General features: G+C 44.8%; 2 protein-coding genes and 1 non-coding gene across 3 annotated transcripts; all 3 read left to right on the top strand.

Moving 5' to 3' along the window:
* The first annotated feature begins 29,261 nt into the window (after window positions 1-29,261).
* On the top strand, window positions 29,262-43,149 carry LOC139578723 (phosphoglucomutase-1-like). Its single transcript, XM_071406699.1, has 11 exons — window positions 29,262-29,597; window positions 31,990-32,152; window positions 34,267-34,410; window positions 34,673-34,798; window positions 38,315-38,505; window positions 38,729-38,883; window positions 39,584-39,699; window positions 39,905-40,040; window positions 40,357-40,540; window positions 40,860-40,994; window positions 42,885-43,149. The coding sequence occupies exons 1-11, from the start codon at window positions 29,352-29,354 to the stop codon at window positions 42,972-42,974; spliced, it is 1,686 nt and encodes a 561-aa protein (XP_071262800.1). The 5' UTR covers window positions 29,262-29,351; the 3' UTR covers window positions 42,975-43,149.
* Window positions 43,150-81,115: 37,966 nt separating this feature from the next.
* LOC139577551 (inactive tyrosine-protein kinase transmembrane receptor ROR1-like) lies at window positions 81,116-284,289 on the top strand. Its single transcript, XM_071404605.1, has 13 exons — window positions 81,116-81,441; window positions 222,007-222,054; window positions 242,285-242,572; window positions 243,002-243,038; window positions 269,488-269,615; window positions 270,589-270,725; window positions 270,954-271,134; window positions 271,753-271,998; window positions 272,259-272,470; window positions 277,485-277,664; window positions 278,949-279,176; window positions 279,327-279,472; window positions 281,330-284,289. The coding sequence occupies exons 1-13, from the start codon at window positions 81,336-81,338 to the stop codon at window positions 282,255-282,257; spliced, it is 2,865 nt and encodes a 954-aa protein (XP_071260706.1). The 5' UTR covers window positions 81,116-81,335; the 3' UTR covers window positions 282,258-284,289.
* trnaa-ugc (transfer RNA alanine (anticodon UGC)) lies at window positions 85,646-85,722 on the top strand. The gene has a single exon. It is a non-coding gene; the product is annotated as a tRNA-Ala (tRNA).
* Window positions 284,290-288,358: the final 4,069 nt, after the last annotated feature.

Raw genomic sequence — 288,358 nt, 5'->3', positions numbered from 1 at the left:
TGTGTCTAGAGCCAAGTCCATAGGAGTCTAGAGCCATGTCTCAGGGCAAGGTAAAGCTGTTTTTTGAAGGGAGCCAAGGAGCCTTGTGGCCCTCAACATCAGCCAGAGATCTGTTAAGTCTACCTCACCATCAGACCCCTCAGGCTTGATACTCTATAGTCTAGTCTGAGCTTGATTGAGAGTGATTTTATTTCCTCATGGCGATAAAGTTGTTTGTGCTAATGCATTGACATTTTATAAATGGGGATTGCACAGGGAGATTGGCATGTGACCCATTAGGTTGATATATTTGTTTTAACATGTTTTTCTATTATAATTTTTTTATTTAAAAAAAGCTCATGGACGTCGGTGGACGCATTTGTGTTTGCTGTGTCAGGAAAATAAACTAAAGAGGACTCCACCCAGATGTGTTTCACTAAGTCAAGAGACAAAGAGGTCAGTCAGTCCTGTCACATTTAATTTAGACTAATTTACCTTAGCTGCTGTATGTGTCATTCATGAACAAGGAGTTTAAGCTAACCCTCAAACTCAACTCTGGACCTCGAAACCAGTTCCACTGCATTTTTTCATTGTTCCCCTCTAATCAGGGACTGCTTTAGACCTGGGACACCAGGTGTGTGCAATTAATTATTAGGTAGAACAGAAAGCCAGCAGGCTCCGGACCTCGTAGGGTAAGACTTGAGTACCCCTGCTCTATAGCATGCTACAGAGAGAGATGGAGGTTATTTTCATTGTCCATAGTCTCTCATAGAGAACTAGCTTGCTATACCTGAGTGATGTTTTCTGACCCCTAGTGGCCAGCTGTGTCAGTGCTCCTCTCCTATGTGACTGCATTTGTAAAATTCCTAATAAGCAGATTCTTCCAAAAACAGATAGTGTTGCTGGAAGGGGGAGCTGAGTGCTGGTATCTACTACCTCCTGCCCTTCACCATGGGCTGTAGGCTGAGGAAGAGCTGTCTAAACCGGTCACGCTGGTCAACAGGACAGACACTGGGTAGCTGGACCTCATCAGGGAGTTCAATTGAGTTATACACCTGGTAGAAACAGTGGCGCAAAGTACTTAAGTAAAAATACTTTAAAGTACTACTTAAGTAGTTTTTTTTACTATTTATATTTTTACTATTTATATTTTGACAACTTTTATTTTTACTTTACTTCACTACATTCCTAAAGAAAATAATGTACTTTTTACTCCATACATTTTCTTTGACACCCAAAATTAGTCGTTACATTTTGAATGCTTAGCAGAACAGGATAATTGTCAAATTCACGCACTTTGCAAAAGAACATCCCTGGTCATCCCTACTTTCTCTGATCTGGCGAACTCACTAAACAGAAATGCTAAATTTGTAAAGATGTCTGAGTGTTGGAGTGTACCCGTGGCTATCCATAAATAAATAAATAAATGGTTTGCTTAATATAAGGAAATGTAAATGATTTATACATTCACTTTAGATATATATATTTTTTTCCTCCCCAATTTCAATCTTGTCTCATCGCTGCAACACCCCAACGGGCTCGGAAGAGGCGAAGGTAGAGTCATGCGTCCTGACGCATCAGTACAGATTACTAACGTGAGCAGCAGCTACGTTTGGCTACATACGGGCCGTTAGTGGAATTCCCGCGAGAGAGTAACGGTTAATGTGATTGGATGTTAATTATTTGACTAGGCTACCTGTATTTGACATTGTGTTGTTATTTCGCTGAACACTAAATGGTTTCGTTTTATTTTTGGCAGTGAAACGAGGCTACTCAGCCGAGAAAAAAAACTCACCCAAATGTATAGCCCCGTTGGAAAATATACATGGACTGTTTGAAAAAGCGAATGCCCATTTTTATTTGGCGTTCCACCGACGGTTTGGGAATACCTGCTCTATAACAATGGGAATGTGAGTTCCAACCCCACCGTTGTCTAATTAAGCAATAAGACCCGAGTGGGTTTGGTACAGTATACGACCAATATACCACAGCTAAGGGCTGTTCTTATGCTGCGGAGTGCCTGGATACAGCCACTAGCTGTGGTATATTGGCCATACACCACAAACCCCCTAGGTGCCTTATTGGGATTATAAACTGGTTACCAACATAATTAGGGCAGTAAAAATAAATGTTTTGTCATAACTGTGGTGTATACAGGTCTGAGTAACCACAGCTGCCAGCCAATCAGCATTTAGAGCTTGAACCACCCAGTTTAAACATTAGTATTTTTACATCTCAATAAATATGGCTGTTGGCCCGGCCGCCCATGGAAATCAAATGCTGCCCAACTGATTTGTTCGGGCCTGCCCAACTGATTCGTTCCGGGCCTGATGTCACTGTTTTTAGTTCTTGCAGTAATAAAAAGCTTTAAATGTTTTAGTTAGAACAGATTCTCTGGTACACATAATTTATTTAGTGTTGTTTACACTGTTCCAAACTGTCAGAATTTGTTTTATAATGTAAGCTTCCACAACTAACTCAAATGTCTTCCTTACATCGGACTTGCTTGAAATGCACTCAGAAGCAACATGTAAATAGAGGCTTTTTTTTGCTGTCGTTCTATAAGAACTCCCCATTGTTCTGCCACCAACTTGAGAGCATCACCCTAGTGCGGCAATGTTTGCAAACACAGAATGGGGTCTGTAGGCTTAGATGTCCACTGTATGATATAAATATATAGCCTATATAAAGGAGAAGAAGCTTAGGCCTAAACTTTTGAATGAAACATTCAAATTACAAGGCTTTTGCGCCGTTATTCAAATGACATTTTCATTGCAACCTAGAGTAGAATTTTGTAGTTGCTTGAAAACAATAATGAAGTATTCTTTGCATTGTGATGTTGTAGGCTAGGATAATTGTATTGTCCTTAAACAAGATCAGTAGTGGAGCTTTTTGACACAGTGTCATGTCTTCACTGTTCTTTCATGCACCTGGCCTTTCCGCTGCCTATCAGCTATTTGTTCTTGTGGATTCATATTGAAATTGTATGCAGATTGGAATGCTTTTATGTGTGGTTTGATTCCTAGTTAGCCTATTATAGATCTGGACAAACGATCCAGCCAGCACTATTGTCACTATGAATGGTGGATAGAAAGCAGGATAGAACACTAGACAGGTAGACTATATGGACTGTGGTATAGTAAAAGTTAGCACCTAGAAAAGCATAGTGCATAATGGAAGTACCAAAACACCTTGATATAAGGGAGGCGCATGCAAGCAGATTATGAAATGTGTTTGGATGGAAGAAATTATACAGTAAAACCTGCAACTAGCTAATGTAAAGTAGGGGGAAAAACGCACTACCCTCCCCTGTGCCCAATAAAAAAAATCACACAACCCTCCCAAAAGCAATTTTGTTGTTGAAACCGAAGATAAACTGAGCAGAGGAGGCTCTGGCAGCGTGGTAAAAAAACACCATACAGCACATTCTGCTTTTCTATCTTGCATGCAATGATGTCAATGAAAAAAATAACTGTGTTTGTTGTTTGCAGTATCTTCTTTGTTGTTGTAATATCCTTACGGACATGTTTCACCAATGAAGGATTCCAGCTTGAAGATGAATGCACTAGCTGTAAGCCACTCTGGATAAGAGCGTCTGCTAAATGACTAAATGTAAATAAAAAATGGCTCCTGTGCTGACTGCTGTGCTCCTGTTGCACCACCAGGGTGCGCTGTCATATCTTTGAGGTGATAGACCTAGGGAACGGCCTGCTCAGTCTGGAGGAATACAACTTCTTTGGGGAGAAGTGTGACAGGGATGCCTGGGCTGCAGTGTTGTAGTCCGGTCTCGAGACCACATTGAGTGGTCTTGTGTCGGATACATTTTTACTTGGTCTTAACTCGATCTTAGACAATGAGGACTTGTAATTTCATCCCGAGACCAGCGGTGTAAAAAACTAATAATTATCAGCTCCCATTAAGTAAGGGCACAAAACCGCTTCGCCAGGCCAAATATCCACACTCCTTTCATGACACGTGAATATCGTATCCCTATTGACACCTGGACGTCCTACTTCACTTGCAGTAGCGGTGTGTGGGTAAAATCACAGAAAAAACACACCTTTGTTTCATCACAAAACCGGAGAGTAACCTCTGTCCGATAAAGTCCACAAAGCATATTGCATGTAACAAACCGTTACGTGACCTACAGCATCAATCAAGTTAATGTTTCCGACATTTTCAGACTACTAAACAACTATTGATTTGGAGCCACAGATAGTTACAGCAAGTCACAAAGAAAACAGGAGATGCCTCTATTATTCCTACACCATTTCAACTTCAACATTTCAACATCGAATCATCTATGCTTAGTCTAATACAGTGACAACTAAAACCCCAAATAATTTAGTCCATTCAACTTAAGCTAAATGATGTGGCTGTCCATGGTTCTGATTTCTCTGTGTAAGTAGAAAAAACATGTTACATCGCCATCATTGTAGAGAAACGCCAATGACATCCTTCTCTCTTTGATGTTGACGAAACAGTCTATAACTCTGTCATACAGTACAACCCTTTATTTTTTGTTGTCCTAGGCTACCTGGCTAAAATGCTTACACGCTAGCCTAATTTCCCTTCATGGGCAACGATGAGCCAGCAAGTTAACATTAGCATACTACATCTAGCTACATATTGAACTTCCATCCTCTCAGGCCAGGGGCACAATATATTAATTCATGGTCGGATTAGAATCACCGTTATAATCATTGGCCAGTACGGAGAATTAAGTAAAACCACAAGCCAAAATCCCTATCTCCATCCATGGCTCATTTAGGAAAGGGCCTATTTTAGCTAGCTACCAGAGGACAACACCACGAGATGCAACAATTCAAATTGTTTCAGTCAATGATGTATTCTCTTGATGCGATTTGAGAGGAGTGACGCCAAATCCAAACTGGGTTACCTTGACACTTTTTTTTCACAGTTAAGCTCACTCAGTTTAGCTCAATGCTGATTAGCTATTATTTTATACTTTTTTTTATCAAGGGAGGCCAAATGCTCGCTGGCTTCTTTTGCATTCAATGCTACGGGCAAGAACAATGTCATACTCTTTTGGACCAGAAAGCATCAGATAGATGGCCTGAACATAGAGACAGAGGGGCGCTGTTTCGCTTGCTCAGATGCTTTCTCCAGTGAGATACATTCAGCCTCTTGCGAACTGAAGGAAAATTATGTAACGAAATATTTTTTCTTTTTTTCTTGGGTCAATTTTTTGGGGAAGCCTGGCTTCCCTTGGCATCCATGAATACACACCACTATTTACTTGTAACATTACTGTCCTTTACTTTCGTTGAAAAATATCCTCAAACTTTGTCGCGCTCGTCTTTGATTCGCTGTTAGGGAAGAGTGGGGGAAATTGTTCAGTAGGGTCTGGTTCCAGTAGATACCTTCTCACGCCACAAATGCTGTGAAACAATGAGACAGGATGTCAAATGGTACCAGATAGGATGGTACGTTACTGCCACCAACAGCACATTTAGAATTTGAAGCTAGCTAGTGTGTACTCTACAGACTATCAGTAACATTTCAACTAACTATCTAATAACCATAGCCCTAACCTTAACCATTATCCTAACCCTGAGCTTAACCCAAGCCCTAACTCTAACCTTAACCCTAATTCTATACATAATTGTAACCTTAGCAAGCAGTTGCTTATAGTTTGTTGATAGTATGACCATCTGTAGAGCGTCTATAGATGGACTATCCAAGTAAAGTGTGACTTTAGTGTGTACTAGTTAGCTAGCCTAGCTATTGTCTTCTAGCTAGAAGCACACCCAACAGTGGTTAACATAACCCCCTAGACCAGAGCTAGCAGTGTGCCGACTGGTATGAGGGTAGCTTACTTACGCCCTGGAACAAAGCTACTGACTCACACTGATACAGTGATCTCAAAGACGGTACCGTATGAAGATAGGCAGAAACTGCTTCTCCAATAGAAACCCTCGATCAAACTTGTAGGCGATGTCATGGCAACGTTGTCTAGATAAGTTCATGCGTAGAAACATGTCATCGGGTTTAACGGTTTTCTCGAGCCAAATCCGCATGTGCAGGCTCAAATCAAAGACACACCGATCACACTTAAAGTAATTTTTGACAAATGAAAATGTGTCAGTTTGTCACTTTTTCATGAGGTTGGAGGTAATAACATGTAAGACATTGCCTCCAATCTAGGTTGTGCCTTTAGATTGAGAAAATTAACAACTAAGGAATTATTTTTTGCTTCTCTCATTGACTTCTCAAAACCCGGCCTGGTCTGCTTGGTCTGTTTTGCAAGCGTTCCCAGAAGTCTCACAATGTTGCGCCTCTGGGTTTAGAAACTCTGTGGTGACACTTTGTAGAGCGGCTCACTATTTGCCCTCAGAATGCATTTTTTCACCATTCTGAATGTGTTATTATGGTGGGGATTGGACAATATTGCAATCCTGGTCTGGAATTGGATTTGCATTTTTCTGGTCTCGTGTTGACTCAGTCTCGGATCCCTCGCCCCCTCCCGGTCTCGGCCTTGACTCGGTCTCGCCCCCCCCCCCCCCTCTGGCCTTGGTCCTGACTCGGACTTGATTTTCTCTGGTCTTGGTCTCAAACACTGCTGGGCAGTCTGCAAAGGTGAGATATACTGAATTAATTTAATGTGATTTATCAAAAATGCAAATATGAGTCTGAACTTACCTAATTCAGAACACCTGGTTTATGAGATATGGTTAGATTGATTCTTCAAGTGGTTCATGACTCTTTACGTGGTTCATGATTCCTCAGTGTGACTACCTTCCAGAGAACTTTGACACCAGGAAGAACCAGCTGTTGTCAGGGCTTCATGGAGCTCAACCTGATGGAGGCCAGTGAGAGGGAGGGAGAACCCACAGACCTCTGGGTAACGCTGGAGGCCTTGGGATACAACTGCAACCACACACACACACTGCTCCTTTGTGTGTGTGCCACTGGTAGTAGCACACACTACACTCTAGGCCAAAGTACACACAGAGTAGTATCCCACAGCAGTATCATAGCACATGATATATCCGACTAATACAAACTGAAATTGAATCATCACAAATTGCTAATTGCCTTACATGTATCGTATACATTCACAAATCCTTCTCCTCCACCTCTAGACGTGTCCATTCCTGATAGATGTGTACTGTCAGGATGGCCGGTGTACTTTGGAGCCGGTCAGTCTGGAGTCAAGCCACAGGATGCTGAACACGGCCCTGCAGAGGCCCATCACGGCCAGGTCATAGGTCAAAACTCTCAGGGATCAGGAGAACGTCCTGGTCTACACCTAGAGAACACAGGATCTCAACGGTCAATTCCAACTAGGTGAAGGACTAGAATCAATACTATTTAGAGGTTTATTGAACCAACAAGATGATCTTCCACTAGAGCAGGGTTTCCCAAACTCGGTCCTGGGGCCCTCCTTTGGTGCACGTTTTGGTTTTTGCCCAAGTACTACACAGCTGATTCAAATAATAAAGGCTTGATGAAGAGTTGGTTATTTGAATCAGCTGTGTAGTGCTAGGGAAAAAAACTAAACGTGCACCAAAGGGGGGCACCAGGAAAGAGTATGGGAAACTCTAGAGACCTCAAACTTAACTCTGGACCTCAAAGCCAGTTCCACTGCTTTGTTTCATTGTTCCCCTCTAATCAAGGACTGATTTAGACCTGTGACACCAGGTGGGTGCAATTAATTATCAGGTAGAACAGAAAACCAGCAGGCTCCGGACCTCGTAGGGCAAGAGTTGAGTACCCCTGCACTCTAATGAGTGTAATACCTTCTAAGTATTTTTGATACACACTAGCTGCTGTTGAGAAACAAACATGGATGTTTCTTCATGTATCTGATCCACGTTAAACCAACTCTGTTTTCACATATTTTTTTATGTGTGTGTGTACGTTAGACCTCCAAAGTAACACATTACTGCACGTTTAGAACTAGTGAGTGTCTATCACATGATGCTGTCATTGATATGCAGCTATCGCCTCCATTCACATGGCAACAGGATCCCCCTGTGAGAATGCCCTGGTCACATGACAGTGGGCATAATAGTCCATTGTGGTGCATCAAGATCACAAGTGTGCTGCAGTTTCTTTCCTATTTAGTACACAGTTTTTCTCCATGCACCTGGTAACACTGTACTGTAGGCGTGTGAGTTATACTTTTTCAACTGATCAAAATAGTGAAAGTAGCTAACAGTGAAATGGCCTGGGGCAGGTTTTAGTAAAGGAATACGGCAAGATTAGCAAGCTTGGCACCATGAAGCTCGTAAAGGAAATGTAGCAACCCTGCAGCATGGTGAAATGAACTGTTTTGAGTTGTCCACCCATATAGGTTACCACCAGTACAACTTCCCTAATAACTGGGTCATAGTGTTTCGTACTGTACACACACGTTACTATAACATAGCACTGTAACATAACCTACTGTATGTAGCATTTGACACACTTCCTACTGTTTTAGACCAACCAAAAGGTGACAGTGTACATGAACTATGAACAGAGTAGGAACTGCAGCAAAGGTATGAGTGTGTTTGCTGTGGAGGTCCTTGTTGAACCAAGATGGTGAGATACTATACTCATACAACACACTGTCACATTGGAATGATGTTCTTTCTTTGGTTCATCAAAATGTTGAAAAAACGTTTTTTTTTTTTAAAGTTGTTAAATAGTCAGATTTGACCTCAATTGAGCTAGTTTTGACCTGACTCATTTCATGCTCTACTTCTCCCATTGTGAAGATCTGTTGATGAGACTGAATGAGAGTAAATCAACCAGACTTCCTCTCTGTCAAGAGGCAACAAAAGTAACGCATTGCTTCAAGAAGCATTCAAGTTTCTCCATGGGGCAAGTGTTGTTATTCACTTTGTATGATACAGTTGAAGTCAGAAGTTTACATACACCTCAGCCAAATACATTTAAAATCAGTTTTTCACAACTCCTGACATTTAATCCTAGTAAAAATTCCCTGTCTTAGGTCAGTTAGGATCACCACTTCATTTTAAGAATGTGAAATGTCAAAATAATAGTAGAGAGAATTATTTATTTCAGCTTTTATTTCTTTCATCACATTCCCAGTGGGTCAGAAGTTTACATACACTCAATTAGTATTTGGTAGTATTGCCTTTAAATTGTTTAACCTGGGTCAAATGTTTCGGGTAGCCTTTCACGAGCTTCCCATAATAATAATTATTAATTAATAATAAATAATTAATAATAATTCCTCCTGACAGAGCTGATGTAACTGAGTCAGGTTTGTAGGCCTCCTTGCTCGCACACGCTTTTTCAGTTCTGCCCACAAATGTTCTATAGGATTGAGGTCAGGGCTTTGTGATGGCCACTCCAATACCTTGACTTTGTTGTCCTTAAGCCATTTTGCCACAACTTTGGAAGTATACTTGGGGTCATTGTCCATTTGGAAGACCCATTTGTGACCAAGCTTCAACTTCCTGACTGATGTCTTGAGATGTTGCTTCAATATATCCACATAATTTCCTACCTCATGATGCCATCTATTTTGTGAAGTGCACCAGTCCCTCCTGCAGCAAAGCACCCCCACAACATGATGCTGTCACCCCGTGCTTCACGGTTGGGATGGTGTTCTTCGGCTTGCAAGCCTCCCCATTTTTCGTCCAAACATAATGATGGTCATTATGGCCAAACAGTTCTATTTTTGTTTCATCAGACCAGAGGACATTTCCCCAAAAAGTACGATCTTTGTCCCCATGTGCAGTTGCAAACCGTAGTCTTGATTTTTTTTATGGCGGTTTTGGAGCAGTGGCTTCTTCCTTGCTGAGCGGCCTTTCAGGTTGTGTCGATATAGGACTAGTTTTTACTGTGGATATAGATACTTTTGTACCCGTTTCCTCCAGCATCGTCACATGGTCCTTTGCTGTTGTTCTGGGATTGATTTGCACTTTTCACACCAAAGTATGTTCATCTCTAGGAGACAGAACGCGTCTCCTTCCTGTGCGGTATGACGGCTGTGTGGTCCCATGGTGTTAATACTTGCGTACTATTGTTTGTACAGATGAACGTGGTACCTTCAGGCATTTGGAAATTGCTCCCAAGGATGAACTAGTCTACAATTTTTTTCTGAGGTCTTGGCAGAATTCTTTTGATTTTCCCATGATGTCAAGCAAAGAGGCACTGAGTTTGAAGGTAGGCCTTGAAATACATCCACAGGTACACCTCCAATTGACTGAAATGATGTCAATTAGCCTATCAGAAGCTTGTAAAGCCATGACCTCCTTTTCTGGAATTTTCAAAGCTGTTTAAAGGCACAGTCAACTTAGTGTATGTAAACTTCTGACCCACTGGAATTGTGATACAGTGAAATAATCTGTCTGTAAACAATTGTTAAGAAGAATTACTTGTGTCATGCACAAAGTAGATGTCTGTCACGCCCTGACCTTAGAGATCCTTTTTATGTCTCTATTTTGGTTGGTCAGGGCGTGAGTTGGGGTGGGCATTCTATGTTTTTGTTCTATGTTGCCTTTTCTATGTGTTTGGCCGGGTGTGGTTCTCAATCAGAGGTAGCTGTCTATCGTTGTCTCTGATTGAGAACCATACTTAGGTAGCCTTTTCCCACCTGTGTTTTGTGGGTAGTTGTTTTCTGTTTTGTGTTGCTGCACCTTACAGGACTGTTTCGTTCACGCTCTTTTTTTTGTTTTTTTTTGTTTCAGTGTTAAATTTAAAATAACACTTACCACGCTGCGTTTTGGTCTCCTCCCTTAGACGATCGTTACAATGTCCTAACCGACTTGCTAAAACTATGGTTTGTTAACAAGAAATTTGTGGAGTGATTGAAAAACGAGTTTTAATGACTCCAACCTAAGTGTATGTAACTTCCGACTTCAACTGTATATATGCTACATTTAGTTTTTTTTATATGCCTCGGTTGTTATTTTACTGCTGTTGTTTAATAATTGTAATATTTTCTATTTTTTACTTAACACTTATTTATTTTAATTTTTTATTTTTTATTTTTTTAAAGCATTGTTGGTTAAGGGCTTGTAAGTATGCATTTCACTGTAAGGTCTACACCTGTTGTATTCGGCGCATGTGACAAATACAATTTGATTTGATCAAGGAAAAGGGTGGTTGCTATGAAGAATCTCAAATATATTTTGATTTGTATAACACTTTTTGGTTACTACATGATTCCATATGTGTTATTTAATAGTTTTGATGTCTTCACTATTATTTGACAATGTAGAAAATAGTAAAAAATAAAGAAAAACCCTGGAATGAGTAGGTGTGTCCAAAAGTTTGACTGGTAATGTACATGTAGGGAAGCCTTAAGACAAATCATCCACTTTTTATAGAGAAAAATGTTGATTGTTTTTTAGTAAAGTAATATGTTAGGTTAGTATGTTGGGGGCAAGATGTTAATGGTTGATCATTTGTTTTTAGCTGTAATTTAGGCACTAGTTATCTAACTAGCAGCCTCACGAGCAGAAAGTCTGAGGTGAAATAAATTCTAGCCAGCTACTGTGGTTATCATAAAATGTCTGCTAGCATAACTAGCTAACCCCCAGTTACCAGGGTTAGGATTAAGGTTAGGGGTCAGAGTTAGAATAGGGGCCAGGGTTAGGATTAGAATAGGGGTTAGGGTCAGAATAGGGGTTAGGGTTAGATAAGGGGTCAGTTCTCCACTGTTCCTAAAATACTTCTCATTTGATAATTTTCTGATGAGAGTTTACAATAAATTATTTGAACGTGGTGGCTATGGCGAAGATCCACTTCGTTATGCCCTGAATGCTTTTGAAAATTGGCAGAGCATTAAGGCAGCTGCCCGTGCTTTTTATGTGCCACCCAAAACCCTGAGGCGCCACAGAGACAAGCAGGCGAAAACCCCAGGCCACAGCCATTCGGGTGGGTTATCAGTCTTCACTGGCTCTTTCGAATGTGACCTGGTGAGTCCTATCCAAAAAATGGAAAGAGCCCTTTTTGGATTTATATCATGGGATGTCCGAAAACTTGCCTTTGACTGAAAGGATGGGAATCCAAAACACATTCAATAAAGAAAGGCAGTTGGCAGGCATAGACTGGTTTTACGGTTTTATGAACTGGCACCCAGAATTATCCATCCGTATCCCAAAAGCAACCAGTCTGGCTCGAGCCGTTAGCTTCACCCCCACTATGACTTCTACCCCTGCCACAACCTCCGCCACCCCACAGCCTACCCAGCACCCGCAGGTCTCCCCGACCTTGCTACGAATGTTGGTAAGAAAAAACATCAGCACTCATTTTAGGAAATATACAGTGCATTCGGAAAGTATTCAGACCCTTTGCCTTTTTCCACATTTTGTTACATTACAGCTGATGGATTCTGGGTATTAACTCCTAAACTTGGGATAGGGTTAATTATCAGGTATCCTATTGAAATATTGAGTGCTTAGGTTTAGAGGGTCTACACCAGAAGTTAATGGTTATCTGTAGGAGGAAGGCATATAGTGTGTGCAATTAAGCTTGGAATGTACTGAGTGTAGGGAAAGTGATCACATGTGACAGGCATTGATAAGAGGAGTGAGCACTTTGGGGTAGAGGTCAGGTCAGATGAAGTAAGGAAGAACAGATATCACTAAGGTTCTATCTAGCAACAGAGATGCATTGGCTCTTCAGATGTGTAGGAGGAGACTCAGCCTAGGAGGAAGGGTTAAATATCAGTGCTTGTGTGAAATGTCGTTGTCTAATGCTGCTGTATTGATCCTCTGGGAAGAATCAAATTGGTTTAAACGTTCATAGTGTCCGAGTTTCTACTCTGAGAATTAGAACCTAACACAGCCTTATTCTAAAATGGATCAAATTAATTATTTTCCTCAATCTACAGACAATACCCCATAATGGCAAAGTGAAAACAGTTTTGTAGACATTTTTGCTAATTTATAATTTTAAAAAAAGGGTGAAATATCACATTTACATAAGTATTCAGACCCTTTACTCAGAACTTTGTTGAAGCACCTTTGGCAGCTATTACAGCATCGAGTCTTGTTGGGTATGACGCTACAAGCTTGGCACACCAGTATTTAGGGAGTTTCTCCCATTCTTCTCTGCAGATCCTCTCAAGCTCTGTCAAGTTGAATGGGGAGCGTTGCTGCACAGCTATTTTCAGGTCTCCAGTGATGTTAGATCGGGTTCAAGTCTGTGCTCTGGCTGGACCACATAAGCACATTCAGAGACTTGTCCCGAAGCCACTCCTGCGTTGTCTCGACTGTGTGGTTAGGGTTGTTGTCCTGTTGGAAGGTGAACCTTCACCCCAGTCTGAGGTCCTGAGCGCTCTGGAGCAGGTTTTCATCAATGATCTCTCTATACTTTACTCCGTTCATCTTTGCCTCGATCCTGACTAGTCTCACAGTCCCTGCCGCTGAAAAACTTCTCTACAGCATGATGCTGCCACCACCATGCTTTACCGTCATGGTCTGAGAGTCTTTAGGTGCCTTTTGGTAAACTCCAAGCAGGCTGTCACGGAAGGAGTGGCATTCTTCTGGCCAATACCATAAAGGCCTGATTGGTGGAGTGCTGCAGAGATGGTTGTCCTTCTGGAAGGTTCTCTCATTTCCACAGAGGAACTCTGGAGCCCTGTCAAAGTGACCCTCAGGTTCTTGGTCTCTTCCCTGACTAAGGCCCTTCTCCACCGAATTCTCAGTTTGGCCGGGCGGCCAGCTCTAGGAAGAGTCTTGGTGGTTCCAAACATCTTCCATTTAAGAATGATGGAGGCCACTGTGTTATTGGGGACCTTCAATGCTGCAGGAATGTTTTGGTACCCTTCCCCAGATCTGTGCCTCGACACAATTCTGTCTCGGCGCTCTACCCACAGTTCCTTCGCCCTCATGGCTTGGTTTTTGCTCTGTCGTGCACTGTCAACTGTGGGTCCTTTATATAGATAGGTGTGTGCCTTTCCAAATCATGTCCAATCAATTGAATTTACCACAGCTGGACTCCAATCAAGTTGTAGAAACATCTCAAGGATGATCAATGGAAACAGGATACACCTCAGCTCAATTTCGGGTCTCATAGCAAAGGGGCTGAATACTTATGTAAATAAGGTATTTCTGGGGTTTTTATTTGTAAAAAATGTGCAAACATTTAAAAAAAATCTGTTTTTGTTTTGTCATTATGGGGTATTGTGTGTAGATTGCTGAGGAAAACATTTTTAATACATTTTAGAATAAGGCTGTAACGTAACAAAATGTGGAAAAAGTCAAGGGGCTGAATACTTTCCGAAGGCACTGTATATAACCCATTGGCGATATACCCTTTAGTCTCTCCAGGACTTGGGACTTTCTTTAGGACCTTCGTTCACAGACAGGGTTTAGCAGCTTTCATAGGTTTCTGTATTTGAGATTAGGAAACATAGAAATTAGACCAGGACTTGCTTCATTATTCTTACATGATATAACATTTGATATTTCGTTTTTATTGAGTTTTTGTATTGTCATAGTTCTCTCTTTGGGACTGGAAATATGTTCATTAGCTATTTAGCTTAAATAGCTATGTAGCTAAATTGTCATTTTTAGCAAATCAAGCTAAGGTCTCTGCCATTAAACTATAATTGGATGGCTGTCTATCCTATTTTATGTAGATAGCTAGGTACCTGCCATTACCTAGAATACTGTTAACTTGATAAACAACTTAGCCACATGTGCTACATATCATCCTAGCGGCGCCACCTCCTGCTGCTGCTAACGTTACTATTCATGCAGGCAATGCATCTTTGGGAAATCTAGCTATAAACGTACATTTTCCCAGGACCATCCCACCCATGAATACTATGATCCAAAATGTTAATTTTGAACTTGAGAAAACAACTAGACTAAGTTAGCTTAGCTAGCTAGCTGTTCACAGCTGCCAAAGAACAGCTGTTGTTTACAAATGCACCAGAAGTTCTTTGGGGTTCCAGGGTTCACAAACCGCTCCTCCTAAAAAGTATGTTAAAATGGTCTATAGGGAATTATAAAACGGGTGGTTCGAGCCCTGAATGCTGATTGGGTATGACAAATTACTTTTACTGTTCTAATTATGTTGGTAACCAGTTTATAATATAAATAAGGCACCTCTGGGGTTTGTGGTATATGGCCGTTTCCAGGCACTCCGCGTTGCATTGTGCGTAAGAACAGCCCTTAGCCGTGGTATATCGGCCATATAACACACCCCCCCGTGCCTTGTTACTTAATTATAAAATGGGTTCAGAGAAATCTGCAATCATTATGACTTAAATTGGGTTCTAAACCTTTGACAATTCCCTGTTATCAACACTATCTGCAGTAGCCTTATCACTCACTGAAATACTACAGTATGTAATGAGTGCGCTGAGAGTCCAGAAGCAAGTTCAGGGAGTGAGTGTTTTAATAAATAATAGAAACAATGAACACAAAACACAAACAACGCACCGACATGAAAACAGAGTCAATAACAAGGAAGATAACAGGGAAGATAAGATAATCAAGGAGGTGATGGAGTCCAGGTGTGTGTCATGAGGCGCAGGTGCACGAGACAACTGTGACAGGTGTGCGGGATAATCAGCAGCCTGATGACCTAGAGGCCGGAGCGGGAGTATACGTGACACTATGTGACGTCAAAGTATCAATACGCCAACTTCAAGCCTTGACTAAAACAAAAAATATGGCGGACAATTTAATCTCACCTCAGATCCGTAACCAGTAGTAACCGCAAACGTCAATGAAGGCTATCTTAAAAGTAAAATACTATTCTAACATTCCCACACTCCAATAACGAGGTGGACTTGCTAGCCAGCTACAGGATTTGAGTTCACAGGTTTTTTCTAATAAAACAACTCAGGTAGTGAAATAATTTGCGCTGCTAACTTATGTAGCATCTCAACGCAAGAGGCATCACTATAGTACCTGGTTCGAATCCAGGCTGTATCACATCTGGCTGTGATTGGGAGTCCCATAGGGCGGCGCACAATTGGCCCAGCGTCATATGGGTTTGGCCGTAGTAGGCCGTCATTGTAAATAAGAATTTGTTCTTAACTGACTTGCCTAGTTATAAAAAAAAAAATGAAATACAGTTACCTAACTCAGTTGCCAGAGTGGAAGGAAACCACTGAGGAATTTCACCAGATTTAAATGGCTGTGTACTTTTTTTTTAATGTGTCAAAGAAATGTATGTCCTGAATACAAAACATTATATTTGGTGCAAATCCAACACATCACTGAGTGCAACTCTTCATATTTTCAAGCATGGTGGTGGCTGTATCATGTTATTGGTATGTTTGTCATGGGCAAGGCCTAAGGAGTTTTCCAGCAGGACAATAACCTAAAACATAATTCCAAATATACACATGAGTTGCTTACCAAGATGACATTTAATGTTCCTGAGTGGCCTAGTTACAGTATGGACTTAAATCAGCTTGAAAATCTACAGCAAGACTTGAAAATGGCTGTTTAGCAATGATCAACAACCAACTTGAAAGAGATTGAATAATATAAAAAATAATAATGTGCAAATATTGTACATTCCATGTGTGCAAAACTCTTAGAGAAAGACTCACAGCTGTAATCTCTGCCAAAGGTGATTCTAACATGTATTTCATTTTCAATATGGGGTATTGTGTGTAGATGAGTGAGGAAAATATATATTTAATCCATTTTGAATTCAGGCTGTAACACAAAAAAAATTGGAATAAGCCAAGGGGAATGAACATGTTCTGAAGGCACGGGAGCTTTATGGGCAAGTAAGGTGCTACAGGAACCAGAGCGCAGCTGTTTATGAATCTTTGAACATGTTCTGTAATATTATCAATTCGCCTCTTCCTCTATGCTGAAATGTAGCTAGCTAGCTATCATGCTAGTCCACTGTTCAATAGAAGTCAAACATGAATGGATACTTTTTTTCCGGGAGCTTTATGGGCAAGTAAGGTGCTACAGGAACCAGAGCGCAGCTGTTTATGAATCTTTGAACATGTTCTGTAATATTATCAATTTTGCCAAATGTGTATCTAAAACTTGATGCTTTGGATTTCCCTTGTTTTCAATGTCTGTCTAAGCGTGAATGTGACTAGGTGTACATTCCATGTTTTCAACTTGTTCTAGAACCCAGGATAAAAAAAGTAGCATATCAGAAAGACTTTACTAACTACCTACTAACTTATTCTCGTGAATTGAACACATATTTAAATCAGATGACGGAAATTAGTATAACTAACTGACATTCAATAGCAACACATCAAAGAGACAGAAACATTTAGGATTTTGTGATAAATGTTGATTCATATGGGGGCCTCACTCCCATATGCAACAGTTGTTGAGGAAAGACCAAAGATAAAGAACAGGCATGTCCAGCTATCAGCATCTCAACTGGACCAGATTGAGAGCGAAAAGGTTACTAGTTGGTCCTTGACAGTTTTCACCGATAGGGCTGTGCACGCAGGGGTGAATTAAATTGGGAGACTGATGGAGAAGAAGATGAACAAAACCTGCACCGGTTCTACGCTGAGGTGAGGACGTCTACAGATGACAAGTACCCCATCAGCAGCTACGTGGGGCTGGGAGCCGGCCTAAACAGGCATCTTAACTCACCTGCAGCGGGACGAACACACCATCAGTATCATAACAAACAAGAGATTTAAATCGTCAAACAATGTTTTCACATCGGTGCCTTAAACTTACAGACGCAATCAGGAGGACAGGTCACAACATCATCCTGCCATTTCCCCAGCTGACATGCAGAAGCTGAAGGCATCACCTGTCCTCTCTCCGATGATAACAACAGGTCTGGTGTGCTAAGTGTGGCTAGACATCCAGCTCACTATGGCGAGGCGGGGTAGAGAGGGCCCGAGGGACCTGAAACCCAACTCCTTTGTGGTCAGGGAGGATGAGAACGGTTTGGAGTATGTGTCCCTGTTCTTCAATGAGGCAACAAAAAATCCTACCTCCAAAACAGAGACAGACAAGAAGCAGCTTAAGTGTTTTATGTATGCCTCACCTGGAGATCCTAATTGTCCTGTGGCATCATTTAAGAGCTACAGTACATAGACAGACTACGCCCTGGAGCCCCTGTATTCTACAAGAACCCAAAGCGCAGGACTGGAACTGAGCCTGAAAAATACCTGGTACTCCATGGAGCCAATGGGGGTCCAGCATGATGGCCAGGATCAGCAAAGAGGCTGGTACGGAGCCAAACATTTCTGTTGGTGTGTTGACAATTTGTGAACAATTATGCATCATGTCATTTCAGGTCTCTCCCAGAAATACACAAACCACTCGGTGATGTCAACAGCAGCACAATTACTCACTAATCACTCCAGCACCATCATCATGTTTGCTGACGACACGACGGTGGTAGGCCTGATCACCGGCAACAATGAGACAGCCTACATGGAGGAGGTCAGTAACCTGGCAGTGTGGTGCCGAGACAACAACAAGGTTTGGCATGGCCCCTCAAATCCTCAAAACATTCTACAGCTGCACCATTGAGAGCATCTTGACTGGCTGCTTCACTGCTTGGTAGGCAACAGCACCGCCCTCTTTCGCATGGCGCTACAGAGGGTGGTGCACAGAGGGTGGTGCGGACAGCTCAGTACATCACTGGGGCCGAGCTCCCTGCCATCCAGAACCTCTATATCAGGCGGTGTGAAAGGAAGGCCCGGAAAATCGTGAGACTCCAGCCACCCAAGCCATAGACTGTTTTCTCTGCTTCCACACAGCAAGGGGTACCGGTTCATCAAGTCTGACACCAACAGGCTCCTGAACAGCTTCTATCCCCAAACCATAAGACTGCTAAATAGCTAACAAAATGGCTACACGGACTATCTGAGTTGACCCTTGTATTTTACTTTTGCACTGACTCTACACACTCACACACACTGACACTCCAACACACTCACTTAATTTGGAATGGACCTTGTATATAGCTTACTAAATTCTTGTGTTCTTTATTTCTTTATTATTTTTCTCTTTTTTATTTCTTTATTACTACATTGATATTGATTACTGCATTGTTGGGTTTAGAGCTTGCAAGAAAGGCATTTCACTGTACTTGTACACATGACTTTAAAACTTTAAACTTAAAGCTGGCAAGGAGACACGGGAGGTGATGGCGGTGTCTGGCCACAGTAACAAGACCAGTGTGCGTCACTATTGGGCTCCATCTTCTACCGATCTCAGAATATGGAGCCCATCCTTTCAGGTGCCTCTGCCACTGCCGGAGATGTTGGAGATAGCCCGGCCTCTGCTGGAGTGGAGGAGTTATTGTTGTCTTTATCCACTTTATATCACAACACTTTTTATACTTACGGTAGTTCAAGCTACTTTGCAAATTGTAGCCATTAATACTGAGCTTGTTAAGGCTTCCGGATTTCGGCTGCATATTTTCCGCCATTTTCTTCAAATCTGAAAATGTTGTGAAGCCACACCCATTTGCTGAAGACTTGCATTATGGGCACTAAAACCCCAGAAATAGTGTACCATGCTTGTATACTTCGTATTTTGGCAAATGTAGTACGACATCCGGGAACTTTTGGCATACAAACTATATCCATACTATGACCAATAAGCATACTACATACTCAATTTACATCACAAATAGAATGGTTAGTGCTGTTAGTATGAGTATTTGAACACAGTTTATGTGTTAATGCTTACATTTACATTTAAGTCATTTAGCAGACGCTCTTATCCAGAGCGACTTACATAATGTGTGCTCTAGAGTTCCCTACAAGCCAATCAGAAATGAGTATGCAACAATACCATGGTATAAAATGTGTCAACTAGTGTGCTCAGGCCTCATATTTGCTATAGTGCTATATCTCTAACAATATTGCATCATTACATATGTCTTTCAAAACTCAAAAAATAAATCTCTAATTTAAAATAATAGATGAACCAATAGACACTGTGATACACCTATTCACCACACTGCTCTAGACCCTTATTCTGTTACCTGTTTCACACTACTGAGGTGCAGTGGTTTCGCATCTACCATAGTTGCTGGAACCGTGTTTGAAAGGACAATGTGAAAAGAAAATAGCACAGAATGGTTCAGGTTGGCTTGTGTGAAAAGGGAATGAGGGTGGCTGTGAAAGCCCTGTTGAGAGCTGCCTGGCAGTCAGACACACTCCTGTGCGCTTCCTTCAGGCCTACATTTTGTACACTACTGAGCCGAGCTGTACTGCTCTGACCTGTTTATGCATCGACCATAGATGCTGTAATCATGCTGAAAAGGCCTGCACAGTATGGTTCAGGTTGGGACGATTGTGTCAAAAAATGGTATGAGTGAGATTCCAGTGAGAGCCCTGCAGCTGCAGCCTGGCAGTCAGCTACATTCCTGTGCTCTCCATTAAGGCCTGCACTTAATTCGCCCTTGGCCTTTAGCGCTGAGAACAGTCTTGACCCCCTATTAATATCCTCCAGGCCATTATTTTGCCCTTTGACTTTCAATACTGTAACCGTAGAACCCGCTGGTAAATGTCACATGACATGTGAGCTGTATTTAGTCTGCGGAACCCCATTCCACTCTTCCTTTCTCACTACAACAAGATTGGCAGCGCTTTACTTGTTGGAGTTGTGATAGCACCAGTGTTGGAGCAGTGATAGCACTAGTGCTGGAGCAGTGATAGCACCAGTGCTGGAGCAGTGATAGCACCAGTGCTGGAGCAGTGATAGCACCAGTGCTGGAGCAGTGATAGCACCAGTGCTGGAGCAGTGATAGCACCAGTGCTGGAGCAGTGAACTACATATAGTTAGTAATTGAACTACATTTTGCAGTAGCTTGGTGGCAGTTGAACTAAATTAAAATCTTTGTAGTGTTTTTTTCAGTAGTTAATTAATTTTTCGCCATGTAGAGGTGTAGCTAACTAGTGGAACTACACACTACTCTTTTTGCTAAAAGAAAAGACTATGGGTGAAGTAGGCAAGAATTCCCTTTCTTTTTTTCACAATCAGACCTGCCTAATTCTTACTTAAAACAGTCTTTTTGTTCAAAATGTTAAATTACACATTCTGTTAACATCTGACTTGCAGGTTGTAGTCCATGACATTTCAGATCTAGATATGATAATTTATCACAAAGTAGTTGAGGTTGTGAACTACTTTTTCAAAGTAACTAGTTAAGTCAACTACTCTTAAGGGAGTTAATACCAGTTTAATAGTGGACTGTGAAATAAAGAGCCACTAAGTTTAGCAACAACTTGTTGATCAGTTACATTTTGCTTTTCCTAATACCACAATGGAATGTCTACTTCCTTCTACATCCATGTCCGTTTAGCCATGTTTCAATGATTGATTCCATTTTGATGACCTTAGCACTGCCCTCTTGCATGTTATTATTCTATTCATCAAATAAGAGGGCAGCCTCACGATGACGGGCAGACCCTGTTGATAAACTCTGCACTGCTTTGGGTTGGGTGTGATATTCAAACAGAGAATGACACAATAGACAAACTAGACTGTGACCCTGCCTGGTCTCTGTCACAATGGCAGCATACCCATGTGGCTCAGATTTTTGGGCTTGAAGTTGTTGTACACATTCTCTCAAGAATCTTAGTAGCTTTCTGGTTGTCTTTCTGAACCTGCTGTTTGGTTCTTGTGCATGGTCTCTTGTTGGACTAACTGAAGCACCTTGGCTTCTTTACTCATTGCCTTATTTCCAGGTTAAAGTGATGGTTCACCACAAAATCTAAGTTTGTCAGATGTTTTCAAAGTGAGTAGATATTTTTTGTATGTACATGTCATATGCATTTGGTGAAATCTGTAGACCTGAATCTATGAAATGGATGGGAATGTTTGAGTGTATTATCCCATATAACGAAATAGTGCCACACAGAATAAACAATATATTCTGAGAGAACATAGTCAGTTGTAAAGGTAAATAAATATAGTGCATGGTGTATGCAAGGTGTACATTGAACAATGAACTCTTCAACCTATGTTCTGTAGATTCAGCTGAAGGGTCCTACAAGGGAGACTGAGAGTATCAAACCTTGCTCTTTATTCATTTACAGAGCCTAGCTGGGTCCTGATGTTGACATGATGCCAGGGTTGGGGCACAAATACAGTGCCTTCAGAAAGTATTCACACCCCTGGACATTTTCCAAATATTCTTGTGTCACAGCCTGAATTTTAAGTTGATTAAATGTTGATTTTTTTTGTCACTGGCCTTCACACAATACCCCTTAATGTCAATGTCAAATTATGTTTTTAGAATTTTTTTATTTATTTTTGATCTTTTAATTAATTACAATTTAAAGAGCTTAAATGTCTTGAGTCAAGAAGTATTCAACCCCTTTGTTATGGCAAGCCTATATAAGTTCATGAGGAAAAATGTGCTTAACAAGTCACATAAGTTGCATGGTGTCCAACCCTGATCTGCTTCACCTGTCTTTTTCCCCATAATCCCCTGTGTATTTATACCTGCATTTTTTGTTTGTCTGTTGCCAGTTCGTCTTGTTTTGTCAGGTCTTACCAGCATTTTTCTAGTTTCTCCTGTTCTCAAGTTTTGTTTTCTAGTCTTCCCGGTTCTGACCTTTCTGCATGTCCTTACCCTGAGCCCGCCTGCCGTTCTGTCCCTGATTGACTCTGCCTTGGATTACGAACCTCTGCCTGCTCTTGACCTGACCTTTGCCTGCCCCTTTGTTATAATAAATATTCTGAGAATTATACTATCCGCCTCCTGTGTCTGCATCTAGGTCATATACTGAGTCGTGATAGTACGAACTGGCCATGACTGACCGAGCAGACTCAGACCAGCTCTGCAACACTGTCTCTTCCCAAGGAGCCACCATTGAAAGACACGAGGAGTTACTACATAACCTTATGGAAGGATTCCATACCTTGGCGGAACACCATGACCATGCCGTCAGTGCATTGTTGGAACAATTCCGCTGACTATCTATTAGGCAGCCAGCCTGTCCTCCGGATTTCATCCTCAATCTAACGGCCAGCCGGAGCGTGCCAATCAGGACGTAGAGACAACTCTTCGGTGCCTCGTCTCGGCCAACCCCACCACCTGGAACACCCTTCCCTGCTCGGCCACTGGTCTCTCGTCCTTTGGGTGCTCCGTGGGTTATCAGCCCCCGCTCTTCCGTGGGTTATCAGCCCCCGCTCTTCCCTGAGCAAGAGGTAGAGATCAACATACTCTCGACCCAGATGTTCGTCCGCCGCCGTCGGCATACCTGGAAGAGAGCCCGGTCCACTCTTCTTAAGACCACCTCCAGGTATCGTTGACAAGCGGACCGCTACCGGACCCCGGCTCCCCGCTATCGTCTCGGGCAGAGGGTATGGCTCTCCACTCGGGATCTGCCCTTCCGGGTGGAGTCCCGTAAACTTTCCGCTCGCTTTATCGGCCCTTTCCACATCTCCCACTGCTGTTTGTCTTCTGTTGCCCCGCACCCTCCGTATACATCCCACTTTCCATGTGTCTAGGATTTTTTTTTTTTTTTTTTTTATTTAACCTTTATTTAACCAGGTAGGCAAATTGAGAACACGTTCTCATTTACAATTGCGACCTGGCCAAGATAAAGCAAAGCAGTTCGACACATACAACAACACATAGTTACACATGGAGTAAAACAAACATATAGTCAATGATACAGTGAAAAAAAAATAAGTCTATATACAATGTGAGCAAGTGAGGTGAGATAAGGGAGGTGAAGGCAAACAAATATATGTATAAATAAATAAAAAATATAAAAAGGCCATGGTGGCGAAGTAAATACAACACAGCAAGTAAAATAAAACTAAAAACACTGGAATGGTTGGTTTGCAGTGGAAGAAAGCGCAAAGTAGAGACAGAAATAATGGGGTGCAAAGGAGCAAAATAAATAAATAAATACAGTAGGTAAAGAGGTAGTTGTTTGGGCTAAATTATAGATGGGCTATGTACAGGTGCAGTAATCTATGAGCTGCTCTGACAGCTGGTGCTTAAAGCTAGTGAGGGAGATAAGTGTTTCCAGTTTCAGAGATTTTTGTAGTTCGTTCCAGTCATTGGCAGCAGAGAACTGGAAGGAGAGGCGGCCAAAGGAAGAATTGGTTTTGGGGGTGACCAGAGAGATAAACCTGCTGGAGCGCGTGCTATAGGTAGGTGTTGCTATGGTGACCAGCGAGCTGAGATAAGGGGGGACTTTACCTAGCAGGGTCTTGTAGATGACCTGGAACCAGTGGGTTTGGCGACGAGTATGAAGCGAGGGCCAGCCAACGAGAGTGTACAGGTCGCAGTGGTGGGTAGTATATGGGGCTTTGGTGACAAAACGGATGGCACTGTGATAGACTGCATCCAATTTATTGAGTAGGGTTTTGGAGGCTATTTTGTAAATGACATCACCGAAGTCGAGGATTGGTAGGATGGTCAGTTTTACAAGGGTATGTTTGGCAGCATGAGTGAAGGATGCTTTGTTGCGGAATAGGAAGCCAATTCTAGATTTAACTTTGGATTGGAGATGTTTGATGTGAGTCTGGAAGGAGAGTTTACAGTCTAACCAGACACCTAGGTATTTGTAGTTGTCCACATATTCTAGGTCAGAGCCGTCCAGAGTAGTGATGTTGGACAGGCGGGCAGGTGCAGGCAGCGATCGGTTGAAGAGCATGCATTTAGTTTTACTTGTATTTAAGAGCAATTGGAGGCCACGGAAGGAGAGTTGTATGGCATTGAAGCTCGCCTGGAGGGTTGTTAACACAGTGTCAAAAGAAGGGCCAGAAGTATACAGAATAGTGTCGTCTGCGTAGAGGTGGATCAGAGAATCACCAGCAGCAAGAGCGACATCATTGATGTATACAGAGAAGAGAGTCGGTCCAAGAATTGAACCCTGTGGCACCCCCATGGAGACTGCCAGAGGCCCGGACAACAGACCCTCCGATTTGACACACTGAACTCGATCAGAGAAGTAGTTGGTGAACCAGGCGAGGCAATCATTAGAGAAACCAAGGCTGTCGAGTCTGCCGATGAGGATGTGGTGATTGACAGAGTGAAAAGCCTTGGCCAGGTCAATGAATACGGCTGCACAGTATTGTTTCCTATCGATGGCGGTTAAGATATCATTTATGACCTTGAGCGTGGCTGAGGTGCACCCATGACCAGCTCTGAAACCAGATTGCATAGCGGAGAAGGTATGGTGGGATTCGAAATGGTCGGTAATCTGTTTGTTGACTTGGCTTTCGAAGACCTTAGAAAGGCAGGGTAGGATAGATATAGGTCTGTAGCTGTTAGGGTCAAGAGTGTCCCCCCCTTTGAAGAGGGGGATAACCGCAGCTGCTTTCCAATCTTTGGGAATCTCAGACGACACGAAAGAGAGGTTGAAAAGGCTAGTAATAGGGGTGGCAACAATTTCAGCAGATAGTTTTAGAAAGAAAGGGTCCAGATTATCTAGCCCGGCTGATTTGTAAGGGTCCAGATTTTGCAGCTCTTTTAGAACATCAGCTGACTGTATTTGGGAGAAAGAGAAATGGGGAAGGCTTGGGCGAGTAGCAGAGGGGAGGGCAGTGCTGTTGTCCGGGGTAGGGGTAGCCAGGTGGAAAGCATGGCCAGCCGTAGAAAAATGCTTATTGAAATTCTCAATTATAGTGGATTTGTCGGTGGTGACAGTGTTTCCTATCTTCAGAGCAGTTGGAAGCTGGGAGGAGGTGTTCTTATTCTCCATGGACTTTACAGTGTCCCAGAACTTTTTTGAATTTGTGTTGCAGGAAGCAAATTTCTGCTTGAAAAAGCTAGCCTTGGCTTTTCTAACTGCCTGTGTATGTATACTGGTTTCTAGCTTCCCTGAAAAGTTGCATATCACGGGGGCTGTTCGATGCTAATGCAGAACGCCATAGGATGTTTTTCTGTTGGTTAAGGGCAGTCAGGTCAGGAGAGAACCAAGGGCTATATCTGTTCCTGGTTCTAAATTTCTTGAATGGGGCATGCTTATTCAAGATGGTGAGGAAGGCATTTTTAAAAAATGTCCAGGCATCCTCTACTGACGGGATGAGATCAATATCCTTCCAGGATACCTCGGCCAGGTCGATTAGAAAGGCCTGCTCGCTGAAGTGTTTCAGGGAGCGTTTGACAGTGATGAGTGGAGGTCGTTTGACCGCTGACCCATTACGGATGCAGGCAATGAGGCAGTGATCGCTGAGATCTTGGTTGAAAACAGCAGAGGTGTATTTGGAGGGTAAGTTTGTTAGGATGATATCTATGAGGGTACCCGTGTTTACGGAATTGGGGTGGTACCTGGTAGGTTCATTGATAATTTGTGTGAGATTGAGGGCATCAAGCTTAGATTGTAGGGTGGCTGGGGTGTTAAGCATGTTAAAATTTAGGTCGCCTAGCAGCACGAGCTCTGAAGATAGATGGGGGGCAATCAGTTCACATATAGTGTCCAGAGCACAGCTGGGGGCAGAGGGTGGTCTATAGCAGGCGGCAACGGTGAGAGACTTGTTTTTAGAGAGGTGGATTTTTAAAAGTAGAAGTTCAAATTGTTTGGGAACAGACCTGGATAGTAAAACAGAACTCTGCAGGCAATCTTTGCAATAGATTGCAACACCGCCCCCTTTGGCCGTTCTATCTTGTCTGAAAATCTTGTAGTTGGGGATGAAAATGTCAGAATTTTTGGTGGTCTTTCTAAGCCAGGATTCAGACACGGCTAAAACATCCGGGTTGGCAGAGTGTGCTAAAGCAGTGAACAAAACAAACTTAGGGAGGAGGCTTCTAATGTTAACATGCATGAAGCCAAGGCTATTACGGTTACAGAAGTCATCAAAAGAGAGCGCCTGGGGAATAGGAGTGGAGCTAGGTACTGCAGGGCCTGGATTCACCTCTACATCACCAGAGGAACAGAGGAGGAGTAGGATAAGGGTACGGCTAAAAGCTATGAGAATTGGTCGTCTAGAACTTCTAGAGCAGAGAGTAAAAGGAAGTTTCTGGGGGCGATAAAATAGCTTAAAGGAATAATGTACAGACAAAGGTATGGTAGGATGTGAATACAGTGGAGGTAAACCTAGGTATTGAGTGATGATGAGAGAGATATTGTCTCTAGAAACATCATTGAAACCAGGTGATGTCATCGCATATGTGGGTGGTGGAACTGTGAGGTTGGATATGGTATAGTGGGCAGGGCTAGAGGCTCTACAGTGAAATAAGCCAATAAACACTAACCAGAACAGCAATGGACAAGGCATATTTACATTAAGGAGAGGCATGCTTAATCGAGTGATCAATAAGGGTCCAGTGAGTAGAGGTTGGTTGGGGTCACGGCGATCCAGACAGCTGGCCGGGTAGATGGCTATCGGTAGCAAGATAGCATAGTATGGAAGTCTATTTGTAGATACCTCGTGCGTTTCCGTCGGTAGGTTAGTGGGGTTCCGTGTGGTAGAGGGGATCAATCCAAATTGGCAAAATAGATAAAGTGACCCAAGAAAAAAATTAAATAAATAAATAATAATAATAATTGTCCGATATACTTATTCAGATAGCAGCCGATAAGACAGCTAACGGTTAGCGGGCCCCAGATGAGCGTTCAGGTAACGTCGGGACGGAGGTGCCAGTTGGATAACTCCCTCGGGCAGATAACGTCGGCAGTCAGTCGTGAAGGCCCGGTGGGGCTCCGTATCTGCAGCAACAACGAAAAACGGGTCCGGATAGGTGACTGTAGCCCAGGAATGGCTGATGGAACTCCTCAGCTGGCTAGCTCCGGAATGATTTGAGTTTGCTCCGGGATCGACGTAAGCCAATAGTCACACGGTTTGCAGCTAGCTAGCTGTTAGCAAATGTCCAGAGCCTGCGGCTGAAATCCGGGGAAACTGAGAGAGAAAAAGTCCCGGAATGCTCCGGTCCGAGTCGCGTTGCACAAAAGTGCCGGTAGATTATCGAGCTAAAGGAATAGCTGATGACCACAAAACGTGGGCAGCTGAAACACCAACGCTAGCCAGCAGACCGGCTAATTTCTGGGCAGCTACAGATTAGCTTCTGGCTAGCTATCGGATAGCTTCTGGTTAGCTTTCTGGCTAGCTTCTGAATTAGCCCCTGGCTAGCTTCCACGGTGGTTTTTCAGATTTGAGGTAAATAATACTTTTTTGTAATTGGTGAAGCGGGTTGCAGGAAAGCTTTTGCAGGGAAGCTTTTGTAGTTGAGTTCTTGGATAATAAAATATATAAAAGATATGCGAAGAAAGGTGTAAATATATATATATACAGGACACGACAATACGAAACAGAAATGACGTCTGAACTGCTAAGCCATCTTGGATTAAACCTCTGTCTCACAGCCCTTTGTCTCTTGTTTCCATCTGGGTCATATCCTGAGTCGTGATACATGGACTCACTATGTGTGCAATCATAGTGTGTTAACATGACTTTTGAATGACTACCTCATCTCTGTAGCCCACACGTACAATTATTTGTAAGGTCCCTCAGTCGAGCAGTGCATTTCCAACACAGATTCAACCACAAAAACCAGGGAGGGTATCCAATGCCCCGCAAAGAAGGGCACCTATTGGGAGATGGGTAAACATTTTAATAAAAGAAAGCAGAGATTGAATATCCCTTTGAGCATGGTGGTTATTACACTTTGGATGGTGTATCAATACACCCAGTCACTACAAAGATACAGGCCTCCTTCCTAACTCAAGTTTCCAGAGATGAATGGTGACTGGTGAGGCCAATGGTGACTTTAAAACAGTGAGTTTAATAGCTGTGATAGGAAAACTGAGGATGAATCAAAAACACTAGTTGAAGAATTGTAAAAAGAATAATGTGCAAATATTGTACAATCCAGGTGTGCAAAGCTCTTAGAGACTTACCCAGAAAAGACTCACAGCTGTAATCGCTGCCAAAGGTGATTCTAACATGTATTGACTAAGGGGTGTGAATACTTATCTAAATGAGATATTTCTCTATTTCATTTTCAATACATTTGCAAAAAATTCTAAAAACATGTTTTCACTTAGTCATTATGGGGTATTGTATGTAGATAAGTGTGAAAAAAAAATATTTTATCCATTTTGAATTAAGGCTGTAACACACATTCAAACTAATTCCATGGAGAGCCTAGTTTCTGAATTCACGAATTACGGTCACTAATTAGTAACGAACTCCCTTCACCTGGTTGTCTAGGTCTTAATTGAAATGAAAATAAAAAACCTGCAGACACTCGGCCCTCTGTGGAATGAGTTTGACAGCCCTGTTGTAAAAAAAACCAAATGTGGAATAAGTCAAAGGGTATGAATACTTTCTGAAGCACTGTACACTGTGGCATCCAACATCTTGCATCCTTACTTACAAAGCGAAATATGGTTTCCTTCATGCACTGACAGGCCTAAATTCAAATTGGAGTACTGTCGTTTTAAATGTAAAAGTGGGCGGGATCCGATCAAAGGGGACTTGTGGCAGGCTGTGGGGTGCATTCGCCTCCATTGAATCAGCGGATCACACGGGCTGTCAACTTTATTTGGGAAAATGACGAAAATCACAGTAGTCAAAACCAAGGCATATCCCGACCAGAAGCCTGGTACGAGTGGCCTGAGGAAAAGGGTGACAGTCTTTCAAACGAATGAGCACTATGCAGAGAACTTCATTCAAAGCATTATTTCTTGCATCGACCCAGCGGAGCGTCAGCCTGGACTGCTCGTAGTGGGAGGAGATGGAAGGTTTTTCATGAAAGATGCCATTCAGTTGATCATCCAGATCGCCGCTGCTAATGGGGTCAGTAATAATTCTGTCATAGTCCAGCTGTAGTTCCTAAAACATGACTTTTAAACCTAGGCCTCACCCTCAAACGTGCATAGCATCAGCAGCTAGCCTAGCATCTTTGACAGCTCCCGGTATTGACAGTGGCAGCTCCAATCGTTTATACATTGTAACGCTTCTGTGATTGTGTTGAAGTTGGCGGATACATTCATTTCAATTGCTGTCATGTAGACTAAAATAACTATCAGCCTGAGCCTACATTTGCTTAAACTATATTAATTTGGAATATATAGGCCTAGATGACAATTCTCTCTCATATCAAATCACATGCATAGGATCATTTTAAAGAAAGTATTGGATCCTCGTTGACTTTGAAGTTCACTGACGTGCAAGCCCCCATGTATCGGAACGTGATAGGGGTCAGTGGAGTTCTTAGACTGTCTCTGGTGCTAAATGACCCCGCTGATCTTTCGATGAAGTGCACGGAGATGGCATGTTAAATGGTAGGATACCCTTGCCCTTTCCCCAGGTGACGCAAAACAACACAACACCATCCGGTTCCCCTTATGTAGCATATCCATTCAGTGAGCACTCTTCCTTGCCATGAATATTTAGTATACAAACAAAGACAACGGTTCTTTGCAAGTTTGTAATAATCGGGAAAAAGTGCAACACCGAGGGGTTATTTTATTAGGAGAGACTGTTTTGGGATGTCAGTGTCACGCACAGCGGTACGTTCTGTTCGTTCCCTCTGCGACTTTAGGGGAAGGCGTGGTGGCGTGCTGTCACGTAGCCCTGCGGTTTGCATTACAGAGAGATGGGCATTTGGGTACACAGGCACATCTTGTTAAACTAGACACACAATGACCTCCTGGCTGAACACGATGTACAGACAGACCAACGTCATTATCACACCATTATAGCTCCAATCGGATCTGTCCCATTATGATCCTACACAAAATGAACGTCATGATCATCAACTCCACTCTGTCTGCATCATATTCACGATGAATAATGTATTGCTGCGTTTCATTTGCTGCCCGTGTCATCTTAACTTTTGATGTAGGCCTATTAGGTAAGTGTTTCTTGCATATCCCAACTCCCCCTGAGAGACTCCCCAGGTGCAATTGGGGTTAAGTGCCTTTTTTTCTCTCCCCTTGTCAGCTCCAGGATTTGAACCAATGACCTTTCGGTTACTGGCCAAACGCTCTAACCTCGAGGCTATATGCTGCCCAGTAGATTTCGCAATATTGTAAACACAATATCCTACCAACCCCCGAACATGGTTTACTTTCCATACTATCCCGTGTCGCTCAGCTGCTTGTTTAGCTTCCACATAGCAGCCTGACCTCACCACTGGCATGTTGAATCAGTATACTCCTCTCGTATTTTCATCCTCACACTGTGTGTAGACTGAATGGGTGAATGTAATGAAAATAAATAGGATGTACAGTGTGTAAAGGAGTCTACAGTGCATTCACTAAATGTTGCTAGTCATACAAAAGCTGGCCTCAATCTTCGGGTAAGAAAGATGTCCAGTTATGTTTAAGATGTTTACTGGAAATATATTCACAGGGGTTTCAAAATGTGTGTGTGTGGTTTTCTGAAAGTACAGAGTTAAGAAATGGTAATTAGTATGCAATATTGGTACAATATCAGGATATAAGCATCAAGACAATATCACAGCGGTAAAATAATAAGCAACTATTAGAGCAGTAAGGCATAATGACAATATGACAGTTATATTGCACCGTTGATTAACATAGGCAAAACCTAATTAAAAAGCTCCACAAGGGGGCAGGGCAGAGCTATACAATGAACAGGCCAAAGGGCCATGATGACCACTTCAAGGGAGTAAAAGAAGCTAGCGATTCTCTGACGCCATAGTAGCATGCAGAACTAATGGAGAAATGGACTTAAACACATGAACAGAAAATTATACCATAAAGGCTATGAAATGAGTACCTCTCGTGTCTGCGGTTATAATTAAAGAAGACGGGCTACACATTCTCTATACATGTACCAATTATTGGGCATGAGGCCGCCACGTGCAAATCAATTCAAATAGCTAGCAATGGAAAATAACTTAACTCTGTGTGCTTGGGTAGAAACAACAGCATAATTACAACAAGGAAATGTTGATACAAATTATAAGGTACTTACTGTTGCAGGTATGCACACATGTACAAAGTTATTATCAGTAATGAAACAACAAAAGGCCAGGGGGGAAATACGCTGCTCCACTCAACAGGTTCGGGCAGATTCTGACCAGAGAATATGCAAATGTGGCACGCGCAGAACGGCAGGGAATATTCTCCACAGTATAACATATATTAAAAAATGACAGAGAAAGCTGATTAGCCCATTGTTCTCCCCGTCCCTCGCTTACTCTCCTGTCTCCATGTAGATCGGCCACCTGATCATCGGTCAGGATGGCATCATGTCCACCCCTGCTGTGTCCTGTGTGATCCGCAAGCTCAAAGCTGTGGGAGGAATCATCCTCACGGCCAGCCACAACCCCGGTGGCCCCAACGGAGACTTTGGCATCAAGTACAACATAGCCTCCGGAGGTGAGATGGGAGAGGAGAGGGATAGGAAGGAGAGCGACGAAATGGAGAGGTAGGAAGACAGGAAGGGGATGGGAAGGGAGGAGAGAGACTGGAAAGAGAGACACAGGAGGGAGAAAGGGAAAACCCACAGAGGAGAGAGACCGGTGAGAGATAGGAACAGGGGATGAGACTGTGCTGGAGGGTAACGTTTAAACTTCACTGACCTTTGATGAAGATTTACATTTACAATTTAGCCATTTAGCAGACACTCTTATCCAATGCATTCATCTTAAGATGGCTAGATGGGACAACCACATACAGTGGGGCAAAAAAGTATTTAGTCAGCCACCAATTGTGCAAGTTCTCCCACTTAAAAAGATGAGAGAGGCCTGTAATTTTCATCATAGGTACACTTCAACTATGACAGACAAAATTAGAAAAAAAAATCCAGAAAATCACATTGTAGGATTTTTAATGAATTTATTTGCAAATTATGGTGGAAAATAAGTATTTGGTCACCTACAAACAAGCAAGATTTCTGGCTCTCACAGACCTGTAACTTCTTCTTTAAGAGGCTCCTCTGTCCTCCACTCGTTACCTGTATTAATGGCACCTGTTTGAACTTGTTATCAGTATAAAAGACACCTGTCCACAACCTCAAACAGTCACACTCCAAACTCCACTATGGCCAAGAGCAAAGAGCTTTCAAAGGACACCAGAAACAAAATTGTAGACCTGCACCAGGCTGGGAAGACTGAATCTGCAATAGGTAAGCAGCTTGGTTTGAAGAAATCAACTGTGGGAGCAATTATTAGGAAATGGAAGACATACAAGACCACTGATAATCTCCCTCGATCTGGGGCTCCACGCAAGATCTCACCCCGTGGGGTCAAAATGATCACAAGAACGGTGAGCAAAAATCCCAGAACCACACGGGGGGACCTAGTGAATGACCTGCAGAGAGCTGGGACCAAAGTAACAAAGCCTACCATCAGTAACACTCTACGCCGCCAGGGACTCAAATCCTGCAGTGCCTGACGTGTCCCCCTGCTTAAGCCAGTACATGTCCAGGCCCGTCTGAAGTTGGCTAGAGAGCATTTGGATGATCCAGAAGAAGATTGGGAGAATGTCATATGGTCAGACGAAACCAAAATATAACTTTTTGGTAAAAACTCAACTTGCCGTGTTTGGAGGACAAAGAATGCTGAGTTGCATCCAAAGAACACCATACCTACTGTGAAGCATGGGGGTGGAGGGTTTTTCTGCAAAGGGAGCAGGACGACTGATCCGTGTAAAGGAAAGAATGAATGGGGCCATGTATCGTGAGATTTTGAGTGAAAACCTCCTTCCATCAGCAAGGGCATTGAAGATGAAACTTGGCTGGGTCTTTCAGCATGACAATGATCCCAAACACACCGCCCGGGCAACGGAGTGGCTTCGTAAGAAGCATTTCAAGGTCCTGGAGTGGCCTAGCCAGTCTCCAGATCTCAACCCCATAGAAAATCTTTGGAGGGAGTTGAAAGTCCGTGTTGCCCAGCAACAGCCCCAAAACATCACTGCTCTAGAGGAGATCTGCATGGAGGAATGGGCCAAAATACCAGCAACAGTGTGTGAAAACCTTGTGAAGACTTACAGAAAACGTTTGACCTCTGTCATTGCCAACAAAGGGTATATAACAAAGTATTGAGATAAACTTTTGTTATTGACCAAATACTTATTTTCCACCATAATTTGCAAATAAATTCATTAAAAATCCTACAATGTGATTTTCTGGATTTTTTTTCCTCATTTTGTCTGTCATAGTTGAAGTGTACCTATGATGAAAATTACAGGCCTCTCTCATCTTTTTAAGTGGGAGAACTTGCACAATTGGTGGCTGACTAAATACTTTTTTGCCCCACTGTATCACACAGTAAGTCATTTTTTTCCCTTCATAGTCGGCAAAGTCAGCTAGTAAGGTGGAGCACGTTTCAGGATAGGGTGCGCAGAGCAATGCTGATATACATCAATCGATAATTTGAAGACAAAGTTTAGTATACATAGTGGTGATGAGTATGGCTGTTTTACTGTATTGCATAGCATTTCTCTAACCTCTTCCTTATCCTCCTCACCCTACTGTATGTCTCTGCCCCCAGGTCCTGCTCCAGAGGGAATCACAGACAAAATCTTCCAGATCAGCAAGAGCATAACAGAGTACCACATCTGCCCTGACCTCAAAGTGGACATCTCCAAGATCGGCAAGCAGACTTTCGATGTGGACACGTTCAAGCCCATGACAGGTATTGTGTGATTGGACGGGAATAGCTGGGTGTCAGGTCTCAACTGACTGGGATGGGTTAGCTTGGAGACCAAATCTGTGAGAAGCTCACTGGTACAAATCCTTGGGCAAGCCACTGAAGTTCAGGTGTTATTGCAATCAGTAAAGCACTGTGAACTAAAGTATGTGTAGTGTAGTTTTATAATTTGTCTGTTTTATCCTGAGTCTACAAAAATGCTACAGTAAGTCTTCTCAATCCCCACTCTGCTGTTTATCCTCTACAGTGGAGATTGTGGACTCTGTGGAGGCCTACGCTGAGATGCTGAGGGGAATCTTCGACTTCCATGCCTTGAAGGGGCTGGTGTCTGGCGCCAATCACATTAAAGTCCGTCTGGACGCCATGCATGGAGGTAAGGATCACATACTGTAGCCTACCTCTCTGGTGCTGGCTGCTGTATGACACCTCCACCATCTCCCATGTTTTGTATTCAATTGGCTTTTATTTATTTACATGCATATATACATGCATACATACAGTTGAAGTCGGAAGTTTACATACACCTTAGCCAAATACATTTAAACTCATTTATTCACAATTCCTGTAAAAATTCCCTGTTTTAGGTCCGTTAGGATCACCACTTTATTTTAAGAATGTGAAATGTCAGAATAATAGTAGAGATAATGATTTATTTCAGCTTTTATTTCTTTCATCACATTCCCAGTGGGTCAGAAGTTTACATACACTCAATTAGTATTTGGTAGCATTGCCTTTAAATTGCTTAACTTGGGTCAAACGTTTTGGGTAGCCTCCCACAAGCTTCCCACAATAAGTTGGGTGAATTTTGGCCCATTCCTCCTGACAGAGCTGGTGTAACTGAGTCAAGTTTGTTGGCCTCCTTGCTCGCACACGCTTTTTCAGTTCTGCCCACAAATGTTCTATAGGATTGAGGTCAGGGCTTTGTGATGGCCACTCCAATAGCTTGACTTTGTTGTCCTTAAGCCATTTTGCCACAACTTTGGAAGTATGCTTGGGGTCATTGTCCATTTGGAAGACCCATTTGCGACCAAGATGTAACTTCCTGACTGATGTCTTGAGATGTTGCTTCAATATATCAACATAGTTTTCCTGCCTCATGATGTCATCTACTTTGTGAAGTGGACCAGTCCCTCCTGCAGCAAAGCACCCCCACAACATGATACTGCCACCCCCGTGCTTCACGGTTGGGATGGTGTTCTTCGGCTTGCAAGCGTCCCCATTTTTCCTCAAAACATAACGATGGTCATTATGGCCAAACAGTTAAATTTTTGTTTCATCAGACCAGAGGACATTTCTCCAAAAAGTACGATATTTGTCCCCATGTGCAGTTGCAAACCGTAGTCTGGCTTTTTTTATGGCGGTTTCGGAGCAGTGGCTTCTTCCGTGCTGAGTGGCCTTTCAGGTTGTGTCGATATAGGACTTGTTTTACTGTGGAAAAATATACTTTTGTACCCGTTTCCTCCAGCATCTTCACAAGGTCCTTTGCTGTTGTTCTGGGATTTATTTGCACTTTTTGTACCAAAGTACGTTCATCTCTAGGAGACAGAACGAGTCTCCTTCCTGAGCGGTATGACGACTGCGTGGTCACATGGTGTTTATACACTGCTCAAAAAAATAAAGGGAACACTTAAACAACACAATGTAACTCCAAGTCAATCTCACTTCTGTGAAATCAAACTGTCCACTTAGGAAGCAACACTGATTGACAATAAATTTCACATGCTGTTGTGCAAATGGAATAGACAAAAGGTGGAAATTATAGGCAATTAGCAAGACACCCACAATAAAGGAGTGGTTCTGCAGGTGGTGACCACAGACCACTTCTCAGTTCCTATGCTTCCTGGCTGATGTTTTGGTCACTTTTGAATGCTGGCGGTGCTTTCACTCTAGTGGTAGCATGAGACGGAGTCTACAACCCACACAAGTGGCTCAGGTAGTGCAGCTCATCCAGGATGGCACATCAATGCGAGCTGTGGCAAGAAGGTTTGCTGTGTCTGTCAGCGTAGTATCCAGAGCATGGAGGCGCTACCAGGAGACAGGCCAGTACATCAGGAGACGTGGAGGAGGCCGTAGGAGGGCAACAACCCAGCAGCAGGACCGCTACCTCCGCCTTTGTGCAAGAAGGAGCAGGAGGAGCACTGCCAGAGCCCTGCAAAATGACCTCCAGCAGGCCACAAATGTGCATGTGTCTGCTCAAACGGTCAGAAACAGACTCCATGAGGGTGGTATGAGGGCCCGACGTCCACAGGTGGGGGTTGTGCTTACAGCCCAACACCGTGCAGGACGTTTGGCATTTGCCAGAGAACACCAAGATTGGCAAATTCGCCACTGGCGCCCTGTGCTCTTCACAGATGAAAGCAGGTTCACACTGAGCACATGTGACAGTCTGGAGACGCCGTGGAGAACGTTCTGCTGCCTGCAACATCCTCCAGCATGACCGGTTTGGCGGTGGGTCAGTCATGGTGTGGGGTGGCATTTCTTTGGGGGGCCGCACAGCCCCCCATGGGCTCGCCAGAGGTAGCCTGACTGCCATTAGGTACCGAGATGAGATCCTCAGAGCCCTTGTGAGACCATATGCTGGTGCGGTTGGCCCTGGGTTCCTCCTAATGCAAGACAATGCTAGACCTCATGTGGCTGGAGTGTGTCAGCAGTTCCTGCAAGAGGAAGGCATTGATGCTATGGACTGGCCCGCCCGTTCCCCAGACCTGAATCCAATTGAGCACATCTGGGACATCATGTCTCGCTCCATCCACCAACGCCACGTTGCACCACAGACTGTCCAGGAGTTGGCGGATGCTTTAGTCCAGGTCTGAGAGGAGATCCCTCAGGAGACCATCCGCCACCTCATCAGGAGCATGCCCAGGCGTTGTAGGGAGGTCATACAGGCACGTGGAGGCCACACACACTACTGAGCCTCATTTTGACTTGTTTTAAGGACATTACATCAAAATTGGATCAGCCTGTAGTGTGATTTTCCACTTTAATTTTGAGTGTGACTCCAAATCCAGACCTCCATGGGTTGATAAATTTGATTTCCATTGATAATTTTTGTGTGATTTTGTTGTCAGCACATTCAACTATGTAAAGAAAAAAGTATTTAATAAGAATAGTTCATTCATTCAGATCTAGGATGTGTTATTTTAGTGTTCCCTTTTGAGCAGTGTACGTGTGTACTATTGGTTGTACAGATGAACGTGGTACCTTAAGGCATTTGGAAATTGCTCCCAAGGATGAACCAGACTTGTGGAGGTCTACCATTTTTTTCTGAGGTCTTGGCTGATTTCTTTTGGTTTTCCCATGATATCAAGCAAAGAGGAACTGAGTTTGAAGGTAGGCCTTGAAATATATCCACAGGTACACCTCCAATTGACTCAAATGATGTCAATAAGCCTATCAGAAGCTTGTAAAGCCATGACATAATTTTCTGGAATTTTCCAAGCTGTTTAAAGGCATAGTCAACTTAGTGTATGTAAACTTCTAACCCACTGCAATTGTGATACAGTGAATTATAAGTGAAAATAATCTGTCTGTAAACAATTGCTGGAAAAATTACTTGTGTCATGCACAAAGTAGATGTCCTTTCTGACTTGCCAAAACTATAGTTTGTTAACAAGAAATTTGTGGAGTGGTTGACTTCAACTGTATATATTATATATACATTTTTATTTTATTATGTTTAAGCAAGGTAGATGAACTAGATTCCTGCTCTCAGTTCTGTTTGTATCCCCAGGACAAACACCGTTTTGTGTCTTTAGGACTGTGACATGTTTTCCAAATGAGTCCAATCTCTTAAATGCTGTTTTTAGTTTAGTTAGATTCCCAGCACACACACAATGCACATCCACACCCCTATACATAATAAGCTTTACCCTCTTGCCCCCCTCCACAGTGGTTGGACCCTATGTGAAGAAGATAGTTTGTGAGGAGTTGGGCGCTGCCGCCGATGGTGCTTTCAACTGTGTCCCCAAGGAGGACTTTGGTGGTCACCACCCAGACCCCAATCTGACCTACGCTTCTGACCTGGTCAACGCCATGAAGGGAGGAGAGTACGACCTTGGAGCCGCCTTCGACGGGGACGGTGTAAGTAGACAGTCGGGGGGGCTGTAGGAAGCCTGTAATTGAAACTATTCCTTGCGTGACTGGTGTTCCCTAGTGTCAGTAGAACCAGTCCTTGAGTCAGCTCACAATCCATCCAAACGTCTTCTTTACCTAGTCTCTGCTGCAGTCTGTTCAGATGCTGATCCTCTCCTCCCCTCCCCTCTTCTTCCCTTTCCTTCCCTACCCTCTCCTTTCTGCTCCACAGGATCGTAACATGGTCCTGGGAAAGCATGGCTTCTTCGTCAACCCATCGGACTCTGTGGCCGTCATCGCAGCCAACATCGCCTGCATCCCCTACTTCCAGAAGACTGGGGTCAAAGGTCTGGCCCGCAGCATGCCCACAAGCGGAGCTCTGGACAAGTGAGCCTAACGTCCACACACAGTCCGTTCATAGCTTCTTCTTGATTGTGCATTAAATATTTATTTATTAATGTATCAAATGTTATTGGTCACGTACACATCGTTAGCAGATGTTAATGCGAGTGTAGCGAAATGCTTGTGCTTCTAGTTCCGACAGTGCGGTGATATCTAACAAGTTATCTAACAATTTCCCAACAACTACCTAATACACACAAATCTAAAGGGGTGAATGAGAATATGTACATATAAATATATGGATGAGCATTGGCCGAGCGGCATAGGCAAGGTGCAATAGATGGTCCCAGCTTTGATGCACCTGTACTGACCTCGCCTTCTGGATGGAAGCGATGTGAACAGGCAATGGCTTGGGTGGTTGTTGTCCTTGATGATCTTTTTGGCCTTCCTGTGACATCAGTAGCTGTAGGTGTCATAATCAGCATTTAAAAATATATATATATATATATTTAACTATGCAAGTCAGTTAAGAACAAATTCTTATTTACAATGACGGCCTACCGGGGAACAGTGGCAGATCGACAGATTTTTACCTTGTCAGCTTGGGATTCGATCCAGCAACCTTTCGGTTACTGGCCCAATGCTCTAACCACTAGGCTACCTGCCGCTCCTAGTTTCCTCATCAGTGTTTAAGTGCCGGAGTTAGGACATGAAAATGAGCTCTTTTGCTCTCTCTGTCCCTCAGTGTGGCTAAAGCCCTGAAAATGAATCTGTATGAGACACCTACTGGCTGGAAGTTCTTCGGCAACCTTATGGACGCTGGCAAGCTGTCTCTGTGCGGAGAGGAGAGCTTCGGCACTGGTGAGTGAGGGATCCACATTTTCAAGTAATATAACATCCAGATCTAGCCTGTTTACTATGGCCCATCAGCTCAAACATTTTGATAAATCGAATTCATGGTATTACTTCGTTCCAGTCAGTTGGGCAAGGCATTCTGGTGAGAGGTGCTAGCACATGTCTTAACCACCACTCTTCTTCCCCTCCTCTCTTCGTTGTTTACCCCCAGGCTCTGATCACATCCGTGAGAAGGACGGCTTGTGGGCGGTGCTGGCCTGGATGTCCATCCTAGCCCACAGGAAGCAGAGTGTGGAGGAGATCATGAAAGACCACTGGAACAAATTTGGCAGGAACTTCTTCACCAGGTAAGTCTGGGATGGACTCTGCTACTCTGTTACCCTCCAGTGGTGAGCTAGAGAACTACAGTCTATCTGGATCAGGGCCACATTCTGTGGGCCTTTGTTTCTCAGAGTATTGGAGTGCTTATAGAACTATTTGTTAGGCTTTCTTTTATATCAAGTTCTTCGATGATAGCCTCCATAAATGTACACATTCGTTAAGGTGGTCCACTTGACTATTTTAACGCCACTCATCTCGTGGAGTATGCACACATTGACAGTTGAGAGCGCTTATTTAGTCTTCCTATTAAGACCATTCCCCAACCCGTCCAATCTACACCAGGTATGACTATGAAGAGGTGGACTCAGACAAAGCCAACACCATGATCAAGGAGCTGGAGGCTACGATGTTTGACAAGTCCTTTGTGGGCCAGAAGTTCTCGTCGGGAGATAAAAGTTATGAGGTGGCAGTCTCTGACAACTTTGCCTACACCGACCCCGTGGACGGCAGCGTCTCCAAGAACCAGGTTAGAGACAGGACCCAGGGGGGCGTCTCGGCAGAGGCATTGCAACATGCAATGTGGGGGATCTATTTAGTCAGTATAGTTTGATGATAACGAGTGATGGATATTTATAGCAATTTTGTTAATCGAAAGATGACCATCACATGATTGATCCTCCCTATTTAGGGACTTGAAGTATCACCAGAGGCACTTGCATATTGTACCTTGAAAAATGCCATTGTTGTTATTCGTTTTTGCTCCGTATTTCCAGTAAATTGACTTTCATAAGTCATTTCACCATAGTCATCATATAGTCAGGTTTAACTCTCTCTCTGTCTCTCAGGGTCTGAGGATCGTCTTCTCCGACGGCTCCAGGATCATCTTCCGTCTCAGTGGGACAGGCAGCGCCGGGGCGACCGTCAGGCTCTACATAGACAGCTACGAGAAAGACCCCGCCAAGATCTACGGCGACGCACAGGTGAGACCTGAGGGCTGAGGAGCAGCTGGGGTCTTCTGATTTGGATGATGGAATGTGACAGGGCAGAGTGGGGGAGCCCTTGCACTTGTCATGACGGCTCGACGGGAGATGAAGTATTTACACACACACTTCCAAGGTTTGTTACGTTGTCAGAGGGAATAGCCCTCAAAAGGCTTCCCCTCAGCCCGGAGGGGGAGGTCTGGAATCTGGACCTAGCAGACAGCTTGTTTAGAGTTTTATTTAACCAGATTAGTAGTGTTGCGATTTTTAAATAAATATTTTTCAAGAGAAACCTGGACCAAGACAGCAGCATGAACGCATCAGTTTCAGACAAACAGGCGGACCGAAGATGCATCAAACCAGATGAAGATGCATCATGATAGAAAAAGCAGCATGTCAGTAAAGAACATGTACACGAGTCCGGAAAGAAACAAGTGCAATACGTCAAGTTCCAGAATCAAAAACGGTTCAAGGTAAACAATATGCATAAGGCAACGCCAAGTAGTTACTTCGGGTGACAACTAGGAACAAATACATGTCTCAACAACCTGTTAATCTGGTTGTCCTTTGAACTCTTCTAGGGACACCAGGTCCTGTAGTTTTAGGTTGGCTTGGAGGGAATTCCAAGACCAGGGGGCTGAGTAATGAAAATACTCCCCCCCCCCCCCCCCATGCTCTGTTCTAATGTTCGGCACTGTCAGTATAAAACAAGATTGGGATCTGAGCTTTTATCTGTTTTTATTTTCGAGCTAGAAGAGAGGATGGATAAAATGGCCTTTTAAGTAATAATGTACCAGGGCTTGAGTCTTGTTGCTATGTCCAGCCGACAACACTGTAGAGATCACAATGAGGAGTTAGACATCTGGTTAGTGACTAAATGAAGGGCTGCCTGATATACAGAGTCAAGAACCTTTAGTGAAGAGCTTGAAGATTGCACATATAGTATCATCATAGTCCAACACGGAGAGAAAGGTACAACGAATCAACTTTGGTGGCAAAGGGAAATAAAACAAGCTTTCTGCCGCTAATAAAATTCTTTACACAGCTTGAGTTTCCTGACAAGGAGCTCAACTTCTCGTCCACCCAAACGCCCAGATATTTGTAGGCTTTAACTTGCTCTATGGACTGCCCTGCCAAGGTAGTCATGACATGGTTTTCAAAGTGTTTAGCATTGGAAAATACCATTCATTTTGTTTTTAGAGGAATTCAGCGCAAGCTTCAAACCGTACAGATTCAGTTGAATGATGTTTAAAAGCTGTTATGAGCTTTTTCAAAAGCCAGTCAGACTGCTGCCACTTGAAAAGAGAACAGTGTACATTTTTATGCAGATGACATCAGCTGTCTCAATCAATGTTGTTGATTATAGACAATAAACTAAAATTGATCCTTGAGGCACACCTGAGTGCATCTCTGATGTTAGACTTAACAACCATTTGCCTTGACACGTTGGGTCGTCAGGTCCAACAACCGTGCCTTCCAGAATTCCTAGTTGACTTGAGAGGGAATGTTTGGCTAAGAGTTTAGTCATGGTTGATATCAGGGCCAGGAAGAAGTGGGGGGAAAGGAACCATGGGAAAAAAATGTTTTTTTAAATAAGTACAGATTTGACACTTCATCAAGTGTTCTAGGCAGGAGGGAGAATGATAGAGTAAGAAATTCAGACTGGCAGAAGGGGAAGAAACTCCCTGATAATCATTTTGGATAAAGAGGCCCTCTGAAACTGATTAATTTCAGCTCCTTCACCTTGCTCACAAATTTGAAAAAGTGAAAGCAATATTGCAGATGCTCGGCTTGGCCTACTCGAGGGCCAGGTGGAGTTCTTTGTTAAGACTGTAATGGGGAAGCGGTTATGGTAAGGGGCTGTTGTCTAAGGTTGACTGTCTTCCTCAGGTCATGCTGAAACCACTGGTGGAGATTGCACTGAAGATCTCTGGGCTCCACGAGAAGACCGGCCGCACGGGCCCCACTGTGATCACATAGACTGACATGCTCTGCCACACCCTTCAAGGTACCTCAGTCCTTTCAACCGTTCAACTTGTGCCTACCCTCTGACTTCCAGAAGAACAATCTCACCTCTACCCTAATGTCCAAACAAAGCCTTCAAAGCTAACACTTTCATTCACTATGAATAAAAAGTCCGTACAAAAAAACTATTGTTGCACTCGTGTATTTATTTTGGAGATATCAATATGTTTTTCATTACAAACTGGGTGGTTAGAGCCCTGAATGCTGATTGGCTGACAGCTGTGGTATATCAGACCGTATACCTTGAGTATGACAAAACATGCATTTTTACTGATCTAATTACGTTGATAACCAGTTTATAATAGCAATAAGGCACCGTGGTATATTGGCCATATACCACACCCCCCTCGTGCATTATGGCTTAAATATACAGTGCATTTAGAAAGCATTCACACCCCTTGACTTTTTACACATTTTGTTGTTACTGCCGAATTTAAAATGGATTCAATTGTTTGTCTTTGTCACTGGCCTACACACAATAGCTTAATGTCAAATGGGAATTGTGTTTTTCAACAAAAAAATATTTTATCTAGTCAAGTTAGCGTTTTAATTTTCATAAATTCTTTACTAATGTTAATTTGTCTTACACTTTGACCTTAGAGAATTGTGTGGATCATTGACAAAAAATGTGTTTTAAATCAATTTCAATCCCACTCTGTAACACAACAAATTGTGGAAAAAGTCAAGGGGCGTGAATACTTTTTGAATGTTGAAAAATATATTTAAGGATTATTTGCATTTCTTATTGAACATGCAAAGGCAGTATGAGTGTAACACTAACTTTCGTCCGTCCCCTCGCCCCTACCCGGGCTCGAACCACGGACCCTCTGCACACATCAACAACAGTCACCACGAAGCATCGTTACCCATCGCGCCACAAAAGTGTCGGCCCTTGCAGATCAAGGGGAACAACTACTTCAGGTCTCAGAGCGAGTGACGTCACCGATTAAAATGCTATAAGCGCGCACCACCGCCAACTAGCTAGCCATTTCACATCGGTTACATGAGCAGTATGTTTTGTTGTCCGTAGCGGCACGCACAAACAAACACACACCCTACTACCACCACGCTCGGATTCGGTGAGAGATATCGATCACTCCCAGAATGCCTGATTTAGCCAATTATCTGAGAGATCAGTGCTGGGATGTGGTTATGGTGGTGAGATCACAGCCAACCAGCCTTGGGACCTGCATAGTCAACAAGACTCCCCCTCTATATTTTCTCTCTTTTATCACTGTCATGGTCCAAATTATATTGATTCAATTGTTGTAAAGAACGAGAGAGGTCTGTCCGTGATAAAGAGCTTTTTTGACACCACCCTCCACAAAGCAAGTCCTGCAGCCTCTATTTTTATCCTATCTTGATTATTGTCCAGCCATATGGTTAAGTGCTGCAAAGAATGCCCTAGTTAAGCTGCAGCTGGCCCAGGACAGAGCGGCTAATATCAATGCTATGCATGCCAGACTCTTGGCTAAAAGTTGAGGAAAGACTGACTGCATTGGTTCTTGTTTTTATATTCATGTGTTGGAAATTCCGGATTGTTTGCATAGTCAACACACGCACTTACCCCACCAGACATGCCACCAGGGGTCTTTTCACAGTCCCCAGGTCCAGAACAAATTCAATGCAATGTACAGTGTTATTCAGAGCCATACCTGCATGGAACTCCCATCTCATATAGCGCAAGTGAACAGCGAACCTGGTTTATAAATACAAATAAAGCAGCACCTCACGGCACAACGCCTCTCTCCCATGTGACCTACTTGTGTATGTACTGACATGTATGTGTAATTGATAGTTGAACAAACACACTGCATGTTAATGTTTGTCAAATCTTTTGTCGAATGTTTCTTTGGGTTATGTGTTGGACCCCAGTAAGACTAGCTGTTGCTAATGAGGATCCTAATAAAATACAAATCTCTCACTCTCATATATTCATGCCCACTTCCCACCACAAATACCAGGCCAGGGTTGTCTGTCTATTTGAACTGATGAGAATTAGCTCTGGTAGACCCAGACCATAATCCCCCTCAGCAGACAGTCTGTGAGAGAGAGCTCTGAGGTAGACAGAACTAGCCACTAGCCAGCCCTTCACAGGGCCTGGGGAGATGAGTGGGTGGGGTGATAATGTTAATGATGACGGCCTCTAAGAGGAGACAATGTTCTGGATATTAACATCGTGAGTTATTCTATCCTCTATCAACAAACAAGCCAAGAAGTTTAGGATGGATCAGGACTGGTTCTGTCCAGAGTCAATATAGGAGAAATGGGAGGGTTTCCAAAAGGTAATGTCTCCAAAGACATTCCTGGGTTATGTCCCAAATGGCATCCCATTCCTTATGTAGTGTGCTACTTTTGACCAGAGACCTATGGGCCCTAGTCAAAAAGTAGTGCATGACATGGGGAATAGGGTGCCATTTGGGACACAGTCCTTGTCCTGAAGCCAGCCTGGAGGGTAATTAGACCCAATGAATCTACTCTTCCTGTTCTCTGCTGGGAAATGTACTCACCATTATCTTGAGTAATATGTGTGTGTGTGTGTGCGTGTGAGAGTCTCCTAAGACGATCTTCTAGCCAAATGGCAGAGAGCTGAGTATAACAGACTTCTAGAGTCCAGGGGATAAAGCAAAACAAAAATCCCATGACTGAAACTTAAGTTGATCTCAGGTTGATTGACTGGGGCCAAGTTAACCTCCCCTTTTCATGTACGAAAGTCATGACAATCATGCTTTTAGGGAATGATAATCATTGTATCCAGAATTGTTATGTGGAAGGATTGAGAAGCTTAATTCTGGTTACTTTTTTAATGGACATTCTACCCTCCCGAAATGGGCCCAATAACATATCGGTAAAAGTTGTTGAAATTATTTTCACATATTGGACCATGCATGGTCTATATTATCAGATGTGTTGTCAGCAATATACAGTGCCTTGCAAAAGTAACACCCTTGGTGTTTTTCCTATTTTGTTGCATTACAACCTGTAATTTAAATAGATGTTTTATTTGGATTTCATGTAATGGACATACACAAAATAGTCCAAATTGGTGAAGTGAAATGAAAAAAATAACTTGTATAAAAAATGTCTTACAAATTAAAAATGGAAAATTGGTGTGTGCATATGTATTCACCCCCTTTGCTAAGAAGCCCCTAAATAAGATATGGCGCAACCAATTACCTTCAGAAGTTACATAATTAGTTAAATAAAGTACACCTGTGTGCATTCTAAGTGTCACATGATCTGTCACATGATCTCAGTATATGTACACCTGTTCTGAAAGGCCCCAGTGTCTGCAACACCACTAAGCAAATGCCACCACCAATCAAGCGGCACCATGAAGACCAAGGAGCTCTCCAAACAGGTCAGGGACAAAGTTGTGGAGAAGTACAGATCAGGGTTGGGTTATAAAGAAATATCCAAAACTTTGAACATCCCACGGAGCACCATTAAATCCATTATTAAAACATGGAAAGAATGTGGCATCACAACAAACCTGCCAAGAGAGGGCCGCCCACCAAAACTCACAGACCAGTCAAGGAGGGCATTAATCAGAGAGGCAACAAAGAGACCAAAGATAACCCTGAAGGAGCTGCAAAGTTCCACAGCGGAGATTGGAGTATCTGTCCATAGGACCACTTTAAGCCGTACACTCCACAGAGCTGGGCTTTACGGAAGAGTGGCCAGAAAAAAAGCCATTGCTTAATAAAGGAAAAAAATAAGCAAACACATTTTGGTGGTCACCAAAAGGCATGTTGGAGACTCCCCAAACATATGGAAGAAGGTACTCTGGTCAGATGAGACTAAAATGGAGCTTTTTGGCCATCAAGGAAAATACTATGTCTGGCGCAAACCCAACACCTCTCATCACCCCGAGAACACCATCCCCACAGTGAAGCATGGTGGTGGCAGCATCATGTGGGGATGTTTTTCATCGGCAGGGACTGGGAAACTGGTCAGAATTGCAGGAATGATGGATGGTGCTAAATACAGGGAAAATCTTGAGGGAAACCTGTTTCAATTACTTTATTATAAATAATTATTTTTCACTCAAATGTAGATGTGTTGTTTCTATAACAAAGTACTGTATGTCATTGCCCTTTTAAGAAGACATTGCCCATTTAAGAGCTCTGTTGCTTGAAACTCCGGTTGTAAAACAATGCTGCTGATTGATGTACAACCACATTTCGAAGTTGCACCTAGTGTTTTCTACTATTCTAACTCGCAACAGTAAGTTGAGACCCTGACTGAGTTCCCAAGAAAGGGCAATACTACTAATTGACCATCACTGACTTATCCAGCTACGAAAAAACTGTCTAAATGGATATACTGTAAGCTGATTGAAAATGAAATCTATATCAACAAAGTTTTAAACACACTGGCTTTTTAGGGAAATACCTGTTAATGTCATCAGACAGCCATTGAAATGTTTCAACAGTTTCACAGTAGAAATGAGCTTGAAATGATGTGAACAGATTTGAGTCAGATGTTATAAGATGTGAGATGATGTTTTTAGTTTCATTTTCTAATTACACATTATATCATAAAAGAATTAAAAAAATTGAATACAATTTTAACAGTGGCTAAGTAGGCTACTGTGGCTATTTGATCATAATGTAGTCCTACCAGAGTGGCCTACCATAAAAAACAAAGGAGAAATCGCCTCCATAAAATGTAACTTGGAAATAGCTGTTCTATCATTCAGTCTACAGTAGCAGCCAATGTGTTGTGTTCAATGTAGGCCTACATTCCATGAGACTTTTGAAGAAGAAAAAACATGCAGGGTTTGACAATAACCTGTTCATCCACTTGTCCTTCAGACAAGGAGGTGACTGAAAATGTTGTGTTGTTCGATGCAAGAAACTACTTTACAAAATAAAATGCATTATTATTATTCCCATACCAGAGAATCAGACAAATTATTCTACCCTCTGCCTATTGGCTACTTAGCTCATTCAAGCCTGTCTCAAAATACAACACTGTGCTGCAAAACACCAGTCTCAACGTCAACAGTGAAGAGGCGACTCCGGGACGCTGGCCTTCTAGGCAGAGTTACAAAGAAAAAGCCATATCTCAGACTGGCCAATAAAATAAAAGATTAAGATGGGCAAAAGAACACAGACACTGGACAGAGGAACTCTGCCTAGAAGGCCAGCATCCCGGAGTCGCTGATTCACTGTTGACGTTGAGACTGGTGTTTTGCGGGTACTATTTAATGAAGCTGAGTACTTGTGAGGCGTCTGTTTCTCAAACTAGACACTCTAATGTACTTGTCCACTTGCTCAGTTGTGCGACGGGGCCTCCCACTCCTCTTTCTATTCTGGTTAGCGCCAATTTGCGCTCTTCTGTGAAGGGAGTAGTACACAGCGTTGTACGAGATCTTCAGTTTCTTGGCAATTTCTCGCATGGAATAGCCTTCATTTCTCAGAACAAGAATAGACTGACGAGTTTCAGAAGAAAGTTCTTTGTTTCTGGCCATTTTGAGCCTGTAATCAAACCCACAAATGCTGATGTTCCAGAAACTCAACTAGTCTAAAGAAGGACAGTTTTTATTGCTTCTTTAATCAGTACAACCGTTTTCAGCTGTGCTAACATAATTGCAAAAGGGTTTTCTAATGATCAATTAGCCTTTTAAAATGATTAACTTGGATTAGCTAACACATTGTGCCATTGGAACACAGGAGTGATGGTTGCTGATAATAGGCCTCTGTATGCCTATGTAGATATTCCATAAAAACATCAGCCATTTCCAGCTACAATAGTCATTTACAACATTAGCAATGTCTACAGTGTATTTCTGATCAATTTAATGTTATTTTAATGGACAAAAAATTTGCTTTTCTTTCAAAAACAAGGACATTTCTAAGTGACCCCAAACTTTTGAACTGTAGTGTATGTTTTCTCCGCTTCAGGCCTTATTTAAGGCCTTTTCGAATTATGGCTTTGTCAGCTGATGGTCTTGTTCTTTGTCGTAAGGGACTAGTTCCCCCTACAGAGTATTCTAGGGGCAACTGTAAAAACACTGATGCCCCACCAACCACAGAGAACATCTAGCCATCTAATAGCTCCAGACCAAAAGCGTCTTAATGCAAGCCTTATTGTGATTACCTGACGTAATGACAGCCAATCAAAATCCAACCTGGGAACCATTACCGGACGAACAGGGAAACACATTATGCGTCACACCATGTCGGAATCACAGCCCTGGCCCCAACAATGTAGGTTCAGGAACAAACGGTCCGCCCTATTATTAATTCCCCCCATGGACCCCAAAGAGGAACCATTTAGGTTTGTTACACATCCCGCTGTCACAGTCTGTACCTTTTGATGGGGTGGTGGCTCAGTTTAGGGTTAACCCCCTCTATGGTACAGAGATGCTCCACAAATAAGGGGCCGGGGGTTATTGTATTTGAGTTGTTGTCAACGTGAATGACATTGATATAGGCGTACATGACAGGACAGGCATTGGTGGAATCAAATCTGTGCTCCCCAAAGTACTTATATTTTCCCTTTCCACATGTCCAGAGAGAGAGAGAGATTTCTCTGCTTATGTGCACCTGATTTTCCAGAACCTCAAAGATTAGATTTAGGAGACTGGATTATGAAAAAAAGGTGACGTCAATCCACTACCAGTAAATGAGGTTGGAAGTGGACAAGTGTCTGCTTTTCTCCAATACCGTACATCAATCTCTTCTCTTCATTATCCTTGACCTGAAAGTTCTGGAACTGTATTTTCCCCAGGAGTTAAAGTTCTCCCTCACTGCGACGGATATCCATCATATTGATTCTGGAGAGGTCGTTTTTTGAGATCAGCAATTCAAATCTCCGGAGGAGGGGAGTGGGAGGGGGCTTGTTTGGAGATGACAGAAGCATGTCTGTTCTACGAAATATATTCCCAAATGTTTTATTTTCTCTGTGTACACTGATCTGACGTTAATGAAGGTTGCTGACACTCGGATGTTTAGGTGAAGGGAGTGAAATAGTCTGTAATGAGCACCACAGCAGCAGCGCCCAACTCAGACGGTGGTGTGTAGCCCAGCCCTTCTGTAGATGCTGGCAAAGTAATTCAAAGCCTATACTTTATCACTCAGGATGTAACTTTCCAGTGCTACTATTTTTGCCATGTAATGTTGTTACTAAAACAAAAACATGTATTCTGACAAGCACTCGATGCACAACAATTCTTAATGCAATCGCACGAAAACAGTTTTGAAAGCAGTTTTGGCCTTTGTTAAAAAGAAAGAGTGGGATCCCAGATTTGCATTGCTACCAATGCGCAGTAGCTCCCCGGCAGTCCCCTGCCTTGCATAATAAATATTAGCCCACAGAGAGAAGCACAAGAGTGAACTTCACTCAAACCTTGTGTTCCTATTTTTTGTTGTTGTCTCTTGCTGTTGGTGGTAGGTACACCCGATTCAGCTGCGCTACATGCCGGGTAGGAAACTGTTGCCATTTTGAACCATTTCAAGTGTCCGAAGGTACAACTCTGCCTTCCCGGCGGTCCAGGAGAGCAAATCAAGTGCACTGCTGGCCAATCGGATGGCTCAGATTACCATGTCTGCAGTAATGTAGCAGCCATAAAATATAGCTACACCAAAGTTCATACTGTGAGATTTGCACTTGTTTTGAGATCAAGTGGGCTCCTGAGTGGCGCAGCGGCCTAGGCACTGCATCTCAGTGCAAGAGGCGTCACTACAGTCCCTGGTTCGAATCCAGGCTGTATCACATCCGGACGTGTTTGGGAGTCCCACAGGGCGGCGCACAATTGGCCCAGCGTCGTCCGAGTTTGGCCGGGGTAGGCCGTCATTGTAAATAAGAATTTGTTCTTAACTGACTTGCCTAGTTAAATAAAGGTTAAATAAAATAAAAATCAAAGCAATAGCTGCATGTAGCCACGTGTGCACATTTTGTTCATATCCTTTGCAAGGGTAGCATAATTTGTCTGATTCTCTGTAATAATGGTATGGGAATAATAATGCATTTTATTTTGTAAAGTCGTTTCTTGCATCAAACAACACAACAATATGTTCAGTCACCTCTTTGTCTGAATAAAAGTGGATATACAGGTTAATGTCAAGCCCTGCATGTTTTTTTTCTAAATTCTCATGGAAATTAGGCCTACATTGAACACAGCATATTGTCTGCTACTGTAGGCTGAATGATAGAACAGCTATTTCCATGTTAAAATGTTATGGGATGCATTTTCTCCATTGTTTTTGATTGTAGACCATTCTGGTAGGCCTCCATTATGATCAAATAGCTACAGTAGCTTACTTGGCCACTGTTAAAACTGTAACTTAAAGTGGGTACATCCTCAGTGTTCACAGTAAACACACGCTAGAAGTTGCACAGAATTTTCACAACTGTGCAAATTTGCGCTCAGCAGACCTGTTTTATCGTAGTCCTTTTATGATATAATAATGTGTAATTAGAAAATGAAACTAAAAACATAATCTTACATCTTATAACATCTGGCTCGAATCTGTTCACATCATTTCAAGCCCATTTGCACTGTAAAGTTATTGTACTGTGGCCTCTCGAGTGGTGCAGCAGTCTAAGGCACCGCAGTGCTTGAAATATCATTACAGATCAAGGTTTAATCCCGGGCTGTGTCGCAGTCAGCCGTGACCGGGAGACCCATGAGGCGACGTACAATTGGCCCAACGTCGTCCGGGTTAGGGGGGGGGTTTGTCCGGCCGGGTTGTCCTTGTCCCATCGTGCTCTAGTGATCAAATGCTATTAGTCACATGCGCCGAATACAACAGGTTTAGACCTTACATTGAAATTCTTACTTACAAGCACCTAACCAACAATGCAGTTAAAAAAATATATGAATAAGAAATAAAAGTAACAAGTAGTTAAAGAGCAGAAGTAAAATAACAATAACGAGACTATATACAGGGGGAACCGGTACAGAGTCAAGGTAATTGAGGTTATATGTACATGTAGGTATAGTTATTAAAGTGACTATGCATAGATAATAACAGAGAGTAGCAGCAGTGTAAAAGAGGGGGGGGGGGGCAATGCAAATATTCTGTGTAGCCATTTGATTAGATGTTCAGGAGTCTTATGGCTTGGGGGGTAGAAGCTGTTTAGAAGCCTCTTAGACCTAGACCTGGCGCTCTGGTACCGCTTGCCGTGCGGTAGCAGAGAGAACAGTCTATGACTAGGGTGTCTGGAGTCTTTGACAATTTTTTGGGCCTTCCTCTGACACCGCGTGGTATAGAGGTCCTGGATGGCAGGAAGCTTGGCCCCATTGATGTACTGGGCTGTACGCACTACCCTCTGTAGTGTCTTGCGGTCGGAGGCCGAGCAGTTGCCATACCAGGCAGTGATGCAACCAGTCAGGATGCTCTCAATGGTGCAGCTGTAGAACCTTTTGAGGATCTGAGGACCCATGCCAAATAGGTTTTGTCTTAGCTTATTGATGAGCTTTGAGGGCACTATGGTGTTGAACGCTGAGCTGTAGTCAATGAATATTATTCTCACATAGGTGTTTCTTTTGTCCAGGTGGGAAAGGGCAGGGTGGAGTGCAATAGAGATTGCATCATCTGTGGATCTGTTAGGACGGTATGTAAATCAAATCAAATCAAATCAAATTTTATTAGTCACATACACATGGTTAGCAGATGTTAATGCGAGTGTAGCGAAATGCTTGTGCTTCTAGTTCCGACAATGCAGTAATAACCAACAAGTAATCTAACCTAACAATTCCACAACTACTACCTTATACACACACACAAGTGTAAAGGGATAAAGAATATGTACATAAAGATATATGAATGAGTGGTGGTACAGAACGGCATGGCAAGATGCAGTAGATGGTATAGAGTACGGTATATACATATGAGATGAGTACTGTAGGGTATGTAAACATAAAGTGGCATAGTTTAAAGTGGCTAGTGGTACATGTATTACATAAAGATGGCAAGATGCAGTAGATGATATAGAGTACAGTATATACATATGAGATGGGTAATGTAGGGTATGTAAACATTATATTAAGTGGCATTGTTTAAAGTGGCTAGTGGTACATTTTTACATAATTTCCATCAATTCCCATTTTTAAAGTGGCTGGAGTTGAGTCAGTATGTTGGCAGCGGCCGCTAAATGTTAGTGGTGGCTGTTTAACAGTCTGATGGCCTTGAGATAGAAGCTGTTTTTCAGTCTCTCGGTCCCTGCTTTGATGCACCTGTACTGACCTCGCCTTCTGGATGATAGCGGGGTGAACAGGCAGTGGCTTGGGTGGTTGTTGTCCTTGATGATCTTTATGGCCTTCCTGTGACATCGGGTGGTGTAGGTGTCCTGGAGGGCAGGTAGTTTGCCCCCGGTGATGCGTTCTGCAGACCTCACTACCCTCTGGAGAGCCTTACGGTTGTGGGCGGAGCAGTTGCCGTACCAGGCGGTGATACAGCCCGACAGGATGCTCTCGATTGTGCATCTGTAGAAGTTTGTGAGTGCTTTTGGTGACAAGCCGAATTTCTTCAGCCTCCTGAGGTTGAAGAGGCGCTGCTGCGCCTTCTTCACAACGCTGTCTGTGTGGGTGGACCAATTCAGTTTGTCCGTGATGTGTACACCGAGGAACTTAAAACTTTCCACCTTCTCCACTACTGACCCGTCGATGTGGATAGGGGGGTGCTCCCTCTGCTGTTTCCTGAAGTCCACAATCATCTCCTTTGTTTTGTTGACGTTGAGTGTGAGGTTATTTTCCTGACACCACACTCCGAGGGCCCTCACCTCCTCCCTGTAGGCCGTCTCGTCGTTGTTGGTAATCAAGCCTACCACTGTAGTGTCATCCGCAAACTTGATGATTGAGTTGGAGGCGTGCATGGCCACGCAGTCGTGGGTGAACAGGGAGTACAGGAGAGGGCTCAGAACGCACCCTTGTGGGGCCCCAGTGTTGAGGATCAGCGGGGTGGAGATGTTGTTACCTACCCTCACCACCTGGGGGCGGCCCGTCAGGAAGTCCAGGACCCAGTTGCACAGGGCGGGGTCGAGACCCAGGGTCTCGAGCTTGATGACGAGTTTGGAGGGTACTATGGTGTTAAATGCTGAGCTGGAGTGGGTCTAGGGTTTCTGGGATAATGGTATTGATGTGAGCCTTTCAAAGCACTTCATGGATACAGACATGAGTGCTACGGGTTGGTAGTCATTTAGGCAGGTTACCTTAGTGTTCTTGGGCACAGGAACAATGGTGGTCTGCTAAAAACATGTTGGTATTACAGACTCGGACAGGGAGAGTTTTTTTAGTTTTACCTTTATTTAACTAGGCAAGTCAGTTAAGAACAAATTCTTATTTACAATGACGGCCTAGCAACAGTGGGTTAACTGCCTTGTTCAGGGGCAGAGCAACAGATTTTTATCTTGTCAGCTCGGGATTCGATCTAGCAACCTTTCGGTTACTGGCTCAACGGTCTAACCAAAAGGCTACCTGCCGCCCAGGTTGAAAATGTCAGTGAAGACACCTGCCAGTTGGTCAGCGCATGTTCGCAGTACACGTCCTGGTAATCCATCTGGCCCTGTGGCCTTGTGAATGTTGACCTGTTTAATTGCTTACTCACATCGGCTGCAGAGAGCGTGATAACACAATCGTCTGGAACAGTTGGTGCTCTCATGCTGTTTCAGTGTTATTTGCCGAGAAGCGAGCATAGAAGTAGGCTCGTCTGGTAGGCTTGTGTCACTGGACAGCTTTCGGCTGTCCTTCCTTTTGTAGTCTGTAATGGTTTGCAAGCCCTGCCACATCCGACAAGCGTCGGAACCGATGTAGTATGATTCGATCTTAGTTCTGTATTGACACTTTGCCTGTTTGATGGTTCGTCGGAAGGCATAGCACGATTTCTTAAAAACTTCCGGATTAGAGTCATGCTCCTTGAAAGTGGCAGTTCTAGCCTTTAGCTCAGTGCGGATGTTGCCTGTAATCCATGGCTTCTGGTTGGGGTATGTACAGTTGAAGTCGGAGGTTTACATACACTTGGGTTGGAGTCATTAAAACTTGTTTTTCAACCACTACACAAATTTCTTGTGAACAAACTATAGTTTTGGCAAGTCGGTTAGGACATCTACTTTGTGCATGACACAAGTAATTTTTCCAACAATTGTTTACAGACAGATTATTTCACTTATAATTCACTGTATCACAATTCCAGTGGGTTAGAAGTTTACATACACTAAGTTGACTATGCCTTTAAACAGCTTGGAAAATTCCAGAAAATGATGTCATGGCTTTAGAAGCTTCTGATAGGCTAATTGACATCATTTGAGTCAATTGGAGGTGTACCTGTGGATGTATTTCAAGGCTTACCTTCAAACTCTTCTGTCTCCTAGAGATGAACGTACTTTGGTGTGAAAATTGCAAATCAATCCCAGAACAACAGCAAAGGACCTTGTGAAGATGCTGGAGGAAACAGGTACAAAAGTATCTATATCCACAGTAAAACGAGTTCTATATCGACATAACCTGAAAGGCCGCTCAGCAAGGAAGAAGCCACTGCTCCAAAACCACCATAAAAAAAGCCAGACTACGATTTGCAAATGCACATGGGGACAAAGATCGTACTTTTTGGGGAAATGTCCTCTGGTCTGATGTAAAAAAGAAAATAGAACTGTTTGGCCATAATGACCATCATTATGTTTTGAGGAAAAGGTGGGAGGCTTGCAAGCCGAAGAACACCATCCCAACCGTGATGCACGGGGGTGGCAGTAGCATCTTGTGGGGGTGCTTTGCTGCAGGAGGGACTGGTGCACTTCACAAAATAGATGGAATCATGAGGTAGGAATATTATGTGGATATATTGAAGCAATATCTCAAGACATCAGTCAGGAAGTTAAAGCTTGGTCGCAAATGGGTCTTCCAAATGGACAATGACCCCAAGCATACTTCCAAAGTTGTGGCAAAATGGCTTAAGGACATCAAAGTCAAGGTATTGGAGTGGCCATCACAAAGCCCTGACCACAAAGCCAAAATTCACCGAACTTATTGTGGGAAGCTTGTGGAAAACTACCCAAAACGTTTGACCCAAGCTAAACAATTTAAAGGCAATGCTACCAAATATTAATTGGTGTATGTAAACTTCTGATCCACTGGGAATGTGATGAAAGAAGTTAAAGCTGAAATAAATCATTCTCTCTAAATTTATTCTGACATTTCATATTCTTAAAATAAAGCGGTGATCCTAACTGACCTAAGACAGGGAATATTTACTTGGATTAAATGTCAGGAATTGTGAAAACTGAGTTTAAATGTATTTGGTGTTTAAATGTATTTGGTGTATGTAAACTCTCGACTTCAACTGTACGTATGGTCATTGTGGGGACGACATCATCGATGCACTTATTGATGAAGCCAATGACTGATGTGGTGTACTCCTCAATGCCATAGGAAGAATCCCGTAACATATTTCAGTCTGTGCAACCATCCTGTAGCTTAGTATCTGCTTCATCTGACCACTTTTTTATTGACTGAGTCACTGGTGCTTCCTGCTTTAATTTTTGCTAGCAAGCAGGAATCAGGAGGATAGAATTATGGTCAAATTTGCCAAATGGAGAGCGAGGGAGAGCTTTGTACATGTCTCTGTGTGTGCAGTAAAGGTTGCACATTCCCTCTGGTTGCACATTGAACATGCTGATAGAAATTTGGTAAAACAGGCCGTGGCAGGCCAGGCGCATGCACGCTGACACCGTCGCCAGCTGAGCGGTGTTTCCTCCAGCACATTGGTGCGGCTGGCTTCCGGGTTACGCGAGCAGTGTGTCAAGAAGCAGTGCGGCTTGGCAGGGTCGTGTTTCGGAGGACACTTGGCTCTCGAACTTCACCTCTCCCGAGTCCGTACGGGAGTTGCAGCGATGGGACAAGACTGTAACAATTGGATATCACGAAATTGGGGAAAATGTATTTTTTTAAGTTATTGTACTGTGAAACTGATGAAACATTTCAATGGCTGTCTGATTACATTAACAGGTATTTCCCTAAAAAGCCAGTGTGTTTAAAACATTGTTGATATAGATTTCACTTTCAAGCAGCTTATATCCACTTAGACAGTTCGTTTTTTTCGTAGCTGGATAACTAGACACTGTCAGCAGAACATAAGTGAATATGTAACTGGTAATAATGCCCTTTTGAAGGCCCTCAGATCAATTAAAATAGTTGTATTTTTGGGGAACTCAATAGGATCTCAACTTGGTGTTGCAAGTTAGAATAGTAGAAAACATAAGGTACAATTTCAAAATGTGTTTTTTCTCTTATGTCAGCCACTGATAGTCAGTCAATTAGCCCATGTCAGCAAAAGAAATGTTGATCGCTAACTTAGTTTAGTGGCCGGCTATCTAAATGTGTTATCATGATCAAATTACACCCATTGATTTTGTTAGTCACTCCTAAAAATAAAAAAAAACATTTCTCTTCACCCAATTTTAAAATGTGTAGAACTGCAGAAAATGTGCTGTAAAACAGAACATTTTCCTCTCCGCCACATGGCAAAATGAGTAGAATTGAATGAAATGTGTTATAAAATTGCTAAATCTTCTCTCTGCTCCATGGCAAAATGTGTAGAATTGCAGAAAACTGGCTTTAAAACTGCAACATTTTCTCTACACTCCGTAAAACGTTTTTTTTTTAATTTGCTGTCAACTTGTTGGATGACACACTGCTCGCAGACCCGCGAGCAGTAAGCAGACCCGCGAGCCACTGCGACTTTTCATGATGAGTTCATTTTTGTGGCCCGCACCCTCATCAAAGTTGCCCATCCCTGATGGACTGCTGTAACTTCATTCTCATCCTTTCCCCCCACTGGTGTCATGTTGAACTGTGACTAGGTATACTGGCTCGCCAGGAATAGTCACGTTGGACCGATCCAAATAGTTCTGTATCAGAGGCAGCTGTTGGTGGAGGCAGGCCACCGGGGGACCATTATGTTACTGACACTACTGAGACTGGATTTGAGTCTGGGGAGGAGGCAACACAATGCTCCGGCTCAGGATGAATGGATGCCTTCCCGACCGCACTGTAGACTCCTCAGCTAGGAAAATGATCTGCACCAGGTTTTATTTATTTACTGCGCGGGGCATGACAAATGATCAAAGACTCACTTGTTTTCCAAAATATTAACTCTCAAACGTTGTTTATGTGCCGCAAATCTCAAAATAAAATCGGTCTGGTCAAAGTGCCGTCACCATTAACGAATGCAATTCTCTTGTTCTATGTGTGTATCTGGTACAGTGGCATATTGCTGCCACTCAGAAAAAAAGGGTTTATATTGTAGCAACCCGCACAGGCAGCTGTGTGTTATGTGTTAGGCTATTAGTTGGTTGTGTTGTACATACCAGTACCCAGTGTCCACGGGGTCCGACATGCCAATCAACCTGCTATCTGCCAATCACGGGGATGCCTGGAATGTTCTGATGCCGGGCATCCTGGTGGTTGGCGGAGTGGCGTGGAGGGGGCTTGGGCAGGGGGATGGAGCATTGGAAGTTAAGACCAGGTTTAGCCATTGTTCTCTCTCTTACGTCTGGGCTTCACAAGAGGAGATCACGGTTGGTTTGTTGGGCATCTTTCATTTATTTGGCGTGGGCTACGGCCAAACAGTAGCCTGTGTAAAGTTGGGTTAATAAACCGTCAATTCGTAAACTCAACCCTCTGTCTGGACAATTGTTCCTTTATGACCAAGTCAGGTCATTACAATATCATTATTACGAGATAAGATCACTTTATAATGAGAAAGATGTAGTTACTACGACATATTCCGGTTGCAAATTATTATGAGAAATAGCCTATGCCTTTATTATGCAGAAATGTTATCATAGGCCACTTTGCAAGCTTGGCTTTCTCTCATGCACAGGTTGACATTATGGCTGCTTTGCTTGAGTTGATCAACTTTAATTTTTTCCTCGGTTTGAGGCAATGGGGGATATTAGTGCCATTGAGCAATATGTTGTCATTCGTTCACGTACATCGCGGAGAAGTTCTCTAAGGCTCTACAGACGGACCTCCTTGACATAGTGTAACGGATGTGAAATGGCTAGCTAGTTAGCGGGTACGCGCTAATAGCATTTCAATCGGTTACGTCACTTGCTCTGAGACCTGAAGTAGGGTTTCCCCTTGCTCTGCAAGGGCCGCGGCTTTTGTGGAGCGATGGTTAACGACGCTTCGTGGGTGTCAGTTGTTGATGTGTGCAGAAGGTCCCTGGTTCGCGCCCGTGTCGGGGCGAGGGGACGGTTTAAAGTTATACTGTTACATTGATGCTGTTGACCCGGATCACTGGTTGCTGCGGAAAAGGAGGAGGTTGAAAGGGGGGTGAGTGTAACGGATGTGAAATGGCTAGCTAGTTAGCGGGTACGCGCTAATAGCATTTCAATCGGTTACGTCACTTGCTCTGAGACCTGAAGTAGGGTTTCCCCTTGCTCTGCAAGGGCCGCGGCTTTTGTGGAGCGATGGTTAACGACGCTTCGTGGGTGTCAGTTGTTGATGTGTGCAGAAGGTCCCTGGTTCGCGCCCGTGTCGGGGCGAGGGGACGGTTTAAAGTTATACTGTTACAATAGCATTATCCCTTCTTGATCAACTGGGTCCACATGGGAACTTTCATGGATACAAATGAATGCATCTTAAATGCATCCAAGCGGGATGTGTGGTGACCCAAAACACAAGTCATGCGTTAACTTTGTAATATATTGTAACGACCCTGGGTTTATAAGCGCGGAAATCGACACTGCCGCACGAGCATGCTTTTGCGGCACAGTCGATAGTGCGCCGGACCTCGGGCAGGAAGGTCGAGGGTTCGAGACCCGCTCCCTGCTGTTTCATTACAATATTCTAGACCCCCATGGAGTGCACATTTGGGAGGAAGTCTCTAGGAATGGGATTAGCTAGCTAGCGAGCTACTTTACTTTCACAACCAAAATTACATAGAGGAACAGTTTAGGTAAGTGTCCTTTTTGTCTTGTAATTTCACAATTGGAAGGTGCAATGACACATTTAGCTAGAATTGTTATATAATTTATAGCACAGCCAACAACCTAGCTAGCAAGCTATATGAATAATGCACTGAAGTTTGCTTCTGGGGATCACTATGGTAGCTAACGTAAACTCACGTAAACTCGTACATCACCTTGGTCCGTACAATTGCCCTTATTTTAGCGCCACAAAAACGTAATACTTCCAGATCAACTGTAATGCCAATATCATTGTAAAGCACAATTTCTCCCCTTTCCAACAAAATTAATTACATGAGCTAAACACTGCCCGTTTCTGCATAATTCAAGCAGGCAATGAGCCCCGTCGGGTCTTTTTAATAATGGCGGGTGGGGAAGTGAAACTAATGCGTGATAGTGAGAAGGACAGATGTCGTGTGGGAAAATTGCTTTTTTCACTCGATCTGTCCAACTTATCACCTTATCGCCTCTAAAATGTAAATAAAACACTATAAAGAGTTTATATAATGTGTCATTACATACCTATTTGAAGGTTTGTGTCGAATTTGAATTGTGTTTTTAGGGCGGTGCTAAAGTGATCTTAGAAGTAAACAGCGGCTTTGAGAATGATGATCGCATGCAATGATGACGAAAAAAATGACTAGGTATCCCCCCCTTACCCCCGTCACTGTCCATTTCTTGTTTTTAAACGATGAGAGAAGTGCTACACCTGGTGGAGAGAGATTGTAAGACAGAAATAGTTGCTTTATGTGTGCTGTACGTTATGACATGACACGTCAAGATGTAACGGAGGGTCAGTTTTTTCAACTTTTCTCCAATACTATAGAGCCATTACCATGTCGATCAACGCTTGAATAGAAATCTAGTTCACACCCCCGATTTTGAAGTCAACACGGTCACTACAGTCCCATTAGTTTTCTTTGTAGCCTCGTTTGAATGCCGCGGTTACGCACATTTGTACGGAATGGGGTGAGTTTACGTTACCTATTGCTATTCTCAAGAACAAGCAAGCCCTATCTGAGAAGCATATCCAACTGATCGAGCATTCTACTCAATGCATTGTCAATGAGCGATGATTTGCATTACAGTGGCTTGGAAATACAATGACATTGCAAAAAGAGGCAAATAATTTGTAGGAAAACCGTTTGTCATAATTTTGATGTCGCCAGATTTACTTTATATGCATTATAACGTTAAGCTAAGATTGAGGTGAGAACACACGATTTTAGCTAGCTAACGTTAACGTTAACATTGTTAGCTATTTTTTATACGGACCTTGCTAGCTAATAACAACATTGCAATCCAATTGACGGCATGATAATGATGGCAAAGTTGTTTCCTACTAAACATTTATCTACTTAAGCAATGTCATCATATTTCCAGGCCACTATAGTGTTATTTAGATGAAACAGTCGTTAGCCTCCATCTATCACGACTTTTGGGTACCACTTTGGCTCCGCCGGCAGAGGGTGGCTTGAGAATGTTCATAACAATGGCATGACGCGACACAGTGATGGATGTGCAATCTATGTATAGCAATATTTGTTTTGCATTTTCATATTTCATTAATATACAGGGTCCACTTTGACCCAAGAGAACAATCCAGACTAAGAATTTGAAAAAGGTAAGATCATAATGAATAGTTGTATTATATGGACAGGGTGGACCTGATCCTAGATCAGCACTCCTACTCTGATAGTGGATGCACTCTCTCCCTCATCCTTTCAATAACTTCATATTGACCCCCTGGTCTATGATTAGTAGATGTGGGTGAGTGGACATACAGATCTGGGACTAGCCTAGCAATAGCAGCTCTTCTCAACTATTGGCAAGAATGTATTTGACATCCAATCACCATGAGATATGATTTATTCTGCAGTCAACACTGCGGCCAGGAAGAAGTCCGCCAACCGAAGTAGGAGCCAATGGTGGAAAAACGATTGGAACCATTTCCCTGTTTGACCACTAGATTTTATGGGTATTATGACTCATACTGTGGTATTCTATAATACATACCTGTATACATGTCTCTTTAGACAGATGGGTTGCCTCCCACAATGTACCAATGTTCCAGCTTACACGCCTGTATGTAAAGAACATCAGTTTGGCATAGAGGAAAGGGCGGAGTTGAGACATCCCACGTTCCTACGTCACTGCATTATCCACTTGTTGCCCTAGGACAGGGTTTCCCAAACTCCCTCCCAGGCCCACCCATGACTGCGGGGGAGCCAGGCCCAGCCAATCAGAATGAGTTTTCCCCCACAAAATGATGTTATTACAGACAAAAATAATCTTCAGCACCTCCCCTCCTCAGACGATCCCGCAGGTGAAGAAGACGGATGTGGAGGTCCTTGGCTGGCGTGGTTACACATGGTCTGCGATTGTGAGGCCGGTTGGATGTACTACCAAATTCTATAAAATGACATTGAAGGCAGCTTATGGTAGAGAAATTAACATTCCTGCTGTCAGCATGCCAGTTGCCCACTCCCTCAAAACATGAGACATCTGTGGCATTGTGTTGTGTGACAAAACAGCACATTTTAGTGGCCTTTTATTGTTCCCAGCACAAGGTGCACCTGTGTACTGATCATGCTGTTTAATCAACTTCTTGATATGCCACACCAGTCAGGTAGATGGGTTATCTTGGCAAATGAGAAATGCTCACTAACAGCAATGTAAACAAATTTGTGAACACCATTTGAGAGAAATAAGCTTTTTGTATATTTCTGGGATCTTTTATTTCAGCTCATGAAACATGGGACCAGAGAGTTGTCTGTCTGAAGAGGATCCTCCCTGGAATATGTTTTCTTCCCCTTTCGAAGTTAACAATAGAGTTCTTCATTCATCTCAGACCTAGTCACTGCTGTTGTCTAGGTCTGATTTTCCGAGACTACCTGGATTAATAAGGCTGATGGAACAGATCAGAATGTTTAGCTTACAATTGTGACTATTATTTCTTCACATTTTTAAGGGCAACAATGTGCACACGGCGGTAGGCCTATGCATGAATGTACCAAAATGACATTTGCTGGTGTCTAAAATCTGCATTGCACATGCGAGCGGTTTAATGGAAAGAGATGGAAATATCTGTTATAAATGTTGAAAGATCTAAAGATGCAACAACTATCATAGGTTGCTAATATAACTAGGGTAATGCATTTGGCTTCTAGACAATTAAATATAGTTTAAAGAACCATTAAAACAGGATAACGCATGTGGTGAGTGAGTCTTTATAAAATTGCCACCACATTTCTAGGGTGGGATTTTGGCTATAGGCTACTTTGAAGCAAGGTAAGACATGCCTCATAATATGAAGTAAAACATCCAAGTTTCAAACAATTAAGGAACAGGAAAAATATAGCGATGCTAATGATAGGCATATCATGATTATTTGCATCAATCCAGTGGCCATTTGTTTTGCGAACTCAATCTCATGTGCTACAGATGCACAGCTAGGGAGTGTACATTATTTATAATAAGGGTTACCTGGAGAAAATTGGAGCTCTCTGAAATGAAAATGGACGGCCCATTTTTTTTTTAACTACACCCTCTCTGAAAGCTTGAAAAAAAACGAGTTACCCTCCCCATTCCCAAAATAATAATGAAATCATGAAGTGGATAGCAGACAACATGCCAACTGTTTACCCTCACTTCTAAGACTGTCCAGAACTGTTCTTCGTCCTGTAAGCATTACATGGTAACGCAGGAATTTTGGCAGCGCACAGGGCTGTGGGCTAGAGGGTTGTGGGTTCACAGACTAACCTGGACAAGAGAAGGGCTGGAAAGATCTCCTTTATAGTAAAAGCATTGCTTGAATCTTATTTGCGGGTCTGAGAAGAAATAGCCTTTTATACATTTTTCAGGCAATTCTGCGTCATTTTACAACCGGAGACCTTAACAGAATCAAGCAAGGGGGGAAGCCAATGACATCACGGATTCCCATCAGACTAACTTGAATGCGCTACTCCTTGAAGTTTGAATTTTTGTCTTAAAAACACTATTTTGTAAAAAAAAAAAAAAAAAAAAAAAAAATTACCTTTTAGTGTGTGTACTTTACTGTATTTACACTGCTCAAAAAAATAAAGGGAACACTTAAACAACACAATGTAACTCCAAGTCAATCACACTTCTGTGAAATCAAATTGTCCACTTAGGAAGCAACACTGATTGACAATAAATTTCACATGCTGTTGTGCAAATGGAATAGACAAAAGGTGGAAATTATAGGCAATTAGCAAGACACCCCCAATAAAGGAGTGATTCTGCAGGTGGTGACCACAGATCACTTCTCAGTTCCTATGCTTCCTGGCTGATGTTTTGGTCACTTTTGAATGCTGGCGGTGCTCTCACTCTAGTGGTAGCATGAGACGGTCTACAACCCACACAAGTGGCTCAGGTAGTGCAGCTCATCCAGGATGGCACATCAATGCGAACTGTGGCAAGAAGGTTTGCTGTGTCTGTCAGCGTAGTGTCCAGAGCATGGAGGCGCTACCAGGACACAGGCCAGTACATCAGGAGACGTGGAGGAGGCCGTAGGAGGGCAACAACCCAGCAGCAGGACCGCTACCTCCGCCTTTGAGCAGGAGGAGCACTGCCAGAGCCCTGCAAAATGACCTCCAGCAGGTATATTTGGGATATCACTTTTCAACAGTGAAAGTAAAATTTTAAAAAAATCGCTGGAGGAGGTCTTTACTTTTTGCCATTTTCTTTCATAAAAGGTATGCTTATCCCCATCAATTCGAGTCCGCATTTAACTTAACAGCTCTTCACCGACACAGAGATAGGCTATTTAAAGAGTGCATGGTGGGTGGAGGAATTGACTGAATAATCTATGGATACAGATGTAGGATCTTAATTTGTTCACTCTTTTGCTGCTGAGAATTTTCCTGCACAGCAAGAAATGCCAACTTGTAATGTATTTTAGGTTTTAAAAGGCTTATTTCAGACTTGATTTGCCATAAGAAAAACGTCACAAAACTTAATAATAATTACATGGATAGTGTTTAACAGGATTTTTGAAATACTACCTCATCGCTGTACCCCACACATTCAATTATCTGTAAGGTCCCTCAGTCGAGTAATGAATTTCAAACACAGACCAGGTAGGTTTTCCAATGCCTTGCAAAGAAGGGCACCTATTGGTAGATGGGGAAAAAAACAGACATTGAATTTTGCTTTGAGCATGGTGAAGTTGTTCATTACACTTTGGATGGTGTATCAATACACCCAGTCACTACAAAGATACAGGAGTCCTTCCTAACTCAGTTGCCGGAGAGGAAGGAAACTGCTCAGGGATTTCACTATGAGGCCAAACAGTTGCAGAGTTTAATGGCATTGATAGGAGAAAACTGAGGATGGATCAACAACATTGTAGTTATTCCACAATACTAAGCTAATTGACAGAGAAAAAAGAAGGAAGCCTGTACAGAATACAAAATATATCAAAATATGCATCCTGTTTGCAACAAGGCACTAAAGTAATACTGAAGAAAATGTGGCAAAGCAATTCACTTTTTGTCCTGAATACAAAGTATTATGTTTAGGGTAAATCCAATACAACACATTACTGATGACCACTCTCCATATTTTCAAGCATAGTGGTGGCTGCGTCATGTTATGGGTATGCTTGTAATCATTAAGGACTGGGGAGTTTTTCTGGATAAAAAAGAAACGGAATAGAGATAAGCACAGGCAAAATCCTAGAGGAAAATTTGGTTCAGCCTTCAGACACTGGGCGATGAATTCACCTTTCAGCAGGACAATAACCTAAAACACAAGGCCAAATCTACATTGGAGTTGTTTACCAAGAAGACAGTGAATGTTCCTGAGTGGCCTGGTTACAGTTTTGACTCAAATCTACTTGAACATCTATGGCAAGACCTGAAAATTGTTGTCTAACAATAATCAACAACCAATTTGACAGAGCTTCAAGAATTTTGAAAAGAATAGTGGGCAAATGTTGCACAATCCAGGTGTGGAAAATTCTTAGAGACTTACCCAGAAAGAGTCACAGCTGTAATCGCTGCCAAAGGTGCTTCTACAAAGTATTGACTCAGGGGTGTGAATACTTATAGTATGTAAATACGTCTTTTCAGTAATTAATTTTAAATAAATGTGCTAACATTTCTAAAAACATGTTTTCACTTTGTCATTATGGGATATTGAGTGTAGATGGGTCAGAAAGAACATAAATGTAATCAATTTTGAATTCCGCCTGTAACACAACAAAATGTGGAATAAGTCAAGGGGTATGAATACTTAATGAAGGCACTGCATAGCCTAATAAGCAACTATTAAACATTTAAAAAAGTTGAACAATTGTTTTTATTGGGTCACAAGAGCAATACAATCCTCAAGACACATTACACTTTCCCATGCACTTAAGGAAATAATGAATATCATGGATATATTGGAATTAGTGGATATATGGAGGCTTAATTACCCTGACCTAGTGAGATATACAGTTGAAGTCGGAAGTTTACATACACTTAGGTTGGAGTTAAAACTTGTTTTTCAACCACTCCACAAATTTCTTGTTAACAAACTATAGTTTTGGCAAGTCGGTTAGGACATCTACTTTGTGCATGACATAAGTCATTTTTCCAACAATTGTTTACAAACAGATTATTTCACTTATAATTCACTGTATCACAATTGTAGTGGGTCAGAAGTTTACATACACTAAATTGACTGTGCCTTTAAACAGCTTTGAAAATTTCAGAAAATTATGTCATGGCTTTAGAAGCTTCTGATAGGCTAACTGACATCATTTGAGTCAATTGGAGGTGTACCTGTGGATGTATTTCAAGGCCTACCTTCAAACTCGGTGCCTCTTTGCTTGACATCATGGGAAAATCAAAAGAAATCAGCCAAGAACTCAGAGAAAAATTGTAGACCTGGTTCATCCTTGGGAGCAATTTCCAAACGCCTGAAGGTACCACGTTCATCTGTACAAACAATAGTACGCAAGTATAAACACCACGGGACCACACAGCCGTCATACTGCTCAGGAAGGAGACGCGTTCTGTCTTTTAGAGATAATTGTACTTTTGTGCGAAAAGTGCAAATCAATCCCAGAACAACAGCAAAGGACCTTGTGAAGATGCTGGAGGAAACAGGTACAGAAGTATCTATATCCACAGGAAAACGAGTCCTATATCAACATAACCTTTTTTAGACATTCAGACATTTTAGAAAATTTATTAAAATTAAATATCACATTTACATAAGTATTCAGACCCTTTACTCAGTACTTTGTTGAAGCACCTTTTGCAGCGATTGCAGCATCGAGTATTATTCAGTAGGACGTTGCAAGCATAGAACACCTGTATTTGGGGAGTTTGAAAAACATCCCCACAGCATGATGCTTCCACCACCATACTTCACCGTCGGGATGGTGCCATGTTTCCTCCAGACGTGATGCTTGGCATTCAGGCCAAAGTGTTCAATCTTGGTTTCATCAGACCATAGAATCTTGTTTCTCATGGATGCTGTCATGTGCCTTTTACTGAGGAGTGGATTCCGTCTGGCCACTCTACCATAAAGGCCTGATTGGTGGAGTGCTGCAGAGATGGATGTCATTTTGGAAGGTTATCCCATCTCCACAGAGGAACTCTAGAGCTCTATCAGACTGACCATGGGGTTCTTGGTCACCTCCCTGACCAAGCCCTTCTTCCCCGATTGCTCAGTTTGGCCGGGGCGGGCAGCTCTAGGAAGTGAGGCTCTAGGAAGCGTCTTGGTAGTTCCAAACTTCTTTCTTTTAAGAATGATGGAGGCCACTGTGTTCTTGCGGACATTAAAATCAAATCTAATTGTATTTGTCACATGCGCCAAATACAACACCTTACCTTACAGTGAAATGCTTACTTACAAGCCCTTAACTAACAATGCAGTTTTAAGAAAGATATGTGTTAAGTAAAAAATAATGAATAAAAGTAACAAATAATTAAAGAGCAGCAGTAAATAACAATAGCAAGGCTACAGTATATATAAGGGGTACTGGTACAGAGTCAATGTGGGGGCACCGGTTAGTCGAGGTAATTGAGGTAATTATGTACATGTAGGTAGAGTTAAAGTGACTATATATAGATAATAAACAGAGAATAGCAGCAGCGTAAAAGGGGGGGCAATGCAAATGGATAGCCATTTAATTAGCTGTTCAGGAGTCTTATGGCTTGGGGGTCGAAGCTGTTGAGAAGCCTTTTGGATCTAGACTTGGCGCTCCGATACCGCTTGCCGTGTGGTAGCAGAGACAACAGTCTATGACTAGAGTGGCTGGAGTCTTTGACAATTTTTAGGTCCTTCCTCTGACACCGCGTGGTATAGAGGTCCTGGATGGCAGGAAGCTTGGCCCCAGTGATGTACTGGGCCCTACGCACTACACTCTGTAGTGCCTTGCGGTCGGAGGCCGAGCAGTTGCCATACCAGGCAGTGATGCAACCAGTCAGGATGCTCTCAATGGTGCAGCTGTGGAACCTTTTGAGGATCTGAGGACCCATGCCAAATCTTTTTAGTCTCCTGAGGGGGAATAGGTTTTGTCCTGCCCTCTTCACGACTGTCTTGGTGTGCTTGGACCATGATAGTTTGTTGGTGATGTGGACACCAAGGAACTTGAAGCTCTCAACCCAACCTGCTCCACTACAGCCCCGTCGATGAGAATAGGGGCGTGCTCGGTCCTCCTTTTCCTGTAGTCCACAATCATCTCCTTTGTCTTGATCACGTTGAGGGAGAGGTTGTTGTCCTGACACCACATGGCCAGGTCTCTGACCTCCTGCCTATAGGCTGCCTCATTGTTGTCGGTGATCAGTTCTACCACTGTTGTGTCATCAGCAAACTTAATGATGGTGTTGTCGTGCCTGGCCATGCAGTCATGAGTGAACAGGGAGTACAGGAGGGGGCTGAGCACGCACCCCTGAGGGGTCCCCGTGTTGAGGATCAGCGTGGCGGATGTGTTGTTACCTACCTGTACCGCCTGGGGGCGGCCCGTCAGGAAGTCCAGGATCCAGTTACAGAGGGAGGTGTTTAGTCTCAGGGTCCGTGGTGTTGAATGCTGAGCTGTAGTACATTTCATTTCATTACAGTACAACGGTTTGATTTGTTTGATCTTAGCAATTTTTTCTTAGCTAGCTACATAGCCGTCTTTGTATCAAAGATAATTGTGTAGTTTAGAGTAATTATCGAGGTTAGCTAGCCAGCTATTTTCGTCCTTCTAACATAGTCAACACTGCTAGCTGCTAGCTAGCTAGCTAGCTAACTTCTACCGAATAGCAGCACTGTAGGAACTATTACATTACAACGGAACGACTTGATTAGTGTAGTGTTAGCTAGCTACATAGTTGTCTTTGCTGTCTTTGTATCTAAGATAATTGTGTAGTTTAGAGTAATTATCGAGTAATTATCGAGGGTAGCTAGCGCCGCCGTTACCGCCGCCGTTAGCTAGCGCCGCCGTTCTCCTACCTAGTCAACACTGCTAGCAACACTGCTAGCTAGCCAGCTAGCCAACTATCATTTTAGTCATTTTAGTCAATAAGATTTTTTGGTAACTTCTACCGAATAGTAGCACTGTAGGAACTATTACATTACAACGGAACGACTTGATTAGTGTAGTGTTAACTAGCTACATAGTTGTCTTTGCTGTCTTTGTATCTAAGATAATTGTGTAGTTTAGAGTAATTATCGAGTAATTATCGAGGTTAGCTAGCGCCGCCGTTCTCCTACCTAGTCAACACTGCTAGCAACACTGCTAGCTAGCCAGCTAGCCAACTATCATTTTAGTCAATAAGATTTTTTGCAACGTAAGCTTAACTTTCTGAACATTCGAGATGTGTAGTCCACTTGTCATTCCAATCTCCTTTGCATTAGCGTAGCCTCTTCTGTAGCCTGTCAACTATGTGTCTGTCTATCCCTCTTCTCTCCTCTCTGCACAGACCATACAACCGCTTCACACCGCGTGGCCGCTGCCACTCTAACCTGGTGGTCCCAGCGCGCACGACCCACGTGGAGTTCCAGGTCTCCGGCAGCCTCTGGAACTGCCGATCTGCGGCCAACAAGGCAGAGTTCATCTCAGCCTATGCTTCCCTCCAGTCCCTCGACTTCTTGGCACTGACGGAAACATGGATTACCACAGATAACACTGCTACTCCTACTGCTCTCTCCTCGTCTGCCCACGTGTTCTCGCATACCCCGAGAGCTTCTGGTCAGCGGGGTGGTGGCACTGGGATCCTCATCTCTCCCAAGTGGACATTCTCTCTTTCTCCCCTGACCCATCTGTCTATCGCCTCCTTTGAATTCCATGCTGTCACAGTTACCAGCCCTTTCAAGCTTAACATCCTTATCATTTATCGCCCTCCAGGTTCCCTTGGAGAGTTCATCAATGAGCTTGACGCCTTGATAAGTTCCTTTCCTGAGGATGGCTCACCTCTCACAGTTCTGGGTGACTTTAACCTCCCCACGTCTACCTTTGACTCATTCCTCTCTGCCTCCTTCTTTCCACTCCTCTCCTCTTTTGACCTCACCCTCTCACCTTCCCCCCCTACTCACAAGGCAGGCAATACGCTTGACCTCATCTTTACTAGATGCTGTTCTTCCACTAATCTCATTGCAACTCCCCTCCAAGTCTCCGACCACTACCTTGTATCCTTCTCCCTCTCGCTCTCATCCAACACTTCCCACACTGCCACCACTCGGATGGTATCGCGCCGTCCCAACCTTCGCTCTCTCTCCCCCGCTACTCTCTCCTCTTCCATCCTATCATCTCTTCCCTCTGCTCAAACCTTCTCCAACCTATCTCCTGATTCTGCCTCCTCAACCCTCCTCTCCTCCCTTTCTGCATCCTTTGACTCTCTATGTCCCCTATCCTCCAGGCCGGCTCGGTCCTCCCCTCCTGCTCCGTGGCTCGACGACTCATTGCGAGCTCACAGAACCGGGCTCCGGGCAGCCGAGCGGAAATGGAGGAAAACTCGCCTCCCTGCGGACCTGGCATCCTTTCACTCCCTCCTCTCTACATTCTCCTCTTCTGTCTCTGCTGCTAAAGCCACTTTCTACCACTCTAAATTCCAAGCATCTGCCTCTAACCCTAGGAAGCTCTTTGCCACCTTCTCCTCCCTCCTGAATCCTCCTCCCCCTCCCCCCCCCTCCTCCATCTCTGCGGATGACTTCGTCAACCATTTTGAAAAGAAGGTCGACGACATCCGATCCTCGTTTGCTAAGTCAAACGACACCGCTGGTTCTGCTCACACTGCCCTACCCTGTGCTTTGACCTCTTTCTCCCCTCTCTCTCCAGATGAAATCTCGCGTCTTGTGACGGCCGGCCGCCCAACAACCTTCTCCAGACCATTTCCGGAGACCTTCTCCCTTACCTCACCTCGCTCATCAACTCATCCTTGACCGCTGGCTACGTCCCTTCCGTCTTCAAGAGAGCGAGAGTTGCACCCCTTCTGAAAAAACCTACACTCGATCCCTCCGATGTCAACAACTACAGACCAGTATCCCTTCTTTCTTTTCTCTCCAAAACTCTTGAACGTGCCGTCCTTGGCCAGCTCTCCTGCTATCTCTCTCAGAATGACCTTCTTGATCCAAATCAGTCAGGTTTCAAGACTAGTCATTCAACTGTGACTGCTCTTCTCTGTGTCACGGAGGCGCTCCGCACTGCTAAAGCTAACTCTCTCTCCTCTGCTCTCATCCTTCTAGACCTATCGGCTGCCTTTGATACTGTGAACCATCAGATCCTCCTCTCCACCCTCTCCGAGCTGGGCATCTCCGGCGCGGCCCACGCTTGGATTGCGTCCTACCTGACAGGTCGCTCCTACCAGGTGGCGTGGCGAGAATCTGTCTCCGCACCACGTGCTCTCACCACTGGTGTCCCCCAGGGCTCTGTTCTAGGCCCTCTCCTATTCTCGCTATACACCAAGTCACTTGGCTCTGTCATATCCTCACATGGTCTCTCCTATCATTGCTATGCAGACGACACACAATTAATCTTCTCCTTTCCCCCTTCTGATAACCAGGTGGCGAATCGCATCTCTGCATGTCTGGCAGACATATCAGTGTGGATGACGGATCACCACCTCAAGCTGAACCTCGGCAAGACGGAGCTGCTCTTCCTCCCGGGGAAGGACTGCCCGTTCCATGATCTCGCCATCACGGTTGACAACTCCATTGTGTCCTCCTCCCAGAGTGCTAAGAACCTTGGCGTGATCCTGGACAACACCCTGTCGTTCTCAACTAACATCAAGGCGGTGACCCGTTCCTGTAGGTTCATGCTCTACAACATTCGCAGAGTACGACCCTGCCTCACACAGGAAGCGGCGCAGGTCCTAATCCAGGCACTTGTCATCTCCCGTCTGGATTACTGCAACTCGCTGTTGGCTGGGCTCCCTGCCTGTGCCATTAAACCCCTACAACTCATCCAGAACGCCGCAGCCCGTCTGGTGTTCAACCTTCCCAAGTTCTCTCACGTCACCCCGCTCCTCCGCTCTCTCCACTGGCTTCCAGTTGAAGCTCGCATCCGCTACAAGACCATGGTGCTTGCCTACGGAGCTGTGAGGGGAACGGCACCTCCGTACCTTCAGGCTCTGATCAGGCCCTACACCCAAACAATGGCACTGCGTTCATCCACCTCTGGCCTGCTCGCCTCCCTACCTCTGAGGAAGTACAGTTCCCGCTCAGCCCAGTCAAAACTGTTCGCTGCTCTGGCACCCCAATGGTGGAACAAACTCCCTCACGACGCCAGGTCAGCGGAGTCAATCACCACCTTCCGGAGACACCTGAAACCCCACCTCTTTAAGGAATACCTAGGATAGGATAAAGTAATCCCTCTAACCCCCCCCCCCCCCTTAAAAGAGTTAGATGCACTATTGTAAAGTGGTTGTTCCACTGGATATCATAAGGTGAATGCACCAATTTGTAAGTCGCTCTGGATAAGAGCGTCTGCTAAATGACTTAAATGTAAATGTAAATGTAGTCAATGAATAGCATTCTCACATAGGTGTTCCTTTTGTACGTGTGGGTAAGGGCAGTGTGGAGTGGAATAGAGATTGCTTCATCTGTGGATCTGTTGGGGCGATATGCAAATTGGAGTGGGTCTAGGGTTTCTAGGATAATGGTGTTGATGTGGGCCATGACCAGCCTTTCAAAGCACTTCATGGCTACAGATGTGAGTGCTATGGGTCGGTAGTCATTTAGGCAGGTTAACTTAGTGTTCTTGGGCACAGGGACAATGGTGGTCTGCTTGAAACATGTTGGTATTATAGTCAGACAGGGATAGGTTGAAAATGTAATTGAAGACACTTGCGCATGCTCGGAGTACACGTCCTGGTAATCTGTCTGGCCCTGTGGCCTTGTGAATGTCGGCCTGTTTAAAGGTCTTACTCACATCGGCTATGGAGACCGTGATCACACAGTGATCCTTGAAAGCGGCAGCTCTACCCTTTAGCTCAGTGCTGATGTTGCCTGTAATCCATGGCTTCTGGTTGGGGTATGTACGTACGGTCGGTCACTGTGGGGACAACGTCATCAATGCACTTATTGATGACTGATGTGGTGTACTCCTCAATGCCATCGGAAGAATCCCAGAACATATTCCAGTCTGTGCTAGCAAAACAGTGCTGCAGCTTAGCATCTGCTTCATCTGACCACTTTTTTATTGACCGAGTCACTGGTGCTTCCTGCATTAGTTTTTGCCTGTAAGCAAGAATCAGGAGGATAGAAGTATGGTCAGATTTGCCAAATGGAGGGTGAGGGAGAGCTTTGTATGCATCTCTGTGTGTGGAATAAAGGTGGTATTGAGTGTTTTTCCCCCTCTGGTTGTACATTTAACATGCTGGTAAAAATGAGGTAGAACAGATTTAAGTTTCCCTGCATTAAAGTCCCCGGCCGCTAGGAATGCTGCCTCTGAATGAACGTTTTCCTGTTTGCTTATGGCCGTATACAGCTCATTGAGTGCGGTCTTAGTGCCAGCATCGGTTTGTGGTGGTAAATAGACCGCTACGAAGAATATAGATGAAAGCCCTCTTGGTAAATAATGTGGTCTACAGCTTATTTTTATTTTATTTATTTTACCGTTATTTTACCAGGTAAGTTGACTGAGAACACGTTCTCATTTGCAGCAACGACCTGGGGAATAGTTACAGGGGAGAGGAGGGGGATGAATGAGCCAATTGTAAACTGGGGATTATTAGGTGACCATGATGGTTTGAGGGCCAGATTGGGAATTTAGCCAGGACACCGGGGTTAACACCCCTACTCTTACGATAAGTGCCATGGGATCTTTAATGACCTCAGAGAGTCAGGACACCCGTTTAACATCCCATCCGAAAGACGGCACCCTACACAGGGCAGTGTCCCCAATCACTGCCCTGGGGCATTGGGATATTTTTTAGACCAGAGGAAAGAGTGCCTCCTACTGGCCCTCCAACACCACTTCCAGCAGCATCTGGTCTCCCATCCAGGGACTGACCAGGACCAACCCTGCTTAGCTTCAGAAGCAAGCCAGTAGTGGTATGCAGGGTGGTATGCTTATCATGAGATACTCTACCTCAGGCGAGCAAAACCTCGAGACTTCCTTAGATATCGTGCACCAGCTGTTGTTTACAAATATAATATGTGGGGGCGGCAGGTAGCCTAGTGGTTAGAGCGTTGGACTAGTAACCGAAAGGTTGCAAGATCGAGTCGCCGACAAGGTACAAATCTGTTGTTCTGCCCCTGAACAAGGCAGTTAACCCACTGTTCCTAGGCCGTCATTGAAAATAAGAATGTGTTCTTAGCTGACTTGCCTAGTTAAATAAAGGTAAAATAATAATATACATAGACCGCCACCCCTTGTCTTACCAGAGACTACTGTTCTGTCCTACCTATACAGTGTATAACATGCCAGCTGTATGTTATTCATGTTGCCGTTCAGCTACGACTCGGTGAAACAAGATATTACAGTTTTAATGTCCCGTTGGTAGGATATACGTGCTTGTAGTTTGTCTATTGTACTTTGGCTAATAGGACCGATGGTAAATGCAAATGACCCACTCGCCGATGGATCCTTACAAGGCACCCTGACCTTCGTGACAGCTCAGGTATTTGAACCAGCGACCTTTCGGTTACTGGCCCAATGCTCTAACCACTAGTGTTGTGGTTGCATGTTCACCTGGGACATCTAAAGCCTTGTCTTTTGGGGTGTTGCCTTAGGCCACCAAGTGCTAACAGTCAGTATTTTAATTATATGTGTGAAATGCTTGATAGTGTATGTGATGTAAAGGGAACCTGTGGATCTTTTCATCAAGCTGTCCGCTCAAGAGGAAGCTTCTCACTGTAACCAGTGCCTGTAATCTGGTTCAGGTTATTAATCAACCTACCAGGAGGGTGTTTACAAACACTACAAGAACAAGATCATCCACATGTATTGATCACATTTTTACTAATATAACTATGTTCTAAAGCTGTACCCATTGGATGCAGTGATCACAATATAGTGGCCATTGTATTTCCAGAAATGCCCAAATTCAAAAAGCTGGGCCTAAAATAAAAAATATTTTGTTGTGACTCTTATGTGGGAAATATTTATTGGTCTGATGTGATTAATAAGGAGCATTCAGATGTTGCACTTGATGAATTTATAAAAATTCTTCCAATTATTGATAAACATTCACCTGTTAAGAAACTGACTGTTAGAACTGTTAAGGCTCAATGGATTGACGAGGAATTGAACAACTGTACGGTAGAAAGAGATGGGGCAAAAGGAGTCGCTAATAAATCTGGCTTGCATATCTGACTGGCTGACTTACTGCAAATAGAGAAATAATGTAACAAAACTCAACAAAAAGCAGAACAAACTGTATTATGGAGCCAAGATCAATGATATAAAGAATGATGGGAAAAAAACTTTGGAGTACTTTAAATGATGTTATTGGCAGAAAGACAAATTCAACTCCCCTCTTTCATCGAATCAGATGGCTTATTCATCACAAAACCATTTGATGTTGCCAATTATTATTTTAACGATTACTTCATTGGCAAAGTGGGCAAACTTAGGCAGGAAACGCCAACAACGAACTGTGAGCCATAGCAGTCATGTACCAAAAAGCTAATAATGAAAAAAAGCATTGCAAGTTGGAATTTTGTAAAGTTAAAGTGTGGGAGAGGTGGACAAAGTATTCTTAGCGATCAATAATGACAAACCTGCTGACATTGACAACTTAGATAGAAAGCTACTGGGGATGGTAGCTGACTCTGTAGCCACTCCTATCTGTCATATCTTTAATCTGAGCCTAGAGGAAATTCTTTGTCCTCAGGCCTGGAGGGAAGCCAAAGTCATTCCGCTACCCAAGAGTGGTAAAACAGCCTTCGCTGGTTCTAACAGCAGACCTATCAGCTTGCTGCCAACTCTTAGCAAACAATTGGAAAAATATGTTTTTTGACCAAATACAATGCTACTTCTTTGTAAACAAATTAACAACAGACTTTCAGCATGCTTATAGAGAAGGGCACTCAACATGTACTCCATTGAGACAAATGACTGATGATTGGTTGAAATAAATTGATATAGGACTCGTTTTACTGTGGATATAGATACTTTTGTACCTGTTTCCTCCAGCATCTTCACAAGGTCCTGTGCTGTTGTTCTGGGATTGATTTGCACTTTTTGCACCAAAGTACATTTATCTCTAGGAGACATTTATCTCTACGCGTCTCCTTCCTGAGTGGTATGACTGCTGCGTGGTCCCATGGTGTTTATACTTGCGTACTATTGTTTGTACAGATGAACGTTTGGAAATTGCTCCCAAGGATGAACCAGACTTTGAACCACATTTTTTTCTGAGGTCTTGGCTGATTTCTTTTGATTTTCCCATGATGTCAAGCAAAGAGGCACTGAGTTTGAAGGTAGGCCTTGAAATACATCCACAGGTACACCTCCAATTGACTCAAATTATGTCAATTGGCCTATCAGAACCTTCTAAAGCCATGCCATAATTTTCTGGAATTTTCCAAGCTGTTTAAAGGCGCAGTCAACTAAGTGTATGTACACTTCTGACCCACTGGAATTGTGATACAGTGAAGTAATCTGTCTGTAAACAATTGTTGGAAAAATGACTTGTGTCATGCACAAAGTAGATGTCCTCACCAACTTGCAAAAACTCTAGTTTGTTAACAAGAAATTTGTAGAGTTGTTAAAAAACGAGTTTTAATGACTCCAACCTAAGTGTATGTAAACTTCCGACTTCAACTGTAAATTGAACTTGAATTGCTCAGTGTATTCTTAAATTTTTTACTGAAACCCTTCGGAATTGTCATGTTTTGATCAGAAAGGACAATAAGACAATACTGACATTCAACCACTTACACAGACCATTCGTCATGATTATTCTGTGGAGCAGACCCACTGTCCCTACGTGTGACTCATGTGCCTGGTTTACTGAACATAGGAGCAGACTTGTTCAGAGGGAATCCCCATCAAGGGGACTGGAGACTCCATCCCCAACTGGTGAAACAAACCTGGGAGAGATACAGTCAAGCATCTGTCCACGCACTGCCCGTTGTTCTTCGCGATAGCAGGAAACTCACCACTGGGGGTGGACGTGCTGGCACACACTTGGCCAAGCAGGTTCCATTATGCTTTCCCTCCCCTCAGCCTCATACTTCCCACACTCTAGCCAGAGTGAGGGAAGAAGGCTTATCCCTTATCTTGGTAGCCCCATGGCATGGCAAGCTCTGGATAGCTATGAGCCTTGACAACTCCCGTTTCACAGGGATCTGCTGACCCAAGCGAACTGAGAGATTTTCCAAACTCTCCTAGGTGCCATGACCCTATGCGCCTGGCCCGTGAGAGGTTAAATCTGGATGCAACAGGCCTGCCTCTCGGAGTCATTGAGACTCTCCAGAGGGCTAGGGGTCCTCCTACACTCACTGTATGGAAACAAGTGGTGCATTTTCTGAGAAGTGGTGTTGGGCATCCCCTCATACTTTTATGAGATTTATGACGTCACTGCACCTTCATTGGTGCATACTGTACTCAGTGTCAGGGCCTCTGAGGGTTGATATGTGAGACTGCCTGGCTTCAGAGAGCATGTGCAATACAGCAGCTGGGCATATTCCACTGTGAGTTATTATCGAAAGGAATAATTGGAAGATAACTTGAGTAAGACCGGTTCTCTGATATATTCTCTGATGTATCACCACATTCCCCTACTCTAAGAGTGTGAGGAAGTTCGGCATGCTCGAGAATGATCCAGAGGGCGGGCGAATGGCTCTTTAGTATGAAGGGAGGGGCTCCCTCATTCGCCAATCGACCTGTCTGTCTTCAGCAGATGTGTCTGATTTTGATTCTTCGAGCTACTTAGAGATTATGATGAATCCCACAGTGAGATATCTCATTCATAATATCAGAGAACCGGGGTTACGCAAGTAACCTTAAGTTTCAGTTAACAGTGGTCATAATATGCCTTTGTCTTGTGTGTGTGTGAGAGAGAGAGTGTCAATTCAATGGTGTGTCATTATTGTAACCATGGATTTCACCATATTATCCTAACATCTCTCCCTGTTCATCAAACAACTATCCTTTCTTTTGTTAGAGGCATGCCAAGGGACTGGGGTTTATATAGGAATGCTGAAACCACTCCAGAAGATCCACTGACAATCCCTATCTGTCTTATATTATATCAGAACCAAACTACCTTACCAATGAACACTGTCTGGGGGAGTGGGAAGGTTTTGATCAGGTTCTATAGGCTGACATGGGTCCCAGCCAGCAAGCCAGGGCTGACAAGTAGTGGGGAAATGGGACGTGAAACGGTGGGCTCGTGAGTCATCCCAGCCCTGTCACTTCAAACGTTGGAGCGCTCAACCCGCTCCTGCCTCGCTACTCTGCCGCCAGATGGCCTATAGAGCAGGAGCAGGCAGGATGTGGGACCCGGAGACGCTAAATTGCTACCATTCACTTTTCTCTCCCCCTCAGTATCTAGAAACACGACTTTGACACTGATAAAGTGTGTGTCTGAAGCATGAAGTGTGTATGGTCAAATTTAACCGGGTGTTTAGTTGGGAGATGGTGATGGGATTTGATAAAGGTTTGGAATAGATTATAACCGCATTACTTTCAGTTAGTTGGAGGCCTGGATTGTATAGGGTCGGTGTGTGTTGTAAAATAACATTAATTATTTGTTCCTCTCCCTTCATTCCTCTTTTCCCCTCTCATTCCCTTAATCTACCTTCCCCTGTTTAGAAAAAAATGAATAACCTCTAGTCTAGCCTGTAAGCTCTACAATATTTGGCCCTGGGTGGATTTAGTGTGTGATGTCTCATTCCATGCGTTACAAATTTCAACCTCTTAGTTGTGCTCCAACATTGTGTATACACAACAACAAAAAATGCTGGGTTGAAAACAACCCAGCGCTGGCTAAGTAGTGGACAGAACACACGTTGGGTTATTGAGCGGTGATCCACTGGGTCAGACCAGAAGACTGGAGGTGTGGTTTACAGAGAATTATTTTTGGCCACCCGTGAGAGTAAATTTAATTCTGATTCATCTGTTCTGTTGTATTGTCAACACATGTGAAGGTTTAGTACTGAAAATGTTGTACATTAGTGAGGCATACACAAGTTGAGTGCCTCAAGCACCTATGTGTATCCCAATGTTGGGATATTTACCACTTTATTATGATATTTAAATATTAATGTTAAATAAATGTATATTAAAATATCTGAAAGCTATGCCCCCAATAGGCTACGCCTCCTGAAAATAACCTATGGATTACATTAAAAAAGACCCATCTGCTGTGTCACCCTAGCATGAAAAGTGAATAAAAACCTGACTGATGGTTAAATTAACCTATGTTTGGGTAATCCAAAGGCATGGCCTATTGGGAGCGTGGCTTTCAGATAGTTATTTTTGGCCACCCATGAGAGGAAATGTAATTCATGTTCATCATGTTAAGTTTGTACACTGCAAATTTTTATTCTCCTTTAAAATATATAATACGCAAATATAGTAATATAAAATGAATAACTTTATTTAATATTATAAGAAAGTAGTAGCAACTATCCCAAAGTTGGGATTTCTTTCACAAGTGTTTCCCAAACTCGGACCTCAGGACCCCAAGGGGTGCACGTTTTGGTTTTTGCCCTAATACTACACAGCTGATTCAAATTATCAACGCTTGATGATTAGATGAATCAGCTGTGCTAGGGCAAAACCAAAACATGCATCCCTTGGGGCCACAAGGACTGAGCTTGGGAAACCCTGGCTTGGCGCTTAAAGAACTCATATTCTTGTATAAGCCTTATTAAACCTACAAAAGTGTCAGTGCTCTACCTTAACATTGTTAACAATACAACAGAACAGATTTAAGTGAATTGACATGTACTCTCACATGTGACCAAAAACAACTATCAGTTGGGTCACCTCCAGTCTTCTGATCTGACCTGGTGAATCATAGCGCAATAACCCAGCATAAACAATCCAATTTAAATAAAACAATGGATTGTTTGTGACCCAACTGGCTGGGTCAAAATAACCCAACATGTGTTCTGTCCAATATCTACCCAAATTGGGTTGTTTTTCACCCAGCATTTTTGTTGTTGAGCGTACTGGAGTAATTTATTTCACCCAAATCAACATACTTGTGTCTGTCTTGTGTTAAAAAATATGTTTGAGGTAAGGTATCACATTGCAGTAGTGTAGTCTTTTGTAGGCACATTGAAACTGTTGATACGATTTTGTAGTATGATTAATTTATTTACACACACTTTTGCAATACCTGAAGCAGGCCTACTTTTGATCCAGCTTTGCTCCATAATACAGCCTCACATTTATTTTTACTGCTCTAATTACGTTGGTAACCAGTTTATAATAGAAATAAGCACCTCGGGGGTTTGTGATATTTGGCCAATATACCAAGGCTAAGGGTCGTGCATAAGGCCAGACCTAGCCGTGGTGTATTGGCAATATACCACACCTCCTCGCGTCTTATTGCTTAAATATAGTCCTATGTGAATGAATAAGTTGTAATAAACTGTATGCTCAATGAATAAGTCATAAACGGTATGTGAAAAATACAGTTGGCGCGATCTGAAGACTCTTGCACAAAGAAATATGTATTTTCAACACACGGTGGCGACACATCCAACCCTAATCAGAGCCAGATGGCTCGTGGTAGGCAAGCCGCACACGGCATAGAAGTTTTGGAAGCGTGCGCTGAGAGCTCGAAGGAAAGTAGTGGGACTCCGGAGGAGAGAGAGAAGGAGAGAGGGAAAGAGAGAGAACTTCGTGCTTTACATTACACACAGACACGGGATAAAGGACGACTGCGTGGACAGTTGTTATATACATTTTGTGTCTTTTAATTTTTAAATCAACGTTTACACGTGCGCTTACGGTTGTAGTGGATGTAAAGGGATTAGAATAGAATCGGGGGAATGTATCCTGATCGGGCAACAGTGACCGACCGTCTTCCGAGATGTCAACTCAACATTCTCCGGGCCATCATGCTACTCCAAGCCGTTCTAGAGATGACTGCAACCAGTAAGAATGTGACTTTTTATTACGGTGCTACAATGTAATGTCTCATCATCAGAAAAACACGAAACGTTTTATGGCATTAATGTTAATATTTTAAGCCATTAATATGGTGATATAAATCTAGCCTATTGGTCCCTAGCCTATATCAATTTATTCGATTGACGTGTCTGCAGCAATTTTCATTTCCTCTTTGTATTTGTAATTTTTTCGTGTATTTTTGGGGGGTGATTTTCAAATTTATATGGACATTAAATTCGTGGTTTTCTTGGGCTTCAAATTAGGCTACTTGTTTAAACAAACGTGTTATAATTTATTAGGCTTCATTAATAATAACATATCTTACTTTATACAACAAGAGCTAAATTATCTGTGGAAGGCGCTACATAATCGGCGTTCAAGTATTGTTCACCGCCAAGTCTTTTATATTTGAAACAAAGCCAATTTAAACATTGATTTATAATCTCCAGTATTGAAAGACAAAGGGACTTCTCTTCTCAGGTGATGATGGAGGGGGTAACCATCTCACTCCCAGCTGGAGGTCCATTGTGTGGGTCCCTCCATTTGTAATTAAATGTAATCTAAAATGTAATCTATGTAATACCAAAAGTAATTATTTATCACGAGAGTGCCTTAAACAACTACTAGTAATTATGCATAGTTCTAGAAAGGTCTGGAACTCACCTTTCTGGTAAAACATTGTTAGAAATTGCTGAGGTGTACTCACTTTTGAGGCACAAGCTCAAGTACATGTACAAATATTATGAAAATATAAAAAAATCAAAAGAGAAGCAATAGGGCTTTCTAAATATATTAACAATCAAATTAGAAACAACTATAAGATTTCACCTTTATTCTGTAAAATAAAGATAATGACAGTACAAAATTGGCACCATTTCACATAACTGATGACAGAGAATGTACGTCTGTTATATGTATTTGATATAGGTATTTCAATATTATCAATACCTATTTTGTCATTTGTATTTCACTGTCCCGAACTACAATTAACGTTGCCTATTTTGTAACAGTTTAATTAGAATACATGTATTTTCTAATACAAATATATACTAGCAAGTAGCCCGCTTAACTACAGCATTCTCACTAATGGTAGCATAATATTTGTACTTGCTATAACTGGTATATTCTTGTTTACCTTAGTTTAATACACTGACTGTAAGTCGCTCTGGATATGAGCGTCTGCTAAATGACCAAAATGTAAATGTGAAAATGATCACTTCCAAAGCACTCTGCTGGATATTATTATATTGACCTCCGCCCCCAAACAAGGCCACATTTGATCAAAATACAAATAGTTTGAAGGTGGAGCTCATTAGAATAATACCCAGCAGTGGTGCTTTGCAAATGCACATTTTTAACGTCCACATGTTGGTCATTTAGCAGACGCTCTTGTCCAGAGCGACTTACAGTCAGTGCATTCATCTAAGGTTGTTAAAAAAGAAACACATATCACAGAGATAGCAAGTAAAACGTTTCTGTAACCGTTACTGGGAATGTTGTTGTAGTTAAGGATGTATTGGTCTTCAACATTTCCTTCATTTGTTGCAACAGACCTTCATGATATATCTGTGCCTGTGTCTGGCTAGTGCAACATAGTGATGTTATGTTTTATACTGGGTCTCCGAGGCATGTGTTGAAATCGCTAAGCAGTATGCTGATGCCTGTATGACTTTATCAGAAGTTTTGTTGAACAACCACCTGATTGCTTTGGTGTTGGTTTGGTAGAAGACAAAAAGGCTACTGTATGCTGTGCACGTGCAAAGGGGTGTGGGACGTCATCTATAATGATGATGTTGCTCTAAATTATTGTGACTAGCAGGTGCCAGTAGTGTACACTATGTGTATCAAAGCCTCAAGTAGTGAACCTATTTTCTACACAATTGGCTGGAAAACCTCAATGCTTCAGGAAGCTTTATTTCCCCATCATTAGTGCAAAGTACGGTACAGTAATATTGATGGTAACGTGCTTCCTGTAAGTTACTGTAAAAGGCAGAGCAATGACACAGTACAATACTGTAAGAAAGTAAATACTACTGTAATTATGATATCTTACAGTATTTTACTGTAAATACATGAGATTAGTGCAAGCAGTTTGGCTGTTAAGTATTTGTATATTACAGCATATTTATGAATATTTGGTGTTTCGTATCACTTGCAGAGGAATTAACAAAGGCTCCCAAACGGGCTGTGATTACAGGGCAAAACACATCAAAAGGACACAGTTTAATAGTCAATCATCAACAGTTTAAGACCTGGTATCACTTTCTGTCCCCTAAATAATATTTTTTTTTAGTGCACTACAACCACATATCAGTTCAATGGGTACAGTATTCTCACGAACGGGTGCAACAAATATTGCCAATTACAAGGCACATCTCAAAATATGTTAATGAGCCACCAATTCTTCCCCTCCCACAAAATGTCTCAAATTTTTTATTTAGAGAATGCTGCAGTAAATATACAGCAAAACAGCACTTTATTGTTAAATTGTAGTAAAATTACAGCAATTGCTTGCAGTGAATATGTAATTATATATTGCAGCACACCAATTAATATTTAGCATTTTATGTCACTTGCACCTGTAGAGGGTTTAACAACGGCTTCTAAACCGGCAGTGACTACAGGGCAAAACAAATCAAAAGGACATGGCTAAACACTCAACCATTAAAGGGTTGATACTTGATACCCTTCTGATCTGTTCCCAATATACACATAATAGTTAGGAAACTACTACCACATATCACTTAAATTGGTACAACACTCTCACTGATGGGTTCAACAAGTATAGCCTCGCACAAGGCAGTATAGCCTCGCACAAGACATGCCTCAAAATGTGTTAATGACCACAGCAATACCATGCAGCCACAAAAGGTTTTTGGCGTTCCAAAATTACAGTATGGTAATGTATTCTGTTGGGAAGGTACTGAATTACAGTAAATTACTGGCAGCACAGTAGCCAGTAAATCACTGTAGATTTACAGGAAAAGGTTTTTATATTCCAAAAATACAGTATGGTAGTGATGTTATGTTTGATACCAGATATCCAAAGCATGCGTTGACATCTTAAAGCAGTTTATGTCGAAGCAGTGTGCCAATGCTTGTATCTCTTTATCAGAAGCACGTGATCAGTGATGTCCGAAGCTTCGTTTCGTCGAACAACCACCTGATTTGGTTTGGTATTTGTTTCAGTAGAAGAGAAAAAGGCCACACTGTGCACACACTACGGCGTGTGAGACGTCATCTATAATAATATGGCTGTTCTAAATTATTTTGACCAGCAGGTGCCGCTAGTATACCCTTTGTTGATCAAAGCCTCGAGTAATGAATCTATTTTCAACACGATCGGCTGGAAATGCTCAATGGTTCAGGAAGCTTCATTCCCCCATCACTACAGTATGGTACTGTATTCTATGGGGTGGTACTGACTTACAGTAAATTACTGGCAGCACAGTAGCCAGTAGGTTACTGTAGATTTACAGGAAGATTATATTTTTAAATGGTATGGTACTGTATTCTGTGGGGTACATCATTCTCACTAATGGGTGCAACAAATATAGCCTCTTACAAGGCATGCATCCAAATGTGTTAATGAGACAGATAAAAAAAAAAAAAAAGCAAAACAGGTTATACAGTACTTTACTGTATAATTGTACAACAGTGTAGTAGAATGCCATTGAACCCCCATAATGCATTGCTATTTACAGTTCTCTAATATAGAATTACAGTAGCTAACTTGGAAAGGTTTGCTGTAAATTTACAGCAATTTGTTACAGTGCTGCATTCCCTTTTGATATGCCATATCCCATGCAGGGCTCTGAGCTTCACAATCAGAAGAAACCGAGCCTTTGTCTGGATAGGCTAGAAAATTTGACATGTCCTCCCTATGCAAATGAGGTGTCAGATTCACATTCTCCATCTCAGCTCCTCGTAGGCAGGTTCAGCTGAAAGGGGAGACTGCTATTTAGCGGAGTATACAGAAATTGATGTTGCGCCGTTCACAGAGCTCTCTGTACAAAAAAAGACTGTTGGAACTGTTCTAGAACCACTACTAGTCCCCTAAATAGGGGACTTTACATCAAATAGGTTTTAAAGCAAACTCAGTGATACAGTACTGACTGATTTTGAGAGTAATGACTTCAAATGAAATCCTGAGTTCAAGAACATTGGGAAATGGCGGCACTCCAATTGTGGTCCCGTGTGGCTCAGTTGGTAGAGCATGGCGCTTGCAACGCCAGGGTTGTGGGTTCAATTCCCACGGGGGGACCAGGATGAATATGTATGAACGTTCCAATTTGTAAGTTGCTCTGGATAAGAGCGTCTGCTAAATGACTTAAAATGTAAAATGTTGTATATTTTAAGACAAAAAGACTACCTAATTTCACCTTTTTATTTTCAGCAGGGCAGTCTAACGCGTTTCGAGTTACTCAAACTCAAAACCCAACAATGCAATAATTAATTAATAACAATGTAATTCTAGAAAGGGAAAAAAATCCACGAGAAAGAATAAATATGAAGAACACAATAAGTAAGTAAGCATACTATATACAAGGTCAGTTCCAATACCATATTTATAATGTCCAGGGATACTGGAGTGATGGAGGCAGATATGTATAGGGGTAAGGTGACAGGGATACTGGAGTGATGGAGGTAGATATGTATAGGGGTAAGGTGACAGGGATACTGGAGTGATGGAGGTAGATATGTATAGGGGTAAGGTGACAGGGATACTGGAGTGATGGAGGTAGATATGTATAGGGGTAAGGTGACAGGGATACTGGAGTGATGGAGGTAGATATGTATAGGGGTAATGTGACTAGGCAACAGGATATAAGATAAACAGAGTAGCAGCAGCTTGTATGTGAGTGGGTAGAGTCAGCATAAATGTATGTGCATGTTATATGTGAGTGAGTGTGCATAGACAGTACAAAACTTAAAGGTCAATAAAGATACAAGGTTAACTCAAATAATCTGTGTAGCTATTTTGTTAGCTATTTATCAGTCTTATTGATTGGGGATAGAAGCTGTTCAAGAGCCTGTTGTTGCCAGACTTGATGCACCGGTACCGCTTGCCGTGCGGAAGTAGAGAGAATAGTCTATGGCTTGGGTGGTTGGAGTCTTTAACGATTTTCCGCGGCTTCCTACCTCACCGCCTGTTATAGATGTTCTGGATTGCAGGGAGCTCGGCCCCAGTGATGTACTGGGCTGTCCACGCCGCCCTCTGTAGCGCCATGTGATCGATGCAGCCAGTGATCGATGTAGCCAGTCAAAATGCTCTCAATGGTACAGCTGTAAAACTTTTCCAAACTTCGGAGGGGGAAGAGGTGCTGTCACGCCTTCTTCACGACTGGGCGCATGTGTTTGGAGCATTTTAAGACTTTAGGGATATGGACACAGAGGAACTTGAAGCTCTCGACCCGCTCCACTGCGGCCCCGTCGATGAGAATGGGGGTGTGCTCGCCCTCCTGTTTCCTGTAGTCCCCGATCAGCTCCTTGGTCTTACTGACGTTGAGGTTGTTGTTCTGGCACCACACTGCCAGGTCACTGACCTCCTCCCTGTAGACCAGGGGTGTCAAAGTCAAATGGACGGAGGGCCAAATAAAAAATTTAGCTACAAGCCGAGGGCCGGACTGTTCGAATGTTCATTGAAAATTTTTTAAATGACGCATATAGTCTAGTGAACCTAATTGAACCTACTGAAAACCTAACAAATATATTCCAATATGATCAGATAAATAAAGCAATATTTTCTTATGGCTCTGTCAGTAATCTTTAATTTTCAACAGACACAAAAGACAAATTTCCTTTATATAAAAATCCCCATAACATGAACATTAAATGAAAGAAACCGGTATTCAAGGCACCATCAGTAGCCTATATTTTCTATTTTAGCAAAAGTGGGCTAAATTTACTTCAAAGAAAAAAACAATAATAGCAATTTTCTATCATCCACTCAACTGAAATATTTTTAAAATATAATTGGATTGAAATACAATAAAATAAAGTGCAAAAATCTATTAATCAAAAACAACACTTTGTTTAAGGAGAAGTAACATGCAGTGAAAACAAATATTAAACTTTAACTTTTAAACTTGAACTGAGTAAAAACTCTAAATATGTGATTGCACAGTAATGTTCACTTGTTTGAGGTTGAGGGTGATACTTGGTGGTGTCCCATCTTTTCCACAAGTTCATCAATGTTCGGGGTAAGGCTCTGAGCTGAGGAAATCCTCAGAATTGAGTGGAGGTGTTCAGCAGTAAGTCGACTTCTGTGTGATGTTTTGTTCAGGTTCATCAAAGAAAACAGTTGTTCACACAGGTATGTGCTGCCAAACATAGACAACGTTTGAGCAGCCTGGATGCGCAGCTGGGGCATTGTGTCGGGGAGGAAACGGGCGAACTCCGCAGCACCCACTGCCGCATATTTTGCCCTCAGTGCATCATTGCATTGGAGGTCAATCAACTCCATTTGGAGGTTTGGTGGTGAGCTTTCCACGTCAACAGCAAATGGGTTACCGAGCAGTTCCAACCTGCTTTTTTGTGCTTCAAAGTCAGCAAATCGGCGTCGAAAGTCAGCGGCAAGCATACCTATTTTATCAGCCAACTGTGCGCTCGGGAACGCACTGGTAGAGAGCTTCTCTTTCATGGTCTGGCAGCTGGGAAAGTGGCTCAAATTTTCTTTCCGCATCTGCGTCTCCCACAGAGTCAGTTTGGTTTTAAATGCCTTCACTGTACTGTACATATCAGAGATGACATGATCCCGACCCTGCAGCTGCAAGTTCATTGCATTCAGATGACTCGTAATGTCACACAGAAAAGCCATTTCACACAGAAACATTTCGTCTCGGAGTTGTGTTGTGTCTTTCCCTTTGCTGTCCAAGAACAGACAAATCTCCTCACGAAGCTCGAAACATCTTTGAAGCACCTTTCCCTGGCTTAGCCATCGCACCTCTGTGTGATAAGGCAAATCACCATGCTCCGTTTCTAACTCCGTCAGAAATGCCTTGAACTGGCGGTGATTCAAACCTTTGGCTCTGATAAAGTTAACTGTGCGCGTGATGATGCTCATTACATGCTCCATTTTCAAGGCTTTACCGCACAACGCTTCCTGGTGTATGATACAATGATAAGCTGTCAGCTCACCTGTCGCGTTTTCCTCTTGCATCTTTTCCCGTATCTTCGCCACCAGTCCGCTCCTGTGTCCACACATCGCAGGTGCTCCGTCGGTTGTCAAACCCACGAGTTTTTCCCAAGGCAGCTCCATCTCATTTACACAGCAGCCTACTGCTCGGTGCGTCACCGTTGCATTGTGGGAAATGTAGTATTGGTGCGTGTAAAAGATCTGCGGGCTGCCGGCTTGCTGCGGTCTGCGGGCCGGTTCTAATAATAAATCAAGATCATCCCAGGGGCCGTAAAAAACCTTCTCGCGGGCCGGATGTGGCCCGCGGGCCTTGACTCTGACATATATGCTGTAGACCGACTCATCGTCGCCGGTGATCAGGCCTACCACCGTCATGTCGTCAGCAAACTTAAAGATGGTGTTGGAGTCGTGCATGGCCACGCAGTCGTGGGTGAACAGGGAGTACAGTAGGGGACTAAGCACACACCCCTGTGGGGCCTCTGTGTTTAGGGTCAGCGTGGTGGAGGTGATGTTGCCTACCCTCACCATCTGGGGTCAGCCCATCAGGAAGTCCAGGATCCAGTTGCAGATGGAAGTGTTCAGACAGATTCCTAAGCTTGGTGACGAGCTTTAGAGGGGACAATGGTGTTGAACGCTGCCCTGTAGTCAATGAACAGCATTCTCCCATAGGCATTCCTCTTATCTAGGTGGGTGAGGGCAGTGTGGAGTGCAATTAAGATTGCGTCATTTATGGATCTGTTGGGACGTTATGCAGATTGAGGTGGGTCTAAGGAAGCCTGGAAGAGCTTCCAGGCTTCCTTCATAAAGGTCAATTGTGAATGAGGAAAGAAAATGATTACAGGGGCAGTTTGGTCAAACTAATCCTGTTCGAATCGTCCACTGGAAAGACGGACATGCTGGGGTAATAATTACATAACCGATGTTCTATAGTAATACTAGTCCCGTGCGAATAGGACATAAGCCAAACAATCATTCTCCTCCCCACACTTAACCTGTGAAAGGTTATAAACATCCTATGACTCTATATAACCTTTTTAACTGCTGTGTATAACCTTCATAACTGCTGTCTATAGGAGGAAGGTGCCCAGATGGTGTCTGTGGCCTTATGTGAAGTATTGAATAGTTTGGAACGGAGGGGCTGCCGTTGGACATTCATTTCCAATTTTGGTTTGCCCTGTTGTGAATCAAATAGGATTTTCACTTGTTACCCAGTTTGTCTATGTGTGATTGATCTCCAGCTAGAGGATGTGCCTGGGTTTGTTTGGATTAAACCAGTCCTCCCTATTGGTTTTGGATGTTATTTACAACGGTTGGAGGAGTCAGAGCTTTCTAAAGCCATATTCTGGAATGCCACTCTCTCTCAGACTAGAGTCAGGAGCCCAGAATGTTAATCCAAGATACTTGACTGGCTGAGTTATAACTTCTTCACATGGGGTTTTATAATGGAACAGGAATAGAGGAGGAGGAAAACTCACCCCCTCGTAACCATTTCACATCTCAACCAGCAGACTGGAAAAGAGGAGTGGAAAGAAACCGCTATTCTGAATCGGCCATGATACAGTCTCATTCTCTTACTCTTTCATAACAGTCAAAGGGCTATAAATCATTTGGGTGGAACTACCTCGACGGCAGATTTTAACGGGACAGAATGTTGACATTAAAGGCACTTTACCTTTGAAAAAACTCACCCCGTGGACTCTGTCTCTGTCTCTTTCAGGGAGACTCTGAAAAGTCCTCACCCTCCTCAGCTCTGATAGCTGAGCTCTTATACCCCTTTCTCAGCTCTTCTCCTAATGCATGGTACAGTAACTCAGCCATCCACTAGTGCATCTTTAAAAGCCTTCTCAGACGTCCAGGAATGTGGAGGATTAACTATATGTGTGAAACAGATGTAGTGTGTGTGTGTGTGTGCGTGCATTGTGTATGTGTGTTTTGGGACAATTTGGGTCCAGTTTGAAGCATCTGGAAAGAAAAGAAAGTCACACACCTATTAATCAGCACTAAGTCATAAATCATACACTCCGCGCCCCTTGTTACTTTCAAACAACAGTGTGTAAAGTATGTCATGCAATAGTAATTACCTATTTCCCTTTTGTTAATAACCTCAGATGTTTGCCAAGTTTATATGGCAGTATTGCTCAACATACACAATGTTTGGAAGATGATGTCTTGTCTTGGCTTATTGTTTAATTGATGGTTACTTACAGTAATTGATGGTTATACAATTCTTGTGTAATGTTACATAAAACTGATGGATGTGGATTAGATGAACAAATTTCATACGACCACTATAAGGCATCCATTTTTAATTTAATTTGTTTACCCTCAGTCTCTTTCCTCAAGTTATGGTTGTTGTATGTTTGGGCTTGTAGTGATTGTAGTGAAGCAACTGGCAGTAGTATTAGAGCTACACTGTTACAGGAAACTTTAAATTATATCATATTTTGTATTATCAACAATAAACTACTCTGAAACGTTTCATACTGTAAATTATAGTGCATTGTGGGAAAATGTTGTGGGCGGGGAAAGAATTGCTTTATTTCGAATGGTACTGTAATTCCACCCTACAGAGTACATTACAGTATTTTTGGTAGGGAGGTTACGTTTGATACCGGAGTGCCAAGGCATGTGTCAAAATCGCTAAGCAGTTTACTTTGAAGCAATATGCCGATGCCTGTATCACTTTATTAGAACCACGTGATCAATGGCGTCCGAAGCTTTGTTTTGTCGAACAACCACCTGATTTGGTTTGGTTTTGGTTTTGGTAGAAGACAAAAAGGCTACTATGTGCACGCGCTACAGCGTGTGGGACGTCATCTATAATAATCTCACTGCTCTAAATTGTTTTGACCAGCAGGTGCCACTAGTGTACGCTGTGTTGATCAAAGCCTCGTTTAATGAACCTGTTTTCAACATAATTGGCTGGAAAACCTCAAACCTTAGGGTTAGTTTCCCATCACTACTTTTTGGAGCACCAAATACCTTTTGATCACTATAGTTGGTATTTTTTATTACTTGCAATTCTAGAGGCTTTAAAACTGTCAGTGTCTACAGGGTAATTAGACCAAAAGGACACAGCAAAACTATCATCCAGTTAAGGTTTAAGATTTGCTGCCACTCCAATCTGTCTCCTAGACATATTATATTGGTAGGGCATTATAACCACATAAGAGTTAAATTGGTACACATTCTTACTCACGGGTGTAACAAATATAACCTATTACAAGGCATGCCTCAAAATATGTTAATGAGCCAGAAAGAACAATACCATGCACCCACTAGTGGTCCATTTTTTTTGCCGCTTTAAAGATACAGTACGGTACTGTATTCTGTGGGGTGGAATTACAGTACCATTCGAAATACAGCAATTTCCCACAATGCACCATCTTTTACAGTATGCTGCAGTAAAAGGTTTCCAAGTGTTTCACTGATGATAATGCCTAAAATGACTGTATAAATGACAGTTTTCCGTGACATTGTATGTCACTCTCGCCTTACGAACTCATGTTATTTCAGCATACGTATTCACTTTCCTTTGTCATCTAAAATCCTTCTGAGAAACACCATCTCCCCAGAAAGCTTCGTTTCTTTTTGGGGGGGGGGGGTTGGGACTGGGAGTTTTAGTCTTGGGAATATGATTCGAGGCTAAACATTGTCCACTCTCATGTCATATCCTCATTTTGTCTCTGCCCTCTCTGTGCTAGAGAGAGGGTTTCATAAAGTTTCTCCATTACAAACTGAAGCCAAGCATGGAAAACCCCTTCCTGTAATTACTTACTGACTCTACATTGCACAGTGGAGGTGAGGGCATGGCAGAGAGAAAAACCTCCTATCTAGGGGCTCAAGAGTTTAACAGATATGAAAAAGAGAGGTTGGCTCTTTGCTGTAGATACTGTAGATCTGACTTATCCTTTAAAACTCCTATTGTAGCTAAAAGCCTCATTCCCTTGACTCAGTATCAAAAATGTGCATAAATGATCAGTTATTTTATGGAAGAACGACATTGATTATTTAAGAAGATACTTCAAATGTGCTGTTATTAGACATGCATCAATGCACCCCATGGGTTGTATAGGCTATGTAATAATGTAGGCATTATGTCAATGTAGTACAAATATATGTACATTTCACTGAAACGTATAAAATTACAATTTTCCAGGTTTAGTAGTGTTTGTCCGACTTAATGCGTGGGAACCATGCTACCGTTCATTTAACAGGAGAGTGGATGAAACAAGGCTTTTTAAATTCCGCTGTAAATTTGTCCGTGTATATTTCTTAAGCCTGTTTGCATTGCATTAAGGACTTAAGGCTCTCAAACATTGCACCGGATGTGGGTCTAGCATTCGGGGAATCTAGCGTTCGTCTGCCGATCATTCAGCGTGCTGTGTTTTAGGGATCACCCGCTGTTGACGTCTGACTGCCAACATTTTTCAAGCAGTTCGACATGTAAAATCGGTGCGCACCCGGTTCACAAATTACGTTCAGAGCTGCTAAGTAATCTCGCCCAGCAAACGCTATTGGTGTGTCTGAGCCCTTAAGGAACGCGTTGCATGCAGACTGGCAAATCTCTTGTCGCCTAAAGTTAGGCCTTTGTACATTGCCACGCTCTCTTAGAGCTGGGAAGAAAAAAAATTAACAGGATTCTTAGCCAAAGATTAATATTTATTTTTTAAATGAAAATATATATGCAATTTATCAGTCATCAGAGGCATTCTTTCATTTTTCCTTGCTCTGTCCTTTAGTTAAAAAAAAAGAATCCCAAAGATGTGACAGGCAGCATCAGGTTTCTCTCCATGAAGAAGGGCTTTTATGCATTCATAATTTCCCACAGCATCAAGTCCATCTAGGAACAGACTCATAAATGCTTCCCCAGAGCAGAGCAGAGCAGAGCTAGAGTAGCAGTGGTTGTGGTGACTGGTGATGGGGCTAATGTTGAATCACACATTAGGCTTGGCTGGCTGGCTCGTATATCTGAGAAACGGGTCTGTCTGAGGAAGGGTAACCTCCTTGCCTTCTCCCTGCCACCCATGTCATCAGGGCTTTGGATGGGGATGCCTTGGCACTTGGCAGGCCCACGCTGCTGCCACTCCTAGCTCTTAAACTAAAATCACCCCAAGGATCACTCTCCTTCTCTCTCTTGCCCTCTCTTTTTTTTCTTCTCTCTCTCCCTCTCTTTCTCCCGCTTCCAATTTTCCCCCCAAACTCATCCCAGGATCACTCTCTTGCTGTCTCTCTCTTTTCGTTCTCTTTCTCCCACTTGCTAGCTCGTTCTCCTTTTTTCTTCCATTTCTGTCCCACTCCCTCACCGTTATGGTGTAGCATCTCTACTCTACCTGGCTCGTGTACTGTTCGGTTTGGCTGTGGATCCACACTTGGCTGCTGTTATCCGAGTTGACTGGCATGCTATTTTTGGCATGGCTGTGTGTGTTTACTCCCTGTGTTCTGAGTGAGAGGGAAAAGGGCAGAAAGGAATGGATGTGCGACGGGTTTGAGCTTTCGAAATCCAGCTTCTGTTCTGTTCTCTCCCCCACCTCAAACATTCTGCTTGCGCTGTGAAAACCACTGGACCATCAGTTTAGTACCAGGATTCAGAAATGTGTTAGTTCACGTCACTTGATTAGTAGAATACGGTGCCTTCAAGAAGTATTCACACCACTTGACTTGTTCCACATTTAGTTGTGTTACAGCCTGAATTTAAAATGGATCATGTCAAAGTGTAATTATGTTTTTAGAAATGTTTACAAATGAATAAAAAATGAAAAGCTGAAATGTCTTGAGTCAATAAGTATTCAACCCCTTTGTTATGGCAAGCCTAAATAAGTTCAGGAGTACAAATAAATTAAATTAATAAGGTTCGTGGACTCACTCTCTATGCAATAATAGTGTTTAACATGACTTTTGAATGACTACCTCATCTCTGTACCCCACACATACAATTAGCTGTAAGATCCCTCAGTCGAGCAGTGAATTTCAAACACAGATTCAACCACAAAGACCAGGGAGGTTTTCCAATGCCTTGCAAAGGGCACCTATTGGTAGATGGGTAAAACAACTGATATTGAATATCCCTTTGAGCATGGTGAAGTTATTAATTACACTTTGGATGGTGTATCAATAAACCCAGTCACTACAAAGATACAGGCGTCATTCCTAACTCAGTTGCCGGAGAGGAGGGAAACCACTCTGGGATTTCGCGCCGCAAAATCAATGGTGTAAATTTAACTCTGAAAGTTAAATGTCACTCATTTTCAGTGAACATATGAGTCCCACTGTACTGGTGTTAAAATAATCTCCTCACAATTATCCCTGTGGGAAAGCAACATAATGCTGGTCTCGCTCTGGGTAAAGATGCCATTTAGAGCTCAGTGGCAGAGAGCTCAGTGGCAGAGACGAACTCGGTGAGATAAACTCCTCAATTGATAGTGCTATTTGTTTAGGCGATTTTACAGCAAGCTAGCTAATTCACATGCTGATATTGATTTTGGTATTATTGTGTGTAGCTATGTTTTCTAGCTAGCTACCTAGCTAGCCAGCTAGTCAGCCCATGGAGAGAGAGAACATTGCATTGTGGGTTTTGTAATAGACTTGAGCTGAAACAGATTTCCCCCCTAAAAAAATCACAGTACTACCAATCTTCTTATTACAAAAAATGAAACATTTGTTCACAGAAAATATTGTTTTCACATATTAGTGTTATTTAACAGTGTTAATAATAGGAATTAGGGATGGATTATCCCTTTAAACATTGAGCATTTCCATCCAATTGTGTCAAAAATAGGTTCATTACTCGAGGCTTTGATCAACACGTTTTAATGTTACACTAGTGGCACCTGCTGGTCAAAATAATTTAAAACACTCAAATGACATGCTGTAGCATGTTTCTACCAAAACCAATACCAAAGATTCTGGTTATACTGACAACATGCATGTCTCTCCGCCTTAACAATGGGAGTCGTTGTCCACAAAGCGGCACGGCGGGCTGTCTTGCTACCTCCTATCCTTTCTTTGGATTGGTGGATACATCTCATTATTGTAATCCTTTTTGAATATTCAATGAGGGTTTTTGACGTCAACCGCCTGTATTCAATGGAAAGAAAGGCTATGCTACTAAGCCTCTCGAGGCCTCCCTCTTCCTCTCTGCCAATGCCAAACCGGGTGGTTGTTTGACAAAGTGAAGCTTCGGACGTCATTTATCACGTTCTTCAGATAAAAGTGATAGAAGAATCAGCACACTGCTTGGAAGTAAACTGCTTAGTGATTTTGACGCATGTGTCAGCGCTCCGGTATCAAACGTAACACCACTACTTGCAAGGTGATGTGTAATTCCTCTTGGAATCCAGCCAGAGTTAGGATAGCCAACTGACAGGGTTAGGAAACTCACCTAAAACACGACTAAAACCATTTTAAACCTGAACAACCATTTAAGTAACAGGTGCAATAAATCTAACTAACTCATTGGATTAGTTTAGAAAAATGTATGTTATTTATCTTAGATGCAGTAGAGCATGCTGGGAAATATGATAATGATGGGTGTGGTATGGTTTAACTGTTTTACTCTCCACAGTGTAGAACAATAACTCTAATTATTAACACCAACACTGGGGGTTCTTTTACACCACTGAGTGTTCATTTCACTCGTAAAGAGTGAATTTAACGCCTGAATCAACACTAGAAATGTTACACTGAAAAAGCAACACTGGACAATTTGCTGTGCACAGTGAGGCCAATGGTGACTTTAAAAAAGTTACAGAGTTCAATGGCTGTGATAGGAGAAAACTGAGGATGGATCAACAACATTGTAGTTACTCCACAATACTAAACTAAATGACAGAGTGAAAAGAAGGAAGCCTGTAACCGAATAAAAATATTCCAAAACATGCATCCTGTTTGCAATAAGGCACTAAAGTAAAACTGAAACATTTTTAGCAAATAAATGAACTTTATGTCCTGAATACAAAGTGTGGTGGTGGCTGCATCATGTTATGGGTATGCTTGTCATCGTCAAGGAGTAGGGAATTTTTTATGATAAAAAGAAACAGAATAGAGTTAAGCACCAGGAAAACCTGGTTCAGTCTGCTTTCCAACAGACACTGGGAGACAAATTCACCTTTCAGCAGGACAATAACCTAAAACACTGGAGTTGCTTACCAAGAAGACATTGTATGTTCCTGAGTGGCCTAATTACAGTTTGACTTAAATTGGCTTGAAAATCTATGGCAAACTTGAAAATGTCTAGCAATGATCAACAACCAACTTGACAGAGCTTGAATATTGTTTTTAAAGAATAACGTGCAAATATTGTACAATCCAGGTGTGCAAAGCTCTTAGAGACTCACCCAGAAAGACTCACAGCTGTAATCGCTGCCAAAGGTGATTCTAACATGTATTGACTCAGGGGTGTGAATACTTATGTAAATGAGAGATTTTTTGCAAAAATGTCTAAATACATGTTTTCACTTTGTCATTATGGAGTATTGTATGTAGATGGGCGCGAGGAAAAACAAATATTTAATCCATTTTGAATTCAGGGTGTAACACAACAAAATGTGGAATAAGTCAAGGGGTATGAATACTTTTTGAAGGCACCAAAATACCATGTTTATTTCCCTCGTGACAGTCACTCTTTCTCTTTCACTGTTTCTCTCTCTCTCCCCCATCTGTTTCTCTCTCCCCCGTCTCTCTCGCTCTCTCTCTCGCTCTCTCCTGGTGAGTTGTTGAGGTAGCACTCTCGTCTCTACAGGTGTTTCTGGTGAGAATAACGTCTGGCTAACTAGCACCCTGAGCGCTAAAACAGGCCAGTTTGGATTGCAGGAAATTTCATTTTACGGGCCTCTAATGATTTGTGTTCATTACGGAGCTATGTTAAGGCAAAAAAAAAAACGCTTCCTTATTACCATGGTTCTTTATTACCACAGTCTCTGTGAGTAGAGGGAGGGACATAGGCTTAAGAGGGCAAAGTTGATTTGGAGGTACCACCGTACTATATATTTGTGTGTGCTTTTTTGTACTGAACCTTGCTTGGCCTCCACACTAAGCTTTTTAGCAATTCTCCGCCTCTATTTTACCCTGTTTGTTTTAACATACAAACGTCTGTTTAACTCTTCTTTCCTTTTATTGGTTGGTAATTACTTTCAGTAGCCATACAAACTTTAATCCTGTTGTAGTCTGAAGGTTAGGAAATCTACTCTCTTTGAAGATTAGTTCCTTTTAAAGAGGGTTAGGTCTAAGCCCGTGGTCGGACAATCCGACTCTGGCCACCGAATGCACCATGTATGTTGTAGCAGATCAACGAGAGGCATTTATAACAGGATTGGGAAAGTCTAGGCCGTTTTCATCCCATTGTTGTAGGGAGGATAATTGAGGCTTGGTCGATTGGTGTTGCTTCTGTGCATCAAAGAAAGGACGACCAAAGTTGGGTCGTGAGTAATCTGCCTCTTGAGGCGCCTGGAAATGTTTGTGTAATTGGAGAAAGAGGAAACGTGATGTTTATTCTCTGCTGTAGACTTATATGACATTGTTTGGAAGAAGACAGATGATTTTTCTGTCGTTTTTTGGAACCATACATTTTACGATGGATTCAAAGTCACTGACCGCAACTTTTTGTCAGGAATTCACTCCCTTCATGGTCTCCTGTGTTGCCTCCTGACGCTATTTTCCCCCGTTCCCTTTCTACTCTCCAAAGGGATTCAGTTAGTAAAGTAATACTTTGTATTTAAGACTGCTGAGGGATTAGGCCTATGGTTTCCAGGGGTCTCCACTGCCCTGACTGTTCACAGAGCCACAGCCTCCGAGCTTCAGTCAAACAGAAACGAGCAGGACACAGCCTGTTTGCATAGGCTCAGCCTTTGTCACATTGTTCCCATCAGTGGCTGACAATTAAACAGCAGTCCTTGTTTGCTCAGCCACTCCATTCAGGAACAAAGGGCTTGAGGACTGAGGAGCCCTTACTACTACTGCGTGAGTGGGGTGTAGACTGACTGGGGTGGTTATGGCATTTTGACCCTGCCTGTGTGTGTAGCAGGAGTCTCCAAGAGGCTAGCGCAGGCAAGGGCCACCTACCACCCTGGCATCAATAGAAGCAATTTAGCTCACTCCCTTTTCACTGGCTCTAATTCTTCTGTGAAGGGAAAGCTATTAGCCTCTTTCTCTGTCACTCTTTCTCTGTCACTGTTTTTCTCTCACTCCCACTCTCTCTCTCTATACTCCCCTCTATCTGTCTCTATCTATCTCTCTCTCTCTCTCTCTCTCTCTTTGTCTGTCTGTCTGTCTATCTATCTCTCTCTCGCGCTCTCTCTCTCTCTCTCGCTCTCTCTCTCTCCCTTTTTCTCTCCCTGTCCTCTACTCCGTGAGCACGCCGACCAAGGAATCCAGAAATAAAAGGCTTCATTTGGTTCATTCTGAGTGATCATTAGCCAAGGACCCAGCCGCGGCCCATGAGGACTCTGCCCAAGTATGTGCCGACAGAGGGGAACCAATGGTGATGTACAGTGTGGTGCCAGGACAGGACTTGGGCCGGCTGGGACCAGGCTGAGACCCAGAGACCTTAGGGAGTTGGAGCTCTCTCTGCAGCCCCTCAACCCCCTTTGAAACCCCCTCAAACCTGGGAAAGAGATCTCCCCCACCTCCCCCAGCATATTCACAGAGGCATTACAAAGGATGGAAGCCACTTAGAGCTCTGCAGGCTTGATGCGCTAACCAGTGGGTGAACCTTTTGAAGAGGAGCCCTGATTTCTCAATTTGTCTGCCCGTTGTCGAGGTTTTACTTGAGACGAGAGCCACTTAAGAGCCCTACTGGCTAGATGTGTTAACCAGAAACCAGTAGGCCCTTTGAAGGAGGACCTTAGACTTCTGTTTGATGTCTCAGTGTTTGTGGGCAAGGTGGAATATGTCGGAATGGTAATGGACGGAGTAGTCCAATTCCGTATTGGAGCTTCTGGCCTGAAGCTTCTGCATTGTGAGTAGACAGAGACTCTCCCACAATCGGAGTATCAAACAGATCCTCTATCTCAGAGGTGTGTGTGCGTGTGTGAATGTGTAGATGTGAGCCAGACCAGAGCATGATGAATACACACTATAGAGACTCTCCCACAAACTATAGTTCAGCAGAGGTCTCTCTTACTTATACGGGTGAAGGAGGGTAACAGGGCACCGCTCATGTGGGGAACCTCTGTATTTACCCCCGGCCAGCGGAAGGGAATCTCTGCTCGGCAAGGTCGGTCCGGGAACGCTGCAGATCGACCAGGAATTCATACGTTTATCCTGCGGGATGCGGACTGCCGCTTGGCCTCCGCGGAATCTCTCAGATGTGGATTTATAAAAATCTGTGGGAGCGTTGAAGGGAACATTTTGTTTACCTGTTGGAGAGGCCTTTTCTTTTCATATTTCCACTTTTAACAGTTATTTCATTTCCCGTTTGATGTTTACCAAGTCTGGCACCAGGGTTTGGTTCAGGTTCACCCTTTGGTGCCTCTCTCTGTACCCCCAGTGCTGAGGCTTCTCTTTCTGAGAGCGTCAATTTCAACAGCGCCGGAAATGAAACTGCATCGTCTCCTCAGAGACAGAGGGAGGGAAGGAAGGAGGCACTGTCTACAATGATTAAATGTATTCTCCCGCCGGCTTGGTTTCACCGAACAGGATTAGTTTTCCTATGCATGAGAGAGACTAAAGAGACCACTTACATGTACAGTAAGAGGGGAAAAGGAGAGTTAAGATGGTGGGTGGGAGAGGGAAAGGGAGTGAGAGAGAGCCCCGTCCCTGCTTCCCTATTATGGTCATTGTGGATTATTATTTCTGACATGCACCGTTGGCCCGCTGATTTGGTATGGCCGCCCGGTGCGGCCCACCAAGTGGAGTAGAGCACAGTAACACTGACTGGTTGTGATTCATGACTGTTTGAGTGGGCAGTCCAAACACTGGACCTATCAAGACAAGCTTGCTGTTATTGTTTGCCTTCAGTGTGTATGTGTGTTCCAGAGAGCTGTGGCTGTGTGAGAGCTTGGCAGGCCGTGTCGCTTGTCCGTTTGTGCTCCCCGTCCACACACAAATAAACGCAGGCACCAATCCTCAGAAGGTTGGGTAGTTGATGGTTATCCTATGACCGGAGAGAGTTATAGTGACTTAAATGAATTAGCCTCAGAGTTAATGGTCCCTGCGATGGCTCCAACAGCCTGGACACACACTCTCTCGCTTTGTTTAGCCTACCGACTCTCTCTGCAAGCCCACAGTCACATGAACCACTGACTACAGGGTTGTGATGAGTTTTTATGAGATTTTATTCTCGGTGAAACTGATATCCAGTATGTCTACTAGCTACATGTATACTAGTACGGATTCGTCGATAGGCCATAAAGGCCTACTAACAGTATGAGAGTTTTTTGGTGAAACCTTCTGATGATGTACAGTTTTACATTTCTTTCATTATGTTTCGAGGTATGATTCAATTAGCAGGTCCAGATGAAAATAAACCACTAGGGAAAGGGAGGATATCTAGTCAGTTGTACAACTGAAATGGCTCCAACTGAAATGTGTCTTCCGCATTTAACCCAGGTGGGGGGGGGCTGCCTTAATCAACATCCACGTCTTCGGCGCCCGGGAAACAGTGGGTTAACCGCCTTGCTCAGAACGACAGATTCTTACCTTGTCAGCTCGGGGATTCGATCCAGCAACCTTTCGGTTTACGGGCCCAGCGCTCGAACCACCAGGCTACGTGCAGTGTGTGCGTGCGTGTGCCGTGCGTGCTGTGTGAGAGCTCGGCGGGCCGTGTCGCTTGTCTGTCCGTCAGGATGTCTGTCTCTTTGCGCTCCCCATCCATCCCTGGAACATTGGGGTGGCGGCGTAGCCTAGTGGTTAGATCGAATCCCCGAGCCGACAAGGTACAAAATCTGTCGTTCTGCCCCTGAACAACACAGTTAACCCAATGTTCCTAGGCCATCATTGTAAATAAGAATTTGTTCTTACATTTACATTTAAGTCATTTAGCAGACGCTCTTATCCAGAGCGACTTACAAATTGGTGCATTCACCTTATGATATCCAGTGGAACAACCACTTTACAATAGTGCATCTAACTCTTTTAAGGGGGGGGGGGGTTAGAAGGATTACTTTATCCTATCCTAGGTATTCCTTAAAGAGGTGGGGTTTCAGGTGTCTCCGGAAGGTGGTGATTGACTCCGCTGACCTGGCGTCGTGAGGGAGTTTGTTCCACCATTGGGGTGCCAGAGCAGCGAACAGTTTTGACTGGGCTGAGCGGGAACTGTACTTCCTCAGAGGTAGGGAGGCGAGCAGGCCAGAGGTGGATGAACGCAGTGCCCTTGTTTGGGTGTAGGGCCTGATCAGAGCCTGAAGGTACGGAGGTGCCGTTCCCCTCACAGCTCCGTAGGCAAGCACCATGGTCTTGTAGCGGATGCGAGCTTCAACTGGAAGCCAGTGGAGAGAGCGGAGGAGCGGGGTGACGTGAGAGAACTTGGGAAAGTTGAACACCAGACGGGCTGCGGCGTTCTGGATGAGTTGTAGGGGTTTAATGGCACAGGCAGGGAGCCCAGCCAACAGCGAGTTGCAGTAATCCAGACGGGAGATGACAAGTGCCTGGATTAGGACCTGCGCCGCTTCCTGCGTGAGGCAGGGTCGTACTCTGCGAATGTTGTAGAGCATGAACCTACAGGAACGGGTCACCGCCTTGATGTTAGTTGAGAACGACAGGGTGTTGTCCAGGATCACGCCAAGGTTCTTAGCACTCTGGGAGGAGGACACAATGGAGTTGTCAACCGTGATGGCGAGATCATGGAACGGGCAGTCCTTCCCCGGGAGGAAGAGCAGCTCCGTCTTGCCGAGGTTCAGCTTGAGGTGGTGATCCGTCATCCACACTGATATGTCTGCCAGACATGCAGAGATGCGATTCACCACCTGGTTATCAGAGGGGGGAAAGGAGAAGATTAATTGTGTGTCGTCTGCATAGCAATGATAGGAGAGACCATGTGAGGATATGACAGAGCCAAGTGACTTGGTGTATAGCGAGAATAGGAGAGGGCCTAGAACAGAGCCCTGGGGGACACCAGTGGTGAGAGCACGTGGTGCGGAGACAGATTCTCGCCACGCCACCTGGTAGGAGCGACCTGTCAGGTAGGACGCAATCCAAGCGTGGGCCGCGCCGGAGATGCCCAGCTCGGAGAGGGTGGAGAGGAGGATCTGATGGTTCACAGTATCAAAGGCAGCCGATAGGTCTAGAAGGATGAGAGCAGAGGAGAGAGAGTTAGCTTTAGCAGTGCGGAGCGCCTCCGTGACACAGAGAAGAGCAGTCTCAGTTGAATGACTAGTCTTGAAACCTGACTGATTTGGATCAAGAAGGTCATTCTGAGAGAGATAGCAGGAGAGCTGGCCAAGGACGGCACGTTCAAGAGTTTTGGAGAGAAAAGAAAGAAGGGATACTGGTCTGTAGTTGTTGACATCGGAGGGATCGAGTGTAGGTTTTTTCAGAAGGGGTGCAACTCTCGCTCTCTTGAAGACGGAAGGGACGTAGCCAGCGGTCAAGGATGAGTTGATGAGCGAGGTGAGGTAAGGGAGAAGGTCTCCGGAAATGGTCTGGAGAAGAGAGGAGGGGATAGGGTCAAGCGGGCAGGTTGTTGGGCGGCCGGCCGTCACAAGACGCGAGATTTCATCTGGAGAGAGAGGGGAGAAAGAGGTCAAAGCACAGGGTAGGGCAGTGTGAGCAGAACCAGCTGTGTCGTTTGACTTAGCAAACGAGGATCGGATGTCGTCGACCTTCTTTTCAAAATGGTTGACGAAGTCATCAGCAGAGAGGGAGGAGGGGGGAGGAGGGGGAGGAGGATTCAGGAGGGAGGAGAAGGTGGCAAAGAGCTTCCTAGGGTTAGAGGCAGAAACTTCTTTCTTTCTTTCTTAACTGACTTGCCTAGTAAAATAAAAATTCTGTCATTATTTTTGTTGTAGATTTTTGAATTGATGATTGGATTCCCCCCTACAGCACGGTGTATCATAAGTTGATGGTTGCCCTATGACCGGAGAGAGTTACAGTGACTTAAATGAATTAGCCTCAGAGTTAATGGTTCCTGAGATGGCCCCAACAGCCTGGACACAGTCTCTCGCTTTGGTTAGCCTACCGACTCTCTCTGCAAGCCCACAGTCACATGAACCACTGACTACAGGGTTGTGATTCGTTTTTATTATATTTTTATCTACCAGCTACATGTCTACTTGTACGGATTCTTCAATAGACATATAGGCCTACTAACAGGATGATCATTATTTAGTGAAACCTTCAGATGATGTACAATTTTATAAATTATTACTGAACAAAAATGTAAATGCAACATCCAACAATTTCAAAGATTTTACTGAGTTACAGTAAATAAATTCATTAGGCCCTAATCTATGGATTTCACATGACTGGGCAGGGGCGCAGGCCTGGTAGGGCATAGGCCCACCCACTGGGGAGCCAAGGACAGCCTCCCCCTCCTCAGACGATCCCGCAGGTGAAGAAGCCGGATGTGGAGGTCCTGGGCTGGCGTGGTTACACGTGGTCTGCGGTTGGAGGCGGCTTATGGTAGAGAAATTAACATTCAATTGTGTGCGTTATGGGACCGACACTTTACATGATGCGTTTATATTTTTGTTCAGTATATTTGTATGTTTTGAGGTATGATTTAATTAGCAGGTCCAGATGAAAATAAACCACTAGTGTGTGTGTGTGTGTGTGTGTGTGTGTGTGTGTGTGTGTGTGTGTGTGTGTGTGTGTGTGTGTGTGTGTGTGTGTGTGTGTGTGTGTGTGTGTGTTTCAGAGAGCTGTGGCTCTGTGAGAGCAAATCTAATTCATTCTTTATTTTTCAAAACTCTAGAAAAGTTCAAAGCAATTACGCTACGGTGGGTTTATAGCGTTCGGTGTCACAGAGGTGGTCTTGGAATGCCACCAAGATGGCCTGGTTGCTTAGTAATGTGAAAGCAATTAGCTGTGGTGCAGAGATATGTGAAATAATACAGAGAATGCAGGTTGGCTGCTGCCGGTGTATGTGTATTTACTGTGTGTGTGTATTTACTCTCTAGTAGAAGGTGTATGCCCCCTGTCCCATCTGGATGACTGTGGGTTTTTCATTGCCTGGTAACTGAGGGGGAAAATACTTCCAGCTGCTCTCCGGTTCTCACTACCTCACCTGGGACAGGGCAATACTTCATTCTTTCTTATTTTCTTTCTTTCTTTCTATATCCCTCCCTCTTCTCTACTTCTCGTTCTCTCCTTTACATTTTCTTTCACTTTTCCCCAACTCCATCTTCCAGCTCTCTCGCTCTCGCTCTCGCTCTCTTTCGCTTTCTCTCTCTCTTTCGCTTTCTCTCTCTCGCTTTCTCTCTCTCGCTTTCTCTCTCTCACTCTCTCGCTTTCTCTCTCGCTCGCTCTCTCGCTTGCTCTCTCCCTCGCTCTCTCGCTCTCGCTCGCTTTCTCTCTCGCTTTCTCTCGCTCGCTTTCTCTCGCTCGCTTTCTCTCGCTCGCTTTCTCTCGCTCGCTTTCTCTCTCTCGCTTTCTCTCTCTCTCTCTCTCTCGCTTTCTCTCTCTCTGCTACAGTACTATACCAGAGAGTCCACCTGAGTTTCCAGCCTCCAAGCTTACTCCAGTGAGTAAACACACAGTCCATCCCTGCTGTGCACACTGTACCGTGTCCTCTCTCTTAACCTCAACATTATCCAGGGTCCAGAGCCAGGGCCTTTCTAGGGCCAGCCAAGCTCAGCTTCATGCTCCCTCTGTGGGGAGATTCCTCCACGGACCTGGCCCGTTCTGAAAAATAATCGGCAGAATTACATGGAGCCAGAAAGAGATAAAGATAACAATGTAGAACAGTTTGTCAGCTAGGGGCCGTCCGGGCCAGCAGGCAGCATAGCAGCATAGCTCTATCCCCCAGAAGGTAACCTCTTCCCTCGGAAGACGAGCCAAGAGCAATCCCCCAGCAGCATATTTCACCTCTCCACTGAGACCAGAGGAGATATCAGCCTCCAGAACAGAAAAGCAGCTTTTGTCTCACCGACCGCACTGTCAGATAGAGGCAAGTATCAGAATATCATAAACTAATGCACAACTGTTTTTTTCAAAAGCGAAAGTGGGGGAAATCCCTGAACCAGGCATAATGAAAGGAAGAGAGAGAGGGAAAGTGGAAACACAGGCCAGTAAAGCAGGTAGCCTAGCAGTTAAGAGCGTTGGGCCTGTAACTGAAAGGTCGCTGGTTTGAATCCCTGAGCCGGCAAGGTGGGAAAAATCTGCCGTTCTGCCCTTGAGCAAAGCAGTTAAGCCCCAACAACAACTGCCCCCTGGGCGCGGATGACGTCGATTACGGCAGCCCCCGCACCTCTCTGATTCAGAGGAAGTTAAATGCGGAAGACACATTTTGGTTGAATGCATTCAGTTGAGCAACTGACTAGGTATCCCCTTCTCCATTCCCTTCTCTGTTGTTGTTTTGTTGTGTCCAGTCAGCAGCCATGCAGGACCAAGACCATCCCATCCCATCCATCCCCCCATAGGATCACCCATCAACACCCCTAACTCTCCTTTCTCTGACACCTAAAAATAGTACTACCCACTCTCAAGAGTTTTCTATCTGCCAATGCTTCCCTGGTCAGTTCTCTAGCTACTCATTTCCCTCTGTCACTCTCTCCCTTTTCCCCTCATTTCCTTCAATTCCCCTGTCTTTCTTTCCCTGCCACTCTCCATTTCCCTCTTTCCCTCCCTTCCTCTCTCTCCCGGTCTCCCTCCTCTGGGCAGGAAGAGGGCACCGTGGTGGGTGTTATTTTAGGATCCCTGTCTATCAAAGCAGGGATTAGGGGGAGATTTGGGAGCCTTTTGCGCCTTTTCCTCTCGCCCTCGGTCACAGGATATCAGTGTTTCACACCAGTTGGCCGGTGAATAAACAACGTAGTCGTGGTTACGGCCAATCTCGCTCATCTTACACCGCTAAAGTACCACCTGGCTGTCAGTCAGACCTGTCTCCCGGTAACCACTCTTACATCATCAGAGTTGAGGGGAAACGGAGAGCATACCGAAAGGAGTGCTTCAGTTCTTGCGAATCGCTCGATTAAGTTGCTAAAACACAGGATGTGTTTAAATATTTCCCAAAATGTTTAGCTGGATATTATTTGGTAGAGGTACTTAACCCTTTACACCTGTGGGAATTAGCCTATATGGATAGGGCTAAATTGAAATGTTTCTTACAGAAGAAATATGAAAAGCATATGCATAAGCATGTTAGAAATTGAAAGGGAACAGTTTGGAGATCATGGGAATATTATTAGACCAAAGTTGAGGACACAACAGTTCACCTCACACAAGACTGAACCAATCATTACACCGTTGATTTGATGTGCATTTTATATTTACTGTACTTTTCGCGGCATTTGTTAATAACCAAATCTGGGGGAAAAACTCTGAATACATTCAGTAACGTGATAAGAATATTCCTGGAAAATGTGGGGTAGGTGCAACATAAGACTAAAACATGACAAGGGTTTGAGTGAGAGGACTAACTGGTGTCTCCAAGTGGACACACACTTCTCCAAACTGTGCACAGTTCCTAAATAATTAAGTATTTTTTTTAATCTCTCCTAGCTGTGCCATTGAGGGACTGAAGCAAGCACCCTCGTAGTTGTTTTGTTTGGAACACAACCCTGCATCCCCACCCTCACACAATTACTGGTGTTTACGCAATCCAAAAACTGAGTCAGGCGGGCATCATTTGAAAGCTTGTTCTATTGCCAACATGAATAGTTAAGTTATAAAATACGATGTTGCATGTAGGCTTTCACAGGGCAAGTCAGAGAAACCGATCGTAACTCTGGTGCGCATAGAAAGGAGTCATTCAGATGCGTGTTTTGTGGCAAATTTTCTTCACAATAGACAAACAGGCTCATTCTGTTCAGAACAACCCAGGGATGTGACGCCATGTCATCTTGTAACTGTACATCAAACATAGTGATCATAAATGTTGACACTGTATATGACATGCAGTTGAAGTCGGAAGTTTCCATACACTTAGGTTGGAGTCATTAAAACTCGTTTTTCAACCACTCCACAAATGTCTTGTTAACAAACTATAGTTCTGGCAAGTCGGTTAGGACATCTACTTTGTACATGACACAAGTTATTTTTCCAACAATTGTTTACAGACAGATTATTTCACTTATAATTCACTGTATCACATTTCCAGTGGGCCAGAAGTTTACGTACACTAAGTTGACTGTGACTTTAAACAGCTTGGAAAATTCCAGAAAATGATGTCATGGCTTTAGAAGCTTCTGATAGGCTAATTGACATCATTTGAGTCAATTGGAGGTGTACCTGTGGATGTATTTCAAGGCCTACCTTCAAACTCAGTGCCTCTTTGCTTGATATCATGGGAAAATCAAAAGAAATCAGCCAAGACCGCAGAAAGAAATTGTAGACCTGCACAAGTCTGGTTCATCCTTGGGAGCAATTTCCAAACGTTTATCTGTACAAACAATAGTACACAAGTATAAACACCATGGGACCACGCAGCCGTCATACCGCTCAGGAAGGAGACGTATTCTGTCTCCTAGAGATGAAAGTACTTTGGTGCAAAAAGTGCAAATCAATCCAAGAACAACAGCAAAGGACCTTTTGAAGATGCTGGAGGAAGCAGGTACAAAAGTATCTATATCCACAGTAAAACGAGTCCTATATCGGCATAATCTGAAAGGCTGCTCCAAAACCGCCATAAAAAAAGACAGACTACGGTTTACAACTGCACATGGAGACAAAGATAGTACATTTTGGAGAAATGTCCTCTGGTCTGATGAAACAAAAATAGATCTGTTTGGCCATAATGACCATCGTTATGTTTGGAGGAAAAAGGGGGAGGTTTGCAAGCTGAAGAACACCATCCCAACTGTGAAGCACGATGGTGGCAGCATCATGTTGTGGGGGTGCTTTGCTGCAGGAGGGACTGGTGCACTTCACAAAATGGATGGCATCATGAGGGTGGGAAATTATGTGGATATATTGAAGCAACATCTCAAGACATCAGTCAGGAAGTTAAAGCTTGGTTGCAAATGTGTCTTCCAAATGGACAATGACCCCAAGCATAATTCCAAAGTTGTGGCAAAATGGCTTAAGGACATCAAAGTCAAGGTATTGGAGTGGCCATCACAAAGCCCTGACCACAAAGCCAAAATTCACCCAACTTATTGTGGGAAGCTTGTGGAAGACTACCCAAAACGTTTGATCCAAGTTAAACAATTTAAAGGCAATGCTACCAAATACTAATTGAGTGTATGCAAACTTCTGACCCACTGGGAATGTGATGAAAGAAATAAAAGCTGAAATCATTCTGCTCTACTATTATTCTGACATTTGACATTCTTAAAATAAAGTGGTGATCCTAGCTGACCGGGAATTTTTACTAGGATTAAATGTCAGGAATTGTGGAAAACTGAGTTTAAATGTATTTGGCTAAGGTGTATGTAAACTTCCGACTTCAACTGTAGGTTTATGCTACGGAAATGTGAAGTGCACGTTAAGGACTCACGGGTGTTTGGCTTGCTTGAATGCCGTTAAAGCGGTATTTATTACAACGTATCGTCTTTCAAAATACATAGAGTCCTCTTAACTTACAGCATTTCCCTCACTCAGACAACTTATTGGTGTGCAAAAGCTGCCCAATTAACAGGAGGGATGTGAGCAACTTTTTGATGCGTGCTGTGCTCAAGTTCTGAACGGCTGTCAGTCAAAACCCACACAGCGCTGTGAAGCACAGAACCAGAACTCTGCCATAATTTATAGCATGTTATTGTACAGCCAACGTGTTCTCAATTTAGGCACTTGTCGGTGCCCAAATCTGCCATTGTCAACCCTTACATGCTGACCAGACCGGACACGTCGCGTGCGCGAGCGTCGCAAAATAAATTTAGAAATCCATGTTATTCAATTATTGCACCCACACTGCTTGCGCGCGCCAAAGAGCGTCTGCGTTGCCAAGGGCTAAAATAGAAGTCATTCCTATTTCTGACGCAGATCGCGCTGAAAGTCCTACCTCTCCCATCTCCTCATTGGTTTATAGAAGCAGGTACCCACGTGCCATCTCCTCATTGGTTATACCCACGTGGGTGATTGAAAGACGAAGTCGTGGTAATACTATGAAAGTGTAGATGCGATCACCATATAAGTTCAACGATGAAAAAGCCTGGAAGGGGAGAGATGACTAGAAACGATTCGGTTGACCGTTTTATGTGTGGATTAATTTGTCGGAGTGGAGGACATTGTGCAGTTCAGGTAAAATAACAACTCAATGTTTATATCCCAGGACAAATTAGCTAGCAACAGCAAGCTAACTAGCTAAATTGCCATGCATGTTTAATGCTTTTCGACCTGTCCCCAAATTAATGTAATTGGTTCAGAGTTTGTTTTGATATTTTAACCTGCGTGTCGTGATCGCGTTTTGTGTAGGGGGACAAAATAAATGTATGCACGATAGCGCACGATGGCGCACGCGCGCAGCCGGTTTGGGTTCCGTGTTAGGCCTATACGGGTACGAGTGTAAAATGGATAAAGGCTCTGTAGCCCTTTTTCTACAGTCAAATTACATAGTGGCCTCATGGGAGGGATGTTATTCATCGTTTTAATCATTTCATAATTAATAAACAAACAAACAAAAAAGTCAAATGGTTTTGTTATATTTCAGTTTTCCTTGATGTATACAAAATGTAACATTGGTATGCAAAACTGAATACATTTCAACTCTATACCTGACATGGTACAGGTGTCTTCTTTTGTTTAAGCCCATAACCATGTGTGTGAGGTGTATACTTTTGTTTCAAAGTGGATTTGTTTAGAACTACCAAGAAACACTCTGTGTGGCCCTGACTTAACCCACTGCAGTAAAAGGTTAAGGAGTTCTGAGGAAGTTGTGAATTCTTTGGCATTGAACAGTTGAACGTTGAAGAATGTTCATAGTACTGAGTGACTACTGTAGTGTAACTGTGTAACTCGCTCCAACGAAAAGCTCCTGAATCAGCCAGATCACTGTGCGTTGCTATTTCTCAAACTGCCGGTAAGAGAATAAAGCTGTTCCGTTTAGTTTTACTTAGCACCTACTCTTTGACAATACTGGTTATGTTTCAACTAAAACTGCATTCTTTGTGTTTTTCAAGTATTTTTTCAAGGAAAGGGAATAGAGATTCTCAGAACATTGGAAGCAGCTGGAGTCGAGAGAGAGAGAGAGAGAGAGAGAGAGAGAGAGAGAGAGAGAGAGAGAGAGAGAGACAGAGACACAGAGAGAGAGACACAGAGAGAGAGAGCCCAATGGGGACTGTCTGTCAGTTGTAATACAGCCTCTTCTCCGCCTCAGACACCATATTAAACAAACCTAGTGATGAGAACTACCACACACAGTTTAGGGACAGCCACCCCAGAGAAGCCATTACCAGGGACAGGGGGCGGTGCCTAATGTAGACATGGGTAATCAGAGTAATTGGACCAGGGAACACTGCAGCTATGGTTCATGGTCAAAGGGAAAGAGGATAGGGGCCAGGGGAGAAGAGAAAAAGAGGGGGAAAGGAAAGCGAGTTTAGGGGATCAGGGATTTGGGGGCGAAGAGGGAGAGTCAGGGCGAGAGGAAGGGGGTGAGGAGAGGGGCCAGTCTTTTACGAGGCGTGGGGAAAGGGGGGCCTTGCCTGTGGTGGGTCCTGAATAGAGGAACCCCATGTCCTCTAATGTGATGTGAATAACTCTTGACCTAACAGACGCCCTTGATTGGCATCACGATCAGTTGGGCTGGGGTTGGGGATGATGTATGTGTGGGTGTTGGTGTTGTGCATTGGTGTTTGTGGGTATTTGTGTGTGTGTGCGTGCATGTGTGTGTGTGTATTTCTGCCCCAGTCTTTGCCAATGTATGATGGGGGGATTGGACTAGCGTGACATGAATGCAGATGGTGGCTGACTGGCTTTGAGAGTTTGGGGGTGGCTGCCTCAGTCTCAGCCCCATCCCCAGGGCCAACCTCAGTCCTAAAGGCCCCCAACTGGCCTGGTGTTTGGGAAGGAGAGGGACAGAGGCCCCTGTGCCTGCGGGACGCCCCATGCATGAATGGGGGCAGAACGGGGACCGGAGAGAGAGGGCTGAAAGAGGCAGCTCAAGCAGAACGCCTGAGAGGGGTTAAGTGGAGGCAGGTGTTCCATAACAGACCTTACACACCCCCTGCCCCCTCCTCACCTCCCCCCCCCCACCACAGTGAGAGGGTCAAAAGACACCAGTGTTCCGTCACAAGCTCTTTCGCTCCGTCTATCTCTCTCTCCCTCTCTTTGTCATACTTTCTAATACACTATTGTTCTTTCTCCAACTTTCTCACTACTCTTTCTTACACACCCTCTCGCTCTCTCTCCCTCTCTCCTTCTCTCCCTCCTTCTTCCTCTCTCTCCCTCCCTCCCTCCCTCCCTCCCTCCCTCTCTCTTATACTGTCTCTATTTGGCTTGGGCGGTATACCGTATACTGTATGCTGGGGTATTTGGAAAAAGCCATGGTATGGTTTTTCAATATCGTTTAAACTATTTAAAGTTTTTTAGTAGATTTTGAATAATTGTAGCTACTTTTTAAGTACATACCTGCAGTCAACTTGTGCAATACGTTAGGAGATAAAGAGCATTTTTATGTTCTTCATTTCGTCTGTCACATTATTATGTTGCTTATGGTAACCCTCAGTGTCGTGTCATGTGGTGTTTGTTTACAAGCACACAACGACCAGAGACCGGAGCCTTGTCAGTCACTCACTGTCAGGCAGCATGTAGCAGGTGATCTTGCTACAGAATGAAATTCACAGCTAAATGTCTTGAAACTGTTACGTTAACTGTCTAAAACGTGCTAAATGCTCTGCGGTTGTGCGTTTGGTTTGCTAATTTAGTAGCTAGTTAGCTATCTAGCTAAGTGGTTAGCTTCGTAAAAAAGTTAAGCATTCACCTGCAAACAGCAGAGAATGCCCTCCTGGATCAAGAGCCTTGTTGGCTAATATTTGTTTTGTGAGTGCAGCAAACTGTGAGTAGCATTTTTTTATTTACTTGTATAGTTTAGGTCAGAAACTGTACAAAGTTAAGTTTTTGGGGCTTTTTTTAACATTTGGAGCAAAAACAATGTGCCACTATATTATTCAATTATTGCACCCACACTGCTCGCGTGCGCCAACGAGCATCTGCGTTGCCAAGGGCTAAAATAGAAGTCAGTTCTATTTCTGACGCAGATCGCGCTGCAAGTACTGACTCTCCCATCTCCTCATTGGTGTATAGAAGCAGGTACCCACGTGCCATCTCCTCATTGGTTATACCCACGTGGGTGACTGAAAGACGAACGAGGTCGGTGGCGGTAATGCACCTAATTTATGAAAGTTGCCAATCGCAATATAAAGTCCAGAGAAGAAAAGGCCTAGAAGGAGGAGAGATGACTAGAAACGATTTGGTTGACCATTTTATGTGTGGATTAATTGTCGGAGTAGAGGACCTTGTGCATTTCAGGTAAAATAACAACTCAATGTTTATATCCCAGGACAAATTAAAAGTGCAAGCTAGCTAGCTAAATTGCCATGAAGGTTTAATGCTTTTAGACCTGTCCCCAAATGAATGTAATTGGTTCAGAGTTTTTTTTGATATTTTAACCTGCGTGTCGTGATCGCGTTTGGTGTGGGGGGGGCAAAATAAATTTATGCACGATGGCGCACGATGGCGCACGCGCGCAGCCGGTTTGGGTTCCGTGTAACTCTCCTGTGTGTTTCCTTCATCGTAGAAGGAACCGCCACCTGGACGGCTGATTTAAAGTGAGAAGCTCTCTTCTAAGTGTTGTATTAAGCAGATTGGGGAAATTTGACCCCTTCACCCCTTTACACCAGCTGGTAAATGGATTTAGATTGCATGGAGGTGTAGAGAAATGGCCACCAGACTGTACTGTATGCTCCCAAAAGCATAGTTTACGCTCCTAGCTAAACTGTACCAAGACCAAGAGAACCCCAACCTTGAGTTATAAGATGATGAAAGTGATGGAACTACCCTAAAAAGAATAGGTCTTCTGTTTATCGTATCTACCGACAGTACTTTCCTCCATACAAATGTGGTGGATTCAGCATTGTAAAAACGGACAGAGAACGATGTCTGTCACTGTCTCGGCCATAGCCGTCAGTCAGTCAACCACTACCCTGTAGAGTTACAAAAACATTACTGCCATCTATAACTGTCTCTGGACAAGCGTTTCAGAGAGGACCTCTTTGTTGCGCAACCAATTTGTTTAAATGTTTTCCCTGCTCTCTTTCTCCCATGAGTGGTTCACAAAGCTCCTTTTGTGATACCGCCGCCCCCCCACCCCCCCCCCCCTCTCTCTGACTCTGTCAGTTGGTCAGTGAGATTAACAACAACACGCACGTAGGCCATCACACGTCATGTCAAATTTTTTTACAAATATTTTATGGGCCTTTGTGGCTCAGTTGGGAGCGCATGGTGCTTGCAATGCCAGGATTCTGGGTTTGATTCCCGGGACCACCCATATGAAAAATGTATGCACCCATGACTGTAAGTCGCTTTGGATAAAGGCGTCTGCTAAATGGCATAGCTATTTGTATTTACGAGGCACACATTCCATTTTAGAACTAGAATTTGTAAAATTATACAGTACCAGTCAAAAGTTTGGACACACCTACTCATTCAAGGGTTTTTCGTTGTTTTTACTATTTTCTACATTTTAGAATAATAGTGAAGACATCAAAACTATGAAATAACATATGGAATCATGTAGTAACCAAAAAAGTGTTAAACAAATCAAAATATATAAAAGAAATTAGATTCTTCAAAGTAGCCACCCTTTGCCTTGATGTCAGCTTTGCACACTCTTGGCATTCTCTCAACCAGCTTTACCTGAAATGCTTTTCCAACAGTCTTGAAGGAGTTCCCACATATGCTGAGTACTTGTTGGCTGCTTTTCCTACACTCTGCGGTCCAACTCATCCCAAAGATCTTAACTGGGTTGAAGTCGGGTGATTCTGGATGCCAGGTCATCTAATGCAGCACTCTCCTTGGTCAAATAGCACTTACACAGCCTGGAGGTGAGTTGGGTCATTGTCCTGTTGAAAACAAATGATAGTCCCACTAAGCGCAAACCAGATGGGATGGCTGCAGAATGCTGTGGTAGCCATGCTGGTTAAGTGTGCCTTGAATTCTAAATAAATCACAGACAGTGTCACCAGCAAATCACCCCCACACCACCACCTCCATGCTTCATGGTGGGAATCACACATGCAGAGATGATCCGTTCACCTACTCTGCGTCTCACAAAGACACAGTGGTTGGAAAGAAAAATCTCAAATTTGGTCTTCCTTTCCTGTGGCAGTCCTCATGAGAGCCAGTTTCATCCTAGCGCTGAATGGTTTTTGCGACTGCACTTGAAGAAACTTTCAAAGTTCTTGAAATGTTCCGGATTGACTGACCTTCGTGTCTTAAAAGTAATGATGGACTGTCATTTCTCTTTGCTTATTTGAGCTGTTCTTGACAAAATATGGACTTGGCCTTTTAGCAAGTAGGGCTATCTTCTGTATAGCACCCCTGCCTTGTCGCTACACAACTGATTGGCTCAAACGCATTAAGAAGGACAGAAATTCCACAAATTAGGCACACTTGTTAATTGAAAGGCATTCCCGGTGACTACCTCATGAAGCTGGTTGAGAGAATGCCCAGAGTGTGCAAAGCTGTCATCAAGGCAAAGGCTGTCTACTTTGAAGAATCTCAAATATACAATATATTTTGATTTGTTTAACACTTTTTTGGTTACTACATTATTCCATATGTGTTATTTCATAGTATTCTACAATGTAGAAATAGTCAAAATAAAGAAAACCCCTGAAATGAGTAGGTGTGTCCAAACTTTGACTGGTACTGTATATATAATAGCTGTATACAGTGGGGGGAACAAGTATTTGATACACTGCCGATTTTGCAGGTTTTCCTACTTACAAAGCATGTAGAGGTCTGTAATTTTTATCATAGGTACACTTCAACTGTGAGAGACGGAATCTAAAACAAAAATCCAGAAAATCACATTGTATGATTTTTAAGTAATTAATTAGCATTTTATTGCATGACATAAGTATTTGATACATCAGAAAAGCAGAACTTAATATTTGGTACAGAAACCTTTGTTTGCAATTACAGAGATCATACGTTTCCTGTAGTTCTTGACCAGGTTTGTACACACTGCAGCAGGGATTTTGGCCCACTCCTCCATACAGACCTTCTCCAGATCCTTCAGGTTTCGGGGCTGTCGCTGGGCAATACGGAATTTCAGCTCCCTCCAAAGATTTTCTATTGGATTCAGGTCTGGAGACTGGCTAGACCACTCCAGGACCTTGAGATGCTTCTTACGGAGCCACTCCTTAGTTGCCCTGGCTGTGTGTTTCGGGTCGTTGTCATGCTGGAAGACCCAGCCACGACCCATCTTCAATGCTCTTACTGAGGGAAGGAGGTTGTTGGCCAAGATCTCGCGATACATGGCCCCATCCATCCTCCCCTCAATACGGTGCAGTCGTCCTGTCCCCTTTGCAGAAAAGCAGCCCCAAAGAATGATGTTTCCACCTCCATGCTTCACGTTTGGGATGGGTTCTTGGGGTTGTACTCATCCTTCTTCTTCCTCCAAACACAGCGAGTGGAGTTTAGACCAAAAAGTTATATTTTTGTCTCATCAGACCACATGACCTTCTCCCATTCCTCCTCTGGATCATCCAGATGGTCATTGGCAAACTTCAGACGGGCCTGGACATGCGCTGGCTTGAGCAGGGGGACCTTGCGTGCGCTGCAGGATTTTAATCCATGATGGCGTAGTGTGTTACTAATGGTTTTCTTTGAGACTGTGGTCCCAGCTCTCTTCAGGTCATTGACCAGGTCCTGCCGTGTAGTTCTGGGCTGATCCCTCACCTTCCTCATGATCATTGATGCCCCACGAGGTGATATCTTGCATGGAGCCCCAGACCGAGGGTGATTGACCGTCATCTTGAACTTCTTCCATTTTCTAATAATTGCGCCAACAGTTGTTGCCTTCTCACCAAGCTGCTTGCCTATTGTCCTGTAGCCCATCCCAGCCTTGTGCAGGTCTACAATTTTATCCCTGATGTCCTTACACAGCTCTCTGGTCTTGGCCATTGTGGAGAGGTTGGAGTCTGTTTGATTGAGCGTGTGGACAGGTGTCTTTTATACAGGTAACGAGTTCAAACAGGTGCAGTTAATACAGGTAATGAGTGGAGAACAGGAGGGCTTCTTAAAGAAAAACTAACAGGTCTGTGAGAGCCGGAATTCTTACTGGTTGGTAGGTGATCAAATACTTATGTCATGCAATAAAATGCAAATTAATTACTTAAAAATCATACAATGTGATTTTCTGGATTTTTGTTTTAGATTCCGTCTCTCACAGTTGAAGTGTACCTATGATAAAAATTACAGACCTCTACATGCTTTGTAAGTAGGAAAACCTGCAAAATCGGCAGTGTATCAAATACTTGTTCTCCCCACTGTATATAAATTAGTCGTAGACATAGAAATAGTGGGGTAGCAGGTACCCTAGCGGTTAAGCGCGTTAGGCTGGTTTGAATCCCTGAGCTGACTAGGTGAAACATCTGTCAATGTGCCCTTGAGCAAGTCACTCAACCCCAATTGCTCCTGTAAGTCGCTCAGGATAAGAGCGTCTGCTAAATGACTAAAATGTAGTGATTCTTATTCTGTGGTTCCAACATCCTTTCACAGCAACAGGTAGTGCCTACGAAATGTTAACTGCGGCTGAGGGGGGGTTCCTGTAATAAATGATAGATGTGTCGGTGTTATTTCTGAGATGTAAAAGAGCTCTGCTTTTCATTAGCAAGGGCTCTGGCTGGAGAGAGAAGCTAATGGTATGCTTTCTGGAGCGCTCAGACAGGCAGGCAGGCGGGCCGGCCGGCTCTCCTCCTCTCTCACTTTCTCCCTCTCCTCTCCCCCCCACCTCTCTGCCTCTCCTCTCCTCCACTATGACACACCAGAAATCAGACACGATGATAACAAGACTGCCCTGGCGGCTGTGCTTCCTGGCAGAGACCTGGGAAACACAGTCCAAAACTCTCTCTGTGTGTGTGTGTGTGTGTGTGTGTGTGTGTGTGTGTGTGTGTGTGTGTGTGTGTGTGTGTGTGTGTGTGTGCCATAGGAATGAGGCCTTATCGGTACCTTATCAGCCAGGTGAAGACAGACAACGTTTCGAACAGTAGTAGCAAGGCAGGAGACCGAGAGAATGGGACAGAGGGGACTGAGACGAGAGAGAGTTTAGAGATGCGATCGTCTGTATCAGACATAAAGACAGAGGGCGAGTGTAAGTAAAGCTCATTACCCAGTGTCCCCGGCATGTTCTCTCCACTGGGAGTATAGGTAACGCAGGACTAGCAAAACAGCCCAGAGAGTCTAAACAGGACCGTAGTGCACAGAGTGCACATACACACACCCCCCCCACACACACATGCACTAGACAACAGGCAGGGTCCTGAGTTATGTCTTTCCCCCTCCTAGGCAGTGCTGGATCAGGGGTTTAGGGGTCTGGGTAAGCCCCCTGTGTTTGGGAAGGGTCTGGGTCTGTCTGCTCATTCATCCGTTAGTCTGACTCTGAGTCTCTGACACACGGACACGTGAGAAATGGGATGTTTGTTGCTCTCCCTTCTACTCTGGCATCCACAGGATTCAATCTTAGAACATTGAATCTGATTGGTTTGGTGGTAGTGTGGGTTGGTGTGTGTTTGTGTGCATGCATGCATACGTGTATTCTCTCATGTATGCGTGAGTATGAGAACTCCTATAGTTTCCTAAGGTAGGTCAGCGATGTGTTCTTACACTGCTGGAATAATGGTCTTAAGCACGAACCAGGATTATGAGTAGGGGAGAGCTGGGACGAAAGTAACATGCATTTCTCAGATAGAATGACGCAGTGAAGTCAGCATGTTCCTAATGAGGAGGACAAGCTCCCTGCAAAAAAAAACATTTTTTTTCGCAGAGTGATCAACAGAAAGAGGTTTTGAGCGATGTAAGTACAACAGAAAAATCGACCCGGAAGTGTTTTTCAGTTGTAGAGTTGTGTTTAATTGTTTAAGGTTCCACATTTTCTTAACCCGTCTAGTGACTAAATGACAGCATCGTTTTCAAGTATCATGCTAGCTAGTCTTTGGCGTTAGCCTGGGAGAAGTTACAGGAGAGACGGGTAGGACGAAAGTAACACAATGTTAACTGATGACCTGGAATAAAATAAATTAAAAGTTTACGCACAGGCCATTGCCTCCTCTAGTTCATAATGCTTTTGTAGTGTTGGCAAAATATCAACAAGTGACTGAATGTTTGAAAATGATATATGACATTAGAATGCCTTAATCAATTGACTTTATGGATCAACTTCTGACACACGGTAAGCTTGTGTCGACAGGTTAGTGGTAAAAAAATACATATCTTTCTGATTCTGGGGGTCAATTACCTTGTGTCAAGCCATGGAAATGTGAAATGCATGATGAGTTTTCCGTTTGAGAAGAGAATTCAAATGTTTATTCTCTCAAGACACAAGGATCACGCGGGGGATACCTAGTCAGTTGTACAACTGAATGCCTTCAACTGAAATATGTGTCTTCCGCATTTAACCCAACCCCTCTGAATCAGAGAGGTGCGGGGGGGGGGGCTGCCGTAATCAACATCCACTTCTTCGTGGCCCGGGGAACAGTGAGTTAACTGCCTTGCTCAGGGGCAGAACGACAGATTTTTACCTTGTCAGCTCGGGGATTCAATCCAGCAACCTTTCGGGTTACTGGCCCAACACTCGAACCAGATTGGTAGGGCTAAGCATGAATAGTCAGTGAAAATGGTGAAAATGGTAAAAGCATCTCTTACTACATTCCCATTGAAGAGAGATGAGACAATTATCGTTATTATAGCTATTATGTGATCTATTTTAATCCAATTTTAATATTAAAGGCAAAATATTGTGGTTGCGCAACATTTGCGATGTTGATGTGTGGTTCATTTTCATAAATTCTGAACCTATGGCATGAATTATTCAAATCAACACGAACATGAAATCGTGGCTGATAGTACATTTGTTGAAAGTAACGAGCATTACAAACCTGAAACATGGATAAAAGACAGATATTGTGCCCTTCTCGCCAGCTGTTACTTCTGTCCCAAGGCTGTGTTACTCACACCCCACCAGCAGGTACAAAAGTAACGTTGCAGTAGTTCTGTTCTCTGTCTATTTAATATCAACTCATTTACCCTAGAAATGAAATTACAGTTGCTAATGGTAGAGGACATATATAAGTTGATAGTCATAAAATATGGTGTCTCTAGCTCTATCAATCTCTGAGTAATTAGAGAAAAAAAGTGTTACTTTCATCCTGGTTGTCCCCTACTCCAGTAGAGAGAGTGTGAGACGAGCAGGGGGTAGAGGCTAGGAGGCTAGAGAGGCCAGGAAGGGATTTGGGTCTCAAGGTCAGGTTCACTAAATTACTTTTCCATGACTACTGGTATCTGAGCCACTCTGAGCCCAATGATATCCTCTGTTTATGCTCAAGCAAAGACCTGCAGATTAGGTTGCCTGGCATTCGCCTGATTAAAATGACCTTCTTGTGTAAACTAAGCCTGAGAGGCTGAGAGCGGGGTGAAGCACAGAGGGACCTTTCGGCTCGCCGCTTTCTGTCTAAGCCCCATCTGGCTAATTCACCAGGTACATCCTGCAGTCGCACGGCACACACACATGCACACACACAACCTTTCTATTGGCGTTCCATACTGCGCTAAGGCCACAGAGCAGTGGGAGAGCAGCAGCAAAGCCCCATGGGAGAATCAGAGGTGCTAATAAAGAACTTATCTCCTCCAAGAATCAAGGACAGCAGGGACCACTACACTGAACCGTCTTTGTCTGGCAATATTTCTGTGTGTGGGTGTGTGGGTGGGGGGAGGGGGGGTGTGTGTGTGTGTGTGTGTTGGACAGGCCAGGTGGGGGATTAGTGTCAGAAAGATCCCAAGGGCACCGCTCTGTACTCATTTGTTTGGGATATGAACTTTTCTATCCGTCATCTCCCCCCCCTCCCACACTTCTCCCAGTTCTCAAACTGAACTGTCCTCCCTTTGTTTCTCCTCCATCCTCTCTTTCCCCACACTAGATTAGAGCTGAAATTTAGCATAGCTCTCTCTCGCTCTTTCTGCCTTTGTCTCTCTCTCTCTCTCTCTCTCTCTCTCGCTCTCGCTCTCGCTCTCGCGCTCTTCAAATGAAACATGTGCTTCTCATGCAGTTCAGCTTGAATATGAATGTAAGTCATTCCTGACATCTGTCCTGAGGTTATATTACCCCACTTTGGGAGAGCTCTTACCTGGGCTTCCCTGGGTTCTGCCACACTAAATCCTACCCGACCACGCCTTCCTTCCTAACCAATAATATTACATTGTGGGGCTGATGGAGGCCACAGTAGCTTGATACAACCAACTGTGCTTTATGGGCTGTATACAGTTGAAGTCGGAAGTTTACATACACTTAGGTCGGAGTCATTCAAACTCGTTTTTCAACCACTCCAAAGATTTCTTATTAACAAACTATAGTTTTGGCAAGTCGGTTAGGACATCTACTTTGTGCATGACACAATTCATTATTCCAACAATTGTTTACTAACCAGATTTTTTCACTTATAATTCACTATCACAATTCCAGTGGGTCAGAAGTTTACATACACGAAGTTGACTGGGACTTTAAACAGCTTGGAAAATTCCAGAAGATAATGTCATGGCTTTAGAAGCTTCTGATTGGCTAACTGACATCATTTGAGTCAATAGGAGGTGTACCTGTGAATGTATTTCAAGGCCTACCTTCAAACTCAGTGCCTCTTTGCTTGACATCATGGGAAAATCAAAATAAATCAGCCAAGACCTTAGAAAATAAATTGTAGACCTCCACAAGTCTGGTTCATCCTTGGGAGCAATTTCCAAACGCCTGAAGGTACCACGTTCATCTATACAAACAATAGTACGCAAGTATAAACACCATGAGACGACGCAGCCGTCATACTGCTCAGGATGGAGACACGTTCTGTCTCCTAGAGATGAACGTACTTTGGTGCGAAAAGTGCAAATCAATCCCAGAACAACAGCAAAGGACCTTGTGAAGATGCTGGAGGAAACAGGTACAAAAGTATATATCCAGAGTAAAACAAGTCCTATATCGACATAACCTGAAGGGCCGCTCAGCAAGGAAGAAGCCACTGCTCCAAAACCGCCATAAAAAAGCCAGACTACGGTTTGCAACTGTACATGGGGACAAAGATGGTACTTTTTAGAGAAATGTCCTCTGGTCTGATGAAACATGAAACATAACTTTTTGGCCATAATGACCACCGTTATGTTTGGAGGAAAAAGGGGGAGGCTTGCAAGCCAAAGAACACCATCCCAACCGTGAAGCACGGGGGTGGCAGCATCATGTTGTGGGGGTGCTTTGCTGCAGAAGGGACTGGTGCACTTCACAAAATGGATGGCATCATGAGGGAGAAAATTATGTTGATATATTGAAGCAACATCTCAAGATATCAGTCAGGAAGTTAAAGCTTGGTCGCAAATGGGTCTTCCAAATGGACAATGACCCCGAGCATACTTCCAAAGTTGTGGCAAAATGGCTTAAGGACAACAAAGTCAAGGTATTGGAGTGGCCATCACAAAGCCCTGACCTCAATCCTATAGAACATTTGTGGGCAGAACTGAAAAAGCGTGTGCGAGCAAGGAGGCCTACAAACCTGACTCAGTTACACCAGCTCTGTCAGGAGGAATGGGCCAAAATTCACCCAACTTATTGTGGGAAGCTTGTGGAAGGCTACCCGAAACGTTTGACCACAATTTAAGTGTATGTAAACTTCTGACCCACTGGGAATGTGATGAAAGAAATAAAAGCTGAAATAAATCATTCTCTCTACTATTATTCTGACATTTCATATTCTTAAAATAAAGTGGTGATCCTAACTGACCTAAGACAGTCACATTCTTAAAATAAAGTGGTGATCCTAACTGACCTAAGACAGGGAATTCTTACTACGATTAAATGCCAGGAATTGTGAGTTTAAATGTATTTGGCTAAGATGTATGTAAACTTCCCACTTCAACTGTATGTACAGTACAGTATATCCTTGGCCTTAGTATGAAGCCCTCAGAAGCTTACTGAATGTTCCCTGGTTACCTCAGAAGGATTCTGCTCATAGAGGTTTGTGAAGGGTAGGGCTGCACGATATGGGAGAAAAATCGAATTGCGATTGCGATTTGACAATAAAGATAAACACTTGTGTGAAATGTTGTAATCTTCGAAATGGAATGACTTATATTAAGAAGCAACGTGGAAAGCAGCATCATTTTTGTTTGGAGCAATCGTCTGACTGCATTGACCTAACAGAAAAGCATGAAAACTTCTAGTGAATCTAATAGCCAGGAGGTGGAACTCTGCTGCTTGAGTGACGGGCGGCACTTGGCGCGTGTGTGGGAAGAGTAAACGATAAAAACAGACGTTACACGCGTCTGAGATGCGTTTCAGAATATTGCATGCGATGTGGATCTCTTGGAATATGGCTATTGCACATGTAAATATTGCGATTTCAATGCGAATTCGATGATTTGGGCAGCCCTCGTGAAGGGGGCTAGTGACTATCTCTCCCTAGGTGATTAGGAATTGTGTTGAGTAGCCTGGCTTCATTGGGTGACCAGTATGATAAGAGCCCTAGCCCCAGCTGCATGCACTTCTGGTTGGACAGCACTTTTTAATTTTGGAATGAAACTGTTCTCGATCTTTCCCTTTCTTTCCATACACACTGGCACACGTGCGGTATCGCTTCACTCTTACAAACACATACTCTGCTTTACCCACTTACACACACGTTTCCATCCGCGTCTGTGGGCCACCTCTGACCCCAGTGCTGTAGTCTTTGAACAGGGTGGAGGTTGAAGGTTTAGTGGATGTGACACCAGTGCCGTAGCGTCCCTCTCGGAATGTCGAACCCGATGGTGAGGCTGGCCGCTGGGGCAGAGAGGCTGCTGGGAGCAGTGTGAGTGTCACACAAAGAGAGAGAGAGTGACGGAAAGCTGGCTTCCTGCTAGGCTAATCCCACGGGGAAGAAAGGAAGGAGAGAGGGAAGCTGGGAGAAAAGAGGGAAGAGTGGAAAAGAGAGAGGCGAAACGGAAGATGGAGACGGGAGAGGACCGTTAACACCCACTGTATCCTGTGCACGTGACGAATAAACTTTGATTTGTAGTGTTTGCCTCTATGTGTGTGTGTGTGTGTGTGTTAGAGGTCTCCACGGGTTAAAAACGGACCCGAGAACAATTAGACCAGACCCGATTGGACCAGAGTGGCAAAACAATGATGTTTATCAGCCTAGTTGCTCCTCTGGTTAACATATATGTCTTTATATGTTGGCTATGCCTTCCATAAGTCAATCAATTCACCTTATTAGCGTAAAGTAAATGTGCTGTAGACTATACAGAGCCATGGTCCGGTCCATTTGGGTCCACCCGATGACAAACAGGACCCGACAGGGACCTGAGGGATAAGTTAAGAATTTCCGATCCGGACCCGTGAAGACCTCTAGTGTGTGTGTTTGTGCCGTCTGTGATTTCAGACGTAGCTTAAAAGCCTTATTCGGAATGTTTGCATTATTCACCTCCAGAGGGGGATCTACCAGACCAAGGTCAGGCAATAGTCCAATCAGAAGTGCTTCCTGTCACATATCTTTGAACATACCTTAGACCCAAATAGGATCTGTTTCCTTTCAAATACTTAATCTGTGCTTAATTGAGTTGGCCTGGCACATTGGAATGAATTGAGAAGTCAAATCAAACCCCACCTATCGGGCACTCCAGGTAGCCTCGGTCGAACACACAAAGTATTTGAAAGAAAACAACTACTATTTGAACTCCAGGTCTGAGTGGACCAAGCTTGACCCCATGCAGCCCCCCCAGCAGGAATCACCTTCCTGCTCTACTCAGGCTCATTCCTCACAACACCCGCCGCCTCTTCAAGGTGTTGACAAAGACATTAAACACAAAGCCATCCGTCATCGACAGCATGCTTTACTGACAGGGAGTTAATGAGAGTCTGAGACGAGTAGGAAAAAAAAGAGTCAATACTCAACGTGAATGTTGGAAAGTAGAAACTCTCTCGCTTGAATGCACGAGTCTGAGAGAAGCGCAAACAGTCCGATCTCTACCTAGGCAAGGAAGAGGAGGAGGAGAAGAGGAGGAGGCGAAATGGTTTGAGTTAAAAATGATTTCTCTCCAGTTGTTTGCCGTGGTCTCTATGGTTAGGAAAGACATGCATAATGGATGAACAACAGAGGAGAAGCATCATTGGCATTTCATAACCTCCTCCTCACTCCTCGAGCCCCCTTCTCACAAAAACATTCTGCTTTCCTGTAAACACTCTGCTTTGGATGCTTGTTATGAAAAGCCTGAGCTGAAGCCCGAATCAAAACGTGGTTCTCTCTCTCTTGTTCTCCTTAACCCAACTCCTCCGGATCTGCAGAGAGAGAGAGAGAGAGAGAGAGAGAGAGAGAGAGAGAGAGAGAGAGAGAGAGAGAGAGAGAGAGAGAGAGAGAGAGAGAGAGAGAGAGAGAGAGAGAGAGAGAGAGAGAGAGAGAGAGAGAGAGAGAGAGAAAGAGAGAGAGAGAGAGAGAGAGAGAGAGAGAGAGAGAGAGAGAGAGAGAGAGAGAGAGAGAGAGAGAGAGAGAGAGAGAACAGGAGAGGGAGAGAACAGGAGAGGGAGAGAGAGAGAGAACAGGAGAGGGAGAGAACAGGAGAGGGAGAGAACAGGAGAGGGAGAGAGAGAGAGAACAGGAGAGTGAGAGTGAGAGAGGATGAGACAAAGAACAAGAAGGTGAGAGAGAGAATAAGAGCGAGAGAGACTCAATAAGAATCTTCCTTTGTCCTCCTCCCTGATATCCAGTGATTGGAAATAAATGGGTCCTTGAAGGACGAACGATAGCGATGGAGGAAATATGTCAGGAGGACTGTGGGCTGAGGGAGGAAAGGAGGGGAGAGGGAGGTGTGTGTGTGTGTGTGTGTGTGTGTGTGTGTGTGTGTGTGTGTGTGTGTGTGTGTGTGTGTGTGTGTGTGTGTGTGTGTGTGTGTGTGTGTGTGTGTGTGTGTGTGTGTGTGTGTGTGTGAGAGCGCGAGAGCGCGAGGGTGAGTTGTGAAAGGCCTGGGGAGGGAGACGGGGATTTCATTAGAAGTGTCTGTGAACGGTCCTCCATGGCTGGCTGCAGGAGGGGGACATTGTTCTCATCCTGCCCCAGCTCGGGGCTGCCGGCATGGGCTCGGCTTGTTAGGTAGACACCCTCCCATGGAGGCTGGGGCAGGCTATCAAAGTGACAAAGGAGCCTTTGATGTGCTGACAGGCAGGCAGGTCAGAGGCTGGTGTGTGTGTGTGAGCGAGTGTGTGTGTGTGAGCGAGTGTGTGTGTGTGAGCGAGTGTGTGTGTGTGTGAGCGAGTGTGTGTGTGTGTGAGCGAGTGTGTGTGTGTGTGTGTGTGAGCGAGTGTGAGCGAGTGTGAGTCAAAAGTCAGCTTGATGAGCAGCAATAGGGGCTTAATGTGGGATAAGGGCGTGATAAGAGGTAATGTATGACATGGGTGAGAGAAGGGTCTGTGATATATGACAGTATGCTACGTTAGGCCGTTATCTCTCATCTTCCCTGTTCTAGCTGAGCAGTACAGTAGGCTGAAGGGCTATGCACACAGTATATAGCTCCAAAATCTGTCTTAAGTGATATTAAAAGAGGGTAACTTCCTGCTTTACATTCCCACTCTCTATGTTGTCTGCCCCCCCCCCCTCTCTCCATCTTTCTACACCCCTTTTCTCTCTCCTCCAAACACTCCAGACATTGTCACGTTTTAATCAGCCAGGAATAACAGTCCACTTGTGTGTTTTCTCGCTGCTCCCCGTCACACTGTTCTGGTATTGATAGTATAGGACTGGAATTCCGGAATACCACTTGGACCCGGATCATCCCAGCACGGCACACATAACAAACTACTCCTACACACACACACACAATGTCGGACCCTTCGGGGCAGGACAACCGCATCCCAGGGAATACATGCCTGGCTTTTAAGAGATCTCCTTTGTTTTAATGAAAGGAAAGGAAAACAATATTATTTTGATTAATTTGTGGGTTATGTAAACCGCAGCGTAATTTAGCCTGGAGTGTGCTGTGTGTGGGTGTCACAGGAGGTTGGTGGCACCTTGATTGGGGAGGACGGGCTCGTGGTAACGGCTGGGGCGGAATAGCTGGAATGGTATCAAATACATCAAACAGATTCCATGTGTTTGATGCCGTTCCATTTACTCTGTTCCAGCCATTATTATGAGCCGTCCTCCCCTCAGCAGCCTCCACTGGTGTGTCTGTGTGTGTGTGTACATGTTTTACTATACTTGTGAGTACCAGAAGTCCTCACAAGAATGGTAAACCAACAAAGAGGTTAGGTTTAGCATTAGAACTAGGGTTAGGGTTAGAACAAGGGTAAGAGTTAAGAGTTAGGGTTAGGTTTAGGGTTAGGAGTTAAGGTTAGGGTTAGGGAAAATATGATTTTGAATGGGAATAAATTGTTGGTCCCCAAAAAGTATAGTAAGACGTGTGTGTGCGCGCATGTGCGTTTGTGTTTGTGTTTATGCTGTAAGTTCTGTAAGCAAATCTTTGGGACTATAGCCACTAAAGTTTGCATTGTATGAAAATGGGGTAATGGCTGAAGTGAATTATCTCATTGATGGTTAAATTATTGTTAGGACTGCTGTATGATTGCATTAGCCCTCTGTAATCTAACCTGTGGTAATCTTGTGGCTAGCTATCATTAGCGCTGTGCTGCGTAGCCTCAGAGAGAAAGCCCATGTTATTCATCATCAACCTGTGAATGCTAACAGTGGTGGCCGGGCCATGTCGCGCTCCCTCAGTGGTGCAAGCTGTTGCACTCTAAAGGATATGTTATTGGGGTAGACATGGGGGTGTTTCACCCCACTCGTGTCCTGTATGTGTGTGTGTCCATTGTGGTTTGTAAGTTAAAGGGCAAAGGCTCACGTCCGGGACCCCCTGATATACAGTTGGAAGTTTACATATACTCAATTAGTATTTGGTAGCATTGCCTTTAAATTGTTTAACTTGGGTCAAACGTTTCGGGTAGCCTTCCACAAACTTCCCACAATACGCTGGGTGAATTTTGGCCCATTCCTCCTGACAGAGCTGGTGTAACTGAGTCAGGTTTGTAGGCCTCCCTGTTTGCACACGCTTTTTCAGTTATGCCAACAAATTTTCTATAGGTCATCAAAAAGAAAGGAGGACCAAGGCACTCTTCATATAATTAATTAAAATGCCCTTATTAGTATGGCATGTTCAATAGAAACAACGTTTTTTTTTAAACCCACGTGTTTCGGCTGCACGGCCTTCGTCAGGGAGTACAAAAAAAAAGAACACAATGTCCTCTTTTGAACAGCTTTTCCAATTAGCCCTAATTGGAAGAGGGAGTGGTTACAAAATTGAATGGGCACACCTAGTAAGCAATACTATACACATTAAAAGGTGAAATACTGTAGCTATGTTATCATAAAAATACAACTCCAAGCTAGAACTATCAGAACACTAAAAGGTAGTTCTAACCTTAAATATGACTGGGAGAAGTGTCAAGAATAAGAAAGCAGTATATTCCATAGTACATCCATAGTACATTTTCTATAGGATTGAGGTCAGGGCTTTGTGATGGCCACTCCAATACCTTGACTTTGTTGTCCTTAAGCCATTTTGCCACAACTTTGGAAGTATACTTGGGGTCATTGTCCATTTGGAAGACCCATTTGCGACCAAGCTTTAACTTCCTGACTGATGTCTTGAGATGTTGCTTCAATATATACACATAATATTCCTACCTCATGATTCCATCTATTTTGTGAAGTGCACCAGTCCCTCCTGCTGCAAAGCACCCTCACAACATGATGCTGCCACCCCCGTGCTTCATGGTTGGGATGGTGTTCTTCGGCTTGCAAGCTTCCCCCTCTTTCCTCCAAACATAACGATTGTCATGATGGCCAAACAGTTAAATTTTTGTTTCATCAGACCAGAGGACATTCTCCCAAAAAGTACGATCTTTGTCACCGTGTGCAGTTGCAAACCGTAGTCTGGCTTTTTTAAGGCGGTTTTGGAGCAGTGGCTTCTTCCGTGCTGAGCGGCCCTTCAGGTTATGCCGATATAGGACTCGTTTTACTGCGGATATAGATACTGTTGTACCTGTTTCCTCCAACATCTTCACAAGGTCATTTAATGTTGTTCTGGGATTGATTTCTATTTTTTGCACCAAAGTATATTCATCCCTAGGAGTCAGAACGCGTCTCCTTCCTGAGTGGTATGACGGCTATGTGGTCCCATGGTGTTTATACTTGCGTACTATTGGTTGTACAGATGAACGTGGTACCTTCAGGCATTTGGAAATTGCTCCCAAGGATGAACCAGACTTGTGGAGGTCTACCATTTCTTTTCTGAGGTCTTGGCTGATTTCTTTTGATTTTCCCATGACGTCAAGCAAAGAGGCACTGAGTTTGAAGGTAGGCCTTGAAATACATCCACAGGTACACCTCCAATTGACTCAAATGATGTCAATTAGCCTATCAGAAGCTTGTAAAGCCATGACATAATTTTCAGGAATTTTCCAAGCTGTTTAAAGGCAGAGTCAACTTAGTGTATGTAAACTTCTGACCCACTGGAATTGTCATACAGTGAATTATAAGTGAAATAATCTGGTCTGTAAACAATTGTTGTACAAATTACTTGTGTCATGCACAAAGTAGATGTCCTAACCGACTTGCCAAAACTATAGTTTGTTAACAAGAAATTTGTGGAGTGGTTGAAAAACGAGTTTTAATGACTCCAACCTAAGTGTATGCAAAATTCCGACTTCAACTGTAGCTAGAACCAGAAATGTCCAGATTTTCGTCTCCATCTCTGTCTAGAAACCTTTTCTACTCTCCTTCTTTAACACACAAACCCGTACGCCGACCCAGACAGATATGAGCACCCAAGAGCCATGAAACGTTTCCTAGTCGAAAAAGAAAGACACTGACTATAGCCTGAACATTAGGCCTATGAACCAGGGCCAGGTTGGTTGAGGAAAGGTTACCGTAAGCTAAGCTGTCGCGAGCTCATTAGAGAGCTGCTCGTTTTTTTATACAGGACTTTTTGTTCATCTTTTCAGGAAAACCGCAGTAAAGCCAAGCAGAGTGCCAGAGGACTGGAGTCTTTTCTTCTGCTTTCAGATAAAGGTCTTTTCAGGCTATATGATGCTAACAGACATGAAGCAGCCCCCAGGGCTGGCTCTGTGGTTCCCCTTTAAAAATGTTAGCATTGGGAACAAAAAGGCTAAGACACCCACAAGTGTGTTTTGGCATTTGAGAGAAGAGAGCGAGAGAGACGGAGTTGGTTAAGAGCTTGGTCTGTTTGCAGATGTTTTGTTCGAGGGAGAGTGTTTGTGGAGGGTTACTGAACCCTAGTCGGGGGTTCACATGTTGTTTGGTGCAGCTTTTGTGTGTTTCCCTCCTCAGAGACTGACTACATGTGGAGGGAGATGGAGGTCTGAACATGAGCATGGCATAAACACACAGACACACTGTATGTCTTAGTCAAACCGACAACATGACACCATACCAAGGATTTTCACAATGGATTTTCAAAACACACATACCTGAACACACTTTGATATGTGTAAAAGGAACACAGAGACCAAAGACTATTAACACATGTTACGTGTCACGTCCCACGTACAGTGCCACATTGACTTCCCAGGCTGTGTGTGGAACTGAACCAGGGGATGGCGGTGGGTGTCCTGTCTGTTTATAACCCCGTAGAGACAGTCAGTCCAGCTGCAGACATCTGGACATCAGATCTGGGTTCAAATAATATTTGAAATCTTTCAAATACTTTGCTGTAGCCTGTCTGGAGTACCAGATGAGAGTGGATTTGCAGATTTGGGACCATTTGGATTGGTCCGTTAAGGCCAGGCAAGCTCAATCAAACCTAGAGAAAGTATTTGAAATGATTTTGAATTGTATTTGAACCTGTGTCCGCTGGCCATTCAGGACCCGGAGATGACCTTCTAACTCCTCCCCCCTCACTCTGGTATTGATCACAGTGGGATAACCATGATGCAACAGTCCTGTTCATGGGGTGGCAGTAAGGCCTCTCACCACTGCTCCTCCCACTGGTCCCCACTCTATGCCACGAGTGATGCCACCGATCATAACCGCGTACTCTTCACCTCATCCACATGGCTTTTCTCTCGTGCCTACGGACTACCCTTTTCTCCCTCTCCAGTACTGCTAACCAGTTTCTCCTCCCATACTCCTACCCCTTTTAACCATTCCCATGCATTCCCCTTTCCCTTCCTCCCATACCCTCCCCCCCTTTCAAGTTTTTCTCCCTTCCTCTCCATTGTGTTGACATGATCCCCTAGCCAAAGATGTTCAAGTTTGTTGAACACTGCCAGAGCGAGCGCAAGGCCCGTGCAGGCTCTACTGTCTTTCAGGCGCAGAAATATGATGCAGCAACAACAACAACAAAGGAAAACAAAGCTAGAGAGAGAGAGAGAGAGAGAGAGAGAGAGAGAGAGAGAGAGAGAGAGAGAGAGAGAGAGAGAGAGAGAGAGAGAGTGGGGCTCCACTCCTCACCCTACTACCCCTCCTCTGCTTTTTTTAACCTTTTTGTTTTGAATTATTAAACAATCTCTCGGTGTAAGAATTGATTTAGAGATATGCGTCTTCATCCACTTTTTCTCCTCTCTTCCTCTCCTCTCTCTCTCTCTCCTCGTCTCCTCTTTCCCCGTTCCCATGTCTCCGTGGAAGACATACTAGGATGCCTCAGTTTTGTAAAACTATCACAGTGTGTTCAGGGGTAAACACAACACATGTGGGCCGCACATGAACGCTCACGTACACACGCACACTGCGGCCTGGGCTCAGAGACCAGAGTCATAATAACTTATGCTTCCTTTTCCCTTAACGGCTTTTTCTCCACAAGGGCTCTTTGAGAGTGTTTTTCAAAACAGGCCTTGGTTATTGCCATCAAGGTCTAATCGGACACAGACGGTCCACGTTAACGGAAACCAGGAGAGAGTGAGAGAGAGAGTGAGAGTGAGAGAGAGAGAGAGAGAGAGAGAGAGAGAGAGAGAGAGAGACTTCGTTGGGCATGTGTGAGTAGGCACCTATACCAGCCTCTGCCCTCTTTCAAGAACCCTAGTACCGCCGTGCTGTAACTAAGTCCGCAGTATGTTACAGCCTTCAGTTAGGTCATGGCCCTAGACGTTGCTCTGAGGGTGGTAAATGCCTTAGATGCAATCATAGCTTTCTTTGTTTGGTTTCACATAGTCGCCCAGTTTATTGACATTATAGTGTGTAGGCTTTACACAGAGCAGTGTGTTTCTGTGCAGCAGTTCTACGCACCCAAGTTCCATGGCTTTAATCTAGTGTTGTTATTAGGCCTCAGTGTCTGTAACCTGCGCAGTGTCACTATGACTGTTCCACTGTGGAAAGAGACCAGGTGCATCTTGTCCTGCCGTGTGTGTGTGTGTGTGTGTGTGTGTGTGTGTGTGTGTGTGTGTGTGTGTGTGTGTGTGTGTGTGTGTGTGTGTGTGTGTGTGTGTGTGTGTGTGTGTGTGTGTGTGTGTGTGTGTGTGTGTGTGTGTGTGTGTGTGTGTGTGTGTGTGTGTGTGTGTGGATGCATGCGTTGCAATACTTTCCCAACTTGGAAAATATGTATTTCGGGGGAAAGAACAAACCTTGTCTTAAGACGCCTGCAGTCTAGGTTCTGTTTGCTCCTAGCAGAACTCGGCTAGGCGAAAAGCGAACGACTGTGCTTGTATACTCCCTTAATAGACCTTTGCTTGAAATAAAAAAGTGGTTATACTGTTGTTTGTCCCTCTTGAGAAACCATAGCAACAACACTTCCTCAAAATAGTCAGAATTAATCTAAGATAAATCAAGAAATCTGTCATCTGCGGGGCGGCAGGGTAGCCTGGTGGTTAGAGCGTTGAAACAGTAAAACCGAAAGGTTGCTGGATCGAATCCCGAGCTGACAAGGTAAAAATCTGTCGTTCTGCCCCTGAACAAGGCAGTTAACTCACTGTTCCTAGTCTGTCATTGTAAATAAGAATTTGTTCTTTAACTGACTTGACTAGTTAAATAAAATAAATAAAAATCAGGAAGGTTGCTGGTTCGAATTTCCCAGCCAGCAAGGCCCCAACAACAACTGCTCCCCGGGCGCTGAAGACGTGGACGTCGATTAAGAATTCAGAGGGGTTGGATTAAACGCAGAAGACCCATTTCGGGTGAATGCATTCAGTTGGGCAACTGACTAACCCCTTTCCCTACATACGCTCACACGCACAAAACACACACATGCATATTGACGCCACACAAAACACACACACTTGCATATTGACGCCACGCAAAACACACACACACACACACACACACACACACACACACACACACACACACACACACACACACACATACATATTGACGCCACACACACTGCTGCTACTCTGTTTATTATCTATCCCGATTGCCTAGTCACTTTTATCCCTACCTACATGTACATATTACCTCAACTACCTCGTACCCCTGCACATTGACCCATACTACATGTATATAGTCTCGTTATTGTTATGTTATTGTGTTACTATTTCCTTTTATATTTTTAGCCAATTTGTCTTACCGCGTTGTTGGGAAAGGGCTTATAAGTAAGCATTTCACAGTAACGTCTACACCTGTTGTATTCGGTGCATGTGACAAATACAATTCGATTTGATTTGATCTAGGTAAGGTGTTGGGTGCAGTATTTCTCAAGTAACCTTTTTTTTTACAGCATGTTGTCTTATGTTAACAAAGCCAGATCCTCTGCGCTGATAGGCAGGTCTGTCTCACTGTCTCTGTGTTCTGCGGTATGATTGGCTAGAGCGCAATCACTGCAGCTGTGTATCCTGTGTTAGTGGGCAAGTGAGCAATGTCGAAATCAAAACCCAGCCCTCAAGTAAGTCATGACGAACTCACTAACAAAACTCAGATTTGGACAGTTTTATAAACAAAATTATCCTATTTACACTTTGTCGTACATTTTGATACTAGAATAAATGTTTCTGACTCACATCGATGCCACATAGGACTGCTTTCTACCAGAGAAGTTGTTTATTGCCTTCAGTGGCGCTTTAATCCCAAATGACCACATTCACAGCCAAGAACAGAAAAAAACGTGATTTCTCTTCACAAACCACTTCTTTTCAACTTAATTCATGAACAAGCCGTTCTTTCCCTTCGAAATCCACTACTTTCCCTCTACGTTGTTGCCGGTGGCGTGAGTGGCTGAAAATGTAAGCGTGCGAGTGTGCGCAAGGGTTTGTAACAGCAGGGTAAGGGTTAATGGCAGGGTGTCGGTCTGGGCTTTCGGTGGACGGGGAGATGGATGTGTTTCTAATGAGAGGAGAAGGAGGAGAACAGTGCAGCGCTGGGGAATCTACTGACCTCTAATATACTATACAGCACCTCACATCAGTGCCCGTGCGCCCAGCCTATAGCATTCCAGCCTCGCTCCGGCCGTGGGAATCAGGAAGCAAAACCAATGGTACATTCCTCAATGTAATTTGTTTACTTCTTATTTTCTTCTTCTATTCTGTGAATGATGGCTACTGCAGCAAAATAGGGAAGACGGCAATAAGTTACATATGAATAGTGTTTCTATTTTTGCGTTGCATTTCGTTGATTACAGGGAAGGACTAGTAATAGAAAAGCCAAAGCAATATCATGCAGAGCCTGTAAGACCCAGAGCCTGGGCTGTGGTTCAGCCAGTCAAGCTACTCTACAGGATATTATGGAATCCGCCATTTGTCCTTTATATTATGCCTGCTCTCTTGATAGGTCTCTTTGTATTCAACTACCGTATATGGTGGGAACCAATATGTAGGGCTCGCACCAAGTTAGTCAGCCATCTTATTGAGAGAATTGTTTTTTTTACACAGCTATACCATACAGTCAGTGTCCTCTTTCACAAAAAGGCACTTAGACTATATAAAAGTCTTAGTGGCTCGAGAGAAGGCTGACTGTGGTTAGAATTGACCTTCTGCTTTTAGACGGTGGAGAGTGAACATCACACACACATTGCCCGCCGGGTTTAAATTCAAAACGACACAATTATCAGTTCATCTGAGGTCTTCTTTCTTGGTTGTGTTGCTTTTTTCGAGGCCAGATCGAGGGCCTAGGCCATGCCCAGCTATGTGGAGCGAGCGGCAGGGCCAGGCAGAGCAGAGCAATAGCAGGAAGTCAAGGGGAAAATCACAGGATGCGTCCGAAATGTTACCCTATACCCTATATAGGGCACTACTTTTGACCTGCGCCCTGTGAGCCTTGGTCAAAAGTAGTGCACTAAGTAGGGAATAGGGACGCATTTGGGACGCAGTGGCAGACTAGTGCTACGGAGAAGAAACAGACTCATGGTCAGGCGGAGACCAGCTCCGGAACATAAAACAGCCATTATTGCCTTGTGGGAAGTAGTTCCTTGGTTTCCTCAGTTTGCGGTGTGTGTGTGTGTGTGTGTGTGTGTGTGTGTGTGTGTGTGTGTGTGTGTGTGTGTGTGTGTGTGTGTGTGTGTGTGTGTGTGTGTGTGTGTGTGTGTGTGTGTGTGTGTGTGTGTGTGTGTGTGTGTGTGTGTGTGTGCGTTTGTGTGCGTGATTGCCCTTCTGCAGTCTGGCTCACTCTCACACACACACAAACACACACAGATGCAAATGCACACTGGCATCATTCAAATCAACAGATTAATCTTATTATCTTAAAATAGGATATTTATGTGACTCACTGAAGTCACTGCCCTCAATAACAAGGTCATATGAAAGACTCTTGTGTTTCTGTATCAAAGATGTTTGTCTTTACCAAAGATGTTTGTGTGGTTCTGGACCAAGTGGTCATACACTACACGCTTGAGGAGATGCCCTTATCCCCATTTGTCTCCATCCATTCTCCATGTTCTGTTCTCCACAGGGCTATTACTGATAAGGCATGTGGCACTGATTTCTGGAACAAATTCCCCCTCATTGAGTTATTGGAAATCATAAACCAGGGCCATCGCAATTAAATGTTTCTACTCTGAAGTGGAAAATGAAGCAATGAAAATAAAACAATGGCACTGGTTCCAGATTGGTCCCCTGTGGGAATCGACGGCAGGGTCGTGGGTTCAATTCCCACACGGGGGACCAGTATGAAAATGTATTCAGTCGCCACTGTAAGTCGCTCTGGATACGAGCTTCTGCTAAATGACTCAAATGTAAATAGCTCTGGGTTGGTTGGGAGTTGCTGCTGTGCCGTAGCCCTGTGCACACAGTGTTACAATACACATGTTACACAGCGCTGTTGTCTGTATGCGGTTGTTGTCATGGTGATTTGTGGTACAGGTGTTGACATGGTGGTGTCACCCATTGCATCCGCCCATTTGATTGGTTCAGAATGTGGGTTGAATACCCACTGCTGCCCAACAGACACACAGCCACACTGGGAGAAAAATACCATCACTGCCTGTCAACAAACCAAAGCACATCTTAAATAGCAACGCTAATGTTAAATCTTACATAACAAAATACTGTTTTCAATGAATTAATTTCAACGAGGTCACTGTGAAATCGAGGCTATTGTACAGTTTTTTAAATGTGACTCGGCTAAAAAAGGCAGTCAGAGAAAGAATAACTGACATTTCGGATGTCCGCTGACACTTAACGATGTGTTGTAGATGAGTAGAAATGGCTTCCAGCAGTTTCCCCCTGCTGACTGACGGCTGGGGCAGAGGAACACACATCCTGAATGTTTGTGTTCTCATTTGTGGCTTCAGACCTTCTATTTGCTTGTCATTACTGACCCAGAGCCCACAGAGACTTCATTCATACCGTATGTCCCTCTCTGTCCCTCTCTCCTTCTATCGGTCTCTCCTGTGAACCCTTGCGACGAAGAACCAGACTTAAAAAAAAAATGTGCATACCACATCAAGAGTGTCATTATTGAAAGGGCATGTCATCACACTTCTCCATTTCAATTATACTTGCTATTTTTTTTATTTCATCCTACTGGGCACAGACTTCAATTCAGTGTCTATTCCACGTTGGTTCAACGTAATTGAGTTGAAATGACGTGGAAACAGAGTTGATTCAACTAGTGTGTGCCCAGTGGGATATTTCCTTTCCATACTTTTTTATAATGATTCATGAAGTTTATCTATTTTTTTCTTTTCAAAAACGCACATACCGTGTACGATTCTTCGTCTGTAGGATTCATTTGATCCTTCCTGCGTGCACCGCGAAGAGCTTCCTTTAGTTTGTGCGGACAGAGGGAAGACCGTTATCTTTGGCGCTTAATACCACCGTCGTCAGCCACAAACACAGCTGCAGCCAGACCTTGACAAATCTGAAATGGAAAGTACAACTGGTTTGCAGCGAAATAGTGATCTGTCCAGAGCGTTTTGACACAATGAAAGACGTCAGTGAAATACTGATAGTGTTTAGTAGGCTCACTACACTGCAAGTTGGAACCAATAAGGTTCTTGAGAGTGATGCCATAGGGGAACCATTTTCGGGGCTCTGAAGAACCATAAATGGGATGGTTCTTTTAAAGAACCATGCAAAAAATCCCAAACTAGACATTTTTGAATAGCCCTTAGGTTTGTTCAGTTCACTTGAACGTTTGCTACGTTGCGAAATGGTTTGTACTGAACGATACGTTTCCCCAAAACATCATTGTACGTTCTTGAATAGAATTTGAGGTGCGTTTTCTCCAGTTTGGAGGTGTGGCGAGGTGTGGCTTGAAGCAATGAGTGATGTATTTAAAAGGGCAATGGCCATGCTGACAGCATTCCCCAACCCACAACCCAACCCCTCCCCGTTTTTCAACTGGTTGTTCAGTACAGTACCTTTTCCGTTCAATTGAACATTCCAGAATGTAAAAACGTACTGAGCGAAGCTGTATGGTTTTAAGATTTATTTGTATATTTCCCAGGTGCCTTTCAAGTAAATTTTTTTGTTACCAGTATCACACATGACTGTGTTTGCTATTGACAGAGACATAGTTGGTGCATCCATTCATGTTCAGCCCTGTGTCCTTCACCAAGTGAGATCTTAATGACATATGTAGTTCTGAGAGACAATACATATTTAATAAGACCTTCTTCTGACGACCTATTTTTATCCTTATACAGTGGCCTGAAACTCATAGTTTCAGGCCTCATCAGGTCTGCAAGTCACATTATGCTGGTTGGCACAGTGATGTGTAATTCCTATTGGAATCCAACCAGTGGGGATCTCCAACATTTTTAATTGACCTGCAACCTGTATTCAGAATAACTTCCAGGTTGACATGAGACTCTCCTTCACATCTAAATTGGAATAACCATTTCAGTAACGAGTGCAATAAGTCCAAGTAACAGATTGGAAAATGTATGTTATTTATATTTGAGTAGCATAAGATGAATTAATCAATCAATGTACATGCAAAACAAACATTTTTAAACAAACATTTCTAAAAATCAACCTGCAATAGAGCATGCTGGGAAATATGATAATGATGGGCATGGTTTTTGTTAAACTCTGGTTATTAACACCAACACTGGGGTTATTTTACACCACTGAGTGTTAATTGAACTCTTTACAGTGTTAATTCAACTCCTGAATCAAAACTGTATATGTTACACTGGAAGGTGAACACTAGTTAACACTGACCAATTTGCTGTGTGCTATCAAAGGGACACATCTGCAGGCTCTCATACATTTCAAGAAACTTTTAGAATTCTGAAGATCTGTAGATGCCACGTCAAGAACCCCACACTTAACTCAAAGGTTTTTTTTTATCGGGCAAGAGTTCTTAAGAGCTGAGGAAGAACCATTTAAGACCCTTAATTTTTTTCAGTGTAGGGTACAGGGTAACATTTACATTTACATTTAAGTCATTTAGCAGACGCTCTTATCCAGAGCGACTTACAAATTGGTGCATTCACCTTATGATATCCAGTGGAACAACCACTTTACAATAGTGCATCTAACTCTTTTAAGGGCGAGGGGGGGGGTTAGAAGGATTACTTTATCCTATCCTAGGTATTCCTTAAAGAGGTGGGGTTTCAGGTGTCTCCGGAAGGTGGTGATTGACTCCGCTGACCTGGCGTCGTAAGGGAGTTTGTTCCACCATTGGGGTGCCAGAGCAGCGAACAGTTTTGACTGGGCTGAGCGGGAACTGTACTTCCTCAGAGGTAGGGAGGCGAGCAGGCCAGAGGTGGATGAACGCAGTGCCCTTGTTTGGGTGTAGGGCCTGATCAGAGCCTGAAGGTACGGAGGTGCCGTTCCCCTCACAGCTCCGTAGGCAAGCACCATGGTCTTGTAGCGGATGCGAGCTTCAACTGGAAGCCAGTGGAGAGAGCGGAGGAGCGGGGTGACGTGAGAGAACTTGGGAAGGTTGAACACCAGACGGGCTGCGGCGTTCTGGATGAGTTGTAGGGGTTTAATAGCACAGGCAGGGAGCCCAGCCAACAGCGAGTTGCAGTAGTCCAGACGGGAGATGACAAGTGCCTGGATTAGGACCTGCGCTGCTTCCTGTGTGAGGCAGGGTCGTACTCTGCGAATGTTGTAGAGCATGAACCTACAGGAACGGGTCACCGCCTTGATGTGAGTTGAGAACGACAGGGTGTTGTCCAGGATCACGCCAAGGTTCTTAGCACTCTGGGAGGAGGACACAATGGAGTTGTCAACCGTGATGGCGAGATCATGGAACGGGCAGTCCTTCCCCGGGAGGAAGAGCAGCTCCGTCTTGCCGAGGTTCAGCTTGAGGTGGTGATCCGTCATCCACACTGATATGTCTGCCAGACATGCAGAGATGCGATTCGCCACCTGGTTATCAGAGGGGGGAAAGGAGAAGATTAATTGTGTGTCGTCTGCATAGCAATGATAGGAGAGACCATGTGAGGATATGACAGAGCCAAGTGACTTGGTGTATAGCGAGAATAGGAGAGGGCCTAGAACAGAGCCCTGGGGGACACCAGAGGTGAGAGCACGTGGTGCGGAGACAGATTCTCGCCACGCCACCTGGTAGGAGCGACCTGTCAGGTAGGACGCAATCCAAGCGTGGGCCGCGCCGGAGATGCCCAGCTCGGAGAGGTTGGAGAGGAGGATCTGATGGTTCACAGTATCAAAGGCAGCCGATAGGTCTAGGATGAGAGCAGAGGAGAGAGAGTTAGCTTTAGCAGTGCGGAGCGCCTCCGTGACACAGAGAAGAGCAGTCTCAGTTGAATGACTAGTCTTGAAACCTGACTGATTTGGATCAAGAAGGTCATTCTGAGAGAGATAGCAGGAGAGCTGGCCAAGGACGGCACGTTCAAGAGTTTTGGAGAGAAAAGAAAGAAGGGATACTGGTCTGTAGTTGTTGACATCGGAGGGATCGAGTGTAGGTTTTTTCAGAAGGGGTGCAACTCTCGCTCTCTTGAAGACGGAAGGGACGTAGCCAGCGTAGCCAGGGTCGTAGGGTACGCCAGGGTAAGAAAGGAACTGAGCCTTTCTCAGGCTCCCATGGGCCCCTGGCACGAGGTCCCCCAGCCCTCATATTCCACAGACACTCTACCCTTGAAACGCTCTCATGGGCCCAGGGGGCAGCTGGCTAGGACTGGGTTACCCTCACCCACCTCTTTCCCACCCCATAGCCAGAATTAGAATTATTAATGACAGTTGTAGTGATGGAGGGAGAGATAGAAAGAAGGCGGAGTTTGAGGGGTAGCCTCGTTAGCGTGTAAGGTGCTGCATGCTGAAAGGAGGGCAGAGTTTGAGGAGTGCCCCATGTGAAACCCGAACCACCACAAAATCAAGTGGCTACAAAATCAAGTGGCTGTGCAGAGAGAGAGAGAGAGAGAGTGTGTGCGTGCGTGCGTGCGCGTGTGTGTGTGTGTTGCACTCTCACAGCTAGCAGCCCACGTTCCTTGAAGGTTAAATCATAACCAGGCATTGATATTTGGACTGCTCATAGGTTGTAGCAAAGTTACCAGCGTTTGACGATGCCTCATTCGATTCAGCAGGGTTAAGTTGTTGTTCATTACAACTTACACACATCTAATGGAACTCACTCACATATGTGGCACCAAAAGGGCGGCAGGTAGCCTAGCGGTTAAGAGCGTTGGGCCAGAAACTGAAAGGTCGCGAGTTCAAATCCCTGAGCTGACTAGGTGAAAAATCTGTCAATGTTCCCTTGAGCAAGACACTTAACCCTAGTTACTCTGGATAACATATTTACTCAAATATAATACCTACCAATGTCATAATGAGTGGGGTTGTCTTCTCTTGCATGAGGCAATGATTATATTTTGGGATATTCCTACCTCAAGGAAATGTGTAATTTAACAGAGGGTCCACCACATTTCTCCTGTTTGTCTGCCTCTTCAGTCCAGGGTGCATTGCATGGTGCTGTTGCATGGCTGTTGTGAATGTCAGATTCCACTCTGCGAGGCACATTGATCTGCAGGTTGAACATGGTGAGATTGTAGACTCCTAAATTGATAGTTCAGTTTTAAGTGATTGTACAGCTAACTTGCTTCTTCACGTGCTGATATTGACTTTGGCATTATTGTTTGTAGCTACGTTTGCTAGCTAGCCAGCCCGTCCATAGAGAGAGCATTGCATTGTGGGTTTTGTAGTCGACTTGAGCTGCAACAGATTTCCACAACAATGTTCACATCAAATCAAAATCTATTTGTCACATGCGCCAAATACAACAGGTGTAGACTTTACCATGAAATGCTTACTTACAAGCCCTGTCCCATCAATGCATAGTTAAAAAGTAAGAAGAAAATTGCTAAAAAATAAATAACTAAATAGTAACAGAATAAAATAACAATAACATGACTATATACAAGTACCGGTACCGAGTCAATGTGCAGGAGTAAGATGTAGTTGAGGTAAGGAAGGTAATATGTACATGTAGGTCGAGGTAAAAGTGACTAGGCAATCAGGATAGATAATAAACAGAGTAGCAGCAGTGTATGTGAAGAGTGTGAAAGTGTGTCTATAGATGAGTGAGTGTGTGTGTTTATGTCTCTGTGTGTGTCTGTGTGTGTGTACAGTATATGTGTATTGGAGTGTCAGTGTAGTATGTGTGGGTAGAGTCCAGTGAGTGTGCATAAAACCAGTAAGAAAAGTGAGGTCGGGGTATCCATTTGATTAACTGTTCAGCAGTCTTATGGCTTGGGGGGTAGAAGCTGTTCAGGAGCATTTTGGTCCCAGGCTTGGCGTCACCGATACCACTTGACGTGTGGTAGCAGAGAGAACAGTCTATGTCTTGGGTGGCTAGAGTCTTTGGCAATTTTTAGGGCCTTCCTCTGACACCGCCAGGTCCTGGTCCTGTTGATGTGAATGGGAACATGCTCAGCCCTCTGTTTCTTGTAGTCCACGAAAGCTCCTTTGTCTTGCTGACGTTGAGGTTGTTGTCCTGGCACCACAACACCAGGTCTCTGTGATCAGGCCTACCACCGTTCTGCCGTCGGCAAACTTAATGATGAAGTCACGCGGGTGAACAGGGAGTACAGGAGGGGACAAAGCACACACCCCTGAGGGGCCTGCCACATGTTGCTACCAACCTAATTAGAACAACAACAAAAATATTGTTCTCACATATTTGTGTTATTTAACACTGTAAATTATAGACATTTGTGGTTTTGGGTGGATTTTTCCTTGAAGTAAAAATACTTTAAAGTACTGCTTAAGTAATTTTTTGGGGTACCTGTACCATTTATATTTTTGACAACATTTACTTTTACTCCACTACATGCCTAAAGAAAATATGTACTTTTTACTCCCATACATTTTCCTTGACACCAAAACCTACTCAGGCATGACATTAACAATGTCCAATTCACACAATTATCAATTGTCATCCCTACTGCCTGTGATCTGGCTGACTCACTAAACACAAATACTGCGTTTGTAAATTATGTCTGGGTGTTGGAGTGTGCCCCTGTCTGTCCGTTATTTTAAAAACAAGAAAATCTGGATCTGGTTTGATTATACGCACAAAAAGTGTATTTCTCAACAAAAAAAATGCTTACATCCCTGTTAGTGAGCATTTCTCCTTTGCCAATATAATCCACCCACCTGACAGGTTTGGCATATCAAGAAGCTGATTAAACAGCATGATCATTACACAGGTGCACCTTGTGCTGGAGACAATAAAAGGCTTCTCTAAGTGGTGCAGTTTTGTCACACAACATTATGCCACAGATGTCTCAAGTTTTGAGGGAGCGTGCAATTGGCATGTTGACTGCAGGAATGTCCACCAGAGCTGTTTCCCGAAAATGTAATGCTATTTTTTCTACTATAAGCCGCCTCCAACATCGTTTTAGAGAATTTGGAAGTACATCCAAATGGCCTCACAACCACAGACCACGTGTAACCAAGCCAGCCCAGGACCTCCACATCTGGCTTCTTCACCTGTGGGATCGTCTGAGACCAGTCACCCGGACAGCTGATGAACTGTGGGTTTGCACAACCAAAGAATTTCTGCATAAACCGTCAGAAACCGTCTTATGGAAGCTCATCTGTGTGCTCATCGTCCTCACCGGGGTCTTGACCTGACTGCAGTTTGTTGTCGTAACCGACTTCAGTGGGAAAATGCTTACCTTTGATGCCCACTAGCACTCTATAGAAGTGTGCTCTTCACAGATGAATCCCGGTTTCAACAGCCATTGAAGAGGAGTGGAACAATGACTGATTTCCTTATATGAACTATAACTCAGTAAAATCTTTGAATTTGTTGCGTTCATATTTTTGTTCAGTGTATAATTTAGGACTTTTTCCACCACTGTACTTAGGTACATTTTAAATCCAGGTACTTTCAGACTTTTACTCAAGTAGTATTTTGCTGGGTGACTTTCATTTGAGTCATTTTCTATTAAGGTTCCGGAGTTCCAAATTAAGCAGCAGCAGCTGAAAAGATGAGCTCCTACAAATATTGAAATTTAAATGTTTTTTTAGAGTAAAGTACATCGAAAAAAAATCAAAAGAAAACTGCAAACTGAATAGGAGACCAAACAAGCAGCAAACAAAGAAGAAAGGCTTTTGAAAAAGTAACAATTTTTCATAAAATTATACCGTTTTCTTAGCTAGCTAAGTTGTTTACCTGTTGCTAGGCAGTTGCTAGGGACATTCCTGAAAGAAGCTAGCTAGCTAACAAGGAGTGTCTAGTTGGCAGAAGAGAAGAAGGGGCAAAGAAGGGACAAAGTGGGACAAAATAAGGACAGAAGAAAAGGGAAAGGGGACATTAAGGTGAAGCAGTCCTCTAAAGACACAAAAGACAATAATACAAGAAACAACACTTCTATTGCCTCTCCCTCTACGATACGCACTTCCGGTTTGGTTTGGAGCGAGTAGTTGCATTCCGCTTTGCTCCACAGGTAGTATTACAGGTAGTATTACATTTCATTTCATTACAGTACAACAGTTTGATTTGTTTGATCTTAGCTGGCTACATAGCCGTCTTTGTATCCAAGATAATTGTGTAGTCTAGAGTAATTGTCGAGGTTACCTAGCCAGTTAGAGGTTACCTAGCCAGCTACACTTTCAAACAAAGTCAACAACGCAGCCACTGCTAGCTAGCCTATTTCACCAGCCAGCAGTACTATATCATTTTAGTCAATAAGATTTTTTGCAACGTAAGCTTAACTTTCTGAACATTCGAGACGTGTAGTCCACTTGTCATTCCAATCTCCTTTGCATTAGCGTAGCCTCTTCTGTAGCCTGTCAACTATGTGTCTGTCTATCCCTGTTCTCTCCTCTCTGCACAGACCATACAAACGCTTCACACCGCGTGGCCGCTGCTACTCTAACCTGGTGGTCCCAGCGCGCACGACCCACGTGGAGTTCCAGGTCTCAGGCAGCCTCTGGAACTGCCGATCTGCGGCCAACAAGGCAGAGTTCATCTCAGCCTATGCTTCCCTCCAGTCCCTCGACTTCTTGGCACTGACGGAAACATGGATTACCACTGATAACACTGCTACTCCTACTGCTCTCTCCTCGTCTGCCCACGTGTTCTCGCACACCCCGAGAGCTTCTGGTCAGCGGGGTGGTGGCACTGGGATCCTCATCTCTCCCAAGTGGACATTCTCTCTTTCTCCCCTGACCCATCTGTCTATCGCCTCCTTTGAATTCCATGCTGTCACAGTTACCAGCCCTTTCAAGCTTAACATCCTTATCATTTATCGCCCTCCAGGTTCCCTTGGAGAGTTCATCAATGAGCTTGACGCCCTGATAAGTTCCTTTCCTGAGGATGGCTCACCTCTCACAGTTCTGGGTGACTTTAACCTCCCCACGTCTACCTTTGACTCATTCCTCTCTGCCTCTTTCTTTCCACTCCTCTCCTCTTTTGACCTCACCCTCTCACCTTCCCCCCCTACTCACAAGGCAGGCAATACGCTTGACCTCATCTTTACTAGATGCTGTTCTTCCACTAATCTCATTGCAACTCCCCTCCAAGTCTCCGACCACTACCTTGTATCCTTTTCCCTCTCGCTCTCATCCAACACTTCCCACACTGCCCCTACTCGGATGGTATCGCGCCGTCCCAACCTTCGCTCTCTCTCCCCCGCTACTCTCTCCTCTTCCATCCTATCATCTCTTCCCTCTGCTCAAACCTTCTCCAACCTATCTCCTGATTCTGCCTCCTCAACCCTCCTCTCCTCCCTTTCTGCATCCTTTGACTCTCTATGTCCCCTATCCTCCAGGCCGGCTCGGTCCTCCCCTCCTGCTCCGTGGCTCGACGACTCATTGCGAGCTCACAGAACAGGGCTCCGGGCAGCCGAGCGGAAATGGAGGAAAACTCGCCTCCCTGCGGACCTGGCATCCTTTCACTCCCTCCTCTCTACATTCTCCTCTTCTGTCTCTGCTGCTAAAGCCAATTTCTACCACTCTAAATTCCAAGCATCTGCCTCTAACCCTAGGAAGCTCTTTGCCACCTTCTCCTCCCTCCTGAATCCTCCTCCCCCTCCTCCCCCCTCCTCCCTCTCTGCTGATGACTTTGTCAACCATTTTGAAAAGAAGGTCGACGACATCCGATCCTCGTTTGCTAAGTCAAACGACACCGCTGGTTCTGCTCACACTGCCCTACCCTGTGCTTTGACCTCTTTCTCCCCTCTCTCTCCAGATGAAATCTCGCGTCTTGTGACGGCCGGCCGCCCAACAACCTGCCCGCTTGACCCTATCCCCTCCTCTCTTCTCCAGACCATTTCCGGAGACCTTCTCCCTTACCTCACCTCGCTCATCAACTCATCCTTGACCGCTGGCTACGTCCCTTCCGTCTTCAAGAGAGCGAGAGTTGCACCCCTTCTGAAAAAACCTACACTCGATCCCTCCGATGTCAACAACTACAGACCAGTATCCCTTCTTTCTTTTCTCTCCAAAACTCTTGAACGTGCCGTCCTTGGCCAGCTCTCCTGCTATCTCTCTCAGAATGACCTTCTTGATCCAAATCAGTCAGGTTTCAAGACTAGTCATTCAACTGAGACTGCTCTTCTCTGTGTCACGGAGGCGCTCCGCACTGCTAAAGCTAACTCTCTCTCCTCTGCTCTCATCCTTCTAGACCTATCGGCTGCCTTTGATACTGTGAACCATCAGATCCTCCTCTCCACCCTCTCCGAGCTGGGCATCTCCGGCGCGGCCCACGCTTGGATTGCGTCCTACCTGACAGGTCGCTCCTACCAGGTGGCGTGGCGAGAATCTGTCTCCGCACCACGTGCTCTCACCACTGGTGTCCCCCAGGGCTCTGTTCTAGGCCCTCTCCTATTCTCGCTATACACCAAGTCACTTGGCTCTGTCATATCCTCACATGGTCTCTCCTATCATTGCTATGCAGACGACACACAATTAATCTTCTCCTTTCCCCCCTCTGATAACCAGGTGGTGAATCGCATCTCTGCATGTCTGGCAGACATATCAGTGTGGATGACGGATCACCACCTCAAGCTGAACCTCGGCAAGACGGAGCTGCTCTTCCTCCCGGGGAAGGACTGCCCGTTCCATGATCTCGCCATCACGGTTGACAACTCCATTGTGTCCTCCTCCCAGAGTGCTAAGAACCTTGGCGTGATCCTGGACAACACCCTGTCGTTCTCAACTAACATCAAGGCGGTGACCCGTTCCTGTAGGTTCATGCTCTACAACATTCGCAGAGTACGACCCTGCCTCACGCAGGAAGCGGCGCAGGTCCTAATCCAGGCACTTGTCATCTCCCGTCTGGATTACTGCAACTCGCTGTTGGCTGGGCTCCCTGCCTGTGCCATTAAACCCCTACAACTCATCCAGAACGCCGCAGCCCGTCTGGTGTTCAACTTTCCCAAGTTCTCTCACGTCACCCCGCTCCTCCGCTCTCTCCACTGGCTTCCAGTTGAAGCTCGCATCCGCTACAAGACCATGGTGCTTGCCTACGGAGCTGTGAGGGGAACGGCACCCCCGTACCTTCAGGCTCTGATCAGGCCCTACACCCAAACAAGGGCACTGCGTTCATCCACCTCTGGCCTGCTCGCCTCCCTACCTCTGAGGAAGTACAGTTCCCGCTCAGCCCAGTCAAAACTGTTCGCTGCTCTGGCACCCCAATGGTGGAACAAACTCCCTCACGACGCCAGGTCAGCGGAGTCAATCACCACCTTCCGGAGACACCTGAAACCCCACCTCTTTAAGGAATACCTAGGATAGGATAAAGTAATCCTTCTAACTCCCCCCCCCTTAAAAGAGTTAGATGCACTATTGTAAAGTGGTTGTTCCACTGGATATCATAAGGTGAATGCACCAATTTGTAAGTCGCTCTGGATAAGAGCGTCTGCTAAATGACTTAAATGTAAATGTAAATGTAAATGTAAGGTATGTATCTTTACTTTTACTCAAGTATAATAATTGAGCATTTGCGTGTGTTTATAACATTTATTTAAGTCAGTTAAGAAGAAATTCTTTACAATGACAGCCTACCCCGGCCAAACGACACAAGGCCAATTGTGCACCGCCCTATGGGACTTCCAACCACAGCTGGTTGTACTACAGCCTGGAATCGAACCAGGGTCTGTAGTGACACCTCTAGCACTGAGACGCAGTGCCTTAGATCGCTGAGCCACTCGGGAGCCCTACTTGGGAGTGTGTGTGCGTCTCCACAGTCCCTCCTGTTTCCCATCCATCGTTGTTAAGCGAGTGAATGGCACTGGTGAACGAGAGATGGAGAAGGTATCTTGATGACCCACATGAACCACCCGCCAACCCCTCTTTTTATGTTTCTGCTACTCTCTGTTCATCATATATGCATAGTCACTTTAACGATACCTACATGTACATACTACCTCAATAAGCCTGACTAACAGGTGTCTGTATATAGCGTTGCTACTCTTTTTTCAAATGTCTTTTTACTGTTGTTTTATTTCTTTACTTACCTACACACACACACCTTTTTTTTCTTGCACCATTGGTTAGAGCCTGTAGGTAAGCATTTCACTATAAGGTGTTGTTGTATTCGGTGTTGTTGTATTCGGCACACGTGACAAATAAACTTTGATTTGATTTGATTTCTCCTTGATGAAGCCTACTTGACAAAACACTCAAAGAACCAATTTTCCATAATCTATAGATGGGTAGGACTGTAGGCTGAACAGCTGTTTTTTTATAACCTATAGGAAACACAATATATAGTCTATACTTGGCATGTAGGTTTTTCTCACTTATGGGTGGCACAAATTTGGATATGGGGGAGGGGAATGGGAAGGGTATATGCAAATTAAATACTGTAGTATATACTATAGTATTTACTGTGGTGTTTTTGTGGACTGTAGTGTTTCTGCTGACATTGCTGTAATATTTACTGTAGTGTTTTTGCGGTCTGTAGCATATCGTAGCATTTACTATAGTCTTCTACAGTACACTGTACAGTTCTATAGTAAGCACTTAACATGATCAAGTTATACTACAGTGTGTAGTATAGTATTCTACAGTATCCTGCAGTTTACTACAGAATTCTATAGTAAAAAAAATTAACTCCCCAATAGCCAGGTGTATGTGCCCCCACCCCCCTCCCAACATGTGGGACCTGGGTAATGAGCGTACGCAGCGGGAAATCTACCCTCAATTGTTTGTTGCTACAACGGGCCAGTGGCGCAATGGATAACGTGTCTGACTACGGCTCAGAAGATTCTAGGTTGGACTCCTGGCTGGCTCGTTAAGAGTTAGTGTTTTTTTCTGATGAATAAAGTTGAAGAGAGAAAGGACTGGAAAGTATGGGGAAGTGAAAGTGAGTGGGGAGTTTTTCCCCGAAGAGCATGACCCAGTTTAGGGTGTCACAGCCTGAGGGACACGTCCGGTGTGAGTAGGGGGAGAAATGTAGGGGTGCGTGCAAAGGGCCTAACCCCCCCTATCCCCTTTATGACCTTCAGCCTCCCTCCACCCCTCTCTTCTCCCCTGCTTCCACCTCCCCCTGTTTCTCCCTCCTCCTCCTCACTCCTCACCCTGCCTATCCCTCCTCACCTTGCCTCTCACTCATCCTCCCTCCCTCCTCACCCTGCCTCATCCTCTTCCCTCCTCACCTTGCCTCTCCCTCATCCTTCCTCCCTCCTCACCCTGCCTCCCCCTCCTCCCTCCTCACCCTGCCTCTCCCTCATCCTTCCTCCCTCCTTCCTCACGCTGGCTCACAGGCTTGTTATGACCCTCAGCTCTCTCCCCCTCCTCACTCTGCCTCCCCCTACTCACCCTACCTCGCTGACCTCCCCCCTCGTCAACCCTCATCACCCCTCAGTCCTGCTGGTCATGGGCCACCGCAGCTCAGAGCTAATGAGCCCTCAGTCAATCACCCCAGGGTCAGAACTAACCAATTAGAGCGCAGAACAACCAACCTGGGCTGGGGCTGGGCCAATTAGAGCCCTGAGCCACAGCTGCACAGACGGAACATTCCACAGGCAGGTGGCAGGGGTGTGTTGAGCACACCGTGTCACGTTCATGACCAACTGAGGGGTGGGAGGGGTAGAGTGACTAGTGTGTAATAGGCGAGGGTTGCGGTTGTTTGTGCGCTCTCTCCCCACTCTCTCTCTTTCCCCCTCGCTCTCTCTGACACACCACATATCCCACCCTCTGTCTCTTTTCAGGGTAGTCTCCACGTCAGCTCTTTCTGATACTGTGGATATGTTTCAAGTGGCGGTTAGGTTCAGTGGGTGAAATATCTTGACCAAAAATAACCAGGCTTTTAGTATAGGTCTGTCTTAACTGAGCTTGTCTGGACAGCCTGTATTGGTTGGGTGGGGGAAAACATTTCCGTAAAAGCAGGATCAAATGTTTCTGGTGCAACGTAATTGCAACTGTAGGTTGAATGCCAAAAGTGAATACTTTGAAATGCAATAAGATTTGGTGGTCTGATATTTTATTAAAGAATTGGGTTTGTGTACGGTGCAATAGAGCAATATGATGAAATGTAATATAAAACTAAAATGCAAAGACGTTGGTTTGAAGTTCAGCCAACTAAATGGAAGTCAGAATGAAAAAGTCCTGTTTGATTATTAAGCCTTAATCAAGCCGGGCCGGATTGAGCACTATGCTAAATGTCCTGTTTGATTATTAAGCCTTAATCAAACCGGGCCGGATCGAGCACTATGCCAAATGTCCTGTTTGATTATTAAGCCTTAATCAAGCCAGGCCGGATTGAGCACTATGCCAAATGTCCTGTTTGATTATTAAGCCTTAATCAAGCCGGGCCGGATTGAGCACTATGCTAAATGTCCTGTTTGATTATTAAGCCTTAATCAAGCCAGGCTGGATCGAGCACTATGCTAAATGTCCTGTTTGATTATTAAGCCTTAATCAAGCCGGGCCGGATTGAGCACTATCCCAAATGTCCTGTTTGATTATTAAGCCTTAATCAAGCCGGGCCGGATTGAGCACTATGCCAAATGTCCTGTTTGATTATTAAGCCTTAATCAAGCCGGGCCGGATCGAGCACTATGCTAAATGACAGAGTGATGTAAGCACTGATAAGGTTCAGGACAATAGAACAGTGTTGGTTGCATCAAACACCTCCCATGGACCTTCAGTCAGGAAGTGAACACTTATTTTGGCATCTTTTCATCTACTTCTTGTAACTCGTGATGAAGGCAGAACATTGCTGTTTGTACGTACTGTATCTCGACATAGCATGATGAGTTGTATCAATATGAATGTTGCACCCACACATCTCTCCCAGGGAGAGGTGACTTATGGGTAACCACCAGGGAGGGCCTCAGACAGAGCCTGAGGATGAGCAGGAGAGGAATGTAACAGAGGAGGGAGAGGAGGGATATAATTAGAGAGTGAGAGAAAGGGGGAGAGAGAGAGAGTAAATAAAAATGGAATGGCAACATTTATCAGTCATTGGATCTTTGTTCGGGAGTGGAGGAGGGAGAGAGAGAGGGAACGAGGGAGGGCACCTCATCTGACAAATGATTAAACAGGGCAACGCACAGTTCAAGGGTCACAAAGTCACAACTAGAGAACCAACCGGATGAGTAAAGTATTGTAGAGAGAGAGAGAGAGAGGAAGATGGAGAATGATGGCGGGAGGGAGGACTGTTTGTGGACTATGAAGCTTTCCCAGACATCCCTGGTCCCCTCTAGCTGACCCTGTTTTATGGCTCTTTTATAGCCCATAGTGAGGGCTGCTCTCTGGGCTGCAGCCTGGAGCTCTTTCTACTGCAGTCTCTCTGGGCTGCATCTCCCTGCTCTGGTATTCTCCTCTCACAGCCTGAGCCTCAGGCAGCCCTGTATGGAAGGAGAAGTTGGCTAAAGTCAGACTTAAGAGTGTTCATTACATCAGACTTAGTGTTCATTATACTCTGGTTAACCACTGACTTAACACCATGACTCGGGGATTTCAATGTGCCACCTGACTCTACACAGGCTATTGTTGTCTGCGCTGTTGGTTGCGGTCAGGAGAGCTGACAACCCTGTTGGATGGCAGAATGGGTCCCATCACCTCCTGAAGTAGATGATATGGTAACAGACTACAAGCAGGAATCATTTATGGGCTTCTCCCCTCAGAGAAAAATCCCAACGCGAATGGTGTCAGAAGGAAGTGAACATCACCAGTCACTGAGCAATCTGACATCTCATATTTGAAACCTAGACCAGACCCAGGGTTGTTTTTTATTTCCTTTATTTAACTAGGCAAGTCAGTTAAAGAACACATTCTTATTTGCATTGACGACCTACACACGCCAAACCCGGACGACGCTGGGCCAATTGTGCACCGCCCTATAGGACTCCCAATCACGGCCGGTTGTGATACAGCCTGGATTCAAACCAGGGTGTCTGTAGTGACCACTCTAGCACTGAGATGCAGTGCCTAAGACCGCTTCGCCACTCGGGAGTCCAATGTTTGACATTGTGTGTCAAAAGCTTTGCACACTTTTGGCATTCTCTCAACCAGCTTCACCTGGAATGCTTTTCCAACAGTCTTGAAGGAGTTCCCACATATGCTGAGCACTTGTTGGCTGCTTTTCCTCCTGCGGTCCGACTCATCCCAAACCATCTCAATTGGTTTGAGGTTGGGTGATTGTGGAGGCCAGGTCATCTGATGCAGCATTCCATCACTCTCCTTCTTCGTCAAATATCCCTCACACAGCTTGGAAGTGCGTTGGGTCATTGTCCTGTTAAAAAACAAACGATAGTTCCACTAAGCGCAAACCAGATGGAATGGCGTATCGCTGCAGAATGCTGTGATAGCCATGCTGTTTAAGTGTGCCTTGAATTCTAAATGAATCCCAGGCAGTGTCACCAGCAAAGCACCCTCACACCATCACACCATCACACGTCCTCTTACATGACACGGCAGTTGGAACCAAAAATCTCAAATTTGGGCTAATGTCCATTGCTTGTGTTTCTTGGCCTCTTTGGTAGTGGTTTCTTTGCAACAATTTGACCATGAAGGCCTGATTCACGCAGTCTCCTCTGAACAGTAGATGTTGAGATGTGTCTGTTACTTGAACTCTGTGAAGCATTTATCTGGGCTGCAATTTCTGAGGCTGGTAACTCTAATGAACTTATCCTCTGCAGCAGAGGTAACTCTGGGACTTCCTTTCCTGTGGCGGTCCTCGTGAGAGCCAGTTTCATCATAGCGCTTGATGGTTTTTGCGACTGCAAAAAGTTCTTTGAAATTTTCCGCATTGACTGACCATGTCTTAAAGTAAGGATGGACTGTCATTTCTCTTTGCTTATTTGAGCTGTTCTTTCCATAATATGGACTTGGTCTTTTACCAAATAGGGCTATCTTCTGTATACAGTACCACCCCTACCTTGTCACAACACAACTGATTGGCTCAAACGCATTAAGAAGGAAAGAAATTCCACAAATTAACTTTTAACAAGGCACACCTGTTAATTGAAATGCATCCCAGGTGACAACCTTATGAAGCTGGTTGAGAGAACGCCAAGAGTGTGCAAAGCAGTCATCAAGGCAAAAGCTGGCTACTTTGAAGAATCTCAAATATATTTTGATTTGTTTAACACTTTTTTGGTTACCACATGATTCCATATGTGTTATTTTATCGTTTTGATGTCTTCACTATTATTCTACAATGTAGAAAATAGTAAAAAAATTAAGAAAAACCCTAGAATGAGTAGGTGTGTCCAAACATTTGACTGGTACTGTATGTATGTGTGTATGTATGAGTGTGTGTGTGTTAAAAAAAGCCCCGGTCACATTTATCCTAGTAATTTATCAGGCTGTGTATCGAGAAAGGGAGTGTTCCCCCAGAGCACAGCAGCAGCACTGTAAATGTATTTAACACTGTCACCGTGCTCTATAGCCACTGATCTGGGAGCAGTCCCAGGGGAGGATTAGCCGGACTGTGACCAGTCCTGGTGATACAGGCTGCAGAACAGCCAGGGTTGAGGTCCCTGAAAGATTTGTAGCTAACATGGTACTTTATTTCTTTCTATGACCAAGACCCACACCACTTGTAGGACATTAAAGTGATCACTGGCCCTCTTCATGGATTGTTCAACTGTAAATATACCACCTATTTATATAGGTTTCTCTCTCTCTCTCGCTCGCTCTCACGCTCTCTCGCTCTCTCTGTGACTGCAGTGTGTTACCTTTCTAAACAGGCCCTCTGGAAAATAATAAACATATAACCTGGGCTGAGGGTTAACTCACCAGAGGCCATACTAGTGGGAGTGTAGGACACAGAGGCCTTCTCAGCTCCACCATACAGCAGTAACCAACTGCAGAATTATGGGCCAATCAAATAAATAGGACTTTACACACCTCTCAGTAAGTAGTTGTCATTCAGCAGCGCTACACTATGTGAAACACCTTTGAGTCTTCTCCTCTCACACACATTTTCAAACGAAAATCTGTGATTGCTACATCAACTTTTGGACTTGTAAATGAATGCTTTGTACACGTTGATTTTTGAAGAATACAACTTATGGGGCCTCCCTAGCGGTGCAGCAGTCTAAGGCACTGCATTGCAGTGCTAGAGGCGTTACTACAGACCCGGGTTCATTCCCAGACTGTGCCAAAACTGGCTGTGGTTGCGAGTCCCATAAGACGGCGCACAATTGCCCCAGCGTAGTCCGGGTTAGGGGAGGGTTTGGCCGGGGGGCTTTACTTGGCTCATCGTGCCCTAGCGAGTCCTTGTAGCGGGCCGGGTGCCTGCAGGATGACCCCGGTCGCCAGTTGAACGGTGTTTCCTCCGACACATTGGTGCTTCCGGGTAAAGCGAGCAGCGTGTCCAGACGCATGGCAGGGTTGTGTTTCAGAGGACGCATGGCTCTCGACCTTCACCCTCTCCTGAGTCCGTATGGGAGTTGCAGCGATGGGACAAGACTGTAACTACCAGTTGGATATCAACGAAAAAGGGGTAAAAAGTACAACAACAAAAAAACACGGTGGGCAGAGAGGGGAAGAAGAGAGAGACCCTACATTTGACTCCTGTAGTATCACACTTACTACAATGTACTTACTACAATGTATACAGTTGAAGTCGGAAGTTTACACACACTTAGGTTGGAGTCATTAAAACTCGTTTTTCAACCACTCCACAAATTTCTTGTTAGCAAACTATAGTTTTGGCAAGTCGGTTAGGACATCTACTTTGTGCATGACACAAGTCATTTTTCCAACAATTGTTTACAGACAGATTATTTCACTTATCACTTTCACTGTATCACAATTCCAGTGGGTCAGAAGTTTACATACACTAAGTTGACTGTGCCTTTAAACAGCTCGGAAAATTCCATAAAATGGTGTCATGGCTTTAGAAGCTTCTGATAGGCTAATTGACATCATTTGAGTCAATTGGAGGTGTACCTGTGGATGTATTTCAAGGCCTACCTTCAAACTCCGTGCCTCTTTGCTTGACATCATGGTAAAATCTAAAGAAATCAGCCAAGACCTCAGAAAAAAAATTGTAGGCCTCCACACGTCTGGTTCATCCTTGGGAGCAATTTCCAAACGCCTGAAGGTACCACGTTCATCTGTACAAACAATGGTATGCAAGTATAAATACCATGGGACCACGCAGCCGTCATACCGTTCAGGAAGATGACGCATTCTGTCTCCTAGAGATGAATGTACTTTGGTGCAAAAAGTGCAAATCAATCCCAGAACAACAGCAAATGACCATGTGAAGATACTGGAGGAAACAGGTACAACAGTATCTATATCCACAGTAAAATGAGTCCTATATCGACATAACCTGAAAGGTCGCTCAGCAAGGAAGAAGTGACTGCTCCAAAACCACCATAAAAAAGCCAGACTACGTGTAACGTCCTGACCAGAGTTCTTATGTGTTTTGCTTGTTTAGTGTTGGTCAGGACGTGAGCTGGGTGGGAATTCTATGTTGTGTGTCTAGTTCGTCTGTTTCTGTGTCCAGCCTAATATGGTTCTCAATCAGAGGCAGCTGTCAATCGTTGTCCCTGATTGAGAATCATATATAGGTGGCTTGTTTTGTGTTGGAGATTGTGGGTGGTTGTTTCCTGTCTCTGTGTTTGTGTTCTGCACCAGATAGGACTGTTATCGGTTTGCCACATTTTGTTATTTTGTTAAGTGTTAAGTGTTCACTGTTTATTAGTGTTATTAAACATGTTGAGCACTGGCTACGCTGCGTGTTGGTCCGATCCCTGCTACACTCTCTCTTCTAGTGAAGAGAGGGAAGGCTGCCGTTACAGAACCACCCACCTAACCCGGACCAAGCAGCAGCAGCAGGAGAGGCTGCACTATTTGGAGGAATGGACATGGGAGGACGAGCTGGACGGAAAAGGACCCTGGGCAGAGCCAGAGGAGTGTCGCCGCCCCAAAGCAGAGCTGGAGGCAGCAAAAGCAGAGAGGCGGCGTTTCGAGGAGCTAGCTCGGCAGCAGGAGCCGGATCTGGGTTACACCACTTGGGAGGAAATAGACAGGTGGTCGGTTGACCCAGGGAGAGTGCCGGAGCCCGCCTGGGATTCGATGGAGCAATGTGCAGAGGGATACCGGCGAATGAGGTTAGCACGACGACGCGGTAAGAAGCCCGTGAAGAAACCCCAAAAATGTATTGGGGGGGAGGCTAAAGGATAGTGTGGCGAAGTCAGGTAGGAGACCTGCGCCCACTTCCCATGCTTACCGTGGAGAGCGGGAGTACGGGCAGACACCGTGTTATGCGGAAGAGCGCACGGTGTCTCCTGTACGTGTGCATAGCCCGGTGCGGGTTATTCCACCTCCCCGCACTGGCCGGGCTAGATTGAGCATTGAGCCAAGTGCCATGAAGCCGGCTCTACATATCTGGCCTCCAGTACGTCTCCTCGGGCCGGTGTACATGGCACCAACCTTACGCATGGTGTTCTCGGTTCGCCAACACAGCCCAGTGCGGGTTATTCCACCTCCCCGCACTGGACGGGCTACGGGGAGCATTCAACCAGGTAAGGTTGGGCAGGCTCGGTGCTCAAGGGAGCCAGTACGCCTGCACGGTCCGGTATATCCGGCGCCACCTTCCCGCCCCAGCCCAGTACCACCAGTGCCTACACCACGCACCAGGCTTCCAGTGTGTCTCCAGAGCCCTGTTCCTCCTCCACGCACTCTCCCTGTGGTGCGTGTCTCCAGCCCAGTACCTCCAGTTCCGGCACCACGCATCAAGCCTCCTGTGCGTCTCCAGAGCCCTGTACGCACTGTTCCTTCTCCCCGCACTCGCCCTGAGGTGCGTGCCCTCAGCCCGGTACCACCAGTGCCGGTACCACGCACCAGGCCTATAGTGCGCTTTGAGAGTCCAGTGTGCCCTGTTCCTGCTCCCCGCACTAGCCTTAAGGTGCGTGTCTCCAGTCCGGTACCACCAGTTCCGGCACCACGCACCAGGCCTACTGTGTGCCTCAGCAGGTCAGAGTCGGCCGTCTGCCCAACGCCGCCTGCACTGCTCGTCTGCCCAGCACCGTCTGAGCTATCTGCACTGCTCGTCTGCCCAGCGCCGTCTGAGCTGCCTGCCTGCCCAGCACCATCTGAGCCATCCGTCTGCCCAGCGCCGTCTGAGCCATCCGTCTGCCCAGCGCCGTCTGAGCCATCCGTCTGCCCAGCGCCGTCTGAGCCATCCGTCTGCCCAGCGTCGTCTGAGCCATCCGTCTGCCCAGCGCCGTCTGAGCCATCCGTCTGCCCAGCGCCATCTGAGCCATCCGTCTGCCCAGCGCCATCTGAGCCATCTGTCTGCCCAGCGCCATCTGAGCCATCCGTCTGCCCAGCGCCATCTGAGCCATCCGTCTGCCCAGCGCCATCTGAGCCATCCGTCTGCCCAGCGCCATCTGAGCCGTCCGTCTGCCCAGCGCCATCTGAGCCGTCCGTCTGCCCAGCGCCTTCAGAGCCGCCCGTCTGTCCCGAGCCGTTAGAGCCGTCCGTCAGTCAGGAGCCGCTAGAGCCGTCCGTCAGTCAGGAGCCGCCAGAGCCGCCAGCCAGTCAGGAGCCGCCAGAGCCGCCAGCCAGTCAGGAGCTGCCAGAGCCGCCAGCCAGTCAGGAGCTGCCAGAGCCGCCAGCCAGTCAGGAGCTGCCAGAGCCGCCAGCCAGTCAAGAGCTGCCAGAGCCGCCAGCCAGTCAGGAGCTGCCAGAGCCGCCAGCCAGTCAGGAGCTGCCAGAGCCGCCAGCCAGTCAGGAGCTGCCAGAGCCGCCAGCCAGTCAGGAGCTGCCAGAGCCGCCAGCCAGTCAGGAGCTGCCAGAGCCACCTTCCAGTCATGAGCTGCCCTCCAGTCATGAGCTGCCCTCCAGTCATGAGCTGCCCGCCAGTCATGAGCTGCCCGCCAGTCATGAGCTGCCCGCCAGTCATGAGCTGCCCTCCAGTCATGAGCTGCCCTCCAGTCATGAGCTGCCCTCCAGTCATGAGCTGCCCTCCAGTCATGAGCTGCACTCCAGTCATGAGCTGCACTCCAGTCATGAGCTGCCCTCCAGTCATGAGCTGCCTTCCAGTCATGAGCTGCCTTCCAGTCATGAGCTGCCTTCCAGTCATGAGCTGCCCTACAGTCATGAGCTGCCCTACAGTCATGAGCTGCCCTACAGTCATGAGCTGCCCTACAGTCATGAGCTGCCCTTCAGTCATGAGCTGCCACTCAGTCCGGAGCTGCCACTCAGTCCGGAGCTGCCATTCAGTCCGGAGCTGCCATTCAGTCCGGAGCTGCCATTCAGTCCGGAGCTGCCATTAGTCCAGAGCTGCCTCTCTGTCCGGAGTTGCCCCTCTGTCCTGAGCTACCTCTCTGTCCTGAGCTACCCCTCTGTCCTGAGCTACCCCTCTGTCCTGAGCTATCTCTCTGTCCTGAGCTACCTCTCTGTCCTGAGCTACCTCTCTGTCCTGAGCTACCTCTCTGTCCTGAGCTACCTCCTAAATCATGTGGGGGCCTTGGGGAGGATTCTTAGGCCAAGGTCGTGGGCGAGGGTTGCCACTCAAAGGACGCTAAGGAGGGGGACAAAAACAGTGGTGGAGTGGTGTCCTCGTCCTGCGCCGGAGCCGCCACCGCGGACAGATGCCCACCCAGACCCTCCTCTTGAGTTTTAGGGGTGCGTTCGGAGTCCGCACCTCAGGAGGGGGGTACTGTAACGTCCTGACCAGAGTTCTTATGTGTTTTGCTTGTTTAGTGTTGGTCAGGACGTGAGCTGGGTGGGAATTCTATGTTGTGTGTCTAGTTCGTCTGTTTCTGTGTCCAGCCTAATATGGTTCTCAATCAGAGGCAGCTGTCAATCGTTGTCCCTGATTGAGAATCATATATAGGTGGCTTGTTTTGTGTTGGGGATTGTGGGTGGTTGTTTCCTGTCTCTGTGTTTGTGTTCTGCACCAGATAGGACTGTTATCGGTTTGCCACATTTTGTTATTTTGTTATTTGTTAAGTGTTAAGTGTTCACCGTTTATTAGTGTTATTAAACATGTTGAGCACTGGCTACGCTGCGTGTTGGTCCGATCCCTGCTACACTCTCTCTTCTAGTGAAGAGAGGGAAGGCTGCCGTTACACTACGGTTTGCAACTGCACATGGTGACAAATATTGTACTTTTTGGAGAAATGTCCTCTGGTCTGATGAAACAAAATTAGAACTGTTTGGCAATAATGACCATCGTTATGTTTGGAGGAAAAAGGGGGAGGCTTGCAAGCCGAAGAACACCATCCCAACCGTGAAGCACGGGGGAGGCAGCATCATGTTGTGGGGGTGCTTTGTTGCAGGAGTGGTGCACTTCACAAAATAGATGGCATCATGAGGTAGGAAAATGATGTGGATATATTGAAGCAACATCTCAAGACATCAGTCAGGAAGTTAAAGCTTGGTCGCAAATGGGTCTTCCAAATGGACAATGACCCCAAGCATACTTCCAAAGTTGTGGCAAAAAGACTTAACAAAGTCAAGGTATTGGAGTGGCCATCACAAAGCCCTCAATCCTATAGAAAATTTGTGGGCAGACCTGAAAAAGCATGTGCGAGCAAGGAGGCCTACAAACCTAACTCAATTACACCAGCTCTGTCAGGAGGAATGGGCCAAAATTCACCACATTTTTTGTGGGAATCTTGTGGAAGGCTACCCGAAACGTTTGACCCAAGTTAAACAATTTAAAGGCAATGCTACCAAATACTAATTGAGTGTATGTAAACTTCTGACCCACTGGGAATGTGATGAAAGAAATAAAAGCTGAAATAAATCATTCTCTCTACTATTATACTGACATGTCACATTCTTAAATAAAGTTGTGATCCTAACTGACCTAGGATTAAATGTCAGGAATTGTGAAAAACTGAGATTAAATGTATTTGGCTAAGGTGTATGTAAACTTCCGAACTCAACTCTAGATAAAGGGACTGAAGTGGACTGACAATAAGCATTTGGCTGTAGACATTCTGGGTCCAAGTCTCTTTGAGAACCAGACTGCCCTGTGCCCTCCTCTCAGTCCGGTGGAAGTCTCCCTGGGAGCCGGAGCCAGGCTGGGTCTGTCGGCAGAACAGGACAAGCCCCATGTTAAGCTTCTTCTAATGGGACTTTCCCTCCTTCCTCTCATCTCCCCACTAAACCCCGTCTGTCTCGTGCTCACTCATTTTATTCATTCTCTCTCTCTCTCTCTCTCTCTCACTCTCTCTCTCTCTCTCTCTCTCTCTCTCTCTCTCTCTCTCTCTCTCTCTCTCTCTCTCTCTCTCTCTCTCTCTCTCTCTCTCTGGCATCACACTGAACCGTGAACTGCTGCTGACCCTGTGCGCGCCTGTGATTAATGTCCCCTGGTCAACTTTTCATCTCGTTAAGAAACAAAGTTCCTAGTCGTCTTAGAGGGTGAAGGAAGGGGGAGAGGAGTCTGGGAAATGTGTAGTCAGGTCTCATGCCTGCTGGGGGTTTTCTGTGAGAACGAGAGAGGTACAGGAAGGAGGGAGAGTAAAGGTAAAGAGAACTAAAGTAGAGGTAGCTACTACGATTAAGTAAAAGAGAAACAGGTCTGGTCTCTGCGACAATTGGCGTACACTTTAATCAGTGTGGAACTGTAGATGAAGGGGAGGAGACAAGTTAAATAAGGATTTTTAAGCCTTGAGACATTTGAGACATGGATCGTGTATGTGTGTCATTCAGAGGGTGAATGGGCAAGACAAAATATTTAAGTGCAACACTGCTGGGTTTTTTCATGCTCAACAGTTTCCCATGTGTACCAAGAATAATCCACCACCCAAAGGACATCGAGCCAACTTGACACAACCGTGAGAAGCATTGGAGTCAACATGGGCCAGCAGGTGTCTGGGTCTCTCTCTCTCACTCTCGATCTGTCTTAATGATGCCATCCCAGCTAGCACATTTTATTCCTTGGAAGTTGTGGAAATGTACGTTTTTGGTTTCCCGTTGGTTCTGGGAACGAAGCTATACAGCTCCTGACCGGTAAAACTGAACATTGTTTCTCTAAGTTCTCTCTAATGTCAAATCAGTTGGAGAACGTTCCTAGAACATGACCGAAATTGAAATTAAATGTAACCATGTTTGAACTTCATGAAACGGTCTGTTAAAGTAATGAAATACCAAGAAAATTACTTTTTTTTGGTCAAGCTCCCTAAATGTGCTGAGAATGTTCCAAAGCCAAGCAACTGTTCTGCAACGTTCCCAGAAAGTTGTTGGAAGGTTGTATGCAAAATAACCATAGGACAACCAAGCTCTAAGAAACATATGGTTCTCAGAACGTTCAACGCTAGATGGGATTACGCAGGAGGCCAATTGCTGTGATCCTGTCTTTGGATTGGCCTGTAAAAAAAGAACCAGAGAGTCTATAAATCTACTGGTCTTGATCCCATAGCCCCCACCTTCCCCAAGGCTACTGTTGAACTGAGCACCACTGCTCTGGCCTGGTCTGGTTCTCTTGATGCTGATCTGGTAATAGGCTCTTGCATCATGACCAGCTCTCAGACCCAGAGGCTTACTTTCACTGGTAGCACACACATGTACTGTACAACACATTAGGAACACCTTCCGTGACATGTACTGACCAGGTGAATCCAGGTGATGTCCCCTGTTAAATCCACTTCAATCAGTGTAGATGAAGGGGAGGAGATAAGTTAAAGAAGAATTTTTAAGCCTTGAGACAATTGAGTTATTGATTGTGTATGTGTGTCATGCAGAGGGTGAATGGGCGTGACAAAGTATGTATTAAGTGCCGTTTAAGTGTTAGGAACTGCAACACTGCTGGGTTTTTCACACTCAACAGTTTCTCGTGTGAATCGAGAATTGTTCACCACCCAAAGGACATCCAGCCAACTTGACACAACTGTGGGAAGCGTTGGGGCGGTAGTTAGCCTAGTGGTTAGAGCGTTGGACTAGTAACCGAGAGGTTGCAAGATCAAATCCCGAGCTGACAAGGTAAAAATCTGTTGTTCTGCCCCTGAACAAGGCAGTTAACCCACTTTTCCTAGGCTGTCAATGAAAATAAGATTTTGTTCTTAACTGACTTGCCTAGTTAAATAAAAAGGTAAAAAAAGTGGAGTCAACATGGGCCAGTATCCCTGTGGAACGCTTTCGACACCTTGTAGAGTCAATGCCCCGTCAAATTGAGACTGCTCTGAGGGCAAAACGGGGTGCAAACTCAATATTAGGAACAGTTTCAAACACACACACAGACAGTTTTAGGAACAGTTTAAAACACACACACACACAGACACAGTTTTCAGATACAAGCTCGTCCAGTTGGTATGGCTTGTGGTAAGCTGCCCTTTAGTGTTAATGTGTTTGGGGTTAAAGCATTGCAGGACACCTGTTGGCAAGACATCAGTGGGACGTTGGCATGGAGCATTGCATACTTTGTGGGGATGGAATATCATTACACTTAGCACTGCTCTGGTTACTGCAAACTGAGAAGCACTCTGTTATTTTCTACCCCGCCTGCAGACTGAACTATCCATCAACTGGCCAATGAAAGGTACGTTCATACAGAGAGAACATAGTGTTGAGAATTAGATTCACTGCCCGTCTGCTGGCCGATTTGGAGGATTTTGTAAATACAGTGATATATTGTTGCTGTCATGCCATATGCACCTCAGTGTCTTGCCCTCTCACTCACTCACTCACACACACACACACACACACACACACACACACACACACACACACACACACACACACACACACACACACACACACACACACACACACACACACACACACACACACACACACACACACACACACACACACACACACACACCACAAACACTGTCTGAACCTGCCTTTGAAGTCCTGCTCCAGGCAGTAATCACTGCTTCAGACGGTAGCCTTCTCGTGTATATCAGATGTGTTCTGATTTATTTGACTGCACGTGTGGTCACTAATTCGCCACGAGTCGCTCATCCGTTCACATAACTATCTGCCGTTCTGTTTGGGTCAGAATTAGAATTTCAAAGACAAATTTGAAACCAGGCGGCACACGGCGCCATGCAGCCCAGTCTCGCGTTGACAGCAAAATAAATGTAATCTCTCACTTGAGTCCCCCAAGTTTCCTGGAGCGGGTTTCTCGAAAGCTTTGTAGTGCTAAGATAATCTTAAATGCATTGTGGCCAATGGATGCAAGGTGATCTTCATGCAACGGAACGTTCAGGAAACGTACCCCTGATCAGTTAATGGGTGTTCTCTACGCTCAACTAAAAGCAATCATTCATCTTACTGAATGACTGTCTATTATGCTGACTTCTTGTCAGGCCGTCCAGACTCTCTCTGCTCACCACAGGGAAACGGGCCCGCCCAGACCCCTGAGGGCTAAATGCCCTTTGACCTCCTGACCTCTTGACCCTGGCTAACCACAAGTGGCCAACATCAGAGAGACAGGGGCGGTGACCCCACCTGGCCTGGCAGTATCGCCCTCTACCCTCCTCAGCCTCAACTGGCCCCTGGCTAGACCTCCATCCTTGTGATTTGCGAGCGCTGGGTCTGGCTGTGCAGGGATTCCAGAGTAGGCTGGGGGAGATGGAGGGAGAGATGAACAGATCAGGGCTGGAGGAGATGAGGGTGAGCAGAAGGGGCCACATCAAAGGCTACAGAGCACAGAACTTTATCTTTGTTGTTGAGAAGGAGCAGGACTGGGCGGACTGGGGTCCATATCCGCCCGTTGTCTCGAGGACTTTGGATCTCACGATTTGCCCGTGATTGTGTGCCTCAGCAAAGGTTCTGCATCTAGTGTAGCAGGCCTGTTCATCTCAGGTGTTCTAAGTGGTGTCGCTTCGGGCTGATTCTATCACCAAGGGGGGCGTATGGGGTGCTTGTGAAATCCGGAACTGCTTCCAAAGACCCTTCACCCCCCCCCATGTCTCTCAGCACTGAAGGATTATGGTCCAAGGCTGGGTTTCTCAAAAGCACCGTATCACTAAACTCCTCTTAATTCCATTGGAACTAAATGGACGAAAGATCACCTTAGTGATACGATGCTTTTGGGAAACTCAGCCCAGATCAGGACACATTAAACCACTGTTACTAAAAATGCAGCTTGGAAAAGATCTCCCCGAGCGAACTCATTCATCGCTCTCTTTCGCCCCTCTCTCTTTCCCTTTCCCTCCCTTTTCCCTCTTCTCCCCCTCCGGCTCCCTCTTTTTTTCCCCTTGTCGTGACCTGTTGTCTGCTTATCCAGACTAGCCCGCTTGGTTCAGCTGTGTGTTACAGAATCCAGACTCACCGCAGTTTAAACCCAAGCCAGCCTAGCGTAAATTGTTATCCATCTGACCTCAGTTCACCCGTGTTGAACCTAGAACAAATCTCCCTGTACATCCACCGAGGCAGGGAAAAGCCACAAACGCATCCCAAGCCTCATACTGAACATTTGGAGCTTCTGAAATGTGTGTCACTGTATTTCCGGCCCTGAGGTGCTGCCTACAGCAAGACGCTGTCTATGTCAGAGAGACATGTCCCTGCCTATTCCCTCTCATGCACACTATGTGTTGCATCTCTCCTTTCCCTTCGGATGGATTTGCAGCAGACTACAGAAGACAACGTGGAGCAGAACGCTTGTAGTACGGTATCTGTGTCAGCTGCGTAGTTAGTTCCAAAGGGGAAGCAATGAAGTACCAATAAGCTGTTGCTGGGACAGAGAGTGAAAAAAAAAAGAGAGCGCCAAAGCCAGTGGATTTAATATGGTTTCGACTCGCCTTTCACTCGGACCACAACCTAGGTACATTCATCACAACATCAGTCTGTTGTTAGTCTCTCATGACTGAGACACAGTTCAAGTCTGGTTCTGCCTGAGGGTTCTTACCTGATTGTTAGTGTAGCCTAGCCGTGATGGGGTGTCGTTTTGTTACGGTATGTGTATCTGTGTACGCTCATAGGGGCGTGAGAGGCTCCTCAGATATCTGGGGTTGTGTTTTATAGTGTTGTTTGCTCTACAGCCCTATTGGTTTACACAGCCCAAACTCCACTACAGCCATACTTGGCAGCTGATAACCCAGGCCAGGGTATGTGTGGGAATCCCAGGCATGTTGTGTGTGTACGGTGACGAGAGAAGGCATCCTTTTATGTGTGTGTGTGTGTGTGTGTGTGTGTGTGTGTGTGTGTGTGTGTTTGTGTGTGTGTGTGTGTGCGCATGCGTGAAGCAGCCCTGTTCCTCTAGGTCCTGATGGGCAGATAACACTGGTCTACATAATAGCCGACTGTTTCTCTCACTATGGGGAGGGAAGGGGAGGACGGGAGGGAAGGGGTAAGATACTGGTACGAAGCACGCATCAAACTGTCAGGTACACACTGGACAAAGCACACACCACTGTGCGGAACAAAGAAGGTTTGTTCCCCCTCAAAAAGAACAAGAAAGAGGATTTTGAAACCCACCATCTCTAATTGTTCTGAAATCATTTCTGTTGTTCGAAACAGATAAGATGAGCATTCCTGCAATGTTATTTTGTTGAAATATAATATGATCTCTGAGAAATTAAGCTAATTGATAGCATTCAAATTGCCCAGAATAATTTGCATACGATGAAGAAACAATACTCAAAGCCGCAGCTCCGTACAACTTGACAGACACAGAGAACTGATACTACTGTATATACTTGTTGTTGGGGTGAGATTGGCGTGGGGTGTGGGGGATCCGTGGGTGGTTTTATAGTATGTGAATCGTGTCAATTAAAAGGGCCAAGAGGAACCATGATTCAGAGGTTAATCTCCTTGGGGGCACACACATAGCGACACATAGCTTGGTTCTGTCTCACAGTGGAGGTGGAGGGCACAGGAATCCCCTCTGGTCTCTGTCAGAGCTGGGCGCCACTCATCTGTCATTCTCACTAAGGAGAGGTCTGGATGTACTGTAGATAGAGGCATTGGCAAGTGATCTTCTTGCTATGGCCGTGATCGTATTATGTTTAGTCTGCTCTGAATTTGCATCGTAAGTTAGGCAGTTGATTTTTGGTTGTGCGTGACTTTTTGGAAAAGACCGGCAGCGTTGTTCCACACGTCATAACATACAGTAGTCCCCAGGTCTCGCGGCGGAAAGAGCGATGACGCTACGCTCTATTGCTACGAAATGCCCCCCCTGAGAGAAAAAGCGGTTGACCTCTTCCCTCAGACACATTGAACCACATCGAAGTAACAGTAGGCTGGGGCATGGAAAGAGTCTGAGACCCATCAGGCTCAATATCCAGCAGGCCATATAAGGAGACAGATGACTGACATACCGGTCGGTTCCTCAGTCCTCTGTTCCTTTATCCATATAGTATTAGGCTTGAGAACTCGCGGTAGTGCTTATTTTGTCCCAGCCAATTGCATTTTTGATGAGTTTGCGCCCGCTACCAGCTGTTCGGTCACAATTCCTCAAGCGCCACATCGCAGAGGTCTGCGCTGGCGCTCCGCCGTGCGTCTTGAGTATGCCGGCGTGTGGTCGTCATCAATATTTTGTCTTTTCACCCTTGAGTGGTGACAAGCCATGCAGTTCTGCAGCGGTCGACTTAGACCCCAGCCACTGACTTACTTCATCCCTCCTGCTTTCTCTCAGTACCAGTTGAATGGTTTCAGTCTGTACTGGATCTAACAGCGTAGCAGCCTTACTGTAGCCAGGTCCTTCCTCCTCCTTTTAGCTTCAAATGATGGAGAGAAACAGATCCTCTAGCAATTAGGATGTAATTGATTGTACCTCAGGACTGCTTTCAAGTGCTCTGTGCCCTCTGCCCTTCCCTGCTTGCAAACAGATGTTGAGGTAGTTACACACACACACACACACACACACACACACACACACACACACACACACACACACACACACACACACACACACACACACACACACACAGTACGTAGATAGCCTACAGTGGTATGTTCTGGTAGCACTTTGTCTGGAGTCGCGAAGCAGTTAAGTGTTCTGGTTTGAAACAAAACAACGGTGCACGCTTTAGTAAATAAAAGACAGTCGTTTGCCGTTAGCAGCAACAGCCCGTTGACTCCAATTGTGTCGGTCAGCCTCCGTGTCAGTTGGGTCAGGCCTGATGGCAGCTCTTACAGGAGGGTGGCCGCAATGAGGGGACAGTCGGGTCCTCTTCAATCAGGGTCAGTGCACAGGTCAACATAGGTGCCCACTACAATTGCACAACAGTCATTTTTGTTAACACCATGCGGTGACGTATCATTTCCATCACTTTTCATACATGTTGTGCTGCAGGTAATATCTATACTCTCCTGTACCCTTCTGGCTCATTCGGTGCTGTTTTATACTGCACATGTGTATCTCGGTGCTGTTGTGACCTATATATGGAGGCAGTGCTGAGACCGGATACGATACTGACACTGAGCCATTCCTCAGGCCCATGTCTCGACCTGTCTCAGAGTGTATGGTGATGGTAACTCTGATAACGTGCACACACACACACACACACTCTCCAAGTGAAGTGTAGTCTCGGGGCCTGCCCTGCCATGTCCTATTCAGACTCATCCTTTATCTCTGTCTATCCACTGTCCTCTGTCGGAAATCCTTCAGACATCCAGGAAAGCCTTCCACTTATTTAGTCTTGATGGTTTACAGTAAAAACATTAGGATAAACTAAGTAGGATGTAGGTATACATACTGTATATTTTTATGCAAGACTGGAGATAAAGGTTATGTCGCTCTACTCCATGACCCTCTGTAGAAGTTAACGATTGCCCCTTCATAAGATATTTCACGTTTCCCCCAGGTCTCTCTCTCTCTCTCTTCTCTCTCTCTCTCTCTCTCTCTCTCTCTCTCTCTCTTCTCTCTCTCTCTCTCTCTCTTCTCTCTCTCTCTCTCTCTCTCGCTTCTCTTCTCTCTTCTCTCTTCTCTCTCTCTCTCTATATATATAGGCTGTCAAAACCCTCAAACAGACTGACAGAAGGATGTACCTGAACCGAGACCAGGGACCAGCTCTCCGCGGTTTGAACTAGGACATCATTCACGCTCCACTAAACTGAAAAGGGGAACATAAAAAGCGAGATGAGTTAGTACACTTGAGGGGACCTCAGAACTGTAGCGAAGTGGGAGATGTTTGATGGTGCCGTAGACTACATGGCAATGTAGAAGGAATATATCAATATCAACATAGAAGGAAGACGTGGTCCTGTGTGGCTCATTTGGTACGAGCATAGAGCTATCAATGTTAAAGTTGTGGCTTCGATCCCTGCAGGGATCATATACTAAAAATGTACTGCAATTGTACTGCAAAATGTACTGCAAAATGTACTGCAATTCTTAATTCAATGTTCTGCCACAACAACTCACCTAATGAATTTATTTCAAGCCAAACTCAACCTCAACTTGTGGCAGATTTCAAAGACAAACCTCTTAACAAACTAACAGGGAATATTCCTGGTAGGTAAACTTCAAAATGTCCCCTGAATTCTGAAGACGTTCAACATGTAAATATATAAAAGAATATAATAATATGCATTTCAAATTAAAACTTACAATCATAAAGATGGAAAACATTGTCCGAAATATAACCCATCCAATAAGTAAATATCATAGATAAGTTAAAGCTGTTGAATATGAACAACATGAAAAATGCAGAAAATGTAAAATCCTCTATTCCACTCGGTAGTGGCTACTGTGTTATTCAGTATTGCGTTATACATTTTTTCCCCCCAATCGTTTTGGCACATTGTGAGGAATCGCCAAACCTTTTTTATGAGATTGGGAAAACACCTAAATCACATTTTAAATGTATTTTTAATATTCAAACAAAACCCTTTATGTAACATACCCTCATTAACACATAGTTTGAAAAAAGATTAATGATAGAAATGAGAGGCTCGTACAGCGCTGTGGTCATGTGGGCAGGCTGCAACATGGTCTCAGAGCATTTCGTATTATTCTGTACGTAAATCAGAGATTAGTTTGGTATGTATTATGTTGTGGATATCCATCACCCATTTCTTATGATATGTTCCAAATTACAATTGGTATTTAATGTTACAAATTTGCTAAATGTACAATGTGTTACGAATTAGCAAAACATAAAATATGGTACAAATTTGCAAAACGTATGATATGTTATAAATTCTAGCTAGGTGCCTAGGTGGCTAATGTTAGCTATCTGGCTAATGTTAGCTAGGCTAGCAGTTAGGGTTAACGTTAGGGCTAGGGGAAGGGTTATCTAAAAGGATTATGGTTAGGGTTAGGGTTAACTAAAAGGGTTAAGGTAAGGAATAGCTAACATGCTAAGTAGGTGCAAAGTAGCCAAAAATAAGTAAGTAGATGAAAAGTTGCTAATTAGCTAAAATGCTAAAGTTGTCTGTGATGAGATTCGAACTCGCAACCTTTGGGTTTCTTCGACATTCATGTTATACGCCCACCCATCTTTCTTAAGGATCCTGCAGCTTTTTAAAAACGTTCTCCTGAAATGGCACACCCAAATCTTACTGCCTGTAGCTCAGGCCCTGAAGCAAGGATATGCATATTCTTGGTAGTTTGTGGAAATGTGAAAGGAATGTAGGAGAATACAACACAATAGATCTGGTAAAAGTTAATACAAAGATAAAATCAACTGTTATTTTTTATTTTTTTGTACCATCATCTTTGAAATGCAAGAGAAAGGCCATAATGTATTATTCCAGCCCAGGTGCAATTATATTTTGTCCCCTAGATGGCAGCAGTGTATGTGCAACGTTTTAGACTGATCCAATGAACCATTGCATTTGTTATTTTTTTTAATCAAGACTGCCCAAATGTGCCTAATTTGTTTATTAATAACTTTTAATTTTCTAAATTGTGCACTCTCCTCAAACAATAGCATGGTATTCTTTCACTGTAATAGCTACTGTAAATTGGACAGTGCAGTTAGATTAACAAGAATTTAAGCTTTCTGACAATGTCAGATATCTCTATGTCCTAGGAAATGTTCTTGTTACTTACAACCTCATGCTAATCGCATTAGCCTACGTTAGCTCAACAGTCCCGTGGACGGGACACTGATCCCGAAGAAGTTTTAAGTAAACATACCAAAATGTAACTTATCATACTAATTTCGGTGTCCCAGATTTACATTTACTATGTTAAGTCTAGTCTGAGACCAGGCTTGTGGGCAACACTCCCAACAACAAGCAAATGTGTCGGAGACCAGGGTTAAATTCCCATCTCCAACTTTCATGCTATGTGTCTGTCTAAATTTAAGCTAAAATACTAAACGTAGAGTGGAATTCCACTCTCCATAACATTTATGAGAGGTTTATTAATTCAGGAGTTAAATTTACACTCCGTGTTATAAAAGAACCCTTTGGTGTTAACCAGAGTTGAGTGTGATTGTGTCATTTCTACTCTGTGTAGAGTGAGATGAGAAAAAAGAAACCAGCACACTGCTCTTGCTAGTATCACTCCTGTTTATTAAGCTATACATATCGGCCTCAAGGACTTCAACAGAACATTTGTGAATGTTTATAACTCTGTATAGAGTCAAACACTGACACTCAAAACCAAACCCATCATTATCATATTTCCCAGCCTGCTTTATTGCAGCTTGTTGCACCCATTACTGAGATGGTTGTTCCAGTTTAAATGGTTTAGATACTCTTCTTTGTTCAATTCTTCCTACTTTGGCAGTCATGCTAAATGCAGGTTGTGGGTGATTTAAAAGTTCCAATTGTTTGATATCTGGACTCTATTGAATTCCAATAGTGATTGTGAAGTGAAGCTACCTGAAGCACTGAGGCTTTCCAGCCAATTGTGTCCAGAATAGGTTCAGTATTCCGAGCTTCATTATCCATTCACAATGCACTTTAGGGACATCTTCTGGTCAGCACTAAATAGCAACGTGCAATTATCAGATATACGTATTTTTTTCTCTACTGATTTTATCAAAACTACGTGGCGCAGCGGTAAGTTGTTGGCTTTAATAACCTACAAACAGTTGAATTGCCATCATGCTTCCCTTTTTTGCCTTCAAGTTGACTATTTTTCTAAATCTGAATATTTGGCGTTATTTAGGATACTTATGACAGAAGCTTATACTACACTAAATAAAACAAATTATTTGAACAACAGTGCAGGAAGTGTGGTTTCACATAAAACTATTTTCAACCGCACGCTTTCAATGTACCATAGTTCCCTACTCTGCCTGCTAAGCTACCGGTCAGGTGTAATTACATGTACAAAATCCCAACTAGATGTATAAGTATGGAATCCAGAAGAGGTAGGTGTTTGAAAGCAGCTTAATCAAAGAAAGCACCGGAACCCCGGCGAAATCAGTGGGATCTCGCATTTTGCAACGCACGCTTTGAAAAAGCAACGTGATCAAACGAAGCTTTGGACGTCATTGATTGCGTACCTCTGATGAAATGATACACGCATCGGCACACAGCTTCGAAGTTAGCCGCTTAGCTATTTCGACATATGCCTTGGCGCTCGAGGCACAAATATAATATCACTAGATTCCAACATGAATTACATATCACTTTGCAAGTCAGCATAATGTGCCTGATGTGGCCTGCAAACCAGGAGTTTCAGACCACTGTGTTAGGATACAACTAGGCTGTTGCTATATAACCTCGTGATATGTAATGTCTAGGGTTACCTCTTAAGGATGATATATTCACCTAGGCACTCGTTGGTAAAGGAAAAAGGGATGAGAAGAATCAAATGTAACACCATATCTCTGTCACTAGCAAACACAGTAATGGGTGGAAATTCCAACATTCACCAACAGGCACTCTGGGATATATGCAGATATTTGCCTATATTTGCATATTTCCCAGTGTGCTTTTAGAGTGAATGTTGGAATTACCACCATGACTATGTTTGTTAGTGACAGAGACTTAATCATTGCATTCACTTGCATGGCTACATAAAATAAATAATTGTAACTGTGTTCAAATACTAGAATGTACACATTGTTTGCCTGTTTACTTTCTAGCTCTGCAAAACGATATATTTAACTTGCACACCACCTCAGGCCATATTTTTGAATAATGGTGCTGTTTAACTCCCATTGAAATACAGCCAAATGGTGGATTTGCAACATTAGGAGTAGTTTACAGTAGCGTGCCGTGGGCCTGGGGCCTGGGCCTTCAGTGAGGTCCTACACAGTCCCACCCGAATTAATCCACCTCTTATTACCACCATTATGATGCCATGGCTCTAGACACTATACATTTAGACAGAAACGCAGTATAACCAGGCGTTGCGTCACCTTGAAATTGAAATTTTTTTCAGAGAATTGCAGGGGAAGAGTACAATACAGTACAGTTCAACTAATAGGCAAGAACATAGTCGAGTGCAACAGAGTTATATTAATATTCTTCTTCTATCCATTTCTGGTCCACAAACTTTGAGCTTTAAGTCCCCCAAAAAATAAATACAGTGTGTTCACTAAACAGCGCATTGTCGCACCCAAAGCAGTTTCACCGTGATGATAAAGACACATAACTATTCACTGAAAATAAAAGAAAACAAATAATTTGCAACATAGGCTATTTGCCATTTTATTTTGTTAATATATAGGCTATTTAATATTAACGAAATAAAATGCGAAACATACATACACATTTAATAAAAAATAACATGCATTGTATGCCTACTCACCAAAGACTGATTATTTGAACACAAAATCCTTCCTCCTTTCTTTCCTCAAGAAGACTTCAATGACTCTGTTGTACAGTCTATCTGTGCGTTTTAGTTCCACCAATAAGTCATTTTCTATCGACATGGAGGCTAATGCTGAAAGCCGAGTCTGTCCAGTAGCATTTCTGGAATACGTTTTGATTCGCTTTAAGGCCGAGAACGACCGCTCGACAGAAGCCGTGGACACAGGGATAGTCACTGTCACACATGCCAATGTGTAAAGTTGCCCCATGTCCTCATTCAGATTTTTCTGCTTAAGGAAATCAAGGAGATCAGAGGGACTTTTCCCTTCAAAATCAGTCATAGCATACATTACAGTCAGTTCTGTTTTTAGCTTGGATAGGTCGAACAGTGTTCCGTGACTCTCTGTTAAGCTGGAGAAGGCTGTTTGCGGGAATTTTTTCCGGTAGGTCTGAAAGTGCCGGGGGTCCAGGAGGGAGAGAAACATAAATTTTTCGTGGTCTTGAAACCTGTTTCGTATCTGGCAAAGAATGTTGTCCAGAATATTGCTGTGGAGTTGTTGATAGTATGTGCGAGGGTCTCCTTGTGCTGGGCCTCTGCGTGCGCTGGGTGAACTTGAGATGCGCGCTGTGTCATCGTAGATTTGACTGAACCTGCACCTCTCTCGCTCAATTGTGTCACAAAACTCGTTCACCCTTGTCAGGCAGAATTGTACATCCAAAGTTTGTTTCTGTAGAATTCCAAAAAGCACATCCGAATAATTAAAAATCACATTGAACGTTTCAAGCAAAAAACAAAACTCAAAATCATCCAAACGTGCATTAAATCCATCAGCCATAAGCACAGTATCCCCGTCATGGTCATCATGATGTTCCAGTAAGTGGTTAAACAGCTCCTTTAGGGCAACTCTCTTTTCAAAGACTGCATTGACCAATCTAGATGTATATTGCCACCTCGTTGGTGCAACCTTAGGAAGACGACGCTTGCAGATGTCATCCAGCAGTTGCGTGCGCTTAGGGGATCGTGAGAAAAATGCTGCAAGGCCATTGAGGTTGGCAAAGAAGACCTTGCATTCTTTAAGCTTTGAGGCTCCTTGAGTCAGTACTAAATTTAGTCGATGTGCATAGCAGTGAATGAATAAGGCCATCGGTGCCCTCTCCTTAACTTTAGCCTGCACCCCATTGAGTCCAGATGCCATGACTGCTGCGCCATCAAAACACTGTGCCACAACTTTATCCAGACTACATTCATTTTCCTCCAAGAAACGGAAAATAAGAGCGGCAATGTCATCAGCTCGCTTGCCGCTTGTCACATCTTCAAATCGGATAAATCGCTCCTTGACTCCTGTGTCCGTCACATAACGCAGGACGAGTGAGAGCTGTGCTGCATTTCCCACATCTGTTGTCTCGTCCACCATAACAGCAACAAAGGGAGCTTTTTTAATCTCCATTTTTATCTCTTCTCCCATCACTTCAGCAATAGCATAAATTAGGTCATTTTGTATTTTGCCTGACGTCCCAATGAACACTTTGTTAGTGGACAGGTGGTATTGTAAATCTGTGTTGCTTTCAGAAAGAAAAGAAAGAAGCTCCACGTAGTTCCCTTTGTTTGTGGAGTCAGCACTTTCATCGTGTCCCCTAAAAGAAAGTTCCTGTTTACCCAAAAACATGACACAATCAATGAGTCTTTTCAATATTTCCCTATTTTTCTTCACCTTTTCATTGTGCAGCTCCGTTGCCCTGCGTGATTGTTCGTTGAGCTGTAGCTCCACTCTGGTGTCCCCAAAAGTTTTCAAAAGCACCATTGCTTGTAAGTGCCCAGCCGTACTTTGGTGTCTCGTTGCTGCCTTGGTTAGACAACTCAAGTTTGCAAAGCCAGTGTGGCTCCAAACACCAAATCGATCACTTGCAAATAATAGGCATTCCCAGCAGTACAGTTTGCAGTGCTTCTCGGAGCCTGTGAGCCATTGATAGCGCTCGTAGTTGGAACTTTGAAAGTGGCGAACGAACCCTTTTCCCGCCTGTGACAGGCTTTGTAGCGTCGGCGTCGGGCGACCTCTCCTTACAACGTCTAACTTTTCTTGAAAAGTTCGTCTTGAGAATGGCGTTATAATTATATCCTCGACCAAATCGATATCTTCTCCTCCTTCTGCCATTGTGGGTTGAAAAAACAGCTTAGTCGTACGCAAATTAATTCGTTTATCAAATTCAGTTTCCTAGTTCTGAGGATCTGCATAGACCTGCCCATAGGACCTGCTTCTCAATATTGGTAATCCAATCAAAAGACGTGCACGCACTACGCCTGCTAGCTGGCTCCTGTGTAACACTGGAGCCAGCCAGCAAGCGTACAATAGCCAACTCTAAAGCTGATTGGTTGACACTAAATTTTCATTTCCATTCACTTTAAGCTACAAGCGCCCGCACTGTTGATTCTGAAGGCCTGAGGGCAGATTTTAGACCCCTGGCAACACATGATGGCTGAATATGATTGGATAAAAGATCTAACATAAAGACCAGCCCTCCAAATCTCAACCTGGGGCTGGAAGCAGTGCAACAAAGAGGAAAGCTATGAAATGAAGAGTATAATTCTTACTCTGGGGAATAATTTAATACATATTTGTGGGAAAATATATTTAAAAAATATATATATTCTGATGATGTTTAGGCCAGCAGAGAAGGCCTTGCTGGCCCTGACGGCCCACCACTGGTAGTTTATCACCCACCTTTCACATTAATACTGATTGTAAACTAGAGAACAGAAAGTGGAGGAGACAACCCGTCCTAAACCATATGAACTGGCTCCACCATCTCAATAACAGGTGCAATAAATCCAACCACTAACAGTTTAGAGTAGACTAAAAAAAATATATATGTTTTTTACCTTTGTGCTGCATAATATAAATAACAATCAATATACATCCAAAAACACAGACATAGAAACACAGAAGTAGAAAAATAGACCTGCAAAACGACATGCTGGGAAACATGTAAATCAGCCCCCTGACACAATTTAAAACCAATTTTTTTTTTGGGGGGGGGGGGCTAAAAGTAAGCAATACAACATGTTGTGGTCCTTGTAGCTCAGTTGGTAGGAGGGCATGGCTCTTTGCCATGTCAGTATAGTGGGTTTGATACTTGGGACTGCCTTTATGTAAAAAAAAAAAAATGCGTGCATGACTGTAAATCACTTTGGACAAAAGGATCTGCTAAATGGCAAATGTGTAAGTATAAAGCAATACAGAGTAAATGAGTAAAGAATTTTGCCTCCATATTAAAGGCATCCTTAAAGGATAGTTCACCCAAATTACAAAGTGGCAATGCCATAGTTCATAGACTGCTTAAGGGTAAGGAAACTAATGTCATTTGGGTGAACGATCACTTTAATTAGAACAAAATAATCTACTGGACATTTTTATTTCAATGCTCAATGCATTAACTCTAGTAACTGGAAATTGCACAATTATAATACAATTCAAGTTAAAACAAAAATCTAAATTCCAGTTCCATGTTTTTATTTTCAAATTCCAATTCAATTTCCTGTTCTATTCCAATGATGGTTTTCTTCAATTCCAATTAAAATCATAGTCAGACAGTCTAAATTACAATTCAATTCTAGGGAAGATTTTTTTTTTACAATTCAAAATCAATTCCCAATTTTGGGGGTAGGCTGCTACAAATCCAATTTGGAATTAGAAATTACATTGGAATTGACCCCAACCCTGCTGTCGACTGTGAGTTTTGAAGGGACATGGCTTGGTGATGTTCTATCTAAACCTTTAGCCACCAGAGACTGATCAAATGGACGGTGGATGATGACTGGTCTTGGCCATGACCATCCTCTTATTAGATTATGGGCCATGTTGCTTAGTTGTTGTATTTCTTTCGTCAGACTTGGCGCAGAGAACAAAGTGGAGAAGCAGAACAAAGCCGATGTAGCGGCAACCCTCTAAGCAGCAGAGAAAGGCTCGGTCCAGCACTACGCAATTGATTCCTGTTTTAGAGAGAAAATAATCTGAGAGCAATTAAACTGGAGCTATGGAGAGGGGTCTGACCTCTCCCAGAGGGGGGGGGGGGGTTCTGGTAAACATAGTGTGGCACACGATAACCCTCCACCCCCTGCTGCCGTTTGAAGTGGTACGCCCTAACCTAACGCAAGCATCAGACGTGCTGCTGAACTGAAGACTTTAATTTCCTTTTAATATACTTTCCTTTCAGCTACATAACTGCATATTTTCCCATAACAATCTGAGGTGACTGTGGTTAGAGGGAGACTGCCTGATTTAGACAGTCACAGTGCGTGTGAGTGCCTGTGTGCTTGCGCGCGCGCTCATGCATGTGTCTTCAAGTGTATGACTCTTGATCCCCCCTCGCGACAGTGCGCTGTAGTTCCGATGTTAAACGAGGTGTGTGTGTAGCGGTTGATTTCGCAGAGCACAGGCCAGAGTTTGTCTTCACATGGTCTTCACATGGTGTGACGGTTTCGGGGGTAAGGTGTAGTCGAGGGAAAGGGTCTCCTTGCATCGCCATCCTTCCTCCTCCTCTACACCCATCTGTGCTTGCCCGGGTTGACTCATTAGAAATGTCAAAAATGTCCCGCCTGCCTGCTGGATGCAGTGAGCTATTTTATCAGCAGATATCGGATGTCGTGTTTTTATGAAGCCTTTCAGCTAGCTCCAGCGTCTCTTTATTACAGACCATTGACAAACCTGGGCTCAATGGTCTCTTTTGTGTTCCCCTGTGTGCCATCTAAAACTGTAACGTAACATGTTGTTCACTAACCTAACCTGCTGGGACATGCTATTGCTGCCTGGGATACTCCAGGGTGTCCAAACTGAATTCATGCTGGGTTTCACTGTACGTGAAGAGCAACAAATTTGCAATTTTAGTAGGTTGAATTCAGTTTGGACACCAGGCAAACTCCAGGGCCTGTATATATAGACAAAGCATCTCAAAGTAGGAGTGGTACAATAGGATCAGTTTTGCTTTTAAAGTCACAATGAATACGATGTACTGCATATGGACAGTGTTGATCTGATCCTAGGTCAGCACTCCCACTCTGAAACACTTCATGAGTTATTCTTCCTGTCATTCAAACTTTAAACCCTTTAACTACACTGCGCTTGTCTTGTAACGTCATCTCACGCATTGCACTTCTGTGTGGGTGGATGCATGTGAAGCAACCATTTCTCAGGTCAGTCTGAAGGGAAGATGTTCTGTTTTTATTGGCTTGATGTCTTCTGGAACAATAGGAGGAGATAGTTAGCCTGCCAAGGTCTGTGTGTGTGTGTGTGTGTGTGTGTACAGCAGACAGATAGTCCTTCACAAACAGAGGGCTTAGCTCATCACGATGGACTCGATGTATCTCTGTCAATGTCCTCGTCATCTGCATGACGGGCTGGGGTCCAATGAGAGGTCATCATAGATGGATCTCTGGACATAAAAAACTAGATTTGTCAACGCTAGATGCTCTCAGGTCAGCCCTGGCTCGAAGCAGCCTGGCTCGAAGCAGCCTGGCTCGAAGCAGCCTGGCTCGAAGCAGCCTTAACCCTGTTTTCACCCTTCTGTTGCACCTCTTTCTTCGTATTCAGTGCAGTGTACAGTATTTGCATTGGCTTTCTTTTGAGTGGGAGGACCTCGTCTCTTCTTGTGTGTGTGTCTGTGTGTTTCTACCCCATAGAGACTGCCCTGAGAGTGGTTAGCGTTGGAGTACATGTGATTACGTATCAGTTGACGCACTGTGGGCGAGCAGGCGTCTCTGTTGTGGATCAGGTGACAGTATGATGGTGATGTGGTTTGGTTATCCCACTCTGTCCTGTCCTGTTTGACTAATTACAGGGGTGTCTCTGTGTGTGTGTGTGTGTGTGTGTGTGTGTGTGTGTGTGTGTGTGTGTGTGTGTGTGTGTGTGCGTGTGTATTGTTAATAGGCCTGTTAGCAGACTAGACTCCCAGGTCCCCCGGGTCTTACCTCACATGACAGTGACACTGATACGTGATCATATTAAGAACTAGGGGGGCATGCTCAGACTTCCATTAGGGTCCTTGAATTAGGACCAAAAAAAGCCGGATGAATTGGTATCGGCTTTTTTTGGTCCTCCAATAATCGGTATCGGCGGTGAAAAATCATAATTGGTCGACCTCTAGTACAAACACAGAACACAGAACATTTATTGTTGTAATTGTCATTATTACAAATTTGTAATAATGACAATTACAACAATAAAAAAAGCCGATGTTCTGTGTTCTGTGTTTGTACTAGAGGTCGACCAAAAACACAGTGTTGGAGGAGAAAGTAAAAGTGCAATATGTGCCATGTAAAAAAGCTAACGTTTAAGTTCCTTGCTCAGAACATGAGAACATATGAAAGCTGGTTTTAGGTTGTAGTTATAGGAATTATGACACGTCGACTATTTCTCTCTATACCATTTGTATTTCATATACCTTTGACTATTTGGATGTTCTAATAGGCACCTTAGTATTGCCATCCTAATCTCAGGAGTTGATAGGCTTGAAGTCATAAACAAGTCATAAATATACTTCTGTGTGTCAGGACCCGGTGCGAGAAACAGTCACTAATAATCGTCAGAACCCAGAAGATGAGGCAGACACAGCAGTACTAGAGATGGTGGTTTAATTAAAGAACAAAATCTTCAGGCAAAGAAACTAAATCCACAATGTCCAAAAATAAAGCCAAGAGGCACAAAATGGAAATCCTCCAAAATACAAAAGAAACTCCACAAAGTGGTAAAAAACAGCAGGGAAAAACAAACCTCAAAAGACTACTCAAATAATACACAAGAACTAAACCAGAGAACCTCTGGAAAATCCAACAAGAGAAATATCTGTATAAAACAAGGCTTGGGCTGGGGCTGGGTGCTAACTTACAAACACTGAGCAAGGAACACACAGGGTTTAAATACTAACAAGGGAATGACCTACAGGTGCAAACAATAATTAGAGCAAGAAAAACAAAAGGTACAAAAAAGGTGCAATGGGGACATCTAGTGACCAAAACCCGAACAGTCTTGGCCAAAACCTGACAGAATCCCCCTCCTAGGAATGGCTCCTGACGTTCCTACCAGCCTTCTCAGGGTGGAGGGTCCTGAACTGACGAATGAGGTCAGGGTCCAGTATGTCCTTGGCAGGAACCCAGGAGCGCTCCTCGTGACCGTAGCCTTCCCAATCCACCAGATACTGCCAGGACCGCTGCACCCGGCGGGAATCCAGTATCCGGTGGACGGTATAAGCCGACTGGCCACCGATGACACGGGGCGGAGGGGGAGGTCTGCCTGCCGGGATAAGGGGAGAAAAAAACAACAGGTTTTAATAAAGAAATGTGAAATGTTGGATTGATCTTAAGGGATCTGGGTAAGTGCAGGCGAAAAGTAACGGGATTGACTCTCCTGGCAATCTTAAAGGGACCGATGAACCTCTGGGACAGCTTGCGAGACTCCACCCGTAGTGGTAAGTTCTTAGTTGAGAGCCATACTCTCTGGCCGGGGTACAGGGTAGGACCGGGACGGCGACGTCTGTTGGCTTGTCGTTGGTACTGCTGAGAGGAACGCAGAAGATTAAGACGTGCCTTCTTCCACGTAAGCCGACAGCGTCTGATGAACCTCGAGGCTGAAGGCACTCTGACTTCTGCCTCCTGGTCCGGGAACAATAGAGGCGCATAGCCAAACTGACACTCATGCGGGGATATACCAGTGGAGGAGGAGCACAAGGTGTTGTGCGCGTACTCGGCCCAAACAATGAAGGATGACCATGTGGACGGGTTGTTGGAAACCATGCATCTGAGGGTGGTTTCCAGCTCCTGATTCATCCTCTCAGTTTGGCCATTGGACTCCGGATGGTACCCTGAAGATAAACTGGCCGTGGCCCCTATGAGTTGGCAGAAGGCCTTCCAAAACCTTGAGGCGAACTGGGGACCTCTGTCGGAAACCATATCTTGCGGAATCCCAAAGACTCGGAACACATGGTTAATCACCAACTCAGCTGTTTCCTTGGCAGAAGGTAATTTGGTCAAGGGAACAAACCTGGCCGCCTTAGAAAACCTGTCAATGATGACTAGGATCGTAGTATTACCATGGGACGGAGGAAGGCCAGTAATAAAGTCCAACGAGATATGGGACCAGGGTCGGTGGGGAATAGATAGAGGGTGAAGGAGTCCTTGAGGGCGGAGGTGAGAAGATTTGCCCTGGCAGCACACGGAACAGGCCTTGACGAAAGTGGCAACGTCTTCTTTTATGGTGGGCCACCAGAACTTACGCTGGATGAACTCCAAGGTGCGACCTACGCCCGGGTGACAGGTGAGGCGAGAGGAGTGCCCCCACAGAAGGACTTGGGACCTTGCTGCCTTGGGAACAAACAACCGATTAGCAGGACCTCCTCCAGGGCCCGGTTCGATGGCTTGAGCTTGTTTCACGGAATCCTCCACTTGCCACGAGATCGGAGCCACGATCTTAGCGGCCGGAAGGACAGTCATGTCAGTATCTTCTCGAATGGCAGGAGAGTAGATTCGTGACAAGGCGTCCGGTTTGAGATTCTTCGACCCGGGTCTATAGGTGAGGATAAACTGAAATCGGCTGAAGAAAAGAGACCATCGAGCTTGTCTGGAGTTCAACCGCTTCGCCTGCTGGATATACTCCAGATTTTTGTGGTCCGTAAGCACTTGAAACGGTTGAGAAGCCCCCTCGAGCCAGTGTCTCCATTCCTTCAATGCCATCTTAACCGCTAGGAGTTCACGATCCCCCACATCGTAATTCCTCTCGGCCGGGGTAAGCCGGTGAGAGAAGAAGGCGCAAGGATGAAGCTTCTTGTCTTCACCCCTCTGAGACAGGACAGCTCCAACCCCAACCTCTGATGCGTCTACCTCCACCACAAAAGGTTCATCCGCCGTTGGTAGTGTCAGGATGGGAGCAGAGAGGATGCGCTGCTTGAGTCCTTGGAAGGCCGTCTCAGCTTCTCTTCCCCACAGAAACCTTGTGTTGCCACCCTTGGTTACAGCTGAGAGAGGGGCTGCCACCGAGCTGAAGTTCTTGATGAACTTGCGGTAAAAGTTGGTGAAGCCCAGGAAACGCTGAACTTCCTTAACGGACTTGGGGGTGGGCCAATCCGCTTCCGCCCCTACCTTCTTGGGGTCCATCTGGACTCGACCGGGTTCCACTATAAATCCCAGGAATTGTACTCGAGAGGAAAGGAATTCACACTTTTCCGGCTTAACGTACAAATGGCTGTCTAGGAGGCGTTTGAGCACTTGTCTGACATGCTTAGTGTGTTCTTGAAGGGAGCTCGAAAAGATGAGGATGTCATCCAAGTAAACAAACACGAAGATGTTAAGCATATCCCTAAGCACATCGTTTATGAGCGCTTGGAACACAGCCGGGGCGTTGGTCAGGCCGAAGGGCATCACCGAGTATTCGTAGTGACCAGTAGGCGTGTTGAAAGCGGTCTTCCACTCGTCCCCGGGTTTGATCCGCACAAGATGGTATGCGTTCCGCAGGTCAAGCTTAGTGAAGACAACTGCTTCCTGGAGCAGCTCAAAGGCTGTGGCCATAAGGGGTAGCGGGTAGCGGTTACGGACGGTTATGGCATTGAGTCCCCGGTAGTCAATGCAAGGTCGTAATCCACCGTCTTTCTTGGCCACAAAGAAAAACCCTGCTCCCGCCGGCGAGGTAGATGGACGCATGAGGCCTGCTGCCAGAGCGTCCTTGATGTAGGTATCCATAGCAGCTCGTTCGGGAGGAGAAAGGGAAAAGATCCGACCCCTGGGAGGGCAGGTCCCCGGAAACAGGTCGATGGTGCAATCGTAAGGTCTATGGGGTGGTAGTTTGGTGGCCCTCTGTTTGCTAAATACCAGTTTGAGGTCATGGTAACACTCGGGAACTCGGGACAGGTCGATGGATTCTAGAGACTCGGAAGGGGAACTCTGGGAACTCGGGAAGATACAAGTGGCTTGGCACGTAGGACCCCACTGCTTGATAGTGCCCACAGACCAGTCGATGTGAGGGTTATGGCTGTGAAGCCAGGGATAACCAAGGACGAGAGGGAACTCGGAACAGGAGATCAGATGAAAGTTCATCACTTCCTGGTGTTGGGAAACTGAAAGTCGCAAGGGGGTAGTGGCACGAGTGACAAGTCCAGATCCCAAAGGGCTTCTATCCAACGTAGTAACCCTTATGGGGTCACTTAGAGGTTCAGAAGGCACGCCATTCTCCTTCGCCCAGACCCCATCCATGAAGTTACCTGCGGCTCCAGAGTCTACCAAGGCTTGAAGAGAAAACTCGTGGTCGTCCCAGGAAAGGGTAACTGGAATGAGCAGGCGGGAGTTGGATGGACGGGAGGAGGTTATGTTTCCCGTTACAGTCCTCCCAGGCCTGCACGGGAGAGTGCGTTTCCCTGGAGCCCGGGACACGTGGAGCGGAAATGGCCCGGTTTGCCGCAATATAGACAGCATCGCTCCCTCATCCGGCGGTCTCTCTCAGCCTGGGAGATGCGTCCAACCTGCATGGGTTCTGGTGGAGCCAGCGAGGATAAAGGTGGAGACTCGGAGCTGGAACCGATAGGAGCTAGGGTGAGCGGTCTACGGTTGAGTTCTCTCTCTCTCAGACGCTGGTCTATGCGTGAAGCCAACTTGATAAGGGACTCGAGGTTGTCCGGTGGTTCCCGAGTGGCCAGTTCATCTTGGATGGTGTCAGAAAGACCCTTCAAAAAACACACTGTGAGCGCCTCGTCGTTCCAGCCACTTGCTGCTGCCACAGTGCGGAACTGGATGGCATAGTCCGTCACGCTGCGCCGACCTTGGCGGAGAGTCAGGAGCTGTTTGGCTGAGTCAGGGCCGTTGGTAGGACCTTGAAACACTCGCTTGAATTCTTCAGCAAAGGTAGAGTAGCTGGCACAGCAGGGACTTTGGGCATCCCACACAGCAGTAGCCCAGGCTAGGGCTTTTTCCGACAGCAGGGTGATGATATATGCTATCTTGGACCGGTCGGTGGGAAACGACGATGGTTGCAGCTCAAAGGAGAGAGAACATTGGGTGAAAAACCCCTTACAAACACTCGGATCCCCTGAGAACCGTTGGGGAGGCGGCAGACGAGGTTCAGCCAGGGGGTTAACTGCCAGGGGCACTTGAATCGGATGAACTGGAGCAGAAGCGGTTGCCGGGGAAAGTCGATCCGAAATCTGCTTTATGGAAGTCAGCATCTCTGACAGAAGTTGAGAATGTCTAGCCATTAAGGCCTCTTGCTGAACCAGAGCAGCTTCGTGGCGTTGGACAGTCCCCTCGTGGTGGGACAGCATGGAAAATAAATCCTGGGTACTGGCTGCCTCTGGGTTCATTATAATGGCTCAGTGTTTCTGTCAGGACCCGGTGCGAGAAACAGTCACTAATAATCGTCAGAACCCAGAAGATGAGGCAGACACAGCAGTACTAGAGATGGTGGTTTAATTAAAGAACAAAATCTTCAGGCAAAGAAACTAAATCCACAATGTCCAAAAATAAAGCCAAGAGGCACAAAATGGAAATCCTCCAAAATACAAAAGAAACTCCACAAAGTGGTAAAAAACAGCAGGGAAAAACAAACCTCAAAAGACTACTCAAATAATACACAAGAACTAAACCAGAGAACCTCTGGAAAATCCAACAAGAGAAATATCTGTATAAAACAAGGCTTGGGCTGGGGCTGGGTGCTAACTTACAAACACTGAGCAAGGAACACACAGGGTTTAAATACTAACAAGGGAATGACCTACAGGTGCAAACAATAATTAGAGCAAGAAAAACAAAAGGTACAAAAAAGGTGCAATGGGGACATCTAGTGACCAAAACCCGAACAGTCTTGGCCAAAACCTGACACTGTGTATTGATTTTAAGAAAGGCATTGATGTTTATGGTTAGGTACATTCGTGCAACGATTGTGCTTTTTTCGTGAATGTGCTTCTGTTAAATCATCCCCCGTTTGGCGAAGTGGGCTGTGATTCGATGATAAATTAACAGGCACCGCATTGATTATATGCAACGCAGGACAAGCTAGTTAAGCTAGTAATAGCATCAACCGTGTGTCGTTAACTAGTGATTATGTGAAGATTGATTGTTTTTTATAAGATAAGTTTAATGCTAGCTAGCAACTTACCTTGGCTCCTTGCTGCGCTCGCGTAACAGGTGGTCAAGCCTGCCACGCAGTCTCCCCTTGGAGTGCAATGTAATCGGCCATAATCGGCGTCCAAAAATGCAGATTACCGATTGTTATGAAAACTTGAAAACGGGCCTTATTAATCGGCCATGCCTATTTAATGGGTCGACCTCTAGTTTGTACTCAGTTGAAAGAGACAATTTCAAGCTGAACCACATCCACACTTACAGCAACTCATATATGTGCAGTACATCGAAATTCACTGTTGTAGTATTGACTGTCATTTTTGTCCTATGTGTTTGGGTCTTGTTTGCGTCACTGTCGCGGTGCACAGGCAGTATGAGACATTCCAACTTGACGATTCATTTAGATACAGTTGAGGTTAAGGTAATTCATTACAGAAGAATTTGATGTAATCTAAATCTGCAGTCGTGTTTTTGTTGGACTGTGGCCCAACTCAAATGGCACCCTATTCACTATTTAGTGCACTGCTTTTGGTCAGGGCCCATAGGACAAATGTAGTGCACTATATAGGGGATAGGGTGCTAATTGGGAAGCAGCCCTAGTTCTCTCCAGCTCTGGTGATTGGGGAGCTAGCAAGTCCATTCTGTCTCTATAGAGAGTAACAGGGCTTAAATTATGTTTTCTTCCAGATGTAGAATACCACTCTGAATAGTTTGTAAGTAGTTTTTGTACTATGATTAAACAACGGCTGTGACATTTTTTTGGTAGAAAGAACTTAAGCTAGCGATTAATAATAAGTTGCTTTTCCAAGAGTATGCGTCAGAGTGTTTAAGCTCTCCAATGTTTGGCTTGTGCACAGACAGACAGTGGGGTGGGGGTGGAGAGGAGTGGAGTGGGGAGGAGAGGAATGGAGTGGGGAGGATAGGAATGGAGTGGGGAGGAAAGGAGTGGAGTGGGGAGGAGAGGAGAGGAGTGGAGTGGGGTGGGGTGGGGAGGGGAGGAGAGGAGAGGAGAGGAGTGGAGTGGGGAGGAGAGGAGAGGAGTGGAGTGGGGTGGGGAGGAGAGGAGAGGAGAGGAGTGGAGTGGGGTGGAGTGGTGAGGAGTGGAGTGGAGTGGAGTGGAGTGGTGAGGAGTGGAGTGGTGTGGAGTGGAGTGGGGAGGAGTGGAGTGGTAAGGAGAGGAGTGGTGAGGAGTTGAGTGGAGTGGTGAGGAGAGGAGAAAGGTTGAAAATGACAGAGGCTTTATTTAAGCCAGCTGGGTAATCACCTATTAGGCGAGAGGGTTGTAAAGCAAGCAGGAATTTGCCGTCAGGTCTTGTGAGGTTTTCATCAGGGAGGGAGGTAAGGAGTGGGGCTAGAGTTACCCTCAGGGGACCCAGAGAGAGGGAAGGAGGAAGAGAGAGACAGGCAGGGGGATAATGTTGTTTCACTCATGGAGTAAGCAACAATGTGTGTGTGTGTCAGTTGAGTTTGAAAGTCCTCCTCCCCTCCTCTCCACTAGCCAGAGGGCAATGTGCTTTCAGCCACAATGGGAGCAACAGCAAAAGTCCATTGTTCATCTCCACAGTGGGCCAGTGGCGCAATGAATAACGTGTCTGACTACAGGTAAGAATATTCGCGGCTCAACTCCTGGCTGGCTGGTGAAATATTTTGCATTGTTCTATCTTTACTGGGGTTAACAACGTTTCCCCCTCACGCGAGAGAGACAGGCAAGGGAGCGATGGAATTCCAGGCTAAAAATTGTGGAGACACAACACAGCCACAGCCCTGGAGTTAATGAAGACTTAGATAAGGTCGATAAGAGCTGTGGAATCCACCAAAGCCCCTGTGATGTCCTCCTGACACACTAATCAATATCTGTAGCAGGGACTGGCCAGATGTAGCCGACCACGCAGTAAGCACCTCCCTGATTCGCCTTCCTTTGTCAGCACTGGGTTGCCATGGCTGCCAGGGGGATATTATGGGTTAGTCACATGTTTGGTGTCTGTCTGACAATGAGTAACGTGACAACGTTTTACTCTGGGAGTTTTCTTTTATGATCATATATTCTGTGTGGATTCAGCAATTGATTTTTACTCTGAAATAATGGTTCCCTTCTTCCACTTTTTATAATCAGGTGCTAGCAAGCTCGATGTTCACGCACAAGTTTCACCTATAAAGAGTATTCGGCACTATGCCCTGTAAAGTGTATTCACCATCCTATCATAAAGAGTAGTCACCATCCCGCTGAGGAGCTGTCATAGAGGACACATGTGGTGAGATGGGGCGGGGAGAGAAAGATGCAAGACACACACACACAGACAGAGAGAGAGAGATTGAGAGATAGGTAGCTCACCCAAATTAGCCAGATGCCAATCAGAAAGCAGCTGCCCTGAGGCTGCAGGGTGGGACGTGCAGAGAGGAGGGGGGTGAGTTTACAGCTGTTAACATATCATGTTTGACTCTGCACCCACTTCTCCATCTCGAGATTTATAGGCCTCTGGTTCACCCCAGGGCATCTTCCACTTTAAATTCCCTTTATTCCACATAACTCCCTCATCTACCCTTTCTTTTCTCTCCTTTTCTTGCCCCGTCATCCCTCCCTCCAGAGTGTGGAGCCTGTGATTATGGGCCAAGCTGGAGCGAGTAATACTGAGTCAGCACAATGAGGGCAGGCAGACAGGCAGAGCCCTCAGCCATTAGCCAACTCACTCACCCCCATAACCCATAGTCCAACCCCACCTAGCTAGTGCACCCTCACCCCCCCACAACACTTGACGTATCACAGCGCCACCTTACCCCATGATGCATCCAATTCACACCCTCAAAACCCTGAAGTTTCCCAGCCCAGTCTTATAAACCCTCACCCCCAGCCCTGAGCCAACACAGGAACACCGTCTCATACCGTCCCCATGGGCCCACACCACCCCTCTCATGTGCTTGCACTTTCACCTTAGTCATCCACCAGCTTAATGCGCTAGAACCCCTTGTCCCCCTCACCCCACCCTGACACGCTTCACCAACTCCTACCCCACAACGCACTGTAACCTCATTACCACACATACAAACACCTCAGGATGGTTGGTGACACCTTAATTGGGGAGAACGGGCTCGTGGTAATGACTGGTGCAGAAATCAGCGGAATGGTATCAAAACAACATGGTTTCCAGCTGTTTGATGCCATTCCATCCGCTCCGTTCCGGGCCATTATTATGAGCCGTCCTCCCCTCATCAACCTCCACTGACACACACACACACACACGCATACACACATAGCAGCGCCCCTCCACAGCAGCATTCGTAGAGCTCGTGGATGCCTGTTAATTACCAAAGCGTGTCCCCGTAAAAGGGTGGAGGGGTTCATGTTAGGATCATAGAACTACAGTTTGTGTCGATATGATTCAGCGATTTGATTGTCGAGATCTGTGTAGGTTACGTTCTGAGCAGAGTATTGTGATTGGGCAGTTGTGTTTTAGGTACGGAGTGAGGCAGGACAGAGTATGGAGGGATTGGAAGGGGGAAGGGGGAGTGGGTAGCGGAGAGGATAGAAGCGGGGAGGGAAAGGGTAGTGGTGAGGACACTCGCTTCATGTGTGGTCCGTGCCGGTCCTGCTTTCAGACCACCATGCCACCAGCCAAACCAACCTTACCCAACCCAGCCCAACCTGCATCTCTCTCCTGCCAATGGCTTTCTTCCTGTTTCCTTAAGCAAAAGTTATTGGCATGCCTTTGGCATGTTTTTGAAAATAGGATCCAAACTCAGCTGTTTGCTTGTCGTGACTATTTAGTAAGTGCCATCTGGACATGTCAAGGGCATCTGCTAAATGACAAGTGTAATGAAGTGTAAATGTGTAAAACTATCCCAGCCTTTTAGGTATGGAATGTGAATGCCAAAGAGTTTGTGAGAGCAGCAGGCCATACTGTACTGTACAGTAATGAGTGTGTGTGTGTGTGAGAGAAAGAGAGTGGGCATGTATAGCTCTGTTACTGTTCCTGCCCTGCCCCGGCCACACACCCAAAGCTTGTAAAAGTCACGACTGGTGTGAAAATAAGGAGCATGCTAACTGCGTTTACGAGCTCCAGTCCTCCACGAGCCTCTCCAGCTACCTGTGTGAAGTGAAAGTGTGCCGTGCCGTGCTGCAGGGTTGACTTGATGCCTCCAGTCTCTCTCTCTTTCTCTCTTGTAGGGTTGAATTTTATTTTTCTCTTTCTTTTCGCTCTTGCTCGCCCACTCCCTTCTTTGTTTTTCTTGCTCTTTCTTTTCCCCTCTCGCTCCCTCGCTCTCTCCCTGTATCCCGCTCTCCCGCTTCCGCTCCCTCCTTCTATCCTCGGCGCAGGTTGCTGTAGGCCAGAGACCCCGTGTCTGTGTCTCAATTCTGTTCCACATTTTCACCGGCCCATTACCCAGGACGATTCATAATGTTGTGTTTCTTCCCTCACTAATAGTCGTATTTTGACAACATGGCCCCCCATCATAATGTGATTAGCTGTCCATGAATGGGCACCAGCGGGCAGCGTGTCACTCCTGTTTATCCCGAGACGTGTTGAGCTGGTGGGAAAAACACTGTAACACAATCACCTTCCAATGGACTGTAGGACTGTAACGCAACACTGTTGTCATGAATCAGCTTGGAAATGGTTGGAAACGGTTATTCCGATGCCTGGCAGTGACTTTGAAGCCGCTTCAAGGATAATGACAGTGTTAGGGCATGCATAAACCCTGCAGCCTAATCCGGCCCAGGTTATTATGGAGGTGGATAGATTGAGTGTGTCAAATCAGTTTGGAGAAATAACCCGAGTGGAGGGATAGCTCGGTGTTTTGGTATTTACTGTTTCTCTACCCTTCACTCACCCTGCTTCTCCTCTCTTTGTTTCCCCAGCAGAGCTTATCTGGGGAAGTGATTTGGCCATTTTAACTTTAGATTTACGTATGTAGAATGTTCTGCTCTGTTTTGTACCATGTCCCTTGTCCTCTGTAGCTCAGTTGGTAGAGCATGGCGCTTTAATGCATGAGTTCAATTCTCGGGACCATACTTAAAATGTATGCACGCATGACTGTAAAGCTTCCTGTATGATTCCCAGTTGAAACAGTTTAAGCATATATTATAATTACATTTTGTGACGTTTTTTTTCCGTTTTGGTGTTCGGCAGCGTTCGGCCATGTTTTTTCAGTTGTTCGAGCACACAAATGTTTTTCTTGAGTGGAGTGGTGAGGAGAGGAGAAAGGTTGAAAATGACAGAGGCTTTTTGGTCAACACGAGGGATTCTTCAATGAAGTGTTTCCACTTGAGAAATGCTGCACCAAACATCTTAGTTACATGTACAATTGTGTGACTAAGAACTTGTCAAAAACCTCAACATTTATTACAGATTTCTTGAGTTATCTTAGATTAATTCGGACTACTTTGTGGAAGTGTACTTGTTGCTATGGCGTCTCAAGAAGGACAAACAGTAATATTGCCACTTTTTTCTTGTTTTGCAAGCAAAGGCATTTTAAGGAAGTACCCAAGCCGAGACGTTCACGTCGCCTAGCCGAGTTCTGCTAGGAGCAAACCGAACATACGTGTATGTATGCATACGCCTTTAGTTACTTTGGATAAAAGTGCCTGCTAAATGCCATATAGTATATATTGTTATATTATACAGCCCTCTGTAACACGGGCAGGAAACGGTTGATAATGTCAGCCAGTAAAACTTTAGGAGCCACCCTCAGCCAGACTTTATGTGACTGCACTGAGGGGACTTCCCTGGGACTACTGCCCAAGCCTACCGTCTAACCTCCACCGTCCAGACTACCAGACAATATCTCCTAATATGTCACACCTAAACGAGGCACTCTTCGGGGACAGGACAGGCAAACCTACTGCCTCTAATCTGGTCCCTGGCCCTCTCTAGGTTGTCCAGGACAGGGCTTGGGGGCTTTACCCACCCTGCTTCTACCTCTCCTCCCTCTAGTTAGCAGTCCATACAGTAACAGTACATTACAAAACACTCTGCTCTGGTATGTTCTGGGAGAGTCTCTTCTATTTCTAGTCATTTGACTGCCAGACTACCTGCAATAGCTAGTCGGAAATCTACATTACCTATCAAGAGTGGGAAAGCAAAACATGTTTGAGAAATCAAAGTTTCAAGTTTCAAAGATGCGTCTTGTAACATCTAGGGTAGGCCTACATAAACAGTGAGACCAGATCAGATCAGGGCTTACTGTACTGTAGATCGGTTCAGGTCTCCTTATTTGATGTGGGCAGAGAAGATTTGCGGTCTGTTGGATAACAGGTTATTTTCTTCTTCACTTAAATTCAATAACAACTTCATTTATCCCACAACAATAATGATTTAAAGGTAACGAGCCAGCCAGTTGTCAAACCTAGATTTTCTGATGCGTAGGCAGATGCGTTATCCATTGCGCCGAGGATATCGCTCATCAGTTCAGGTTGCACAACCAAGAGTTAAGGGGACATTTTCTCTCAATGGTCCATTTTTTCATTGAACTAGGCAAGTCATTTAAGAACAAATGCCAGTACAAGGCTCCCGTCTAGCAACTCATTGAAGCTGGGCAGCTCCATGTCTGCTATGGAAATAAGGGGGAAAGTTTGTAGTGATTAGTTTAAGATGTACAACTTTATCGCAGTGAGCAGATTGGATGTATAGATGGAACATTAAATTAATATTTTCGAACCTTTACCTAACATCTAAACTTGCTTAGCACATTAGAACACACACACACACCCGCCCACACACACACACACACGTAAGCAAGTTCAAGTTTATTCAATATCAAAGGCTAGCTACTAGCTAGCTACAGTAACGTTTGTTAGTAGTTTCAAAGTAGCTAACGTTGGATAGCTGGGTGTGACAAAACATAGGCCTACTATAAAATCACTATTTATGATTTCAGCCTAGTATGGAAATATTGGGCCTGACATCAGACCTTTTTTTGAATGAGGATGATGATGGCACAAACTATTTTGACAACCTGTCAAAACACACAGCTATCTACTGTTACTGTAAATACTGTAGCTACCTAGCTAGCTAGCTTAAGTTGTTAGCCAACTGTACTAACGTGATGTGTGTAGCCTAAAACACTGATCTTCCCTGCTAGTGCTAGATATTCCAATCGAAAACGGCAGACAGCAAAACGTCTGATTTCAGAAAAAGATAACATAAGTTGTGAAGTTTTACAACTTTACTGTTGAATGAAATGGTCATGGTAGAGACGGAGAGGAGAGACGCTCCTCTTTTAGTTTCGGGCCAATTCCATAGCTCTGTTCTCATTGTTCAATTCTTGGTTGTGCTGGCATCTCGGATTGGTTGGCGAGTGCAATTGCTGGTAACTTCTTCTTGTCGCAACCAGAAAGGTCCTGCACTCACCCTCTGTGGGGTGTAGAAAAAATACTATACTGTGGTATAACTACAACAGTATTCACTGTAGTGTTTTTGCGGACTTTACTGTTTTATTCACTGCAGTAAATTACTGTAGTATTTACTATAGTGTTTTTGTTTTATTCTCCTTGAGGAAACTTACTGGAGAAATACTAAAAGAGCACATTTTTCATGACCTGTATTTAGGTAGGACTGGGGTCTGAACGGATAGTTCAGTGTTTCTGCTCTTATCTATAACCTGTAGGGAACACAATATACAGTGCCTTCAGAAAGTATTCACACCCCTTGACTTTTTCCACATTTTGTTGTGTTACATCCTGAATTTAAAATGGATTAAATTGTGACCCACCACCTGGATTCAGTGGTGTTTAGAAATGGTGTTTTGTACATTGGATAAAAGTAGAGACTCAGAGCTAGAAAATGGTATATCATACACTGCTTTTGAGGAACAATGGGAAAGTATTCCCGAGTGGTGCAGCGATTTAAGGCACTGCATCTCAGTGCACAAGGTATTACTACAGTCCCTGGTTCAAATCCAGGCTGTATCACATCCGTCAGTGATTGGGAGTCTCATAGGGTGGTGCACAATTGGTTGGGGTAGGCCATCATTATCAATAAGAATTTGTTCTTAACTGACTTGCCTAGTTAAAAAAAAAAAAAAATCTGCTTTGATAAACTTGTCACATGCCTGGGATACAGAAGGTGTCAACGGTACAGTGAAATGGTTACTTGCATAGTGGAGTTTTTTGTTAAGCTAGCTAGCTAAACAATGAACCATAATCCCAACTCTAATGCTGCGTTGAAAACAACTGGGAACTCGGAAATCTCCGACTGGGAAAAATCGATTTGAATAGTCATCCAACTCAGAATTCCAACTCGGGAACTCTGGGTTTCGTTCTAGAGCTCTGACTTTTCGACCTGAAGATCACCGACGTCATGATTTGACTTCGTATTTTTCTGAGTTCCCAGTTGTTTTGAAGGTAATACTTCCACGCTTGAATCTGCAGGTAGCTAAAGCTAATCAACAAGGTAACATAATATATTTTTTTATTTAACCTTTATTTAACTAGGCAAGTCAGTTAAGAACAAATTGTTATTTACAATGAATGCCTACCCCGGCCAAACCCTAACGATGCTGGGCCAATTGTATGCCGCCCTATGCGACTCCCAATCACGGCCGGTTGTGATACAGTCTGGAATCAAACCAGGGTCTGTAGTGACGCCTCTAGCACATTAGGCTATAACTAGCAATGCAAATGGATTTCTGAGATAAGAATAATATTACTACACAGATCATACATGTAACGTTAGCTAGCAAGCCAGCCAGCTAACTTTAGCTAGCTAGCTAACAGTACGCTTTAACTTGCAATGAAAACAACTTTCTGGCAAAATTAGAAACATTTAATATCTGAAAATGTAGCTCTTACCCGTATACATCGATGAACGCTTCTCCCTCTCTGTCATGGATGTCATGGCTGCCCTTCGTTTGAAGATGTTATCCGGAGACAGGTGTTTTATACAACAGCCTTTTTGTGTTCTCTTTTGTGCTCTCTCCAGATTGAGTTATTATCGCTCTGCTTCCACCGGGCATTCCACTGATTTCAAAACTTGGTCAACTTCTTCCCCATTAACTTTCTTCCTCATCAGAGAGAGTCAGCATGGCACGATTGTCCTCCAGAAAGTAATCCATCACAACTTTTCCCCACTGACCTTTGTCGATAGCGCTATTAACTTCAGGGCAGCACTGTTGAGATCTGTAGCAAAACTTTTTCAGTTCTTCATGATATCTTTTTTTTTTTTTAAAGCAACGGTAGAAAGGATTATCCACACATACTGAGAAGCTCATGTTATAGACAGAAGCATGCTACACGGCAGACCAATCCGAACTCATCTCTCGGCATGCCATTTTAAATGTTTATTCGTATTTACAGATGTCATACATGTTTGTTATTAAGGCACATGAAAGTTCAAATGTTCCAGAAGGCATTTCTGCCCAAAAAAACGCATTTTGATAAAAAAAAAAAATATATATATATAACGTTGAAATGCCTCTCCTTTTCATTACTTTTTCTTCCACTTTGGCATTACAGAGGAGTTTGTGTAGATCATTGACAAAAAAATGACAAATCAATTTTAATACCACTTCATAACACAATAAAATGTGTAAAAAGTCAAGGTGTGTGAATAACTTCTTCTTCTTTAAAGTTTTATGGCCGACTACACCTATTGGTGTATTACCACCACCTACTGTATGGGGAATTGAAACAAGACATTCCATTGCAGGAAGAGGGGCGGGGGACCCGACATAATACCTGTGAGGTTCCTGTGAGGACAGAGGATTCATCGACAGGATTCCTGCAGAAATATCCCATAGTCCCAACAAACGCTCAGCCGCACTGACAATGATGCCTATTTTCTCTGATATTTCCTCTCCGTTTGCGCCGTGCCAAAGTAATAAACGCTACAAAGTCCACCTTCTTAACATGCAACGTGTCAGGATCCCTCTGTTGACATGGAATATCATCTTGTGTCTGTGCTCCTACTACCATTACTTCCTCAACTTCACTCCTTTCTTCCACTCTTCTCACCGCCTCCAGATAGGAGACATTCTGGACAGGCCTCATTCTTTCCACCCCCGTCTCCTTCACCCTAACAGAGCACTTCAGAAGTTCGGGAGCATGTTCACCACCACAATTGAAACATTTATGTTCACCTTCCATATAACACTCCTCCAGTCTACGTACACTTGACACATGACCAAATCATTTACATTCATCACACTGCATGGGTTTGGGCACGAAGGCTCTCACAGGTAATCTCATATATCCCAAATACACGTGAGAAGGGAGAGACTCTTCATCAAAAAACAATCCGCACTCCCATCTACCATGCGGGTCAGTCGTTGTGCACCAACCACTTGATCCGATTCTTCACGCATATCCTTTTGCATTTACTTCTAGCGCCACCTCAGAGATAAGACCCTTGATAGGCGCCCTGCTTCAAGGATCCACACACAACACATTCCAATCTGACATCATCTTGAGGCACAAAGCACACACCTTCTGTTCCATAGAAAAACACACAAAAAAACGAAAGAAGGCCACTTCTCGTTATTCTCATCGACGCTACCTCATCCAATGCACCCACAATTTTAATAGAGACTTCAAACGGATCTCCCAGTTAACAACATGGATCCAAAATCCATATTCCCAACCGAAAAGAATCAGATCTAGGCTTGGATCCACTAGTTTCCACAACCACTTTACTTCTCTTAGTTCCTTTCGCAATCGCCACTGTAACCTAATTCTTCTCACTCATCTCCACTCAACACGCCATCTGATTCGAACATCCGCTTCCGCCATTTTCCCAAACTCCACCTGCATGCAACATTGCCATAATTCACTTCTGTGAATACTTTCTGAAGGGACTGTATGATCTATACTTGTCATGTAGGTTTCTCACAAATTGGTATATGGGGGAGGGGAATGTGAAGGGTATATGCACATTTAATAGTGTAGTATTTACTATTGTTAAAACATTTTTTTATGTTTTTGCGGACTGTAGTGTTTTTGCGGACAATACTGTAGTATTTACTATAGTATTCTACAGTACACTTCTGAAGTTTTATTTATTTAACTAGGCGAGTCAGTTAAGAACAAATTGTTATTTACAATGACGGCCTACACCGGCCAAACCCGGATGACGCTGGGCCAATTGTGTGGCGTTCAATGGGACTCCCAATCACGGCCGGTTGTGATACAGCCTGGATTTGAACCAGGGTGTCTGTAGTGACGCCTCTAGCACAGTGCCTTAAACCACTGCGCCCAAAGTAAGTACTACACATTATCGATGGATACTACAGTCTAGTATTCTACAATATACAACAGTTTACTACAGAATTCTATAGTAAGTACTGTACTATTCTACAGTAAACATTGTATTTTTTTCATGTGAGTACCGATGTCTCACGTTTCTCCTCTTGGTCCCACTGTTGGAAGGGGGGTACAGCTGAAAGCACACATCCTCTGGCTAGTCCGGAGGAGGATGGTCAAAGACGATTGAACCACCTCATTTCTCTTACTCTATGAATGAAGCCACATGCTCTCTCTCTTAATCCCTCTCTCTTGTCTCTCTCGCTTTCCCTCCATCCCTCGCGGTTTGGCAGACAACGCACCGTAAATGTGGCAATAGTTGGTAGACTTACCACAACTCAACATAACCCAAATGTTGGAATCAAATACAACAATTGGAGTAAATTGTCTTTGTATTCGCTGTGTGTCCATGTGTTGTTTTTGCAACCGTATCCTTCTAATCTCCTCTCCCTAACCATTTCAATGTAAATATTCCATTCATTAATTGTTCTGGAACATTCTTCACAGAACCTTGAGTTGGGCAGCATGTGGGGCGGCAGCTTCGCCAAAAAACCTTCAGCTCCTTGGCCGCTCTTCGCCGCGTCGTAGCACACACCAACGCGCGCGCAGTTTCAGCGCTCGAGCCTCGTCACAGAGAGAAAGGAAAATAATCGCTGTCGCTGAGGCGTGGTAAATTGAATTAAAGCAGCAGTGGGTAATGCGGGCTATCTTTCTGAATGGCCAGAGCTGTGTGATGTGGTTGCCAGGTCTTCGGAAAGAGAATGCTTCAACATGGCTGTAATTGTAATTGTGTTCGAGGCTCCGGGCTCTTTAGAGGCAATCACTTGATGAGGGCTAATGGTGCAAGTGTAGTGTGCTGTACTACGGCTAGCTAGGGCTGGTCAACACAGCGGTCTGGTCTTGGCTATAGGATGGAATAGGATGTTATGTTACTGTACCAGACCAGACCACTACAGAGCTATTACACTGAACTACCATTGTGCAGACTGACAACAACAACATGGAGTATCAAATTAAATGTTATTTGTCACATGCGCCGAAATACAACAGGTGTAGACAGTGAAATGCTTACATACAAGCGCCTCGTGGCAGTCATGTGAAGACAGATTGAACGGTTAATGAAATGGAGGGAGGGAGGGAGGGAGGGAGGGAGGGAGGGAGGGAGGGAGGGAAAGCAGATGGAGTGGTGAGGTAAAACTGAATCACACACATCTTTGTGTATGTGTGCATGTGTGTGCGTACATGTGCGTTGGAGAGACAATTTATAGCAGATGTTTAACTTTTAACTATGAAGTATGTAGTGTCCAGAGTCTTTTCTCTAGCCCACCATTGGAAGGAACAAAGTGAGGGACACAAACAAACAATTTAATTGCCCCAGAAATAGGAAGACCGTAGGGGTAAAACATTTTGATTAAAACTGGTCCCCCATGAACAACAGGAAAAAAACGTCTCCCATCTTAAACACACAGGAAACTTTAAGGCAGTCAGTCTGTAATACAATATGGCCGACTTGGACAGTAAACAATGTAAAAGCGGTGCAGAAATGACACTGAAAGTGTACTCTTCTACAACAAGGGCGTAAAGCTTTACGACACAGGAGTGCATGTTACTGCTTTTCTATTTTTCAACTCCAGACAGATTCATATATATCATCCCCTCTCTTCACTCACACTCACACACACACACACACACACACACACACACACACACACACACACACACACACACACACACCCACACACACACACACACACACACACACACACACACACACACACACACACACACACACACACACACACACAGCACACACACACACACACACAGCACAGTATTGGACTTCCTCATTGAATCAAATCCATCAAACTCTTGTGGTGTGAAGCTGCAGTAATAATAACTAAAGAAGCCCTCTGTTCTATGCTCCTCTTCTGTAGGCTTACTGGTTCCCAGTCTGTCTGTGGGGTTTGTAGTCTGGTCTGTGGCTGGGCCAAGCAGAGACTTCCAGGGTTATGAAGAGAGAAATACAGTTAATGTAGGCTATATGTTGGAGTTGGTGGTGGGATGATGGTATCCTGCAGAGTTGGATTCATCACTGGTCCTGGTTAAAGGACAGTTTTATCTTCATCTCTTCATTCAAAGACTCAATCATGGACACTTTTACTGACGGTTGTGGCTGCTTCGCGTGACGTACCGTTGTCTCTACCTTCTTGACCTTTTGTGCTGTTCGACTGTGCCCAATAATGTTTGTACCATGTCTTGTGCTGCTACCATGTTGTGTTGCTACCATGTTGTTGTTATGTTGTGTTTCTACCATGCTGTGTTGTCATGTGTGGCTGCCTTGCTATGTTGTTGTCTTAGGTCTCTCTTTATGTTGTGTTGTTTTGTCTCTGTTGTTGTGATGTGTGTTTTGTCCTATATTTATATTTGTTTGTATTTATTTTTTTATTTTTAATCCCAGACCCCCTTCCCCGCAGGAGGCCTTTTGCCTTTTGGGAGGCCGTCATTGTAAATAAGAATTTGTTCTTAACTGACTTGCCTAGTTAAATAAAGGTAAAAATAAATACAATTAAAATAAAGCTGTTATCAGCTTTAATCTACAGCCGTGACACATGCGTCAAGCGTTTCACTGTTTTCAGTGCTGAGTGGAGAACAAGTCTGTCTTTCTCTCTGTCTCTCTGTCTCACTCAGTTTCTTACCTTCGGTTTTTCTCTCTCTCATTCTCTTTTGTCTTTCTCCCTCCCACCCTCCGTCCCTCTCCCTCTCCATTGTCTAGATGTCATGGAGCCATTTGAGCACTTTGTTGTTTTTTGTGTACCTTTTTCCACATGAAAAGCGGAAACGTTTAAACCTCACGTGCCTGTTCTCAGCTGGTAAGGTTCGGGTTCAGCAATCCTGTTTGGACACCATAAAACTGGATACATCCAAAGGTTGGAAGCCATGAGTGGCCCTCTCTTCTCTTCTCCTCTCCTTTCCTCTACTCCCCTCCTCTTCTCTTCCCCTCCTCTCTCTTCTTCCCTTGTTCTCCTCTCCTTCTTCTCTGTTCCTTCTCTGCGATTCCCTCTCTCCTCATGTGTGACTGATTAAGAGAGGGGACAGGAGGGAAAACACCAGCTTTGTTTTACCGGCTGCGGCGTTCCCGGCATTCCGAGGGATTTATAGCTCCGAGCGCCCTCAGATCCCTGTGATCAATGGCACCCCCGAAAATGGACAGATGGATTGCCCCTCCTTCCCTGCTCCACACCCCAAGACTATAGTTCAACTCGCTAAAACCCCTGCAGCCACCACTTTAATTGCAATCACACACATGTACAGAACGAGACACACACACACACACATGTACTCCTGTGTCCATGCACACACACACACACACACACACACACACACACTTCGGCCATTCTGCAGAGCATCAGCATCAGTTCTCACCCCCCTCCTTACCCAGATTCCAGATGAGTCTGACAGATGCCATGTCAGTCTCAGTGGGTAGAGCGAAATACAGTTAGTCCATTGAGCTGCTGAGTGACTGGTCATTTTCTCATCACACAGTTGCCTCTCTGCCTGTCAGTCATCGACTAATGAAAAGTCATAGCGAGGGCATGTGAAGTTGTGGTTTCCTCCAATGGGATCCTTTGTCAGACAGATAGCACTGCGGGGACATTTGAGGTGGGTCCTCCAAGCTACCCCATGCAGAGGCCTGTCTGCACACACAAACACACACACACACACACACACACACACACACACACACACACACACACACACACACACACACACACACACACACACACACAGCTGTGAGAGTGTAAGAAATCTGATTAAGTGAGGAGCGGGTGGATCAGAGGTTCCTCTGGTATGGCTGAGGGCTGTAGCCTAATTAAATAACATAGAACCTTAGCCCAAATCACAGTAAAGCCAAACAAACATCCGAAAATAAGACTTGGAGAATAATACAGCCATGCCTGCTAGGGATTTTACTCCGCTGGTCTGATGCTCTGCTGAATGGCAGAAGTGTGTGTGTGTGTGTGTGTACAGGAGTACATGTGCGTGTGTGTGTGTGTGTGTGTGTGTGTGTGTGTGTGTGTGTGTGTGTGTGTGTGTGTGTGTGTGTGTGTGTGTGTGTGTGTGTGTGTGTGTGTGTGTGTGTGTGTGTGTGTGTGTGTGTGTGTGTGTGTGTGTGTCTCGTTCTGTACATGTGTGTGATTGCAATTAAAGTGGTGGCTGCAGGGGTTTCAGTGAGTTGAACTATAGGCTTTGTTGTTTAAGTTCCCATAAATGGTGTGTGTGTGTGTGTGTGTGTGTGTGTGTGTGTGTGTGTGTGTGTGTGTGTGTGTGTGTGTGTGTGTGTGTGTGTGTGTGTGTGTGTGTGTGTGTGTGTGTGTGTGTGTGTGTGTGTGTGTGTGTGTGTGTGAGGGGGGGAGGGGGGGGTTCTCTTGCCTAGAGAAACCTGACAAGTAAACTGTTTTCAGATCTCTATTTAATTGTGTTAGGGCTTGATCCAGCTACATGTGGAAGCAATGTTACATTCTACAGGTATATCCAAAATGACTGCTGCTATGTGGACTTTGAGTGGTGTCTGTTCTGTTAGAAAAATAGAATCAAGGCGATTAGCCGTGTGTAGTGTAGTGTAGTGTAGTGTAGTGTAGTGTAGTGTAGTGTAGTGTAGTGGACACTGGGACCTGTCTTACTTTTAAGACACGTCTTACACTGTTTTTCCCTTTCTTCGATAGAACAACTACAATGAATGGAACCGACTTCCATTGTCTCAGATGGAACATTCCAGATCTTACAGCCATCCAATCCCAACCCGTCATGGTCAGGATATTCAGGATACTCCTTCAAACAGGAGAGCGACTGACTGAATGAATAACTGAGTGTCTCGATGACTCAGCCTCACTGTCCTGTCCTGTCCTGGCCCAAGTAGCCCCAGGCTGGCTCCCCCCCCCCCCCTACTTCATGGTAGGGTGTCAGTTGTTGTCAGTGGGCTGGCAGACAAGGAGACTGAGTAGGCTGTAAAAGTCATTAGTGTCTGCATGGGTGGGGGGGTGTTAATGTCATGGGAGGAGGGAGAGAGTTATTTAGGGCCGAGGTCTTGGTAAAAATGAATCATAGCCCCAGTTCTTTAGAATGCCAGCTTCACGACAAATGGGATATGTAGAACCCGTTCTACACACCTATTAATACCTTCCTCCAAACTCCCTGTTTGGCTTTCCTGTTCTTGGAGAGTGCTTCGTCAGTGAACATCATATTCACTATGTAGTGCACTACTTTTGACCATGGGCTCCCCAAAAAGTAGTGCGCTACTGTGCTGTATGTAGGGCATAGGGTGCCATTTTGGATGCGGCCAGAGTGTACAAAAGAGATGTGTTTCCGAAAACACTACCAGAACAGTTATTCTAGTGTAGATTTAAGATTCAGGTCGTAAACGGTGACGACGGACGCGCATTAAAAAAACATTATTAACCCAGATGTTAGTGGCCGGTGTTTTAAAACTTCTTATGGCTGCAGGGGCAGTATTGAGTAACTTGGAAAAAGGTGCCCATTTCAAACGGCCTCGTACTCAATTCTTGCTCGTACAATATGCATATTATTATTACTATTGGATAGAAAACACTCTCTAGTTTCTAAAACCGTTTGAATTATTTCTCTGAGTGAAACAGAACTCATTCTGCAGCCCACTTCCTGTCAGGAAGTGAGATTTCTGAAATCGAGGTCTCTGTTCTAGGGCTTGCCTATAAATGGGCATGATACGTATTAGTATACATGCACGTCATACACCTTCCCCTAGATGTCAAGAGGAAGTGAGGGAAGAAATGAAGTGATTATCTTGGTCTGAGGTGGAATAAATCCTCTTGGAATGACGTGTCCGCCATTTCCTGTTTCCTGGAAAGCGCGAAGTTGGACCTGGAATTGCCTTCTGGAAAGCTGTCGTTATAGGCGAATACTATCTCCGGCTTTGATTTTATTTGATACATGTTACAATATCATCGTAAAGTATGTTTTTTCAATATAGTTTTATTAGATTATTGAAATATATTCGGGACGTTAGGCGTGTTGCGTTGTTTGACTTTGTTCAGGAAGGAGAGCTTCGCGCCACTTGGCCAGTGTGCTTGCTAATTCAAGAGGGAAAAACAACGTTCTAAATCCAAACAACGACTGTTCTGGACAAAGGACCCCTTGTACAACATTCTGATGGAAGATCACCAAAAGTAGGACCCATTTTATGATGCTATTTCATATATCTGTCGAGCTGTGCTATCGCTACCGTTTGCCTTGAATCAATGCTTTTATTTGTTAGCTATTGTAGTAAGCTAATATAACGCTATATTGTGTTTTCACTGTAAAACACTTAAAAAATCGGAAATATTGGCTGTATTCACAAGATCTTTGTCTTTCATTTGCTATACACCATATATTTTTCAGAAATGTTTTATGATGAGTATTTAGGTATTTGACGTTGGTGTCTGTAATTACTCTGGCTGCTTCGGTGCTATTTCTGACGGTAGCTGTGATGGTAGCAGCAATGTAAAACTGATTTATACCTCAAATATGCAAATTTTTCGAACAAAACATAGATTTATTGTGTAACATGTTATAGGACTGTCATCTGATGAAGTTGTTTCTTGGTTAGTTTGGTTGGATCTTGGTTAGTTAGGTTGGCTTTGTGCATGCTACCTGTGCTGTGAAAAATGTCTGTCCTTTTTTGTATTTGGTGGTGAGCTAACATAAATATACGTGGTGTTTTCGCTGTAAAACATTTTAAAAATCGGACATGTTGGCTGGATTCACAAGATGTTTATCTTTCAAATGCTGTATTGGACTTGTTAATGTGTGAAAGTTAAATATTTCAAAAAAATATATTTTGAATTTCGCGCCCTGCACTTGAGCTGGCTGTTGTCATAAGTGTACCGGCGTCGGGCTTGCAGCCTGAAGAAGATTTATCGGGCAAGACCGAGGCGGATTCAGAGAGAAACACGGTCAGATATTTTTAGTCAGCGTTTAGCTACCCCTACTCCATTCGACAACTCGCCACAAATCTGCTGAAACTCGACACACACACACACTTCAGTTCGACTTCCACTCCTAAATAAGTCATGGTTAAAAGGGGAGAGTGGGTGAGACAACAAAAGAGAAGGAACGTTTCTGCACGTGTGGATGAATCAACACAGGATGTCTCCCCTCCTCCTGTCCCTCCTTTCTCTCTCTTTCTCTCTCTCCCTTCCTTTTCTCTCTCTCTCCATTCCTTTCTCTCTATCGCTCCCCCTTCTCTCTCTCTCCCCCATTTCTCCTCTCTCTGTCTCTCTCTCTCTCTCTCTCCTTCTCTCTTTCTCCATTCCATCTCTCTCTCTCCCATACTCCCCCCCCCCTCTCTCTCACTCTCTCTCTCACTCATTCCCCCTGCTTCCTAGACATGAAACCGCAGGCAGGTCTGCTTTATTGGGTGAATAGTGACAGTGTTTCCTTGGGCCAGGGGCAGCAGGCAGGCAGGAAGACCAGGGTTAGACAGAGACAGACAGACAGTGGGACATTCCTGCAGTCTAATTTATGAGCGACTGGCTCTGAAGAGAAGAGGTCTGGAGCTGACTAATCCACACATTTAGAGAAGAGGAGAAGTAGGAGAGGAGAAACAGATTGCATAAGACCTGTTGTAGCTTAGTCCTCCTCTCTCTGATTTCTCTCCTCGACCACTGTTGTCTTTTCTGTTCCCCTTTTGTCTCCCCCGTCTCTCTTGCCTGCTCCTGACTTTGTCCTTTTTACAGCTTCCTCCGTCCTCCGTGTTTCTCTTTTTTGTTTCTCTTTTTTGTCACTCGTTCGCACGTACACGACTGCACGCACGCACACACACACACACACACACACACACACACACACACACACACACACACACACACACACACACACACACACACACACACACACACACACACACACACACACACACACACACACACACACACACACACACACACAGATCGCCCTTTGCTTTGATTACTGCTCACTGAAGACTTGATAAAAACAGAGGGGGTGATAGTGGTGAATTAGGGTGGCCTCCGTTGGGACGGGGTTGCAGGTTGGTGGAGGGGATGATGATGTCGGCAGGGGAGGGAAGGAGGGAGGAACGGTGGGTGATATCGGCTGGTGTGGTGTGCAGGATGGCGGGGAATGTCGGGGCGGAAGGCCTCTGTGGATTTCCAACAGTGGCGGCTCGTTTCGAAGCCCGCTTGCAGACAGACAGGCGGAGTTTCAAAACTACACAGCATATATTCCAGATGTGGAGAATTGGCCCTTCGTCTGTCTGTCTGCATCCCAAATGGCACCTCATTCCCTGTATAGTGGGTCTGTAGTAGTGCACTATATACATTGCTGCCATTTGGGACTCGCTTTCTCCATAGACAGTCTAGAGCCACAGACAGACCCTATTAACGGCAGTTAGGAGATGACAGTAGCTCTCCACTCAGGCATAGCCAGGGGACCTGCTGGCTTGCATTAAAGGGTAGTTAATCATGGCATTTAAAGGGGCTGTGTCGTTCACTCCTCTCTCTTCCAAGGACCAGAGACCCAGGGAGGGTGGCAAGAGTGACCCAGCTAACATCCATCAAATCCCCCCCATGGAAGTCTAACCAGCATGGCCTGGGATTGGTTAATCCAGTTTAAGCTATCCAAAAGAAATGACTGCAATCTGAAGCAAAGCAGGGTGACATGCACTTCGCAACCGGTGCTGGGCAAAAAAAAACTATACCTCAGCCTAAATAAACAAAAGGAAAGGTCCACGCATGGAATGATACTGTAATCGGACTCAGAAGGAATGGTATTTGTGGGCTGGGAAGGACAAGGTGATTATCATTTGTAACTGAACTCGTGTGTGTATTTATGCTTTCATAGATCTGGCAAACATTTAGATTGACACTGTTTCAGAAGGCACCTTTAGTTACTGTAGCTACAGCCAGTGTAGAGTTCCAGTAGCATAACAGTCCACGCCACACTGCTCCTCTTCTCCTTTAAAGACTGGGGGGTTGTGTATTACTGTGTGTGTGTGTGTGTGTGTGTGTGTGTGTGTGTGTGTGTGTGTGTGTGTGTGTGTGTGTGTGTGTGTGTGTGTGTGTGTGTGTGTGTGTGTGTGTGTGTGTGTGTGTGTGTGTGTGTGTGTGTGTGTGTGTGTGTGTGGACGTGTTTAACTATTCTTGTGGGGACCAGAAGTCCCTACAAGAATAGTAAACGAACAAAAAGTTGACCAGCTGGGGACATTTTGTTAGTCCCCACAAGGTCAAATGCTATTTCTAGGGGGTTTAGGGTTAAGGTTAGAATTAAGTTAAATATTAAGGTTAGGAGCTAGGGTTAGTTGAAGGGTTAGGGTTAGGAGCTAGGGTTAGGTTTAGGGTTAGGATAAAGTTTAGGTTTTTGGGTTAGGGTTAGGGTTAGGGTTAAGGTTAGGGTTAGGGTTAGGGTAAGAGTACGGTTTAGGATTAGGGTTAGGTTTAGGGTTAGGGGTTAGGGAAAATAGGATTTTGAATGGGACTGAATTGTATGTCCCCACAAGGTTAGCTGTACAAGACTGTGTGTGTGTGTGCGTGTGCGTGTGCGTGTGTATATATTGTGTATATTGTGTATATTAGACCCACCAGATGATAGGTTTATTACTTTGAGAGGAACCCAGTCAGGTTGCGTAATGTGTGTATATAAAGACCTCATATACAGTATATCCCTTCCCTATCCCTATGAGAGAAAGCTGGTAGATAGATGGCGAGAGCGTTCTTCGGAAAGAAACACAGTACTGCATTGTTAATGTTGTTGATAATCACCCGGGCGCAGAGCGGAGAAGAGCGAAGGGGAGGGAAGATAGATGAGAAGAGAAACACCTTCCAGATGTCCTCCTCCACTTCCCCTTCTCTTCTTCTTCCCCCTCTTCCTCTCCTCCGCGCTTGTTGTTTCATTGAAGCGCAGAACCTCCTGACTCCTGGACGTTTCGATTGAGGTGAGGGTTTGATCTTATTGGGGCCTTGACAGCCCTCGCCCCTGGGGGGGGGGGGGGTTTAGTGGGGGAGGTAAGGGAGTTAGGGAGAGGACGGGTGGAAGCCGTGTCCCGCATGTGTCCCCAATTACCCAGCTGGAAATGAAAGGGTGCAGCAGATTTAATGTGAGGGTGCTTCTCTCAACGGGAATAAAACGATCCTCTTCACACCTCCTCCTCAATCTCTCCTAGTCTCCCCCTTTTGCCATGTGCTGAGCAGACACGTCTTCAGCCCAGGCTTTAGGAAGCCATTTTCCCTCTTCTCCCAAGCCTTTTCTGGAGACCATCCTGCTACTGTTTAACGGCACGTTGTTATTAACAACTGGAGTCGTCGCCACATACTCGAGACCTAGCATATTGATGGCGGGGGGAAGCAATGGGAACAATATGGCGAGGTTCGTAGCGAAGACTCAAGGTGCCAGTAACTCTGTGCAGACCCGGTGTTGGCCAACTCCTGCTCGACTAGATCCCAAAACGCTCTCACCCTCTCGTCTCTCCCTGAAACAGTTTCGGCTCACCTCATACTAACGTCAGCTCTGCCGCTCCATATCCTAGGGGGAAAACCCTTACTGAACGAAAGAGGCTCAATAAACACTCCATAACTCTTCCACGTACAATCCAGACAGGCCCGCAATTTAGTAGCTGAATACGGCCATTGTCGCGTCCTGCCAGAAATCATTTTGAGCAGACGCTCTCTCTGCTGTACAATAGTGTTGTGTACTGTATGAGTCAGACCGGCGCAGTAGTCAACGCACGCTGTGTTGAGCCTGCCTCTGTGTGTGTGTGTGCGCGTGCGTGTGTGTGTGTCCACTGTTCAGTAGTCAGCTCACGCTGTGCGGATCCTGTGGCTTACTGTAGCAGACGGGTAACACTCAGCAGAACCATGCATATCCTAGCAGACTAATGTTATCCTTTCATACGGCCGATCTATCACAGTCAGCTTAATGTTCCTTCCCCACCAGCAGCAGCCGCAGTAGTAGTAGCAGTGGCGGATTTAGGTACGGGCGACACGGGCAGCCGCCCAGGGCAGCATCTTGCCGGGACACACAGAAACACTGTACTCTCCATCAAATGGACATTTCCTCAAAGAGGTTGAACTGAAGGCACAATTTGATCCAGTCATGAAAGAGCACCTTAACCGTGTCCAAAAAGGGACCTCGAGTCACACTACCAGCTACCTTGGCCACCAAATACAGAACGAACTCATTGATTTGTTGAGCAGCAAGGTCATTTCAATAACGGTGGGTGACATCAAGCTGGTAAAATTCTTCTCTATCATTCTAGATTGCACCTCAGATGTCAGCCACACTGAACAGTTGTCAGTAATTAGAATTGTATCACTGAAGGAGGAGCCCCACATAAAGGAACATAAAGGAAAATTTTATGGGGTTTTGAAGGCAGAGGAGTCCAGGGGCCAACATTTGGCATCCCTGATTCTCAAAAGATTAGAGGAGCTAAAAACGCATTTTGAGGACTGCAGAGGACAGTCTTATGATAATGGGGCCAACATGAGAGGCAAAAACAAAGGTGTCCAAGCCAGACTCCTGGAAATGAATCCAAGAGCTCTATTTGTGCCATGTGGGGCTCACACATTGAACCTGATTGTGGCTGATGCTGCTAAATGTTCTGTCGATGCCACAGGTTACTTTGGCATCTTACACAAACTGTACACCTTGTTCTCAGCCTCCACACAGCGATGGGCCGTCCTGAAAAAACAGGTGGACATCACTTTGAAGATGTGGACTGAGACAAGGTGGGAGAGTAAAGTAAAGTTAAGAGTGTCGAGCCACTGAGATATCAGGCAGCAGCAGTGAGAGGCACTGATAGAGGTGAGGGATCAAACCGCTTCAGCATCTGTACAGTGGTGTGGTATGACATCTGGAGCCAGATCCAACACGTGAGCAAACTGATGCAGTCTCCTAGTATGCATGTGGATGTTGCGGTCAGTCTTCTCAGAAAGACAGAGAGAGGTCTCAGCAACTACAGGGCAACAGGCTTTATGACCGCACAAACGTCAGCCAAAGGGTAGTTGCGAGGGTATGAATGTAGAGGCCGTTCCCCGACAACAACAAAGGCTGAGGTCCGCAAAGCGGCACTTTTCATACGAATCATTTGAGCGATGCCCTGAAGAAGCTGGAGGTGACATTTCTCAGTGTCGTTGTTGATGCTGCAACCTCAGCCCTTCAGGAAAGACTTTTCACGTTGGAAAATGTGGGAGAGAAGTTTGGAGCGTTGTCAACCTTCCAACGTCTCTCAAACGAGGAGCTGACAGATCAATGTGAGGCCCTTAGTATGACACTGCACTATGAAGAACACTCATTGGATGTCAGAGAACTTGCACGGGAACTGAAGAACTTGCCTGACTTGCCATCGAAGACCATGACCCTGCTTGAGCTGCTGATATTTATACACGAAAGGGAGCTCTCAGAAATTTATCCAAATGTGTGGACTGCTCTCAGAATTTTGTCTTACTCTTCCAGTGACCGTAGCTGAAGCAGAGAGGAGCTTTTCAAAGCTGAAGCTCATCAAATCCTACCTAAGGTCCACCATGTCACAGGAACGCCTTAGTGGCCTTGCTGTCATCCGTATTAACCATGCAATTGCTGGACAGAGTTCTTATGATGATGTAATTGATGACTTTGCATCAAGGAAGGCAAGGAAAGGTCAGGGTTTAGATGGCAGTTGTGCAATTTAGTTTGTGTGTTTCTTGTTTGAAGTGCAATAGTGTAATAATCAGGGTCTCTTCTTTATAAGTGTGTTATTCTATTTGTGTATTTGTGTGATATAGGATTTGTGCAATTTTGTTTTATTTGTGTGTATTTTGTTAGCAATAGGGTAATAGTGTAATAATTGTATTCTCTTTTTTATTTGTATTTACATACTACAATTTGTTTCTATTTTTTACCTCTTTTATATTTATATAGTTTTAAATGTTATGATTATTTATTTGTGTTGTTCCAAATGTCTGAATAAAAATGACAGTTCGTGCAGAATGGTGATTTTTGGGGGGAGGGGGGGGGGGGGAGCCATACAAGCTAGAACCACCACTGATGCAGTACTAGTGGTGGGGGTGGTGGTGGTGGTTGGATGGTGTCAGAGATGTTAGGCTGTTTTAGTGGCTCTCCATCGGGCCCTACTGAGTTTGGCCCCATTCAAATCCCAAGGGGACAAGTTTTTCAATTGAATTCAATTCAAAGGCCTTTATTGGCGTGGGAAACACATGTTTACATTGCCAAAGCAAGTGATATAGATGATAAACAAAAGTGAAATAAACAAACAAAAATGAACAGTAAACATTACACTCACAAAAGTTTCAAAGAAATAGAGACATTGTAAAATGTCATATTATGGCGATATAACGTGTTGTAACAATGTGCAAATAGTTAAAGTACAAAAGGGAAAACAAATAAACATAAATATGGGTTGTATTTACAATGGTGTTTGCTCTTCAGTAGTTGCCCTTTTCTTGTGGCAACAGGACACAAATCTTGCTGCTGTGATGGCACACTGTGGTATTTCACCCAATAGATATGGGAGTTTATCAAAATTGGATTTGTTTTTTCAAATTCTTTGTGGATCGGTGTAATCTGAGGGAAATATGTGTCTCTAATATGGTCAAACATTGGGCAGGAGGTTAGGAAGTACAGCTCAGTTTCCACCTCATTTGTAGGCAGTGACATAGCCTGTCTTCTCTTGAGAGCCAGGTCTGCCTACAGTGGCCTCTCTCAATAGCAAGGCTATGCTCACTGAGTCAACATAGTCAAAGCTTTCCTTCATTTTGGGTCAGCCACAGTGGTCGGGTATTCTGCCACTGTGTACTCTCTGTTTAGAGGCCAAATAGCATCCCAGTTTGCTCTGTTTTTTGGTGTTTGTCCTATTTTGTGAATTCTTCTTTACTGAGCGAGCAGCAGTTTCTCACATCCATAAAGGGCAATGGGTTCTATAACTGATTAAAGTATTTTAGCCAGATGTCTTGCCAATTGGGATGTCTTGCCTTGGGATGTCTTGCCTTGTCTCTCAGATCGTTGTCTCTCAGCTTTGTGGAAGTTACCTGTGGTGCTGATGTTTAGGCCGCTTCTCTCTCTCTTTCGCTCTTCGCTCTCTCGTCTCTCTCCTCCTTCGCAGTCTTTCTCGTCGCTCTCCTCGTTCGCAGTCTTTCTCGTTACGTCTCCCAAACAGAGTTTTGGAATGCTGGAGATTATTTTCCTAACTTTCAGTGGAAGAGGGATCTGGACTGCAGAGAGGAGAGACGCTCGCAGCCGGGCTGTGATTGACAGGGAAGAGTTTATCGAATTACACAGTGAAGGCTTCAAGTGTCCTTCTGGTCTCTCTTTCTCCCTCTCTCTCACTCGCTCTCTCTCCCTCGCTCCCTTTCCTTCAGTGTTGGCAAGCTGGAATAAGAGTGGAAGATGAAAGGCAGTGTCGTTTTTCCTGGAAATAATCCCTGTGTCTGTCTGGATCTGGTCTTGGATCAGTTTCATGTGGATTATGTGTGGAGCTGCATGCCTAAAGGGCAGGCCTGGGGTCAGATGACAGAGTGTAACAGAGGCTCAGGGATTCGGGGGGACATCGTAAACAGACAGGTGTTTCCTGGTCCCGTGCTGAGAGGGAAGGACTCAGAGGCCATTCATTCTGATCTGGAGACAGTTTTCAGATATTGAGAGATCCTTGAAGTATGTTTCGACATTTGATAAATACATTTCTAATATAGGCCTTATAGAAAAATTGTATCAAGTACTGTTTTGATATACAGTGCATTCAGAAAGTATTCACACCCCTTGAATTTGTCCAACTTTTGTTGTGTTACAAAGTGAGATGAAAATGTACTTAATTGTCATTTATTGTCAACGATCTACACAAAATGCTCTGTAAAGTCAAAGTGGAATAAAAATTCTAACTTCTGTAAAAAAGTAATGAAACATAAAACACTAACATATCTGAATTGCATAAGTATTCGACCCCCTGAGTCAACATGTGTTAGAATCACCTTTGGCAGCGATACTGCTGTGAATCGTTCTGTGTAAATCTCTTAAGAGCTTTCCACACCTGGATTGTGCAACATTTGCCCATTATTCTTTTCAAAATTCTTCAAGATCTGTCAAATGAGTTGTTGATCATTGCTAGACAACCATTTTCAGGTCTTGCCATAGATTTTCAAGCAGATTTAAGTCAAAACTGTAATTTGGCCTCTCAGTGAATGTTCCTGTCTTCTTGGTAAGCAACTCCAGTGTAGATTTGGCCTTTTGTTTTAGGCTGTTGTTCTGCTGAAAGATGAATTCATCTCCCATTGTCTGGTGAAAAGCAGATTGAACCAGGTTTTCCTCTAGGATTTTGCCTGTGCTTAGCTCCATTCCGTTTCTTTTTTATCCTGAAAAACTCCCCAGTCCTTAACGATTACAAGCATAACCATAACATGATGCAGCCACCACTATGCTTGAAAATATGGAGAGTGGTAATCAGTAATGTGTTGAATTTTTAAGAACCGACGCTGGAGTAGAGAAGCAGGTACGGAGAGTGAACATTTAAATTTTGCACAGACATGGAACAGGACAGGAGTAGCGTCAGAACCGGGTAACACAACGACATACGACAATTAATGCAGAAGCGGAGAACAGAGCTGGGGAACAGACAGATATAGGGGAGCTAATAACACAGGTGATTGAGTCCAGGTGAGTCCAATGAATCTCTGATGCGCGTGACGAGGGAAGCAGGTGTGCGTAATGATGGTGGCAGGAGTGCGTAATACAGCAGCCCTCGAGCGCCAGGCGTGGCAATATTGGATTTACCACAAACATAACACTTTGTATTCAGGACAAAAAGTTAATTGCTTTCCCACATTTGTTGCAGTATTACTTTTGTGCCTTGTTGCAAACATTGTAATAAAACCTCTCTGGTCTTTGTGGTTTAATCTGTGTGTGCAATTCACTGCTCGACTGGGGAACCTTACAGATAATTGTATGTGTGGGTTATAGAGATGAGGTAGACATTCAAAAATCATGTTAAACAATATTATTGCACACAGAGTGAGTCCATGCAACTTGTGACTTCTTAAGCACGGTTCTACTCCTGCACTTATTTAGGCTTGCCATAACAAAGGGGTTGAATAGTTATTGACTCGAGACATTTCAGCTTCTCATTTTTTATTTTAAAAAACATCATTCTACTTTAACATAATGGGATATTGTGTGTAGGCCAGCGACACAAAATCCCAATTTAATCCATTTTAAATTCAGACTGTAGCACAACAAAATGTGGAAAAAGTCTAGAGTTGTGGATATTTCCTGAAGGCATTGTATACTGTACCTATTATCAATCCAGTATTTTCCATAATTTAAAAAACAACTAAAGCACAGTAAAACACCTTTGTCCATCAGTAGAGGGGTCTGTCAGTCTGTCTCTCTACAGCTGGCTGTCATTTTAAGACCCCTATTAGAGGCTCTGACAGCCCAGTTCTACTGGGTGTGAGGTAATGAGAGTGCTGACAAGTGTGTGTGTGTATGTGTGTGTGTGCGCCAGGAAGACACGCTGATGAAAGACAGGTCAGAGGGATTGTGGTTAATAATGGAACATTTCTCCTCCAATTTACAAATCATCTAGCTCAACTCTCGGGAATACATTCATCAAATTCGAATCAAAGCTTCAGATTATACTATAGTCATCTCTAAATTACTAGAGTGGGTTCTGTCTCTGATTGTTGCATCGAAGACCAACGTGCTTAATCATTAACTCGTTTACAGACAAAAGGCAGAGATTCAAATCCCAGTGGAAATTCAAAAAGATTCCGATCGGCATACGGAATGGTTTTGGAATTGATCCCAGTCCCAGGTCGTCATGATGTCTAAATCTAAATGACGTTTACATCCAGTCATTTTATCCCGGGCTTCCAAGATTCCCATCTGCTCAGCCCTCTCCGTGGGATAGATCAGCAGGGCAGGAATCCGGGAGTTCTCACTATGATCTCATGGGATATTATCTGTCAGTGGTGCGTGTGTTGTACGCATGCAATGTCGGACAGACAGACAGACAGACAGACAAAGACAGACAGACAGACGAGCAGACAAAGACAGACAGACGGACAGACACACCCTGCTGCTTCAGCTGACGTCAGGATTTCAGTACCGTTCAGATTTGCCTGCATCACACACACACACACAGAGGCGTACACGCACACACAAAAAAACACAAACGCACACACTCCTTCCTGTGTGTCATCCTGTTAAGGGTAAAACAAATAAGCTGTCGAGTAGGTGGTAACGTGCCTGTGCCATTTCTGACTAGGCGCCCATTAAATCTTCCGTAATCCGAGCCCAGGGTGTACAGCTACGCCGTGAGCCCTGCGGTCATTAAACCGTAAGGCAACCCCTCGTCTATGACACGGTACATGTCTCTCTGTGACATGCTACACGTCTGGACACAAACAGGGTTGTCTGAACGTGGCACCAGACTGTAATGTAAACAGCGTGATCCTCTCATGTGGCCTGGAGGAAATGCTAACACGCTAAGCTACTAATGGGGGGGGGGGGGTAGTAGTGTATGTGTGTGTATCCATGTGTGTGACTGACCATCAGAACCAGCTGGTACTGCGATCCAACCCCCATTATGGGTTTGACAGAACCACTGACTGACAGGATGGACTTTTAAGTGTTGTGGACATTCTGGAAACAGCCGTCAAACGAGCCACAAATGTCAGTTTGGGTTTTTAACGGAGAGATGGCTAGCTTTCTGTGGTCAGCAGACTGCTGTTTCATGCAACATTTCACCGATGGTTGTCATGATCAGTTCAGTGTGTTAGGGCTGGATTTGTCTCACACGTATTCTTTCTTTTCCCGCCTTTCCTGTTGTGTATTGTGTTCTTCTGAAAGGGCCTTGTCGTACACCTTCTGTGACTCTCCTCCTTACCTCGTTCACTGACCTGTACAGCTCTCTCTCTCTCTCTCTCTCTCTCTCACGTACCCTCTCACGCTCTCTCACTCTCTCTCCTTACAGTGTTATTGAGTTACCGCTGTGCTTCCTGTGATGGGACATGGGGGGGTTAGTTCCTGTGTTCCGCTGCCTGTGGTGTGTTCAGGTGAACACTGTGTCCCTGGGCTGTTCCCCTTTCATTCTGCAATGCTTGAGTCGACCAGACAAGTACTACACTGCAGCTAGTACCACTCAACACACACCCTCTCACACACACACACACACACACACACACACACACACACACACAACTCAGTCCTTACCCACCCCTTCCATCCTCATCTCATCCTCCACCTTGTCACGTTCCATCACAAAGGCTAGAGCGCCACATCTTTCTTCCTCTCCTTCTGTGGCCGTGTGTCTCTCAGGCAGGTCGTTCCTGTGATGCTCGGGCCTGGTCTGTCCAGCGCAACCGTTGTTCACATCAGTGACAGTGGAGCAGAGCGCTGGCCAAGACAAACCTGCTCAGAGCAGAGTGAGACCAGAGCCCACCTCACAACGCACAGTTTACCTTCATCAGCTCTGTGTTTTCCCCCTCTCCTCTCGTCATCCCTTCTTCGTGAACAGTCTTAATTCTCTCCAAGCGTACCCTCCTCTGAAAGCTGAATTACTCTAATAATGAATTAAGGCGGTTTGAGGCGGTTTGAGGAGCTGTAGGATGGCTGCAGTGTCGGGACATATGCACAGTGGCCCACCCCTCCAAACACTGCAGCCCATTCCGCACCCACTCCTCTTTAACGACGACTGGGTTTTCCAGAGAAGTGTTTAAACCTTCACCTCCATGCCAGCATTCCACTAGGACACAGGAGGAGAGAGAATCTGGAGGGAGGAAATATGAAATATCCCGGATCAGCTTTGCATAACCTCCATCCACTTCTAAATGCGAAAAACTGATGGCCAGTTAAGATGTTGGTTTGTTATTCTTCCTGGATATTATATGATACCCCTCAATTGAATAGTTACATTCTTCAGCAAATATGAGGGGAGGAGAAGCTAGGGATCCCATAATGGTAACGTAGGAGAGCTGATCCATCAACCACACACATACACATACATGCACACCCACCGCGTGGAGGACATGAGACCCAAAGACAATGCATATCCACATTTCTGATATGATTGTATTCCTCTATTCCCACCTTGGCTGACTCTCTGTCTGGCCAGAGTTTGGGTCTCCTCTGCCCTACTTCTCAAAGCATCACATGTGGCGCTTTGACAGTTGAGCCGCGTAGAATCTGAAGAAAGTATTTTTATAAGGAGCTCACGTCACTGTGCGATTTTATTATCATTATCCAAACACAGCTGGTGGGATCAGACACGTTGCTCACGGAATATAGTGCGAGAGATCTGCCTAATCAGACGCTCCGATGTGAGTCGGTAGCCTGTTTGAGGACAGAGAGACCACTGTTGCAGAGTCCAAGAGGTGAGCTAAGCTAACATACTGTATCTCTCACGTCATCCAAAGCCATGCAGTTTGTTTGATCGTGTTCAGTGGCTAAGGTTTTTACAGTGGTTTCTTTTTCCACACTTAGAACACAAGGAAAACACCTTTATTAACTTTTCCAACAATCAAGTATTCTGCCGGAGATTTTAGCGTACCTAAGCGAATCAATCTGATTCCAGCAGCGCGTGGGTGTGCGTGTACACGCTTGAGTGTGCGCGACATATGTTCATGCGTGCGTCGTACGTGTACGTAGCTCCACAATGCCACGCCTGTAGTAACAGCAGCGCGTGGGTGTGCGTGTTTGTACACATACTTGAGTGTGCGCGACATATGTTCATGCGTGCGTCGTACGTGTACGTAGCTCCACAATGCCACGCCTGTAGTAACAGCAGCGCGTGGGTGTGCGTGTTTGTACACACGCTTGAGTGTGCGCGACATATGTTCATGCGTGCGTCGTACGTGTACGTAGCTCCACAATGCCACGCCTGTAGTAACAGCAGAACCACTGAGCCAGAGTCAGCTGTTTCCTTCGTTTCCCGACCTGACCTTTTTGTTCTGTTTCAGCTTAGCTGGTCCAGGATCAGCCACTGTGACCAGCTCTAACCAGGCCCTATTTTTAGGCTTTCATTAGCAAATCTCCAATTTACCAGATATTCCTTGATTGTGTACTGACAGGGGTTGGGTTGAGGTAGCATGCAGATGTGCTCTAAACAGAGGAGGGTTAACAGGGCCTCTCGTCTGGTTTGATATACCCCTGAACCGACCGGACGGGATAGTTTGGCTTTTCATGAAACAGGCCCCCTTTACAGGCCCTACTATAGTACACGTACCTAGCCCCCCTCTCCTCTTTCTTCCCTCTCTCCACATCCACTTCCTCTGTAGGGTCCTCACCTGGCTCCGCTTCACTGGCTTCACTGTGTTAGGAGAGCCAACGGGCCGTGAAGCGTCTCTCATCTTTCCCTTCTGCCCTGTTCATTTTTCCTCTCCTCTCCTCTCCTCCCTCCCCTCTCACCTTTCCTCCTTCTGGATTTTTCTTACTATGATTAAATCACAAAAACGAGTCTGTTATAACTCACGAGACTATGTTTGTAGTTTTATTAGTTAGGGTAAAACTACAACTCCCTTCCAGATCGAGCACACACAGCAGTATCATCAACCCCCACAAGTGTGAGTGGGGCTAACTGCCAAAACACAACACTCATTTAAATGTGTTGAAATATACCTGATTAAAATGCTGCGGTGTTTTTTACAGTCATGTTAATGTAACAGTGTTTGTGGCAGAGGAGGCAGGTGGGAGGAGCTAAACGAGGACGGCTCATTGATACCGTTTGATAACATTCCATTTATTCAATTCCAGCCATTACAATGACCCCTTCCTCCAATAGCTCCTGCCATCAACCTCCTCAAATCAAATCAAATTTTATTTGTCACATACACATGGTTAGCAGATGTTAACGCGAGTGTAGCGAAATGCTTGTGCTTCTAGTTCCGACAATGCAGTAATAACCAACAAGTAATCTAACCTAACAATTCCACAACTACTACCTTATACACACAAGTGTAAAGGGATAAAGAATATGTACATAAAGATATATGAATGAGTGATGGTACAGAACGGCATAGGCAAGATGCAGTAGATGGTATAGTGTACAGTCTATACATATGAGATGAGTAGTGTAGGGTATGTAAACATAAAGTGGCATAGTTTAAAGTGGCTAGTGATACATGTATTATGATACATGGTTTATAGCCATGTTATATTGCAGTATAGCCTCATCTCATCAGCCTGCCACACTAACAGGTGCAGCAGGCCTACACCATGCAGCCTCATTAGCCCAGGCTAATTTCCTGACACTACGCTGAGCTGCACTGGGCTCGTTAATTCCTCCCAACATGCCATGCGTTCAACTGCAGATTATCACCCAATTAACACCTCCCAGTCAGTCCCACCACAGCTCTCATAGGTCCTCTACTGACTCACACTCTGCCACTCCACTCTCACTGCCATGTCCCTCTGCGCTGAACCCAGCTGGTACAGCTGCTGTTGCTAAAAATGTTATAAATGCAAGGGCGCCACTTTGGTTTTAGAAGTGGGGGGGATATAACCTGGCGGGGGGGTCTGGGTGTCCTCCCCCAGAATTTTTTTGAGACATCTAAAGCTCATTTTCACACAATCCAATATGCAGTCTCTATTTAGAACAAAAAGTAAGTAAAAATGCCCACAGTCATTATTTGTTTTGGGTGTGTTAGGCCAAGGCCAGAGTGACAACCCACAGGACGGCAGACCCCAGAGCCAGGCCTGAGCAGCCCACAGCTAGGGATTGCCTAAATACGTATCTCCCCTGATGTGGGCATGTTTTCAACACAGACTCATTTAGTCGTACTGTATTCCATATAAGGGATCCAGACCTTATTAAAGTTGCCCAGTATACCCGTAATCTTGTAATAAATCAAATATAGTGATACATAACTTGACATTGTGGGAGGATAACCAACCTTCCAATTAATGGCAATGCGTTACTTAGCCTCTTTAAAAGCTTGGTTACACAGTTTCTTCAGAGTGCCTTAGACCTCTGCGCCACTCAGGAGCCCCAGATAACAGTCTCCAGTATCATCATTTCCAAGCAAACAAATACAGGGAGAAGGGAGAATCTGTAGACATGCTGAGATAAAAATAACATACTCTTTGCCAGAATTCAGCCAGGCTACACAAAACCATAACGTATGTAAATATGTCCTATTTTGTGTTTTACACCTCCAGCAGAGTAATAACATTTCTGAGTGATGTAATTCAGTTTCACTGGCATATAGTATGTTCTATGGATGCCCTTAAACTGCAGTGATTTATGTCTGAGATGATATGAACATGACTGGGCATTCTAACATATCTGTATCCATTCAGCATCATCAATTGCTTCTCACATTTTTATTTGACACGTTTTGTGTCACCGGGAAAAGTCTCTATCAACCTTTGATAATGTTTGGCAATCAACTTTGGAGGTTTGTCAGACTGCATTTAAAATAGAATATGGCTTGTCCAGTGATTGAGAGAAAATTTGGTATCTGCAACAATTCACCTCACCTTTTGTCACAGACTGGTCTTCCCTGGCTGCCTGACCCTGCTGAGACCCATGTCACCATCTGACCCTCCTAAAATGAGGCACGACAAAGAATCGCCTTGGTGTACATTTATACATTATATTATCAAAGAACAGAATCAATGGTTAAAAAATTGAAATGATCATTATTCCCAGATCCCAGACTGATGTCCTTTAGCTACTGTACGTCTACCCATCAATTCAACTTTGTATCATTCACTGATATTGTTAATATACTGCAAAATTCACCTGAGCTCCAGAGACTGGTCTTTCCTGGCTGTTTGACCCTGCTGGGACCCATGTCACCATCGGATCCTGCTAAGACATGATGAGCATAGTGTTGTGTACTGACTGCACTAGAGCTGCATTCCCGCGGGATGCCTGCGGGAACCTGCAGGTCCCGACAGAGATCATTGCGGCGCCGTAGTCGTTGTTCATGCTGCGGTCAGACAGACGACTTTGGGATGAAAATATTGTTGTTGTCCCACAGGTTATTTGGAAACGGTCCTCTTTCTGCTTTTTATGCGTTTGTCTAACTATTGAATTAAAAGCACATATTTTTCGCATTATTCACACACTCAGAATTCGCTGCTTCAACTTCATTAGCCTACCTCTCCTAGATGGGCGTGAGAGTTCAAGTGTGCCTAGTGTGTGTGGTCTCACTGAAATAGAGTAGTCTGCCTGCTGTACATGGTCAGAGAATCAAATGATGAAAAAAATGATTATGAAATTAACTTAAATATGATTATACTGTAGTTTACGACAGAGTCTGTAAATAAATATTGATAATGGAAAGAAGTGGAGGGCGCTCAACCAACATGAGTCGAAGTGCAATCAAAAGATGTAATCATCATGGAAAAGGAAACGTCACAATGTGCACATAGGTTAGGCTACTAGGGTGAGCGAGTGTTGCGTCTTTTTCATTTTCAATAAGTATCGATTACCCATTTATTTGTCTCTGCCTGCAAATCGTCCTCCTAAAAGGTAGGCTATATCCTATAGGACTATGCAAAACGTAACGTAGCAAGTGTCACTGTCATAATTCTTGCTGTTTCCAGTTCAGTAGCCATACCTGTGAGATCAGGTGTGTAATGTGGTCTCAGTTAAATAGAGTAGGCTATAGCCTATGTAGAGAAGCACGGGACACTTATCTTTGAAAGGAAATGTACTTCCTAACTAGGCCTATGATTAGACTATAGTTTACTACATTGCCTAGAAATAGGCCTAAATATTGGTCACCATATTTCTCCATCTGAAAATCTTCCCACTCCTAAAAGGTAGGCTATAAAAATAGCTCAAGAGAAAGTGCAAGTTTCTCCAACTCTGCTCTCTTCAAACTACATCTAGCATATTGGCTGATATAGCCCAGTAATACAATATTAGGGCCATGTGAGAATCTCTGGTAATTGAACCTATTTCTTAAGTTATTTTTTGCTGCGACCATGGCTGGCAAGTGAGCTGCCTCACATAAGCCTAAAATAACATTACGAGACTGCGGTTGGGGTTGGTACCAGTTCTTACGGTAGCGGGTGGGACTCAGACAGAATGCCAGCGGGTGCAGGCGGGAGCAGGATGAAGAAATTGGTCCTGTGCAGACCTCTACTGTGCACCGTGACAGTGAAACCTGCAACGCTAGAGCTGTTTATTACCGTGTCACTGTGAAAGTAGGGAATTAGCTAGGGAAACTGATAGATCAATAACATTACATTGACATACTGACTAATAAAACTCACATTGCACTGAAAAATTGTCAGAATATCAATCTTCAATCGTTTGGCCGATGGTTTCATTGTTTGATTCAGGTCTAGTTTGATTGAGGCAAAAATAATAGCTAACGTTAGCCAACTTTTGGCCAGCTCTCTCTCTAACGGCAACTGGCGAAAGCTAGCCAAGTTAATTTACTTCTGAAACGAGACAAAACAAAGACTACAAAACATTTCCATACAAACAACAGCTGTTGGATAGCCAACTCATATCACTATCTGACAGATATCTAGAGGCTAGAGCTGACCTGGTAGCTACTGTACTAGCTAGCATAGCTTATTCATCCACCTCAGTCGAGAGGAGATGAACCATTAGCTAGAGTGACATGTCAGTTACAATACTAGCTCAGCACTGCGACTAAACACTAGTTTATTTTTTTTTCTGTCAAGTTAAACAGCAGTTACCTTGCCAACTACATCAGTCAACTAAGAAAAACTGGGGGCGGGATGCAATTTAAAAATGCAATTTAAGAATGCGTAGGGGACATGCCCCCTCCGTCCCCAGGTTGAAAGTTACGCCCCTGCATAAATGTGTTATTTGAATCATGAAATGTATAAAAATGAGACCTTGCTATTGTTGTGTTTGATTTTGATTATCGTATTTTGCTACTGGAGGATAGTGTATAGTATATTGTAGGATATATTATGGATAGTGAAGTGCGTGAGTACACTTTGAGTCTGTTTGAAAGATTCTGGTGAGCAGGTGTGGCTCCAGTTAGGTTACTTACAGTACAGTCTGAGGCTGTGAGAGAGAAGGCCCATGTCTGTCTGTCCGTCTGTCAGCACTCTGTCCATCCGTCAAAATTAAACAAACACAGTAACCTGCAGAGAGTATGTCCCATTAAACACCCTCACTCCAACATGGCTGTGGGAACTCACTACATAACAGAGAGACACACAGCTAGAGGGAGAGAAAGAGAAACATGAGAGAGGGTGTAGAGAAAGAGTGGCTGAAAGATAGGGGTGCAGTGAGAGGAAAGAAGTGGAAGTCTGGAGAAAGGATGGTTGTGTGTGTGTGTGTGTGTGTGTGTGTGTGTGTGTGTGTGTGTGTGTGTGTGTGTGTGTGTGTGTGTGTGTGTGTGTGTGTAAGAGAAAGAGAGAGACAATATCCCACAGCTCCTGCCTCCTGCTGTAAACTCACTGTTTATTGTCCAGTGCAGAGATATTACATTGGACAGATATCACCTCTTGGCTTGCGAACAGTGGATGTGAATAGTTCTCTCTGCCTGCAGCCTAATATCTGGTTAAGACACACCGCCTGCGTCCCAAATGGCACCCTGTTCCCTACATAGTGCACTACTTTTGAAAAAGGGTCCCACAGGGGGAAAGGGTACCCATTTGGGATGCGGACACAGAGAGGAGAGCCGTCTGTCGTCAGGTATTAATAATACCGTAGCCTACTGGTGCATGACTCTATGGTGTCCCCTGTCTGATACTACCGGCATCTGGTCTTCAGGAATAACATTATTATCATCATCACCCAGGGATGAACTGTTTTAACCCTGTTTATCTCTTCATTTCAAATGTATAACTCGCCCAAGAAGCATCGGGGTGGGGTGTCTGAAGTTTGCTTTTCTCTCCGTCTGTGGAACTGACTCGTGTTGAATGATACCATCATACCCCCGATGCCACTTCATTTTGGGTCACGGCAGAGCCTCAGAACCAGCCATCACCATGCCTTGAGACATCTTGAGACGCAGGTGACGGCTGGGTATGCTGATAGCAGTAGTACTGCAGAATCAACCCACTAACCATATGATCTCCTCCTCTCTCTCTCTCTACAGGGTTTGAAGACCCTAGTGTGATGGGCGCTTCCACTTGGAACAGCTCAGGTGAGAGATCACACACACACACACACCCACACCACACACACACACAGTGGTGTACACAAGCAAACAAACGAAGATTAAAAAAAACAAGCCAGTTAGAATGACACAGTTGTGACTTACATGTAGAGACATGGATGGGACAAAGATGAACCAATGTGTGGACTTGTTAACTGTGATGCCGATTTTTGTCCAGGTGGTTTACTCGATGCACTTCGGACCACAATTCACGTCACTGGTCCTGTGTTGTTTGTGTGTATCAGCTGTTCCACTTGGCTATGCCTTCCACATTTACATTTACATTTAAGTCATTTAGCAGACGCTCTTATCCAGAGCGACTTACAAATTGGTGCATTCACCTTATGATATCCAGTGGAACAACCACTTTACAATAGTGCATCTAACTCTTTTAAGGGGGGGGGAGTTAGAAGGATTACTTTATCCTATCCTAGGTATTCCTTAAAGAGGTGGGGTTTCAGGTGTCTCCGGAAGGTGGTGATTGACTCCGCTGACCTGGCGTCGTGAGGGAGTTTGTTCCACCATTGGGGTGCCAGAGCAGCGAACTGTTTTGACTGGGCTGAGCGGGAACTGTACTTCCTCAGAGGTAGGGAGGCGAGCAGGCCAGAGGTGGATGAACGCAGTGCCCTTGTTTGGGTGTAGGGCCTGATCAGAGCCTGAAGGTACGGAGGTGCCGTTCCCCTCACAGCTCCGTAGGCAAGCACCATGGTCTTGTAGCGGATGCGAGCTTCAACTGGAAGCCAGTGGAGAGAGCGGAGGAGCGGGGTGACGTGAGAGAACTTGGGAAAGTTGAACACCAGACGGGCTGCGGCGTTCTGGATGAGTTGTAGGGGTTTAATGGCACAGGCAGGGAGCCCAGCCAACAGCGAGTTGCAGTAATCCAGACGGGAGATGACAAGTGCCTGGATTAGGACCTGCGCCGCTTCCTGCGTGAGGCAGGGTCGTACTCTGCGAATGTTGTAGAGCATGAACCTACAGGAACGGGTCACCGCCTTGATGTTAGTTGAGAACGACAGGGTGTTGTCCAGGATCACGCCAAGGTTCTTAGCACTCTGGGAGGAGGACACAATGGAGTTGTCAACCGTGATGGCGAGATCATGGAACGGGCAGTCCTTCCCCGGGAGGAAGAGCAGCTCCGTCTTGCCGAGGTTCAGCTTGAGGTGGTGATCCGTCATCCACACTGATATGTCTGCCAGACATGCAGAGATGCGATTCACCACCTGGTTATCAGAGGGGGGAAAGGAGAAGATTAATTGTGTGTCGTCTGCATAGCAATGATAGGAGAGACCATGTGAGGATATGACAGAGCCAAGTGACTTGGTGTATAGCGAGAATAGGAGAGGGCCTAGAACAGAGCCCTGGGGGACACCAGTGGTGAGAGCACGTGGTGCGGAGACAGATTCTCGCCACGCCACCTGGTAGGAGCGACCTGTCAGGTAGGACGCAATCCAAGCGTGGGCCGCGCCGGAGATGCCCAGCTCGGAGAGGGTGGAGAGGAAGATCTGATGGTTCACAGTATCAAAGGCAGCCGATAGGTCTAGAAGGATGAGAGCAGAGGAGAGAGAGTTAGCTTTAGCAGTGCGGAGCGCCTCCGTGACACAGAGAAGAGCAGTCTCAGTTGAATGACTAGTCTTGAAACCTGACTGATTTGGATCAAGAAGGTCATTCTGAGAGAGATAGCAGGAGAGCTGGCCAAGGACGGCACGTTCAAGAGTTTTGGAGAGAAAAGAAAGAAGGGATACTGGTCTGTAGTTGTTGACATCGGAGGGATCGAGTGTAGGTTTTTTCAGAAGGGGTGCAACTCTCGCTCTCTTGAAGACGGAAGGGACGTAGCCAGCGGTCAAGGATGAGTTGATGAGCGAGGTGAGGTAAGGGAGAAGGTCTCCGGAAATGGTCTGGAGAAGAGAGGAGGGGATAGGGTCAAGCGGGCAGGTTGTTGGGCGGCCGGCCGTCACAAGACGCGAGATTTCATCTGGAGAGAGAGGGGAGAAAGAGGTCAAAGCACAGGGTAGGGCAGTGTGAGCAGAACCAGCGGTGTCGTTTGACTTAGCAAACGAGGATCGGATGTCGTCGACCTTCTTTTCAAAATGGTTGACGAAGTCATCAGCAGAGAGGGAGGAGGGGGGAGGAGGGGGAGGAGGATTCAGGAGGGAGGAGAAGGTGGCAAAGAGCTTCCTAGGGTTAGAGGCAGATGCTTGGAATTTAGAGTGGTAGAAATTGGCTTTAGCAGCAGAGACAGAAGAGGAGAATGTAGAGAGGAGGGAGTGAAAGGATGCCAGGTCCGCAGGGAGGCGAGTTTTCCTCCATTTCCGCTCGGCTGCCCGGAGCCCTGTTCTGTGAGCTCGCAATGAGTCGTCGAGCCACGGAGCAGGAGGGGAGGACCGAGCCGGCCTGGAGGATAGGGGACATAGAGAGTCAAAGGATGCAGAAAGGGAGGAGAGGAGGGTTGAGGAGGCAGAATCAGGAGATAGGTTGGAGAAGGTTTGAGCAGAGGGAAGAGATGATAGGATGGAAGAGGAGAGAGTAGCGGGGGAGAGAGAGCGAAGGTTGGGACGGCGCGATACCATCCGAGTAGGGGCAGTGTACATGGTGGCTAAGATCTTATTCGAAGCCAAGGCAGAAGGAATCCTGTACTGTTTGTATAGCAGCAGCGCTACACGGTACGCAGGTTACAGTACAACGCTGTGGCTAGCTTGCTAACATGGGGCTCTGTTATCTGATGGAAGCATGCTGATTGGCCAGTGTTGTGTCTGGAGCCAGAAGGTGTTTTTGATTCGTCGAGCAGACACCATTCAGGTCCTATGACAGCAGCCGAGTCAATCTGCATACTCCGTTTGCAGGAAAGTTTCATGTTTTATTGTCACGTGCACAAGTACAGTGAAATGTCTAATGTCTAAACCCACCAATGTAGTAATCAATATCAATTTAGTACTAAAAATAACATACGGTAAAACAAAAACACACAAGAAATAAAAATAAGAAAAACACGAGAAAGTATGTAAACTATATACAGGGTCAGTTCCAATACCATATTTACAATGTGCAGGGATACTGGAGTGATAGAGGTAGTCTGTATAAATGTGTGTGTGTGTGTGTGTGAAATATATAAACGCAACATTTAAAGTGTTGGGTCCCATGTTTCATGAGCTGAAGTAAAAGATCCCAGAAATGTTCTTATTCCTCTCAAATGTTGTGCGCAAATTTGTTTACATGCCTGTTAGTGAGCGTTTCTCCTTTGCCAAGATAATCCACCCACCTGACAGGTGTGGCATAAGTTGATTAAACAGCATGATCATTACACAGGTGCACCTTGTGCTGGGGACAATAAAAGGCCACTCTAAAATGTGCCGTTTTGACACACAACACAATGCCACAGATGTCTCAAGTTATGAGGGAGAGTGCAGTTGGCATGCTGACTGCAGAAATGTCCACCAGAGCTGTCGTCAGAGAATATTAATTTCTCTACCATAACTCGCCTCCAAAGTTGTTTTAGATCATTTGGCGGTACGTTCAACCGGCCTCACAAGCGCAGACCATGTGTATGGTGTTGTGTGGGCGAACGATTTGCTGATGTCAACGTTGTGAATAGAGTGCCCAATGGCGGAAGTGGGGTTATGGTAAGGGCAGGCATAAGCTACGGACAACAAACACAATTGCATTTTATCAATGGTAATTTGAATGCACAGATATACCGTGACGAGATCCTGAGGCCCATTGTGCCATTCATCTGCCTCCATCACCTCATGTTTCAGCATGGTAATGTATGGCCTCATGCTGCAAGGATCTGTACACAATTCCTGGAAGCTGAAAATGTCCCAGTTCTTCCATGGCCTGCATACTCACCAGACATCAAGCATGTTTAGGATGCTCTGGAGCGACGTATACAACAGCGTGTTCCAGTTCCCACCAATATCCAGCAACTTCACACAGCTATTGAAGAGGAGTGGGACAACATCAGGCCACAATCAACAGCCTGATCAACTCTATGCGAAGGAGATGTGTCGCGTTGCATGAGGCAAATGGTGGTCTCACCAGATACTGACTGACTGAATTTTTAAGGTATCTGTGACCAACAGATGCATATCTGTATTCCCAGTCATGTGAAATCCATAGATTAGAGCCTAATAAAGGTATTTCAATTGACTGATTTCCGATATGAACTGTAACTCAGTAAAATCTTAAAAATTGTTGCATGTTGCGCTTATATTTTTGTTCAGTATATTTAGCAGTCTCATGGCTTGGGGATACAAGCTGTTCAGGAGCCTGTTGGTGTCAGACTTGATGCTTCGGTACTGGTTCCTGTGAGGAAGCAGAGAAACCAGTCTATGGATTGGGTGGCTGAAGTCATTAACGATTTTCCGGGGCTTCCTCCTGATGGGGAAGAGGCGCTGTCGCACACTCTTCACAACTGTGCGCGTGTGGACCATTTTAGTGATTTGGACACCAAGGAACTCGAAGCTCTCGACCCACACTACTGCTGCCTCGATGTGGATGGGATACTGCCGCCCTGTTTCCTGTAGTCCACGATCAGCTTCTTGGTCTTATTCCAAGGAGCTGTCATTTACCTTAGCGCCAACCTCTGTTAATCCGGGGCTTTTATTTAGGGAAGCAGCGAACCTTCATTGTGGGGACAACATTGCAGATGCATTTCCTAATGAAGCCGGTGACAGAGTTGGTTAGCTCATCAATGTTATCTGCAGATTCTCTGAACATATTCCAACCACCCGCTCGCAAAGCAGTCTCTGATTCTGATGACCGTGTCTCAACGGAGCGAGTCACGGGTACTTCCTGAAGGAGACTCATTATTGTCGCTGTCTGACTTTGACGACAGAGCTGATTATATTTTACAGCTCTTGAAACCGGAGTCTCTTTTTCCTGGGGTTTTCCCCATAGACATATGTACTGTATGTTTATGTACTGTAGATCATTGGGTTTTCCACACCTTGTAGTGAGGCGGAGTTGGCTGGCAGTAGACTGTACAGTGCGTCACCGTTGTGGTTAAGAAGATACATATACAGTGGGGAGAACAAGTATTTGATACACTGCCGATTTTGCAGGTTTTCCTACTTACAAAGCATGTAGAGGTCTGTAATTCTTATCATAGGTACACTTCAACTGTGAGAGACGGAATCTAAAACAAAAATCCAGAAAATCACATTGTATGATTTTTAAGTAATTAATTTGCATTTTATTGCATGACATAAGTATTTGATCACCTACCAACCAGTAAGAATTCCGGCTCTCACAGACCTGTTAGTTTTTCTTTAAGAAGCCCTCCTGTTCTCCACTCATTACCTGTATTAACTGCACCTGTTTGAACTCGTTACCTGTATAAAAGACACCTGTCCACACACTCAATCAAACAGACTCCAACCTCTCCACAATGGCCAAGACCAGAGAGCTGTGTAAGGACATCAGGGATAAATTGTAGACCTGTACAAGGCTGGGATGGGCTACAGGACAATAGCCAAGCAGCTTGGTGAGAAGGCAACAACTGTTGGCACAATTATTAGAAAATGGAAGAAGTTCAAGATGACGGTCAATCACCCTCGGTCTGGGGCTCCATGCAAGATCTCACCTCGTGGGGCATCAATGATCATGAGGAATGTGAGGGATCAGCCCAGAACTACACGGCAGGACCTGGTCAATGACCTGAAGAGAGCTGGGACCACAGTCTCAAAGAAAACCATTAGTAACACACTACGCCGTCATGGATTAAAATCCTGCAGCGCACGCAAGGTCCCCCTGCTCAAGCCAGCGCATGTCCAGGCCCGTCTGAAGTTTGCCAATGACCATCTGGATGATCCAGAGGAGGAATGGGAGAAGGTCATGTGGTCTGATGAGACAAAAATAGAGCTTTTTGCTCTAAACTCCACTCGCCGTGTTTGGAGGAATAGAAGGATGAGTACAACCCCAAGAACACCATCCCAACCGTGAAGCATGGAGGTGGAAACATCATTCTTTGGGGATGCTTTTCTGCAAAGGGGACAGGACGACTGCACCGTATTGAAGGGAGGATGGATGGGGCCATGTATCGCGAGATCTTGACCAACAACCTCCTTCCCTCAGTAAGAGCATTGAAGATGGGTCGTGGCTGGGTCTTCCAGCATGACAACGACCCGAAACACACAGCCAGGGCAACTAAGGAGTGGCTCCGTAAGAAGCATCTCAAGGTCCTGGAGTGGCCTAGCCAGTCTCCAGACCTGAACCCAATAGAAAATCTTTGGAGGGAGCCGAAAGTCCGTATTGCCCAGCGACAGCCTCGAAACCTGAAGGATCTGGAGAAGGTCTGTATGGAGGAGTGGGCCAAAATCCCTGCTGCAGTGTGTGCAAACCTGGTCAAGAACTACAGGAAACGTATGATCTCTGTAATTGCAAACTAAGGTTTCTGTACCAAATATTCAGTTCTGCTTTTCTGATGTATCAAATACTTATGTCATGCAATAAAATGCAAATTAATTAATAAAAAATCATACAATGTGATTTTCTGGATTTTTGTTTTAGATTCCTTCTCTCACAGTTGAAGTGTACCTATGATAAAAATTACAGACCTCTACATGCTTTGTAAGTAGGAAAACCTGCAAAATTGTCAGTGTATCAAATACTTGTTCTCCCCACTGTATGATGTTGTAACAGCTTTGCATCAGTGTTACATTGTGGAACATCCTAGTGAGAATACAAAGTGATTATACACTTAGTGTGCTTGTAATGTGTTTGGCACGTCTTGATAGTATAAGTTTCCATCTAGCTTTCACACACATGCAAGCAGGCACACACGCGCACACACACACACACTCCTGGTAGTTATTTTGCTTTGAAAAGGTCTAATATGGATTTAGAGTTTCACCTTTGCCAGAGCGGGCTGCAGTGTAGAGCCAGGTAGCTCATCATCCTTCCCATGTTATGTTAGCTGTGCTCCAGCTCAGGTTTCTAGCCTGTCTCCTGCTGTGAGGTCCAGGCCAGCAGACGGTCTACTCTATGGCAGTATTAGGTCTGTATTAAAAGTTGCACTACGCAGAAATCGATCCGCCATTTCCTGATTGCTAAAACTCGAATAGTTCGCCTAATTTCAGTTTATGTGACAAAATAAGCTAGTATAGTGTAGAGAATCACTGTACCATCTAAGCCGGCTGTGAAATATATTTTCCATAACCAAAAATATTGTTGTTTCATCCGTTTTGAATGTTGTGTACAAAATAATAAAATAAAAAATAAATAAAAAATAAATAAAAGATGCATAAACAAAACTTAAGAATGGGGAGCATAGAAATAGCCCACACAGAACACATCTACCGCTTCTTAGACTTGCTTTTGATTATAATGATAGATCTATAACTCATATTTCTATGTGGATTTTGTCAGGTCACCCAAAAAGTGACATATTGCCACTTTAACCAGTGACTCACTTACAGTAGAGGTAGAATGCAGCTTAAGTAGGGTGATTTGGGTGGGTTTGACGTGTGTGTGTGTGTGTGTGTGTGTGTGTGTGTGTGTGTGTGTGTGTGTGTGTGTGTGTGTGTGTGTGTGTGTGTGTGTGTGTGTGTGTGTGTGTGTGTGTGTGTGTGTGTGTGTGTGTGTGTGTGTGTGTGTGTGTGCGCACGCGCTTTCCCCTCTCAGACACAGGTCCAAACAAAGTCACTGTAATAAAGAGAGGGGCGATGATGGGAACAATTTAGTAATCTGCTGATGTTAAAGAAATGTCATGAGCCCGGCTGAGTATTGGTTTCGGAGGGATTGGGTTGCCAATCACCACAACACTCCACACAAGACAATTAGGGGAAGAATGGGTTTGTTGTACGAACATTGGCAGGACATATCTCTCCTCCTTTCTCTTCCATCTCTATTATCTATCATTATGGCAGTCAGTGGAGTGTGCAAGCGGGCTGTTCCAATAGTCATTTCAGAAGGAAAGTGCATCGTAGAAATATTTTGTACCATTTATTCAGCAATGAATAATGCAAGTCTTGGTGATATAGGCTCTGCTCCTTCAGGGTAACTCACTGTCTGAGCAAAAGATCCATATAAATATAGTCTACGGGCAGTGAGTGCGGTACACTATACCAATCCCCCAGGCAGGAACACAGAACCTAACAGGTGGAGGCAGGGTGGTGGTGGGAGCAAGAAGCCAGTGCATAGTACCAGTAGCAGGATGAGAGCAGACCCGTATAGCTTAAATACCCAAGCAATAAGGTAGGCATGATTGATACAAGCCTCTAATTTCTGAACTGGTTCCGCACAATTTCAAAATAAATGAAAACACCACGTAAAAATATGTTGAACAATTTATTCAGCAATGGATAATGCAAGTCTTGGCGATATAGGCTCTGCTCCTTCAGGGTAACTCACTGTCCGAGCAAAGCGTGCTATACCAATCCCCAAAACAGCAGAACCTTACGCCAGACGACTACGTGCAGCTACGACAGAAGCACTGTTGAAATAGTATCGAATGACCACCTAAAGGCATCCGATCATGCAAATCAGTCCTAAATAGAATGTTAACCATACGTGCATACCGAGTGACGTATAACTCCTATCTATCCCTTGATGACGTCCCGCCGGGTACCCTCGCTGGAGGAAAGATTAGCTTCTGTCACGGCCGATGCTGGAAGAAGCGGACCAAGGTGCAGCGTGGTGAGCGTACATTACTTTCTATTTGGAATGATGCCAACAAAAACAATAAACAATACAAAACAACCGTGAAGCTTACAGGGCTAAGTGCCACTAACAAAAGTCAACTCCCCACAATGAAAGGAGGGAAAAAGGGCTACCTAAGTATGGTTCCCAATCAGAGACAACGATAGACAGCTGTCCCTGATTGAGAACCATACCCGGCCAAAACATAGAAACACAAAATCATAGAAAACAAAACATAGAATGCCCACCCCAAATCACACACTGACCAAACCAAATAGAGACATAAAAAGGCTCTCTAAGGTCAGGGCGTGACAGCTTCATCATGGCACACGTGACCATCTTCCTATCTGCCACAAAGCAGTGTGAACCCAGCCACCCTAACGAACAGAACTATATGAGTAGCCTAATCATCTATGGCCTACATGAAATATCTACTATAAGAAACCTAAGTAATAAGCACCCAACCACCTGTACTAATATGCACTGAACTTTATTACGATGACAACCGAAGCGAAGCTATTGACTGTGGGCTGAACGCCGACATAGTGAACTATATAAATCACGGGATCTCGCAGATGAACTCATCACTTTTGGCATCCAAAATCGCCTTGGCGTTTAATCTAATATAGCGTTCGTAGGAAGTAGAAGACCGCGCCCTGTGCTCTTCAGTGTGGACAGAAAGAGAAGCCGAAAACCCAGTATCTTGTCATTGATAACGAGACACATAGACCGCGTAGACAACAAAATAAGCCTGCATATAAGAGAGTCTGAATAAGCTCTAACAAACCTTCCCATAAGAGGCAATGAACACTTGATCGCCGGCACTGATCGTCATGTGGGTGTTAAGCAAGCCCGGCACATGCTAGATGATGGTAGTATCAACAACCCATTCAACACGGCGGAAACTATAGCAAGCCTTGATTAGTCATCGCACAGCTCTACACGTCAGCTTCCCCACTAAGGTCCAGTGTGATAACTTAAAATCTGAGGAAGAAAGGCGAGGGTTGGGCAGAGTAATCAATTTAAAATGAGGCTGTACTTCTGTGAATATACTGAAAAGACCCAGTAATGTTTAGCCGATGACAGACTAAACACCATTCAAGTAGCACAAGAGATCCTGCTACTTGACTGCTGTACCGTTCTTGTAGAACCCACACACAAAGCCAACTGACATTTACTCCTGAGGTGCTGACTTGCTGCACCCTCGACAACTACTGTGATTATTATTATTTGACCATGCTGGTCATTTATGAACATTTGAACATCTTGGCCATGTTCTGTTATAATCTCCACCCGGCACAGCCAGAAGAGCACTGGCCACCCCTCATAGCCTGGTTCCTCTCTACGTTTCTTCCTAGGTTTTGACCTTTCTAGGGAGTTTTTCCTAGCCACCGTGCTTCTACACCTGCATTGCTTGCTGTTTGGGGTTTTAGGCTGGGTTTCTGTACAGCATTTTGATATATCAGCTGATGTAAGAAGGGCTATATAAATACATTTGATTTGATTTGAAATTTGATTTGATTAGGACCAGCACAAGTTGCTTCAGGGTATAAGATGCCTGCACACGCACTATGCACAAGCATGCATGATAACACACACGTAAACTTACTTACTACTGTCCTAAAATGGTGTGCCATCGTACTGCAATGCTCCAGCAGATGCTGTGGAAAGAATAGCTAGTGTTGCCCTCTAAGTCTCCCAAGTGGTGCAGCGGTCGAAGGCACTGCATCTCAGTGCAAGAGGTATCACTGTAGATCATGGTTCGAATACAGGCTGCATCACATCCGGCTGTGATTGGGAGTCCCGTAGGGCGGCGCACAATTGGCCCCGTGTCGTCCATTGTTTGGCCAGGGTAGGCTGTCATTGTAAATAAGAATTTGCTCTTAACTGACTTGCCTAGTTAAATAAAATACATTTTTAAAATTATCCTTTGCCAAGATAATTCATCACACAATACAATGCCACAGTCTCAAATTTTGAGGGAGCGTGCAGTTGGCATGCTGACTGCAGGAATGTCCACCAAAACTTTTGCCAGAGAATTTAATGTTATTTCTCTACCATAAGCCACCTCCAACGTCATTCTAGAGAATTTGGCAGTATGTCCAACCGGCCTCACAACCGCAGACCACGTGTAATCATGCCAGCCTCCACATCTGGCTTCTTTACCTGTGGGATCGTCTGAGACCAGCCACCTGGACAGTTTGAAACTGGGGAGTATTTCTTTCTGTAAATAAACCCCTTTGGCCCATTCCTCCTGACAGAGCTGGTGTAACTGAGTCAGGTTTGTAGGCCTCCTTGCTCGCACACGCTTTTTCTGTTCTGCCCACAAATGTTCTATAGGATTGAGGTCAGGACTTTGTGATGGCCACTCCAATACCTTGACTTTGTTGTCCTTAAGCCATTTTGCCACAACTTTGGAAGTATGCTTGGGGTCATTGTCCATTTGGAAGACCCATTTACGATCAAGCTTTAACTTCCTGACTGATGTCTTGAGATGTTGCTTCAATATATCCACATAATTTTCCTACCTTATGATGCCATCTATTTTGTGAAGTGCACCAATCATTCCTGCAGCAAAGCACCCCCACAACATGATGATGCCACGCCCGTGCTTCAAGGTTGGGATGGTGTTCTTCGGCTTGCAAGCCTCCCCCTTTTTCCACTAAACATAACGGTGGTCATTATGGCCAAAAAGTTATATTTTTGTTTCATCAGACCAGAGGACATTTCTCCAAAAAGTACGATCTTTGTCACTGTGTGTAGTTGCAAACCGGAGTCTGGCTTTTTTATGGCGGTTTTGGAGCAGTGGCTTCTTCCTTGCTGAGTGGCCTTTCAGGTTATGTCGATATAGGACTACTTTTTCTGTGGATATAGATACTTTTGTACCTGTTTCCTCCAGCATCTTCACAGGGTCCTTTGCTGTTGTTCTGGGATTGATTTGCGCTTTTCGCACCAAAGTACGTTCATCTCTAGTAGACAGAACGCGTCTCCTTCCTGAGCGGTATGACGGCTGCGTGGTCCCATGGTGTTTATACTTGCGTACTATTGTTTGTACAGATGAAATTGGTACCTTCAGGCGTTTGGAAATTGCTCCTAAGGATGAACCAGACTTGTGGAGGTCTACAATTTGTTTTCTGAGGTCTTGGCTAATTTCTTTTGATTTTCCCATGATGTCAGCAAAGAGGCACTGAGTTTGAAGGTAGGCCTTGAAATACATCCACAGGTACACCTCCAATTGACTCAAATTATGTCAATTAGCCTATCAGAAGCTTCTAAAGCCATGACATCCTTTTATGGAATTTTCCAAGCTGTTTAAAGGCACAATCAACTTCTGACACACTGGAATTGAGATACAGTGAATTTTAAGTGAAATAATCTGTCTATTAACAATTGTTGTAAAAATGACTTGTCATGCACAAAGTAGATGTCCTTTCCGACTTTCCAAAACTATAGTTTGTTAACAAGAAATGTGTGGATTCTTTGAAAACGAGTTTTAATGACCCCAACCTAAGTGAATGTAAACTTCCGACTTCAACTGTAACTATGTTGACTGAAATTATACCATCAATGTATGCTAATAGTGTGACTTATGCAACAAATATGCACTAATGAACGCATTTACTCTGATTGCTCAGCGCAGAAACCAGCAGGAGTGTAGTTGTACAACGCAATAATCCAGACCAGTATGCAAATTAAGTTGAATGTTAAGGAATAGAGTTCCAAGAACAATAACCATAGTCATAATGATTATGCACGATATTTAAGGTCTGACTGCCGGCGCAAGTCACTACTAATGTGATTGGGATGACCTTTAAAATATAGCCCATCACTGATACTATACATAATTCCAGCGTTCTCATGAGCTGCGCGACGCTCAGTGAAAATGACGATCGATATTGATGCTGCACTCAACGATAAACGTATGCAGATAGACTGAAATACAATCGACGCATCGTGATAACCACCATCTCCTGCTCATGATTAGAAAACATTGCTACTCACTCCTGTATATCAACGCTTTACCTGTATGCTAGCCTAGCATAGGCTACCTCCTTCTTGTATGCTAGCCTAGCATAGGCTACCTCCTTCTTGTATGCTAGCCTAGCATAGGCTACCTCCTTCTTGTATGCTAGCCTAGCATAGGCTACCTCCTTCTTGTATGTCGGGGGATGATTCCTCATGATGGGCTGTGAATTCACGGAGCGCACCGAATCTGCCCGAAAGCTGGTATTGGGAACAAGCGAGTAGCTAGCTATATGACAAGCTACTCCCAAGGCTAATTCTACTTAGCTAGCTAGATTGTGTCCGCTATTGACTGACAACAGAAGAGCAGCAACGTGGATGATCCCCGGAGCAGCCAAACGAGGTAGCGTCGATGCAGAGCAAGAGGCCGGCGCATAGTAGCAGTTGCAGCAGGATGAGAGAGCAGATGCGTATATCTTAAATACCCACCCAATAAGGTAGGCGTGATTGATCCTAGCGTCTTTTGGGATGCGTCAGCTGATGCGGGGCACCCAGGTTTCCTTTCTGAACTGGCTCCACTTAATTTCCCCCTCAACCTCCTCAGCCAATCACAGTGTGATATACTGGGATGTGACATTTTGTGAACTCTTTCGTGGTCCCGAACATCTTGCCTCATAGGGAGGAGTTCACAGACAGACAGACAGACGCACACACACACACCTTGTTATCTCTGCAGTGCGTGTGTGTCCTTATACACAACTTGTCCTATCAGATGTATCCAGATGATTCACACATCACTGGCAAACACAGTGCTCTGTGTATGAGGTACCACTTCACATAACATAGCTCTGACACATAGACCTCACACCAGACTAGCCAATGTTAGCCTAGCGCCACAACCATGTCGTTTTAGCTGGTCACATTAATGAAACTGAAATTCATGGAATTGACCATTGGAAAACTAGACCTATAGTCTCACTTTTTTGGTCTTTAGTCCACTATGAAAATGATGAAGTGTTAAAATGGGTTGGGATCAAATGACTGCAGACTCTTCCTCTGGTGTACAGGTCAAGTCAGGCACACTGTCTGTTTGTGCAGTCAGTGCTGTCTGTTTGAGTGATATTCAACCGAGGGCTCTCCTCTCAGAATGCTCCAGTGAATGGCCTGAGCTAGCCATACGGAGCATTGCAACTTTCTTAGGCAGTAAAACCATACATGGAGAAACAATCTAAAGACCTTCAGATATATACTGCTATCATAAAAAGGGGATTGTTTTAGTATTTGTTCACTATTTTGTACATAGATTATTTTGAGCTATAAAGCAAACACTACACCACCAAAAGTATGTGGATACCCCTTCAAATTAATGGATTCGGCTAATTCAGCCACACCCGTTGCTGACAGGTGTATAAAATTGAGCACACAGCCATGCAATCTCCATAGACAAAAAGTGGTAGTAAAATGGCCTTACTGAAGAGCTCAGCGACTTTCAACGTGGCAATGTCATAGGATGCCACCTTTCCAACAAGTCAGTTCGTCAAATTTCTGCCCTGCTAGAGCTGCACTGGTCAACTGTAAGTGCTGTTATTGTGAAGTGGAAACATCTAGGAGCAACAACGGCTCAGCCGCGAAGTGGTATGACACACAAGCTAACAGAACGGGCCCGCTGAAGTGTGTAGCACGTAAAAATAGTCTGTCCTCGGTTGCAACACTCACTACCAAGTTCCAAACTGCCTCTGGAAGCAACGTCAGCAGAATAAATGTTCGTCGGGAACTTAATGAAATGGATTTCCATGGCCGAGCAGCCACACACAAGCCTAAGATCACCATGCACAATGCCAAGCATCAGCTGGAGTGGTGTAAAGCTCACCGCCATTGGACTCTGGAGCAGTGGAAACACATTCTCTGGGATGATGTATCACGCTTCACCATCTTGCAGTCCGACGGACAAATGTGGGTTTAGTGGATGCCAGGAGAACGCTACCTGCCCCAATGCATAGTGCCAACTGTAAAGTTTGGTGGAGGAGGAATAATGGTCTGGGGCTGTTTTTCATGGTTCGGGCTAGGCAACCTTAGTTCCAGTTAAGGGAAATCTTAACACTACAACATACAATGACATTCTAGACAATTCTGTGCTTCCAACTTTGTGGCAACAGTTTGGGGAAGGATGACAATTGTCAGCATGACAATGCCCCTGTGCACAAAGCGAAGTCCATACAGAAATTGCTTGGAAGAACTTGACTGGTCTGCACAGAACCCTGAGTCTGCGTTTACACAGGTGCCTAATTCTGATATTTGTCCCACTTATGATTGGTATCAGAATTGGCCTGCCTTTCTAATCGCAGCCATATAGGCACATTCTTCTCTTCTCTACCCTGCAACTCTTCCCCGGGTCATTGGTGTACAAGAAATTAGGGAAAGGGGGTACCTAGTTAGTTGCATAACTGAATGCATTCAACCGAAATGTGTCTTCCACATTTAACCCAACCTCTCTGAATCAGAGATGTGGTTTCTGTCAATATACCTGGGAAAATAAGGGTTAAAGGTCATTATCATATGATTTCTGGGTAACAATTAAGTACCTTACTCTGTTTTCAATTAAAATGGTCCAACAAAAATGATAATTGCTTCTCAGCAAAGATACATTTCTCAAGCAATAATTTTGCTAGGACTGTCTGGGAGTAATTTGAGTGGGAGGTGACAACTGAAAACTAGCTGTTATTGGCAGAGAGGTTTGGAACTCTCTTTTTTATTGTCACCATGGAAGGCCAAAACTCCATCCCACCAACACAGGCAGAAATTTCAGGAGGCCTTTTCAAACAGCTCTTATACTAAAAGGGCATCACCATCGTTTTCATAATTTCACAGTATTATTCCAACATCTTAGTGTGGAAATATACATAAAACACAGGACATCACATGTTTGACTGCACTGGGCCTTTAATAAACAACTATATGGGCCCCATAAAATTATATTGGGTATTTTCCAGAATTTAGTTTTCTCTGTTGTACTTTTCCTTTTATTTATTTTTATTTTATTTTATTTTTTTACTCTCAATATTGCAATTATCCATAGAGAAACAATGAAAACAACGAAAATTGGAGTTTGCCAAAAGGAGTTTGCCAAAAGGCACCTAAAGGACTCTCAGACCATGAGAAACTGGATTCTCTGGTCTGATGAAACCAAGATTGAACTCTTTGACCGTCACGTCTGGAGGAAGTATGGTGGTGGCAGCATCATGCTGTGGGGATGTTTTTCAGCGGCTGGGACAGGGAGACTAGTCAGGATCGAGGGAAAGATGAACAGATTAAGTACAGAGAGGTCCTTGATGAAAGCCTGCTCAGGTCCTCAGACTGGGGTGACGGTTTACCTTCCAACAGGGCAACGACCCTAAGCACACAGCCAAGATAATGCAGGAGTGGCTTTGGGACAAGTCTCTGATTGTCCTTGAATGGCCCAGCCAGAGCCCGGACTTGAACCAGATCGGACATCTCTGGAGAGACCTGAAAATAGCTGTGCAGCGATGCTCCCCATCCAACCTGACAGAGCTTGAGAGGATCTGCAGAGAAGAATGGGAGGAGCTCACCAAATACAGATATGCCAAGCTTGTAGCGTCATACCCAAGAAGGCTCGAGGCTGTAATCGCTGCCAAAGATGAAGGGTGTGAATACTTATGTAAATGTGAGATTTCATTATTTTGTTTTTGTTTTTATTAGGGAAAAAATGAATTCTATCAAATTTAGAAGAAGGCTATAATGTAGCAAAATGTGGAAAACATTTAGGGGTCTGAATACTTTCCGAATTAACTGTTTGTGACCACTGTCGGACGTACCATTAGGCAGAAGAGGCAGTTGCCTCAGGCTTCATATCATCAAGAGGCTTCATGAGCTGTGCATAAAAAATATATATATAATTTATCCGCTCGAGGCATAATAAATAACAAATTCACAGAAAAATGTGTCTGTTTATGCTAGACATTTGTTTTTTTTGCATGGGCTGCGTCTCAATCCACCACATCCACCGATGTCGGCCTTCCGCATATGCGGTGGGAGGTGGCAGGGCTACAGGAGACATCTAGAAGAACGGTCTCCTCATGGAAACGTCTGTAGCGTCCGAACTGTTTAGCCTACAAATGAATATGACCCCTCCTATGGAAAGATGCGACTCCCACGAACACAATGGCGCACTGTAGGGAAGTGTCATTTCCTTGTCAAAGGTATACAGGTAATTCCATGGTAAAATATACACACTCTGGCCCATTCCACACATGCGTGTTTCAGCTCGGCAGTTGAGGACCACGTGGCCCCTGCTTGCCCCCTCAGGCCTCTTGTTAAGTCAGAGGTGATTCATGGCTCCCAACCCCTCTAACCAACGCAGGTTTGAAAGTTAATAAGCAAGGTTTTATGTCCTTCTGACATCCGTCAGTGTCAGTACGGCCCTCCTGTTCATAAACACCGTCTTCCTTTAAAGACCAGCTCTGTCTGTGAGCATCAGGCCACTGGGTCATACACACTCTGACATCTGTGCACGCACGCACACACAGACACACCAGTGGAGGCTGCTGAGGTGAGGACGGCTCATAATAATGGCTGGAACAGAGTAAATGGAATGGCATCAAATCTGTTTGATGTATTTGATACCATTCCAGCTATTCCGCCCCAGCCGTTACCACGAGCCCGTCCTCCCCAATTAAGGTGCCACCAACCTCCTGTGACACAGACACAAACACTCAAGTATCCTCTCCAGCTGTGAGTACAGTGAGTACAGAGCCGTCTCTATACCCTGGTATCATACCGAACATCAAAATCTTCACTGCAATTATTCCATTTCATTATCAAATTTGCTCTTCCTTCACTTAATTGGCTAGCGGGTTAGGTTAAACTGACAGAGAAAATAATGTGTTTGTGTGTGTGTCTGTGTGTGTGCGTATGTGTGTGTGTGCATACTTGAGTGTGTGTGCTGGGTATAGGAAAGAATAGCGTTTCGGTCAAGGTGACGCGTGCGTGTCCTAAATTCATTACAGGAAGCTTGAGTCAGTGATCTTAGTGGTGGAACAGCCTGTTTCTGGGGCTAATGCAATAATAGCCGCTACCGCCTCCTCTCTCTCTCTCTATTTCTCAGACCAGGTTTGTATATTGTTGTAAGAGAGTCTGTGTTTGTCTAGAGGAGGCTAAAGACCGGAGGAGAGGCGATGGAAACCAAGCCCTTCCTCTGCCCTCCCTGGTCAGACAGACAGGGTCTGAGAGGCTAAGCTGGGAATGGAGGGAGGAAGAGATGAGGGTAGAGAATGCAAGCCGGAGGCGAAGAGTAGGTGGGATACTGTGGGATGTCGAGGCATGAGTGAGGCTTGAGGGGGAGTTGGAGAAGGTTAAGGCTGTTTATATGACCATAAAGTATCCTGAAGTATTTTAATTGCACTTTAATACAGTTTTATTTCATTTGAGAGTTGGGAGGGGGGAAGGAAGGTTGTGGGAGAAGGGGGAGAGAGGAGGGGTAGAGAGAGAGGGGGATGCTAGACTCCCCAGGCTGTCAGGTTGTCATCCACACGCCAGTCCCACATTGCTGTGTTGAGTCTGAGGGAGTAGGGAGGGGGGAGGAGGCGCAGGAGGACGGGTGTATGTGTGTCTGGGGGTGCGAAGGGTATATGCCAAGGCAAATGTCCCCACACACACACATATCTCTCACACCAAAAGCGTGTTAGGTCCGTGACAGCGTGTTAGGTCCGTCACCCAGTCAAGAGCCAAATAGTACAGCAACAAGGACCACCGTGTGGTTGCTATGGCAATGCTGAGGACTGAGACGTGTTGTGGGATAACAGCTATTTACCAGCTTGTGTTTAATGCCACATCAGCTTGGTTAATCACCCTGATAATCATTTAAGTGGTCTTAAATCCTTTTACTGTGATGTTTCACTCTTATTCAATCCTTCAGCTTTCATGCGAAGTTCACTTTTTTAAACTAAATCTACAAAATGTATGTAAATGGCATGTTATAGAGGTGTCCAGACACTTTTTTTGCAATTTCACTTGGTTTTTGTCTTTTGACACTTTTACTTTTGACACTTACGTATTTTTAAAACCACATACTTTTAGACTTTTACTCAAGTAGTATTTTACTGGGAAACTTTCACTTTTACTTGAGTCATTTTCTATTAAGGTATCTTTCTTTTACTCAAGTATGACAATTGGGTTCTTTTTCCACCACTGAGATAATGTCTAGATGCTTTTTATTGTGGAGATCAAGTTTATAAATTGCCTGGCTGGGCTGATGAGACAGCAGTCAGATGGAACAGAGTAAATAGGCATTTTGACAACTTGTGGAATAGACACAGCTGGAATGCGGTTTTAACTAAATAGCATTCAGGATTAGACCCACCCGTTGTATAAACACGCATGCACACTGACATGCACGTCTAGTGTTTGAGATCCTGCCCCCCCCGCACCCCCAGGGCCTGTGTACCATCCTATGTATCACACTGCAGAATGTGGGGTTGTCCTGTTGATCTGTTGATGTTGGCCTACCAGTAAGACCAGGCTGTGTCTGGCAGGGCAGCTTCTGGAGAGGAGAGGTACGTTTCCAAAGTTTTATATGACTTCTGTGCTCCTGAAACTCCTCTGGCAACACACAGACTTGGTGAAAGGCAAATAATTTGTTACCACAGCGGCAACCACAAAATATCTTGTAAAGGATTCCTACCCGGCAGATTCCTACCCAGTACACACAAACACTTTCCCTCACACACACACACACACACACACACACACACACACACACACACACACACACACACACACACACACACACACACACACACACACACACACACACACACACACACACACACACACACACACACGTCAGAGTCATTTCTGAGGAGTGTTATTTAGAGGGGGAAAATGTAGATTATGGGTTAGTTGAACCATAGTGTTGTGGGAGAGTTGAAACATTGCTTGAGGAGGGTCCAGACAACTAAACTCAAGGTTTGTAGTAAAATCCTTACATGACCAGGTCTTAGAACATTTAGAAATAATAATTCATCTTTTCAATAGGCCATTCCATTAGTGGATGCATTTATTGCTTAACCCTTTTGATAGAAATCAACACATTACAGCAGTTCTCTGCTGATTTGGCACTGCGGTGTACTGAGTAAAGGTTACAGAATAAAACGCCACTCCTCGTACTATTCTCTATGCCTGTATGCACCTGCTACACTGTTATTTTTTTCATATACTTGTATGTATTTTTATAGACTGCATTATGTTGTATATATGGTCTGGATCTAAAGTTGGCTGTCCACTCACATAAATAATGCCAATGCAGTCATTGTGATGAATGTGTTATAAAGTTCTCTCACTGTTGGCCTGTCTCTCTCCCTCTCGCTGTCTCTTTCTCTTTCCATCTCGTTGCCAAGAGAAGACTATGGTCCTGTCATCCGTTTAATGTTTTTTGTGATAATAGGTTTTATGTTTAAAGCTAGAGCTAATAAATACTGACGCTCGTGTCTAATTTTCTCTCGCTCTATTTTTTCTCTTTCTCCCCTCTCTGTCCTCCCTCTCTCTTTCTCATTTCTGCTCCCATTAAATGTCCATATCTAACTCCCTCTCCCCCCCTCCATCCCAGACCTGTTTCTTCGTCTGGAGGCTCCTATGAACAACATCACCACGTCTCTGGGCCAGACGGCAGAGCTGTTGTGTCGCGTGTCCGGTAACCCCCTTCCCACGGTGCGCTGGCTGAAGAACGACGCTCCCGTGGTCCAAGAGCCTCGCCGGATCTCCTACCGGCCCACGCCCTACGGATCGCGTCTCCGCATCCGTAACCTGGACACCACAGACACCGGCTACTTCCAGTGTGTGGCCACCAACAGCTACGGCACCGTCTCCACCACCGGAGTACTCTTCGTCAAGTTTGGTAAGATGACGCTATGGGGGTAGTGGTTATAAAGTGGCTACGAGTGTGAATAGTTCTGACTTTCTCACGAAGTGGCTTAATGTCTCCTATGAAGTGCATGAACCCGACTAGGAAATCAGGACGCAAAACTTTGCATGACTCGTCGACATGACTCAACAGCTCAATCGATTCAAGACTTCTTGCAGACATTTCTGTCTGGTTGATTTAATCAACACCGGTGTAGTTACGTGTTGTCAGGAGGTCGGAGTTCGCACTCTGCTTTGATAGAGTGAGCTTAGTGGAGATGTCTTCCTTTAAAACTGCCAGTACTTGGCCTGAGTTCTGGCAGCCTGTATGGGCAAGAGGTCTGGCTCTGGCAGCCTCCGACGGTCTGGGAGCAATTGTTCCCCCTGTTGTTAAAATTGTAAATCCTCCTGTCTTCTCTTCCAGATCCACTCCTCACCCCTCTGCCAGGGAGACCCTCTGCGTAAGTAGTCAATTTTCCTCCGTACTTCATAAGTAGCTCCACGAACCCAACCCAACACTGGCTCCTGTTACAGAAGAGCGAGAGGGTGAAGAAAGATAAATTAACTGAAGAAATGGAAGGAGATGGTCATCGTTAAAGTGAAAGAATGAAGGGGAATGGTTGTGTTAGAAAGTAATTAGTTGATAGTACAAACAGTCGCGAAAGGGGAACCCGCTGGGCACAGGCATCAGTTTAACAGCTAGTTTTGATTTGCAATTGGTTGTGTTGTCAACTAAGCAGAATCCAACGTGAAATCAGCAGAACATTTCACCATGTCATTGGATTTAGGTGAAAATTTGGGTGAAAATAAAATGCCTAAATTCCCTTACGTTGATTCAACCGGTTTTTGCCAGGGAGGAAGTGTTTCCGTTGTGTCTGGCCAAAGCTTTCACGTCAGATAGTGTATCATACATTATGGACTTATGGACTTTATTTCTTACTGTATTGTCCTGTTAATTGTTATTACTCATTAAGTATGATTATTTTTCCTATTATTATCTATCTGCGTCATCACTGATTTGATCAGATTGCTTTGGCAATGTACAGTATGTGGTAACACTTTCCATGCCAATAAAGCCTTTGGTATTTATCTGTTTGATTTATGCTCCCAATCAAGATCGTTTGACAGAGTAGAGATTTTCATCACCTGGCCTTTTTGTGCTGCAAGGTTAATCTAGCATCTGCGTGTTGTATGCTGCTTGCCTCAGCTAGCGTGTGTTAGGACGTTATCGAGCGCATCTCTGCTAGTGTCTGCTCAGTTTATATCGCCATCCCCAGCTGGTGTTTCGTAGCACCAATCAGGACATGGACAAATGCACAGTTGGTGATCCTAAATCTAGGGTCTTATGTGGGGCTGGGTGTGTCTCCCCCCCCTATTGGTCAATCATCATCTTCCTCCTCTCCTTCCTACTCCTCATCGTCCCCTTCCTTGTTGTACTTTCATTCCGGTTCACTAGGATGTGTTAGAACCATCTGAACTTTCTTTGTCTCCTTGGCTTATTTCAACATTTTCTCCTGTGGACTGTCCTGTGATGTGGATATGGGGTGAGAGGCGGTTTATATAATATTTACTCAATGGTTTATTATCTGGCAAACGTATTCAAGAGGTTCAATCTCGTTTATTTTGTCAAGTAATCGAATTGTCAATGTTTGGTTTCGAGCGCTCGCGAGTTTGTATTGGAGAAATGTGCGTGTTGTTTTCTAAAGAGCTGAAATCTCTCCAGATCAAAGGAAGAACGTAAAAGCCGGACATTTTTACTGAATGACGTTCAGCGTCAAGTCACCGAGCCATATTCCATGGAAAAGGCTGGGAATATTGTGACATCAAACAGCCTGGCATGATGGGGGAATCAGACACTTAGTTAATTCACACACCCACACCCACAGAGAGAGAGAGAGACACACGACACACACACACACACACACACACACACATACATGTGATCTCACACATCTGTTTCTCACTTACAATTTGTTTTATTTACATGTTTTCGAAATATCCTACAGAGCTTTCTTCCCATATCCTAGTACTGTAGTGTTTAAATAATATAACCTTGGCTAGGCTAGCTTTTTGCTCTCAGTAGATATTTAACCTACAGTACTTCAGTGGTGGGTCAAAAATAAGGACTCTACATCACTGCTGTCTCTCCCTAGACGACCTTTCAGGAGTCTTGTAATGTGAAGTGTATTTTCTCCCTCAAATAAAAAAAACCCTCCTCTCAGTCAGAGACCGCGTCAGGTCGACTCTGTTCTCTGGCCATGCGCCAGAGTGTGTTCATATTTATTCAAGTCCACAGGACCTGCATCCGTGCTTATGGACGGGTTAGCTGACAATGTCACGAAAACGATGCGCGTGCGCAAGTCTGTGTGTTGTTATGATTCTGGACGGTCAGATAGCTAGCAACAGTGACAAGACGCTGCCATGTGGGGAATCGTAGGTGGCTCGTTTCAGCTCGTTGTATCTTGATATTGATACCATGTCTTGTTTTGAGTTGTTTTGACTCTTGTCACGTCTACGCTAATGTGGCTAAAATTAGCTGGCTAGCTAACCAACAACTGTACCAATGTATTTGAGAGAAAACAAGTGCTCATTGTGCACAGTGTCAATAAAGATTTGGAGAGGAAATGCAGTTAACATGTTGTCAACAATCCTTTGATTCGAAGCCAACGGTTGCGCACAAATCGGTTTTGCTGCTAAACAACCCGTTCGTCTATAGGCCACAATCAGACAGCAGGCTGGCCAGTGGCACAGCTCAGAGCAGAGCAGAGGAGAGCGACGTAAAGCGGGACTCATTTAGTTGAAACACAGTCATTAGGCTCTCTCATTGGAGCGCACAGGGCTTCCTTTGACTGGGGGCCCGAGGGGCCGGAGATGGGCCCTGTTGGTCGTCATTACTGTCATCGTCAGCTGATTAGCTGTCAGGGGGAAGCAGGGCAGATGGGGTCAGCTAATGGTGGCATGTGACATGTGACAGGCCTCCGCGGTTGTTTTGATATTTCCCATTGATGTGTCAAAATGTCAGTCCGCAGTCCTGGTTGTGGAGGTGGATACGGGTAGACACCTGGTTTAGCTGGTGTCACACCACACTTCTGGTTGGTGTGTTTCGTGGTCGGGGAAAGGATGTACGGTTTTCCCGTAGGGTTTGAGGGTTTGGTTTTCTCCCTCTGGTTTCTCCGTATGTGTACTCTGGTCTGACAGGGTTTTAGATGATGGATGCTAATGTATGTAATGTATGTAATGTATGTGTTCCTTGGCCTGGACTTGTCAAGCAGGCCAGACACAGACAGACCCAGAGCCCACAGCCCTTCAGCCCACAGTCCAGAGGCTAGCCGTCCCTGTGTACACTGTGGCTTTGACCAGACCAGACCTGACCGGACATCAGCTCAGCTGGACATAGAATGGTGGGAAGGGGGGGGGACAGCTAGATGAAGTAGGGGTGAGAGCGATCTAAAGAATGAGACGGAGATGCAGACAGGCGGAGAGAAAGTCAGGAAAGAGAAACAGGGGGAAAGGGAGTGAAGGGGAGATGGACAGGGTATGTTTGAAATCTTCAACTCTCGCCCTGTGGTAACCTGTGTATGTTTAGCCCAGCACTCAGTGTTGTGTTCATTCGTTGGGCAAACATCCTAACATGGAACACTGGGGGTCAACACACACACACACACACACACCCACAGAGGGTCAACACTGTGCTGTCACATGGCTTAGAGAAGGAGGATTGGCCATGTAGCAGGAACTGCTTCCTCCTTCCTGTCGAGCGTCCATGTGTGTGTGTTCACCCCTCATCTGCTTTCAGTGAGGCCTGCCTGCATGTACCATGTGACGTGACATTAGAGCTGTTCATTCACAGCTTTTAATAACCGCTCAATGTTTTCTCTTCTTCATCTTTTACATGAGTTCCTTTACAGGGACCACCTGGAATCTGGGGTAACACGAACCTGGAGATGAGGTATAGCCCCTAGCCTGAGGTGAGGGGGGGGGGGGGGTGTAGAGGGGATGAAGGGTGACAATGACGCCTGTTGTTGCGGTGGCTGGTTGTCAGTCACGTTGGCGGCCGCAGGCGCCTGGCCTTACACCTCTCTCCTCGTCTGCCCCCCCCCCCCTCCCTTGTTCCCTCCTTCCCTCGCTCCAGAGATGTTTTCACAGGCCAGAACAAACACACGAGGGGGGAAAATGGCTCCATGTCCAAAACTAGCCCCTTCTGAGCAGCCTCCTTATACCAACCATCCCCCTTCATGAAAAGAGAGAGAGAGAAAAAGGGAGAGTGAGAGAGGGGGAGCGAGAGAGGAGGAGAGAGAGAGACAGAGAGACGAGGAGAGAGAGCGAAAGAGAGGAGGGGGAGGGAGGGAGGGAGGGAGGGAGGGAGGGAGGGAGGGAGGGAGGGGTAAAAAGAAGAACAGTGTTACTGGTGGATGGAAGATGTGGCCTTGGGTCGCAGTATTCACATCAGATTAGAACAGAGGGATCCTAGATTTAACTCCAAGCAGACGGAGATTGTAGACGTAATACTTTACAGAAGGTTGTCTGGTCTCCACAAGTAAGGCTGGAAGAGTGGAGACTAGAGCCCAAAGAACAGCAGCAGAGAGAAAGGGGGAGACATGAAGAGAGGACAAGAGAAAGAGTATGCTCACCCTTTCTTTCTGTCGTTCTTATTTTTAGGACATGCTGTACATACTGTACAACCACAATGGCCTCAGAGAACGAGCCCCATTCATGTGAAATTGGCCCAAATGAATCATGTGAGAAACTGTAGCCATCGTTTTTTCCTTATCAACAAAGCATCAGTTGAATGTAAACCGACAAGATTTCGGCTCTGAGATTTTCTTCTCAAGAGACAGGGTGATATAGCCTTGAGTTGGCTGGTGCGTATGAATATGTGAAACGTGTCCCCTGTACAGGCCAAAGCCCTGCATCTCAGCCTGTGTTTAGAATAGAGCATTTTCTGCTGTTTGAAAATATTAATTTCACTGCGGTCTCGCTGTCAGACCTGTTTAACTTTCCCAAGGCTTTCTCCCTTCCGACTTGAGCAGGACTTTTCTCTCAACGCTGAAAAAAAACAATTACAAAAATATATGTGCTTTTCCCCCTCTCTCCCCTCCTATCCCTTCCCCCACCCGACCCGCCTCGTATGGCAGGATAGGAGATAGGGCTTTTAACGTAGTCCAGATCCCGCTCTCTCCTCTCTCTATCTCTTTCTCTCTCTCCCCCTCTCTCACTCCCCATGTCTCTCTTGTCATCTCCTTGTTGATATCGGTCTCTTGTTCTTCCTCCCCATCACTCCCCCATCTCTACTTTGTCGATCTTCCTCTCTCTCTCTTGCTCTTGCTCTGGCTCTTCCTCCTCTCTTTCTCTCTGTCTCTCCCATCTCTCTTTCCATCACTTATTCTTTCCATCTCTCTCTCTCGCTCTCTCAATTTAATTCAAAGGGCTTTATTGGCATGGGAAACATGTGTTTAAATCAAATCAAATCAAATTGTATTAGTCACATGCGCCGAATACAACAGGTGTAGACCTAAGAGTGAAATGCTTACTTACGAGCCCCTAACCAACAGTGCAGTTTAAAAAAAAATATGGATAAGAATAAGAGAAAAGTAACAAGTAATTAAAGAGCAGCAGTAAAAAAATTACAATATATACAAGGGGGTGCCGGTACAGAGTCAATGTGCGGGGGCACCGGTTAGTTGAGGTAGTATGTACATGTAGGTAGAGTTAATTAAAGTGACTATGCATAGATGACAACAGAGAGTGGCAGTGGTGTGGAGAGGGGGGATGCAAATAGTCTGGGTAGCCATTTGACTAGATGTTCAGGAGTCTTATGGCTTGGGGGTAGAAGCTGTTTAGAAGCCTCTTGGACCTAGACTTGGTGCTCCGGTACCGCTTGCCGTGTGGTAGCAGAAAGAACAGTCTATGACTAGGGTGGCTGGAGTCTTTGTCTATTTTTAGGGCCTTCCTCTGACACCGCCTGGTATAGAGGTCCTGGATGGCAGGAAGCTTGTCCCCAGTGATGTACTGGGCCGTTCGCATTACCCTCTGTAGTGTCTTGCAGTCGGAGGCCGAGCAGTTGCCATACCAGGCAGTGATGCAACCAGTCAGGATGCTCTCAATGGTGCAGCTGTAGAACCTTTTGAGGATCTGAGGACCCATGCCAAATCTTTTCAATCTCCTGAGGGGGAATAGGTTTTGTCGTGCCCGCTTCACAACTATCATGGTGTGCTTGGACCATGTTAGTTTGTTGGTGATGTGAACACCAAGGAACTTGAAGCTCTCAACCTGCTCCACTACAGCCCCGTCGATGAGAATGGGGGCGTGCCCCTTTCTCTTGATCACATTGAGGGAGAGGTTGTTGTCCTGGCACCACACGGCCAGGTCTCTGACCTCTTCCCTATAGGCTGCTTTGTTGTTGTCGGTGATCAGACCTACCACTGTTTTGTTATCGGCAAATTTAACGATGGTGTTGGAGTCGTGCCTGGCCGTGCAGTCATGGGTGAACAGGGAGGACAGGAGGGGGCTGAGCACGCACCCCTGAGGGGCCCCTGTGTTGAGGATCAGCGTGGCGGATGTGTTGTTACTCTTACCATCTGGGGGCAGCCCGTCAGGAAGTCCAGGATCCAGTTGCAGAGGGAGGTGTTTAGTCCCAGGGTCCTTAGCTTATTGATGAGCTTTGAGGGCACTGAGGTGTTGAACGCTGATATGTAGTCAATGAATAGCATTCTCACATAGGTGTTCCTTTTGTCCAGGTGGGAAAGGGCAGTGTGGAGTGCAATAGAGACTGCATCATCTGTGGATCTGTTGGGCCGGTATGCAAATTGGATTGGGTCTAGGGTTTCTGGGATGATGGTGTTGATGTGAGCCATGACCAGCCTTTCGAAGCACTTCATGGCTACAGACGTGAGTGCTACAAGTCGGTAGTCATTTTGGCAGGTTACCTTAGTGTTCTTGGGCACAGGCACTATGGTGGTCTGCTTGAAACATGTTGGTATTACAGACTCAGACAGGGAGAGGTTGCAAATGTCAAAGACACTTGCCAGTTGGTCAGTGCATGTGAAGACACTTGCCAGTTGGTCAGCGCATGCTCGCAGTACATGTCCTGGTAATCCGTCTGGCCCTGCGGCCTTGTGAATGTTGACCTGTCTAAAGGACTTACTCACATCGGCTGCGGAGAGTGTGATCACACGGTCTTCCGGTACAGCTGGTGCTGTCATGCATGTTTCAGTGTTATTTGCCTCGAAGCGAGCATAGAAGTAGTTTAACTCGTCCGGTAGGCTCGTGTCACTGGGCAGCTCTCGATTGTGCTTCCCTTTGTAGTCTGTAATGCTTTGCAGACCCTGTCACATCCGACGAGCGTCAGAGCCGGTCTAGTACGACTCGATCTTAGTCCTGTATTGACGCTTTGCCTGTTTGATGGTTCGTCGGAGAGCATAACAGGATTTCTTATAAGCTTCCGGGTTAGTCCCACTCCTTCAAAGCGGCAGCTCTAGCCTTTAGCTCAGTGCGGATGCTGCCTGTAATCCATGGCTTCTGGTTTACCTTGCCAAAGCAAGTGAAATAAATAATAAACAAACAGTATAAAATGAACAGTACATATTACACTCACAAAAGTTCCAAAGGAATAGAGACATTTCAATTGACATAATATGGCTGTAACAGTGTTGTAACGATGTGCAAGTAGTTAAAGTACAAAAGGGAAAATAAATAAACATAAATATGGGTTGTGTTTACAATGGTGTTTGTTTTTCACTGGTTTTCCTTTTCTTGTGGCAACAGGTCACTCACCTTGCTGCTGTGATGGCACACTGTGGTATTTCACCTAATAGATATGTGAGTTTATCAAAATTGGATTTGATTTCAAATTCTTTCTGGGTGTGTGTAATCTGAGGGAAATATGTCTCTCTAATATGGTCATACATTTGGCAGAAGGTTAGGAAGTGCAGCTCAGTTTCCACCTCATTTTGTGGGCGGTGTGCACATAGCCTGAAAGTCTGTACCCTATGCTCACTGAGTCTGTACATAGTCAAAGCTTTCCTTCATTTTGGGTCAGTCACGGTGGGCAGGTATTCTGCCACTGTACTCTGTGTTTTGTTAATTCTTTCCAATGGGTCAAGTAATTATCTTTTTGTTTCCTCATGATCTCTCTACCTCTCTCTCTTTCTCTCTTTCCATCACTCTCTCTCTCTTTCCATCTCTCTCTCTCTGTCTCTCTCTCGCTCAATTCAATTTGCTTTATTGGCATGACGTAACAATGTACATATTGCCAAATCTTACTTTGGAGATTTACAATATTAACACAATTATAATAATCAATATTATTAACGGGACAACGGTAACAACAATAATCAAGGGTCAAAATAACCATACATACATACATTGAACAATAACAATGGCATAGAGGACATGTGCAGGTTGGCTGGTCTCTCTCTCTCTCTCTCTCTCTCTCTCTCTCTCTCTCTCTCTCTCTCTCTCTCTCTCTCTCTCTCTCTCTCTCTCTCTCTCTCTCTCTCTCTCTCTCTCTCTCTCTCTCTCTCTCTCTCTCTCTCTCTCTCTTAGAAGTGGGAGGTATTGCTGTTTCAGCAGGGTTTAGTGAAAAGTTTTCTCTCCACTCAAACTCATTAGGTTTATAGACCGTCAACCCTGTTCTCACGCCACCCAGACAGAATGTGTTTAACCTGGCTCTGTTGACGTAAAACAAATGATATTGCTATACAACTGATGTGTTCAGTTAGTCAATGAACCGGGAATACTAGCTCCTTTTAAAATAGTGTAAACCACTTATTTTATTTGGATTCCTTTGATATTCATATGCTACGTACGTTTTCGATTTAGTTAGTCAGTCAAATGTTTAAGTGATACTGATTACAGTTTGGGTGTTCATTACAGCTATTCACACCTCAGTGCCAGTGTCAACAACCCTGTGTGTTACAGGTGGTGCCCACCGTAGTTGATTTACATTGTTTTATATTACCTCCATCGGTAGAGAAAAAGCCCCTGTGTGCGCAAAAAGCCTGGTTACTGTAACATGCCTCTATGTACGTTTTTGGAGTTCTAACAGCGTTTTATTCATGCCCTAAGATTAACGTGTGTGTGTGTGTGTGTGTGTGTGTGTGTGTGTGTGTGTGTGTGTGTGTGTGTGTGTGTGTGTGTGTGTGTGTGTGTGTGTGTGTGTGTGTGTGTGTGTGTGTGTGTGTGTGTGTGTGTGTGTGTGTGTGTGTGTGTGTGTGTGCGTACATGAGGAATGTAGTCTCAGAGTGTAGAAAAAAAGACTTCTCAACAGACTGTTTTTTTTTTCTCTTTAACTTTTCACAGACTGAGGTTTTTCTGAAGGGTGACCCCCCCCCCCCACACACACACACAAACACACACACCCACTCACCCACACACTTGCTCCCACATGTTCAGCTAACCCCTCGGAGGGGCTCAATTACCTCACTGTTATGGATTGTTTCTAACTAAGTGTTGATTGATTGTGGATCAGGGCCCTAATATGGCCCACCAGGGGACGGTCTCTATGGCCATAGCAGCATTGTTTACAATTGTAGCCCTGTAATACCTAACACCACGCAGGGTGAATACTAACGCTGAATACTTCAGAGCCTTGCCACAATGCAAATGCACAAATACTTCCGCTAAATAGGCCACTTCTTTAGTCGGGTCAGGGGATATAATGGTAGGCAACCTCCCTGAATCCCATGACCTCACACCATCAAACCCTGCAATCCTACTACGCAGATCCACTAAAACACTACTCTCTCTATCTCACCCTACAAACTGTCCAATAATTCTGTATCTTGTCTTACCCTCCTCCACCCCTTCAATCACCCCAGAAACCCACTCTCTATCCCTCCATTACCTATCGCTCATCCCTCTCTCTCCCCAAGTAGACAGGCCTATATTGTCCAGGCAGTGTGAGGGACAGCCTGGTCATGTCCTCAGGGACCCCATGTCCAGACAGATCATAGAGATAGATAGAGGACTCATCTTCGGAACTGTGCCATTTATAGTGCCTGTGACAGCATGGACAGAGCCTCTGAGGCAATCTTCATTTTGAAGTAGTCCATTTTCTTCTTCACGAATGGCTGATCCCTCCTGATGACCCGGTTGGGTATGAATCCAACAGGGTCACAAGGAGGGATCAACCAATGAAGTTGAAAGTCCCATCCAGTTGACGACATTGAAATGGTGGAAGCCCTCAATGGCGCTGCCCATGCTAATATGGCCTTTTGGCCACTGGAGGCCTCTATCATTCTCTATGAGACAGATTAGCTGGGAAGGGGGGGACCATGGCTAAGGCACTTCCTGTTTCCTGTTCCCAGCAGCCCTTGCAGGAGTCTGTCTGAGGTCTCCACTGGCAGATCTGGCTCAGGTCAGGCTGATAAAGTTTGTGTGAATCATGGCTGTTCCCAATGGGGTTTCAGTGGTTTGGACTTTGCCCCCACTCCTACACACGCTCACAGACACTCGCCGGTCTCGCTTTTCTAGCAGTAAGGTTTCCCTGGCTGAGAGTTCACCAATAAAACCTCTGGGCGTCCACCATTCATGAATGACCCTTTTTCGCAGACGCCACAAACTAATGTAGGCGATACCTCTGTGAACCATGAACAAAAGCATTTATCGGGCCTTGACCCTCTCGTTCTGGCTCACGTTCCACCTCGGTGCTCTCTCTCTCTGAGCCTCTGCGCTTGTAACTTTACTCAAACTCCAGCTCACATTTCACAATTCTAGCCACTTCAGCCACAATATGGCCAAACTTTCCCTTTGTGCTGTTGTATGAAGCAGCTCCACTGGCTCTAGTAAACAGCCAGCCTGGACGTGTTCTAGAGTGGTGTAACAGAACTCTGTCACGGTGAAAGGTCCCCACGCTCCTTCTAGAAGGTTCTATTATGGAGCCCTGTCGCCTAGCTGACGTCTAGTCTGTCCACACTAAAGGTTGGGGCATGGTGTATGTTCCCTCAAAAGCCTGGACCATGGATTTCCATGTCTTTGTAGCTCTAGTCACAGCAGCCGTTAGTGCATTAAGGATGTTATGGTATATTGTTGAAATAGTTCACCACAGGTCTGTCTGAACACGGTCGGATTCTTTGCCATATAGCAGGGTGAAGGTAGGGCACTCTGACTATAGTGTACAGAGCAAAAGGAGAGCAAAGATGGTGCCCCGAGTCGACAGTGTAAATGGTGAATGCAGCGAACCCACAGCTGAGTGTGTGTATAGTGTGCACAGGGGTCCAGGCCAGAGCCATAGTTCTGATTCTAGTCCAGGCAGCAGGCTTATCTGTGGGTGGGCTCCTGCACCCTCCTGGGTCTAGGTCCATTAGACCACAAAACACAAAGAGCCTCCACCTGTAGCCCTGAGGGGAGGGATCGCATGACAGTCCTGAAAGAGAGAGAGAGACGGAGAAGGAGAGAGAGACGGAGAAGGAGAGAGAGACGGAGAAGGAGAGAGAGACGGAGAAGGAGAGAGAGACAGAGAGGCAGAGAGAGAGAGACGGAGAAGGAGAGAGAGACAGAGAGGGGGGGGGAGAAAGAGAGCGAGAGAGAGAGAAAGAGAGAGAGAGAGAGAGAGCCCGAGAGAGAGAGAGCCCGAGAGAGTGTGGGGCTGTAGCCAAGGCACAAGAGACCACTGAGTTAATGCGAACGAATCAACTCAGATTATCTGCCATTTTATGTGTGTTGATGTCTGGTGGCTGCATCATTATGCTTTTACTATTCTCTGATATCATACTATAGGACCGTGAGGTCATTCAGTCGTATCTATGGAAACGATAAGATATTCCAGTGGTTTGTTTCACCTTCTCACGATGTTCTGATGAACAGAGATGTATTCAGTTGTTGATCGGTGTTGATTCAGATAGGATGTGTTCTGTAGACTAAGGCTAGCCAGAGAGCAGCCAAGATTCTTTAACTTATAAACCACAGGCCCCAAAGTGTCCTTCAGGCCTGCCCTAGCCTCCCTCTTCTCTCTCTCTCTCTCTCTCCATTTACCCCCCTTGAGTTTTTCCGTGTTCAAAGCCAGTCTACCATGGCCTCCGACAGACATTTTTTTCTCCGTATGAACAGCACAGTAGGGTACACACACATTTGCAGACCTAGCTGTAAAGTGGAATGAATGCTCTGAGAGCTACTTTCTCTGCCCTGTGTCAGGGTCAATGGTGTCTTACTCTCATTTGTTTTAAGAGGACGGGGGGGAAGCCCGTAAATTCCCTTTTAATAGGAGATCACGAACTGTGTCCTCTCGACTCTCTTACAACCCTTTAGTAGACACACTATACTGTTGTGCTATTTTTAGGTTGCTGTGTTTTCTCTCATTTTAATGGTGACGGTTAATCATCTATACTTCTGGCAAAACGTTGTCCCCGTAGACAAAAAAAATCTAAAGGTCAAAGACCTGAGAAACATCCCACTGGGCACAGACATCATTTCAACGTCTAGTTTTGATTCCCGTTTGGTTGATGCGTCAACTAACGTGAACTCCACTACAAATGTCACCGTGTCATTGAGTTTCGGTGCAAAGTAGGGTGAAATAAATGTGAAATTCCCTTACGTTGATGACTTTTTTGCAAATCCAATCAGTTTTCCACGTTGATTCAACGTCACCGCATCGATTTTTTCGTTGTTGTTGAAATGACGTGGAAACCACATTGATTCGACCAGTTTTTGCCCAGCGGGATAACTTTTTCCTGTCTATGGAAAGTCCTATACCTCAGAAATAGGCATTTCTCTTTCTCTGGCGGATAGTTTGGCAGGAAAGGTGGATGATTTATAGGCCGACGGACGGCCCCACGCCAATGCAGTGCGACAGTGCTAACGGCTCTGATTACGGATGAAGTCCTCTACACGAGGAAGTCACGCTTCATGTTTAACATGCGTCTTCGGTCGTTCTCTACGTCCCCGCCTCGCCGCCATGTTGAGCCAAACCTGTACTCGTGTTCCTCTAAGTACACATGTTTCGCGTGATGTCATAGTCATCTGTGATCTACTACACGTTGGGGTGTAAATCATCAGTTAAAGAGAGGGGCATTTCTAGCTGTCAAGCTTACAGTACCTGCGTTGCTCTCGGCAATGTCTTTCTTTCTTCCCCATCTCTTCTTTTTTCCCTTTTCCTGTTATTACTCCCAAACATACATTTTGAATCAGTTTCTATGTGATGTTTTGGTTCCTAGCTAAAGGCCAGGAAGAGTGGAGGAATGAGAAGCAGGTGGTAGTTTGGCATGGCAGACCCGAGCCCACGGTGAGCCCTAACAATAGTGTTCGTTTTTTTGTGTGTTTTTTTTAAGAGGCTAGCGCTGTAGTCTTCTACACCTCCTGGAGGGCTTCTACAGACTCTTTTCCAGCCCTCCCTCCTTTTCTTCCACTCTCCCTTTCTTTCCGTCTTTCTTTCTCTCTTACACCTTCACTGGTTCTCTCTGCCGGCTCTGTTTGTTTTTGAGGGGTCTGTACACATGACGGGTGGGTGGATACAGAAAAACAAAACCCCACTCTGTTTTCACGAAGTACCTCTCCCCCCTCTCTCTCTTGTCTCTCACAAACACACACCCTCTCCTTCTCTCTCTGCCTACCTCCCTCCCCAAGTTGTAATGGACTCCTAACAGTTTGACCTCTCAGCTCCCTGTCTTTAGTAAATCACAGAACTGAAAGTCTGTAAGCACGGCAGGAGTTTGTGTATGGAGCCCTATTGCCCCTTTGACTCTCTCAAAATACCCTCCTTTTTCAGAAATCCCAGCTGACGAATTTCCGATTGGAGGATTCCGTTGCAGAGCTGCTTCTTATCCCTTGCTGATTCCTCCAACTGGGATTTCCCCAAAAAATCCATGGAATTTTGTAAGAGTTTCAGTATTTTTGCAACTCTACCTCCGTTTGACTCTCTCCCCTGGCCCTCACTACCCTATTTCGCAGGGGATGTAATGTCACTGGGTCAGAGGTCACAGTGAGGAGTGATAGGTTTGGGATGGGTCTCTGTCTCTCTCTCCACATCTTAATATGGCTCCTGTTCCCAGGAGACTGAGTAGGGGAGAGATGAAGAAGCGCTCGTCTTACCTGATCTGATTGACATATTACTAAGCGCATACCTGCTGTAAGGACCACCGTGGTGTTGATGGACAGACGTATGTGTATCTTTCTCCCCTCTGTTTGTTACTCAACTAGCTTGTTCAATTACTTATTGTATTTCTCGCCTTCATTACTTCCTATCACATCCATTTTGTCTCCCTCTCTCTGAGGGAAAAGCAGCAGTAAGTCTTCTCTCTTTCTCTCACACACACACACACACACACACACACACACACACACACACACACACACACACACACACACACACACACACACACACACACACACACACACACACACACACACACACACACACACACACACACACACACACACACACACACACACACACACACAGAGGCCTGTATTGTTCCAGTCAGGGTAACATGAGGACTCATGAGTGGCCCTTTCTCCATTGTCTTCTAAATGGAGTCCATCAGTGGCCCTTCTCTTTATCCGTTCTCTATGTGGTCACGGGCCACTGGGACCTACAAAACAGGCCAACCCAAGCCGCTTGCGGCCATTTTTCTTTCCTTTGTCACTGCGGTATCGTTACCCAGGCATCCACACATACAGTTCAGATGTCTTCATGGAGCTTGGCCTCACACTCTCTCTGGCTTATTTTGTTTAATGTGACCAAATCACAACAACTCCACAACTCCACTGCCGTACACATGTGCAATGTTTTTTTTTTATTGTTATGGCATCGAAAAATAAAACATCAGATATAAAAAGCATATTGCATTAAGACAAGAGAAACGCACCCAATTGTAATGTGGAAGATAATGATAAGCCGGCTTGTTTTTCTCCTTCTCTATCTTCTCGAAACCGCAAACGCTTTGCTTTGAGTTCGGGAAACCCAATCTCTCGAGGAGACTCGTCATGATTGTCCCTTCTCTCTCTCCGTTCCCCTCTCTAGCTGTTGTTCTTTCCATACCCTGCGTGTCTTTCATTTGGGGCTTGGAGAAGAGGGGAGAGGAGAGAGGAGGAAGAAGAGGAGAGTAGAGGAGAGGGAAAAGAGGTGATTGAGAGGAGAGGCGAGGCGAGGCGAGGCGAGGAGAGGGATGGAGAGGTGATGGAGAGGAGAGGAGAGGGAGAGGATCTTCCTCTAAAGGACTTGCTGTGGAGAGGGAATTCAGATCCTCTACTAACAGAAAGTAAATGCATGTGACCACACAGTGGTGACAGCTTATATCCTTGTCTGTCAACACCATCAGAAGCCTCTAGATCGAACCAGGCCTCAGCCCTCCGTGTCGTCAGGACCCTCCCGTCTCCTTACTTCACTCCAAAACACTTCCTCTCCTCTGTCTCTCTCTGTGTGCGTGTGCGTGCATATCACTTCCACTCTGTGTGTCCTCCTCTCATCTAAAGGGTGGTAACAACTAGGGCTGTTGTGGTGACCGTATTACCACCACACTGACGGTCGCGAGTCAGTGACTGAAGGCAGTCAAATTCCACATGACCGTTTAGTCACGGTAATTAGGCTTCTCCAAGTTCTGATGCTGCTGATGGTCATTAGTAGCCTACCAAACTTGCTAACTGCCTGATACTCAGCACTCTATTGTCCCTCTCATCACTCTGACATCAATGCAAATGTATTCAAGAATCTAATCAAACACTTCATGAGAGCCTATGAGCTGATGTTGCGCAACATTTCAATAGGCTATGGAATTGCGCTAGAAAACAGAGTGATGGCCTTTACTGAAAATAGGAGGATCAGCTTTCTACTAGGCCTACTATATTTCTTTCTCAACTTTGCTAATATTAAGCACATTGCCTATCTATACAACAGGAGTATTGCCTACCTGGCCGGCATGAAAATAAACCACGGGGAAAAGCGTTCTCCATTCGCTATTTAAGTGCATAGATTACATGTCTTTTTTCCCGCTGTCCCTGTTTCCATACAGGTGCATGATAATGGTCCTTTCAAAAACAAAACAAAATGCCGCCGGGCGGCAGGTAGCCAAGTGGTTAGAGCATTGGACTAGTAACCGAAAGGTTGCAAGATCAAATCCCCGAGCTGACAAGGTAAAAAACTGCCGTTCTGCTCCTGAACAAGGCAGTTAACCCACTGTTCCTAGGCCTTCATTGAAAATAAGAATTTGTTCTTAACTGACTTGCCTAGTTAAATAAAGGAAAAAAAAATATATATATAGACAAGACGAAATCAAGAATAGTCTGATGGGTCTGATGGGTGACAATATTAGCCTATCACTTGTGAATGATATATTATCACTTGTTTGATTCATAGTCGCACATCCCATGTAGCCTAGCCCATAGGCCTATATGTTTTAGGTTTGTATCACAACTAAAGTGGCTAAAATAACTTCTTAAAATTAAGCACAATAATCAGTTTACAAGGGGTTTATTGTAAAGCGTGGTTTATTATAAGCAGCACGTGGGTTTCAATTTCGGGGGAAATAATTTTCACCTTATAAATGCACCTTTATAATAAAGGCATTACATGCATAATTGCATTTGCAGTCACTTTTGATAACGGTGTTTTCCGCTAATGGAACATTTGCGTTCATAGCCTTCTACCATGTGCGCATTGCTGCGCTTATAATGTGAAAAAATAGATAAATAGTTTATCAACATTTTAAGCTAAACATTCTGATCTGTTGCGACAGCCACATTGCGTAAAAAAGCTTTTTCATGCTAGTGGTTGTATTAATTTTGGATCTATCGCATCCCACAACAATATTTATTTCTCACACAGAATAGAATAGGTCGAGCTTTGTACTATGGGGGATAGTAGATTGACATAGGCTAGTGATTTTGCTGTTTGTTAAGCCTACTCATATTGTTGGCTGACGAAAAGTAAATGTGGACAGTTCTTCCAATATCTTCAGTATGCGCTTCAGAATTGGATAAGGACGCGCACAGTTGCGTCCCCAATGTGTCTGTCTTCACTTGTAGCCTGTGAGAAAGACCCGATCACGTGATGGAGCGCGCAGCACTCAGGGAGAAGCGCGCAGCACTCAGGGAGAAGCGCGCAGCACTCAGGGAGAAGCGCGCAGCACTCAGGGAGAAGCGCGCAGCACTCAGGGAGAAGCGCACTACGGCCACTGGCTGCAAAAGGCATGGATTTTTTAAGGGTACATTACGGCCCACAAAGGGGATGCGGCCGTGAAATTCTAGGCATTATCAAGGGCTTGTCAAATTGTGAATGAGAGAGTGATGAAGTGTGTACAGCCTGAAAAAAAAAAAAAATGCCTTTCAATAAACTTTTTTTCAAATCCTCATTAGAGTCGCATCATGCAGACTTACAATGTATTAAAAATCTAAATATATAGCCCAACATTTGTAGGACAACTAAAGTTACATTAATAACTCTAAATTAAGCATGTAGGAATACCTATTACTTTGATAACCGCTCAACACAGAATAGCCGCATGTCCGCACTCCCTCAAATCGTTTGGAGAAAATGTCCTTTCTTTTTTACTCAGCTTTGTTCAATTGTATTATTCTAGGCAAATCTTGTCTGCTAAATGAACTAGTGTAGCCCACAACCATTTTGCATAGCCACATCAGGACCCAACATAAGGACAACTCAGAGTATGCTATTCTGTTCTTCTGAAATAGACTACATTTTCTTTATATCATACTTCTTTCGACCTGTCTAAAATAAATCATGGATTTTTTGTGAAGGCTTTTTAAAATGTAGATGTTCCAAAGGTCTACATCAGTGGCTTGTAGGTTATGTGTGGAAGCCGGGGAATTCTAAATGTGTTTATGTTAATTAACGGTCAATTACCCTGAGACCTACAGTTATTTGCTTGACAATCACCGGCTGACGAAGTTTCGTGACCGCCACAGCCCTAGTAACAACATCTCAACTTCAATGTAAATCGAATGAATTAGCGAAGACTTTATGAACTGTAGATTTAACGAGATCTAAGTGTCTGATGAACGGACCGTGAAGGCTTTGAAAAGGACCACATGAAAAGAGCTGTTATGTCAGGATATAGGGGAGTTAAAGTTTTTGATGCTTTGCCTTTGTGGTTTCTGTCCGTCCCATCCTATTACCGCATGAATCTAACTCAACACAAAGAGGGCGTCACGCCACCGCCCAATACAGTAATCAAAACCAGGGTTAGATACATAGAGTGTAGATAAGTACAGTGTAGAGTTGATATCCCTCATTCTCTCCAGTCTGCTCCTAGATCTCCAACCTGCTGGGAAAAGGATTCCACAGATACACTCCAGGAAACGCAAACTACAGGAGAGGGGAAGAGAGCGAACGATTGAGAAAGTAGAGGGATGACAGGTTGGATAACATTCCTGCTTTTGGGAATTTGAGGGATGTTTTATTGGCCTCCAGAGGCGCTGACTAGCCTCCGCTAGCTTTGGACCACCAAATCCATTAGCCTTGCTCCTCTGTGTTGAGCATGCAACATAACATCGACATCTCCATAGATAGGGACTCCCTGTGTTTTAAGTGGAGAACATTTACAAGGCTCTATGTCCATTTATTTACAGATTCCAATAGAACGATACAATACAGACATACTGGGCAAAACGCCTTTGTTGTCCGATACGTCAATTCCAATGTCTTCCCACAGATATATCGACTTTCGCTTTCCTCCTTTAGACGTCGCTTTCCCAGAAAACACCAGGATTGGAGTTGACTTAGATGACTGTACTTCTGTCAACGGTCGGAGCCCATCGTCTTTATTCCCTCGGTCCTCTCCAGTCTCCGAGGTCATGGCCTTAGCAGCAGTGTGGCTGATGTCTTACCGTTATAGTAAAAACACATTGGGCCATCTTCCTAATGTTATCTGGTGTCTCTCCCCCATGGATGACTGGGCCTGTAGGGCAGGCAGGCTCACACACACGCCCGCGCACGCACACACATCAGTGGTCCTGGGGGACCCATGGTAAAACAGCCTCCTCCTTCCTGTCACTGCTTTATGGCTTTACCAGGCCAGACCGAAGGATTCCATTACCAACAGGACCAGTAGAGTGTGTGTGTGTGTGTGTGTGTGTGTGTGTGTGTGTGTGTGTGTGTGTGTGTGTGTGTGTGTGTGTGTGTGTGTGTGTGTCCGTGTGTGTGTCCGTGTGTGTGTCCGTGTGTGTGTCCGTGTGTGTGTGTGTCCGTCCGTGTGTGTGTGTGACAATGTTATTATAGTTTTTTTTCTTTTCGTTTTTATATTTTTATTAGAAATTCAGTTTAGTTTCAATTAGTTTTCAGACCTGATTTGCTAGTTTTTTTATTTTATTTTTATCAAAATATTTATATTTTGTTTTTATATTATTTTGTTTCAGTTTTACTGTTAGGGACAGAAAGCATGCGTGGGAGCATAGGAGCCAGTTGTGTTGTAAAGTTTTTGTTGTGTTTTTCGGGCTGCCACCTCCTGCAATGGGGGGCAGTAATATGAAAGGTGATGGGTCAGGTTAGGTTATGTTTAACTATTCCCCAGGTCGTTGCTGTAAAGGAAAATGTGTTCTCAGTTAACTTACCTGGTAAAATAAGGGTAAAAATATATATATTTTCCAAATGTATATAAAGTAAATCTCAATGTGACTTTAAAATGAATACCACCCAAACTGGTGCAATGAAACTCTCACCTGTGTTTACACCAACCCAATGCTTTTTAACTTGGCTGAGGCTACGGATCCGTAGGTAACCGCCCGGTCCCGTCTCCATAGATCCCTTTTCCCCAGAGCTGAAGATCCAAATCACGTTCTGTGCATGTGTTTCTTTATACTTTAAGCACACATTCTCGTGGTCTCTCTGTCAATCGTGAATGATAATTCTTCAAGTTTTACTAGTGAAACGTCCATGCAGCATCTGCATACCAACCGTTTGACCTGAATCAGTTTCATTGTGATATGCATTTAGATTAGATCTTCTTGAGTAATACAGTGTTGTTTTTCAAGTAGACTACAGTGTTGTTTTTCAAGTAGTCTACAGTGTTGTTTTTCAAGTAGTCTACAGTGTTGTTTTTCAAGTAGCCTACAGTGTTGTTTTTCAAGTAGCCTACAGTGTTGTTTTTCAAGTAGCCTACAGTGATGTTTTTCAAGTAGTCTACAGTGTTGTTTTTCAAGTAGCCTACAGTGTTGTTTTTCAAGTAGCTTACAGTGTTGTTTTTCAAGTAGCCTACAGTGTTGTTTTTCAAGTAGCTCCAGTGTTGTTTTTCAAGTAGCCTACAGTGTTGTTTTTTGATTAGCCTACAGTGTTTACAGTAATGTTATATACAGTGCATTTGGGAAGTATTCAGACCCCTTCCTTCACTTTTTCCACATTTTGTTACGTTACAGCCTTATTCTAAAATGGATTAAATTGAACATTTTCCTCATCGATCCACACACCATAAACCATAATGACAATGTGAAAACAGGCTTTTTGAAAATGTATTTCATAGTTTTGATGTCTTCTCTATTAGGCTGGCCAAGGCTCACATCAACACCATAATCCCAGACACCTTGGAACAACTCAAATTTGCATACCGCCACAACAGATCCAGAGATGACTCAATCTCTATAGCACTCTACACTGTCCTCTCCCACTTGGACAAGAGGAACACCTACATGAGAATGCTGTTTATTGACTATAGCTCAGTGTTCAACACCATAGTGCCCTCCAAGTTCATCACTAAGCTCAGGACCCTGGGACTGAACACCTCCCTCTGCAACTATATCCTGGACTTCCTGACGGGCCACCCCAGGTGGTGAGGGTAGGCAACAACACATCTGCCACACTGACCCTCAACACGGGGGCCTCTCAGGGGTGCGTGCTGAGTTCCCTCCTGTACCCCCTGTTCACCCATGACTGCATGGCCACGCATGACTCCAACACCATCATTACGTTTTCTGACGACACAATGGTGGTTGGCCTCATCACCAACGATGATGAGACAGCCTATGGGGAGGAGGTCAGTGACCTGACAGTGTGGTGACAGGACAACAACCTCTCCCTCAACGTCAGCAAGTCAAAGGAGCTGATTGTGGACTACAGGAAAAGGAGGGGCCGAGCATGCCCCCATCCACATCGACGGGGCTGTAGTGGAGCGGTTCAAGACCTTCAAGTTCCTCAGTAGTTCCTCAGTGTCCACATCACTAAGGAATTAACATGGTTTTACGAGGGTATGTTTGGCAGCATGAGTGAAGGATGCTTTGTTGCGAAATAGGAAGCTGATTCTAGATTTATTTTTCGATTGGAGATGCTTAATGTGAGTCTGGAAGGAGAGTGTACAGTCTAACCAGACACCTAGGTATTTGTAATTGTCCACATATTCTAAGTCAGAACCGTCCAGAGTAGTGATGCTGGACAGGCGGGCAGGTGCGGGCAGCGATCGGTTGAGGAGCATGCATTTAAGAGCAGTTGGAGGCCACAGAAGGAGAGTTGTATGGCATTGAAGCTCGTCTGGAGGTTAATTAACACAGTGTCCAAAGAAGGGCCAGAAGTATACAGAATGGTGTCGTCTGCGTAGAGGTGGATCAGAGAATCACCAGCAGCAAGAGCGACATCATTGATGTATACAGAGAAAAGAGTCGGCCCGAGAATTTAACCCTGTGGCACCCCTATAGACACTGCCAGAGGTCCGGACAACAGGCCCTCCGATTTGACACACTGAACTCTGTCTGAGAAGTAGTTGGTGAACCAGGCGAGGCAGTCATTTGAGGAACCAAGGCTGTTGAGTCTGCCGATAGGAATGTGGTGATTAACAGAGTCGAAAGCCTTGGCCAGGTCGATGAATACGGCTGCACAGTATTGTCTTTTATCGATGGCGGTTATGATATCGTTTAGGACCTTGAGCGTGGCTGAGGTGCACCCAGGACCAGCTCGGAAACCAGATTGCATAGCGGAGAAGGCACCGTGGGATTCGAAATGGTCGGTGATCTGTTTGTTAACTTGGCTTTCGATGACCTTGGAAAGGGTAGGATAGATATAGGTCTGTAACAGTTTGGGTCTAGAGTGTCACCCCCTTTGAAGAGGGGGATTACCGCGGCAGCTTTCCAATCTTTGGGAATCTCAGACGATACGAAAGAGAGGTTGAACAGGCTAGTAATAGCGGTTGCAACAATTGCGGCGGATCATTTTAGAAAGAGAGGGTCCAGATTGTCTAGCCCAGCTGATTTGTAGGGGTCCAGATTTTGCAACTCTTTCAGAACATCAGCTATCTGGATTTGGGTGAAGGAGAAATGGGGGAGGTTTGGGCAAGTTGCTGTTGGGAGTGCAGGGCTGTTGACCTGGGTAGGGGTAGCCAGGTGGACAGCATGGCCAGCCGTAGAAAAATGCTTATTGAAATTCTCAAATATCATGGATTTATCGGTGGTGACAGTGTTTCCTAGCCTCGGTGCAGTGGGCAGCTGGGAGGAGGTGCTCTTATTCTCCATGGACTTTACAGTGTCCCAGAACTTTTTGGAGTTTGTGCTACAGGATGCAAATGTCTTGAAAAAGCTAGCCTTTGCTTTCCTAACTGCCTGTGTATATTGGTTCCTGACTTCCCTGAAAAGTTGCATATCGCGGGGGCTATTCGATGCTAATGCAGTACGCCACAAGATGTTTGTGTGCTGGTCAAGGGCAGCCAGGTCTGGAGTGAACCAAGGGCTATATCTGTTCCTGGTTCAAATATTTTTGAATGGGACCTTTAGCTGTCGGGACGAGGTGTCCAGAAAAGTTGAATCCACAGCCAATCCGTTTTAACTTTAGTAGTACACGTAAGAAGATTCAAGTTAGCTACCTAACCATTCCCCCCCCCCCCTGTTAGCTAGTGATAGTGATGCACAAGCTAGGCTTATTTGAAACATCTGCATCTCCTGGACACATTTACCCGCCAGATTCAGTATCTTGAAAACACCATTGAAACCCCTATTACATTTTTGACCAAAGTTTAGAAGAAAACTAACATTGAACATAATTCATGATGGTTTTTATTTTTATTTGGAGTCAAAGATAATAGTTTCAGTATAGTTTTAGTTTTTCAAAAGGATCGTTCATTATTTCATTTTGCTAGATCGTTTGCTAGATCGTGTTTTCGTTTTCGTTTACTATAACAACCTTGGTGTGTGGCGTACGTGCGTGTGTAAGCAAGAAAGTAAAACAAAGAACATGTGAGTGAACCAATGTTTGCTTTTGTTTCTGTGTGTTTTCTATGTGTGTGTGTGTGTGTGTGTCCATGTCAAGTCGTGTGTGTTCGTGTGTGTGTGGTAGACTCTGCGGGGTTCTAGCCTATAGTTATAACTGCTCTCTCTCTCTCTCAGACAGAACCCATGATGTAAGCGTAGCCTAGGCAAACACAGTCAGTTTAACGGAAAAGTCCTTCCTGTAATTAGCCATTATAAACTACTACTACAGATGTGCCCCTTTCACAGTGTGGTGTTAGTTTGGATGTTCAGAAAGGCCTGAACATCCACACTGTTTATCCAAATAGCAACCACACTCACTGGGACTAGCTTCCTTCCCATTCTGTGATGGACTCAGCCTCCCACCATGCACACACGGGATATGTTCCAAATAGCACCCTATCCTTTACATAGTGCACTACTTTTGACTAGAGCCTATAAGGGAGTAGGGTGCCATTTGGTACGCCACACAGACAGCAACCGCCTTCAGAGAAATGTGGATGATGGGGGTTAGTGGACTTTGGAAGAGACGTCTTCTACCAAGCATTTTTGTTTGAAAGTTTTGGACAGGGCTTTTTAACCTAAAGCCTTTTGGAGCGGAGTTTCTGGGCGAGGGATGTTGGTTGAGGTCTTTTGGACGGGCCAGGGTTGTAATTTGTCGCTGGGTCAGGATATAGAGCAGGACTCGGAGGAAGCAGGGTTGTCTACTCTTCCTTGTCATTTAGCCATTTTAGTGCGGCCACGTTGTCCCCGGCGACACACACACACACACACCACGCCTCTGGATACACTCCCGACGACACACTCGAACCTCAGCCAAAGAAATCCTCTATTTCTCTCTGTCTCTCTCTTGCACTCTTTCTGTGTGTGTGTGTGTGTGTGTGTGTGTGTGTGTGTGTGTGTGTGTGTGTGTGTGTGTGTGTGTGTCCACATTCTCAGGGGGGAAGTTGTACATTAGACTAAAGCAGTATGGAAAAGCCTTTATTAATCTCATAAATGTAATGTTATTGTATTTCCCATCGAATCCCATCTTGGAGCAGAGCCCAGGTTTTGTGTGTCCGTGTGTCCATGTGTGTGTGTGTGAGAGAGAGAGAGAGAGCGTGTGTGTGTGTGTGTCAATTTCTGGATAGCCCATTCTGAGTCAATAAATGGGGGGGGGTTAAAGGTCAGGGTAGAGAGGTGACCTTGGCCTCTGAGACACTTAACACTCTCCTCAGAAAGTGACCCATTGACCCCTGACTCACACCCCGCCGCGCTCGGCCACTCACCCCAGCCCAGACACCGATAGGGTTACCCTTAGATGTTTTTTTTGTGTGTATGTATGTGTGTGATTCTGGAATTGAATGAGTTAGCATTAGGGCATCTGCCACACTCAGCCATAATGATCCAGGGTGGTTAATGTGGTTTGAAGCAGGAGGATGTAGAGAGGGAGCTTATTGTGAGAATATGATAATAGTTATGTCATACGCCCTTCTATGGTCTCCAACTGGCTTGGCTTCAGTCACATGACTAAATGAGCTCATAGTGTGAAAATGGCCTTGTTTCTGTGAATAGTGTGTGTGTGTGTGTGTGTGTGTGTGTGTGTGTGTGTGTGTGTGTGTGTGTGTGTGTGTGTGTGTGTGTGTGTGTGTGTGTGTGTGTGTGTGTGTGTGTGTGTGTGTGTGTGTGTTTGTCAGAGTGCATCTGTGAAAGTAGGCATTAGCAATTTCATTGTTTCCATCAGTGTCCACACACATGGGACACACTCACAAAGATAGTACACTCTCACACACACACACACACACACACACACACACACAAACACACATGCTTGTTATAGATTCCCCACTCTTCATGTGTTTCGTATTAAAGCCCATGATGATATCCTTTTCCCATAAACAGGATTAAAGCCCAACAGCCGACTCTTTAAATATTTATACAGTTCACATCTCTTCTCTGGGAAGGACTGAGACATCAAGCTGTATCAGCTGACACTGGACACTTAGATAAATGTTGTTAGAGCAGGGCTGAGACTCTACTCTGTTCCACTTAGAGCTGCTGGCACAATTACTGTATTACTGTGTAACCAACATTTATGGATAAAAACGTCCTAAAATGATTTTGGGGTGTTTGTGTGTGTGTGGAATGAACAGCTGACTAAAGACGGGACGCCCGAGCATTCTTGAGGTCGAGTCCGTTTCTGCGGTAACATGAAATCTTAACAACAAACTTTGTTGCTCCTTTCTGAAACAAGCAAGGTGGTGTAGCAAACAAGTAAGGTGTTGTAGCAAACAAGTCTCCGGTTGCCGAGGCAACGCCGTCCTCCCTGTAGCAGCAGCACACACAGGGTGCGTTCGTAAATTCGCTCTGGCTATCTACTCCGATTTCAGAACACTCTCGCCTGAGTGTACCAGAGCGCAGAGTAACTGACGAATTTATGAACCCTCAACACCGGTTGAATATGGTGTGTCAATAAACATTGGCAAAAAAAAGCATAATTAAATTGCTTCCATTAGTACAGTTACATTAACCAAAATGTCCTTGAGTGGCCTAGCCAGTGCTCGGAGTTGAACCCGATCGAACATCTCTGGAGAGACCTGAAAATAGCTGTGCAGCGATGCTCCCCATCCAACCTGACAGAGCTTGAAAGGATCTGCAGAAAATAATGGGAGAAACTCCCTAAATACAGGTGTGCCAAGCTTGTAGCGTCATACGCAAAAATACTTGAGGCTGTAATCGCTGCCCAATGTGCTTAAACAAAGTACTGGGTAAAGGGTCTGAATACTTATGTAAATGTGATATTACAGATTTTAATTGTTGATAAATTTGCCCAAAATTCAAAAAAACTGTTTTTGCTTTGTCATTATGGGGTATTCTGTGCCGATTTGTTTTTCATACATTTTACAATAAGGCTGCAACGTAACAAAATGTGGAAAAATCAAAGGGCCTGAATACTTTCCGAATGCACTGTGTCTCGCTATATCCCTCTCAATACGAGACTCATAAATGAGAATTGACTGATACAGAATAAACGTGTAATTCAGCTGACAAATGCATTTCGTAACGGTTAGTCATATTGGCTCCAGGCTGTCAGTCCATCTGTGCGTCTGCCTGTCTGTGCGACAGCTGTCGTGTCGTTACAAAGTTGTTTTGGTGCTGCTAGCTTGAGCTTCTGAATGAAAAGGGATTGACAATATTTTCCTAGTGCAACACTTGCTAGTTGGACCATATTTCAGACTTCTAAGCACGATCAGCATGCTGGACACTATGCTGGGCGCTGCTGTCTACTGGTGAAGCAAGCTAGCTAGCTATTTTAGCTGGCTAGCAAACAGATAGATCCACACCTGAGCCTACCAGTGGGTGATTAGCCTACAGCCAAATAAACGCTCGTGCACTTGCAAACTTTGCTGGAGTTGCTAGCCCGCTAATTGTTTTCCTCTTGGATGTGCAACTTTTTGATGGCAAATGTATTCAACCCTACAGTTGCTGAGGGTAACTTTTGCAGGCAACTGCTTGCTCTGCAAACACTTGCACTGCAGTAGGCAGCCTATATTGTTGACCTTGTCTATGTAGAATTAGAATTAACTGCTATTACGGTGACCACGGTCATTTGGCTGGTCAATTACCGCCATCCAACATTCCATGACCGTCACAGCCCAAGTTCCGCTGTGAAGCGATGTGCAGAGAGAGAGAGAGAAGTGTTTGTGCCACATGCTTAGGAAGTGTAATGCATGCTATGCTGACATCTAGTGGCCATACGGTGAACTGTAATGTACATTGATTCTATCTATTTCTCTCTCCCACTTTCTACCTCTCTAACAGGGATGATTTTGATGAAGAGGGGTTTTGCCAGCCGTACAGGGGCGTAGCTTGTTCTCGCTTCATTGGGAACCGCAGCATCTTCGTCGACTCGCTGCAGATGCAGGGCGAGATCGAGACCCAGATCACAGGTACGCTATCTGACTCCCTGTGTATGTGTGTGCGTTTCCCGTATCCGCCTGTCCCATTATGGGTGTATTGTGAGTGAAATCAGTTTGCAGGGATTAAGGGTCATGGTCCAGATTTGGTCCTTCATGTAAACCAACCAGAGACACTCATCCTTTCCAGCTCCAATCGGACCCAGGTTGAGTCTGTCGCTTTGTCATTACTGTCAGTGTCAGCTAGGATGATGAGAGGATATCTGATAGAAGGATAAAAGGGAGTTCAGGATGCTAACGTCACAGTATGGGACACACGCAGTCTACGCTTTGTGTCTGGGTAGCCCAAGTATAGTTCATCAGACATGTCTGAACATCGCTGTGTGTGTGTGTGTGTGTGTGTGTGTGTGTGTGTGTGTGTGTGTGTGTGTGTGTGTGTGTGTGTGTGTGTGTGTGTGTGTGTGTGTGTGTGTGTGTGTGTGTGTGTGTGCGTTTGTGCGTTTGTGCGTGCATCTGGCTCTGTTTATTTTCCTGGAGACATTATGTGTCCGTTCATAGTTGAGTGTGTTGGAGCTGCCTGCCACTGTCTGTGGTTGTCAGTCCCAACCCAGAGACGATGTGGTGCATGTAGCTGCTATACTTTCCCTGTAAACCACAGTCTCTACAGGCCCTGTAAATACAGACAGGCTGCTGTCCTAAACTGCGATTGCACTCTAGAGCAAATATACACACTACAGGACCAGACATGAACCATGAGTGATTTGTGTCTGACTGGACGGGGAAAATGTTCCCCAAAAGTTTGGATGTAGGCAATCCCCACAAAGGTTACGACTGTCCCATATGACACTTGATTTTGATCGTACTTGATCTCGGTCATACTTGATCTCGATCATACTTGGTCTCGGTGGAGCAATACAAGTTCAATACATTTCTAGAGCTATAGTTGTATGTATACCTAAACTTCAGACTTCTTATGCCCATGCACATGACCACTTTCCCCACCCAGCCGCCTTCACTATGATCGGAACGTCCAACCACCTGTCGGACCGCTGCTCCCAGTTCGCCATCCCGTCTCTGTGCCACTTTGCCTTCCCTACATGTGACCGCAGCTCTGGGGTAGACAAGCCCAGGGACCTGTGTAAGGTAATTGTCTATGTAGCTATACAATATAAAGCTGGATATATTTAGACTTGCTAGCATTGACAGTGGATATAATATACCATTTAGTAAAGTGAGAAATATCTCTATTTAGTTTAGTAGTAGGTGGTCACCTTCTGGAGTGGCCTAGTATGTGTGACAACGTTGTGTTCCTTCTATTGTGTTCTTTGTATCCGTCTCAAACCCTCTCTCCCTCTCTCCCTGTCCGTAAAGGATGAATGTGAGATCCTGGAGAATGACCTGTGTAAGACCGAGTACATCATCGCCCGTTCCAACCCCATCATCCTGAAGAGACTGAAGCTGCCGAACTGTGAGGACCTGGCAGCACACGACAGCCCAGAGGCTGCTATCTGTATGAGGATAGGGATCCCCATGGCTGAGCCCATCAACAAGAGTAAGACATGCTATATTGTAAACTGTACTTCCAATATCAATAGTCTTCACGTGGCCCGTAAAGAAGAGTGAGATATTACTCTGTTGTTATCGTAAATCCGCTTTTATAGCTAACCCATTGGCATCCGCATTAAAAAAAAAATGTTTTAATTATTTTATTTATATAGCCCTTCTTACATCAGTTGATATATCAAAGTGCTGTACAGAAAAGCAGCCTAAAACCCCAAACAGCAAGCAATGCAGGTGTAGAAGCACGGTGGCTAGGAAAAACTCCCTAGAAAGCACAGAACCTAGTAAGAAACGTAGAGAGGAACCAGGCTATGAGGGGTGGCCAGTCCTCCTCTGGCTGTGCCGGGTGGAGATTATAACAGAACATGGCCAAGATGTTCAAATGTTCATAAATGACCAGCATGGTCAAATAATAATAATCACAGTGAACAGGTCTGTAGTACTGTACTGTAGTCCACTACCAAACAGTATTGCTAGGCAACTTCAAATCATAATCAAACATACTGTACAGTATCAGCAACAATAAAAAATCATATCCTTCATCCCGATACGTCTTTGCTCCACAATTTGGTCTAACACACATTGTTTTCTGTCCCCCTACTTCAACCAGACCACAAGTGTTTCAACAGCAGTGGTTCTGCCTACCGCGGGACGGTCAGTAAGACCAAGTCGGGTCGTCAGTGCCAGCCCTGGAACTCTCAGTATCCTCACAGCCACACCTACCTGGCGTTGCGCTACCCAGAGCTCAGCGGAGGCCACTCCTACTGCCGTAACCCCGGCAACAAGCAGGAGGGACCATGGTGTTTCACCCTGGACGAGGGAGTCCGCATGGAGCTCTGTGACATCTCCGTCTGCGGTGAGACATAGGGTGACATAGGGGGTTATAAACACATTGTTGTCTTTTGCTGTTTTGTTATTATTGGGAGCCAATGCTGCAACCTATCAAATAGTCACATTATTTGCTATGCTTTATGTGTTATGGGAGTTTTAACACTAAATCGCAGCGCCACATTGTTATTTGCAGTGCACAGTGTGCTGTTTGGGTTAGAAGGAGAAGCGTCGGGGCAGTAACATGGAGTTTGAACATTAATCCCGTGTTATCTATGTCCCATGAAGATTATAAGGAGAACCGTGGGGGCAGTAACATGGAGATTCTTTACATCCTGGTCCCGAGCGTAGCCATCCCTCTGGCCATCGCCCTCCTCTTCTTCTTCATCTGTGTGTGTCGTAACAACCAGAAGGCTGCCCGACCCCCAGCGCCCAGACAGCCCAAACCTGTCAGAGGACAGAACGTAGAGATGTCCATGCTCACCAACTACAAACCCAAGGTACAACATTTAGCTTAGCACCATCTCTAGTCTCATAGTCCTCACCCTCTTATGGTCCACTCAGTCCACACACACACAGCTCACACTATGTGCAAACTCCAAAACAGAACACACACACACGGCATGTGCACACTCACTCTCTCTCACTGTCTCTCACACTCTCCCTCTCTCTCTCTCTCTCTCTCTCTCTCTCTCTCTCTCTCTCTCTCTCTCTCTCTCTCTCTCTCTCTCTCTCACTCTCACTCTCACTCTCTCACAAACAGAACGCTCTCAGTCCCCCACACACACTGGTCCCAGTGGGCCTGAACTCTGTTGGCCCAGCCAGAGACCCGGGCCCATTGACTATGGCGTGGTGTTGGTGTAGGACACAAAGCAGGCAGTGTGTCTGAGAAATGCTGTTTTCACACCCCAGTCATAAAGTGGTGGTCCTCTCTCTCTCTCCTGGTGCTGATAGGGTTAGAGAACAAACACAGACACACACACACTGGTATCCCTGGGCCTTTCTCCTGGTGGTGATAGGGCTAGGGTTAGAGGAAGGCAGGGCCATGACACCTATATATCTCAGCTAAATAGGTTTTATGGGTAAAGGCCTGCTGAGTGGCACCCTGTTTACAACACTACATGTGAGTGGGAGAATGTCACTAAGACTCAATGTTGGAGGTGTAGAAAGAGTGAAAAGCACACAATCCAGTCTATGAGGCAGAGTTATGTGTTGTGGATGTTAAAGTGAGGCAGAGTGGCTAGGATCTCTCTCTCTCTCCAGTTGTCAATGACATCCTTTCCTCCCTTCCTCTTCCCAATTGGTAGTTACAGTCTTGTCCCATTGCTGCAACTTCCCTACGGATGAGAGAGAGAGAGATCCTCTGAAACATGACCCTGCCAAGCCGCACTCCTTCTTGACACACTGCTCACTTAACTCAGAAGCCAGCTGCACCAATTTGTCAGAGGAAACACCGTACAACTGGCAACCGAAGTTGCTAGGGCGCGATGGGACAAGGAAATCCTGGCCGGCCAAACCCTCCCCTAATCCGGACAACGCTGGGCCAATTGTGCGCCGCCTCATGGGTCTCCCGGTCCACGGCCGACTGTGACACAGCCTGGGTTTGAACCCGGGCCTGTAGTGACGCCTCAAGCACTGCGATGCAGTGCCTTAGACCGCTGCGCCACTCGGGAGGCCCTCTTCCCTTGTTTTAGGGAGTTTGTATTCGTTTTTGTAAGCAGCGCCGGTGTAGTCAGTTTCCCGTCTGTATCTCAGATCAGGTTAGTAGGGCCTCTTCCAGAGGAGACAACGTATGTGGAGACAATCTCCCCAAGCCCAGATCCAGGAAGCAGTCACCCCACCCCAGCAACACCCCAGCATCACCCCAGTAGCATTATTGTTTCTGCTGCCTCCCTGCATTCCTCCAACTACACGGCAGCAGCAACAGCCCCCATACTGCTCACACACACACACACACACACACACACACACACACACACACACACACACACACACACACACACACACACACACACACACACACACAGCCCTCTCGCCCCAGCATGCTTCGGCCCAACCCAGTTCAAAGACACAGGGTTCAGGCCAGTGTTTTGACTCCCTCTGAAGTATGCTATTATGACTCCCAAAGACAAACACTGCAGAAGTACTCTCATTTAAATTCATCAGAGGAGGTATGGAAAAGCTCTATGGTGTGTGTGTGTGTGTTGCTGTGTAAGTGTGTGTGTGTGCGTGTGTGTCTCACCAACAGCACGCATGCGTAAACATCCTTGTGTAAAGGGGAAGCTGGTTGGATGTTGACGACGATGTGTTTTCCCGTGCGCCATATACCACAGATATTGTTGTTGTTGGGGGGGAAGTGCTAATTTTGGAAGTGGGCTGCTCATTGGACGGCTATACGGAGCAGGCCTTTGCCAAGAAGCTGCTTAAGTACCATCCCCTCGTGGCACGCTTGGACAGCCTCGGGTGGAGGTGCAAGCTGGTGGCGCTGTTATTCGGCAGTCTCGGCCACGTACACAGCCTTGCGGTGCGTGCCCTTCCAGATTGCGGGCCTGACGAAAAACTAGGGCAAAAGCAATTGGTTAGGTACTGCTCTGTTTTCAGCTGTCGTGGGGCAGCCTTGCTGTTTGGAGAAGGATGTGCTTTTTGTACCCTTGAGTGCCATGCATACAGGGACCTTTGAAATGTTGGGATCCTTTTTGTCTGTCAATTTGATTGGTGGATTCAAATGAAGTATTTCAAATGTGGGTGTGGGTGCGGGTGTGCGTGCGGACGTGCGTGCACTTTTGCGTGTGTGTGTGTGTGTGTGTGTGTGTTTACCTATGTGAGTGACCCCGTTCATGCCAGAGCCTAAGATCTCTATCAGAGCTCAGCAGGATGAGGAATGTTCAGCTGCAGCTCCTTCTCTCTCTCTTTCTTTCTACTTCTCACTGGGGTTCTTTGTGATGTTTGACAGCAGTATCAGTCTTTTGCCAGCTATGTATTGCATACTTCATATTCTTCTGCGGATCATACTACAGTCAGCCCTACATTCTTTCTATGTTCATATCTATCTCCATCCCGTTTAGCAGATTATCCTGGCTGTGTTATGGTGTAAACTGATGCTGTTAGACATACGTCCACAGTGTTATTGCCCGTCAACGCTACTGCTGTGGGCTGGCTCGGTGTATTAGACAGTGATGTGTGGTGGTCCCCGTCACACGCGCACATAAACACGCGCACCCACACACACATTCCTGTCCCGAGGCAGACTGTGTTCTTTTGTCACAGTACGAAAAACATCTGCCCCACTGCTCATGTCGTCCTCGTCAGTGTCACCGCAACCCATCAGGCCTTGCTCCAGGGTCACCCGGGGAGTCGTTGTTCGGGGCGGTGGCGCAGCCCGGCCCCTGCGTTTTTTTCGCTCCGGGGATGAGCCTGGTTTGGCCGCGGGAGGGCGTAACCCAAACCAAAAACATCTGTCCCCCTTTTCATAACAGTAACATCCCCTATTCACCATTCCACTGCTAACCAGCCCCTTCCCCCAAACACTCCTCCCCTTCCCCAGCAGCAGCACCCCCCCCCCCCCCCCCCCCTCTTCCCCCAGCTGACTGTGGCCTCTGTCAGGAATTTAATTTCTTATTTGGGAGTTCCTGGAATCTCTCATCGCCTCCTCCCTTCACCTTTTATCTCTTTCTGTCCTGACTGAGCTGTGAGCCCCCCTGTGAACCCCCCCTCCTCCTCCCTGTAAGATCACCTGGACAGCTCAGAGATATGAGACTGTAGGACAGGAGAGGCTATCTGAAGGCTGTTGGGATGACAAGACAATATGAAAGGTTATGGAACATAAAACTTCAAAGACTATGATAAAATGGCACGGTCCCCTTTACTGTAGTGCATCTGACTCATGACTGAAGATGAACAAGGCTTGGGGTCAATTCCATTTCAATTCCATTCAATTCAGGAAGTACACTGCAATGCCAATACTCTTCAGTGCTTTTCAATCAGGGAAATGTGGAATTGGAATTTGGTTTACTTTCTGAATTGACTGGAATAGATATGGAATTTTATCCTGATTTCCAACATGCGATGTGAAGATTGCTCTACGTGTTGTACAAGTTGAGTAATGATGGAGTTTGGGCCATACATATGTGTTTGAGAGAGGGGGGGATTGGCAGTTTTCTGCATTCAAATTCATAACCATTCAACAGGCTGGCGCTCTTGGCTTCCCCTCTGTTTCTCATGGTTCAGTCCCCAGCTGGATAGATAATTACAAATGTCTGTCATCCCTTAAACAAAAACGTTTACCTTCTTCTGTTATTACTGGGCCACTTCATTCCACTTTAATCATTCTGGAGAAAATGAATTACCTGCAATTTCTCAAATCTGCACTAACCTGTCAGTTTATTGTTGTTTATGTTGGTAGTGTGTTGCCAGATTCCTGGCTGGAGTGTAGGTACACTTATGTATTTTGTGTCTGGATTTTGACTTGAGCTGAGGAAAGGAGATAATGGATATAGTACGAGAATAATAGGTAATTATGATGTCTCTAGGCGATAGCACACGTGTGCGTGCACGCACACAGTTATATTAGGCACTTTGCCTACCTACAATTATAACTAGCAGCAATTGTAAGCTGTTACGTTTTGATGTCGGTCAGCACAAACCCACACCGAGATAATTCTGAGTGTTGAGTATGTACTGTATGTTGAGCTGAATAGAAATTTCAGCACTTAACATGCTGACCAGACCAGGCATGCGCGTGCCTGGTCATGTTGTTTTGGTCCATCCACACCAAACGCGATCAGGACACGCAGGTTGAAATATCAAAACCAACTCTGTGCCGACTGTATTCGTTTGGGGACAGGTCGAAAAACACGTGAAACACGAATGGACATTTAGCTAAATAGCTTGCTGTTACTAACTAATTTGTCCCGCTATATAAACATTGGGTTGTTCTTTTTTTCCTGGATCTTTGTAGAAGTTTGACCCATTTTGAGGTCGCACGATCGTGTGTTGTCTGCTCCAAACAATAACTCCACAGATAAAAGGGGAAACTTCGTTTCTAGTAATCTCTCCTCATTCAGTCTTCTTCTTCGTCTTCTTCTTCTGTGGACTTTATATGGCGGTTGGCAACCAACTTTAAGGTGCATTACCACCACCAACTGGACTGGAGTGTGGACCTCAGTTCAGCTTTCAATCACCCACGTGGGTATATGCTCCTAAAAACCAATGAGGAGAAGGGAGAGGCGGGACTTATAGCGCTTCACGTGTAAACAAATACCTGGCTATACAGACGCTCATTGACGCGCGCGAGCAGTTTGGATAGAATTATTGAATAACATGTATGTGTACATTTATTTTGCAACGCTCGCGCACATAACACGAGCTGTGGGGTCAGCATGTAACCTCTCTTCCCCTTCTCTGTCCCCTCTCTCGCCCCTTCCATCTTTCTCTCTCTCTCTTTCTTCTCCCTTTCACTCCTTTTCTCTCTTTCTCTCCCTCGCCCTCCATCCTCTCTCACCTCTCTCTCTCCAGAGTAAGGCCAAGGAGCTCCCCCTCTCTGCGGTGCGGTTCATGGAGGAGCTCGGTGAATGTGGATTTGGTAAGATCTACAAGGGCCACCTGTACCTGCCTGGTATGGAGCAAGCCCAGCTGGTTGCCATCAAGACCCTGAAGGACTACTCCAGCCCTGGCCAGTGGGGTGAATTCCAACAGGCATGTTAATATTGATGCAGGTTTCAACATTCTTTTTTTTAACTTACGTTTGTATACACCCTGGCAGAGCTATTGGAATATGAATTGCTGGGTACTCACTGTCCACCCGGCCTTCCTGAATTCCCGGAGACGGTGGAACAATGAGCTAGACTTTTCAGTGAGACCTCGTGCTACCTGGGAGTCCTACCAGAGAGTAGGAAGGCGGAGAGGCAGACGCGGCGGGGTCTTCCATTACCGAGCATACTACTCACCAATGTTCAATCATTAATGAACAAACTTGACAAACACAGAGCGAGGATCTCCTTCCAGAGAGACTTCAGATTCTGAAACATGCTCTGTTTCCCGGAGACTGCTCTTCCCCGACATCCAAACAGATTATATACAAACAGAGGGTTTTACAGTTTTTTTGAGCAGAAGCAGCCTCTCTCTGGCAAGATCAAGGGGGGTGGACTCTGCTTTATGACCAACAACATATGGTGCGACGGGGGAAACGTACAGGAACTTGCGAGCTTCTGCTCTCCCGACTTGGAATACCTGGTTATCAAATGTTGCCCTTTTTACCTTCTGAGAGAGTTCTCAGGGATTATCGCCATGGCTGTGTACATCCCACCCCAAGCCGACACCAAAAATGCTCTCAGAGATTTTAATTGGACCCTGAACAAACTGGAGACCGCATACCCGGAGGCAGCATTTATTGTTGCGAGGGACATTAGCAAAGGTAATTTGAGGTTCGTGCTCCCAAATTATTACCAACACATTGACTGTCCTACTTTCAAAACTTACCCGAATCAAAAACCGTAGATTGATGGCAGGCTTGTAGGGAAACTGAAGGAGAGGGACGCTGCTTATAAACACGGCAAGGTGACTGGGGACAATAGTATAGTTGAACAGAACAATTACGACCTACTCACACCGATCAAGATGGCGAAACACATGTACAGGGATAAAGTGGAGAAGCAATTCAGTGGCGGACACGAGGCGTATGTGGCAGGGGCTCCTGACCATCACGGATTACAGAAAGAAAGGGCCCTCACAGTGTTCTACAGGAGCACCATCGAGAGCATCAGGGACCCCAGCCACCCGAGCACCGTTTCCGTCACTCAGATGCAGGCAGTATAAGAGCATCATGGCAAAAACTGTAAGACTGGCCAATAGCTTCTACCCCCGGACCATCAAGCTAGTCAGCTACTAGCTCCCCCTGTCCCCCTCCTGCCCCCCTACTGCTGTTTTGCATGAAATGTGTCACTGTGTGTTAATAAAGTACTTATCTATCGGTCTGTTTAGGAAGCGTCGGTCATGGCTGAGCTTCACCATCCCAACGTGGTGTGTCTGCTGGGTGTAGTGACCCAGGAACAGCCTGTCTGCCTGCTGTTTGAGTTCCTAAACCAAGGGGACCTCCATGAGTTCCTCATCATGCGCTCTCCTCACTCTGACGTGGGCTGTAGTAGCGACGAGGACGGGACTGTCAAGTCCAGCCTGGACCACGGAGACTTCTTGCACCTGGCCTTACAGGTAACTACCATAACTTGCACAAATTGCTCTCCATCCAGGGGCGCTGTTCCGTAGCAGATCCTTTGCCTCGCAACTTGTGTGGATGTGGTGTGGTGTTGAGATAGGCAGGAGATACATTTCTGTTACTCCGAAAATTCTATTCTATTCTAGGTGGCTGCTGGGATGGAGTACCTGGCCAGTCACTTCTTCGTCCATAAGGACCTGGCGGCCCGTAACATCCTGGTGGGAGAACAGCTCCACGTCAAGATCTCTGACCTGGGCCTGTCCAGAGAGATCTACACCTCAGACTACTACAGGTATGTACACATCCTAACCCTAGCACTAACCCTATCTCTGACCTGTCCAGAAATATCTACTCCTCTGACCAGGGTTGGGCAGGTTGCTTTCTAAATGTAATCCGTTACAGTTGGATTACCCAAACTTTTGGATTACCCAAACTCAGTTACGTATTCTGATTGCTTTCAGTTACTTTTAGATTACTTTCCCCTTAAGAGGCATTAGAAGAAGACAAAAATGATGGATTAAAAGCATTTGGTGTGTCATCATAGTCGTCTCTGACTTGTGGTCAGTAGTGCTGAACGATTAGTACTGTTTTAGGTCGTTTCGGTTTGATTATACAAATATAATCATGGGGTTTTTTTTCGCTTTAGATCCTTTTTTGAAACATTAAATACATTATGAAATAAATACGATTTAAAAAGCCAAAAATAGTGAGCATTCGATTTCCAAAACATTGAACATATTCCATTGTCTCTCTCAGGTCAATATTTGGTAGACATCATTAGAAAAATAGGAAATTACTATGAAATATAAAAATATTTCAGTTTTGTATATTACTTTGTTGATTACTTTATTATTTGTAATTCTTAAAGTCATCATCTCATCTCTGCTCAGGCAGTAGCAGCCTGCCAGACCATCTAATGTTTTTTCTGTGCTCCCCATACTTTACTGTCTTTAGTCATTCTATTTAGCTAGGCTAGCCTGCCGAAGTATGTTGCAGAGCTGTCTGATGAAATAATTTGACTAGTTCTTCAAAGTAGATGCTTTCACGAACTGTCTATATCCCTCTCGTTGTGGTGTTGTGTATCTTACCTAACGTAGGAGGCGTAAGGTGTATCCACCTCTGTCCTCTGTCCGAGCCAGTAATGGATTATGGTCATTGTAGTTAATTACCACGTTTCTGCACTGAACTTGGTTGAATATTTGCTTAGTGAAAACTGCAACTCCCTTCAGCCCAGCGTCCCAACTAGTTCTTGACTTGATTTATCTTGTGAATGATTTGATTTCGCTCTAGAGAAACAGCGCGTTGGGCTCACCAGAAAAAAGAACTAAGTGGAAGTCAAGTAATTGAACCAACGATTACTCGCTCAGGTGGAACAAACTTAAACGTGCACCTTTTCTTCAATGCTGAAATGCTCATTGAGAAAACAGAAAGGTGTCATAATGTGTTATTTTTTTCAAAAACATATTTTCTGAATTTAAAAGTAATCCAAGAAATAATCCTCTAGTTTTTCAAGTGTATCTGTAATCTGACTACAATATTTTTGCTGGCAACATAACTGATTACATTTACAGTTTTCTGTAATCAGATTACATGTAACTGATTACGTGTAATCGGTTACTCCCCAATCCTGCCTCTGACTACCACAGGTACTGTATATGGCTCACTGTCTCCCTAACCCTAGACCTGACCCTAACCCTAACCCTAGACCTGACCCCCTGTACACCCCTCACTACTACAGGCATATTTACATTTGAACATTTTTTTGTCATTTAGCAGACACTCTTATTCAGAGCATCTTACAGTCAGTACATTCAATGCTCACTTCCTTGTTTGGTGTACTCACCTGGTTAGTTTGTCATTGCTGTTATGTTTGGTGTACTCACCTGGTTAGTTTGTCATTGCTGTTATGTTTGGTGTACTCACCTGGTTAGTTTGTCATTGCTGTTATGTTTGGTGTACTCACCTGGTTAGTTTGTCATTGCTGTTATGTTTAGTGTACTCACCTGGTTAGTTTGTCATTGCTGTTATGTTTAGTGTGCTTTTACGTTCCCACTGATTTTGATTGATCTTGTATATAAAGTATATAAAGTAACTTTTGGTATTTACATTTTACATTTTTTTTAATAAATAACTATTATTATTATTCCAGGGTCCAGCCCAAGGCTTTGCTCCCTATCCGCTGGATGCCTCCAGAGTCCATTGCCTATGGGAAGTTCACGTCGGAGTCAGACATCTGGGCGTTTGGCGTGGTGCTGTGGGAGATCTTCAGCTACGGCCTGCAGCCCTACTACGGCTTCAGTAACCAGGAGGTCATGGAGATGGTGAGGAAACGTCAGCTGCTGCCCTGCCCAGAGGACTGCCCCCCCAGGGTCTTCGGCCTGATGACAGAGTGCTGGCAGGAGGGCCCGGCGAGAAGACCACGTTTCAAAGATATCCATGGTCGTCTGAGGGCCTGGGAGGGGCTGTCATCCCACGCTAGTTCTAGTACCCCATCAGGAGGCGGGGGCAACGCCACAACTCAGACCACCTCGTTGAGCGCCAGTCCGGTCAGTAACCTTAGCAACCCGCGCTATGCCGCCGCTGCAGGCTACCTCTACCCGGCCCAGGGGATGCCTGCGCAAGGTCATCCAGGCCACCAGATGGCAGGCTGGAACCCTATGACCCATGGAGCGCCCATGGCCCAGAACCAACACCAACGCTTCATCCCTGTCAACGGGTACCCCATCCCCCCAGGATACGCTGCCTTCCCTGCGGCCCACTTTCAGGCCCAGGGCCCCCCCAGGGTGGTGCAGCACCTCCCCCCGCCCAAGAGCAGATCTCCCAGCAGCGCTAGCGGCTCCACCAGCACCGGTCACGTGACAAGCGTGCCCTCCACGGGGTCCAATCAGGATGCGAACACGCCGCTGCTGTCACATTGCGTGGCAATATCCGCCCTGCCAGGGGGCGGGACCATGCAGGTGTACGGACACATGTCCCAGAAGGCTTTGCAGCAGATGGACCCCTCACAGACGTCCGCGCTGCTGGCCGACGCCAACAGACTCATGTATAGCGAATCGGTCATCACTGCAGACCTGTAAATACACTACATACCTGTACTATATATCACCTGGTTGATTTTATGTTTTTGTTTCGGGTTTTTTTGTACGAAAGTTATTATAATAATTGTTTCAACTTTCTACTTTACTTGTAAATACATGTACGTAAATCCTGAATGAACGAGATGCAAAGATTTATATTCAAAAGAACAAAAAAGAGACAGCAAGCGTGTCCTGCCCCCTATTCTGAAACTCAAACTGCCTTGATAGAGGTTTTTTAGTGATGCTACTCCGTTTGCCTGCCTGGACACCGGGATTTCTAAGCTCAAGAGAAGGTCAACAGTAACACACCTGTCAATATAATGACTCCATCACTCGGGCATCATTGTGAATAACCTCCCATTGAGGTCAGTAAATCTTCCAAGACTCCCGTTGACGTCAGAATGATTTCTGCGGAAGTCTGAGCTGCACGGAGCCCTTCTGGTAGCTACAATAAGTACTGCAGCAGGGTATGCTGTTGGTTGGACTGGAGGGACCATGTACTGCAGCCAATGCCAGGTGTGCTGTTGGTTGGACTGGAGGAGCCCTGTACTGAAGCAGCGGGAGTCCCCGGTTGTGTTGTCAGTTGGACTGTATATTCAGTTGAGCCTGTGTCAGCAAATCTGCCTGGCTGGCATCCCTACAGTGCACCTCCCTCCTCCAGGAGGCTAAGCCCCCCTCTAGGGATATGTGAACTTCAAAGACTTCTGATTTGACTTCAAAGCGGCCCGTGGAGAAGGAACGAGGCCCTACCTACGCACCGCTATGCAATAACATAGCGCTCATACCCTCTGCTTCACTCTCCACAGCTATGTGCCTCCACAGATGTGTGCCTCCACAGATGTGTGCCTCCACAGATGTGTGCCTCCACAGATGTGTGCCTCCACAGATGTGTGCCTCCACAGATATGTGCCTCCACAGATGTGTGCCTCCACAGATGTGTGCCTCCACAGAGGTGTGCCTCCACTAGACTCTCTCTCGTTCTCAATACAGGGTTCTGTCAACTCGTATGCAATGATATACTGTAGCTACTAGGATTCGAATCAGAACAGTGTTTAAACCAGCCGTACTTCTCTCGCCAGTCTGTGTCCATGTCTGTCCTCCTCTTTCTTATCATCTCATATCTGGTACAATCAGCTATGCAATGTGGCTCTTACATTGGCTATGCAGACTTTGATGGATAATTCTATTATCTTTTGATGATATATAGAAGTGGGACTAACAAATGTATGCTGATCATTACAACTTCTTTGTCAAAAACGATCCATGATATAAAAAAGTATGTTTTACTATAGACTGAATGAATGATGAAAGGCTTTTGATAAAATACGGGGGGGGGTGGATGAGAAATCCTTCCACATTTTAGCACACAGCTCACAGAAGCAGCTACAATACAGTATATTTCACCTCAGTTGAATGTGTTTGTTGCTATGCAACTGTTTAGTTAAAAAGACGCACCCTTTGCCCGTACAGAAAGAGGACAATCATCGGTTTACCCTTGGTAGCACTTGCCTTCCATGTTAACTTTGGTATAATACACATGTCTGTAATGTTAAGTGCATCCTTATCTTTTAACAAGTTACAAAGTCTACTATCCTGACATTTTCTGTGATGTGTCAATTAGTCCGATACTGTCGAGAGGTACAAACCTGCTCTTTAGATGAAGGTTTTGGTTTGTTTAAAGCAGGTTTACCTTCCTAGGTATCTGGAGTTTTATACAGGTATCTTTTGATAAATGTATATGAATTTAAGTGCATATATACCAGTTCAAAACCACTTAAACACAAGACTGTGAATCTTGGGACTGGCTGTTTTGTGTAGTTAAAAAAAAAAAAAAAGTTAGAACCGTTTCTTTTTCTAAGACAGTCTTTTCACAAAACTTTTTTAGATCGCAGTATTACAGTGTATTCATAAGAAAGGTTTACATGCAGAATATTCTATTGACCAAGAGGCCTTGTCTTTGTGTTTGTCGGAAGATTTTTGCACAGATGTTTTGTATGGCAAAATATAATTAAATAATTCAATGTTTTTGTCATATTGGGTCGTATCATTATTCCTGGAAAAGCCTATGTTAGTATCTATGAATTGTTAAATTTTGCAGGGTCTGGATAGTAGTTTGTTGGGTTGATAGATATTCCAGAACATTCTGGTTGAACAATGTTGTGTTGACTATAAAGGGCCACAAGGGAGCAGCAATTGCTTAATCTGTATCCCCAGCATTGGTAACCATAATGTCCAAACCATATTTGCTTCAAAACCATCTTTGACCACACGATGGTGCAATTCAGCTTTTTGTCATAGTAGCGTTTGTCCAGTATTAGTTTGTGAGTCTCAGCTCACCTCACTTGAAATACATTTGAATAGTAAGATAGTTCAAATTAATACTTGTATATGTTTTTTTGTGAAAATACCCTTGCTCGCATTATCCGGGTGTGTGTGTTTCTGTGAATGTGTGTGGTATCTTGGTGTGTGTGAGTTTAACTTCAATCCTGGCTGGAATCACTTTCTGTAAAAAAGGACAAGGAGTGTGTGTGTTTTGCCAAGGAAAAGGGAGAGTAATGGTGCACATATGGAGAGATGATTAGATGAACACACTCCTGGCAGGGAGAGCTGGTCCTCATGAAGTGTGTGTGTGCGTGAGTGAGTGTGATGTGGGGAATGTTTTTAATCAGGACTATGTCCAGCTCCAACTGTTCCCATTTGGAGCAATCACGGAATTCTCTGTTATGATTCTGGAATGTTGCACGCTCTCAACCAGTTTCTTCACCACTGCTCTCTGAAAGTAAACTCAGAGAGCAGTGAACGAGAATCGGCCCTTTTTCAGGACCCTGTCTATCAAAGGTCATTCGTTAAAAAAAATCCAAATAACTTCACAGATCTTCATTGTAAAGGGTTTTAAACACTGTTTCCCATGCTTGTTCAATGAACCATAAACAATTAATGAACATGCACCTGTGGAACGGTCGTTAAGACATTAACAGCTTACAGATGGTAGGCAATTAAGGACACAGTTATGAAAACTTAGGACACTAAAGAGGCCTTTCTACTGACTCTGAAAAACACCAAAAGAAAGATGGGAGGGTCCCTGCTCATCTGCGTGAACGTGCCTTAGGCATGCTGCAAAAGGCATGAGGACTGCAGATGTGGCCAGGGCAATAAATTGCAGTGTCCATACTGTGAGACGCCTAAGACAGCGCTACAGGGAGACAGGACGGACAGCTGATCGTCCTCACAGTGCCAGACCACGTGTAACAACACCTGCATAGGATCGGTACATCTGAACATTACACCTGCGGGACAGGTACAGGATGGCAACAACAACTGCCCGAGTTACACCAGGAACGCACAATCCCTCCATCAGTGCTCAGACTGTCCGCAATAGGCTGAGAGAGGCTGGACTGACGACTTGTAGGCCTGTTGTAAGGCAGCCTATGAGCACAAACCCACCGTCGCTGGACCAGACAGGACTGGCAAAAAGTGCTCTTCACTGACGAGTCGTGGTTTTGTTTCACCAGGGGTGATGGTCGGATTCGCATTTCTCGTGAATGAATGAGCGTTACACCGAGGCCCGTCCTCTGGAGTGGGATCGATTTGGAGGTGGAGGGTCCGTCATGGTCTGGGGCATCATCAGACTGAGCTTGTTGTCATTGCAGGCAATCTCAACGCTGTGCGTTACAGGGAAGACATCCTCCTCCCTCATGTGGTACCCTTCCTGCAGGCTCATCCTGACATGACCCTCCAGCATGACAATGCCACCAGCCATACTGCTCGTCCTGTGCAAGACAGGAATGTCAGTGTTCCGCCATGGCCAGTGAAGAGCCCGGATCTCAATCCCATTGAGCACGTCTGGGACCTGTTGGATCGGAGGGTGAGGGCTAGGGCCATTCCCCCGAGAAATGTCCGGGAACCTGCAGGTACCGTGGTGGACGAGTGGGGTAACATCTCACAGCAAGAACTGGCAAATCTGGTGCAGTCCATGAGGAGGAGATGCACTGAGGTACTTAATGCAGCTGGTGGCCACACATTTTGACCCCCCCCCCTTTGTTCAGGGACACATTATTCCATTTCTGTTAGTCACATGTCTGTGGAACTTGTTCAGTTTATGTCTCAGTTGTTGAATCTTGTTATGTTCATACAAATATTTACACGTGTTAAGTTTGCTGAAAATAAACGCAGTTGACAGTGAGAGGACATTTCTTTTTTTGCTGAGTTTAGCTATTTCACAAACACAAATAATATGAGCAGCACACTTTGGCCTAGATTCAATCGGGGCCATGGAAGACCTGCGGCACAGCACGATTGACATTTAAAGGCAATGTTCCTGCCTTCGGCCGAGACTGCATTCACAGTAAACGCTGCACGTCGCCTCAATCGGAAAATTACCTTTAAATGTCAATCACGCTGTAACGCGGATCTTCCACGGTCCAGGTTGAATCTATCCCTTTGTCCAGTTTGATTGATTTTGGGCTGTTTGTACTGTGTGGTTTTGAAGTAAACAATGCACTTGTTTTGTCAGTGATTTTATGAGACTCATTATTGTACTTTTCACTATAATTATCATGAAGTCAACCATGCAGATTGTCCTCACTAGTTTACAAATGTGTTCGAGGCAGTCAGTAATCAAGGTGACTGGAACTGCATTGCTTGAGCCCAAGAGGGGAAGGTCAAGAGCCATGCTTCCTCCGAAACACGACACTCCCAAGCCGCACTGATGTGTCGGAGGAAACACTGTACAACTGGTGACCAAAGTTAGCTTGCAGGCGGCCGGCCCACAACAAGGAGTCGCTACAGCACGGTGGGATAAGGAAATCCCGGCCGGCCAAACCCTCCACTAACCCGGACCCTGGGCCAATTGTGCACCGCCTCATGGGTCTCCCGGTCACGGCCGGCTGTGACAGGGATCAAACCTGCGATGCAGTGCTTGAGACCGCTGCGCCACTCGGGAGGTCTAGCCCATTATGACTAGCCTGCTCTCTCCAGCCGCAGTCTCGAGGCAGAAAACTTGATCACACACTGTGTCTATCTGTGAGTGCAGCCTGGTCTCAAAGCATTTCGTATTATTCTCTACATAAATCTGAGACACTCAATTTTGTGTGGCTTGTTACATTTCGTATGGTACTGTATGTATTAATTTGTGGATGTCAATCACACATTTCGTATTATATGTTACGAATGAAAATGTGTTTTATATGTTACGAATTTGCAAATCGTACAATATGTTGCTAGGGGTTGGGGTTAAGATTAGGGTTACAATTAGGAGTTAGGTTAAAGGTTTAAGGTTAGGGGAAGGGTTAGCTAAAAGGGGTAAGGTTAGGGTTAGCTAACATGCTAAGTAGTTGTAAAATCGCTAAAAAGTAGTATTTAGTTACAATGCTAAAGTTGTCCCTGATGAGATTTGAACTCGCAACCTTTGGGTTGCTAGACATTAGTTTCATACGCCGACAACCACCCTCTTTATGTTTTTGCCCTAAGTAACCATCTCTCTTCTGTAACAATACGAAACCTAACATATCATACTAAATGGAGTGTCTCAGATGTACATACAGAATAATACAAAATGCTCTGAGACCAGGTTGGTGAGTGGCAGGCTGCAGCAGGCCAGCTAGAAGAGTCTGGATTGAGACAGACAGATAGAAAACCAATACCACCTTCTCCAAACCCACACATTTACCTAACCACAGACACACACACATCATGAATTAAATATAGATAAGGCCTTAAATTTTGATGTGCCCCCCAGTGCACGACATGTCAGTTCGTCTGCATTCCTCAACCCCTCCGAGTCTCCTCCCATAAGCCTCTGCTCCGGAGGAGAGAGGGAGACGGGGAAGAGACAGAAAGAGGTAGAAAACGGATGGAGGGGGAACGCAGGCACAGGCAGCTATGATTTATACAGTCATGGAGAGAGAGAGTCAGACACCAGAAAACTGACAGAAAGATAGTGGGGGAGGGGGAGGGGGAAGGCAGGCAGCTATGATTGATACAGTCTTGGAGAGAGAGACACGGAGAAGGAGAGAGCAGAAAGCAGAGAGAAAAGAGGGGGGATGCAGGGACAGGCAGCTATGATTGATACAGTCCTGGAGAGAGGAGTGTAGGTCTGGAAG

This window comes from Salvelinus alpinus, chromosome 6 (genome assembly GCF_045679555.1).
Source record: "Salvelinus alpinus chromosome 6, SLU_Salpinus.1, whole genome shotgun sequence".
In the NCBI taxonomy this organism is placed as follows: Eukaryota; Metazoa; Chordata; class Actinopteri; order Salmoniformes; family Salmonidae; genus Salvelinus; species Salvelinus alpinus.
Note: the sequence above shows the minus strand (reverse complement) of the source record. Positions and strands in the feature narration are given on the sequence as shown.

Bases quoted from the DNA above. Each gene is read 5' to 3' on its own strand.
- LOC139578723 (XM_071406699.1), top strand. From the start codon at position 29,352: ATGACGAAAATCACAGTAGTCAAAACCAAGGCATATCCCGACCAGAAG. The intron at 38,884-39,583 runs GTGAGCCTAACG...TCTGTCCCTCAG, and splicing joins ACAAGCGGAGCTCTGGACAA to TGTGGCTAAAGCCCTGAAAA. The intron at 39,700-39,904 runs GTGAGTGAGGGA...GTTTACCCCCAG, and splicing joins AGAGGAGAGCTTCGGCACTG to GCTCTGATCACATCCGTGAG.
- LOC139577551 (XM_071404605.1), top strand. From the start codon at position 81,336: ATGTATCCTGATCGGGCAACAGTGACCGACCGTCTTCCGAGATGTCAA. The intron at 243,039-269,487 runs GTAAGTAGTCAA...CCTCTCTAACAG, and splicing joins CTGCCAGGGAGACCCTCTGC to GGATGATTTTGATGAAGAGG. The intron at 279,177-279,326 runs GTAACTACCATA...ATTCTATTCTAG, and splicing joins TCTTGCACCTGGCCTTACAG to GTGGCTGCTGGGATGGAGTA.